Source organism: Bombina bombina, chromosome 6 (genome assembly GCF_027579735.1).
Source record: "Bombina bombina isolate aBomBom1 chromosome 6, aBomBom1.pri, whole genome shotgun sequence".
NCBI lineage: Eukaryota > Metazoa > Chordata > Amphibia > Anura > Bombinatoridae > Bombina > Bombina bombina.
The window spans coordinates 283,258,657-283,547,014 of NC_069504.1; the positions used below are offsets into that span (position 1 = coordinate 283,258,657).

Genomic DNA, 288,358 nt, shown 5'->3' on the forward strand with positions numbered 1-288,358 from the left:
CATTAAAAAAAAAACTTTATGGGCTATATAAATAGATCATCTACAAAACATTTATGCAAAGAAAAAATGAGTGTATAATGTCCCTTTAAGCAACAATAAAGAGACATGAAACTCAAAAATGTTCTCTCATGATTAAAGTGAATGTAAAGTTTCATCAAGTAGTACCCGGATTTTAAAAATACTATTAAAAAAAGGGGCACTTTAATTGATGAATCTTTACATTGCACCATATTTGTAGAAATACTTACCTCTTCGTCTTGAAAGCCGCTCGCTCCAGCACTTCGCCAGTCCGTCGCAAGCCTCTTCCTATGTCAGCAATGACGATTCCGGCATCCTATAATCACGGCTCCCCCCTGGGGGGAAGCATTGCCTAAAGCAACGCCGTGATTGGAGGAAGGGCGGAATAGTCATTTCTGACGTAGGAAGAGGCTTGCGACGGGCAGGGGAAGAGACATCACCAGCGATCCGGCTTTCAAGACGAAGAGGTATGTATTTCTACAAATATGGTGCACTGTAAAGTTTCATCAATGAAAGTGCCCCTGTTTTTAATAGTATTTTTAAAAACCGGGCACTACTTCATGAAACTTTACATTCACTTTAAGACAGAGCATACGATTATAAACAACTTTCTAACTTCTATTTTCTAATTTGCTTGTTGTATTCTTTGTGGAAAAGCATACCTAGGTAGGATCTGGGAATAAGATTCTGATGAGCGGCTGCACATATATATCTCTTATCATTGGCTTACCAATGTGTTCAGCTAGCTCCCAGTAGTGCATTGCTGCTCCTTCAATAAAGGATACCAAAAGAATAAAGCAAAATTGAGAATAGAAGTAAATTGGAAATGTGTTTTTAAAAGATATGCTCTATCTGAAGAAAGAAAAAGTATGGGTTTCAAGTCTCTGCAGTTTATACATTACATTTTTTAGGAAGCCCCCATTCCTTACAGTTTATACAGACCCATTCGTTTTATGAAAATAACCTAGTACAACTCTGCAAAAAAAAAGTTTAATGTACATTCCCTTAAAACAGAATCTCCACTAAAACAAGAGAGGTTTACACTCTCCGTGTGAGTCGAAAAACGCGGCATGTTATTTCTTCAATAGTGGACATATTCCTAATGGCGTTAGCAGTAAAGACGAACTGTCCCCTATTAAATAACAGCAATGAATCTGGCAGCGAGAAAGTTAATCAAACCCGCTTCCTGCTGCTTCTCCAACACCACCATGTGTGCGTCAGAACGTATGTGGCGTACGTGACGTCACCGCGGCACCGTGCACGCATCGGTCACGGGGAGGAGCCGTGGATCGGCGGAGCTGAGGGAGGGTCACGAACTCTGACCCGCAGCGAACCGGGTGCGGTTGATAACTGACAGCAGGTTACCGGGTATCCGTACAGCATATACCAGCGGTCCAGTGTCCTCTTCTTCTTCTGAATCGGGTAAGAAAGACCAGTGATTTGGGGGGAAAACAATTAAGCACCGGCTTGTGACTGAGGGAGATAGCGGGTAATACAAGCGCCCTGCTGTATCAAATTGGACCAAAGCCCTCGCTTTTCTGATATGTACATGCACGTCTAGTGCGCCGCGACCGTCTGACGCTTTAACCCTCTGCTTGACCTCTGACCTCCACCCGACAGGAACAGCTTCCCGACAGCTCCCTCCTCCCCCATACTTTGCGTGTGCACATACTGGAGCGCGCAATATCTGCCCTCCCTTTGTGTGCGCGCGCCCTCCCCGCTGACTCAGCCACAACAAGGCGCGCGGCAAATAACCTGTAACCTCGGGGCTGGTTGTATCTAACATAAACTGCGCAAATACGCCACAGCTTTACAGCGTGATTGTGTCTCTATTTATAACCACTTATAAGGTGCATTGTTCAGATTCGAGAGAGATGAAACAAGTGAAAGCTTTAATATGCATGTTTAGCACACTACTAAAAAATACAATTTGCTGCAACACTGTCTGTTCTTTTTACATTGAAATGAATCGCACACACATATCCTACCGAGAGAGCAGCATTTTTACTCTCTTATATTTAACGTTTAAAGCAATAGTAAATATTCTTCGCCCGTGAGCATGGATTTACAATAACCCTGCACTTTAACATAATCACACGCATTAAAAATGTTATTACCACTTTAGAGCCCTTCTTATGTAATCATGTTGTGCCCTTAAAGGGACAGCTCACTGTGTAAAATAGTTTTTCCCTGAATGTGTTCCCCATGACTTGTTATACCAGCTGCAGTGTATAAAATGTATAGTAAATTGCTAATTTATGCTTCTATTTGCAAAATAATTAGCCGGATTTGCTCATTGAAACCACAGCCCATCTAAATAGGCTTGGCTTGCTGACAGATCAGATTTTATCTTATCACTCAAATTCTTCCCTTTCTTATTACTGTCTCTGTACTATACGTAGAAAGAACAATTGGAAATTAGCATTTTAGAGCTTTATCTCTTCCACCTCCTACTGTGAATAATTTCTTCTGATGGCTGTGTTCCATAGTTTCTCAATTGCCTATACTTAGGTATATAAACTTTCAGTATAGGTATGGATACTGTGGGCTAAATCAGCTATTTCAAATACCAAAATAAAGGCTAAGGAGCAATTTGTATACAATTTAACATACTCCAGCAGGCTAAATGGATCATTGGGAACTAATTAAAGGAGGGCAAGTTGTTGGGTAAACTGCTTTTAAGGGGACTGTGTACACCAATTTTCATATAACTGCATGTAATAGACACTACTATAAAGAAGAATATGCACCGATACTGATCTAAAAATCCAGAATAAAACCTTTTAAAAATGTATTTAGAAGCTCCCAGTTTAAGAGTGTTGATGAGGTCAGGCTGGGACACCTAGTGAAAGGGGCTGGGAAAGCAGAAAGAGCAGTCACTCCCCCTTTCCCTGCATATGAAAAGACAGATTACACAAACAATAGTAGCAGGAGTCTGTAGACCTGCGTCTACATCTGATACTTTGGGGCTTGGTTAGTAGTCTGTAAATCGGCACTATGTTATTAAAAAAATAAGCAAAACTATACATTGCTGCAAAAACACCCCCAGTGAGGTTATATAAAGGGATCATCTACAAAACAGTCTGGTGTACAACAATGTCCTTTTAACCTTTTTCCACCGTTATGCCGTTGTATTCCGTCAAAACGGTGCTGGACTTTAGCGCTGTTATGACAGAATACAACGTCATAGCCAACGGCTGTCCTGAAGCCAACTGCGCTTCCTGGATTTGATCGCAGGCTGGAGGGCATTCCTAGCGTCATAGGGACGCCCCCCAGATCCAATCCAATAATTGAAATATCACAATTGTGTGATTTCAATTTGTCTACATCGGAACAATGTCATGAAAGGGTTAAAGGTGAAGTAAAGCCAAATATAAATAAAATGGATACAGTGTGGAATTTTTAATATCTTTCCATTGTGCTAATTTCTAGGTGATTTCAGGGGCGTGCATGTGTTTAAACATCTGGCAAACATGTTTGTCACATTAATTATAGCAATGTTACACATTGTTGTGAACATTACTGTCTGCCATAGAATAATAAATACATGTGCGTGTTCCTAAGCTCCTATTAGCGTATTTATCTTTACTTGTGTCATTATTATTGGCTCACCTAACGTAGTTCAGTGTTACTCAACCATTTTGTAGCAAGTATCCATGTAGGCTTACAGCTGTTTCCTGTGTACCCCAAGTTTAGCACAAATATTGATCTTTCACATGAACAAAAATGTATATCATGTGTATTACTTGATTTCACAAGCTTGTAGTAAATATATAGGAATCCGATATTTGGCTTATGTTTTCTGGAAATTAATATTTGGCAATATGACATCAGAGAATAATAAACACATAAAACACACATACTGTATATATACATATACACAGTTGTGCTCATACATTTACATACCCTGGCAGAATTTATGATTTCTTGGCCATTTTTCAGAGAATATGAATGATAACACAAAAACTTTTCTTTCACTCATGGTTAGTGTTTGTCTGAAGCCATTTATTATCAATCAACTGTTTACTCTTTTTAAATCATAATGACAACAGAAACTACCCAAATGACTCTGATCAAAAGTTTACATACCCTGGTGATTTTGGCCTGATAACATGCACACCATTTGACACAAAGGGGTTTGAATGGCTATTAAAGGTAACCATCCTCACCTGTGATCTGTTTGCTTGTAATTAGTGTGTGTGTATAAAAGGTAAATGAGTTTTGGACTCCTGACAGACCCTTGCATATTTCATCCAGTGCTGCACCAATGTTTCTGGATTCTGAGTCATGGGGAAAGCAAAATAATTTTCAAATGATCTGCGGGAAAAGGTAGTTGAACTGTATAAAACAGGAAAGGGATATAAAAAGATATCCAATGAATTCAGAATGCAAATCAGCAGTATTCAAACTCTAATCAAGAAGTGGGAATTAGTATTTGTGGAACCATCTTTCTATTCTGAATAACCATTTATACACAGTTTATCTGTCCTTGTTAACTGTGGCACACGTCCGTATGAAGCACGTTATCTATTTCACAGTGGTACATTTATCTGGTACTTGTCTCTGTGACACTTAGTCCCAGTAATACACTTCCTGTTGACATCAGCAACGCTCAACTCCAGCCCTCATATGTAACTAACAAGCCAGATGCTAAGGTTGTAGCAATCTGGGGCGGATCAGTGATTGAGCAGTGGTCCAACCAAGGCTAGAAATACTCCCACGCTGCCTTGTTAGGAGTTCTTGAGGGTAAAAATGAGAAACACAGCTTTCTTTGATATATCATGTTTACAAAAGCTACATCAGGAAAAATAAAATAAAAGCCAATCCCTGGAGTACCCCTTGCCAATGCCCCAAGTACCCCCAGGGGTACACGTACCACAGGTTGAGAAACCAGAATGTAGTGTATTGCTACTTGTTTCACAAATTTATATGAAGAAAACAAAGTAAATTTGATAATAGAAGTTAAAAATCTGTTAAAATCTGACAGCGCTCAACCTTGTGTCTGTAGCTCCTAGTATTGTGGGTACCAGCGCCCCCAAAAAAGTGAATGTAATGCTAAAAATAAATACACAGAGCGCCTCCTAAAAGGCTAAGACACTAGTAGTGACAAGATTATTTAAATAAAAAATATATTGAAATTCTATAGGGGTATATAAAATATTTTATAAGCTACTTATAGCTAAAATATACAAACAAGATACAAAAGTGGATCCACTTAAAATTAACAATAAAATATGCATATATCTATATAAAAAACAATACAATTGTGGTTAAAAACCACAACAATATACAATCTTAATCACAAAATAAATTACAATAAAACAGCTGTTGATGGTTGGATAAAAAATAAATATAAAAACATCAATTTACTGAGTATGGTCCCAAACTTTAAATTCTTTCCAGAGAGTGAATGTCCAATATGAAGATTCTATTTTAAAACAGTTATCCTTATATATTCCTCGATAAACAGTGAAATGATGAAGTGTGTAAAAAAGAAAAACGTAGTGGTTTTCAAATCAAATTTCAAAAATTATTGTGAATATCCAAAAAATCCTGAAAAGATGATGTGATGAAGTGGGCGTGAATAATCAAAAATGTGTGTACACAAAAATGAAAAAAAAAAAAAAGGAAAAAATGTAAAAAAATAATCCAAATGAATATTTAGGATGTGTTAAAGTGAATAACACACTTATAAAGTGACCCTTATGTGAATACAAGATGTGAAGAGATGCTCCTAAAAAGTTATTCCTGTGTGTAAACGATGAAAAAATACAGAAATGGATCCTATGTCTCAGGGATCAATTCATTCAAAGATATACCTGTAATAAAACAAATATAACATAGTGCAAAACTGCTATTCAAACTTAGTCAGTAATTGAAAAGAAGCTTACCATATATGTCAACGCGTTTCGGCCCTAAGAACTGGGCCTTTATCAAGACTATCTGATAGATAGACTTTCTGATAGATAAAGGGACATTAAATACTTTCAGATCTTAAAATAAAATGTTTAAAGTGACACCAAACCAAAAAAATTTTCTTTCATGATTCATATAGAGAATAAAATTTCAAACAACTTTTTATATGACTTCTGTTATCAAAGTTGCTGCATTCTTTTGGCATCCTTTGTTTAAGGAGGAGCAATGCATTACAAATAACTAGCTAAATACATCTCTAAATACAATGCCAAGATATACAGTATATATATATATATATATATATATATATATATATATATATACAGGTGTGTGTATGTATGTGTATATATATATATATATATATATCTATATATATATATATATATATATATATACACACACACAGCCATCAATTAGTAGCTAGCTCCCAGTAGTGCATTGCTCCTTTTGAGCCTACATATGTTTGCGTTTCAACAAAGATTACCAAGAGAACAAAGCCAATTAAATTGTAGACGTCTACACAGCAAGGTCTGTAGGGGGTGCTGTAACAAAGATAAAACAATGGCGCACAATTATTAACACACAAAACCCTTTGATGATGGCAATTCATTCCCCAAACTCTGTTGTTCAATATGATCAAGATAACACGTTAATTGACAGGGCTGGAACGGCTGCACTCCTCATCACACAAATAGTGGAACAAATCTATGGTATCAAACAAACAAAAGAGAGGCGCCTCGTGCATATCAATCAGTAGCCCAAGTGAAGTACAAAATATGTGAAGCAAAAGGGTTACTCACATTTCAAAATAACACGCTTATTTGTTGGTAGTTGTAGGCTGATAATTTCAGGGATATCAGCTCACCTATTCCCGGTAACTGCAACCAGGGTTCCTCCAGAGTCTCCAACCACGCTTCACTTTACTCTGTGGAACTTGCTGTGTACATGAAAGGCTTGTACACACTGATCGTTAAAACGTAGGTTTATTAAAACAAAGTTAAAAACAACAGTGGATAAAACTGGAGTCATATAGGTGCTCCCCCAGATCATGCATAGCGTTTCTTGGCAAAGAGCCATTTTATCAGGCATGCCTGATGAATTAATCCTAAAGCACATTCTTGAAATAATAATTAAAAATTATACATGTATAGTCATTTTTAATTATTTTAAAATATTTTTAATATTTCACGAACTGTCAGTATATGGCCGGGTTATAACACAATATATTTAATAATTATCCTTTAAACTAAACCCCAATAAAATATGCATATAGTAAAAACCATAAAATTAATATACATTCCTGAATTATTTTTATTAGTTAATATTTATAAACACATTGAAATATATTTGTAGGGACCAGAATATGAGTCAATACTATACAGTGTTTAAACTATTGTAATATGTTATTCAAAGATTATAAAAGTTGCCTTATTCATGATAGCCTCCCAAATCAGAGCTGCATTTAAAATACCAAGATATAAGCTACTAACATTCAAACAGTACAATCAGCTATATAGCTACAATTGATTGTAATACAATTCTAATTAGGACACTAAAAATACATATATTTTTGATGTAAACAGTCACTTTATTTAAGCTGAAATAAATTATTAGTTACTTATAATTAAAACCAATTCTAAGATATATATATATATATATATATATATATATATATATATATATATATATATATATATATATATATATATATATACAGGTGGCCCTCAGTTTACAACGGTTCAATTTGCACCGTTTCAGAATAACAACCTTTTTTTCAGTCATGTGACTGCTATTGAAAAGCATTGAGAAGCAGTGCATTGATTAAAATAGCCAGTAGGTGGAGCTGTCTGCTTGTGTTGCAGCAAAGATATGCAAGCCAAGCAAGCTTAAATTAATAAGTTTAACCAGACCTGAGCTATCGAGCAGCTTGCAAAGGAACAAGATCTTCCTGTCTATAAACCAGTCCAGATTGGAATGCATAGAAAGAACTGTTTTCAGAAAAATGAAAGTAAAGTCTGTGTTGTGGGATTATTTTATTAGGTTTATAATGCTGTTTAGCAAATGGTTTTTGTTCATTTAACTTAGTTTAATTATATATTCTGTGTTGTGTGATTATTTTATTAGGTTTATAATGCTGTTTAGCATTTAAAGTCTTCATTTCAAAGCTTTAAAAATAATGTATTAGGTGTTACTTATGCCAATTTTGAGAGGGTCCTGGAACCTAACTCCCTCACTTCCCATTGACTTACATTATAAACTGGGTTTCAATTTACAACGGTTTCGATTTACAACCATTCCTTCTGGAACCTAACCCCGGCGTAAACTGAGGGCTACCTGTATATATATTTTGCAAAGATAAATTACTTAGCATACAAAAGACAAACTTAACACTATACAGGACTATAAACTATACAGGACTATGAAACACAATTTAAAATACTGAGTGCCCCTTTAAATCTATTAACTACAATTTGACTATGGTCTTACCAATTACCTTTGTTTAAAATATTAAAAATTAGAACAATCATACATCACCAATTTGAGCCAATTTGTAGTTCAGTCTTTTCCAAATATCTTTAGATCATCTCATTTGAAGGAAGGTTTTCGCATAGATCAAGGTGAGTTTTCAGTTCCTTGCTTAAAATGATTGTGTCCCCAAGAGAATGGCCGCCAGTTATCAATAACTAGTGACAAGCAGATCACCAAAAAAAAAAACTCTCCGTCTTGCTTTTAGCTATTCCTTATATAATAATTGACAATCTTTTTCGTTCACGCTAGGGCTGCAACTAACGATTATTTTCATAATTGATTAATCGGCCGATTTATTTTTTTCGATTAATCGACTAATCGGATAAAAAAATAAATGATTTTTTTCCTATATTTAAAATAAAATCCACATACTGAGTTTTATAAATATAAACTTCTGACTAAAACTTTACATTAAAACAACTGTTGGTCCAATTTGTTAAGCAGCAGAACAAATGTTTTTAATTATGCAAAACAAAACCACAAACTGTTTGAAAAGAGGTAGAACTAGAAAGAGATAGACTATCACTGTTTATAACATTCTGTTATTCACTCTTTCAGAAACTTTACATTGAAATGCAAAAATGTCAACATGTTCACATGCTCCTAGCTGAGGCTGGCTCTCTTTTTGCCTGCAGCAGAGAAGAAGCACTCAGATGGTGTTGAGAAGCATACATAGGGTTATGCCAATTTCACCAAGGTGGGCTATTTATCTTTGTTAGTTCTCCACCAATGCAAGGGAACTCTCAACAAAGTTAGCCTGGACTTCATTTTAACATAAAAAATATATTGAATATCTATATGCAGTGGTAAATAACCATCTATAAGGTTAGGGGGAAAAATATCTAGTCCGCTCTAAAAATAACAGATATATACTTACAGAGGTTGAATTTGGTACATATTCCAATTAATTAAAAATAGGAAGAACAATAAAATAGGCAAAAGGGCTAAAGACTATATATCAGTAAAAGGACACAGCCTTACACATTTATCTATAGAGTATAAATATCAACAATAGCAAGCGATCCGCTAAAAATTGTGCAAACAGGTAATAGTGACATCAATTCATTTAACAAATGCCATCAATCTAGGGCTAGGTGTAAATAACAAACTCGGCACTATATCATGCAAAGCATAGTCCCAAATCACCTGATTTTATATAAACAATCCAAATTATGACTCCTATTTTATTTATGGGTTGCACATAAGCCAGGAGTAGTTGTAAACTTAAAAAGAAACTTATAGTGTCCTAAAAAGGTGAAAAGTAAATGTCTGTAGACGTTCTTTAGGCTAAGGGCATAACCATAAAACACAATACCATGTGCAGGAGCTCATTGGAGTAAAGCAGCTGGTGCTGTGCACAGAACAGCTAATTGCAAACCAACTAATCGATTATGAGATTCGTTGACAACTATTTTCATTATCGATTATGCCGATTAGTTGTTGCAGCTCTAGTTCACGCCCACAGTGCTTGTCCCTTCTCATTGGATACCTGGGAGGTCTTATCGGATTGGCCCTGGGAAATTTCATTTTTTTAACAGCCAAAGGCTTTTTGGCTGTAATACTGGATTTTGGCCATTGGTGGGCAGCATGACAAACAGTTTCATTTAATCATTTCTAACATTTAAAAGCATTTCTTTAAAATGTGTAATTTCTTTATATTAATAAGTTACATGTTCAAATGTACTGTACTATGTCACATTATTTATTCTGATTATTTTAAGACTACACATGAATTTATTCCACTTATAATACATAAAATGCATTTAAAACCATATCTTTATGAAACAACTTAAAATCATAATATCCTCATCCTGGATTCAATTTCCTTCTTCAGCCATCCGCTCAACATCGCATACATAGATAGATATATGTGGTTCTCACACAATTATATCTACATTGGATTATTATTCCATACAGATTATTTCATTTCTGTATATCTCTCTTTGAGAGGATAAAATATACAGGATATCATTTAAAATATCAATTATGTGTACTTCTTAGATGCCTGAAATGAAAGAGATTATTGTTAGAATGCTCATTTTAAGTCCTAAAACATTCTGTGCTATATATATATATATATATATATGTGTGTGTAAAAACATTTTGAAATTTTAGCTCTCAAGTCTCCATGTTTAATATGTGTCTGAATATGGGCAGGAAACCCATATATGGACATGTACTTTTGAGGCTCCATCATGCTAATTTCCATTTCCTTGAAATTGTGAGCATCTCATTAGGCTTTAAATGAAAAGTTTTAGACATTTACGTCTCTATTCACAGTATGGAGTCATCTATCTGACAATCTATCCTTCTTTGAAGTGACCCTTCTAAGATTACTTTGAAAGCAATTTCTTTTTAAGTGACTTTGTGACCCATCTTGTTTAATCAACAGAATTGGGGGAGGATTGAATTTTGGTCAGTCAAATGATTTAATGTCTTATAAATGAATGAATCATTTGGTGCTGATAGCCAAATATATAATAATATATATATTAATCTTCACATATACCTTGACAGAACGCACTTTAAGATTACTAAGTGTTAGTTTTTTTCCCCGTCTGCACACTCTCTCTACTGAAGCCTGTGGGGAGAATGCACCATAGCGGTATTCAAAGTTCTTTGGTTAGCGTGTGTTGGGTTTCGCTTGCATGCACAATTTTTACTTTCAACTTGTAATACGCTTGCATAAAGATTACTTCTAGTGAAGCTTACGCTTGAGCAGGACCACTAAATACCTCTCCACTTGTAAAAAGGTATTTTTTGGACCCATCATATTCAAATATTTATTTTCCTGGACCTTGAAACAAAAATTCATGAATAAAATCAATAGAAATAAAATAGGTTCAAACCTAAAAATCTGCACGTACTAATAACTTAATTTCTAAGCACAATATAGCTTGTTGCAAATAATACAAATAAACAATGAAATCTTGGCATGAACAGTTACATCATTCCTAGACCTAGTAAGTGATAGGCTTGCTGATCCTGGTTAGCTTTAGGGATGTGCATTTGGATCCTTCGTAGGATCCAAATGCGGAAGAAGGTGGCCGTTTGTGGCATTCAGCTTGTTTTTTAAGCCACATTTCTTGTGAAAGTGCAACATTCTAAGATCTGCCTTTGCACAGATCTTAGTGTGAACTTTCACAAGAAGAAATCCGGCTCCAAAAGAAGCCAAGTACTGTGAGTGGCTGCTGCCTTCCGCATTTGGATCCATATACACATCCCTAGTAAGCATAGAGGGCAAAGGGTTCACATCTGCATTTCCCCTTTACACGAATGGAGACATTGTTGATGTTAATGTACGTCACTTATGACACATGAAGATTCTTGTTTGTGATATATAATAAAGAATCAATACCGTGCAATGGGGTATGTATCTAAAAGCATCCAACAGTGTTTCATTTGGTTTCAATGTTAAACATGAAGAAACAATGACATTCAAAATGTATTTCCAATTTAAAATCTCAAAAGCTAATGTTTCCACAGCAACTGAGAGAAACTGAGCAGGGTATACAAATGAGAACATACAGTGTTCGTCACATTTGATTTTAATTCCAATTTAAACTATGGCTTCTATACATGCTGTGTTTTCTTTTTAAACATAGCTGCAAATAACCATTCTGTAAGCACTACTCGGGTTCCCATTAGTGTTCCTAACAGATTTATAACCAGAATGCATAGTATATAAAGCACATATTTACAACCAATAATGCTTTGGTTAAAGGGACAGTAGTGAAAATTAAACTTTCATGATTCAGATAGGGCATTCAATTTTAAACAACTTTCCAAATTACTTTTATCATCACATTTTCTTTGTTCTCTTAATATTTTTTTGTTGAAAGCAAAAACTAGGTAGGCTCATATGCTAATTTCTAAGCCCTTAAAAGTCGCTTCTTATCTCAGTTCATTTTAACATTTTTTTACAGCTACACAGTGCTAGTTCATGTGTGCCATATAGATAACATTGTGCTCACTCCTGTGGAATTACCTATGAGTCAGAACTGATTGGCTAAAATGCAAGTGTATCAAAAGAACTGAAATAAGGGGACAGTGTTCAGAGGCTTAGATACAAGGTAATCACAGAGGTAAAAATTATATTAACATAACCGTATTGGTTATGCAAAACTGGGGAATGTGTAATAAAAGGATTATCTTTTAAAACGATAAAAACTGTCCCTTTTAACACTGATATTGTTCAACTTCCTATAGTTACCTTGATGCTTTCAGTAATGTTTTAAGGGACAGTCTACTCCAAAATTTCCATTGACTTGCATTTTAGCCAGTTAGTGCAAGGGGGGAGAGTACAATGTTATCTATATGGTCCACATAAACTAGCAGTCTCTTGTGAAAAGCTAGTAAAATAGCATGTGATAAGAGACTGTCTGTAGTGGCTTAGAAACGGGCAGAAATTGGTTGTGCAAAGCTGCGGAATGGGTAGTAAAGGTTTTATCTATCTTTTTAAACAATAACAATTCTGGTGTAGACTTTCCCTTTTAACTTTGTCCCAAAACATGAAAATCAGCATTACCACTTTTGCTACGCCTGTTTTCTGTGCAGTTACTTTTTTTAATTGCCAGAAGTTTAAAGGAACGTAAAAACCAGAAGTTAAACTATTCTGTTATTATTTGAATGTACACAGAGTAAGTTGGATACTTCCTTATTCTTTAAGATGAACACACCCTATAGCAAGGAAAGAGGCTCTTATTCATGGCTTCCCCGTATCTGTAATGTCAGAGGAAAAAGTGAATAGAATTTGTACTGGACAAAAATAAAAAAGTTTTAAATAACCGCCAAAGCTTTAATCCACTCAATAAGCTCCATTTGGTGTTAAACTTAAAACGGGTAATCAAGAATTCCTCAACATTAAAGTGAAAGTAAAGTTTAGTCAATCCGAAGATATCAATGCGTTATTTCATCATACAATAAGCTAATCCCTAACTTTATTTTATATATTTTTTTTTTATTTAGAGTTTTTATATCTACAGTATCTCACAAAAGTGAGCACACCCCTCACATTTTTGTAAATATTTTATTATATCTTTTCATGTGACAACACTGAAGAAATTACACTTTGCTATAATGTAAAGTAGTGAGTGTACAGCCTGTATAACAGTGTAAATTTGCTGTCCCCTCAAAATAACTCCACACACAGCCATTAATGTCTAAACTGTTGGCAACAAAAGTGAGTACACCCCTAAGTGGAAATGTCCAAATTGGGGCCCATTTAGCCATTTTCCCTTCTCAGTTTCATGTGACTCGTTAGTGTTACAAGGTCTCAGGTGTGATTGGGGAGCAGGTATGTTAAATTTGGTGTTATCGCTCTCACACTCTCTCATACTGGTCACTGGAAGTTCAATATGGCACCTCATGGCAAAAAACTCTGAGGATCTGAAAAAAAAGAAATGTTGCTCTACATAAAGATGTCCTAGGCTATAAAAAGATTGCCAAGGCCCTGAAACTGAGCTGCAGCACGGTGGGCAAGACAATACAGCGGTTGCACAGGACAGGTTCCACTCAGAACTGGCCTTGCCATGGTCGACCAAAGAAGTTGAGTGCACATGCTCAGCGTCATATCCAGAGGTTGTCTTTGGGAAATAGACGTATGAGTGCTGCCAGGATTGTTGCAGAGGTTGAAGGGGTGGGTGGTCAGCCTGTCAGTGCTCAGACCATACGCCGCACACTGCATCAAATTGGTCTACATGGCTGTTGTCCCAGAAGGAAGCCTCTTCTAAAGATGATGCACAAGAAAGTCCGCAAAAAGTTTGCTGAAGACAAGCAGACTAAGGACATGGCTTACTGGAACCATGTCCTGTGGTCTGATGAGACCAAGATAAACTTATTTGGTTCAGATGGTGTCAAGCGTGTGTAGCGGAAACCAGGTGATGAGTACAAAGACAAGTGTGTCTAGCCTACAGTCAAGCATGGTGGTGGGAGTGTCATGGTCTGGGCCTGCATGAGTGCTGCCGTCACTGGGGAGCTACAGTTCATTGAGGGAACCATGAATGCCAACATGTACTGTGACATACTGAAGCAGAGCATGATCCCCCTACCTTTGGAGACTGAGCCGCAGGGCAGTATTCCAACATGATAACGACCCCAAACACACCTCCAAGACAACCACTGCCTTGCTAAAGAAGCTAAGGGTATAGGTGATGGACTGGCCAAGCATGTCTCCAGACCTAAACCCTATTGAGCATCTGTGGAGCATCCTCAAATGGAAGGTGGGGGGGAGCGCAAGGTCTCTAACATCCACCAGTTCCGTGATGTCGTCATGGAGGAGTGGAAGAGGGCTCCAGTGGCAACCTGTGAAGTTCTGGTGAATTCCATGCCCAATAGGGTTACGGCAGTGCTGGAAAATAATGGTGACCCACAAAATATTGACACTTTGAACCCAATTTGGACATTTTCACTTAGGCGTGTACTCACTTTTGTTGCCAACAGTTTAGGCATTAATTGCTGTGTGTGGAGTTATTTTGAGGGGACAGTAAATTACACTGTTATACAGGCTGTACACTCACTACTTTACATTGTAGCAAAGTGTCATTTCTTCAGTGTTGTCACAAGAAAAGATATAATAAAATATTTACAAAAATGTAAAGGGTGTAATAACTTTTGTGAGATACTGTATATTTTTTCCTACCGTTTCCACGATAACTCTTCCCAACCTCTATTTTCTGATGTTGTGTGGTGACGTATAGAGCAGTCCCACCCGCTCTATACGTAATCTCAGAAACGTGTTCACGATGAACAGTGTAAACGCGCATGCACAAATCGGGGATTTCAATCTCCACTGCGCATACAATACGTGTGAATTGTATGTGGATTTCTAAATAAAACAAGTACGCATGCGCAAAACAGGAACTCTTTTGTATTCACAGATACAGAATTAGATTGTAACGCATGCGCAGATCATCAAGTATGCAGAATGACGGCCAGATTTTCAACTGGATGATCTAAAAACGTGACCAAGACAGAAAAAAGAAAAAAAAAGAAAAACGGGTTGAATTTGCGGACCGGCAAAAAGGGAATTAAAACAGCGGATACTGGATTTACAATACATTTAAAAAAAATAAATCATGAATGAAACTCATTAATTTTGAACAAAGAATTATATTTGGGATCAGCGTCAAGGTAACTTTACCTTCACTTTAACATCTATTCCAACTTGGAAGATATAAAGAATGTACTTACATTCTGTTTTCTCTGTCGGCTCAAAGAGCTTCCATCACAAATCCCAAGCCGCTTAGCCTCCTTACAGCTTACATTCCACAGCGGTTTGTACCAGCCGATACTTAGACTTGCACATGAGTGCGTACGTTACACTCCAAACTTCACCGCTTACGCTGTGCTTGCTTGGAGTTTCCCCTTAACCGCTGCCATGTCTGTGGCAGGGTCTGCAAACACTTCTGGAACCAGCTGGGGGCTCTTAATACGGAGCCATAATGCAGCACAAAGCGCTACCTGCTGCTTGACACTTGTCATTCAGAAGCAAAGAATGTGCAGGGAGCTCTGTATATTTAAGACTTAAAGGAATAGTCTACACCTTAGTCATCTTAAAGTCTGTCCTTTAGATTAAGCTGCAAATAGCCTCCTGCACCTCTTTCTATATCATGCAGCAGGAAAGGTAAAAAGTTATTTTAAAATGAATATTGTTTCTGGCCCCTTGGAAATGGCTGCCAAGCTCAGCCTACTGATGACATCACAATCTGTATCTAGGCACTCTGCTAAATAGCATTGACAGTCTCTTGAATCCAACTAGTGAGCTTTTTGTGATTGGACGCCAATATGCAGCTCTGATCGTGATGTCATCAGTGGGCGGAGCTGAGCAGCCATTTCAAAGTAGCCAGAAACAATATTCAATTTATAATAACTTTTTTACTGTTCCTGCTGCATGATATAGAAAGGGGTGCTATTTACAGATTAATCTAAGGTAAGACTTTAAAATGACTAAGGTGGGGACCATCCCTTTACCTTTCATTGTCAGAAAACTAATAAAATTGCAAATACAAAAGTGCAAAAGGACTGTAGATAACAATACGTCTCTTATGTTAGCTAGCAGGCTGCCACATTTCAGCTGACCGCAATACTCATGGCCCATAAAAGCATTACTATACACAAGCTCTTAAAGCACTCCAATCTGACCCTGATTGGTCAAATCTTTTAAAAACATAAGGAACTCTTCCAGTTTAAAGCCCTTAGATACTGGAATCAAACAATGAATACATATACAAGTAACAATAGTGAAAAGTTATAAAAATTTTACAATATTTATTCACCTAGGCTGCATATTTCTTATGGAACCATAACTTTGAAGGGAGAGAGGAAGGTAGGACCTGGTGCCTCAGAAAGTGTGTGTATAAAAGGACTGCACAATTTAATAATGGAAAAAATTGGAAAGTTTTGTTTTTGTTCTTTTAATAAACTTTTTATTGAGGTAATATAAGTTGTACACACATTCACAATATATGGACAAGTTCCAAATTACAAAATTAGATCCATCAAAGTAGTACATACATTAAGGGACATAATACTCATATGCTAAATCACTTGAAACTGATGCAGTATAACTGTAAAAAGCTGACAGGAAAATATCACCTGAGCATCTCTATGTAAAAAAGGAAGATATTTTACCTCACAATTTCCTCAGCAAGTTCTGTGTAAAAAGTTATACTCCGCTGTTGCTCATCTGCAGGTAAAAAAAAATGAAGAAATGAACAGCAGCCAATCAGCATCATTCTAATAGCGCCTGCGTGGCCACGCAGGACCTGGTATGCAGATGTATGTTTTCAGCCTTTTTATTTCTGAGGAGAGTTAATATATCAGAACTGGCTGATTGGGTTCCTCATAGTGGGAACAGGGTAAGCAGTAGTCCTATATGCAAAAGGGTGTTACTGTACTCCTTGGTGTTTTGTTTTCTAATACTTATGCACTCAAAGTCAGCATATCATTAAAACACTGGACATATTACTAAGTCTTTATTATATTGTTAAACAAAAGGATGGCTTTTATTGTGTTTTTGGGGACCACATGGCAGTTTGAAACCGTTTCTCATGAGGTAGTTTAAATTTCATTGCAACCTCCATTGTGGGCGGGGCCTAGTTTACACTGAAGGAGACAAGGGGTCTTATTTAGCAAAGTGTAATTTTTTTTGCTTAAATGTTCCTCTAAAGTGTAAATTTCTACTCTTGCATTTGGGATGCAATAATTTTTGGCAACTCTGCATTTATATTCATAGTTTTTGAACGTTTATAGGCTACTTAAGTGTGTTTGGAAAAAATTGTGCGCTTTTATTTCTTAAAGGCGCAGTACCCGTTTTTTACAAAATTAATTTTTTCAATAAATAAAGTGTTTACCAACTGTTGTGGTTATTACTACTTTGTTTAACATGTCTGACATTGAGGAAACTCATTGCTCTATGTGTTTAGAAGCCATTGGGGAACCCCCTCTTACATTTTGTACCTCTTGTACTGATAGAGCCTTACACTGTAAAGAACATATTTTAGGAAATGAAAGTATGTCTAAGGATGATTCTCAGTCTGAAGAGAATCAGGATATGCCATCTAATTCTCTTCAAGTGTCCCAACTTTTAACACCCACACAAGTGACACCTAGTACATCTAGTGCGTCTAATTATTTTACTCTGCACGGTATGGCTGCAGTTATGTCAACTACCCTCACTGAGGTATTATCTAAACTGCCAGGTTTGCAGGGTAAACGCAGTAGGCCAGGTATTAACGTAAATACTGAACCCTCTGATGCTTTAGTAGCCATTTCCGATGTACCCTCACAATGCTCTGAATTGGGGGTTAGGGAATTATTGTCTGAGGGAGAACTTTCAGGTTCAGGGAATGTGTTACCTCAGACAGATACGGACTTAGCGTCCTTTAAATTTAAACTTGAGCACCTTCGCCTGTTGTCCTAATTTTAAGAAAATGTTTCCCATATCAGACACCATCAAGGACTCCTGGCAAATGGTCCCTAAGGTGGAGGGAGCAATATCTACTCTAGCTTAGCGTACAACTATACCTATTGAGGACAGTTGTGCTTTCAAAGACCCTATGGATAAAAAAATTAGAGGGTCTTCTAAAGAAATTATTTAAAGCTCTCAAATTAGCTAATTCTTTTATCACAGATGCTGCTTTCCAGATTACTAAATTAGCAGCAAAAAATGCAGGCTTTGCCATATTGGTGCGCAGAGCATTATGGTTAAAATCGTGGTCTTCTGATGTATCGTCAAAGTCTAAACTGTTAACTATTCCTTTCAAGGGTAAGACCCTATTCGGCCCTGAATTGAAGGAAATCATTTCAGACATTACTGGAAGTAAGGGTCACGCCCTACCCCAAGACAAACCCCTTAAGATGAGGGGTAAACAAAATCATTTTTGTTCCTTTCAAAATTTCAAAGGAGTACCCTCTGCTTTCCCTTCCTCTACTAAACAGGAAGGAAATTTTACTCATTCCAAGTCTGTCTGGAGACCTAACCAGTACTGGAATAAGGGTATACAAGCCAAAAAGCCCGCTACTGTTACCAAGACAGCATGAAGGGGCAGTCCCCGATCCGGGACCGGATGTAGTAGGGGCAGACTTTTTCTCTTTGCTCAGGCCTGGGCAAGAGATGTGCAGGATCCCTGGGCATTAGAAATTGTGACCCAGGGGTGGGGTATCAACTGGAATTCAAAAATTTTCCCCCAAGAGGGAGATTTCATCTTTCACGTTTGTCTGTAGACCAGACAAAAACAGAGGCGTTCTTACACTGTGTAAAAGACCTCTATACCATGGGAGTAATTTGTCCTGTTCCAAAACAGGGACAGGGGTTTTACTCAAACCTTTTCGTAGTCCCCAAAAAAGAGGGAACTTTCAGACCTATTTTTGATTTAAAATGTCTAAACAAATTTCTCAGAGTCCCATCGTTCAAGATGGAGACTATACAAACAATCTTACCAATGATCCAGGAGGGTCAATACATGGCCACCGTGGATCTAAAGGATGCGTACCTTCACATTTCTATTCACAAGGATCATCATCAGTTTCTAAGGTTTACTTTTATGGACAAGGATTATCAGTTCGTGGCACTTCCCTTCGGGTTGGCCACAGCTCCCAGAATTTTCACAAAAGTGCTAGTGTCCATTCTAGCGGTTCTCAGGCCGCGGGGCATAGCAGTGGCGCCTTATCTAGACGATATCTTGATTCAGGCATCAAATCGTCATCTGACCAAATCTCACACGGACATTGTGCTGTCCTTCCTAAGGACTCATGGTTGGAAAGTGAATATAGAAAAGAGTTCACTTGTTCCACAAACAAGAGTTCCATTCTTGGGAACTCTGATAGACTTGGTAGACATGAAAATATTTCTGACGGAAGTCAGAAAATCAAAGATTCTAAATACTTGCCGAGCTCTTCAGTCCATTCCTTGGCCATCAGTGGCTCAGTGTATGGAGGTCATTGGATTAATGGTAGCAGCAATGGGCATCGTCCCGTTTGCTCGCTTTCATCTCAGACAACTGCAGCTGTGCATGCTCAGACGGTGGAATGGGGATTATGCGAATTTATCTCCGCAGATAAATCTGGATCAAGAGACCAGAGACTCTCTTCTTTGGTGGTTGTCACAGGATCATCTGTCCCAGGGAATGTGCTTCCGCAGGCCATCATGGGTTATAGTGACAACGGACGCCAGCCTCTTGGGCTGGGGTGCAGTCTGGAATTCCCTGAAGGCTCAGGGAACTTGGACTCCAACGGAGTCTCAATTACCAATCAATATTCTAGAACTGAGAGCAATATTCAATGTGCTTCAGGCGTGGCCTCAGTTGGCACTGACAAAATTCATAAGATTCCAGTCGGACAATATCATGACTGTAGCATATATCAATCATCAGGGGGGAACAAGGAGTTCTCTTGCGATGATAGAGGTATCAAAGATAATCCGATGGGCAGAGAATCACTCTTGCCATCTATCAGCAATCTATATCCCAGGAGTAGAGAACTGGGAAGCGGATTTTCTAAGTCGTCAGACTTTTCATCCGGGGGAGTGGGAACTCCATCCGGAGGTGTTTGCATCATTGACTTAACAATGGGGCACACCAGAATTGGATCTAATGGCATCTCAACAGAATGCCAAACCTCCATGTTACGGGTCCAGGTCAAGGGATCCTCAGGCTGTACTGATAGATGCTCTAGCAGTACCTTGGTCTTTCAACCTGACTTATGTGTTTCCTCCATTTCCTCTCCTACCCCGTGTGATTGCGAGAATCAAACAGGAGAGAGCTTCAGCAATTCTAAAGGTGCCTGCGTGGCCACGCAGGACTTGGTATGCGGATCTAGTGGACATGTCGTCTCTACCTCTGTGGAAACTACCGTTGAGGCAGGACCTTCTCATTCAAGATCCGTTCCAACATCCAAATCTAACTTCTCTGCAGCTGACTGCCTGGAGATTGAACTCTTGATTTTATCAAAGCGGGGATTCTCTGAGTCGGTCATTGATACTCTGATTCAGGCTCGCAAGCCTGTCACTAGAAAGATTTACCATAAGATATGGCGTAAATATCTTTATTGGTGCGAATCCAAGGGCTACTCATGGAGTAAGATTAGGATTCCTAGGATTTTGTCCTTTCTCCAAGAAGGATTGGAGAAAGGGTTATCTGCTAGTTCTTTTAAAAGGACAAATTTCTGCTTTGTCAGTTTTATTACACAAGCGTCTGGCGGATGTCCCAGATGTTCAGTATTTTTGTCAGGCTTTAATCAGAATCAAGCCTGTGTTTAAACCTGTTGCTCCGCCATGGAGTCTGAATTTAGTTCTTAATGTTCTTCAAGGGGTTCCGTTTGAACCCAAGAATTCCATAGATATTAAGCTGTTATCTTGGAAAGTTTTTTGTTTTTAGTTGCTATCTCTTCTGCTCGAAGAGTTTCTGAGCTTTCTGCTTTACAATGTGATTCACCTTATCTTATATTCCATTCTGATAAGGTGGTTTTGCGTACTAAACCTGGATTTCGTCCTAAGAATGTTTCAAATAAGAATATTAATCAGGAAATTGTTGTTCCTTCCTTGTGTCCTAATCCTTCTTCTAAGAAGGAACGTCTATTACATAACTTGGATGTGGTTCGCGCTTTGAAGTTTTACTTATAAGCGACCAAGGATTTCCGACAAACATCCTTCTCTTTTTGTTGTTTATTCTGGAAAGCGTAGGGGTCAAAAAGCTACGGCTACCTCTCTCTCTTTTTGGCTGAAAAGCATCATCCGCCTGGCATACAAGACTGCTGGACAGCAGCCTCCTGAAAAAAATACGCCTCATTCCAAGAGCTGTGTTGCACAGATTTGTAAGGCTGCGACTTGGTCCTCCCTTCATACTTTTTCCAAATTTTCCAAATTTTATACTTTTGCTTCTTTGGAGGCTGTTTTTGGGAGAAAGGTTCTTCAAGCAGTGGTGCCTTCCGTTTAGGTCTCTGTCTTGTCCCTCCCGTTCATCCGTGTCCTGTTGCTTTGGTATTGTATCCCACAAGTCATATCTTTGTAAAAGAAAAGGAAATTTATGATTACCTGATAAATTTATTTCTTTTACGATATGACGAGTCCACGGCCCGCCCTGTCATTTTAAGACGGAATTTATTTTATTTTTAAAACTACAGTCACCTCTGCACCTTTTTTAGCTTTTCCTTTCTCTTCCTATATCTCCGGTCGAATGACTGTGGGGAGGAGCTAAGGGAGCAGTTATATAACAGCTCTGCTGTGGTGCTCTTTGCCACTTCCTGTTAGCAGGAGGATAATATCCCACAAGTAAGGATGAATCTGTGGACTCTTCATATCGTAAAAGAAATAAATTTATCAGGTAATCATAAATTTCCTTTTTTTACATAGAGACGTTCAGGTGATATATTCTAGTCTGCTTTTTACAGCTATGCTGCATCACTTTCAAGTGTTTCAACATTTGGGTATCATGGCCCTTTAAATGTCCATTATTTGAATATCAATAACCTCATTACGTTTTTTTTAATTTTCTATTGTATAGTGTTTGTTACAACTTACTGCATGTTTAAGTATACATTTCATTAATAACATTCCATGGCTCAGAAGTTACAATGATAGATTGCATCTAAGCTTGAAGGTGTCCCTAGTTTGACATTGAAACAAGTCCGCTGTATTTAAGCAAGAGCTGCAAATCCAAAGGGTCTCTGGAGGATGTCAGTCTATTGCCATTTGCAAGTCAAGTAAATTGCTTAATTGATATCTTATTTAGTAAGCTGTTAACAGTTCTATAAAAAGTATATCAACAAGGAGGATAAAGCAGTAAAGAAAAAAGGAAGTTCAATCCTATTGGCTGATCCAATCAGCCAATAGAATACGAGCTCAATCCTATTGGCTGATTGCATCAGCCAATAAGATTTTTCCTACCTTAATTCCGATTGGCTGATAGAATTCTATCAGCCAATCGGAATTGAAGGGACGCCATCTTGGATGACATCACTTAAAGGAACGGTCATTGTTGAAGAAGACTCCGGATGAAGAGGATGCTCGGCGTCGGATGGATGAAGGTAGAAGATGCCGTCTGGATGAAGACTTCTGCCCGCTTCGTTGAGGACTTCGGCCCGGTTGGGTTAAGACTTCTCAAGGTAGGGTGATCTTCAAGGGTTTAGTGTTAGGTTTTTTTAAGGGGGGTTTGGGTGGGTTTTAGAGTAGGGTTGGGTGTGTGGGTGGTGGGTTTTAATGTTGGGGGGGTTGTATTTCTTTTCTTACAGGTAAAAGAGCTGATTACTTGGGGGCAATGCCCCGCAAAAGGCCCTTTTAAGGGCTATTTGTAATTTAGTGTAGTGTAGGGTTTTTTTTATTTTGGGGGGCTTTTTATTTTGTTAGGGGGATTAGATTAGGTGTAATTAGTTTAAAAATCTTGTAATTTGTTTTCTGTAATTTAGTTTTTTTTTCGTACTTTAGATAATTTTTTTAAATTGTAATTGTATTTAGTTTAGGTAACTAATTTAATTGTAGTGTAGTGTTAGGTGTAATTGTAACTTAGGTTAGGTTTTATTTTACAGGTAAATTTGTCTTTATTTTAACTATGTAGTTATTAAATAGTTAATAACTATTTAATAACTATTGTACCTAGTTAAAATAAATACAAAGTTGCCTGTAAAATAAAAATAAACCCTAAGCTAGCTACAATGTAACTATTAGTTATATTGTAGCTATCTTAGGGTTTATTTTACAGGTAAGTATTTAGTTTTAAATAGGAATCATTTAGTGAATTGTAGTACTTTTATTTAGATTTATTTAAATTATATTTAAGTTAGGGGGGTTAGAGTTAGACTTAGGTTTAGGGGTTAATAACTTTATTATAGTGGCGGTGACATTGGGGGCGGAAGATTAGGGGTTAAAGGGCCATTATACACTCATTTTTTCTTTGCATAAATGTTTTGTAGATCTATTTATAAAGCCCATAAAGTTTGTTTTTTTTAAAAATGTATAATTTTGCTTATTTTTAAATAACATTGCTCTGATTTTCAGACTCCTAAACAAGCACCAAAGTTTTATTTGAATACCGTCAGCTACCTTCTCCATCTTTCTCCTGTTTGTGTAAAGGGTCTTTTCATATGCAAAAGAAGGGGGAGGGGGGAGTGTCTTATTTCCCACTTGCAGTGGACTTTCCAGCTGCCTTTTCAACAGAGCTAAACTGAAAGCTTCTAAGTAAGTTTTTAAACCATTTTATACTGTATTTTTATATCAGTATCTGTGCATCTTATCCTTAATAGTAGTGTCTATTACATGCAGTTATATGAAAATGAGTGTATACTGTCCTTTAATAAATGTAGGTAGGTGTCGGCAATGTTAGGGCCGGCAGATTAGGGGTTAATAATATTTAAATAGTATTTGTGATGCTGGAGTGCGGCGGTTTAGGGGTTAATATATTGATTATAGTAGTGGCGATGTCCGGTTCAGCAGATTAGGGGTTAAAAAATGTATTTTAGTGTTTGCGATGTGGGAGGGCCTCGGTTTAGGGGTTAATAGGTAGTTTATGTGTGTTAGTGTACTTTTTAGCACTTTAGTTAAGAGTTTTATGCTACAGCATTGTAGTGTAAAACTCTTTACTACTGACTTTAAAATGCGGTATCAGTCTTGACAGGAGAGGGTGTACCGCTTACTTTTGGTCAGACTCGTAATACCGGCGCTATGCAAGTCCCATTGAAAAAAGAGGATACGCAATTGACATAAGTGGATTTGCGGTATTTCCGAGTCTGGCCAAAAAAGTGAGCGGTACACCTGTACCTGCAAGACTCGTAATACCAGCGGGTGTTAAAAAGCAGAGTTGGGACCGGCCAACGCTGCTTTTTAACCCTAACGCACAACTCGTAATCTAGCCGTATGTTATATTAATATACTTTCTTCTGTTATGTGTGATCAGTCCACGGGTCATCATTACTTCTGGGATATAACTCCTCCCCAACAGGAAATGCAAGAGGATTCACCCAGCAGAGCTGCATATAGCTCCTCCCCTCTACGTCAGTCCCAGTCATTCTCTTGCACCCAACGACTAGATAGGATGTGTGAGAGGACTATGGTGATTATACTTAGTTTTTATGACTTCAATCAAAAGTTTGTTATTTTAAAATAGCACCGGAGCGTGTTATTACTTCTCTGGCAGAGTTTGAGGAAGAATCTGTCAGAGTTTTTTACTATGATTTTAACCGGAGTAGTTAAGATCATATTGCTGTTCTCGGCCATCTGAGGGAGGTAAAGGCTTCAGATCAGGGGACAGCGGGCAGATGAATCTGCATTGAGGTATGTAGCAGTTTTTATTTTCTGAATGGAATTGATGAGAAAATCCTGCCATACCGTTAAAATGACATGTATGTATACACTTCAGTATTCTGGGGATGGTATTTCACCGGAACTACTCTGTTAAAGGTCACTAATCCTTTTTAATAACTATTTATCATGTTAAACGTTTTTGCTGGAATGTAGAATCGTTTACATTGCTGAGGTACTGTGTGAATAAATATTTGGGCATTATTTTCCACTTGGCAGTTTTTTTGCTTTAATTGTGACAGTTTCGTTTCTCTTCACTGCTGTGTGGGAGAGGGAGGGGCCGTTTTTGGCGCTCTTTGCTACGCATCAAAAAATACCAGTCAGTTACTTTTATATTTCCTGCATGATCCGGTTCATCTCTGATAGATCTCAGGGGTCTTCAAACTTCTTTGAAGGGAGGTAAATTCTCTCAGCAGAGCTGTGAGAATTCTTATAGTGACTGTGAATAAAAACGTTGCTTTGTATTTTTTATGTCAAATTTAATTATTGTTATTTTACTAATGGGAACAAACCTTTGCTAAAAGTTTTGTTGTTTTTAAAGTTTGATGCTATAACTGTTTTTCAGTTCATTATTTCAACTGTCATTTAATCGTTAGTACCTCTTTGAGGCACAGTACGTTTTTTGCTAAAAAAGATTATAACCAAGTTGTAAGTTTTTTGCTAGTGTGTTAAACATGTCTGACTCAGAGGAAGATATCTGTGTCATTTGTTCCAATGCCAAGGTGGAGCCCAATAGAAATTTATGTACTAACTGTATTGATGCTACTTTAAATAAAAGTCAATCTGTACAATGTGAACAAATTTCACCAAACAGCGAGGGGAGAGTTATGCCGACTAACTCGCCTCACGCGGCAGTACCTGCATCTCCCGCCCGGGAGGTGCGTGATATTTTGGCGCCTAGTACATCTGGGCGGCCATTACAGATAACATTACAAGATATGGCTACTGTTATGACTGAAGTTTTGTCTAAATTACCAGAACTAAGAGGCAAGCGTGATCACTCTGGGGTGAGAACAGAGTGCGCTGACAATGCTAGGGCCATGTCTGATACTGCGTCACAGCTCGCAGAGCATGAGGACGGAGAGCTTCATTCTGTGGGTGACGGTTCTGATCCAAACAGATTGGACTCAGATATTTCAAATTTTAAATTTAAATTGGAGAACCTCCGTGTATTACTAGGGGAGGTCTTAGCAGCTCTCAACGATTGTAACACCGTTGCAATACCAGAGAAACTGTGTAGGTTGGATAAATACTTTGCGGTACCGGCGAGTACTGACGTTTTTCCTATACCTAAGAGACTAACTGAAATTGTTACTAAGGAGTGGGATAGACCCGGTGTGCCGTTCTCACCCCCTCCAATATTTAGAAAGATGTTTCCAATAGACGCCACCACTCGGGACTTATGGCAAACGGTCCCCAAGGTGGAGGGAGCAGTTTCTACTTTAGCTAAGCGTACCACTATCCCGGTGGAGGATAGCTGTGCTTTCTCAGATCCAATGGATAAAAAATTAGAGGGTTACCTTAAGAAAATGTTTGTTCAACAAGGTTTTATATTACAACCCCTTGCATGTATCGCGCCGATTACGGCTGCGGCAGCATTTTGGATTGAGTCGCTTGAAGAGAACCTTAGTTCATCTACGCTAGACGACATTACGGACAGGCTTAGAGTCCTTAAACTAGCTAATTCCTTCATTTCGGAGGCCGTAGTACATTTAACCAAACTTACGGCTAAGAACTCAGGATTCGCCATACAGGCACGTAGGGCGCTGTGGCTAAAATCCTGGTCAGCTGATGTTACTTCTAAGTCCAAATTACTTAATATACCTTTCAAGGGGCAGTCTTTATTTGGGCCCGGTTTGAAAGAGATTATCGCTGACATTACAGGAGGTAAGGGCCACGCCCTACCTCAAGACAAAGCCAAAGCTAAGGCTAGACAGTCTAATTTTCGTCCCTTTCGGAACTTCAAAACAGGAGCAGCATCAACCTCCACTGCACCAAAACAGGAAGGAGCTGTTGCTCGTTACAGGCAAGGCTGGAAGCCTAACCAGTCCTGGAACAAGAGCAAGCAAGCCAGGAAACCTGCTGCTGCCCCAAAGACAGCATGAACCGAGAGCCCCCGATCCGGGACCGGATCTAGTGGGGGGCAGACTCTCTCTCTTCGCCCAGGCCTGGGCAAGAGATGTTCAGGATCCCTGGGCACTAGAGATCATATCTCAGGGATACCTTCTAGACTTCAAATTATCTCCCCCAAGAGGGAGATTTCATCTGTCAAGGTTGTCAACAAACCAGATAAAGAAAGAAGCGTTTCTACGCTGCGTACAAGATCTGTTAATAATGGGAGTGATCCATCCGGTTCCGCGGTCGGAACAAGGACAAGGGTTCTACTCAAACCTGTTTGTGGTTCCCAAAAAAGAGGGAACTTTCAGGCCAATCTTAGATTTAAAGATTCTAAACAAATTCCTAAGAGTTCCATCGTTCAAAATGGAAACTATTCGGACAATCTTACCCATGATCCAAGAGGGTCAGTACATGACCACAGTGGATTTAAAGGATGCTTACCTTCACATACCGATCCACAAAGATCATCACCGGTATCTAAGGTTTGCCTTCTTAAACAGGCACTACCAGTTTGTAGCTCTTCCATTCGGATTGGCTACGGCTCCAAGAATCTTCACAAAGGTTCTGGGTGCCCTTCTGGCGGTACTAAGACCGCGAGGGATTTCGGTAGCTCCATACCTAGACGACATTCTAATACAAGCTTCAAGCTTTCAAACTGCCAAGTCTCATACAGAGTTAGTTCTGGCATTTCTAAGGTCGCATGGATGGAAAGTGAACGAAAAGAAGAGTTCTCTTTTTCCTCTCACAAGAGTTCCATTCTTGGGGACTCTTATAGATTCTGTAGAAATGAAGATTTACCTGACAGAGGACAGGTTAACAAAGCTTCAAAATGCATGCCGTGTCCTTCATTCCATTCAACACCCGTCAGTAGCTCAATGCATGGAGGTGATCGGCTTAATGGTAGCGGCAATGGACATAGTACCTTTTGCACGCCTACACCTCAGACCTCTGCAATTATGCATGCTAAGTCAGTGGAATGGGGATTACTCAGATTTGTCCCCTACTCTGAATCTGAATCAAGAGACCAGAAATTCTCTTCTATGGTGGCTTCATCGGCCACACCTGTCCAGGGGGATGCCATTCAGCAGGCCAGACTGGACAATTGTAACAACAGACGCCAGCCTACTAGGTTGGGGCGCTGTCTGGAATTCTCTGAAGGCTCAGGGACTATGGAATCAGGAGGAGAGTCTCCTTCCAATAAACATTCTGGAATTGAGGGCAGTTCTCAATGCCCTTCTAGCTTGACCCCAATTAACAACTCGGGGGTTCATCAGGTTTCAGTCGGACAACATCACGACTGTAGCTTACATCAACCATCAGGGAGGGACAAGAAGCTCCCTAGCAATGGTGGAAGTATCAAAGATAATTCGCTGGGCAGAGTCTCACTCTTGCCACCTGTCAGCAATCCACATCCCGGGAGTGGAGAACTGGGAGGCGGATTTCTTGAGTCGCCAGACTTTTCATCCGGGGGAGTGGGAACTTCATCCGGAGGTCTTTGCCCAAATACTTCGACGTTGGGGCAAACCAGAGATAGATCTCATGGCGTCTCGCCAGAACGCCAAACTTCCTCGCTACGGGTCCAGATCCAGGGATCCGGGAGCGGTTCTGATAGATGCTTTGACAGCACCTTGGAACTTCGGGATGGCTTATGTGTTTCCACCCTTTCCGCTGCTTCCTCGATTGATTGCCAAAATCAAGCAGGAGAGAGCATCAGTGATTCTAATAGCGCCTGCATGGCCACGCAGGACTTGGTATGCAGATCTAGTGGACATGTCATCCTGTCCGCCTTGGTCTCTACCTCTAAGACAGGACCTTCTGATACAGGGTCCATTCAAACATCAAAATCTAACTTCTCTGAAGCTGACTGCTTGGAAATTGAACGTTTGATTTTATCAAAACGTGGTTTTTCTGAGTCGGTTATTGATACCCTGATACAGACTAGGAAGCCTGTTACCAGAAAGATTTACCATAAAATATGGCGTAAATACCTATACTGGTGCGAATCCAAACATTACTCCTGGAGTAAGGTTAGGATCTCTAGGATATTGTCTTTTCTACAAGAAGGGTTAGAAAAGGGTTTATCAGCTAGTTCATTAAAGGGACAGATTTCAGCTCTGTCCATCTTGTTACACAGGCGTCTGTCAGAAAATCCAGACGTCCAGGCTTTTTGTCAGGCTTTAGCTAGGATCAAGCCTGTGTTTAAAGCTGTTGCTCCGCCATGGAGTTTAAACTTAGTTCTTAACGTTTTACAGGGTGTTCCATTTGAACCCCTTCATTCCATTGATATAAAATTGTTATCTTGGAAAGTTCTGTTTTTAATGGCTATTTCCTCGGCTCGAAGAGTCTCTGAGTTATCAGCCTTACATTGTGATTCTCCTTATCTGATTTTTCACTCAGACAAGGTAGTTCTGCGTACTAAACCTGGGTTCTTACCTAAGGTGGTCACTAACAGGAATATCAATCAAGAGATTGTTGTTCCATCCTTGTGTCCAAATCCTTCTTCAAAGAAGGAACGTCTTCTACACAATCTGGATGTAGTTCGTGCCCTCAAGTTCTACTTGCAGGCAACTAAAGATTTTCGCCAAACTTCTTCCCTGTTTGTCGTTTATTCTGGACAGAGGAGAGGTCAAAAAGCTTCTGCTACCTCTCTCTCTTTTTGGCTTCGTAGCATAATACGTTTAGCCTATGAGACTGCTGGTCAGCAGCCTCCTGAAAGAATTACAGCTCACTCCACTAGAGCTGTGGCTTCCACTTGGGCCTTTAAGAATGAGGCCTCTGTTGAACAGATTTGCAAGGCTGCAACTTGGTCTTCGCTTCATACTTTTTCCAAATTTTACAAATTTGACACTTTTGCTTCTTCGGAGGCTATTTTTGGGAGAAAGGTTCTTCAGGCAGTGGTTCCTTCTATATAATGAGCCTGCCTATCCCTCCCGTCATCCGTGTACTTTTGCTTTGGTATTGGTATCCCAGAAGTAATGATGACCCGTGGACTGATCACACATAACAGAAGAAAACATAATTTATGCTTACCTGATAAATTCCTTTCTTCTGTTGTGTGATCAGTCCACGGCCCGCCCTGTTTTAAGGCAGGTGAATATCTTTTAAATTATACTCCAGTCACCACTTCACCCTTGGTTACTCCTTTCTCGTTGATTCTTGGTCGAATGACTGGGACTGACGTAGAGGGGAGGAGCTATATGCAGCTCTGCTGGGTGAATCCTCTTGCATTTCCTGTTGGGGAGGAGTTATATCCCAGAAGTAATGATGACCCGTGGACTGATCACACAACAGAAGAAAGGAATTTATCAGGTAAGCATAAATTATGTTTTTTACCTCTATAATTACCTGTATCTAGGCCCCTGTAGACCACCGCATATCTCAGTTCTTTTTACAAACTTGCAATTAAGTCAATTGTTCTTGTATAACTATTATCATCATTCTCCACAGGAGTGAGCACAATGTCATCTATATGGCACACACAAACTAGCACTTTTTGGCTGTTGTGCCAGATTTAAAAGGACATTGTATACTAGCTTGTTTTTTGTTTTTTTTGCATAACTGTTCTGTAGATGATCCATTTATATAGCCCATATGGGAGTTGTTTTTTTGTGTGTGTTTTTTTAACAATGTATAGTTTTGCTTATTTTTTTTAGAACATTCTGCTGATTTTCAGACTCCTAACCAAGCCCTAAATTATTAGATATAGACCTAGGTCTACAGATTCCAGTTTGTGTAATCAGTCTTTTCCTATGCAAGGATAGGGGGGTGTCTGCTCCTATTGTTTTCCCAGCCCATTTCACTAGGTGTTCCAGCTTAATTTCATCAACAGTGCTAAACTGAGAGCATCTAAGTAAGTTTTTAAAAGGGTTTTACACTGGATTTTTAAATCAGTATCTGTGCATATTCTTCTTTATAGTAGTGTCTATTACATGAAGTTATATGAAAATTGGTGTACACTGTCCTTTTAAAATGCTAATAAAAAGCACTGAGTTAAGGGGTGTCCTGGAGAGAAACAGGCAAACGCTGGGGGATCCGTAGTGAAGGCATTATCTACCTTTTTAACCAATAAAACAATCAAATAGACTGTCCCTTTAACATAAATTGATTTAATTATAAGAAATGTACTTATGAACTTTGGCCGTATATGAATACCTAAGATGGCAGCCGCATTCCACTATTTTCGGAGACAGATTTATTTTTGTGAATGTACAACACATTAAGATCTATGCATATAAAAGTCCGAAAAAGAGCCGTATGCCTTCTAGCAGCCGCTATCTTTTGGCATTCTTTTATAGCCGTTTACGAATGCACATGCATATTAATTCTAATTTGTGCAACAAACATTGAAAAAAAATATTAGCTAATTTTAGTTTTACTAATGTATTGAAATGTTTTCAGGGGGTAAACACATAGGGCCCGATGATCAAAAATTCACCATAATGGAGAGAAATTACTCAAAATCTCTTTGGGGGCTCTTTTAAAGTGATATGAAACCCACATTTTTGCAATTTTAAGCAACTTTCTAATTTTATTCCTATTATATATTTTTCTTTGTTCTCTTGGTGTTTTCATTTGAAAAAGCAGTAATGTAAGCTTAGGAGCCGGACATTTTTGGTTTGGCACCTAGGTTGCGCTTGCTGATTGGTGGCTACATTTAGTCACCAATCAGGAAGCACTTTCCAGGTTCTGAACCAAAAATGGGCTGGTGCCTAAGTTTCATTCCTGATTTTTCAAATAAAGATACCAAGAGAATAAATAAAATTTGGTAATAGGAGTAAATTAGAAAGTTGCTTAAAATTGTATGCCCTTTTTGCTATATGGCATCTTAGATATAAAGATTTAAGAGATTTCTTACCACTTAGAATGTTAAGCAAGTGAAGAGACTTGTCAAAACATGTTCCCAAAAGGTTACAAAATAAAAAGGGACAGTAAACAACTTGTAATGACATATTTCTGCAGTCTTCAGTTAGATGAACATATTGGCAGAGTCTGAACCTTATTGGAACAGATTAACACCTTGTTTGTTTTTCAACGGCTAAACACCACCAGCCTCTTTCCTTTTTTAGAGGAGCCAAATAGGACTTGAGTCTTGAGACAGTAGATTATGAGCCTAATCGTGCCATATATCTCTCCCTAAAGTCTCATGTGCTCTGAGTTTTCTGAACTGAAACATCCACAGTTTTCAGGCTAAATTACAATAAAAGAGGGCAAAATTAATAATGAAAGTATATTGTCAAGCTGTTAAACTTAGCAAAATTAAACAAGTTATATTACAATCTCAGAGTTTTTTACCGTCTTTTTGATAAGTGGAATGTTATTTTTTTTTTTAGTAGTATGATTTTAATTTTCTGTTCTCCAAAAATATATTATTGCTTATTACTGCAGGTTGCACCTAGTTCAAAACTGGATTTCCTTCGAACTTCCCTTTTTCGAAAAGGCTGCACTGTTAAAACAGATGGCCTCTATAGAAGAATTAGCACATCAGATCATTGAACAACAGATGGGAGAGGTATATTATGTGCACTTTTTATTGACAAATTACTCATCTTAGTAAAATATGCTTCCATTCTGAAAATATTTGCTGACACGTATCCTTACACAAACAGCTTGATTGCAGATTTATATAATTCATATAGCTGCTTAAAGTGTTATAGTCAACACTAATTTATTTTAATTACATTTTTTATTAAATGCTTTTTTTTTCAGGCTCCTTTTTAAAGTGTTCTAAATGTGTTTATATAAATACTGTTCCTAGTTTTTAGAAACATGTATGTCTCGCTATTACATTTTATATAAATTAGTCAACTTCTTATAAACATAATATACACACCATGAAATCTTAAGAACTGTCTCCACAAAGATGAACACAAGGGGGCGAGATTATATAAATGCGGCGCGTATATATTTTGCCCGTCGGCCGCTATTTTTACTCCCATAAGCTAATTTAGAACCGCGTCGCAATTCCGTATCACATATTCAGCGCAAGGACTTACGCAGGGAAAATGTAAAAATTTTACTCCATTTTCACCTCTCCACACATAGGCAGACGCAGCAAGCCTTGCGCTGAAAATGTAAGCACCGTAACTCCCTGAAAATATAAACTAGCACCTAATGCATGCGCAATATCTACCTGTCAACCGCGATCCCCCACCACAATTACTAATAAAGTATATTAACCCCTAATCCGCAAAACCCCCACATCACACAATGACTAATTAAACTATTAACCCCCTAATCTGCCATTTATCCACATCGCAAACTATATTAACCCCTAATCCGCCGAACCCCCACAACGTAATAAACCTAAAAAAATCTATTAACCCCTAAACCGCCAAACCCTAACAACGCAATTAACCTAATTAAGCTATTAACTCCTAAACCACTAAGCCCCCTAACCTAACACCCCTAAATTAACCCCAATTACCTTAAATGAAAAAATACTAAATTAAAATAAAAAAACCTTCATTACTTTAAAAATAAAGAAAACTAAGTTTAAATTAATCTAAAATTACAAAAAATAAAAAAAGTCTAACATTACAGAAAATTATAAACCAAATTATCAAAAATGAAAACAATTAAACCTAATCCCTATGAAAATAAAAAAGCGCCCCAAATTAAAAACACCACCCCTAATCTAAACTACCAATAGCCCTTAAAATGGCCTTTTTTAGGGCATTGCCCTAAGTTAAACAGCTCTTTTACATTTAAAAAAAAACGAAGTTTCCCCACTAACAGTAAACACCCCCCCCCCACAAATAAAAAAAAACCTAACACTAAAAAATCCTAAACTACCCATTGCCCCTAAAGGGCATTCAGCTCTTTTACTGCCCTTAAAAGGGCATTCTACTCTTTTACAAGTGCCCATTAAATCCCTTATCTAAAAAACAAACAAAAAACAAACCAGATAGGTACTCACGGTTCCTGAAGTCCAGCGGTGAAGTCTTCTTCCAAGGGGCAACATCTTATTCCATTGTGGCTGCTTCTTCTATCTTCATCCAAGACCGCGGAACTGAAGACCGGCAACCACGGAGCGTGGAGGATCCTCTTCGTACAATCACCGCCATACACTTAATATTAAATGCAAGTTACGTGTTTAAATATGGCGTACCTTGCATTCCTATTTGCTGATTTGAATCTTCAAATTCAAATCAGCCAATAGGATGAGAGCTACTGAAATAGGAATGCAAGGTACACCATATTTAAATGCGTAACTTGCATTCAATATTCAGTGTACGGCGGTGATCATACGAAGAGGATCCTCCAGGCTCCATGGCCCCGCGGTCGCCGGTCTTCAGAACACTTGGAAGAAGACTTCACTGCTGGACTTTAGGAACCGTGAGTACCTATCTGGGGGTTAGACTTAGTTTTTTTTTTTTTTTTTAGATTAGGGATTTTATTGGGTGGTAAAAGAGCTGAATGCCATTTTAAGGGCAATGCCCATACAAATGCCCTTTTACCCTTTTAGGGGCAGAGTAGCTTAGTTTTTTTTTTAGTGTTAGTTTTTTTTTGTTTTTTTTTTGGAGGGTTTGGTGGGTGGGGGGGGTTACTGTTAGGGGGGACTTAGAATTTTTTTAAAGCAAAAAAGCTGTTTAATTTAGGACAATGCCATACAAAAGGCCCTTTTAAGGGCTATTGGTAGTTTAGTATTAAATTAGGGGGTGTTTTTAATTTGGGGGTGTTTGTTCGGTGGGGGGTTTACTGTTAGGGGGAATTAGTATTTTTTAAAGGTAAAAGAGCTGTTTAACTTAGGGCAATGCCATACAAAGAGACCTTTTAAGGGCTATTAGTAGTTTAGTATTAGATTAGGGGGTGTTTTTATTTTGGGGGGATTTTTTATTTTTTTAGGGATTAGGTTTAATTTTTTTATTTTTGATAATTGTTTTTTTATTTTCTGTAATGTTAGACTTTTTTATTTTTTGTAATTTTAGATTAATTTAATCTTAGTTTTTTTTTAAGTACTGTCAGGATTTTTTATTTTAATTGTAATTTAGTATTTTATGTAATTTGGGGTTAATTTAGGGGGTGTTAGGTTAGGGGGCTTAGTAATTAAATTATTTGCGTTGTGGGGTTTTGGCGGTTTAGGGGTTAATAAGTTAATTAGTTAATTTGCGATGTGGGGTTTTGGGGTTAATTAGTTACTTTGCAATGTGGGGGTTTGCCGGTTTAGGGGTTAATATATGTATTAGGTAGATTGCGATGTGGGTGAATGGCAGATTAGGGGTTTATACATTTATTAGGTAGATCGCGATGTGGTTAAATGGTGGATTAGGGGTTAATAGTTTAATTAGGCATATTGCATTGTGGGGGGTTCTCGGTTTAGGGGTTAATACTTTTATTATTCATTGCGATGTGGGGGGGTTGCGGATATAGGGGTTTTTACGTGTCGGGTTTATTTTTTTTCTTATGTGCCGGCAGTTTCTAAAGTGCTGTAGTTAACTGGCGACTCCAGGAAATGTGTATTTACGCACATTTCTGGATATCGCAAGTTTATCAGACTTACAGGACTTTATGAACTGCCGGCGGGGTTTATGTGATTCCCCGATGTGTGAGGTGAAATTATGGGCGGTGCGGGTTTCATCAGTTGCGCTGAAACCTGCGCCGCATATGTAATCTCTCCCATCAAGTTTTATTCAGTACAAGAACAGCTGTTGGTTTTTTTTGTTTTTATTTATTGATTTGTTTTAGATGCTTCAGTGAAACAACAACCTTTATTCCACTTTAAAGATGCACGATAAGTTTTACCAAACAGACAATATTACTCTACATCTAGTGGTTTTGGTCATAAAGGTCTCAAGACTAAGTGGTGCTGGCTTAAAATAACAGTGAATGCTAAATAAAAGGACATAAGAAAAAGTAAATCATCTCTGTGTCAATAAACCAGTTTATTTTTCAATCATTGCCTGCTGTCCTGTATATGTTCATTCCTTGGTGAAAGGTTAAATACCTAGGCAAACTTGCACGCTACCGTTCCACAGTTAAACAAAAATTAGGTGTGGATTAGCTAATTAACAGCTTCAGATGACCTCTTAGCAGATGTTGACTGGCTGATCTACGCATATTTTTTAATTTATTATTTTTTTTGGGGGGGGGGGGGCTTTGCCATTGTGTTTATCTGTTGGAACATAAGGCAGAAAAAAATCCATTCAAAAATAAATTGCTTTAATATAGTAGACTAGTCATAAGTCCCATGTACACAGGCCAAAATCCCCAATTCCTCCCTCCTTCCCCTTCCCTGCCTTTTTTTTTTTTCTGTAGTTTAGCGGTACCCGCCAGCTCGCCCTTCCCCGCCCCTTTTGTCTGATCCTCACTGACTAATCCTTCCTGACGGCCAGGTATGTTTGTCTCGTGCTGCAGTCTCTATTGCGCATGACTGCATCGGACAAACATACGTGGCTTTTTATAATATAGGATGTTTTTTTAATTTATATAATGTTTCTTACATCAGCAAACATTTTGGTAATATTTGTAAAGTAACTCTAAATAATTATTTATACTATTAGTGTTTCAGAGCTATGTCAAGTTGAGAAGTAGGACTATTTATTGTGTGTTTTACCTTCAGTACTAAATAATTTGATGCTTCTTTTAAAGCCTACACTAACAAAGAAAAATTAAAAGATTTAGCGATGCAATCATTATAATCTAGAAGGTCAACATATTTAATTTGTCTTCATAAATGGAAAGAGTCCACAGCTGCATTCATTACTTTTGGGAATTCAGAACCTGGCCACCAGGAGGAGGCAAAGACACCCCAACCAAAGGCTTAAATACCTCCCCCACTTCCCTCATCCCCCAGTCATTCTTTGCCTTTCGTCCCAGGTGGTTGGCAGAGAAGTGTCATAAGTTTTCGATAGTCTCTTATGGAGGGTAGTTTTCTTTGGCATGGGACTTGAGTTTTAAGTAGTCCTGTCAGCCTCTCAGTGAGAGCATGGGTGAAAGTTAGAGTCCGGAGATGCAGGGCGAGTCTTTCTGCAAAACCGTCCCGACTCATATTAACAGCTCCACAAGCAATCAGCGTTGATGAGTTTCGCTGCCTGCTTTTTTCTCTCAAGTCCATGGCAAAAGCAACGCTACTATCTGTCACACTTAAAGGGCCGTTTTCCTGTTCCACTGCATAGATTCCGGTAAGATTGTTTCATTTTACTTTCATCAAGGATGTATTGTAATTACAACTGTTTATCCGAGAGGGGCTACAACCTTTCGAGGATAACTTTAACATAGGGTCTCAGTGAGGCTCCTTTTTGTATCTAGGAATCGAGGGTTAATATCTCCTGAGGGGGGTTTATGATCATGTTTGTTATGCGATTCTGTCTGCTACTGTGTAGTATTGCTCTGGCTCATGGCTATTTTGGAACATAACAGCCTATGTCTAGTGACGCGGCCTTTACGGTCGGATGCGCTTTTGCATGGACTGCAGTTTACCTTGTGACCTCATTTCTGCTTTCCTGACCGTGTGGCGATGGAGAAATCCTGGTCTGCTGGTGTCTGGTTCTCTGGAGGTGGTGAGTGCCCTAGCCATTAGGAGTGTAAGGTGCCATTTAGATTTTTCTTATTGGTCCATTTTTTATTCAGTGTCCCAGTTATGGATGATTCAGATTTTTTTGGAGACGGATGTCTCTGATTCAGACCCTACTTCTTGCGAAGAATATGAATTGGCCCGGGTGATACATGCCCATCAGTTATGTTCTGAATGCCCTTTTAGAGTGCTCTGTTCCTCAAGATCGGGGAATCAGGTGCCCACTGAGCCATCCGTCTGTGGGGATTCTTTTTCTCATGAGACGAGTTCCCTACCACCAACTCATACTATGCATGCAGGTAACCCAAGCGCTACTTATACTTTTAGGGAGTGTGGCCTGTTCCCACCGGAGGTTATGACACGGTTCCGCATTGCCATATCGTTGTCACTGGCGCATCTGCACCTCCAGGGAGTGTGCTTACGATATTGTCCGTGTTCCGTTAACCGGGGCTCGTCAGGCGTGGGATCGCCTGGCCAGTTCAGCCCTCTGGGGGAGCGACTGCCCCTGAGGCCTCAGGGGGTCAACCTTCGGGGCCGCTGTTTTCTTTTGTCCCAGCGGAGGTATGTTGCGCCTTTCGTTATAGACTGGCGCGCCTTTGTGTTCTATTAAGGCATGTTTTTGGCGTTGCTGGAGGATCCCACTCTTAATGAGTCTGGGGATTCTCAGTCTTAATCTTCGACTGGCTTGCATGCATAGACCTAAGGGGATGAAGTAATCTTCTTATAGTCTTTTTTTGTTATTTGTGTATCTTTTTCCAGTTCTGAGCTTGAAAGTCTCGGACCCCTGTTGGGCTGGTCCTGCGGGTCTGTCCGTTCCTCCTGGGCGATAACCTACGGGTTGCTTTTATCTTTTATTTTCATCTTGTGAGGATGATTTTTATTTGGTCTAAAGCTCATGTTGTGGTGTGATGTTTCCTTCGGGAACTTTCTTCTCTGGAATTGATACTCGGGATTTTGTGGTTGCACTGTTTACAAAAGACTGTCTGACTGTTCTTTATCCCTCCATCTCGGATGGGGCCTTGACAGTGCTGGGGCCTTTGGTTTCAGGCTGGTCCTGACTGGGTACAAATCCTTCTGTCTTTGAGGCCTAGTTCAGACACATGGCGTCTTTTTATGTCCGGTTGGTCCGTTGAGGGCCCCTAGTGATCACAATATGATTTGTGTTGTTTACTTGTTTTATTTTACAAGCTTCAACTAGCATCCTGAGAGGACTTGAGTGTTCGTGGTTGCTTAGGGGCATGGGGTCAGTCCTCATTCGCCTTTCAAGATAGTGGGCCGGGACTCTGGAGATCCGCGGTGACATGCTCTGTCGTTTCCCATTTTTCCGGGAACCAAGAGTATTCCTTTCCGTTGTGAGTGGGAGGCTTGGAGGATTTAGGTCCTTCATACCGCCGTTCTTATGGTTTTGCCTTTCATGGTCTCTTTGGAGGTTCTCTTCCTTTGGGTCGAGACTTTCTGGACTTTGTCCGTTTTTTCTGGTGGCTTTGGCTGCTTAATTAGGAAGAAAACGCTGTGAGGCTCTGTCTTCCTTCGGAGTTAGGCGTCTCCATATCAAGGGCGATAGAAGGTGTTGTCTCTTTTTCCAAGCTTTTTGCTTAGGGGATGTTTTTTTCTTCCTAGGTTCGGAATGCTTTGCATTCTTCTCCCTTGGGTGGGGTCCTCTGGAACGTTAATCTGAAATAATTAGGGAGACTAGCTTTTCTTTCTACTCTCTTTCGGGTGACTCTGTTATCGTTCTCATTTCCCTTAGTGTTGCCCATGGGGCCTTTGGGCTCTAGAGAAATTGCGTGACTTTGTCGCAGCCTAGCACCTTGTTGGGGGGTTGTTGACCTCCGGCTAAGGGTGTTCTCTTCCCTTTGGGCTGGGAATAACGAGTGAGTCCTGTACACGTTCTCCGGGTTTCCCGGTTCTCATCCTCTGTGAGTCTGATTGCTTCATGCGGGGTATATTTTGTTCCCTGGGGGTGTCGTTCGTTCTAGGGTAATTCTGGGTTCTTGCCTTATGATCCTTCTGGGATGTCTGGAGACTTTTATGATCCTGTGGACTGGTTCGGGACGACCCAGTTTTTTCAGGGACACTATGTTGCGACATAAGGGCTAGCTCATTGGGCTTGCAAGCTGGAAGGCCAGAGTTCACATCCACCTTCAGGTACTGGTTATAAACTTTAAAGCCTGACTTGTCCTTTGGACGGAGTGTGCTCCTCTTCATGGGGAGTTGTTTTCTCTGTTGGGTCAACAGTGGTGTCTGGGTGATTTTTTTCATTCAGTCCGTGTTTTGATCATACTATGGCTTCATTTCTTATGGACATGTACGCTGTTCTTATCTGTGCCCTTCACTTTTGAGGGGATAGTTTGTCTTCCTTATGAGCTGGGGTTTCCTCTCTCTGGAGGGTCTTTGTCCTGCCCAGTGTGTAGGAGGTTGGATCAGGTGGCTTATTTCTGTAAGGGGCAGCATCTGCTGCTCTGTAGGCTCTGTTCCACCTGTTGGAATTTGAACTCTCAATGTAGAGACTGTCTAAGAGAGTTGTGACAGGTCTTCCTACGGATCTGTTGCACTTTTCTCTGTTCCAGGTCTTGTCTTATTTTGGAGGAGCAGATTGGGTTGGCACCCGAGCTCTGTTGGGGTGGGTGAGTCCCCCCTTTTTCTTTCCATTCCCTGGGGGCTTGTGGTTGGGGGTCTTACTGTCCCCCCTGTCTATCAGACATGTCTGTCGCTTGGGCTGGTCCAGTGTTGGAGCAGGATCTGAGATCTGTTGCTCTGCTAAATTCGTCCTCGGAGCATTCATGGTACGTTAATTCTCTTGAGGTTTCTCCTTTCTCCATGTTCAAGGTTTGTGGGAAGGACTGGCGGATCTTAGATAGCCTGCGACGTTATCCTCTGGTTAGTGGATACATAGCAATCTGAAGGATCCTATCTTCAGCTGCTTTCTGCTTGCCCTGCAAGTATTTAAGTTTCAGAGTTCATTTTTACATGACTGCAGCGTGCAGTGTTTTTGCCTCAGGTGTTGTTCGTCAGACCTATCTGAGCTTGCTGCACGAGGTTTCGTTTCGGAATATTTCGGTATTCTGAGCTACCTTTTCGCAACTTGGGGACCTTCGTCTTCAGTTACTTTTTAGAGTGCGTTTGCACTGTGTTAGGGGAAGATCCTCTCTGTTTCAGACTCCCGGCCTTATCCCATGGTTTCTGTATTTCTGGGGTCTGGGCGTTGCCTCCCCTTGTTTTCTATGACTGGTGGGTCTCTGTTGGTATGGGGTTCCTTATGCTAGCTGGACAGCTAGCTCAGCATACTAATGCACTGTGGTTACTCTGAACTGTAGCAAACCGAGAATTGCAAGTTCAATCCCCGGCGAGGTCTACTCAGCCCTCCTCCTTTCGAGGTTGATAAAATGAGCAGCGCTTTGAGTCCCTTAAGGGGAATGAGCCGCGCTTTACAAGAACATTCATGTTTTCTCCGTGTCTTTTCTTCTTTGTGGAATAATACGGTTGCTTGTTCCCTTTCTTTAGTAAGGGGTGTGTTCCAAAGTTTTCCTCGGCTTCGGACGAAGCGGGATGTTGTTGGGTAGTGGTTTTCAGGCCTGGTGCCCTCAGAATGGGCCGCCTCTTGTACCCTCTTGTTTTTGCATTCAGTATCTTCTATGGCTTGGTTATTGTTTTCCCAAAAGTAATGAATGCAGCTGTGGACTCTTTCCATTTATGAAGAAAATCTTAAATTATGCTTACCTAATAATTTTCTTTTCTTCAGATGGGAGTCCAAAGCTCCCCGCTCGTATTTTTCTGTGGGGCGTCTGTTAATTTTGTTCTTCTGGCACCTTTTCACCCTGATATTTCTTCTACTGTTCCTTGGTCCCACTGGTGGATGAGGGTAGTGGGGGAGGTATTTAAACCTTTGGCTGGGGTGTCTTTGCCTCCTCCTGGCGGCCAGGTTCTAAATTCCCAAAAGTAATTAATGCAGCTGTGGACTCTTTCCAGCTGAAGAAAAGAAAATGATCAGGTAAGCATAATTTAAGTTTTTAATCAGGATAAAGTGTAGCTAAAACGAACACATTATAAGTAGAACAAGAGGTCTTCATACTTTCCTCTGATAGTATATGTCAGCAATTTCATAGCTTGAACTGTTAAAGGACCAGTCAACACTGTAGATTTACATAATTAACAAATGCATGATAAGAAGACAATGCAATAGCACTTAGTCTGAACTTCAAATGAGTAGTAGATTTTTGTTAAATAAATTGCAAAGTTATGTCTATTTCCACTCCCCCTGTACCATGTGACAGCCATCAGCCAATCACAAATGCATATACGTATATGCTGTGAATTCTTGCACATGCTCAGTTGGAGCTGGTGACTCAAAAAGTGTAAATATAAAAAGACTGTGCACATTTTGTTAATGGAAGTAAATTGGAAAGTTGTTTAAAACTGCTGCTCTATCTGAATCATGAAGTTTAATTTTGACTTGAGTGTCCCTTTAATGAAAGGACATGATTAACTTCCTATCTATCCACACTGAGTATTTGTCTTTAGTTGTATTTTGTATACCATTGTAGACAGCAGGAAAAACAATATCTACAACAAACATTCATTTCTTTCTCCCCTAGATTTCTCGTTCTCAGACAGAAGTTACACATACTGCACTTATGGATGGAAGCACACAGAGAATTCAACTTGTTTCTGCAGAATCAAATCTGTCTTTACCACAGCGTATACAAGTTAGTTTAACCAATCTAATGTATACTTGTATTGCATTTGATGGTCTAAGTTTGTCACACACTTTTTTTACATTGTTTTTGTTGAGAGGAATTCATTGCTAATGCAGATGTTTCATATTTTTTTTAATGAGAATATATATTCTGAACTGGTGGATCTATATTCCTGTGCCATCTTGGAGTAGATAAAAACAGACGGATATCTTCAGTGTGCCTTGCATCCCTGCCTATACTTCTCTAGTTCAGCGGTTCAATATTTATGACAGATGAAAACTATGTCTTTACAAAAGATTTATACTTAATGTAAATCATGTTGTACTCTTAAATGGACAGTCTACTCCAGAATTTGTATTGTTTAAAAATATAGATAATCCCTTTTTTACCCATTCCACAGTTTTTGCATAACCATCAAGGTTATATTAATATACTTTTTACCTCTGTGATTACTTTGCATCTAAGCCTCTGCAGACTGCCCTTTATTTCAGTTCTTTTGACAGACTTGCATTTTAGCCAATCGGCGCCTACACGTATGAGCACAATGTTACATGAACTAACACCCTCTAGCGGTGAAAACTGTCAAATGCATTCAGATAAGAGGCGGCCTTCAAGGGGTTATAAATTAGCATTTGAGCCTACCTAGATTTAGCTTTCAACTAAAAATACCAAGAGAACAATGCAAATTTAATGATAAAAGTAAATTGAAAAGTTGTTTATAATTACATGCCCTATCTGAATCGTGAAAGTTTAATTTTGACTAGACTGTCCCTTTTAAGTGATGTCATATTAAGGCCACTGTTTCTGTGGGAAATTCTTCTGGTTGAATTTCCAGAATCTACTTCAGGGGCAGTCATCTTTCTCCTCTTTCCAGAATAGGCCCCAGCTTGATGTTACAGGAAGTGAAGCCTACACAAATACAAAGAGTATGTGTAGGAAAGGGGGGCATCCTGAAGAGTTTTGGGAGATTGCTTACTCCAAGGATGCACAAGACTGTATACCCACCAGGTCACAATAAATTGCATCACTTCAGGAAGACATTGATTTATTATTATGTGTGAATCATATATAAATATATACACAAATATATTTATGTGTTAATATGTGTATATACACATATTAACACACAAATATATGTATATAAGCATATACATATATATTTACAGGGAACACACTGTTCCCATAGACTGCAATGTAAAGGCACTTTTCAGTGCCGTTTCTTTTCTAACACCCTACAACCGCCAACTTTAGCCCCCAAAAACTGCTAAGTGCGGTTACTTTATTAAAAATAAAGATGCTACTATTTTTTTTTAATAAAGTATATTGCACTGTATTTTGGGGGCATTTGGTGGACATTTATAAAATTAATCAGAGATCTGATCTTTGGTTAATTTTATAAGCGCTAATTGCTAACGGGAGCTTGTGGTAGCAATAACCAGCCACTTGTAATAATTTATTGCGTCTTCAAATGGGCACATTGCCCCTCTGTGGGCACACGATAAATAAGCGCTAGCCTCAACTTGTAATCTAGGCCTTTGTCTTTATATAAACTTGGTGCAACTCTCTGCAATCTTCAAAACAAAGCACAGACAAAATGCTTTTGACTAAATTAAAAGAGAGAAGCGCTCAACCTGACAACGAACAATAGCATAATAGCTTGTTCTATGGCTAGTTACCACCCTAGAAGCAGCCTCTTTTTGCTCAATATGTGCCTTTCACAGAGAAGAACTTTCCTGTAGCATATCAGACTGATCCTGACTTCACAGTACAGTCCAGCCCCGAAATACCAGGCAATCCCTCTCTGAACAAGAGAAACAGCAAAACCCCAGACGTACGTTTCGGCCTATTGTGGGCCTCGTCAGTGAGGTATTTCGGGGCTGGACTGTACTGTGAAGTCAGGATCAGACTGATATGCTTCAGGAAAGTTCTTCTCTGTGAAAGGCACATTTTGAGCAAAAAGAGGCTGCTTCTTGGGTGGTAACTAGCCATAGAGCAAGCTATTATGCTATTTTTCGTTCCCAGGTTGAGCGCTTCTCTCTTTTTATTTATGCAAAAAATGCTTTTGACGTCTAAATGTACTGTTGATTACATTATATTTTTTATTTAAACGCAGATTTTAGCCCTTCATATGAGGCAATGTGCAAATGCAAATTTCAGAGCCTAAAATGCTAAATTCAGCAGCTCCATCATAATCTGTGTGCAAGAAAAAGCAGACTCCTATACCAATAAAGCTCTTTCCTTACACAGTGACAAATTATGACACAACAGTGTGTATTTTGGATATGCCAGGTTCTCATGTTTTATGTTAGATGTCATTGTTACTATAGCTCCTCATTAGTGATACGTATCTGATGCCTTTATTGTGCCTTCCACGAGATTTTATGTGGAAGACCAAATATGCTTTTAGCAGATGAATACTAGTTTTTTAACTCTTCACTATCCTCATTCCTTTGTTTTTATTTAAAAAAGACAAAATATTAAATACACAATTTTGTCCTTATTGTCATTAAATTTGAAAGAGATGTATCAATAAGTATGTATATATACCTAAAACCCCCAAAAAATGATCAAACCCAACATTGTAGCGTCATGATAAACCATTGAACTCTTAATAGTTTAAAAATTTAAAATGATAGCATGTAACCACAATTGAGATAAATGGTAAACATATGGTTAACTCCATAGGAATGGAGGGTATTATACATTCATACAATTAGTTTTATTCCACTCTTTTGTCTGGATCAATGCCTTGATAGTTATGTTAATATATCCATATAATGATATAAACTGCTACATTTACATATAATTTTTGTAATGTTTTGTTTTTGACAATTTGATTTACAATTTTTTATTATTTTTTATTATTAAATTGTTCGATAAAACACACCGCATTAGAATTGCGAGTGTTTCATATAGCTACCAAAGCCTATTTAGCCTAATTGATGGAGGTACTTTATTTACAAACTAACTAAAACGAGATCGAAAAGGAGTGTGTCGGTGAATGATAGGAAGTAGGCGATTGGGTGTTAAACCATGAATAGGTGTGTGTCAGTAAATGGTAGTAGGTGTGCAATAAGGTATCTCCTTGAAAAGTGTCCACGTCATCGACAGGTTGTGAGCTGTGTCAATAGGTAGGTGATTGGTGATGTACCGTGAAGGGGTGTGTATCAATAAATGATAGTGAGTGCGCCATTGGGTATGTCCATAAGAGATGTCCACATCATGTGGGTGTGTGAAAACGTCATCATGACATAATGGACTGTGTCAATGATTAGTAAATAAATTAATATTCTTATTAAGATTATGATCGTGAAATTGACAGGTGGGAAAAAAATCAAAAGGGTGTGTCTAATGACCTTAATAAATGTACAGGTATATAACCAATCCGAAGATATGATTAAATACTGGTACTTTGTCAATATGTGATTGTGTGAATATTTGATCTATCAAATCGTTAGGGGGAATGTACCTAAACATATAGCCTAATATGTAGAAAAACTTCCTAATGATGACAAGTGCTACCATGAACTATAAGAAAATGCCATACGTGAAGGCTATCTAAGTGGTAGTATGATTTATTAAGCTATCTAATCATTGGAGGGGAATGTATCCCATCTTTGAAGGGGTCCAATAGGTATACGAGACTCCGTCAAAGGGAGACAAATTGGATCTTCAAATTTGGGAGCCTTTTTCCAGGGGGTTTAAATGAAAATTTAGGTATGGCAGCGTTCTAATAATCGAGATGAGATATGTAATCCTTTTTCTTTAAACGGGTCTATGCTTTGATAAGAACAAATACACATTAACACTAATATTGATTTGGTATTGATTTATTATATATCATGAATGAGTCACTTACCCTATAGTATTTCAGTATTATTCAGTTATTATGGAAGTATAAGAATATCCGCAATTAGTCAGCTATTCTAGTCAATGTCTTATATCATGGTCTTTTTAAGTTAGTAATTATCATCCACTGTTAGGCCAGTATCATCACATCAACTACTATAGTCCACATCTTTAATCATCTTAGGTTATGTTTTTATGTATCTCCACTATGTTATCTCATAGGTTAATCAATATAGATAGGTCTCTCCCATATAGGACATCACACATCACACAGCCCCCTTTCTATATGACCCTCATAAGAGTAGTTGTTGTACAGCAGAGACTATCAGTATAATCTTGGCAAATGAAGATTTGTTTGTTTGTACTTATACAAACATCAGAGGAGTGTGCATATTCACAACCTTCATCCCTTAACATATGAATCCAGTAGACTTCACATCACCCCTCTCCAAAAATTATTTTATTCATAGGTTCTATTATTCTTTAAGGTAGTTCATTATTTTTATAATATTACTTAATGGGTCTATTTTGGCCTGTGCGTTATATACTATAATGCACCCTTAGTAACACTCCATTATAGAACCTTCTTATTTATTCTAGGGTGCCATATATATCACAATTATTAGCAAGATAGAATAATTATCGCACCATATGTATTATATACTTTATTATTATTTAGGTCACATCTCCCTTGTGATATAGTTTTCACGTACAGCACATCCTTAATTTTTAAGGTAGCACATTCACACAAATTATTATGACCCTGGGGAAGTCTCCCTATGGGTGATGGGGGAAACCAGACGTGGACTCCTTGCCCAGTGTGCTTAGAGGAATGTGGCTGCACCTCACTGACGAGGCCCATAGGAGGCCGAAACGATCGTCTGGGGTTGTCATGTTCCTTGTTCAGAGGAGAATTGCCTGGTATTTCGGGACTGGACTGACCTTACTTGGCGGGATCAGACTGATATACTTCAGGAAAGTTTTTTTCTTCTGTGAAAAGCACACTGGTCTAAAAGAGGCTGCTTCCGGGTGGTAAATCGCCATAGAACAAGCCACTGAGCTGTTGTTCGTTCCTGGTAGAGCGCTTCTCTCTTCGTATGCAAGCACATTCACATTATCAGCATGTTTCTATATACTAGGTCATATATATTTTTTATGGATAGATACATTCCCTTCCAACGATTCCAACTCAGATAGCCTTCACGTATGGCATTTTCTTATAGCTCATGGTAGCACTTGTCATCATTAGGAAGATTTTCAACATATTAGGCTATATGTTTAGGTACATTCCCCCTAACAATTTGATAGATCAAATATTCACACAATCACATATTGACAAAGTACTAGTATTTAATCATATCTTCGGATTGGTTATATACCTGTACATTTATTAAGGTCATTAGACACACCCTTTTGATTTTTTTTCCCACCTGTCAATTTCACGATCATAATCTTAATAAGAATATTCATTTATATACTAATCATTGACATAGTCCATAATGTCATGATGACGTTTTCACACACCCACATATGACGTGGACATCTCTTATGGACATACCCAATGGTGCACTCACTATAATTTATTGATACACACCCCTTCACGGTACATCACCAATCACGTTCTCCTTAACATCACGTACCTATTGACACTGCTCACAACGTGTCGATAACGTGGACACTTTTTAAGGAGATATCCCATTGCGCACCTACTACCATTTACTGACGCACAACTATTCATTGTTTAACACTCAATCACCTACTCCCTATCATTCACCGACACACTTGCACATGCACTAACAAACGGAGCAGCAATCGGATATCAAACTTACTTTAGTTTGTAAATAAGGTACCTCCATCAAATAGGCTAAATAGTCTTTGATAGCTATATGAAACACTCGCAATTCCAATGCGGTGTGTGTTATCGAACGATTTAGTAATAAAAAATAATAAAAAATTGTAATCAAATTGTCAAAAACAAAACATTACAAAATGATATGTAAATGTAGCAGTTTATATCATTATAAGGATATATTAACATAACTATCAAGGCATTGATCCAGACAAAAGAGAGTGGAATAAGACTAATTGTATGAATGTATAATACCCTCCATTCCTATGGAGTTAACCATATGTTTACCATTTATCTCAATTGTGGTTACATGCTATCATTTTTATTTTTAAACTATTAAGAGTTCAATGGTTTATCATGAAGCTACAATGTTGGGGTTGATCATTTTTTGGGGTTTTTAGGTATGATGTATAATAGTTTTTAACCATGTATAGTGTTATATTAAATATATGTAGGATTTGGATGTTTTAGTTAATCGCCAATTGAGTATAATTGCTGACACGTGATGGGAGGGGATCTTTCAGGCTCACCTACAGCTATAAAAGTTAGTGCTTCCATTAGTTGAACAGATGCCTGAGGAAAAAGTTAGTTGGGCTGAGACACGCAGTGCAATCTGTCACAACATCTGTTTTTATACCTTTTTGGGTGAAGTTCAACACCCTTTGTTTTTAAAAAAACATTTTAATAAATATATGTTGTACCATATGGAAGCCTGAGCCTGTCTTACCTACCACACCACCTGGAATTCCTGGATCCCAAAATCCTATTGCAGGATCAGTGTAGCTGGGTCACTGTGATTCCCCAGTCAGCGTCAATTAGCACACTGGTGCTGCTCCACTTGTGAGTATCATTTCAGTACAAGATTTTTTGTGTTTTTTTGCACTATGTTTGCAATGTTGCACTAGGAGGCGCCCTCTCTTTTTGTGACCCATTTCACAGATTCCTGAAGTAAAAAAAAAAACCCCATCACAATCCGTTTAGCTACAATCAAAAGTAAGGAAGGTACAATGGAACCAATAGGAGGCACTAGTAAAAGATAAGCAACAATGTGAGCAATGATACAACCCACTTAATCAAATGATATATAGTGATATGTATAAATCTGAAAGCACATAAACTGCTGCTACCAAACGAAAAGCGATGATAAATATATTATAACATATATATCTTATCAGACAAATAAAAATATAAAGAACCAGCAATGTCCATAGAAGTAGTGATAGGTATAGAGTCTTATAGCTATATACTTATAGCTCTAGATGGATTGCCAATGGAAGCCCCTTCTTCAAGGACACCAAATCTTCTACTGGATACAGGAAATGATGGCTGCACTCTTTTCTCACCAAAAACGATGTGATGGCTCTACAGCAAAATAACGGAACAAATAGAGGCGAGCATGTGTGTATCAATAATGCAAGATTTTTTTTTATGCACAGAGAGGCGATACAGGGTTCTCACATGTGAGAAAGGCACTCTGTTATGCCAATAGAAACAGGCTGGATTTCAATCAGCAATCCAGCTAGCTGAACTCTGGTGTTACTGGAACTCCAGTGGTACTGGAACACAGGATCTGCAACAAGGAAATGTGGGAGGGGAGAGTCCTCTAGGTAGCGTAGGCTGGAAGATAAACACTGAGCACTAAAAGTTTAAAACATATACAATGGATTTATTAAAAAATGTTAAAAACAACTCATGCTGTCAACAGTGAAATCTCTAGCATTGAATGAGAGAAACTATGCAACGCGTTTCTCTGTAGACCTGTTTCATCAGGCATATTTTGTTAGTGTGAATAATCTCCATAAATAGGGCTACGCTACCTAAAAGTGTAAAATTATCCCTCCCCCCAATAACTTGCAAGCAAATCCCAACCCTTCGTCTCAACATAAGTGTAATTGTTTCACCCGTGGCATACAATTGTTTCACCTGTGTATACGAAACGTATTTTTTTAGATAAATGGTAACCTTGCTGTTATAATACACAGCGATCAGATCTCAGGCTAAATGGCCGCAAGACGACCTTCACTTACAATGTGAATATCGTAATCGGAGCTCATGTCCTACTATGGGATATTTTATATTTCAGTTTTCTTCTGTTAAGTGTGATCAGTCCACGGGTCATCATTACTTCTGGGATATTACTCCTCCCCAACAGGAAGTGCAAGAGGATTCACCCAGCAGAGCTGCATATAGCTCCTCCCCTCTACGTCACTCCCAGTCATTCTCTTGCACCCAACGACTAGATAGGATGTGTGAGAGGACTATGGTGATTATACTTAGTTTTATATCTTCAATCAAAAGTTTGTTATTTTAAAATAGCACCGGAGTGTGTTATTACCTCTCTGGCAGAGTTTGAAGAAGAATCTACCAGAGTTTTGCTATTTTAGCCGGAGTAGTTAAGATCATATTGCTGTTCTCGGCCATCTGAGGAGTGAGGTAAACTTCAGATCAGGGGACAGCGGGCAGATGAATCTGCATAGAGGTATGTAGCAGTTTTTATTTTCTGACAATGGAATTGATGAGAAAATCCTGCCATACCGATATAATGTCATGTATGTATACTTTACACTTCAGTATTCTGGGGAATGGTACTTCACTAGAATTACACTGTAAGAAATACATAAAGCTGTTTAATAACTAGAGATTATGTTTAACGTTTTTGCTGGAATGTAAAATCGTTTTCATTTGCTGAGGTACTGTGTGAATAAATGTTTGGGCACTATTTTTCCACTTGGCAGTTGCTTAAATCTGTTTTTCTGACAGTTTCTGTTCTCCCTCACTGCTGTGTGTGAGGGGGAGGGGCCTTTTTTTGGCGCTTTTATTATGCATCAAATATTTCAGTCAGCAACTCGTTGTATTCCCTGCATGATCCGGTTCATCTCTACAGAGCTCAGGGGTCTTCAAAACTTATTTTGAGGGAGGTAATTTCTCTCAGCAGAGCTGTGAGAATTATAGTTTGACTGAGATAAAAAACGTTTATTCTGTAATTTGTTTCCTGCTTTCAGAATTTGTTATCTTTGCTAATGGGATTAAACCTTTGCTAAAGTTGTGTTGTTTACAAGGATTGAGGCTATAACTGTTTCAATTTATTAATTTTCAACTGTCATAGATCTTCTGTGCTTCTTAAAGGCACAGTACGTTTTAATATTATTCTAATTGAATTGTATTTCCAAGTTGCAAGTTTATTTGCTAGTGTGTTAAACATGTCTGATTCAGAGGATGATACCTGTGTCATTTGTTGCAATGCCAAAGTGGAGCCCAATAGAAATTTATGTACTAACTGTATTGATGCTACTTTAAATAAAAGTCAATCTGTACAAATTGAACAAATTTCACCAAACAACGAGGGGAGAGTTATGCCGACTAACTCGCCTCACGTGTCAGTACCTACATCTCCCGCTCAGAGGGAGGTGCGTGATATTGTAGCGCCGAGTACATCTGGGCGGCCATTACAAATCACATTACAGGATATGGCTACTGTTATGACTGAGGTTTTGGCTAAATTACCAGAACTAAGAGGTAAGCGTGATCACTCTGGGGTGAGAACAGAGTGCGCTGATAATATTAGGGCCATGTCAGACACTGCGTCACAGGTGGCAGAACATGAGGACGGAGAACTTCATTCTGTGGGTGACGGTTCTGATCCAAACAGACTGGATTCAGATATTTCAAATTTTAAATTTAAACTGGAAAACCTCCGTGTATTACTAGGGGAGGTGTTAGCGGCTCTGAATGATTGTAACACAGTTGCAATACCAGAGAAAATGTGTAGGTTGGATAAATATTTTGCGGTACCAACGAGTACTGAGGTTTTTCCTATACCTAAGAGACTTACTGATATTGTTACTAAGGAGTGGGATAGACCCGGTGTGCCGTTCTCACCCCCTCCGATATTTAGAAAAATGTTTCCAATAGACGCCACCACAAGGGACTTATGGCAAACGGTCCCTAAGGTGGAGGGAGCAGTTTCTACCTTAGCTAAGCGTACCACTATCCCGGTGGAGGATAGCTGTGCTTTTTCAGATCCAATGGATAAAAAGTTAGAAGGTTACCTTAAGAAAATGTTTGTTCAACAAGGTTTTATATTGCAACCCCTTGCATGCATTGCGCCGATCACGGCTGCAGCGGCATTCTGGATTGAGTCTCTGGAAGAGAACATTGGTTCAGCTACTCTGGACGACATTACGGACAGGCTTAGAGTCCTTAAACTAGCTAATTCATTCATTTCGGAGGCCGTAGTACATCTTACTAAACTTACGGCGAAGAATTCAGGATTCGCCATTCAGGCACGCAGGGCGCTGTGGCTAAAATCCTGGTCAGCTGATGTTACTTCTAAGTCTAAATTGCTTAATATACCTTTCAAAGGGCAGACCTTATTCGGGCCCGGGTTGAAAGAGATTATCGCTGACATTACAGGAGGTAAAGGCCATGCCCTGCCTCAGGACAAAGCCAAAGCCAAGACTAGACAGTGTAATTTTCGTTCCTTTCGTAATTTCAAAACAGGAGCAGCATCAACTTCCTCTGCACCAAAACAGGAAGGAGCTGTTGCTCGCTTCAGACAAGGCTGGAAACCTAACCAGTCCTGGAACAAGGGCAAGCAGACTAGGAAACCTGCTGCTGCCCCTAAAACAGCATGAATTGAGGGCCCCCGATCCGGGATCGGATCTAGTGGGGGGCAGACTTTCTCTCTTCGCCCAGGCTTGGGCAAGAGATGTTCAGGATCCCTGGGCGCTAGAGATAATATCTCAGGGATACCTTCTGGACTTCAAATACTCTCCTCCAAGAGAGAGATTTCATCTGTCAAGATTGTCAACAATCCAGACAAAGAAAGAGGCGTTTCTACGCTGCGTACAAGAGCTCTTGTTAATGGGAGTAATCCATCCAGTTCCACGATCGGAACAGGGACAGGGGTTTTACTCAAATCTGTTTGTGGTTCCCAAAAAAGAGGGAACTTTCAGACCAATCCTGGACTTAAAGATCCTAAACAAATTCCTAAGAGTTCCATCGTTCAAGATGGAGACTATTCGGACAATTTTACCTATGATCCAAGAGGGTCAATACATGACCACTGTAGATTTAAAAGATGCTTACCTTCACATACCGATTCACAAAGATCATTATCGGTACCTAAGGTTTGCCTTCCTAGACAGGCATTACCAGTTTGTGGCTCTTCCATTCGGATTGGCTACAGCTCCAAGAATCTTCACAAAGGTTCTGGGTGCTCTTCTGGCGGTACTAAGACCGCGGGGAATCTCGGTAGCTCCATACCTAGACGACATTCTGATACAAGCTTCAAGCTTTCAAACTGCCAAGTCTCATACAGAGTTAGTGCTGGCATTTCTAAGGTCACATGGATGGAAGGTGAACGAAAAGAAAAGTTCACTCGTTCCACTCACAAGAGTTCCCTTCCTGGGGACTCTTATAGATTCTGTAGAAATGAAGATTTACCTGACAGAGGACAGGCTAACAAGACTTCAAAGTGCTTGCCGCACCCTTCATTCCATTCAACACCCGTCAGTGGCTCAATGCATGGAGGTAATCGGCTTAATGGTAGCGGCAATGGACATAGTACCCTTTGCACGCTTACACCTCAGACCACTGCAACTGTGCATGCTAAGTCAGTGGAATGGGGATTACTCAGACTTATCCCCTTCTCTGAATCTGGATCAAGAGACCAGAAATTCTCTTCTATGGTGGCTTTCTCGGCCACATCTGTCCAGGGGGATGCCATTCAGCAGACCAGACTGGACAATTGTAACAACAGACGCCAGCCTTCTAGGTTGGGGTGCCGTCTGGAATTCTCTGAAGGCTCAGGGACAATGGAGTCAGGAGGAGAGTCTCCTGCCAATAAACATTCTGGAATTGAGAGCAGTTCTCAATGCCCTCCTGGCTTGGCCCCAGTTGACAACTCGGGGGTTCATCAGGTTTCAGTCGGACAACATCACGACTGTAGCTTACATCAACCATCAGGGAGGGACAAGAAGCTCCCTAGCTATGATGGAAGTATCAAAGATAATTTGCTGGGCAGAGTCTCACTCTTGCCACCTGTCAGCAATCCACATCCCGGGAGTGGAGAACTGGGAGGCGGATTTCTTAAGTCGTCAGACTTTTCATCCGGGGGAGTGGGAACTTCATCCGGAGGTCTTTGCCCAAATACTTCGACGTTGGGGCAAACCAGAGATAGATCTCATGGCGTCTCGACAGAACGCCAAGCTTCCTCGTTACGGGTCCAGATCCAGGGATCCAGGAGCAGTCCTGATAGATGCTCTGACAGCACCTTGGGACTTCAGGATGGCTTACGTGTTTCCACCCTTCCCGTTGCTTCCTCGATTGATTGCCAGAATCAAACAAGAGAGAGCATCAGTGATTCTAATAGCACCTGCGTGGCCACGCAGGACTTGGTATGCAGACCTGGTGGACATGTCATCCTGTCCACCTTGGTCTCTACCTCTGAAACAGGACCTTCTGATACAGGGTCCCTTCAAACATCAAAATCTAACTTCTCTGAAGCTGACTGCTTGGAAATTGAACGCTTGATTTTATCAAGACGTGGATTTTCTGAGTCAGTTATTGATACCTTAATACAGGCTAGGAAACCTGTTACCAGAAAGATTTACCATAAGATATGGCGTAAATACCTATATTGGTGTGAATCCAAAGGTTACTCTTATATATATATGAGAGAGAGAGTTGTATAACTTACTATTACCCAGTAGATAAATTGGGTCCGTTAGACAGCTGTTCAACCCTTATTGCTGTAAGGCTCCAGTATTGGCCAAACCTACGTGATGCGTTTTGATAGGCTTAATGTCATATGACGCATCGTGATGGCCAATGTCTATACTTAACGCCTATTAGATGGATAGATGTCAAAGCTCAAAACCAAGTGAAAAACTCTATCAATAGTCAGTGCTGTGGTGATAGTGTTAACTAATATAATGGAGAGTGTAGTGGTGTGTACCGATAAATAATAGTGATATGTATATATAATATACAGGATTATTAAAATTATAAATGAATAAGGGGATGCCAAATAGATATAAATTGTGTATAAGTACTAAATGCTGTGAGTGCGTAATCTTATAATCTTATGTGGGGGGAAAAGAAACTACTATGTGCAGCGAATAAATCTATCATATGATGTGAAATGAGGTGTGATAGAATATTATGATAGTGTCTATTAAGCAAAGAAAAATAGATGCTGAACCTAGGGATGGTGTGATATGGTTCAACCTAAAAAAGGGAAAAACATAAGTAATAGCGATCTAACCTAATGGAGGATGTGAACTAGCTATTGAATTGTGAATAAAAAAACAAAAATGGTATATAAAAGTGAGATCATGAATATAATATCATAATTTTCACATTAAATGTGAATAAATAATAATGGGAAATAAGGGACTATATATTTCTGTTGTTTATGTTCTATAATTCTAACCTATATTCATTTGTATTATGTACACCAGAATCTCAACTATAATTGTTTAATTGTGACAATATCTTTGATTACCATCATCATTTATTATCATATTCCCTTATTTCCCATTATTATTTATTCACATTTAATGTGAAAATTATGATATATTCATGATCTCGCTTTTATATAACATTTTTGTTTTTTTATTCACAATTCTCTAGCTAGTTCACATCCTCCATTAGGTTAGATCGCTATTACTTATATTTTTTACTCTTTTAGGTTGAACTATATCACACTGTCTCTAGGTTCAGCATCTATCTTTCTGTGCTTAATAGACACTATCATAATATTCTATCACACCTCATTTCACATCATATGATAGATTTCATCGCTGCACATAGTAGTTTCTTTTTTCCCCCACATAAGATTATAAGATCACGCACTCACAGCATTTAGTACTTATACGCAATATATATCCATTTGGTGTCCCCTTATTCATTTATAACTTTAATAATCCTGTATATTATATATACATATCACTATTATTTAGCGATACACACCACTACACTCTCCATTATATTAGTTAACACCATCACCACAGCACTGAATGTTGATATAGAGTTTTTCACTTGGTTTTGAGCTTTGACATCTATCCACCGATCTAATAGGCGTTAAGTATAGACATTGGTCGTCACAATGTGTCATATGACATTAAGCCTATCAAAACGCATTACGTAGGTGAGGCCAATACAGGAGCCTTACAGCAATGCGGGTTGAACAGCTGTCTAACGGACCCGATTTATCTATTGGGTAATAATAAGTTTTATATATATATATATATATATATATATATATATATATATATATATATATATATATATATATATATATATATATATATATATATATATATATATATATATATATATACAGCTACAGATGCCGCTTTTCAACTGGCTAAATTAGCGGCAAAGAATTCAGGTTTTGCCATTTTAGTGCGTAGAGCGTTATGGCTTAAGTCCTGGTCTGCTGATGTGTCATCAAAATCTAAGCTTTTAGCCATCCCTTTCAAGGGTAAGACCCTATTCGGGCCTGAACTGAAAGAGATCATTTCAGACATCACTGGAGGGAAAGGCCATGCCCTTCCTCAGGATAAGACAAATAAGATGAGGACCAAACAAAATAATTTTCGTTCCTTTCGAAACTTCAAAGGTGGTCCCTCTACATCTTCCCCTGCTGCAAAGCAAGAGGGGAATTTTGCTCAATCCATGTCAGTCTCGAGACCTAACCAGACTTGGAACAAGGGTAAACAGGCCAAGAAGCCCGCTGCTGCCACCAAGACAGCATGAAGGGGTAGCCCCCGATCCGGGACCGGATCTAGTAGGGGGCAGACTTTCTCTCTTTGCTCAGGCTTGGGCAAGAGACGTTCAGGACTCCTGGGCTTTAGAAATCGTAACCCAGGGGTATCTTCTAGATTTCAAGGATTCTCCTCCAAGGGGGAGATTCCATCTTTCTCAATTGTCTGTAAACCAGACAAAAAGAGAGGCGTTCTTACGCTGTGTAGAAGACCTATATACCATGGGAGTGATCTGCCCAGTTCCGAAAACAGAACAGGGGCAGGGGTTCTACTCCAGTCTGTTTGTGGTTCCCAAAAAAGAGGGAACCTTCAGACCAATTTTAGATCTCAAGATCCTAAACAAATTCCTCAGAGTCCCATCCTTCAAGATGGAGACCATTCGAACTATTTTACCAATGATCCAGGAGGGTCAATATATGACCACAGTGGACTTAAAGGATGCGTATCTACACATCCCTATCCACAAAGATCATCACCAGTTCCTCAGGTTCGCCTTTCTGGACAAGCATTACCAGTTTGTGGTTCTTCCCTTCGGATTATCCACAGCTCCCAGATTTTTCACAAAGGTGCTAGGGTCCCTTCTGGCGGTTCTAAGGCCGCGGGGCATAGCAGTGGCGCCTTATCTGGACGATATCTTAATTCAGGCGTCGACTTACCAACTAGCCAAGTCTCACACGGACATCGTGTTGGCTTTTCTAAGATCTCACGGGTGGAAGGTGAACGTAAAAAAGAGTTCACTTATCCCCCTCACAAGAGTTCCATTCCTGGGAACTCTGATAGATTCGGTGGACATGAAAATTTTTCTGACGGAGGTCAGGAAATCAAAGATTTTAACCACCTGCCGAGCTCTTCATTCCATTCCTCGGCCGTCAGTGGCTCAGTGTATGGAGGTAGTCAGACTAATGGTAGCGGCAATGGACATAGTTTTGTTTGCTCGCTTGCATCTCAGACCACTGCAACTATGCATGCTCAAACAGTGGAATGGGTATTATGCAGATTTATCTCCTCAGATAAATCTGGATCAAGAGACCAGAGACGTTTTTGGTAGTTGTCACAGGATCATCTGTCCCAGGGAATGTGTTTCCGCAGGCCAGCATGGGTCATAGTGACAATGGACGCCAGCCTATTGGGCTGGGGTGCAGTCTGGAATTCGAACAATATCACAACTGTAGCATATATCAATCATCAGGGGGAACAAAGAGTTCTCTAGTGATGATAGAGGTTACCAAAATAATTTGATGGGCAGAGACTCACTCTTGCCATCTATCAGTAAACTATATCACAGGAGTGGAGAACTGGGAAGCGGATTTTCTAAGTCGTCAGACTTTTCATCCGGGGGAGTGGGAACTCCATCCGGAGGTGTTTGCACAATTGATTCAGCAATGGGGCACACCAGAATTGGATCTGATGGCGTCTCGTCAGAACGCCAAACTTCCTTGTTGCAGGTCCAGGTCAAGGGATCCTCAGGCAGTACTGATAGATGCTCTAGCAGTACCCTGGTCGTTCAACCTGGCTTACGTGTTTCCACCATTTCCTCTCCTTCCTCGTTTGATTGCCAGAATCAAACAGGAGAGAGCTTTGGTGATTTTGATAACACCTGCGTGGCCACGCAGGACTTGGTATGCAGACCTTGTGGACATGTCATCTCTTCCACCATGGACTCTGCCACTGAGACAGGACCTTCTGATTCAAGGTCCGTTCCAGCATCCAAATCTAGTTTATCTGCGGCTGACTGCTTGTAGATTGAACGCTTGATTTTATCCAAGCAGGGTTTCTCCGAGTCGGTCACAGATACCTTGATTCAAGCTCGAAAGCCTGTCACAAGTAAAATTTATCATAAGATATGGCGTAAATATCTTTATTGGTGCAAATCCAAAGGCTACTCATGGAGTAAGATCAGGAATCCTAGGATTTTGTCCTTTCTCCAAGAAGGATTGGAGAAGGGGCTATCAGCTAGTTCCTTAAAGGGACAGATATCTGCTTTATCAATTCTACTGCACAAACATCTGGCAGAAGGATTACAGCTCACTCTACTAGAGAGGTGGCTTCCACATCTGCTTTTAAAAATGATGCTTCTGTTGAACAGATTTGTAAGGCCGCGACTTGGTCTTCGCTTTATACCTTTTTCAAATTTTACAAATTTGATACTTTTGCTTCTTTGGAGGCTATTTTTGGGAGAAAGGTTCTTCAAGCAGTGGTGCCTTCTGTTTAACCATCTGTCTTGTCCCTCCCGTTCATCCGTGTCCTGTAGCTTCTGTATTGTATCCCACAAGTAAAGGATGAATCCGTGGACTCGTCGTACCTTATAGAAGAAATGTAAATTTATGCTTACCTGATAAATTAATGTCTTCTATGGTACGACGAGTCCACGGCCCGCCCTGTCATTTTAAGACAGATTATATTTTTTGATTTTAAACTTCAGTCACCTCTGCACCTTGTAGTTCTCCTTTTTCTTCCTGTACCTTTGGTCGAATGACTGGTGGGTGGAGCTAAGGGAGGAGCTATATAGACAGCTTTGCTGTGGTGCTCTTTGCCACTTCCTTTTAGCAGGAGGATAATATCCCACAAGTAAAGGATGAATCCGTGGACTCGTCGTACCATAGAAGAAATTAATTTATCAGGTAAGCATAAATTTACTTTCTCTTGTTAAGTGTGTTCAGTCCACGGGTCATCCATTACTTATGGGATATATTCTCCTCCCCAACAGGAAGTTGCAAGAGGATCACCCAAGCAGAGCTGCTATATAGCTCCTCCCCTCACATGTCATATCCAGTCATTCTCTTGCAACCCTCAACAAAGAAGGAGGTCGCTGGAGGAGTTGGAGTTTTTACTTAATTATTCTTCAATCAAAAGTTTGTTATTTTAAATGGCACCGGAGTGTGCTGTTTTTTTCTATCTCAGGCAGTATTTGGAAGAAGAAACTGCCTGCGTTTTCTATGATCTTAGCAGGCGTAACTAAGATCCACTGGCTGTTCTCGACATTCTGAGGAGTGGGGTAACTTCAGAACATGGGAATAGCATGCGGGGTCCACCGCAAATGAGGTATGTGCAGTACAATATTTTCTGGGAATGGAATTGACTAAGAAAATACTGCTGTTACCCGTATGATGTAAGTACAGCCTTAAATGCAGTAGTAGTGACTGGTATCAGGCTGATAAATGTATGCACAATAGAGTTATTTTCTAGGGACTAGAATTTGACTGTGAAAATACTGTTAATACTGAAATAATGCTTAAGCCTTATCTGCAGTGGTAGCGACTGGTTGCAGGCTTAGTAATAACTTTGCATGACATTTAAAGAAGTTTATTTTCAAAACGTTTACTGGCATGTTATTCGTTTTGTGAGGTACTTTGGTGATAAATCCTTTGGGCATGAATTTTTTTCCACATGGCTAACGTATATTTCTGCATAGAAACCGTTATATCAGGTCTCCCACTGTTATAAATGAGCGGGAGGGGCCGCCTTGTTGCGCAGTTAAAATTCTAGCACAGTCTTCCTGCTTCTTCCTCCTTGATCCAGGACGTCTCTAGAGAGCTCAGGGGTCTTCAAAATTCGTTTTTTGAGGGAGGTAATCAGTCACAGCAGACCTGTGACAGTGTGTTAGACTGTGATAAAAACGTTTTATATTAATTTGATATCCGTTTTTTTGGGTACTGAGGGGTTAATCATCCGGTTGCTAATGGGTGCAATCCTCTGCTAATTAATACATTTAAAGAATTGTTGACTATAACTGAATTATTCTTTAGTTACTCAACTGTGTTTTTTAAAAGCGCTGCAGCGTTTTTTATATTGCTTGCAAACTTATTGAAAGTATTTTCCAAGCTTGCTAGCTTCATTGCTAGTCTGTTTAAACATGTCTGATACAGAGGAATCTGCTTGTTCATTATGTTTAAAAGCCGTTGTGGAGCCCAATAGAAATATGTGTACCAATTGTATTGATGTTACTTTGAAAAATCAATCTGTACCGCTTAAAAAATTATCACCAGACAACGAGGGGACAGTTATGCCGTCTAACTCTCCTCACGTGTCAGTACCTTCGTCTCCCGCTTGGGAGGTGCGTGAGATTGAGGCGCCAAGTACATCAAGGCCCTTACAAATCACTTTACATGATATGGCTAATGTTATGAAAGAAGTGTTATACAATATGCCAGAGTTAAGAGGCAAGCGCGACAGTTCTGGGTTAAGGACAGAGCGCGCCGATGACACGAGAGCCATGTCTGATACTGCGTCACAATTTGCAGAACATGAGGACGGAGAGCTTCATTCTGTGGGTGACGGTTCTGATTCGGGCAGACCGGATTCAGAAATTTCAAATTTTAAATTTAAGCTTGAGAACCTCCGCGTGTTGCTAGGGGAGGTGTTAGCGGCTCTGAATGATTGTGACACGGTGGCAATCCCAGAGAAATTATGTAGGCTGGATAAATACTACGCGGTGCCGGTGTGTACTGATGTTTTTCCTATACCAAAGAGGCTTACAGAGATTATTAGTAAGGAGTGGGATAGACCCGGTGTGCCTTTTTCCCCTCCTCCGATATTTAGAAAAATGTTCCCTATAGACGCCACCACAAGAGACTTATGGCAGACGGTCCCTAAGGTGGAGGGAGCAGTTTCTACTTTAGCCAAGCGTACCACTATCCCGGTGGAGGATAGCTGTGCTTTCTCAGATCCAATGGATAAAAAATTAGAGGGTTATCTTAAGAAAATGTTTATTCAACAAGGTTTTATATTACAGCCTCTTGCATGCATTGCGCCTGTCACTGCTGCAGCGGCATTCTGGTTTGAGTCTCTGGAAGAGGCGATTCGCACAGCACCATTGGATGAGTCTCTGAGCAAGATTAGAACCCTTAAGCTGGCTAATGTGTTTGTTTCGGATGCCGTAGTGCATTTAACCAAACTTACTGCTAAAAATTCCGGATTTGCCATACAGGCGCGCAGAGCGCTTTGGCTTAAATCCTGGTCAGCAGATGTAACTTCTAAGTCTAAATTGCTAAACATTCCTTTCAAAGGGCAGACCTTATTCGGGCCCGGCTTGAAGGAAATTATTGCTGACATTACTGGAGGTAAGGGCCACACCCTTCCTCAGGACAGGGCCAAATCGAAGGCCAAACAGTCTAATTTTCGTGCCTTTCGTAATTTCAAGGCAGGAGCAGCATCAACTTCCTCCGCTCCAAAACAGGAAGGAACTACTGCTCGTTACAGACAGGGTTGGAAAAGCAACCAGTCATGGAACAAGGGCAAGCAGGCCAGAAAGCCTACTTCCGCCCCTAAGACAGCATGAAGTCAGGGCCCCCTTTCCGGAGACGGATCTAGTGGGGGGCAGACTCTCTCTCTTCGCCCAGGCTTGGGCAAGAGATGTACAGGATCCCTGGACGCTGGAGATTATATCTCAGGGATACCTTCTGGATTTCAAGACTTCTCCTCCACAAGGGAGGTTTCATCTGTCAAGGTTATCAACAAACCTAGTAAAGAAAGAGGCATTTCTACAATGTGTACAAGACCTCTTAGTGATGGGAGTGATCCACCCAGTTCCGCGGACGGAACAGGGGCAAGGGTTTTATTCAAATCTGTTTGTGGTTCCCAAGAAAGAGGGAACCTTCAGACCAATCTTATATTTAAAAATCTTAAACAAATTCCTAAGGGTTCCATCGTTCAAGATGGAAACCATTCGAACCATCCTACCCATGATCCAAGAGGGTCAATATATGACCACAGTGGATTTAAAGGATGCCTACCTTCACATACCGATTCACAAAGATCATTATCGGTACCTAAGGTTTGTCTTTCTAGACAGGCATTACCAGTTTGTAGCGCTTCCCTTCGGGTTGGCTACGGCCCAGAGAATTTTTACAAAGGTTCTGGGCTCTCTTCTGGCGGTACTAAGACCACGAGGCATAGCGGTGGCTCCGTACCTAGACGACATTCTGATTCAAGCGTCAAGTTTTCAAAATGCAAAGTCTCATACAGAGATAGTTCTAGCATTTCTGAGGTTGCATGGGTGGAAAGTGAACGTGGAAAAGAGTTCTCTGTTACCACTCACAAGGGTCCCTTTTCTAGGGACTCTTATAGATTCTGTAGAGATGAAGATTTACCTGACGGAGTCCAGGCTATCAAAACTTCTCAATGCTTGCCGTGTCCTTCACTCCATTCCAAGCCCATCGGTAGCTCAGTGCATGGAAGTGATCGGCTTAATGGTCGCGGCGATGGACATAGTGCCATTTGCGCGCCTACATCTCAGACCGCTGCAACTATGCATGCTAAGTCAATGGAACGGGGATTACTCAGATCTGTCCCCTTTGCTAAATCTGGACCAGGAGACCAGAGATTCTCTTCTCTGGTGGTTATCACGGGTTCATCTGTCCAAAGGAATGTCCTTTCGCAGACCAGATTGGACGATTGTAACAACAGATGCCAGCCTACTAGGCTGGGGAGCAGTCTGGAACTCACTGAAGGCTTAGGGATCGTAGACTTAGGAGGAGAAACTCCTCCCAATAAACATTCTAGAATTAAGGGCAATATTCAATGCTCTTCTAGCTTGGCCTCAGTTGGCAACACTGAGGTTCATCAGATTTCAGTCGGACAACATCACAACTGTGGCTTACATCAATCATCAAGGGGGAACCAGGAGTTCCCTAGCGATGTTGGAAGTCTCGAAGATAATTCGCTGGGCAGAGTCTCACTCTTGCCATCTGTCAGCGATCTACATCCCAGGCGTGGAGAACTGGGAGGCGGATTTTTTAAGTCGCCAGACTTTTCATCCGGGGGAGTGGGAACTTCACCCGGAGGTATTTGCCCAACTGATTCTTCGTTGGGGCAAACCGGATCTGGATCTCATGGCATATCGCCAGAACGCCAAGCTTCCTTGTTACGGATCCAGGTCCAGGGACCCGGGAGCGGTGCTGGTAGATGCACTAGCAGCCCCTTGGGTTTTCAACATAGCTTATGTGTTTCCACCTTTTCCGTTGCTTCCTCGTCTGATTGCCAGGATCAAACAGGAGAGAGCATCGGTGATTCTGATAGCGCCTGCGTGGCCACGCAGGACCTGTTATGCAGACCTAGTGGACATGTCGTCCTGTCCACCATGGTCTCTACCCCTGAGGCAGGACCTTCTAATTCAGGGTCCTTTCAACCATCCAAACCTAATTTCTCTGAGGCTGACTGCTTGGAAATTGAACGCTTGATTCTATCAAAGCGTGGGTTTTCGGATTCGGTTATTGATACATTAATACAGGCTCGGAAACCTGTTACCAGAAAAATTTACCACAAGATATGGCGTAAATATTTATATTGGTGTGAATCCAAGAGTTACTCATGGAGTAAGGTTAGGATTCCTAGGATATTGTCTTTTCTACAAGAGGGTTTAGAAAAGGGCTTATCCGCTAGTTCACTAAAGGGACAGATTTCTGCTCTGTCTATTCTTTTACACAAGCGTCTGGCAGAGAATCCAGACGTCCAGGCTTTTTGTCAGGCTTTGGCTAGGATTAAGCCTGTGTTTAAAGCTGTTGCTCCTCCGTGGAGCTTAAACTTGGTTCTTAAAGTTCTTCAGGGTGTTCCGTTTGAACCCCTTCATTCCATTGATATTAAGCTTTTATCTTGGAAAGTTCTGTTTTTGATGGCTATTTCCTCGGCTCGTAGAGTCTCTGAGTTATCTGCCTTACATTGTGATTCTCCTTATCTGATCTTTCATTCAGACAAGGTAGTCCTGCGTACTAAACCTGGGTTTTTACCTAAGGTTGTTTCTAACAAGAATATCAATCAAGAGATTGTTGTTCCTTATGTCCTAATCCTTCTTCAAAGAAGGAACGTATTTTGCATAATCTAGATGTGGTCCGTGCTCTGAAGTTCTACTTACAGGCAACTAAAGATTTTCGACAAACTTCTTCTCTGTTTGTCGTTTACTCTGGACAGAGGAGAGGTCAAAAGGCTTCGGCTACCTCTCTCTCTTTTTGGCTTTGTAGCATAATACGCTTAGCCTATGAGACTGCTGGACAGCAGCCTCCTGAAAGAATTACAGCTCATTCCACTAGAGCTGTGGCTTCCACCTGGGCCTTTAAGAATGAGGCCTCTGTTGAACAGATTTGCAAGGCTGCAACTTGGTCTTCACTTCATACCTTTTCCAAATTTTACAAATTTGACACTTTTGCTTCTTCGGAGGCTGTTTTTGGGAGAAAGGTTCTACAGGCAGTGGTTCCTTCTGTTTAATGTTCCTGCCTTGTCCCTCCCATCATCCGTGTACTTTAGCTTTGGTATTGGTATCCCATAAGTAATGGATGACCCGTGTACTGAACACACTTAACAAGAGAAAACATAATTTATGCTTACCTGATAAATTTATTTCTCTTGTGGTGTGTTCAGTCCACGGCCCGCCCTGTCTATTTGAGGCAGGTTCTAAATTTTAAATTATAACTCCAGTCACCACTGCACCCTATAGTTTCTCCTTTCTCGTCTTGTTTCGGTCAAATGACTGGATATGACATGTGAGGGGAGGAGCTATATAGCAGCTCTGCTTGGGTGATCCTCTTGCAACTTCCTGTTGGGGAGGAGAATATATCCCATAAGTAATGGATGACCCGTGGACTGAACACACCACAAGAGAAATAAATTTATCAGGTAAGCATAAATTATGTTTTTTGCTCTAAGGGGTTTCTCTGTCAGGTAGGTAGTGCTATCGGACTGAGCAGCGGTTTAAACTGAAGCTGTTCAGTCAATTCTTTGGGTCCCGGTATTTGCAATTAGACATCCAGCTGTTTATTTGGCTAAGACAGTGTTATTGCACTGGCGACCGGGAGATCGTATATTTATGGGGTAAACAGTTGGTCACAGTGTGAGTTTTTCTGTGATAACAGATTAAGCAGTTTTTATTTGCAGTTTGAAAAAATGTATCCTTTTGCTCCCGGGGCCTTTACTTATAGGGACACTGAACCCAAAAATTTTCTTTTGTGATTCAGATTCATTGGATAATAGGAGTAAATTAGAAAGTTGCTTAAAATGTTATGCTCTATCTGAATTCAGTGTCTCTTTAATCAATGGCGACCGGGAGATGGCTTGTGTGACGCCCACGAGGGGCGGAGCTTGTAAATGGCGCCAAAGTTTTACTTTCCTTCCTCTTACACGCCTGACGATCGCAAGGAGTGGAGGAATTAAGTTGAGAATGTGCGCATTGCATGGGGGCACTTCCTTCCTAGCACTTCAGGTTATCGGAAGAAACAGAAATGTTTGTCTTCGATCTTGCGCTTAAGTCAGCGCTATTGCAAGGGCAGGGTTTGTGTTGAGAGGCTGCCTAATACCTCAGCTGGGTTAACCTGAGGTGTAAATAGTGTTTAACAGTTCCGAAATTCCTCTCTTATTTAATTAATCTTTTCAGTTCTCAGCAAAATAAGGAAATTACTCTTTAAAATTTAAAGAGACAGTAATGACAGTAATGTTTCCTATATGTTACTTTTTATTGGCAACAGGTTAAGTCTTTATTCAATTATTCTGCCAGATGTGAGTCAGATTGAGTAAGTGTACATTACATTTTCTAACACACATGCAGTGCCCTGCGGTTCCTCACAAATTGAATCTGTACTTGCTGCGCAAAATATCGCTTCTTTAATTATTCTGCCAGATGTGAGGCAGATTGATTAGGAAGTATGCATTCATTTTTCTAACACAAATGCAGTGCCCTGCGGTTCCTCGCAATTTCCTTCTGGAATTGCTGCTCGAGACATTACCTCTTTAATGTCATGGCGATAGCTGTGAACAAAGAAGTAACGTTTCTGATAAATTCTACAATGTTTGCATACTAATTTTAGCTTACCTCTACACAACAGAAATAAAAAAGTTACTTTTAAAATTTAAAGAGACAGTAACTTTTTTTTTATGTGATAATCTTGTTAAGGAATCCAGCTGTTTATTATGATTCAAGGTGGTCCAAGAGACCCTGCTAGAGGTCTCTTGTTTTAGGCTTGGATTTCAAGGTGGTTCTACCAATCCACTTCTATTTCTCATTTATTGAGAAGTCTTTAAGATAAGGATAGACTTGTTCTAAACCTACTTCTTCTAGGCGCATACTGCTTAAGAGCCTAGTTACAATGGTCAAATATACAAAAAATTTGTTCCAAAATTTTATAGTCCACATAGAGTTGCCCTGTTTTTAATACATTGTTTGATTATAATGTGCATGAGGTTTTATTGACTGAGAATAGTGTGTGGTTATTTTGGATGTTTCTTCCCTGTAACTAAGGAGGACGATATTTCGGTAACTCCGGACAAGGTAAATACCTTTATCTGATCAAGAGCTCATTGAGGAGGTTTTAGCTACTCTGGGTGCCTTCAACGCTAGTAGGTTATTCTAATATTATGATGGACCCTTAAAGGTGGAAGTATTCCCGTACCATAGGGTTTTCCCCCTTTTTGTTCTCCTACTCTTAGAAGGAAGGAGATAACCAAGGGAAATGGGAATCTCCACATTGGTCTAGAGTCTTTTAACATAAAAAACAGTACTTCCTTCAAGACTCTATGCAGATGAAGGACCCTATGAATAGTTAGAGGGTCTACATTGTCAACCTGCAGTTGGTGTGACTTCTGTTTCCAGTGCGGCGTCATACTCTCTAGGGACAGACACCCCTCTCACATGAATGGGAGAAGGGCCTTTAATGGGTAGGCTCCTTTAATGTAGTATAGTGGAAAGGAAAGAAGAGAGGGTGTCTTTCTCTCGAGATTTCCAGGGAAAATATTGTATTGCTCCTATCAAGCACGGAGATCCTATCGTTCTTAGAATAGGGGACATCAGTTTAAGAAGCTTACTGCTGACACAACATGAGGGGTGTACACCCGACCCGTAAGGGGGCAGGTTCTCCTCAATCATGTTTAGTTTTGTGATCATTATCTGTTCGTGGTTCCCAAAAAGGAGGCAACATTCAGACCAATTTTAGACCTCAAGAGTCTAAACAATTTTCTCAGGGTTCTGTCATTCAAGATGGAAACTATTCGTTCCATTCTTCCACTGATCCGGGAGGGTCAATTTATGACAACAGTGGATTTCCAGGACGCATATCTACATGTTCCTATTCACAGGGATCATCACAAGTTCATAAGGTTTGCCTTTCTAGACAAACACTTCCAGTTCGTGGCTCTTCTTTTCGGTCTGGCTACGGCTCCCAGAATCTTCACCAAGGTTCTGGGATCTCCACTGGCGGTACTAAGGCCACGGGGCATTGAGGTGGCATCTTATCTGGACGATATTCTAGTCCAGGTGCCATCTTTTCAACAAGTAAGATTCCATACCGACATGGTGTTATCTTTTCTGAGAACTCTAAAGGTAAATTTGGAATAGCGTTCCTTAGTCCCAAATACAAGGGTGACTTTCTTGGGAACCATAATAGATTCTATATCTATAAAGATTTTTCTGACAGAAGTCAGGAAATCAGAACTCGGTTCCACTCTGACCTCGGCAGTTAAGCATGCTAAGGCAATGGAACGGAGATTATGTGGACTTGTCTCCTCGAACTGGAGCAGGAGACGAGGGACTTGCTTCAACAGCGGTTGTCTCTGAATTCATCTCGCCCAAGGATCCTGCTTTTGCAGTCCATCTTGGGTGCTTGTGACAACAGACACTAGCCTTCTAGGGTGGGGAGCTGTCTGGGGTTCCCGAAAGGCTCATGGAGTTTGAACTCAGTCAGAGTCTGTTCTTCCTATAAACATCCAGGAACTGAGAGTGATCTTCAATGCTCTTCTGGCCTGGCCTCAGTTAGCCAGAAGAGTCCAGTTTATCAGCTTCCAGTCAAACAACATAACTTCAGTGGCTTACATCATTCAGGGAGGAATTAGCAATGACCGAGGTAGCCTAGATATTTCAGTGGGTGGAGGCCTATTATTGCTGTCTGTCGACGATCCACATCCCAGGGGTGGACATCTGGGAGGCGGACTTTCTGTGCAGGCAGACCTTTCATCTGGGGGAGTGGGAACTCCATCCGGAAGTGTTCTCCAGCCTGATTCTCAATTGGGGTCAGCCAGAATTAGATCTCATGGCGTTTCGACAGATTGCCAAGCTCACGAGATACGGGACAAGGTCCAGGGACTCCCAGGTGGAACTGATAGATGCTCTGGCGGTTCCTTAGACCTTTTAGTCTAGCATACCTTTTTTCCTCCGTTTGCGCTTCTTCCTCGGGTCATTGCTCGAATCAAACAAGAGAGGGTGTCATGATTTTTTTTGCTCCGGCTTGGCGTTGCAGGATTTGGTATGTAGATTTGGTGGACATGTCATCGCTGCCACCTTGGAGACTTCCGTTGAAGAAGGACCTTCTAATTCAAGGGTCTTTCTTTCACTCAAATCTAGTTTCTCTGAGGCTGATTGCTTGGAGATTGAACGCTTAATTTTGTCTAAGCGGGGTTTTTATGACTCGGTCATAGAGACCATGATTCAGACTAGCAAGCCTGTAACTAGAAAGATTTACCATAAGATATGGCGTAAATTTCTCTTTGGTGTGAATCCAAGGGCTACTCATGGAGTAGAGTTAGGATTCCTAGGATTTTGTCTTCTCTCCAAGAAGGTTTGGAGAAAGGCTTATCGAATAGTTCCCTAAAGGGTCAAATCTTGGCATTATCTTTTTTGTTACACAAACGTCTGTCGGATTTTCCGGATGTACAATGATTTTGTCAGGTCTTGGTCAGGATCAGGCCTGTGTTCAAACCAGTTACTCCTTCATGGAGTCTGAATTTAGTTCTTAAGCTTCTTCAAGGGGCTCCGTTTGAGCCTATACATTCCTTAGATATTAAGTTGTTATCTTGGAAAGTTTTATTCTTGTTGCTTTTTCCTCTGCTTGTAGAGTGTCAGAGCTCTCGGCATTGCAGTATGAGTCTCCTTACCTTATTTTCCATTCAGATAAGGTAGTTTTATGTACTACATTAGAATTTCTTCCTACGGTTACTGCTGATCGGAACATTAATCAGGAGATTGTTGTTCCTTCCTTGTGTCCTAATCCTTCTTCTCAGAAGGAATGAATCTGGACGTGGTCCGTGCTTTAAAGTTTTATCCTGCAGGGATTTTCATCAGTCTTTTCTTTGTATTTTTCTCAGGAAAACGTAAGGGACAGAAAGCTACGGCTACTTCTTTCTTTTTGACTGAAGAGTATATCCAGTGAGGTAGCTCAGTTGGTAAAATGCCCTGATTACAAGAGCATGTACAAAGGTCCCGGCTGGGCTGACTCAGCCCTTCATCCTTCCAAGGTCAATAAAATGAGTACCATTACATACGTTTTTGCATATTAGTCTGCTTGACCGCAGCCTCCAGAGAGAGTTACGGCTCATTCCATGAGAGCTGTTGCTTCCTCATGGGCATTCACGAAGGACGCTTCTGTGGAACAGATTTGCAAGGCTGCAACTTGGTCCTCTCTTCACACTTTTTCAAAATTCTTTAAATTTGATACTTTAATTTCGGCTGAGGCCGCTTTTGGGAGAAAGGTTCTTCCAGCAGTGGTGCCTTCCGTTTAGGTTACCTGTCTTGTCCCTCCCGTATCATCTGTGTATTCTAGCTTGGGTATTGAGTCCCATTAGTAATTATGATGATCCGTGGACTCATTGTGTCTTAAAAATAAAATAAAATTTATGCTTACCTGATAAACTTATTTCTTTTTTTGACACAATGAGTCCACGGCCCGCCCTGTTCTTTTAGACAGATTGTGGGTTATTGTAAACTTCAGACACCACTGCACCTTGGCTTTTCCTTTCTCTTCCTAACTTCGGTCGAATGACTGGAGTGGGAGGGAAGGGAGAAGCTATTTAACAGCTCTGCTGTGGTGCTCTTTGCCTCCTCCTGCTGACCAGGAGCTGAATATCCCATTAGTAATTATGATGATCTGTGGACTCATCGTGTCAAAAAAGAAATAAATTTATCAGGTAAGCATACATTTTCTTATCTATTTATTTTTACACTGACATTTATAGATATGAAATATAAAATATCCCATAGTATGACATAAGCTCCGATTACGATATTCACATTGTAAGTGAAGGTACTTTTTGCAGCCATTTAGCCTGAGATCTGATCGTTGTGTAATAGAACAGCAAGGTTATCATTTGTCTAAAAGGATACATTGTTTCGTATACACAGGTGAAACAATTGTATGCCATAGGTGAAACAATTACACTTATGTTGAGACGAAGGGATTGGCTTGGCTTACAAGCCATTGGGGGGAGGGGTAATTTTACACTTTTATGTAGCGTAGACCTATTTTAAGGAGATTATTCACACTAACAAAATATGCCTGATGAAACAGTTCTACCGAGAAACGCGTTGCATAGTTTCTCTCATTCAATGCTAGAGATTTCACTGTTGACAGCATGAGTGGTTTTTAACTTCGTTTTTAAATTTTTTTTATAAATCCATTGGATATGTTTTAAACTCTCAGTGCTCAGTGTTGATCTTTAAGCCTAAGGTACCTAGAGGGCTCTCCCCTCCCACATTGCCTTGTTGCAGATCCTGTGTTCCAGTACCACTGGAGTTCCAGTAACACCGGAGTTCAGCTAACTGGATTGCTGATTGAAATCCACCCTATTCCTTTTGGCATAACAGAGTGCCTTTCTCACATGTGAGTACCCTGTATTGCCTCTCTGTGCATAAAACATCTTGCATTATTGATACACACATGCAGCACCTCTTTCTTTCATGTAATTAGCAAGAGTCCATGAGCTAGTGACGTATGGGATATACATTCCTACCAGGAGGGGCAAAGTTTCCCAAACCTCAAAATGCCTATAAATACACCCCTCACCACACCCACAAATCAGTTTTACAAACTTTGCCTCCTATGGAGGTGGTGAAGTAAGTTTGTGCTAGATTCTACGTTGATATGCGCTCCGCAGCAGGTTGGAGCCCGGTTTTCCTCTCAGCGTGCAGTGAATGTCAGAGGGATGTGAGGAGAGTATTGCCTATTTGAATTCAATGATCTCCTTCTACGGGGTCTATTTCATAGGTTCTCTGTTATCGGTCGTAGAGATTCATCTCTTACCTCCCTTTTCAGATCGACGATATACTCTTATATATACCATTACCTCTACTGATTCTCGTTTCAGTACTGGTTTGGCTTTCTACTACATGTAGATGAGTGTCCTGGGGTAAGTAAGTCTTATTTTCTGTGACACTCTAAGCTATGGTTGGGCACTTTTATATAAAGTTCTAAATATATGTATTCAAACATTTATTTGCCTTGACTCAGGATGTTCAACGTTCCTTATTTCAGACAGTCAGTTTCATATTTGGGATAATGCATATGAATAAATCAATTTTTTTCTTACCTTAAAATTTGACTTTTTTCCCTGTGGGCTGTTAGGCTCGCGGGGGCTGAAAATGCTTCATTTTATTGCGTCATTCTTGGCGCAATTTTTTTTTTCTGTTTCCGGCGTCATACGTGTCGCCGGAAGTTGCGTCATTTTTGACGTTTTTTTTTTGCGCCAAAAGTGTCGGTGTTCCGGATGTGGCGTCATTTTTGGCGCTAAAAGCATTTAGGCGTCAAATAATGTGGGTGTCTTTTTTTGGCGCTAAAAAAATATGGGCGTCACTATTGTCTCCACATTATTTAAGTCTCATTATTTATTGCTTTTGGTTGCTAGAAGCTTGTTCACTGGCATTTTTTCCCATTCCTGAAACTGTCATTTAAGGAATTTGATCAATTTTGCTTTATATGTTGTTTTTTCTATTACATATTGCAAGATGTCCCAGATTGACACTGAGTCAGAAGATACTTCTGGAAAAACGCTGCCTGGTGCTGGATCTACCAAAGTTAAGTGTATCTGCTGTAAACTTGTGGTATCTGTTCCTCCAGCTGTTGTTTGTAATGAATGTCATGACAAACTTGTTAATGCAGATAATATTTCCTTTAGTAATGTTACATTACCTGTTGCTGTTCCGTCAACATCTAATACTCAGAGTGTTCCTGTTAACATAAGAGATTTTGTTTCTAAATCCATTAAGAAGGCTATGTCTGTTATTCCTCCTTCTAGTAAACGTAAAAGGTCTTTTAAAACTTCTCATTTTTCAGATGAATTTTTAAATGAACATCATCATTCTGATTCTGATAATGGTTCCTCTGGTTCAGAGGATTCTGTCTCAGAGGTTAATGCTGATAAATCTTCATATTTATTCAAAATGGAATTTATTCGTTCTTTACTTAAAGAAGTCTTAATTGCATTAGAAATAGAGGATTCTGGTCCTCTTGATACTAAATCTAAACGTTTAAATAAGGTTTTTAAATCTCCTGTAGTTATTCCAGAGGTTTTTCCTGTCCCTGATGCTATTTCTGAAGTAATCTCCAGGGAATGGAATAATTTGGGTAATTAATTTACTCCTTCTAAACGTTTTAAGCAATTATATCCTGTGCCATCTGACAGATTAGAATTTTGGGACAAAATCCCTAAAGTTGATGGGGCTGTCTCTACTCTTGCTAAACGTACTACTATTCCTACGGCAGATAGTACTTCCTTTAAGGATCCTTTAGATAGGAAGATTGAATCCTTTCTAAGGAAAGCTTACTTATGTTCAGGTAATCTTCTTAGACCTGCTATATCTTTAGCGGATGTTGCTGCAGCTTCAACTTTTTGGTTAGAAGCTTTAGCGCAACAAGTAACAGATCATAATTCTCATAGCATTGTTAATCTTCTTCAACATGCTAATAACTTTATTTGTGATGCCATCTTTGATATCATTAGAGTTGATGTCAGGTATATGTCTCTAGCTATTTTAGCTAGAAGAGCTTTATGGCTTAAAACTTGGAATGCTGATATGTCTTCTAAGTCAACTTTGCTTTCCCTTTCTTTCCAGGGTAATAAATTATTTGGTTCTCAGTTGGATTCTATTATCTGAACTGTTACTGGAGGGAAAGGAACTTTTTTACCACAGGATAAAAAATCTAAAGGTAAATTTAGGTCTAATAATCGTTTTCGTTCCTTTCGTCACAATAAGGAACAAAAGCCTGATCCTTCACCCACAGGAGCGGTATCAGTTTGGAAACCATCTCCAGTCTGGAATAAATCCAAGCCTTTTAGAAAATCAAAGCCAGCTCCCAAGTCCACATGAAGGTGCAGCCCTCATTCCAGCCCAGCTGGTAGGGGGCAGATTACGATTTTTCAAAGAAATTTGGATCAATTCAATTCACAATCTTTGGATTCAAAACATTGTTTCAGAAGGGTACAGAATTGGCTTCAAGATAAGGCCTCCTGCAAAGAGATTTTTTCTTTCCCGTGTCCCAGTAAATCCAGCGAAGGCTCAAGCATTTCTGAAATGTGTTTCAGATCTAGAGTTGGCTGGAGTAATTATGCCTGTTCCAGTTCCGGAACAGGGGCTGGGGTTTTATTCAAATCTCTTCATTGTACCAAAGAAGGAGAATTCCTTCAGACCAGTTCTGGATCTAAAAATATTGAATCGTTATGTAAGGATACCAACATTCAAAATGGTAACTGTAAGGACTATCCTGCCTTTTGTTCAGCAAGGGCATTATATGTCCACAATAGATTTACAGGATGCATATCTGCATATTCCGATTCATCCAGATCACTATCAGTTTCTGAGATTCTCTTTCCTAGACAAGCATTACCAGTTTGTGGCTCTGCCGTTTGGCCTAGCAACAGCTCCAAGAATTTTTACAAAGGTTCTCGGTGCCCTTCTGTCTGTAATCAGAGAACAGGGTATTGTGGTATTTCCTTATTTGGACGATATCTTGGTACTTGCTCAGTCTTCACATTTAGCAGAATCTCATACGAATCGACTTGTGTTGTTTCTTCAAGATCATGGTTGGAGGATCAATTTACCGAAAAGTTCATTGATTCCTCAGACAAGGGTAACTTTTTTAGGTTTCCAGATAGATTCAGCGTCCATGACTCTGTCTCTGACAGACAAGAGACGTCTAAAATTGATCTCAGCTTGTCGAAACCTTCAATCACAATCATTCCCTTCGGTAAGCTTATGCATGGAAATTCTAGGTCTTATGACTGCTGCATCGGACGCGATCCCCTTTGCTCGTTTTCACATGCGACCTCTTCAGCTCTGTATGCTGAACCAGTGGTGCAGGGATTACACAAAGATATCTCAACTAATATCTTTAAAACCGATTGTACGACACTCTCTGACGTGGTGGACAGATCACCATCGTTTAGTTCAGGGGGCTTCTTTTGTTCTTCCGACCTGGACTGTAATTTCAATAGATGCAAGTCTGACAGGTTGGGGAGCTGTTTGGGGGTCTCTGACAGCACAAGGGGTTTGGGAATCTCAGGAGGTGAGATTACCAATCAATATTTTGGAACTCCGTGCAATTTTCAGTGCTCTTCAGTCATGGCCTCTTCTAAAGAGAGAATCGTTCATTTGTTTTCAGACAGACAATGTCACAACTGTGGCATACATCAATCATCAAGGAGGGACTCACAGTCCTCTGGCTATGAAAGAAGTATCTCGAATACTGGTATGGGCGGAATCCAGCTCCTGTCTAGTTTCTGCGGTTCATATCCCAGGTATAGACAATTGGGAAGCGGATTATCTCAGTCGCCAAACGTTACATCCGGGCGAATGGTCTCTTCACCCAGGGGTATTTCTTCAGATTGTTCAAATGTGGGGACTTCCAGAAATAGATCTGATGGCTTCTCATCTAAACAAGAAACTTCCCAGGTATCTGTCCAGATCCAGGGATCCTCAAGCGGAAGCAGTGGATGCATTGTCACTTCCTTGGAAGTATCATCCTGCCTTTATCTTTCCGCCTCTAGTTCTTCTTCCAAGAGTAATCTCCAAGATTCTGAAGGAATGCTCGTTTGTTCTGCTGGTGGCTCCAGCATGGCCTCACAGGTTTTGGTATGCGGATCTTGTCCGGATGGCCTCTTGCCAACCGTGGACTCTTCCGTTAAGACCAGACCTTCTGTTGCAAGGTCCTTTTTTTCCATCAGGATCTCAAATCCTTAAATTTAAAGGTATGGAGATTGAACGCTTGATTCTTAGTCAAAGAGGTTTCTCTGACTCTGTGATTAATACTATGTTACAGGCTCGTAAATCTGTATCTAGGAAGATATATTATAGAGTCTGGAAGACTTACATTTCTTGGTGTCTTTCTCATCATTTTTCCTGGCATTCTTTTAGAATTCCGAGCATTTTACAGTTTCTTCAGGATGGTTTGGATAAAGGTTTGTCTGCAAGTTCCTTGAAAGGACAAATCTCTGCTCTTTCTGTTCTTTTTCACAGAAAGATTGCTAATCTTCCTGATATTCATTGTTTTGTACAAGCTTTGGTTCGTATAAAACCTGTCATTAAGTCAATTTCTCCTCCTTGGAGTTTGAATTTGGTTCTGGGGGCTCTTCAAGCTCCTCCGTTTGAACCTATGCATTCATTGGACATTAAACTTTCTTGGAAAGTTTTGTTTCTTTTGGCCATCTCTTCTGCCAGAAGAGTTTCTGAATTATCTGCTCTTTCTTGTGAGTCTCCTTTTCTGATTTTTCATCAGGATAAGGCGGTGTTGCGAACTTCTTTTAAATTTTTACCTAAGGTTGTGAATTCTAACAACATTAGTAGAGAAATTGTGGTTCCTTCATTATGTCCTAATCCTAAGAATTCTAAGGAGAGATCATTGCATTCTTTGGATGTAGTTAGAGCTTTGAAATATTATGTTGAAGCTACTAAGAATTTCCGAAAGACTTCTAGTCTATTTGTTATCTTTTCCGGTTCTAGGAAAGGTCAGAAGGCCTCTGCCATTTCTTTGGCATCTTGGTTGAAATCTTTAATTCATCATGCTTATGTTGAGTCGAGTAAAACTCCGCCTCAAAGGATTACAGCTCATTCTACTAGGTCAGTTTCTACTTCCTGGGCGTTTAGGAATGAAGCTTCGGTTGATCAGATTTGCAAAGCAGCAACTTGGTCTTCTTTGCATACTTTTACTAAATTCTACCATTTTGATGTGTTTTCTTCTTCTGAAGCAGTTTTTGGTAGAAAAAGGCAGCTGTTTCAGTTTGATTCTTCTGCTTATAATTTCAGTTTTTTTCATTATAAGATTTAAACTTTATTTTGGGTGTGGATTTTTTTCAGCGGAATTGGCTGTCTTTATTTTATCCCTCACTCTCTAGTGACTCTTGCGTGGAAGATCCACATCTTGGGTAGTCATTATTCCATACGTCACTAGCTCATGGACTCTTGCTAATTACATGAAAGAAAACATAATTTATGTAAGAACTTACCTGATAAATTCATTTCTTTCATATTAGCAAGAGTCCATGAGGCCCACCCTTTTTGTGGTGGTTATGATTTTTTTTGTATAAAGCACAATTATTCCAATTCCTTATTTTTTATGCTTTCGCACTTTTTTCTTATCACCCCACTTCTTGGCTATGCGTTAAACTGATTTGTGGGTGTGGTGAGGGGTGTATTTATAGGCATTTTGAGGTTTGGGAAACTTTGCCCCTCCTGGTAGGAATGTATATCCCATACGTCACTAGCTCATGGACTCTTGCTAATATGAAAGAAATGAATTTATCAGGTAAGTTCTTACATAAATTATGTTTTTTGTTCGGTTATTTTGCTATTTATCTGCAATTCAGGCCGGACAATTAATCCTATTGATGGTTTCCTTTTGAATCTCATTAGCATTGTTATTTTGATTATTTTATGTCCTAAATGGCTACTTTTATAGTTTATAATATCAAGGGTTAAATTTATTTGAAGAATTTACAGTGTTCCTTTTATGATATTGTTTTAGTTCACAAAACAATTTTAAGAACCAGATTGATTTTGAGGAAGCTACACCGCTAATGTTAACTGGTTTGAAACTTAAATTTTTTTTGTTATTAACATTTTTTTCAGTTCGTCACAGATCAACAGACAGGTCAGAAGATACAGATAGTAACTGCACTTGATCAAAGTGGAGCAAGCAAACAGTTTATCTTGACAAATAATGATGGCTCCTCTCCAAGTAAGGTGATCCTCGCCAGACAAGACTCTGGCCAAAACAAAGTTTATCTGACAACTCCTAGCAGGCAGGACTCTAACCAAAACAAAGTTTATCTGACAACTCCTGATGCAGCAGGCGTCAACCAGCTGTTCTTCTCAAGCCAAGATGTTTCTGCTCAGCATATTCAGGTAGCTAAATTCAATCATACTGAAACTTAGTATAAAAACTTTCACACAGTATAAATGCTTTTGTTTCTATTACATTGTTTACAAAAACATGACTGATGAGTTTGCTTTAAAATCCAGATATTTGATTCAAAGATTTGGAAAATATAATTCTTTCCATTTTAAACACATTGGGGTACATTCAAATCCTTTAGAATAATCTATCAAGACTCTATTCTACAAAATTCACCATTGATGTCTAGGGGAATATTTGAAGAATAAGTATAAAATATTTTTTTTCTAAATGTTGCTCAAAACATTAAAATAGCAGTATTTTAGTTTATATCTGTATATGTGAGTGCTGGACTTTCTCTGTGTGTTGTATTAATTTTGTTTTGTAATTTTCCCTATGGGTCTTGCACCCAGACCTGTCTGGGGTTAACTGCCTGTGTGTGTGTGTGTGTGTATATATGTATGTATGTGTGTGTGTGTGTGTGTATATATATATATATATATATATATATATATATATATATATATATATATATATATATATATATATAAAATTATCTTTTCTTTACTTCTAGAATTTAAAAAAAAACCTTTATTTATAGTGTAACTTCATATTTTTTACTATTTACTCAGAGCTCTCGCCAACCAATGGGGCAGCTGGTCATGAGTTTCTAGTTTTGATTTTAAAAGGCTTTAGCTTTCACTAGGATACATAACATTTTTACTCTGAACATCTGAGTGAACTGTGAGAGGTCATGGGAGCTTTTGCTCCATTGTTTTAGGAAGTACGTCTGTAGAGGGTGTAAATGAAAGTCATCTTTTAACTAAGTATAGTAGGTGAATGACTTCCCCATGGACTTTTTGCTAGAAATTAATCATTGTTATAACTGAAAGAGATGGGGTTTTTTATCTGTAAGTTCTGAGAGCAAACAAGATTTATCTTGAATCAAGTGTGAGAAATCTCCTTAGTCTGAACATTCTTTATTATTATTAGGTATTTATAGAAAGCCAACAGATTCTGCAGCGCTATAAACATAGGCGTGGTATACAAGGTAACATTTATAGGGATATTATTAGAATGGTATTAGATTCCTTAAAGGGATATTATTATTATTATCACGTATTTGTAGAGCGCCAACAGATTCCGCAGCGCTATAAACATAGGCGGTATACAAGATAACATTTATAGAAATCATATGGGTAGAGGGCCCTGCCGAGAGTTGCACTGTTGTAGTCGGCTCTTATGAAGGCGATCTACAAACAACTGGGCTCATAGGCTTACATGCTAAAGGGTTTAAGGGGGATAGCAATGGAGTTAGGAAAGGGTTGTATGCATCCCTGAATAGTAGAGTCTTTAGGGAGCGCTTGAAGCTTTCAAAACTAGGGGGGAGTCTTGTGGAGCGAGGCAGAGAGTTCCATAAGATGGGAGCCAGTTTGGAGAAGTCTTGTAAACGGGAATCTGAGGAGGTAACAAGAGAGGAGAGTAGGACATCGTGAGCAGAGTTAAGGGGACAGGAGGGAGAGTATCTGTAGATTATTTCTCTTTGTTGTGGTGTCACTGTTATTGTAATAATAAAAGTGACACCACAGCAAAGAGGAATAATCTTAGTATTTTGTGTGAACGTCCTGAGTTTTATTTTCAATATGACAGCAGCTAAAAAATGAATTTCAAATTGAGGTGCTGGCAGTAATAGTGAGGTGCCATCCACACTTTTCTTTGTGTATGAGATCTATGTGGTGAGAAGCTAGATGTAATATTCTAGAAATAGTGGCTCCTGGGATTTGTCAGGCTGCATCATGGAGCATACTGACCAAGGGAAAAACTGCTTAAAGGGACATGAAACCCACATTTTTTCTTTCATGATTCAGAAATAGCATATCATTTTAAACAACTTTCTAATTTACTTCTTCTAATTTGCTTCATTCTCTTGGTATCCTTTGCTGAAAAGCATATCTAGATATCATCAGTAGCTGCTGATTGGTGGCTGTACATAGATGCTTTGTGTGATTGGCTCACCCATGTGCATTACTATATTTTCAACATAGGATATCTAAATAATGAAGCAAATTAGATAATATAAGTAAATTGGAATGTTGTTTAAAATTGTATTCTCTACATGAATCATGAAAGAAACATTTGGGTTTAGTGTCCCTTTAAATATGTGCTACTGCTTCTCATGGTCAAAGTAGACTGCACAAGTTATTTTCAGCTGTGTGCAAAACGCCTGACTATACAGTGAAATGACGTTTCTCTATCATGGCACACACAAACTCAAAATTTTTTCCTTTGCTTTATGCTAAGTTGGTTTAGTAACTATGAGTGATTTCTGGATTATACCACCTTTATAAAATAGCACCCCATTTTATTGGAAGAGCTAAAATTGTTCTCAATTTTTTTTTCTTCATGCGTACAAAAAAGTAGCATAAAAAACGTTTTGTTACAACAGTTTCAGTTGATACGATTACAGCAGTATTAGTTGCTTATTGCATTTAGTAATGTATATTAGCTAATAACGAAAACACCCAGAGCTCTCTTGGTGCAGAAGAACAAATATCTGCAAATCTGACAATAACATACATGTTTCAGCAACCAAACAACTGAAATCTGTATTTCTCTTACATGGTGTATCCAGTCCACGGATTCATCCTTACTTGTGGGATATTCTCAATCCCTACAGGAAGTGTCAAAGAGAGCACACAGCAGAGCTGTCCATATAGCTCCCCTCAGGCTCCGCCCCCCCAGTCATTCTCTTTGCCGCTCTAACAAGTAGCATCTCCACGGGAGGGTAAAGAGTTTGTGGTGTTAGATTTGTAGTTTTTATTTCTTCAATCAAGAGTTTGTTATTTTAAAATAGTGCCGGTTTGTACTATTTACTCTGAGGCAGAAAGTGATGAAGATTTCTGCTGAGAGGAAAAAGATTTTAGCATGCTGTAACTAAAATCCATTGCTGTTCCCACACAGGACTGTTGAGTACCGGAGAACTTCAGTTGGGGGGAACAGTTTGCAGGCTTAACTGCTTCAGGTATGCTTAGTCATTTTTTTCTAACAAGACCTGGTAATGCTAGAAGACTGACAGAAATCCCCATGGGAGAAGGTAAGCCATTTTCTGAGACTCAGTATAGAAGGATGGCTTAGGTTAAGGGCTTAAATACTGGTGGACACTGTTATGGGCTAAATCGATTACTTTATTAGTATAATCTCATATTTGTTCAAGTGTTTTAGACGTTTGGAACACTTTTTGGGGTTTTAATACGCCTGGCATATTGTAAGACACCTAATCTGTCTCAGGAAGGCCCCATAACTCCGGAATGAAGAGGGAGGGGGCCTCATTTTCGCGCCTCAGTTGCGCAGTTGTTTTACAAGACAGCTGCATGCAGCTTCACGTGTAGAGTCCAGAGATTGCAGGGAGGACTCCAGGGAGGCTTATTTTCGTCTACAAATAATCCCTAAGGAAGGTAAAGCCACAGCAGAGACTGTGGCACTGTGCTGTAGTGTTTTAAACCGGTAGCCTGCTTCATTTAGCTCCGGTTTGGGCAATAAGGGGTTAATTGATTTGAAAATTTGTGTGCAATCATTTCAAAGCATTAGGATCATGTGGTGAAAAATCGGATGTTTTTTGGTGATTTGGTAAAAAAGTGTGTGCTTTTTATTATTTAAAGGCACAGTAACGTTTTTTCAAAAAGTGTTTTTTACTGTATTGTAGTGCTGTCTAAGTCTGTCAAACATTTCTGAGCCTTCAGATAGACCCTGTTCTTTGTGTTTAAAAGCCATGGCGGTACCCCCATTGCATTTGTGTTTAAAGTGTGCTAAAGCATCTAAGCATTTTAAAGACCATGCAGTGACACTTACAGATGTAGCCCAAGATGATTCTTTAATGGAAGGTAACGTGGATAGTCCTTCTTCCTCTCCCCATGTGTCAACACCAGTTACGCCCGCGCAAGCGATGCCTAGTACCTCTAGCGCATTGGCCCCTATTACTTTACAACAATTAGCAGCAGTAATGGATAATTCCCTTGCAGCATTTTTATCCAAACTGCCAGTTTCTCCAACATAGGTGTGTCCGGTCCACGGCGTCATCCTTACTTGTGGGATATTCTCTTCCCCAACAGGAAATGGCAAAGAGCCCAGCAAAGCTGGTCACATGATCCCTCCTAGGCTCCGCCTACCCCAGTCATTCTCTTTGCCGTTGTACAGGCAACATCTCCACGGAGATGGCTTAGAGTTTTTTAGTGTTTAACTGTAGTTTTTATTATTCAATCAAGAGTTTGTTATTTTAAAATAGTGCTGGTATGTACTATTTACTCAGAAACAGAAAAGAGATGAAGATTTCTGTTTGTATGAGGAAAATGATTTTAGCACCGTAACTAAAATCCATGGCTGTTCCACACAGGACTGTTGAGAGCAATTAACTTCAGTTGGGGGAACAGTGGGCAGTCTCTTACTGCTTGAGGTATGACACATTCTAACAAGACGATGTAATGCTGGAAGCTGTCATTTTCCCTATGGGATCCGGTAAGCCATGTTTATTAAGATAGTAAATAAGGGCTTCACAAGGGCTTATTAAGACTGTAGACTTTTTCTGGGCTAAATCGATTCATTATTAACACATATTTAGCCTTGAGGAATCATTTATTCTGGGTATTTTGATATGATTATATCGGCAGGCACTGTTTTTGACACCTTATTCTTTAGGGGCTTTCCCTAATCATAGTCAGAGCCTCATTTTCGCGCCGGTATGGCGCACTTGTTTTTGAGGACAGCATGGCATGCAGCTGCATGTGTGTGGAGCTCTGATACATAGAAAGGTCTTTCTGAAGGCATCATTTGGTATCGTATTCCCCTTTGGGCTTGGTTGGGTCTCAGCAAAGCAGATTCCAGGGACTGTAAAGGGGTTAAATATAAAAACGGCTCCGGTTCCGTTATTTTAAGGGTTAAAGCTTCCAAATTTGGTGTGCAATACTTTTAAGGCTTTAAGACACTGTGGTGAAATTTTGGTGAATTTTGAACAATTCCTTCATACTTTTTCGCAATTGCAGTAATAAAGTGTGTTTAGTTTAAAATTTAAAGTGACAGTAACGGTTTTATTTTAAAACGTTTTTTGTGCTTTGTTATCAAGTTTATGCCTGTTTAACATGTCTGAACTACCAGATAGATTGTGTTCTGACTGTGGGGAAACCAAGGTTCCTTCTCATTTAACTATATGTATTTTATGTCATAAAAAAATTTAGTAAAAATGATGCCCAAGATGATTCCTCAAGTGAGGGGAGTAAGCATGGTACTGCATCATCCCCTCCTTCGTCTACACCAGTCTTGCCCATACAGGAGGCCCCTAGTACATCTAGTGCGCCAATACTCCTTACTATGCAACATTTAACGGCTGTAATGGATAATTCTATCAAAAACATTTTAGCCAATATGCCCAATTATCAGTGAAAGCGCGACTGCTCTGTTTTAGAAAATTCTGTAGAGCATGAGAACGCTGATGATATGGTTTCTGAAGGGCCCCTACACCAGTCTGAGGGGGTCAGGGAGGTTTTGTCTGAGGGAGAAATTTCAGATTCAGGAAACATTTCTCAACAAGCTGAACCTGATGTGATTACTTTTAAATTTAAGTTGGAACATCTCCGCGCTCTGCTTAAGGAGGTGTTATCCAATTTGGATGATTGTGATTATCTGGTCATTCCAGAACCACTATGTAAAATGGAAAAGTTCTTAGAGGCCCCGGGGCCCCCCGAAGCTTTTCCTATATCCAAGCGGGTGGCGTACATTGTTAGTACAGAATGGGACAGGCCCGGTATACCTTTAGTACCTCCCCCCATATTTATAAAATTGTTTTCCTATAGTCGACACCAGAAAGGACTGATGGCAGACAGTCCCCAAGGTCGAGGGGGCGGTTTCTACTCTACACAAGCGCGCCACTATACCCATAGAAGATAGTTGTGCTTTCCAAGATCCTATGGATAAAAAATTAGAAGGTCTGCTAAAGATGTTTGTTCAGCAAGGTTCCCTTCTACAACCAATTGCATGCATTGTCCCTGTCACTGCAGCCGCGTGTTTCTAGTTTGATGAGCTAGGAAAGGCGATTATTAGTAATTCTTCTTCTTATGAGGAGATTATGGACAGAATTCGTGCTCTTAAATTGGCTAATTCTTTCACCCTAGACGCCACCTTGCAATTGGCTAGGTTAGCGGCGAAAAAATTCTGGGTTTGCTATTGTGGCGCAGAGCGCTTTGGTTAAAATCTTGGGCAGCGGATGCGTCTTCCAAGAACAAATTGCTTGACATTCCTTTCAAGGGGAAAACACTCTTTGGCCCTGACTTGAAAGAGATTATCTCTGATATCACTGGGGGCAAGGGCCACGCCCTTCCTCAGGATAGGTCTTTTCAAGACCAAAAATAAACCTAAGTTTCGTCCCTTTCGCAGAAACGGATCAGCCCCAAGGGCTACGTCCTCTAAGCAGGAAGGTAATACTTCTCAAGCCAATCCAGCCTGGAGACCTATGCAAGGCTGGAACAAAGGAAAGCAGGCCAGGAAACCTGCCACTGCTACCAAGACAGCATGAAATGCGGGCCCCCGATCCGGGACCGGATCTGGTGGGGGGCAGACTCTCTCTCTTCGCTCAGGCTGGGGCAAGAGATGTTCTGGACCCTTGGGCGCTAGAAATAGTCTCCCAAGGTTATTCTCTGGAGTTCAAGGGGCTTCCTCCAAGGGGGAGGTTCCACAGGTCTCAGTTGTCTTCAGACCACATAAGAAGACAGGCATTCTTACATTGGGTAGAAGACCTGCTAAAAATGGGAGTGATTCATCCTGTTCCATTAGGAGAACAAGGGATGGGGTTCTACTCCAATCTGTTCATAGTTCCCAAAAAAGAGGGAACGTTCAGACCAATCTTAGATCTCAAGATCTTGAACAAGTTTCTCAAGGTTCCATCGTTCAAGATGGAAACCATTCGAACACTTCTTCCTTCCATCCAGGAAGGTCAATTCATGACCAAGGTGGATTTCAAGGATGCGTATCTACATATTCCTATCCACAAGGAACATCATCGGTTCCTAAGGTTTGAATTCCTGGACAAGCATTTCCAGTTCGTGGCGTTTTCTTTCGGATTAGCCACTGCTCCTAGGATTTTCTCATAGGTACTAGGGTCCCTTCTGGCGGTGCTAAGACCAAGGGGCATTGCTGTAGTACCTTACTTGGACGACATTCTGATTCGAGCGTCGTCCCTTCCTCAAGTAAAGGCTCACACGGACATTGTCCTGGCCTTTCTCAGATCTCACGGATGGAAAGTGAACGTGGAAAAGAGTTCTCTATCTCCGTCAACGAGGGTTCCCTTCTTGGGAACTATAATAGACTCCTTAGAAATGAGGATTTTTCTGACAGAAGCCAGAAAAACAAAACTTCTAGACTCTTGTCGGATACTTCATTCCGTTCCTCTTCCTTCCATAGCGCAGTGCATGGAAGTGATAGGTTTGATGGTAGCGGCAATGGACATAGTTCCTTTTGTGCGCATTCATCTAAGACCATTACAACTGTTCCTGCTCAGTCAGTGGAATGGGGACTATTCAGACTTGTCTCCGAAGATACAAGTAAATCAGAGGACCAGAGACTCATTCCGTTGGTGGCTGTCCCTGGACAACCTGTCACAAGGGATGACCTTCCGCAGACCAGAGTGGGTCATTGTCACGACCGACGCCAGTCTGATGGGCTGGGGCGCGGTCTGGGGATCCCTGAAAGCTCAGGGTCTTTGGTCTCGGGTAGAATCTCTTCTACCGATAAATATTCTGGAACTGAGAGCGATATTCAATGCTCTCAAAGCTTGGCCTCAGCTAGCGAGGGCCAAGTTCATACATCAACCATCAGGGGGGAACAAGGAGTTCCCTAGCGATGGAAGAAGTGACCAAAATCATTCTATGGGCGGAGTCTCACTCCTGCCACCTGTCTGCTATCCACATCCCAGGAGTGGAAAATTGGGAAGCGGATTTTCTGAGTCGTCAGACATTGCATCCGGGGGAGTGGGAACTCCATCCGGAAATCTTTGCCCAAGTCACTCAACCGTGGGGCATTCCAGACATGGATCTGATGGCCTCTCGTCAGAACTTCAGAGTTCCTTACTACGGGTACAGATCCAGGGATCCCAAGGCGGCTCTAGTGGATGCACTAGTAGCACCTTGGACCTTCAAACTAGCTTATGTGTTCCCGCCGTTTCCTCTCATCCCCAGGCTGGTAGCCAGGATCAATCAGGAGAGGGCGTCGGTGATTTTGATAGCTCCTGCGTGGCCACGCAGGACTTGGTATGCAGATCTGGTGAATATGTCATCGGCTCCACCATGGAAGCTACCTTTGAGACGAGACCTTCTTGTTCTAGGTCCGTTCGACCCACTCCAGCTGACTGCTTGGAGATTGAACGCTTGATCTTATCAAAGCGAGGGTTCTCAGATTCTGTTATTAATACTCTTGTTCAGGCCTGAAAGCCTGTAACCAGAAAATTACCACATAATTTGGTATATCTGTTGGTGTGAATCTGCAGGATTCCCTTGGGACAAGGTTAAGATTCCTAAGAGTCTATCCTTCCTTCGAGAAGGATTGGAAAAAGGATTATCTGCAAGTTCCTTGATGGGACAGATTTCTGCCTTGTCTGTGTTACTTCACAAAAAGCTGGCAGCTGTGCCAGATGTTCTAGCCTTTGTTCAGGCTCTGGTTAGAATCAAGCCTGTTTACAAAATTTTGACTCCTCCTTGGAGTCTCAACCTAGTTCTTTCAGTTCTTCAGGGGGTTCCGTTTGAACCCTTACATTCCGTTGATATTAAGTTATTATCTTGGAAAGTTTTGTTTTTGGTTGCAATTTCTTCTGCTAGAAGAGTTTCAGAATTATCTGCTCTGCAGTGTTCTTCTCCTTATCTGGTGTTCCATGCAGATAAGGTGGTTTTGCGTACTAAACCTGGTTTTCTTCCAAAAGTTGTTTCTAACAAAGACATTAACCAGGAGATAGTTGTGCCTTCTTTGTGTCCTAATCCAGTTTCAAAGAAGGAACGTTTGTTGCACAACTTGGATGTAGTTCGTGCTCTCAAATTTTACTTAGCAGCTACTAAGGTTTTCAGACAAACTTTGTCTTTGTTTGTTGTTTATTCTGGTAAACGGAGAGGTCAAAAAGCAACTTCTACCTCTCTCTCCTTCTGGATTAAAAGCATTATCCGATTGGCTTATGAGACTGCCGGACGGCAGCCTCCTGAAAGAATCACAGCTCACTCCACTAGGGCTGTGGCTTCCACATGGGCCTTCAAGAACGAGGCTTCTGTTGATCAGATATGTAAGGCAGCGACTTGGTCTTCACTGCACACTTTTTCTAAATTTTACAAATTTGATACTTTTGCTTCTTCTGAGGCTATTTTTGGGAGAAAGGTTTTGCAAGCCGTGGTGCCTTCCATTTAGGTGACCTGATTTGCTCCCTCCCTTCATCCGTGTCCTAAAGCTTTGGTATTGGTTCCCACAAGTAAGGATGACGCCGTGGACCGGACACACCTATGTTGGAGAAAACAGAATTTATGTTTACCTGATAAATTACTTTCTCCAACGGTGTGTCCGGTCCACGGCCCGCCCTGGTTTTTTTAATCAGGTCTGATAATTTATTTTCTTTAACTACAGTCACCACGGTAACATATGGTTTCTCCTATGCAAATATTCCTCCTTAACGTCGGTCGAATGACTGGGGTAGGCGGAGCCTAGGAGGGATCATGTGACCAGCTTTGCTGGGCTCTTTGCCATTTCCTGTTGGGGAAGAGAATATCCCACAAGTAAGGATGACGCCGTGGACCGGACACACCGTTGGAGAAAGTAATTTATCAGGTAAACATAAATTCTGTTTTTTCCAAGAAAGCGCGATAGCTCAGTTTTAAATACAGAGGATGAGCAATCAGAAGCTTTGGATAATTTATCTGTAGTACCCTCACAACACTCTGAAGTGGCAGTGAGGGATGGCCTGTCTGAGGGAGAAATTTCTGACACAGGAAAAGTTTCTCAGCGGGCAGAGTCAGATTCCTTAGCGTTTAAATTTAAGCTGGAACACCTCCTCGTCCTGCTTAAGGAGGTTTTAGCTACGCTGGATGATTGTGACCCCATGGTGGTCCCAGAAAAATTGTGTAAAATGGACAGGTTTTTAGAGGTCCCTGTACACACTGAGGCGTTTCCGATCCCAAAGAGGGTGGCGGATATTGTGACTAAGGAGTGGGAGAGACCAGGTGTACCCTTTGTCCCCCCCCTATCTTTAAGAAAATGTTCCCCATAAACGACCCCAGGCGGGACGCGTGGCAGACGGTCCCTAAGGTAGAGGGAGCTGTTTCAACGCTTGCTAAGCGTACAACTATACCAATAGAGGACAGCTGTGCTTTCAAAGATCCTATGGATAAAAAATTGGAAGGTTTGCTGAAGAAAATGTTTGTTCAGCAAGGTTTCCTGCTCCAGCCAATTGCCTGCATTATTCCTGTAACTACTGCAGCGGCTTTTTGGTTTGAGGCGCTGGAGGAGTCGCTCCAGAGGGAGACTTCATATGACGAAGTCATGGATAGAATTCACGCTTTAAAGCTGGCTAATTCTTTTATCACTGATGCCGTTTTCCAATTAGCTAAGTTAGCGGCGAAAAATTCAGGTTTTGCCATTATGGCGCGAAGAGCGCTTTGGCTCAAATCATGGTCGACTGACGTGTCGTCCAAAACAAAATTACTAAACATTACTTTCAAGGAAAGACCCTTTTTGGTCCCGAGTTGAAAGAAATTATCGCGGATATCACTGGGGGGAAGGGTCATGCCCTCCCGCAGGATAGACCGTTCAAGGCCAAAAACAAGGCTAATTTTCGCTCCTTTCGCAACTTCAGGAGCGGACCTGCTTCAACCTCTGCTGCCGCTAAGCAAGAGGGTAACGCTTCCCAGCCTAAAGCAACCTGGAAACCCTTGCAGGGCTGGAATAAGGGTAAACAGGCCAAGAAGCCTGCGCCTGCTGCCAAGACATCATGAAGGGGTAGCCCCCGATCTGGGACCGGATCTAGTAGTGGGCAGACTTTCTCTCTTTGCTCAGGCTTGGGCAAGAGACGTTCCAGATCCCTGGGCATTAGAAATTGTTGCTCAGGGGTATCTTCTAGAATTCAAGGACTCTCCCCCAAGGGGAAGGTTCCACATTTCTCGTTTGTCTTCAGACCAGATAAAGAAACAGGCGTTCTTACGCTGTGTCGAAGATCTTCTAAAGATGGGAGTGATACACCCAGTTCCAATTGCAGAACAAGGGCTGGGATTTTACTCAAACCTGTTTGTAGTTCCCAAAAAGGAAGGAACTTTCAGGCCAATCCTAGATCTAAAAATTCTAAACAAATTCCTCAGAGTTCCATCTTTCAAAATGGAAACTATTCGGACAATCTTGCCGATGATCCAGGAAGGTCAATATATGACTACCGTGGATCTAAAGGATGCGTACCTACATATTCCTTTCCACAAAGATCATCATCAGTTCCTAAGGTTCGCCTTTCTGGACACGCATTACCAGTTCGTGGCCCTTCCTTTCGGGTTGGCCACCGCTCCCAGAATTTTCACAAAGGTGCTAGGGTCCCTTCTAGCGGTACTAAGACCGCGGGGCATTGCAGTAGCACCTTACCTAGACAACATCTTAATACAGGCATCGTCTTTTCACAGAGCAAAGGCTCATACGGACATTGTTCTGGCCTTTCTAAGGTCTCACGGGTGGAAGGTGAACGTAGAAAAAAGTTCTCTGTCCCCGCTCACAAGGGTTCCCTTCCTGGGAACACTAATAGACTCGGTAGAAATGAAAATCTTTCTGACAGAAGTCAGGAAGTCCAAAACTTTTGAATACTTGCCGAGTTCTTCATTCCATTCCTCGGCCTTCTGTGGCTCAGTGCATGGAGGTAATCAGTCTAATGGTTGCGGCAATGGACATAGTCCCTTTTGCCCGAATTCATCTAAGACCACTGCAACTGTGCATGCTCAAACAGTGGAATGGGGATTATGCAGATTTGTCTCCTCAAATACAAATGGACCAGAAAACCAGAGACTCTCTTCTCTGGTGGTTGTCTCAGGATCACCTGTCTTAGGGAATGAGTTTCCGCAGGCCGGAGTGGATCATTGTTACGACCGATGCCAGTCTGTTAGGCTGGGGTGCGGTCTGGGACTCCCTGAAAGCTCAGGGTCTATGGTCTCGGGAAGAATCTCTTCTCCCGATAAACATTTTGGAACTGAGAGCGATATTCAATACGCTCCAGGCATGGCCTCAACTAGCGGAGGCCAAATTCATCAGATTTCAGTCGGACAACATCACGACTGTAGCGTACATCTATCATCAGGGAGGAACAAAGAGTTCCCTAGCGATGAAGGAAGTAACCAAGATCATCAAATGGGCGGAGGATCACTGCTGCCATCTATCTGCAATTCACATCCCAGGAGTAGACAACTGGGAGGCGGATTATCTGAGTCGTCAGACTTTCCATCCGGGGGAGTGGGAACTCCACCCGGAGGTCTTTGCTCAGCTAACCCAGCTATGGGGCATTCCAGAATTGGATCTGATGGCGTCCCGTCAGAACACCAAACTTCCCTTTTACGGATCCAGATCCAGGGATCCCAAGGCGGCATTGATAGATGCTTTAGTAGCGCCTTGGTCATTCAGTCTAGCTTATGTCTTTCCACCGTTTCCTCTTCTCCCTCGGCTAGTAGCCAGAATCAAACAGGAGAAGGCTTCAGTAATTCTGATAGCGCCTGCGTGGCCACGCAGGACTTGGTATGCAGACCTAGTGGACATGTCATCGGCTCCACCATGGAAACTGCCATTGAGGCAGGATCTTCTAATTCAAGGTCCGTTCAAGCATTCAAATCTAGTTTCTCTGCAACTGACTGCTTGGAGATTGAACGCTTAATTCTAGCTAAGCGTGGGTTCTCTGAATCAGTTATAGATACTCTGATCCAGCCTAGAAAGCCTGTCACCAGGAAAATTTACCATAAGATATGGCGGAAATATCTTTGTTGGTGCGAATCCAAAGGTTACTCGTGGAGTAAGGTTAGGATTCCAAGGATATTGTCTTTTCTCCAAGAAGGTTTGGAGAAAGGTTTGTCAGCTAGTTCCTTAAAGGGACAGATATCTGCTCTGTCTATCCTGTTACACAAGCGTCTGGCAGCTGTACCAGACGTTCAGGCGTTTGCACAGGCCCTAGTTAGAATCAAGCCTGTCTACAGACCTGTGGCTCCTCCATGGAGTCTAAATTTAGTTCTTTCAGTTCTTCAAGGGGTTCCGTTTGAACCTTTGCATTCCATAGATATTAAGTTATTATCTTGGAAAGATTTGTTTTTGGTAGCTATTTCTTCTGCTCGAAGAGTTTCTGAATTGTCTGCTTTGCAGTGTAATTCACCCTATCTGGTGTTCCATGCAGATAAGGTTGTTTTGCGTACCAAACCTGGTTTCCTTCCAAAAGTGGTTTCTAATAAGAATATTAACCAGGAAATCATTGTTCCTTCTCTGTGCCCTAATCCAGTTTCTAAGAAGGAACGACTGTTACACAATCTTGATGTGGTTCGTGCTTTAAAATTTTGTTTAAAAGAAACTAAAGATTTCAGACAAACATCATCCTTGTTTGTTGTCTATTCTGGTAAAAGGACAGGTCAGAAAGCGACTGCTACCTCTCTTTTTCCTTCTGGCTGAAAAGCATCATCCGATTGGCTTATGAGACTGCTGGACAGCAGCCTCCTGAACGAATTACAGCTCATTCCACTAGAGCTGTGGCTTCCACATGGGCTTTCAAGAATGAGGCTTCTGTTGAACAGACTTGTAAGGCAGCGACTTGGTCTTCACTGCATACATTTGCCAAATTTTACAAATTCGATACTTTTGCTTCTTCGGAGGCTATTTTTGGGAGAAAGGTTTTGCAAGCAGTGGTGCCTTCCGTTTAGGTTACCTGACTTGTTCCCTCCCTTCATCCGTGTCCTAAAGCTTTGGTATTGGTATCCCACAAGTAAGGATGAATCCGTGGACTGGATACACCATGTAAGAGAAAACAGAATTTATGCTTACCTGATAAATGACTTTCTCTTACGGTGTATCCAGTCCACGGCCCGTCCTGGCAATTAAGTCAGGTTGAAATTTATTTTAGTAAACTACAGTCGCCACTGCAACCTATAGTTTCTCCTTTTTCTCCTAACCGTCGGTCGAATGACTGGGGGGGCGGAGCCTGAGGTGAGCTAAATGGACAGCTCTGCTGTGTGCTCTCTTTGCCACTTCCTGTAGGGATTGAGAATATCCCACAAGTAAGGATGAATCCGTGGACTGGATACACCGTAAGAGAAAGTAATTTATCAGGTAAGCATAAATTCTGTTTTTAAATGCCATCCAAGAAACAAGTTGACTACAGTGTCCCTTTAAATTGCCAATATCTATGGAAGGATAATAAGAAAGAAGAAAGAAGATAAAGTAGAAATGAGTATATTTTGTCCCCTGTGCTTATCCAGTGATCCAGTGATCAATTAATGCACTTTTTTATATATTTTGTGGTGTTAGTCATCACACCATATTGGTAGGATTTTTGATCCTGACCAAGGCCAATAGCTAGAATTTCAAACTATGGGATCAACGCCCATTGTATTTGAAGTCTGAATTTGCAATATTTTAATGGATGGTAATCTGGGAACTCAAATAGTTTAAGAAAAGCTAAAGTCTTAGTTTAATTCTTCAAGGTGCCGTAAAACAAATGAACCATCAGTGAGGACTTGTGCTTGATCGAACATGAAACCGTTTTCTGTTTTGCGAAGTTAGATTGTAAGTTGAAGATAAATAGAGGAAAACGTCCCTACTGTAAATGCACAACATCACTTGCAGGTTTCCTACACAGCTTTATTATGTCTAACCTTAATCTATGTGTTTTATTATAAAGTTATAAGTGAGTAAATTATTACAATAATGGCAAGTCCTTCTACAAAGGATTCAGCTCTTATACATTTACAGAGCTATGAACAGTTTTCTATCCGTTAATTAAGGGACCACTAAATACAGCAGCATTGCATAATTAACAAGTGCATAATAAAAAGACAATGCAATATAATTTTAATAAATCTATTTCAAATAAGCAGTAGATTTTTTTTCCTGACAAATGTATTTATTTTCTGTGTTTGCCGGCCCCTTGTATCATGTGACAGCCATCAACCAATCACAGATTAGTATACGTATACCCTGTGAGCTTGTGCACATGCTCAGTAGGAGCTAGTGTCTCCGAAAGTGTGTATATAAAAAGACTGTGCAGAATTGTATAATGGAAGAAAATAATAAAGTTTTTTTTAAAAGTGCATGATCTTTGCAAATTATGAAAGTTTATTTTAATTTTAGTGTCCCTTTCAAAAGTTAATACTATAAGTGACAAAATATGCACTGACCTAAAGATGGGTGAGAGATACCCAAAAATTCAATGTAAAAACTTCAATGGAGTGTTAGGAACAACTAGAGATATTTAAATGGGAAGAGTTTGTACTGTATATTGACTAATCTCTATTTATTTGAGTATTTACTTTTCTGTGTGATGACACTCATTGCTGTTTTGCAGATACTATCAGAATCCCAGTGTGTGGATCCGAGTTTAAACAAACCAGTGGTCGATCTCTGTGTAGTATGTGGTGATAAAGCCTCAGGTATGTTCTGAAACTATAAACTACATTTCAAAATCGTTAATTCAGCCCATATACATTAGCACTGTTATTTAAATCCCTTTTGGGGGAGATTCTGTAAACTAATATAGAATATAATACACATTAACACATCGACATACAAAGGCAATGTTCAAAAGCAAGTGGATTAATGAAAATGATGATAAATAAAACCATACATAAATGTGTTCTTCTTTAATGTGAAAGTTATTTTTTCATGTTGAAAATATTATAGTTTTTAGCCTCTTTGCTGCAGAGTCATTTTAACAGCACTGCGCTGGAGCTTCTTTTTTAGTTGTTTGGCCCTCATTACATTTAAACATAGATTTCTTATTTTTCTCTGATGTACCCGCACAAATGTATACCTCTTCTTCTTTTTTTTCTTTTTTTTTGAAGCAGACCAAGCAGTTTTAGAAAATAACTATTGTATAGAAATACCAATGTGTTGTCCCATATTTGGCATCATTCACCTTCACAAAACATCAAAATATAGGATTTTAGATCTATATTTTTTCAATAACAATTCATATCTGAAAATGAGAAGATAAAATGTATTATTTTGCGCACTATGCACCATTTTGCAGTTTATGTAGGAAATGAGTAGATATAAGATATTTAAGCAAACAAATATTTGATCAGTTTTAAGTCTAATACCTCTCTGTGTTTTATAAGGGTGAATAGAGGCTCTAAAGGTGTCCCTTCGTCAAACACTCCACATATTTGTGGCAGGTGATCACCATTACCATGGTGACCAAGTGAAAATTAGAGGGAGAGGGACCACCTTTTTCAAAGAAAATATTTCCCTCTTTTACGAGGGGTTGCATACTCCTGTAAGATACAAGTGATTGCCCTCAATGCGGTAATAACCATCAGCTGGACTTAAATGTGTTGTTAACCCTGACGGGAGAGAAGCTGTAACAGTACCCCTATCTTCCCCTGTTTGTGCTAGAGGAACTGGTGACCCCCCTAATTTGAAAGGCCAGTCACTGCTCTTTCAGCCTGCAGCTGACAAGGCTAGCCAAGGTCATTATGCTAGATTAAAGGGCATTGTCTCACAGTTCTTATCTGGTAAAGCCAATTAGGGAATATATGTAGCAGAGTTAGTAGCCTTGATATGACTGCAGTGTGCTTTTTCAGCTCTGAAGCCACAATTTTCAGAGGTAACCAAACCTTGTTGTGGCAAAAAAATATTATCTGCAATTAAAGGGACAGTATACACCTTGTAGTTACATGCCTTTTCTACAATGAATTAACATATTAGGTGAGTGTATACATTTTGTAATTGATCACACCCTTTTTGCTGCAATAGCCAAACTCCTAAAACCACTTGCATTATTTGGTGGTGCCAATCTGTACTTGCTTTCCCAGATAGCCACAGTTATTTTGTTATCAAAGCATAATTAAACATTTTATATTATAATTTCAATGTGTTTACTGTCATTTTTAAACTGTCATCTTGTATCATGTGCTGTGGTCTGTTACGGACAGATACACATACACAGTGCAATAATCTTAGCAATCACTGTTTGGCATGTTGCAGGGAAAAAAGTGTGGGGCATTAAAAGTTTGAAAAGGGAGATAATGAAATGATATTGGTAATGTTCATATAAACCAACAAGCAGATACACATTCATGTTTCCAGAATGCCTCATACACGGTATAGGATTAAATAGGTTACTAATGAAAAGTTTGGTTTACTTGTGGAATACACATCTCTTTTCTTGTTTCTGATGTCACTTACTTGTATTTAATTGCCCGCTGTTTGTGACCCACATTGTCATCCATTTCTGAATAAGCCATAATATGCAAATAATCACCTTTGACTTAGTTTATGGGATTGTTAGGTTTATAGGCTGTGGCATAATTTCATATGATGATTTAAATATTGAAATGAATATGTGCTAGTTTATTTTGCAAAAGTGTTGTATGTTTTTATAACCCTCTTTAACATGAATGTCTTTTAGGCCGGCATTATGGCGCTGTTACATGTGAGGGTTGCAAAGGGTTCTTCAAAAGAAGCATCAGAAAAAACTTGGTTTATACATGCAGGGGATCCAAAGATTGCGTGATTAACAAGCACTATCGCAACCGATGTCAATACTGTCGTCTACAGCGCTGTATTGCTCTTGGCATGAAGCAAGATTGTAAGCATTAGTTACATTTCATTCTAGCAGAAGTGTACACACAATCTAATGCATTATGTAGCAATATGTAATTGAAAATCTGAATAATAGGATTGTAAATATTTTGTTAAATTGTTGCAAGCTTGTGTAGTCTGCATATAGAAACATACATGATAAATATTATAGGGACATAAAGTAAATTTGTTTGTGTATAATCAAAGCTGCATTGCAAAAGATCTGTGCACGCAACACATTTTATAGTATTTCAAATGTCCCTATTGGTGGCAAGATTTTGAAGGTTTTACTAATTCAGAATAATCTGGGAAAACACCACCCTCTTGAATATGATTGTGACCTTTCTTGCTGTGTCCAGTCGGAGACCAGATGTTAATGAATTTTCTCTTGTAAGATGTATCGAGTCCACGGATTCATCCTTACTTGTGGGATATTCTCCTTCCCTACAGGAAGTGGCAGAGAGAGCACCCACAGCAGAGCTGTCTATATAGCTCCTCCCTTAGCTCCACCCCCAGTCATTCTCTCTGCCTACTTAACTGCTAGGAAGGGCAAAGAGCTGTGTGGTGACAAAAATGTTAGTTTTTTATTTCTCAAGCAAAAGTTTATTATTTTAAATGGTACCGGTGTGTACTATTTACTCTCTGGCAGAAAAGGGATGAAGATTTCTGCAAGGAGGATGATGATCTTAGCATTTTGTAACAAAGATCCACTGCTGTTCTCACAAGGGCTGAAGAGTACTGGAAAACTTCAGTTGGGAGAACGGTTTGCAGGCTAAGCTGCATTAAGGTATGTTCAGTGTATATTTTTCTAGACAGACTGTGTTAATTCTAGAAAAGTCTGGCAATATCCCCATGAGGGAAGGGTAAGCTGTATTCAGACACTTTGATAGGAATTTCAGCTTGCTTGAAGGGCTCATTAGTTACTGGTGACACTGTTAGGAAAAAACATTTTTGTTTATTCAGTGACTGATGCAATTATAACGTTTTTTGAAGGGACTAAAGGGGTCATTGTGGCTTGTTTTTGAGTTTTGTAACTCACATGGTTAATTAAGAGACCCTCTGGTGTTTCTCTGATAGGCCTCAAAACATCGAGTGAGGTGGGAGGGGCCTATTTTCGCGCCTCAGTTGCGCAGTTTCTTTTCCTCTGAGACATCTAACTGCTTCTCCTGAGGTTCCTGCTGTGTTTGAGGGCTGTAAAAGAAGTGTTTTCCCCACAAATCGTTCTGAAGGGCAGGTAGGAGCCACAGCAGAGCTGTGGCAAGGTGCTGAAAGTCTTTTTTACCAGTTTTGACGTTTTTTCAATCTGGTTTTGCCATTAAGGGGTTAATTGTTTATTTGCATAGCTGTGAAAAGTTACTAAGTCTTTAGGATGATACTGTAAAAATTTCGTTAAGTTTACTGCTTTTTTACACTGTTTTGCAGAATTTGTGCAGCTTTTTTTTTCTCTTAAAGGCACAGTACCGTTTTATTTCTAAGTGTTATTTACTTTGATTACAGTGTTTTCCAAGCTTGCTTGTTACATTACTAGCCTGTTTAACATGTCTGACACCAAGGAAAATCCTTGTTCAATATGTTTGGAAGCCATTGTGGAACCCCCTCTTAGAATGTGTCCCAATTGTACTGATATGTCTATAAAGAACATATATTAGCACTTAAAAATAGAGCAATAGATGATTCTCAATCAGAAGTAAATGAGGGTTCGCCATCTAGCTCTCCCCAAGTGTCACAACCAGTAACGCCCGCACAAGTGACGCCAAGTACCTCATGGCCACAGTTTAAATACAACCCTCACAGAGGTTTTATCTAAACTGCCTGGTTTACAAGGAAAGCGGGACAGCTCTGGGTTTAGGAAAAATGCTGAGCCGTCTGACGCTTTAGTAGCCGTATCTGATATGCCCTCACAATGCTCTGAAGTAGGGGTGAGGGATTTGTTATCTGAGGGAGAAATTTCTGATTCAGGAAATACGCTTCCTCAGACAGATTCTGATATGACGGCCTTTAAATTTAAGCTTGAACACCTCCGCTTATTGCTCAGGGAGGAATTAGCGACTCTAGATGATTGTGACCCTATAGTGGTTCCAGAGAAATTGTGTAAAATGGATAAATACTTAGAGGTTCCTGTTTACACTGATGTTTTTCCAGTCTCTAAGAGGATTGTGAATATTATTACTAAGGAGTGGGATAGACCAGGTATTCCGTTCTCTCCCCCTCCTGTTTTTAAGAAAATGTTCCCCATATCTGACACCATGCGGGACTCGTGGCAGACAGTTCTTAAGGTGGAGGGAGCTATTTCTACTCTAAGCGTACAACTATACCTATCGAAGACAGTTGTGCTTTCAAAGATCCTATGGATAAAAAATTTGAGGGTCTCCTAAAGAAAATTTTTGTTCATCAGGGTTTTTCTCTCCAACCTATTGCGTGCATTGTTCCTGTAACTACTGCAGCTGCTTTCTGGTTTGAGGCTCTAGAAGAGGCTCTTCAGATGGAGACTCCATTAGAGGAGATTATGGACAGAATCAAGGCCCTTAAGTTGGCTAATTCTTTTATTACAGATGCCGCATTTCAACTGGCTAAATTAGCTGCAAAGAATTCAGGTTTTTCCATTTTAGCACGCAGGGCATTATGGCTTAGGTCCTGGTCTGCTGATGTGTCATCTAAATCTAAACTTTTGAACATCCCTTTCAAAGGAAAGACCCTATTCGGGCCTGAACTGAAAGAGATTATTTCAGACATCACTGGAGGGAAAGGTCATGCCCTTCCTCAGGATAGATGAAATAAGATGAAGACCAAACAAAATAATTTTCGTTCCTTTCGGAACTTTAAGAGTGGTTCCGTTTTAGCTTCCTCTGCTGCAAAGCAAGAGGGGAATTTTGCCCAATCCAAGTCAGTCTGGAGACCTAACCAGGCTTGGAACAAGGGTAAACAGGCCAAGAAGCCTGCAGCTGCCTCTAAGACAGCATGAACGGGTAGCCCCCGATCCGGGACCGGATCTAGTAGGGGGCAGACTCTCTCTCTTCGCTCAGGCTTGGGCAAGAGATGTTCACGATCCCTGGGCTTTAGAAATTGTGTCCCAGGGATATCTTCTGGAATTCAAAGACTCTCTTCCAAGGGGGAGATTTCATATTTCTCGATTGTCTGTAAACCAGACAAAGAGAGAGGCATTCTTACGCTGTGTAGAAGATCTACATACCATGGGGGTGATCCGCCCAGTCCCAAAAGAGGAACAGGGGCTAGGGTTCTACTCAAACCTGTTTGTGGTTCCCAAAAAAGAGGGAACTTTCAGACCAATCTTGGATCTCAAAATTCTAAACAAGTTCATCAAAGTTCCATCATTCAAGATGGAGACCATTCAGACTATTCTGCCTCTGATCCAGGAGGGTCAATATATGACTACCGTGGACTTAAAGGATGCGTATCTACACATCCCTATTCACAGAAATCATCAATTTCTCAGATTTGCCTTTCTAAGCAGGCATTACCAGTTTATGGCTCTTCCCTTCGGGTTGGCCACGGCTCCAAGAATTTTCACAAAGGTGCTAGGTTCCCTTCTGGCGGTTCTACGACCTCGGGGCATATCAGTGGCGCCTTATCTAGACGACATCTTAATTCAGGCGTCGACTTTTCAGCTAGCCAAGTCTCACATGGACATTGTGTTGGCTTTTCTGAGATCTCACGGGTGGAAGGTGAACATAAAAAAGAGTTCTCTCTTCCCTCTTACAAGAGTTTCCTTTCTAGGGACTCTGATAGATTCGGTAGAAATGAAAATATTTCTGACGGAGGTCAGAAAATCAAAACTCTTAACCACTTGCCGAACTCTTCATTCCATTCCTCGGCCATCAGTGGCTCAGTGTATGGAGGTAATCTGACTCATGGTAGCGGCAATGGACATAGTTCCTTTTGCCTGCCTACACCTCAGACCACTGCAACTATGCATGCTCAAACAGTGGAATAAGGGTTATGCAGATTTATCTCCTCAACTGCATCTGGACCAGGAGACCAGAGATTCTCTTCTCTGGTGGTTGTCTCAGGACCATTTGTCTCAGGGAATGTACTTCCACAGGCCAGAGTGGCTCATTGTAACGACAGATGCCAGCCTGCTAGGCTGGGGTGCAGTCTGGAACTCCCTGAAAGCACAGGGCTTATGGTCTCGGGAGGAATCTCTTCTTCCGATAAACATTCTAGAACTGAGAGCGATATTCAAGACGCTTCAGGCGTGGCCTCAGCTTGCTGCAGCCAAATTCATCAGGTTTCAGTCGGACAACATCACGACTGTAGCTTATATCAATCATCAAGGAGGAACAAGGAGTTCTCTAGCGATGATGGAGGTAATTAAAATAATCCGATGGGCAGAGGATCACTCTTTCCATCTGTCAGCAATCCACATCCCAGGAGTAGAGAACTGGGAGGCGGATTTTCTAAGTCGTCAGACTTTTCATCCGGGGGAGTGGGAACTCCATCCGGAGGTATTTGCTCAGCTGATTCAGCTATGGGGCACATCAGAAAGGATCTGATGGCGTCTCGTCAGAATGCCAAACTTCCTCGTTATGGGTCCAGGTCCCGGGATCCCAAGGCGGTACTGCTCTAGCAGTGCCTTGGTCCTTCAATCTGGCCTACGTATTTCCACCGTTTCCTCTCCTCCCACAACTGGTTGCCAGAATCAAGCAGGAGAGAGCTTTGGTGATTCTGATAGCACCTACGTGGCCACGCAGGACTTGGTATGCAGACCTAGTGGGCATGTCCTCGGTTCCACCGTGGACCCTGCCAATGAGGCGGGACCTTCTAATCCAAGGTCCGTTCACGCTTCCAAATCTAGTTTCTCTGCGTCTGACTGCTTGGAGATTGAACACCTGATTCTATCAAAGCGTGGGTTCTCTGAGTCGGTCATTGATACCCTGATTCAGGCTAGAAAACCTGTCACCAGGAAGATCTATCATAAGATTTGGCGCAAATATCTTTATTGGTGTGAATCCAAAGGTTACTCGTGGAGTAAGATTAGGATTCCTAGAATATTGTCTTTTCTCCAAGAAGGTTTGGAGAAGGGATTATCAGATAATTCTCTAAAAGGGCAAATATCTGCTTTGTCTATTCTACTACACAAACGTCTGGCAGATGTCCCAGACGTTCAAGCTTTTAGTCAAGCTTTGGTCAGAATTAAGACTGTATTTAGGCCTGTTGCTCCGCCTTGGAGCCTAGACTTAGTTCTTAAAGTTCTTCAAGGGGTTCCGTTTGAACCTATGCATTCCATAGATATTAAACTTCTATTTTGGAAAGTTTTGTTTTTAGTTGCTATCTCTTCGGTTCAAAGAATTTCTGAGCTATCTGCTTTACAGTGTGATTCCCCTTATCTTATTTTCCATGCAGATAAGGTGGTTTTGCGTACCAAACCTGGGTTTCTTCCTAAGGTTGTTTCTAATAAGAATATCAATCAAGAGATTGTTGTTCCTTCACTGTATCCTAATCCTTCATCAAAGAAGGAACGTCTAAAGTACAAACCACATCGAGATTGTGCAACAAAGTTCTACTTACAAGCAACCAAAGATTTCTGTCAAACATCTTCATTGTTTGTTGTTTATTCTGGTAAGCGGAGAGGTCAAAAGGCTACGGCTACCTCTCTTTCCTTTTGGCTGAAAAGCATCATCCGTTTGGCCTATGAGACTGCTGGACAGCAGCCTCCTGAAAGAATTTCTGCTCATTCTACTAGAGCTGTGGCTTCCACATAGGCTTTTAAAAATGAGGCTTCTGTTGAACAGATTTGTAAAGCGGCGACTTGGTCTTCGCTTCATACTTTTTCCAAATTTTCCAAATTCGATACTTTTGCTTCTTCGGAGGCTATTTTTGGGAGAAAGGTTCTACAAGCAGTGGTGCCTTCCGTTTAAGGTCCCTGTCTTGTCCCTCCCTTCATCCGTGTCCTAAAGCTTTGGTATTGGTTTCCCACAAGTAAGGATGAATCTGTGGACTCGATACATCTTACAAGAGAAAACATAATTTATCTTGAATCTCGGTTCTCCTGCGCTGTTCTTACTTCACAGCTATTTTTTGATCAAAACATAATTTATGCTTACCTGATAAATTTATTTCTCTTGTGATGTATCGAGTCCACGGCCCGCCCTGTTTATTGAGACAGGCATATATATATATTTTTATTTTTAAACTTTCAGTCACCACTGCACCCTATAGTTTCTCCTTTTTCTTCCTAGCCTTCGGTCGAATGACTGGGGGGTGGAGCTAAGGGAGGAGCTATATAGACAGCTCTGCTGTGGGTGCTCTCTCTGCCACTTCCTGTAGGGAAGGAGAATATCCCACAAGTAAGGATGAATCCGTGGACTCGATACATCACAAGAGAAATAAATTTATCAGGTAAGCATAAATTATGTTTTTGCACTGCTCTAAGCAATCACTGGGGAAGATTCAGAAATATGTTTTTGTTAAAAGGACAGTTCACCCAAAAATTTTCTCACCGTTAAATTATTCCCAATGATCCATTTTATTTGCTAAATTGTTTACAAGTAGATCCTTTACTCCTATTTCAGCATTTGAAATAGCTGATTTAGCCTGTGGTATCCCCTGCTTTACTGAACATTTTTATACTGAAGTCTAGGCTGTTGATAAGCCAGCAGAAGAAATGACACTCCCAGTGGGGTACAGGATAGTTAAGTAAAAACATGTTAATTTTCCATTGTACTCTCTAAGTATTGAGCTTTGGTTTTCCAGACAAATTTAAGATAAGGAAGCAAGTGTGTGTACACCAAGCGATAACATAATGAGATCTGTTATTACTTTAAAGGGACACTGAACCAAAAATGTTTCTTTTGTGATTCCGATAGAGCATGCAATTTTAAGCAACTTTCTAATTTACTCCCATTATTAATTTTTCTTTGTTCTCTTGCTATCTTTATTTGAAAAAGAAGGCATCTAAGCTTTTTTTCTTGGTTCAGAACTCTGGACAGCACTTTTTTTATTGGTGGATGAATTTTACCACCAATCAGCAAGGACAACCAAGATTGTTCACCAAAAATGGGCCGGCATCTAAACTTACATTCTTGCATTTCAAATAAAAATACCAAGAGAATAAAGAAAATTTGATAATAGGAGTAAATTAGAAAGTTGCTTAAAATTGCATGCTCTATCTGAATCGCGAAAGAAATAATTTGGTTCAGTGTCCCTTTAAGTTCAACCCATTGTAATAGGCCGTGGTTTAAAAGCACAAAACCAGCTACTTCATATACACAAATAAACCTGAAAATGCAATTTCTCATTTTATACTCTGCAGTCCTTAAAAATACATTAATAGAAAAGGAATTTTACAGTGTACGGTCCCTTTACATGTTCTAATGCTACCTTCACTAATAGATTACATTTATGTTTTACAGCATGTTTTTTTATTCCATTAAAATTTAAAGGGATAGGGTAGTCAAAATTAAAGTTGGGTAATTCAGATAGAGCATGCTATTTCTTTTACAAGATATGACGAGTCCACGGATTTCATCCTTACTTATGGGATATCGCCTCCTGGTCAGCAGGAGGAGGCAAAGAGCACCACAGCAGAGCTGTATACATAGCTCCTCCCTTCCCTCCCACTCCACTCATTCTTTTTGCCTGTGTTAGTGATAGGAAGAGGCAGAGTGATGTGTTAGTTTTAGTTTCTTCAATTACTGTTCCACTGTTTTTATTAAGATAACAATGGGAACTGACTGGGGAATTTGAAATGCACAGGAACTCTCTTCGTTGATAGTTGTCGCCGGATAATCTGTCCCAAGGGACATGGTTCCGCAGACCCTCATGGGTGATAGTGACAACGGACACCAGCCTATTAGGATGGGGTGCAGTCTGGAATTCCCTGATGGCTCAGGGGGTGTGGGCTCGGTCGGAGTCTCTTCTTCCCATCAACATTCTGGAGTTGAGAGCAATATTCAATGCAATTCAGGCTTTGGCCGAATTCATTAGATTCCAGTTGGACAACATCACGACTATGGCTTACATTAATCATTAGGGAGGAACAAGGAGTTCCTTAGCGATGACAGAAGTATCCAAGATAATTCGGTGGGCGGAGGCTCACTCTTGTTATCTGTCAGCAATCTACATCCCAGGAGTGGACAACTGGGTAGCGGATTTTTTGAACAGACAGACGTTTCTTCCGGGGGAATGGGAACTCCACCCGGAGGTCTTTGCCATCCTGATTCTCAGATGGAGCAGACCGGAACTGGATCTTATGACATCTCGTCAGAATGCCTAGATCCCGAGATATGGATCCAGGTCAGGGATCCTCAGGCCGAACTGATAGATGCCTTGACAGTGCCTTGGTCGTTCAACCTAGCTTGTGTGTTTCCGCTGTTTGCTCTCCTGCCCCGGTGATGCTTGAGCCAATCAGGAGAGGGCTTCGGTGTTTCTCATCGCTCCTGCGTGGCCTCGCAGGACTTGGTATGCCGATCTAGTGGACATGTCCTCTCTGCCGCCGTGGAAGCTTCCATTGAGGCAGGACCTTCTAATTCAGTGACCCTTCCATTATCCAAATCTAATTTCTCTGCAGCTGAATGCTTGGAGATTTAACGCTTGATTTTCTCTAAGCGAGGGTTCTCTGATTCGGTCATTGATACCTTGATCCAGGCACGTAAGCCTGTTACTAGAAAGATTTACCATAAGATATGGCGTAAATATCTTTATTGGTGCGAATCCAAGGGCTACTCATGGAGTAAGATTAGGATTCCTAGGATTTTATCCTTTCTCCAAGATGGATTGGAGAAAAGATTATCAGCTAGTTCCTTAAAGGGACAGTTCTCTGCTTTATCTCTTTTGCTACACAAACGTCTGGCAGATATTCCAGATGTTCAATCCTTTTGTCAGGCTCTGACTAGTATCAGGCCTGGGTTTAGACCTATTGCTCCTCCTTGGAGTTTGATTTTAGTTCTTAAGGTTCTTCAAGGGGTTCTGCTTGAACCTATGCATTCCATGGATATTAAATTGTTATCTTGGAAAGTTTTATTTTTGGTTGCTACTTCTTCTGCTCGCAGAGTTTCTGAGCTTTCAGCATTACAATGTGATTCTCTTTACCTTATTTTTCATTCCGATAAGGTAGTGTTACGTGCAAACCTGGTTTTCTTCCTAAGGTTGTTTCCAACAAGAATATTAATCAGGACATTATTGTTTCTTCATTGTCCTAATCCTTCTTCTAAAAAGGAGCGTCTGTTACATAACTTGGACATGGTCCGTGCCCTGAAGTTTTACTTGCAGATGACTAAAGAATTTCGTCCATCATCTTCATTATTTGTTGTTTTTTTCTGGAAAAGTAGGGGCCAGAAAGCTACGGCTACCTCTTTCTTTTTGGCTGAAGAGTATCATCCGTTTTGCATATGAGACTGCTGGACAGCAGCCTCCTGAAAGAATTACGGATCATTCTACTAGGACTGTGGCTTCCTCTTGGGCATTTTAACAATGATGCTTCTGTTGAACAGATTTGCGAGACTGCAACTTGGTCGTCTCTTCACATTTTTTCCAAATTTTATACTTTTGCCTCGTCCGAGGCTGTTTTTGGGAGAAAGGTTCTTCAAGCAGTGGTGCCTTCCGTTTGGGTTCCTGTCTTGTCCCTCCCTTTCATCCGTGTCCTATAGCTTTGGTATTGTATCCCATAAGTAAGGATAAAATCCGTGGACTCGTCATATCTTACCTGATAAATTTTGTTTCTTTTATGATATGATGAGTCCACGGCCCACCCTGTAATTTTCTAAGACAGGTTTTTATTTTTGTTAAACTTCAGTCACCTCTGCACCTTGGCTTTTCCTTTCTCTTCCTAACTTTGTCGAATGACTGGAGTGAGAGGGAAGGGAGGAGCTATGTATACAGCTCTGCTGTGGTGCTCTTTGCCTCCTCCTGCTGACCAGGAGGCGATATCCCATAAGTAAGGATGAAATCCGTGGACTCGTCATATTGTAAAAGAAACAAATTTATCAGGTAAGCACCAATTTCCTTTTTAAGACACTTTTAAATTCACTTCTATTTTCAGATGCACTTTGTTCTCTTGGTATCCATTGTTGAAAAAGAATATGTAAATATCATACACTAGTGAAAGCTAGCATTTGTCTCTTGTGATTGGCTGACTTGATGTGTTCAGCTAGATCTTTTTTATTTTTTTTTTATTTTTTTTTAAAGAAATTTTTATTAAAATTCAATTCAGGACATACACAAGATAAGTGCCAGCAAATCAAATACAAACAATACACATCAAAATAAATTCAGAGCATATAGCTAATATGAGTCAGGAAAGCTGTAGAGTGCGTACTCAAATGGCAACTAATAAATGTAGTATATACACTGTTTGCCTGTTTAACAGTATATCTGTAAGATACCTCTTTGGGCCACTCTTGGACCTCACACTGATGTATGATATGTACAGTTATAGCCAGTAATCTTTAATAGTATTAGACCTCTCATGGGTCCTAGATGATGTATTTATTTTATTTTTTGTTGTTATTGTTAAGTATGTAGAATTCCTCTGTTACATGTTGGAGATATAGAGTAACCCCCTAGTTAAAGGATATGGCCCTTTCAAGTCGCCCAATCTGTGGAGATATATTAACTGGTAGAACAAGGGAGGAAGGGTTACAAAAAAAATAGACAGGGCGCTCCATTTTCTAACCACTTGATCCCCTATGTTAAAATAGATGCTGATATTAATAGGCCAAGTGTAAAAATTCAGACCATAACTAAATGGAAAAAGGAGATGCTAAAATGCTAGGCTATGAACTCCCTAGTACTTCGTGAAAACACAGGAAGGGGTAATCAAATGCTTAACTAGAATATGGCATCCTTATTTTAAAGAGATATGTTAGCATAAATATCCAAGCACAATGACATACTATCTTTTGATTATATCCCCTATATATCACATATGGGTATTATGGTTTAAAACATGTCTAAAGAGTATAAACATAAAAAAACATAATATATCAGGCTCTTATTCTGAGCATGGGGGAATTGCAAGCTAACTGGTGTAATCAACATTAAATGTCTATGAACAGTCCACAAACTTGTGATGCAATTAAGCGCAGGTATAGGGTTCTCTGTTGTTAAAAATTAGCCTCCGGAGTCCTTACCCAAAGGTAGCTTGTGGATGATAGCACAGAGAGGGAACTTCCCCGGGTCCCATGGAATAAAGATGCAGGGGTAGAGTACCTCAGATGGTGGCATTTTCCTTAGGCCTCTATAAAACAAAGGGTCTCCAGCCCGGGACAAACTTTTAGAGAGGGATGTAGGAACATGTGACGAGGGCAACAGATTAAGTGGGTCAGCGATCAAATCCTTGTTATTTGGCTCAATGGGAGCATCGAATAGGGCCGTTGCCAATAAGGACATTATGAGGGTGCTACCGTCCTCCAGCTGGTAAGTCCAATTCCCATGCGAGCGGTGTACAGCGATGGAGCTCACTTGGATCGATGGATAGGTAAGTAGTGTAGAATGCCATTGGTGGGGAATGTTCCTTGTATTTCCTGAGGTGGTGGTTAGTGTGGCTACATCTCCACAGGCTTCGTTCTCCACCTCAGGAGCTCTCTTGCAGGAGACCCTGAGACGGGCCACCGGCACTCTCTCTCCTCCATTGCCGCTAGAGGCAAACTGCAAAGGCCCTCCTATCTTGTTCTAGGCCCCGCGTTCAGACCCCATGTAGGCATCTCCGTTTCCTGGTGTAAGATATACTCGCTGGGGCTCCATAGTGCTGCCGCGCCTGTAATTCACTTCTGTATTGTCGCCATGTTCATCCCACGTGGGGAGCTCCGTTGTGTCCTGCCGGGTCTCAGCAAATGAGAGCAGGTAAGAATCAAGTAGGGCCTTGATCTCCGCCAGAATCAGGACCACCATCTCCACAGGGGGGTTGAGTAAATTAAAATAGGAGGAATCTGCGTTAGGTATTTGCAGCGCACTTTTGGCACTGTGCAACGACTGAGGCCCGTAGGTGCTCAGACGGGGGGGGGTTTAGTAGAGGCCGCAACCTCTCAGTAAGCTCCGGAAGATTAAGCTTGCAGAAATCTTGGGAATCTAGGTATGGAATTGAAGAGCAATTTAATCCGATTCATAATATGTGTGTCACTAGCTTAGGTGGCAGCATAAGTAGGTGATATCACACAGATAAGCCTGGAAAGCTGGAGCAGCTGTAAATCTCACGACCTGTCATGGCCGCTGCCCGGAAGTCCCCCATCTGTTCAGCTAGATCTTGATAGTGCATTGCTGCTCCTTCAGCAAAGGATATAAAGGGAATATAAAGGGAATGCAGTATATTTGATAATACAAGTAAATTGGAAAGTTGGTTAAAATGGTATATTCTATCTGAATCCGGAAAGAAAAAAATTCATGTCTCTTTAACCCCTTAATGACCGGACCATTTTTCAGTTTTCTTACCCTTAATGACAATGGCTATTTTTAAATTTCTGCAGTGTTTGTGTTTAGCTGTAATTTTCCTCTTACTCATTTACTGTACCCACACATATTATATACCGTTTTTCTCGCCATTAAATGGACTTTCTAAAGATACAATTTTTTTCATCATATCTTATAATTTAATATAAAAAATATATAAAATATGAGGAAAAAATGGAAAAAAACACACTTTTTCTAACTTTGACCTCCAAAATCTGTTACACATCTACAACCACCAAAAAACACCCATGCTAAATAGTTTCTAAATTTTGTCCTGAGTTTAGAAATACCCAATGGTTACATGTTGTTTGCTTTTTTTGCAAGTTATAGGGCAATAAGTACAAGTAGAACTTTGCTATTTCCAAACCACTTTTTTTCAAAATTAGCGCTAGTTACATTGGAACACTGATATCTGCCCGGAATCCCTGAATATCCCTTGACATGTATATATTTTTTTTTAGAAGACAACCCAAAGTATTGATTTATGCCCATTTTGGTATATTTCATGCCACCATTTCACTGCCAAATGCGAGCAAATAAAAAAAAATTGTTAACTTTTTCACAAATTTTGTCACAAACTTTAGGTTTCTCACTGAAATTATTTACAAACAGTTTGTGCAATTATGGCACAAATGGTTGTAAATGCTTCTCTGGGATCCCCTTTGTTCAGAAATAGCAGACATATATGGCTTTGGCGTTGCTTTTTGGTAATTAGAAGGCCGCTAAATGCAGCTGCGCACCACACGTGTATTATGCCCAGCAGTGAAGGGGTTAATTAGGGATCTTGTAGGGACCTTGAAGGGTTAATTTTAGCTTTAGTGTAGTGTAGTAGACAACCCAAAGTATTGATCTAGGCCCACCACACTTGTATTAAGCCCAGCAGCGAAGGGGTTAATTAGGTACCTTTTAGAGAGCTTGCAGGGTTAATTTTAGCTTTAGTGTAGAGATTAGCCTCCCACCTGACACATCCCACCCCCTGATCCCTCCCAGACAGCTCTCTTCCCTCCCCCACCCCACAATTGTCCCCGCCATCTTAAGTACTGGCAGAAAGTCTGCCAGTACTAAAATAAAAGGTGTTTTTTTTTTTTTTTTTTTTTTTTTTTTTAATTATTCAGCTGTGATGGACCCCTGCCTTAACCCCCAACCTCCCTGATCCCCCCCAAACACCTCTCTAACCCTCCCCACCTACCTATTTGCCACCATCTTGGGTACTGGCAGCTGTCTGCCAGTACCCAGTTTTCCCCAAAAAATAAAGTGTGTTTCTTCTGTTATGTGTGATCAGTCCACGGGTCATCATTACTTCTGGGATATAACTCCTCCCCAACAGGAAATGCAAGAGGATTCACCCAGCAGAGCTGCATATAGCTCCTCCCCTCTACGTCAGTCCCAGTCATTCTCTTGCACCCAACGACTAGATAGGATGTGTGAGAGGACTATGGTGATTATACTTAGTTTTTATGACTTCAATCAAAAGTTTGTTATTTTACAATAGCACCGGAGCGTGTTATTACTTCTCTGGCAGAGTTTGAGGAAGAATCTGCCAGAGTTTTTTACTATGATTTTAACCGGAGTTGTTAAGATCATATTGCTGTTCTCGGCCATCTGAGGGAGGTAAAGGCTTCAGATCAGGGGACAGCGGGCAGATGAATCTGCATTGAGGTATGTAGCAGTTTTTATTTTCTGAATGGAATTGATGAGAAAATCCTGCCATACCGTTAAAATGACATGTATGTATACACTTCAGTATTCTGGGGATGGTATTTCACCGGAACTACTCTGTTAAAGGTCACTAATCCTTTTAATAACTAATTATCATGTTAAACGTTTTTGCTGGAATGTAGAATCGTTTACATTGCTGAGGTACTGTGTGAATAAATATTTGGGCATTATTTTCCACTTGGCAGCCTTTTTTGCTTTTATTTGTGACAGTTTCGTTTCTCTTCACTGCTGTGTGGGAGAGGGAGGGGCCGTTTTTGGCGCTCTTTGCTACGCATCAAAAAATTCCAGTCAGTTACTTTTATATTTCCTGCATGATCCGGTTCATCTCTGACAGATCTCAGGGGTCTTCAAACTTCTTTTAAGGGAGGTAAATTCTCTCAGCAGAGCTGTGAGAATTCTTATAGTGACTGTGAATAAAAACGTTGCTTTGTATTTTTTATGTCAAATTTAATTATTGTTATTTTACTAATGGGAACAAACCTTTGCTAAAAGTTGTGTTGTTTTAAAGTTTGATGCTATAACTGTTTTTCAGTTCATTATTTCAACTGTCATTTAATCGTTTAGTACCTCTTTGAGGCACAGTACGTTTTTGCTAAAAAAGATTATAACCAAGTTGTAAGTTTTTTTGCTAGTGTGTTAAACATGTCTGACTCAGAGGAAGATATCTGTGTCATTTGTTCCAATGCCAAGGTGGAGCCCAATAGAAATTTATGTACTAACTGTATTGATGCTACTTTAAATAAAAGTCAATCTGTACAATGTGAACAAATTTCACCAAACAGCGAGGGGAGAGTTATGCCGACTAACTCGCCTCACGCGGCAGTACCTGCATCTCCCGCCCGGGAGGTGCGTGATATTATGGCGCCTAGTACATCTGGGCGGCCATTACAGATAACATTACAAGATATGGCTACTGTTATGACTGAAGTTTTGTCTAAATTACCAGAACTAAGAGGCAAGCGTGATCACTCTGGGGTGAGAACAGAGTGCGCTGACAATGCTAGGGCCATGTCTGATACTGCGTCACAGCTCGCAGAGCATGAGGACGGAGAGCTTCATTCTGTGGGTGACGGTTCTGATCCAAACAGATTGGACTCAGATATTTCAAATTTTAAATTTAAATTGGAGAACCTCCGTGTATTACTAGGGGAGGTCTTAGCAGCTCTCAACGATTGTAACACCGTTGCAATACCAGAGAAACTGTGCAGGTTGGATAAATACTTTGCGGTACCGGCGAGTACTGAAGTTTTTCCTATACCTAAGAGACTAACTGAAATTGTTACTAAGGAGTGGGATAGACCCGGTGTGCCGTTCTCACCCCCTCCAATATTTAGAAAGATGTTTCCAATAGACGCCACCACTCGGGACTTATGGCAAACGGTCCCCAAGGTGGAGGGAGCAGTTTCTACTTTAGCTAAGCGTACCACTATCCCGGTGGAGGATAGCTGTGCTTTCTCAGATCCAATGGATAAAAAATTAGAGGGTTACCTTAAGAAAATGTTTGTTCAACAAGGTTTTATATTGCAACCCCTTGCATGTATCGCGCCGATTACGGCTGCGGCAGCATTTTGGATTGAGTCGCTGGAAGAGAACCTTAGTTCATCTACGCTAGACGACATTACGGACAGGCTTAGAGTCCTTAAACTAGCTAATTCTTTCATTTCGGAGGCCGTAGTACATTTAACCAAACTTACGGCTAAGAACTCAGGATTCGCCATACAGGCACGTAGGGCGCTGTGGCTAAAATCCTGGTCAGCAGATGTTACTTCTAAGTCCAAATTACTTAATATACCTTTCAAGGGGCAGTCTTTATTTGGGCCCGGTTTGAAAGAAATTATCGCTGACATTACAGGAGGTAAGGGCCACGCCCTACCCCAAGACAAAGCCAAAGCTAAGGCTAGACAGTCTAATTTTCGTCCCTTTCGGAATTTCAAAACAGGAGCAGCATCAACCTCCACTGCACCAAAACAGGAAGGAGCTGTTGCTCGTTACAGGCAAGGCTGGAAGCCTAACCAGGCCTGGAACAAGAGCAAGCAGGCCAGGAAACCTGCTGCTGCCCCAAAGACAGCATGAATCGAGAGCCCCCGATCCGGGACCGGATCTAGTGGGGGGGCAGACTCTCTCTCTTCGCCCAGGCCTGGGCAAGAGATGTTCAGGATCCCTGGGCACTAGAGATCATATCTCAGGGATACCTTCTAGACTTCAAATTATCTCCCCCAAGAGGGAGATTTCATCTGTCAAGGTTGTCAACAAACCAGATAAAGAAAGAAGCGTTTCTACGCTGCGTACAAGATCTGTTATTAATGGGAGTGATCCATCCGGTTCCGCGGTCGGAACAAGGACAAGGGTTCTACTCAAACCTGTTTGTGGTTCCCAAAAAAGAGGGAACTTTCAGGCCAATCTTAGATTTAAAGATTCTAAACAAATTCCTAAGAGTTCCATCGTTCAAAATGGAAACTATTCGGACAATTTTACCCATGATCCAAGAGGGTCAGTACATGACCACTGTGGATTTAAAGGATGCTTACCTTCACATTCCGATCCACAAAGATCATCACCGGTATCTAAGGTTTGCCTTCTTAGACAGGCACTACCAGTTTGTAGCTCTTCCATTCGGATTGGCTACGGCTCCAAGAATCTTCACAAAGGTTCTGGGTGCCCTTCTGGCGGTACTAAGACCGCGAGGGATTTCGGTAGCTCCGTACCTAGACGACATTCTAATACAAGCTTCAAGCTTTCAAACTGCCAAGTCTCATACAGAGTTAGTTCTGGCATTTCTAAGGTCGCATGGATGGAAAGTGAACGAAAAGAAGAGTTCTCTCTTTCCTCTCACAAGAGTTCCATTCTTGGGGACTCTTATAGATTCTGTAGAAATGAAGATTTACCTGACAGAAGACAGGTTAACAAAGCTTCAAAACGCATGCCGTGTCCTTCATTCCATTCAACACCCGTCAGTAGCTCAATGCATGGAGGTGATCGGCTTGATGGTAGCGGCAATGGACATAGTACCTTTTGCACGCCTACATCTCAGACCGCTGCAATTATGCATGCTAAGTCAGTGGAATGGGGATTACTCAGATTTGTCCCCTACTCTGAATCTAAATCAAGAGACCAGAAATTCTCTTCTATGGTGGCTTTATCGGCCACACCTGTCCAGGGGGATGCCATTCAGCAGGCCAGACTGGACAATTGTAACAACAGACGCCAGCCTACTAGGTTGGGGCGCTGTCTGGAATTCTCTGAAGGCTCAGGGACTTTGGAATCAGGAGGAGAGTCTCCTGCCAATAAACATTCTGGAATTGAGAGCGGTTCTCAATGCCCTTCTGGCTTGGCCCCAGTTAACAACTCGGGGGTTCATCAGGTTTCAGTCGGACAACATCACGACTGTAGCTTACATCAACCATCAGGGAGGGACAAGAAGCTCCCTAGCAATGATGGAAGTATCAAGGATAATTCGCTGGGCAGAGTCTCACTCTTGCCACCTGTCAGCAATCCACATCCCGGGAGTGGAGAACTGGGAGGCGGATTTCTTGAGTCGCCAGACTTTTCATCCGGGGGAGTGGGAACTTCATCCGGAGGTCTTTGCCCAAATACTTCGACGTTGGGGCAAACCAGAGATAGATCTCATGGCGTCTCGCCAGAACGCCAAACTTCCTCGCTACGGGTCCAGATCCAGGGATCCGGAAGCAGTTCTGATAGATGCTTTGACAGCACCTTGGAACTTCGGGATGGCTTATGTGTTTCCACCCTTCCCGCTGCTTCCTCGATTGATTGCCAAAATCAAACAGGAGAGAGCATCAGTAATTCTAATAGCACCTGCATGGCCACGCAGGACTTGGTATGCAGATCTAGTGGACATGTCATCCTGTCCGCCTTGGTCTCTACCTCTAAGACAGGACCTTCTGATACAGGGTCCATTCAAACATCAAAATCTAACTTCTCTGAAGCTGACTGCTTGGAAATTGAACGCTTGATTTTATCAAAACGTGGTTTTTCTGAGTCGGTTATTGATACCCTGATTCAGGCTAGGAAGCCTGTTACCAGAAGGATTTACCATAAAATATGGCGGAAATACCTATACTGGTGCGAATCCAAAGGTTACTCCTGGAGTAAGGTTAGGATCGCTAGGATATTGTCTTTTCTACAAGAAGGCTTAGAAAAGGGTTTATCAGCTAGCTCATTAAAGGGACAGATTTCAGCTCTGTCCATCTTGTTACACAGGCGTCTGTCAGAAGATCCAGACGTCCAGGCCTTTTGTCAGGCTCTAGCTAGGATCAAGCCTGTGTTTAAGGCTGTTGCTCCGCCATGGAGTTTAAACTTAGTTCTTAACGTTTTACAGGGTGTTCCGTTTGAACCCCTTCATTCCATTGATATAAAATTGTTATCTTGGAAAGTTCTGTTTTTAATGGCTATTTCCTCGGCTCGAAGAGTTTCTGAGTTATCAGCCTTACATTGTGATTCCCCTTATCTGATTTTTCACTCAGACAAGGTAGTTCTGCGTACTAAACCTGGGTTCTTACCTAAGGTAGTCACTAACAGGAACATCAATCAAGAGATTGTTGTTCCATCCCTGTGTCCAAATCCTTCTTCAAAGAAGGAACGTCTTCTACACAATCTGGATGTAGTTCGTGCCCTCAAGTTCTACTTGCAGGCAACTAAAGATTTTCGCCAAACTTCTTCCCTGTTTGTCGTTTATTCTGGACAGAGGAGAGGTCAAAAAGCTTCTGCTACCTCTCTCTCTTTTTGGCTTCGTAGCATAATACGTTTAGCCTATGAGACTGCTGGACAGCAGCCTCCTGAAAGAATTACAGCCCACTCCACTAGAGCTGTGGCTTCCACTTGGGCCTTTAAGAATGAGGCCTCTGTTGAACAGATTTGCAAGGCTGCAACTTGGTCTTCGCTTCATACTTTTTCCAAATTTTACAAGTTTGACACTTTTGCTTCTTCGGAGGCTATTTTTGGGAGAAAGGTTCTTCAGGCAGTGGTTCCTTCTGTATAATGAGCCTGCCTATCCCTCCCGTCATCCGTGTACTTTTGCTTTGGTATTGGTATCCCAGAAGTAATGATGACCCGTGGACTGATCACACATAACACAATAAAACATAATTTATGCTTACCTGATAAATTCCTTTCTTCTGTTGTGTGATCAGTCCACGGCCCGCCCTGTTTTAAGGCAGGTAAATATTTTTTAAATTATACTCCAGTCACCACTTCACCCTTGGTTACTCCTTTCTCGTTGATTCTTGGTCGAATGACTGGGACTGACGTAGAGGGGAGGAGCTATATGCAGCTCTGCTGGGTGAATCCTCTTGCATTTCCTGTTGGGGAGGAGTTATATCCCAGAAGTAATGATGACCCGTGGACTGATCACACAACAGAAGAAAGGAATTTATCAGGTAAGCATAAATTATGTTTTTTTTTTATTTTTAAATGTTTGTTTTTCATTTTTTCTGTAGTGTAGCTGCCCCCCCCCAGTACCCCCACCCCCCTAACCCTACCAGATCCTATTATTATTAATTTTTTTACAGTTTGCTGCACCCCCCCTCCCTCTTAACAAAATTCATTGGTGGCAGTGTTTGCTGCGCACGCGCGCGCGCACACACACACGCACGCGCGCACGCAGGCCCCCCCTCCGCTCGCTCCCGGCATCCGGCGTGCACAATGCACTTGTAGGAACCGGATGCCGGGTAGCGATGGGCCGCCCACCCTCCTCCCTTGTAAGCTCCCACCCACCAACGAACGGCCCCATCGCTACCGGTGCAGAGAGGGCCACAGAGTGGCTCTCTCTGCATCGGATGCTTTTTAAAGGGTATTGCAGGATGCCTCAATATCGAGGCATCACTGCAATACCCTGAGAGCTGCTGGAAGCGATTGCGATCGCTTCCAGCACTCTCTTAGACAACTGACGTACCAGGTACGTCCATTGTCACTAACTGCTAGTTTTTGCAGGACGTACCTGCTACGTCAGTTGTCATTAAGGGGTTAAATGTACGTGAATGCATTTCATAAATCTTTTTTTCAATACTTATGTTTTTAAAAATGATTATATTAAAACTTATTACAGTTTCAGTGCTATCTTTTAATGCAATATTAATATTTGTATTCATTTTAATCTTTTTTTTATATCTGTTGGTGTATCCTCTCAATAAAAATAGCTCTTAAAGGGACATAAAAGTGCAAAAAAAGTCTGAAAGCTTTAGAGCATTTTATTATTGAAGTGTTGCTTGATTTACATATGTATTTAACCCCTACAAAGGTGTTACACACATAGTTAAAGTCAGATCCAAAGTAACCATTTGTTACTGAGGCCTAGCTGAACACATATGGTGAGCCAATGACAAGACATACGTGTGCAGCCAGCAATCACCAGCTATCTCCCAATAGTGCCCTGCTGCTTCTAAACCATGAAAGTATTATTTTGACTTTATTGTCGCTTTTTAATAACAAATCCACATTCATGTTTTCATTAAGTGGGATCATAAAATATAAGAAATGTGGTGCTTTAATTAGCTGTAAGCATTGAGGAGGTGATTATGCCTAAAGTTAATGCCATTGTTTTTCCTTACCCTTTGCTATAGCTGTGCAGTGTGAGCGAAAACCTATTGAAGTCTCCCGAGAAAAATCCTCAAATTGTGCTGCATCCACTGAAAAAATCTACATTCGCAAGGACTTACGCAGTCCACTTGCTGCAACAACCACATTTGTGACAGAGAACAAAACTGCAAGGTATGTTAATCCTGTATATAAATTATACTCCAGGTATGAAACCAAACAAAACTATTGAACATTTCTGAATAGGAAGATGAGACAGTTGCTATGCAGTAGAGTAGAGAACTAAACGCACTTTAAGATAGATGTAGATTTTAATGATTTTATTTTTTCATTTTTCTGGAATGGATATTTTTGATACATTTTTTCAAAGCCTGCCAGGTGATACAACAGCAAAACTCACAACATGGCTGTATATAGTTCATCATAATGATGAGTTAAAACTATTAGGCATTGTATACTTCACTCAGAGTATATCACTTTAATCTTGCTATACTATCAATTCATTAATCTAATCAGTGACTTTATCATATATATTATTTCTGAAGCAAACCGTTGGACTTATTTTTCTTTTTCTTTATAATTTTCCTTCAAAGCTTTTTATGTTACAGTGCTGTTTAAAAAGTAGCCCCTATTATAATACAAATAGTACAGTGGAAAGCTTAAAGTGAATGTTAATTTTTATAGTATTGATTGCACATATGGATTCCTTGAGTGTATATTTGCTAAACCGCCACTTTTTAAAAAAACAAACAAAAAAAACAACAATATTATTGATCTATTTTGATCACCAATTTTCGTCCGTTTTCAAGCACAGCTCCTCCCATCCGCAACTTCCTTATTTTCCTCCCTGTTACATAGGGAGTGGTCCCACCCTCTGTTTACTACTTCTGAAAGCTCGTTCACGTCTAGTAGAACAACTGCGCATGCGTTCCACGGCATTAAATTGTTGCCAAGTAACAATAACATTCGATCGTTTATATAATAATTTAAATAGAACTATTGACAATAATCATATTTTCGTTCAATATGCATCTCTATTATATTGCCATGTTTAAAATACGTTACCGAAATCATATACAGTATTTATTTACATTGGCGCTGAGAAGGTCGCTACTTACCTGGCTGCAGGACGATTGGTGAATATTTTGCAAAGACCGTAAATTATGCTACAGCGCATGTGCGAAGCGTAAACACGCGTCTGAGTTGAATAGAAGAGTAGCGGTCTAACGCAGGAGCAAAAGGAACGCGTGACGTATGGAAAAGGGGTTTGGTCCCCTCTGGGGGGATTCAATGATTGGGAGACCAGATTTAGCTTGATCTGTCACTCAGAAATCTAAGATGGCAGGCGGAGGATTAGTACTTCGAGCGCACGTCTAGTAAGTTAAAAAACAAGCTAAAAAAAAAATATAAAAGGATGAATTAAAGTATCGATTTTTTTTTAAAATGATGGTTACTGCAGTGTTAACGGGACAGTGTGACTTTACATTCACTTTAACTTGGAATATAGTTTAAGGTTTTTCCCCTTGAAAATAAAGATTTAAAGACTTGGTTTCTGAAAGAATCCAGTAGTTCAGAAAAGACGTTGCTCATATTTCTGAGACATGCTGAAATAAAACGCATTTCTAAAGAACAGCGGAGGATTATAATTTCTGACAATCTATAAATGATGATGATGCATAGCAGAACATATAAGAGATATAAGGATCAAAATTGAAACATGCATTTATTTTAGTAAAAGCTATTGCTGTTTCAGCAGGATATGTAAATATATACTATGTGCATGCCCTGTGCACCAGCATTTAGACACCATGCTGCTCTGTTGTTGATGGATTAATTGGCACAGATTAAGAATTCGCTGACATGGAGCACGCCACGATTTGCTATCTGTACTGGGGCAGTTTATGAATGAGGGTGCATGGGGCATCTGCAGCATATTTGTATATACCACTGAAACAATAACTTTTACTAGATGCGTTTTTTTGCGCCTACAAGTATGTTGTGAAAATAGTTTCTATTCATAATTGAAATGCAGTCATGCAAATTTAAATTTTGACTGTTATGCCACTTAAACTAAATAGCCCTCTTTTTTAATGTTTTATGTCATCCTTCTCTAAAGATCTCCATTCTTTAGTGAAAATACTTCATAGAACTGCAGAGAAATTGGTGATAATTGAGAGAATGAGGATGCTTATTGTGTATGAGAGTATGTTAATGTCCTGATTTGTCTTTTTCATGTATTTTTGATAATGATGTGGCGTGCTCAGCATTATATTTGCATACATTTCTGTTAACTGAGCATGAATATTCTTTGTTTGCTTTTAATGATCTGCTGTTTTCTACTTTGTTTAAATAGGCCTTCCAGTTTACTGGATTCAGGAATGTTAGTGAATATTCAAGCACCTACAATTAAAAGTGAGCCATTGCTCATAGCCCATGATAAGGTACTTTTGCTATTTTACCCAACTTTTTTTCAGTTTTGGAAATTAGATATGTGAACCACTGACATTTTTTTTCTTCTCTTTCTGACAATTAGTTTTGTTTTTATACAAAGATGTGCATGTTTAAACACAAACATTTACCAGAAAAAAATGAGCACAATGCTTTTTAGGGTTTTTGAAAGCTACTGTCTACCAACAGAATCCCCCTTTATAAATGTGATATATTTATTTTGTAAACTTGCTATCCTGCATCCTAGGAGGCCTTTATGATGTTTACCTACATTTTTACAGTTTAGAGATTGTCTTTGCTGCTCACTGCCATTTGTCAGAAATGCACTAAAATATGAACTTCTCTTATTGACAACATCAAACCAAGGTTGTACTGACAAACTGTAGAAATCTGTAGCTCTGGTCTTCTTGTGCTGTGGGATATCCTGTATTCTGGATAAAACTTCTCTGACCTAAGGCATGGACACTGGAAACTGTCAGGCTAAAGTATTTTATTTGGCCTTCCAGTTCTCCAAACTAAATAGTGTGTCTGTCTGAACCAGAGAGGATTTGTTTTTACTCAGTTGAGGTTATAACGGTGATATTCTTCTTTAAAGGGACAGTCTACACCAGAATTTGTATTGTTTAAATAAAAAGATAATCCCTTTATTACCCTTTCCCCAGTTTGCATAACCAACACAGTTATATTAATACACTTTTTACCTCTGTAATTACCTTGTATCTAAGCCTCTGCAGACTGCCCCCTTATTTCAGTTCTTTTGACAGACTTGCATTTTAGCCAACCAGTGCTGACTCATAGGTAACTTTATAGGTGTGAGCATAGTGTTATCTATATGGTACACATGAACTAAGCCCTCTAGTTGTGAAAAAATTTCAAACTGTATTCAGATAAGAGGCAGCCTTCAATGGCTAAGAATTTAATATATGAGCCTACCTAGGTTTAGCTTTCAACTAAGAATTCCAATAGAACAAAGCAAAATTTATAATAGTAAATTGGAAATTTGTTTAAAATTAAATGCCGTTTCTGAATCATGAAAGTTTATTTTTGACTAGACTGTTCCTTTAACCCCTTAACCCTTTGAGTGCTAAGCACTTTCCCACCTGGGTGCTAAGCTTTTTCTCTTGTTAAGTGTATCCAGTCCACGGATCATCCATTACTTATGGGATATTAACTCCTCCCCAACAGGAAGTGCAAGAGGATTCACCCAGCAGAGCTGCTACATAGCTCCTCCCCTAACTGCCATTACCAGTCATTCTCTTGCACCCAACGAATAGATAGGATGTGTGAGAGGACTTTGGTGATTATACTTAGTTTCATACCTTCAATCAAAAGTTTGTTATTTTATAATAGCACCGGAGTGTGTTATTCCTTCTCTGGTAGAATTTGAAGAAGAATCTACCTGAGTTTTTCTATGATTTTAGCCGGAGTAGTTAAGATCATATTGCTGTTTCTCGGCCATCTGAGGAGAGGTAAACTTCAGATCAGGGGACAGCGGGCAGATTAATCTGCAAAGAGGTATGTAGCAGCTTATTATTTTCTGACAATGGAATTGATGAGAAAATTCTACCATACCGATATAATGTAAACTCAGCCTTAAATGCAGTAGCAGCAACTGGTATCAGGCTGTCATGTATGTATATTTTACACTTCAGTATTCTGGGGAATGGCACTTCACTGGAATTATACTGTATGCATAAAACTTTAGCCTAATTTGCAGGGACTAGCAACAGGCTTTTTAATAACACTCAATTTATTAATGTTAAACGTTTTTTGCTGGCATGTAAAATCGTTTAATTTTCTGAGGTACTGGGTGAAAAAATGTTTTGGGCACTATTTTTTTCCACTTGGCAGTCGTTTTATTTAATTTATGACAGTTTACTGATCTCTCTCACTGTTATGTGTGAGGGGGAGGGGCCTTTTTTGGTGCTTTTGCTATGCATCAAAAAAATTCAGTCAGAAGTTTATTGTCTTCCCTGCATGATCCGGTTCATCTCTACAGAACTCAGGGGTCTTCAAAACTTGTTTTGAGGGAGGTAATCACTCACAGCAGAGCTGTGAGATTGTAGTTGACTGTGATAAAAAAAACAAAAAACGTTTATTTCTGTATTTTTTTTTTCTGCTATCAGGGTTAGTTATCCTTTGCTAATGGGAGCAATCCTTTGCTAAAATTGTGTTTTTTACAAAGATTTGATGCTATAACTTTTCAGTTTATTAATTTTCAACTGTCATAACTTTTTCTGTGCTTCTTATAGGCACAGTACGTTTTCATATTATAGTAAATTACTTGAAAAGTATTTCCAAGTTGCTAGTTTATTTGCTAGTGTGTTAAACATGTCTGATTCAGAGGAAGATATCTGTGCTATATGTGCTAAAGCCAAAGTGGAGCCCAATAGAAATTTATGTACTAACTGTATTGATGCTACTTTAAATAAAAGTCAATCTGTACAAATTGAACATATTTCACCAAACAACGAGGGGAGAGTTATGCCGACTAACTCGCCTCACGTGTCAGTACCTGCATCTCCCGCTCGGGAGGTGCGTGATATTGTAGCGCCGAGTACATCTGGGCGGCCATTACAAATCACATTACAGGATATGGCTACTGTTATGACTGAAGTTTTGGCTAAATTAACAGAACTAAGAGGTAAGCGTGATCACTCTGGGGTGAGAACAGAGTGCGCTGATAATATTAGGGCCATGTCAGACACTGCGTCACAATTTGCAGAACATGAGGACGGAGAGCTTCATTCTGCGGGTGACGGTTCTGATCCAAACAAACTGGATTCAGATATTTCAAATTTTAAATTTAAGCTGGAAAACCTCCGTGTATACTAGGGGAGGTGTTAGCGGCTCTGAATGATTGTAACACAGTTGCAATACCAGAGAAAATGTGTAGGTTGGATAAATATTTTGCGGGTACCCGGCGAGTACTGACGTTTTTCCTATACCTAAGAGACTTACTGAAATTGTTACTAAGGATTGGGATAGACCCGGTGTGCCGTTCTCACCCCCTCCGATATTTAGAAAGATGTTTCCAATAGACGCCACCACACGGGACTTATGGCAAACGGTCCCTAAGGTGGAGGGAGCAGTTTCTACTTTAGCTAAGCGTACCACTATCCCGGTGGAGGATAGCTGTGCCTTTTCAGATCCAATGGATAAAAAGTTAGAGGGTTACCTTAAGAAAATGTTTTTTCAACAAGGTTTTATATTGCAACCTCTTGCATGCATTGCGCCTGTCACGGCTGCAGCAGCATTTTGGTTTGAGTCTCTGGAAGAGACACTTGAATCAGCTCCATTAGATGAGATTACACACAAGCTTAAAGCCCTTAAGTTAGCTAACTCATTTATTTCAGATGCCGTAGTACATTTAACTAAACTTACGGCTAAGAATTCCGGATTCGCCATTCAGGCACGCAGAGCACTGTGGCTAAAATCCTGGTCAGCTGACGTTACTTCTAAATCTAAATTGTTTAATATACCTTTCAAAGGGCAGACCTTATTCGGGCCCGGGTTGAAAGAAATTATCGCTGACATTACAGGAGGTAAAGGCCATGCCCTGCCTCAAGACAGAGCCAAACCTAAGGCTAGACAGTCTAATTTTCGTTCCTTTCGTAATTTCAAAGCAGGAGCAGCATCAACTTCCTCTGCACCAAACAGGAAGGAGCTGTTGCTCGCTACAGACAAGGCTGGAGACCTAATCAGTCCTGGAACAAGGGCAAGCAGGCCAGGAAACCTGCTGCTGCCCCTAAGACAGCATGAATCGAGGGCCCCCGATCCGGGAACGGATCTAGTGGGGGGCAGACTTTCTCTCTTCGCCCAGGCTTGGGCAAGAGATGTCCAGGATCCCTGGGCGTTAGAGATCATATCTCAGGGATACCTTCTAGACTTCAAATTCTCTCCCCCAAGAGGGAGATTTCATCTGTCAAGGTTGTCAACAAACCAAATAAAGAAAGAGGCGTTTCTACGCTGCGTACAAGATCTTTTATTAATGGGAGTGATCCATCCGGTTCCGCGGTCGGAACAAGGACAAGGGTTTTACTCAAATCTGTTTGTGGTTCCCAAAAAAGAGGGAACTTTCAGGCCAATCTTGGATTTAAAGATCCTAAACAAATTCCTAAGAGTTCCATCGTTCAAAATGGAAACTATTCGGACAATTTTACCCATGATCCAAAAGGGTCAGTACATGACCACAGTGGATTTAAAGGATGCTTACCTTCACATACCGATTCACAAAGATCATTACCGGTATCTAAGGTTTGCCTTTCTAGACAGGCATTACCAGTTTGTAGCTCTTCCATTCGGATTGGCTACGGCTCCGAGAATCTTCACAAAGGTTCTGGGTGCTCTTCTGGCGGTACTAAGACCGCGAGGAATTGCGGTAGCTCCGTACCTAGACGACATTCTGATACAAGCTTCAAGCTTTCAAACTGCCAAATCTCATACAGAGTTAGTACTGGCATTTCTAAGGTCGCATGGATGGAAGGTGAACGAAAAGAAGAGTTCTCTTTTTCCACTCACAAGAGTTCCCTTCTTGGGGACTCTTATAGATTCTGTAGAAATGAAGATTTACCTGACAGAAGACAGGTTAACAAAGCTTCAAAATGCATGCCGTGTCCTTCATTCCATTCAACACCCGTCAGTAGCTCAATGCATGGAGGTGATCGGCTTAATGGTAGCAGCAATGGACATAGTACCCTTTGCACGCCTACATCTCAGACCGCTGCAATTGTGCATGCTAAGTCAGTGGAATGGGGATTACTCAGACTTGTCCCCTACTCTGAATCTGGATCAAGAGACCAGAAATTCTCTTCTATGGTGGCTTTCTCGGCCACATCTGTCCAGGGGGATGCCATTCAGCAGGCCGGACTGGACAATTGTAACAACAGACGCCAGCCTACTAGGTTGGGGCGCTGTCTGGAATTCTCTGAAGGCTCAGGGACAATGGAATAAGGAGGAGAGTCTCCTACCAATAAACATTCTGGAATTGAGAGCAGTTCTCAATGCCCTTCTGGCTTGGCCCCAGTTAACAACTCGGGGGTTCATCAGGTTTCAGTCGGACAACATCACGACTGTAGCTTACATCAACCATCAGGGAGGGACAAGAAGCTCCCTAGCAATGATGGAAGTATCAAAGATAATTCGCTGGGCAGAGTCTCACTCTTACCACCTGTCAGCAATCCACATCCCGTGAGTGGAGAACTGGGAGGCGGATTTCTTAAGTCGTCAGACTTTTCATCCGGGGGAGTGGGAACTTCATCCGGAGGTCTTTGCCCAAATACTTCGACGTTGGGGCAAACCAGAGATAGATCTCATGGCGTCTCGACAGAACGCCAAGCTTCCTCGTTACGGGTCCAGATCCAGGGATCCGGGAGCGGTTCTGATAGATGCTTTGACAGCACCTTGGACCTTCGGGATGGCTTATGTGTTTCCACCCTTCCCGATGCTTCCTCGATTGATTGCCAGAATCAAACAGGAGAGAGCATCAGTGATTCTAATAGCGCCTGCATGGCCACGCAGGACTTGGTATGCAGATCTAGTGGACATGTCATCCTGTCCACCTTGGTCGCTACCTCTGAAACAGGACCTTCTGATCCAGGGTCCCTTCAAACATCAAAATCTAATTTCTCTGAAGCTGACTGCTTGGAAATTGAACGCTTGATTTGATCAAAACGTGGTTTTTCTGAGTCAGTTATTGATACCTTAATACAGGCTAGGAAGCCTGTTACCAGAAAGATTTACCATAAGATATGGCGCAAATACTTATATTGGTGCGAATCCAAGAGTTACTCATGGAGTAAGGTTAGGATTCCGAGGATATTGTCTTTTCTACAAGAAGGTTTAGAAAAGGGTTTATCCGCTAGTTCCTTAAAGGGACAGATTTCAGCTCTGTCCATTCTTTTACACAAACGTCTGTCAGAAGTTCCGGACGTTCAAGCTTTTTGTCAGGCTTTAGCTAGGATCAAGCCTGTGTTTAAAACTGTTGCTCCACCATGGAGTTTGAACTTAGTTCTTAATGTTTTACAGGGGGTTCCGTTTGAACCCCTTCATTCCATTGATATCAAGTTGTTATCTTGGAAAGTTCTGTTTTTAATGGCGATTTCCTCGGCTCGAAGAGTCTCTGAGTTATCTGCCTTACATTGTGATTCTCCTTATCTGATTTTTCATTCAGACAAGGTAGTTCTGCGTACTAAACCTGGGTTCCTACCTAAGGTGGTCACTAACAGGAATATCAATCAAGAGATTGTGGTTCCATCTTTGTGTCCTAATCCTTCTTCGAAAAAGGAACGTCTGCTACACAATCTAGATGTAGTCCGTGCCCTGAAATTTTATCTACAGGCAACTAAGGATTTTCGACAAACGTCTTCCCTGTTTGTCGTTTATTCTGGTCAGAGGAGAGGTCAAAAAGCTTCGGCTACCTCTCTCTCCTTTTGGCTTCGTAGCATAATACGGTTAGCCTATGAGACTGCTGGACAGCAGCCTCCTGAAAGAATTACAGCACATTCTACTAGAGCTGTGGCTTCCACTTGGGCCTTTAAGAATGAGGCTTCTGTTGAACAGATTTGCAAGGCTGCAACTTGGTCTTCTCTTCATACTTTTTCCAAATTTTACAAATTTGACACTTTTGCTTCTTCGGAGGCTGTTTTTGGGAGAAAGGTTCTTCAGGCAGTGGTTCCTTCCGTATAAAGAGCCTGCCTGTCCCTCCCGTCATCCGTGTACTTTAGCTTTGGTATTGGTATCCCATAAGTAATGGATGATCCGTGGACTGGATACACTTAACAAGAGAAAACATAATTTATGCTTACCTGATAAATTTATTTCTCTTGTAGTGTATCCAGTCCACGGCCCGCCCCAGTCACTTTAAGGCAGGTAATTTTTCCATTAAACTACAGTCACCACTGCACCCTATGGTTTTCCTTTCTCTGCATGTTTTCGGTCGAATGACTGGTAATGGCAGTTAGGGGAGGAGCTATGTAGCAGCTCTGCTGGGTGAATCCTCTTGCACTTCCTGTTGGGGAGGAGTTAATATCCCATAAGTAATGGATGATCCGTGGACTGGATACACTACAAGAGAAATAAATTTATCAGGTAAGCATAAATTATGTTTTTTTAACTTTGTGTGACTAACTTTGAAATGGTGGCATGAAATATACCAAAATGGGCCTAGATCAATTCTTTGGGTTGTCTACTAAAAAAATATATATACATGTCAAAGGATATTCAGGGATTCCTGACAGATATCAGTGTTCCAATGTAACTAGCGCTAATTTTGAGGGGGAAAAAATGTTTGTTAGAAAAGTGTCTTTTTCCATTTTTTCCTCATATTTTATTTATTTATATATATATATATATATATATATATATATATATAATAGTAAATTATAAGATATGATGAAAATAATGGTATCTTTAGAAAGTCCATTTAATGGCGAGAAAAACAGTATATAATATGTGTGGGTACAGTAATTGAGTAAGAGGAAAATTACAACTCAACAAAAACACAGCAGAAATGTAAAAATAGCCCTGGTCCCAAACGGTCAGAAAATGCTAAAGTGCTGTGGTCCTTAACCTTTTAATGCCGTTATGCCGTTCTATTCTGTCATAATTACACAGGGCTTTAAAGCCGTTATGACGGAATAGAACGTCATAGCTAACGGCTGTCCTGAAGCCTTCTGTGCTTCTAGGACTTGATCACGATCTGGAGGGCGTTCCTAGGGTTGTAGGGACGCCCCCCAGATGCGATCCAATAATTGAAATCTTGCGATTGTATGCACAATCGCGTAGTTTCAATTTGTTTACATCGGAACAGGTGTTCCGATGTAGGCACTTTAACCCTGTCACGAAAGGGTTAAGGGGTTAAGCAGCAAATGTGTACTAATAAAGATGTAGGAGACCTAATGGTGGGTGAGATCCTTTGAAGATAATTGATTCAGTTATTAGGGATTGTGTTAAGCTGTTGCAGATAACATGAAATCTGTAGCTCTGGTCTTTTTGTGTTGTGGGATATCCTGTATTCTGGATAAAACTTCTCTGACCTAAGGCATGGACACTGGAAACTGTCAGGCTAAAGTATTTTATTTGGCTTTCCAGTTCTCCAAACAAAATAGTGTGTCTGTCTGAACCAGAGAGGATTTGTTTTTACAGTTGAGTTGAGGTTATAACGGTGATATTCTTCTTTAAAGGGACAGTCTACACCAGAATTTGTATTGTTTAAATAAAAAGATAATCCCTTTATTACCCTTTCCCCAGTTTGCATAACCATCACAGTTATATTAATACACTTTTTACCTCTGTAATTACCTTGTATCTAAGCCTCTGCAGACTGCCCCCTTATTTCAGTTCTTTTGACAGACTTGCATTTTAGCCAACCATTGCTGACTCATAGGTAACTTTATAGGTGTGAGCATAGTGTTATCTATATGGCACACATGAACTAAGCCCTCTAGTTGTGAAAAAATTTCAAACTGTATTCAGATAAGAGGCAGCCTTCAATGGCTAAGAATTTAATATATGAGCCTACCTAGGTTTATCTTTCAACTAAGAATTCCAATAGAACAAAGCAAAATTTATAATAGTAAATTTGTTTAAAATTACATGCCCTTTCTGAATCATGAAAGTTTATTTTTGACTAGACTGTTCCTTTAACCCCTTAACCCTTTGAGTGCTAAGCACTTTCTCACCTGGGTGCTAAGCTTTTTTTTAACTTTGTGTGACTAACCAGCAAGCCCGTGAAGCGCTTTGGATATTCAAGACCCGCTCAGTAGATCCTGGAGCAGAGTCCAACGTTCGCTGAAAATTCTGAAAATACTTTTTACATTTTTGAAGTTACCGCTTAAATAATGTTTATATAATTCTGCACTGTATCCAGAATTATATAACATTATTCTGAACCTTTACTGTCCCTTTAACATTGTAAAGTATAAATAAATACTGTGCAGAATTATATAACATTATTCTGAACCTTTGCTGTCCCTTTAGCATTGTTAACTATAAATAAATTTGCGCGGTGACATCATCAAGTCATTGCGCGTGGCGTCACCGTGCATAACGTGATGCATGTCACTATGCAGGCCCGATCGCCAGGGTAGGAACGGGTGGGAGCCCCCAGATCTCCCTCAAGGTGGGAGAGTGCTAGCGATGGCTTTGAGCCGTCGTTGGCACCAGAGTGGGAAAATCTGTGACGGCTCAGAGCACTCAAGGGGTTAAGGACCAACGACGTATAGGGTACGTCCTACAAAAAATGTCCTTAACGACCAAGGGCGTACCCTGTACGTCGGTGGTGTTTCCAAGCGGTGGAAGTGATCCTGATCGCTTCCAGCCGCTTTCATGTTATTGCAGTGATGCCTCTATCGAGGCATCCTGCAATAACATTTCTTAGCCACCCGATGCAGAGAGAAACACTCTGTGGCCCTCTGCATCGACCATCGATGGCCGCGATCGTTGGTGGGTGGGAGCCGAGGTGGGTGGGCGGCCATCGATGGTAGGCTGTAAGTCAGAGGGGGGTGGGATCGCAATCGGGGGCGCCTGCGTGCACGGGGGCAGGAGCTGGTGGAAACGCTACACTATGAAACAATTTTTTCCAATATGGTGGGGGAAAGGACTGTGGAGGGTGGGAATTTTTGCCTAATGGATCTGAGAGGGGGTGGGGGGTTGGATATTAAGGGAGGGGCAGCTACACTACAGAAATGTTTTAATTTATATAAATAAATACCATGTTTTATGGCAAACTGGGTACTGGCAGACAGCTGCCAGTACCCAAGATGGTGCACAATAAGATAGAGGGTGAGGGTTAGAGAGCTGTTTAGGGGGTATCAGGGAGCTTGGGGGCTATGAGGGGATCCTACACAGCAGAATTATATTTGTTTTAAAAATAAAAAAATATTTTAATACTGGCAGTCTTTCTGCCAGTACTTAAGATGGTGGGGACAATTGTGGGGTGGGGGAGGGAAGAGAGCTGTTTGGGAGGGATCAGGGGGTGTGATGTGTCAGGTGGGAGGCTGATCTCTACACTAAAGCTAAAATTAACCCTGCCAGCTCCCTACAATCTACCTAATTAACACCTTCACTGCTAGACATAATACACAGCGCAGCGGAATTTAATTACCAAAAAGCAACGCCAAAGCCAGATATGTCTGCTATTTCTGAACAAAGGGGATCCCAGAGAAGCATTTGTGCCATAATTGCACAAGCTGTTTGTAAATAATTTCAGTGAGAAACCTAAAATTTGTGAAAAAGTGAACGATTTTTTTCCATTTGATCGCATTTGGCGGTGAAATGGTGGCATGAAATATACCAAAATGGGCCTAGATCAATACTTTCGGTTTTCTACTACACTAAAGCTAAAATTAACTCTACAAGCTCCCTAATTAACCCCTTCACTGCTGGGCGTAATACATGTGTGGTGCGCAGCGGCATTTAGCGGCCTTCTAATTACCAAAAAGCAAAGCCAAAACCACATGTCTGCTATTTCTGAGCAAAGGGGATGCCAGAGAAGCTTTTACAACTATTTGTGCCATAATTGCACAAGGTGTTTGTAAATAATTTTAGTGAGAAACCTAAAATTGTTTACATTTTTTTTTTTTTTTTATTTGATCGCATTTGGCGGTGAAATGGTGGCATGAAATATACCAAAATGGGCCTAGATCAATACTTTGGGTTGTCTACTAAAAAAATATATATACATGTCAAAGGATATTCAGGGATTCCTGACAGATATCAGTGTTCCAATGTAACTATCGCTAATTTTGAAGGGAAAAAAAATGGTTGTTAGAAAAGTGTCTTTTTTTCCATTTTTTCCTCATATATATATATATATATATATATATATATATATATATATATATATATAATAGTAAATTATAAGATATGATGAAAATAATGGTATCTTTAGAAAGTCCATTTAATGGCGAGAAAAACGGTATATAATATGTGTGGGTACAGTAAATGAGTAAGAGGAAAATTACAACTAAACACAAACACAGCAGAAATGTAAAAATAGCCCTGGTCCCAAACGGTCAAAAAATGGAAAAGTGCTGTTGTCCTTAAGGGGTTAAGCAGCAAATGTGTACTAATAAAGATGTAGGAGACCTAATGGTGGGTGAGATCCTTTGAAGATAATTGATTCAGTTATTAGGGATTGTGTTAAGCTGTTGCAGATAACATGATGCTGACATTGTTACTATTATTGTAATAAATAACTAAACTTCCTATAAATAATAATATATATTTAAGGTTGTACGTTACTTTGTGTATCTGCTCAAGTTTTCTCCAAAATTCTTTTTGTATTTCTAATTTTTCAGGTTGAAACCTGTCAGGGAGATTTAAGCACTTTAGCCAATGTTGTCACTTCACTTGCAAATCTAAATAAATCAAAGGAGTTGTCTCAAACGAGCAATGAACTGTCTGTTATAGAAAGCCTAAGTAATGGAGATGCATCCCTTGTTGAACTTCAGCAAGAGGAACAATCCAGCATTGAGGTTACAAGGTAATATACTTTATTGCATTATATTCTTTACATAGGTTTACCACTCCAATGTTATAGGTGACGTTGAACTTTTAAAATAAAGTTTAGTGGTAATGATGACCATTTACAATGTTAAAGGGCCATTATAGATGCACAGCTAAGTTGTGCGACTAGCGCTGTTAACTGGATCAGCAGTACTTTACCTATGTGTTTAACCCATTTGCAGGGTTAAACACATATGCAGGGTAAATAGTGATAACATTACATGCTCTAACAAATAAGTGCATGTATTGTTTTCACTATAATGGCCCTTTAACAAAAAAAAGTTGACCTAAAAGAGCCAAGTTACAATATCGCCCTTGGTTAGCAGCCAATGGTTAACCCTAAACCCTCTACATAGGTTAACATTTTGTGTATATTAACATTAAAATGTTCATCCTAAGGAGCAGCAACATTTGAAAGCTGCATTATAATAGTTTGTGTGTAATTATATGGAACATGAAACACCCCCCCACACACACACACACAAAATAAAGCTGCATATATTTAAACTTGACCTTTTTATTAGGTTAAAACATACAGTACAAAAACCTTGTCTTTCTTTTTAGTACTCATATTGTCCTATGAAACAGTGGGATATCCCTCCTACCCAACAGGACACATCATCATTTCTATCCTGCTTAAACAACTTACCCAGCAAATTCCTTCCTATGTACTAGGTATTGCCTTAAAGGGACAAGAAAGTCAAAATGACATAGAGCATGCAATTTTAAAAGACTTTTAAATTTACTTTTGTTATCAAATTTACTTTTCTCTTGGTATCCTTAGTTGAAAAGCATACCTAGGTAGGCTCAGGAACAGAGACACACTACTGGGAGCTAGCTGGTGATTGGTGGCTATTGTCATTGTTTAATCAGATGTGTTTGGCTAGTTACTAATAGTTCATTGCTGCTCTGGAGTAGACTATAACTCTTTGCAGGGGTTAAACATACACTTGTTTTGAATGCAGTAGTGCAATAATAAAATATTCTAACACATTATGGCATTTTTAAAATGTTATGTCCCTTTAATTTACTGCTATTTAAGCCCCAAACACATAGGCAAAATACAATTTAACTGTTTTTCCACACATCCAACAAATGGGTTCAACTTTAAAGGGACATTCAACACTTTGAGATTGTAATACAAAATGATAAATCATGTATATATAAAAAAGACTGCAATATACTTTCATTATTTATTTTGTCCCCTTTTCCTGTAATTCCATTCTGAAATTGTGAGCTTTTCAGTCCCTGTTAGAAATGGAAGTGCAGAACACTGTTATATCCCACACAGCCATTGGCTACACACTCTAGTGATCTATTTATAACTAGCCACAGCAGAGAAGATAACAACATGGCAGCTCCCATTGTTTTACAGACACTAAAACTTTACACTTATTTTGTCACGAAGTAAACAACTAATAAAACTTTAAAAAATACATATACATGCAATTCACATGGTAATCTTCTCTTTAAAAGAATATGAAACCCAAATGTTTTATTTAATGATTCAGATGGAGCATGCAATTTTAAGCAACTTTCTAATTTACTCCTATTATCAAATTTTCTTCATTTTCTTGGTATGCTTTGTTGAATGAGCAGCAATGCACTACTGGTTTCTGACTGAACACATGGATGAGCCAATGACAATCGATATATACTGTACTTGCAGCTACCAATCAGCAGCTAGAACCTAGGTTCTTTGCTGCTCCCAAGCTTTCCTAGATAAATCCTTCAGCAACAGATAACAAGAGAAAGAAGCAAATTAAATAATAGAAGTAAATTGGAAAGTTGTTTATAATTGTATGTTCTATCTGAATCATGAAAGAAAAATGTTAGGTTTTATGTCCATTTAAATGCATCATTTTATCTAGCATTTATTTAGCGTTTAATGTCCCTTTTAAGTGTGCTCTTTGTATTAACTAGGTTGCTCATCATGGCTCTGTTTGGTGATAGCTATATTACTAGATCTCTCCCAGGTCTAGCATATTAAATTTAGTCTTTAGCATTATAGCATGAATTTAGAACATTAAGAGTAATACAATTGCATGAAAATACATGGTCTAAAATCCTGGAATACTGTCTGGGAATTGTATTAAAATACCCTTTTTAAACAAGGGCCAAAAATGGGGGGGGGGGGGGGGGGTGACCAGCTCTAGTTTCAGTACTGCTAATATTTGTCTTAAGATACCCAAATAAACTTACTTAGATGTAAGATTCATTTTCATGCACAAAACAAAAAAATCTAACATTTAAAATAGCTTTTTTTTAAAAAAAATTAATGATAGACAACTTAGATCCTTACTTTTGGTATAATGCTTTAAAGGGACAGTCAACCATAGAATTGTTATTGTTTTAAAAGTTACATAATCCCTTTATTACTCATTCCCCAGTTTTGCATAACCAACACAGTTATATTAATATACTTTTTACCTCTGTGATTACCTTGTATCTAGGAACCTTCTTCCAGCCCCCTGATCACATGACTGTGACTGTTTATTATCTATTGTCTTAAATTTAGCATTGTATTGTGCTAGATCTTAAATAACTTTCTGTGCCTGAGCACAGTGTTATCTATATGGCCCACGTGTACTTTCTGTCTCTTTGTGTTGAAAAGAGATTTAAAAAGCATGTGATAAGAGGCAGCCGTCAAAGGCTTAGAAATTAGCATATGAGCCTACCTATGTTTAGTTTAAACTAAGAATACCAAGGGAAAAAAGCAAATTTGATGATAAAAGTAAATTGGAAAGTCAATTAAAATTAAAAGTCCTATCTGAATAATGAAAGTTTAATTTATACTAGACTGTCCCTTTAAGTGATCCCATGAAAATGCTAACTGCAAAATCTGTTGTTGATCACTTACATGGAACCAAAATTGTAGCTGCAGCTTTTTGCAATACTTTAGTTAGTACTAATTGGTATATCGGCTTTTCCCAGCCAACACCTCTTGTTTTGTTTTTGTTTAACTGCCGCCGACTGAACACAAGTTAATGTTTCTTTTTGTCTTTGTAGGGCTTTTGATACTTTGGCAAAAGCACTAAATCCAGCAGAAAATTCTGCCCAGAGCTCATCAGAAAGCATGGAGTCTAATTCTAACCTGCTTCCTGACATGCACATCATTGAGATTGAAGGTCCCCTTCTCAGTGATGCCCACATAACTTTCAAGGTAAATTGTCAGCACGAATATAATTCAGCAGAACATTTAAATGGGAAATACTAAACTGATGCACCAAAGAAATCTCTTTTTTTTTAATGCTTGTGTTATATGTTGTAAATATTCAAACCATTAGGGAGAATCAGAATGCCTCCGTATTGTGATATAGAAAAACACATTCACAGTAGAAGTAAAAGCAATCTGATAAAAAATGTTCTGCTGATCCCACATTTTAAAAGAAAGGATATACAGTGAAACATATTAAGACATTTTTTAAACTAAATTGATATCTGCCCTTTGTACATTTTAAATACATTAAAGGGACAGTATACTGTAAAATAGTTTTTCCCTTAATGTGTTTACAATTGCTTTTTTTACCAACTGCAGAGTAAAAAATGTATGAAAATTAGCTTTCTCTTGTTAAGTGTATCCAGTCCACGGATCATCCATTACTTATGGGATATATTCTCCTTCCCAACAGGAAGTTGCAAGAGTCCATCCACAGCAAAGCTGCTATATAGCTCCTCCCCTAACTGCCATTACCAGTCATTCTCTTGCAAGTCTCAACATAGATAGGAGGTTGTGAGAGTCTGTGGTTTTTTATACTTAGTTTATTTCTTCAATCAAAAGTTTGTTATTTTTAAATGGCACCGGAGTGTGCTGTTTATCTCAGGCAGTATTTGGAAGAAGAATCTGCCTGCGTTTTTTCTAAGATCCAGTTGCTGTTCTCACACATTCTGAGGAGTAAGGTACTTCAGAGGGGGAATGGCGTGCAGGTTTTCCTGCAAATAAGGTATGTGCAGTAAAATATTTTTCTAAGGAATGGAATTGACTAAGAAAATACTGCTGATACCGAAGTAATGTAAGTACAGCCTTTAAATGCAGTGAAAGCGACTGGTACCAGGCTGATTGATAGAGATATATGCTAAGGTATGTGCAGTAATATATTTTTCTAAGGAATGGAATTGACTAAGAAAATACTGCTGATACCGAAGTAATGTAAGTAAAGCCTTAAATGCAGTGATAGCGACTGGATCAGGCTTATTAATAGACATACATACTCTTATAAGAATGTGTTTTAAAACGTTTGCTGGCATGTTTAATCGTTTTTTAACATATGTTTGGTGATAAAACTTATTGGGGCCTAATTTTTCCACATGGCTGGCTTAAATTTTGCATAGAAACAGTTATAGGGAAGGTAATCCACAGCTCAGCTGTGGCAGTTTTGTTGTGTCTGTTTAAAAAAATGTCGTTTTTTTTTTTATCTGTTTTTTGCATTAAGGGGTTAATCATCCATTTGCAAGTGGGTGCAATGCTCTGTTAACTTATTACATGTACTGTAAAAATTTCGTTTGATTTACTGCCTTTTTTCACTGTTTTTCAAATTTTGACAAAATTTGTTTCTCTTAAAGGCACAGTAACGTTTGTTATATTTGCTTGTTAACTTGATTTAAAGTGTTTTCCAAGCTTACTAGTCTCTTTATTAGTTCTAACATGTCTAACATAGAGGAGGCTCTGTGTTTATTATGTTTAAAGCCATGGTGGAACCCCATTTTAGAATGTGTACCAGATGTACTGATTTCATGTTAAACAATAAAGATCATTTTTTGTATTTAAAAACATTATCACCAGAGGATTCTGTCGAGGGGGAAGTTATGCCGACTAACTCTCCCCACGTGTCAGACCCTTTGACTCCCGCTTTAGGGACTCACGCTCAAATGGCGCCAAGTACATCAAGGGCACCCATAGCATTTATTTTACCAGAGGATTCTGTCGAGGGGGAAGTTATGCCGACTAACTCTCCCCACGTGTCAGACCCTTTGACTCCCGCTCCAGGGACTCACGCTCAAATGGCGCCAAGTATATCAATGGCGCCCATAGCGTTTATTTTACAAGACATGGCAAAGGTTGTGTATAATACACTGGCAGCAGTATTAGTCAGACTACCTGAAATTAAAGGAAAGCAAAACAGCTCTGGGGGTAATTAACAAGAGTCCATGAGCTAGTGACGTATGGGATATACATTCCTACCAGGAGGGGCAAAGTTTCCCAAACCTTAAAATGCCTATAAATACACCCCTCACCACACCCACAAATCAGTTTTACAAACTTTGCCTCCAAGGGAGGTGGTGAAGTAAGTTTGTGCTAGATTCTACGTTGATATGCGCTCCGCAGCAAGTTGGGGCCCGGTTTTCCTCTCAGCGTGCAGTGAATGTCAGAGGGATGTGAAGAGAGTATTGCCTATTGAATGCAGTGATCTCCTTCTACGGGGTCTATTTCATAAGGTTCTCTGTTATCGGTCGTAGAGATTCATCTCTTACCTCCCTTTTCAGATCGACGATATACTCTTATATTTACCATTACCTCTACTGATTCTCGTTTCAGTACTGGTTTGGCTTTCTACAAACATGTAGATGAGTGTCCTGGGGTAAGTAAGTCTTATTTTCTGTGACACTCTAAGCTATGGTTGGGCACTTTATTTATAAAGTTCTAAATATATGTATTCAAACATTTATTTGCCTTGACTCAGAATGTTCAACTTTCCTTATTTTCAGACAGTCAGTTTCATATTTGGGATTATGCATTGAATTATCATATTTTTCTTACCTCAAAAATTTGACTTTTTTCCCTGTGGGCTGTTAGGCTCGCGGGGGCTGAAAATGCTTCATTTTATTGCGTCATTCTTGGCGCGGACTTTTTTGGCGCAAAAAATTATTTTCCGTTTCCGGCGTCATACGTGTCGCCGGAAGTTGCATCATTTTTTGACGTTATTTTGCGCCAAAAATGTCGGCGTTCCGGATGTGGCGTCATTTTTGGCGCCAAAAGCATTTAGGCGCCAAATAATGTGGGCGTCTTATTTGGCGCTAAAAAATATGGGCGTCGCTTTTGTCTCCACATTATTTCAGTCTCATTTTTCATTTGCTTCTGGTTGCTAGAAGCTTGATGTTTGGCATTCTTTCCCATTCCTGAAACTGTCTTATAAGGAATTTGATCTATTTTGCTTTATATGTTGTTTTTTCTCTTACATATTGCAAGATGTCTCACGTTGCATCTGAGCCAGAAGATACTACAGGAAAATCACTGCCTGCTGGATCTACCAAAGCTAAGTGTATCTGCTGTAAACTTTTGGTAGCTATTCCTCCAGCTGTTGTTTGTAATAATTGTCATGACAAACTTGTTAAAGCAGATAATATTTCCTTTAGTAATGTACCATTGCCTGTTGCAGTTCCCTCAACATCTAAGGTGCAGAATGTTCCTGATAACATAAGAGATTTTGTTTCTGAATCCATAAAGAAGGCTTTGTCTGTTATTTCTCCTTCTAGTAAACGTAAAAAGTTTTTTAAATCTTCTCTCTCTACAGATGAATTTTTAAATGAACACCATCATTCTGATTCTTTGGACTCTTCTGGTTCAGAGGATTCTATCTCAGAGATTGATGCTGATAAATCTTCATATTTATTTAAGATGGAATTTATTCGCTCTTTACTTAAAGAAGTACTAATTGCTTTAGAAATAGAGGATTCTAGTCCTCTTGATACTAATTCTATTCGTTTGGATAAGGTTTTTAAAGCTCCTGCGGTTATTCCAGAAGTTTTTCCTGTTCCTAATGCTATTTCTGCAGTAATTTCCAAAGAATGGGATAAATTGGGTAATTCATTTACTCCTTCTAAACGTTTTAAGCAATTATATCCTGTTCCGCCTGACAGGTTAGAATTTTGGGACAAAATCCCTAAAGTTGATGGGGCTATTTCTACCCTTGCTAAACGTACTACCATTCCTACGTCAGATGGTACCTCGTTTAAGGATCCTTTAGATAGAAAAATTGAATCTTTTCTAAGAAAAGCTTATCTGTGTTCAGGTAATCTTCTTAGACCTGCTATATCATTGGCTGATGTTGCTGCAGCTTCAACTTTTTGGTTGGAAACTCTAGCGCAACAAGTAACAAATCGTGATTCTCATGATATTGTTATTCTTCTCCAGCATGTTAATAATTTTATCTGTGATGCCATTTTTGATATTATTAGAGTTGATGTTAGGTTTATGTCTCTGGCTATCTTAGCCAGAAGAGCTTTATGGCTTAAGACTTGGAATGCTGATATGGCTTCTAAATCAACTCTACTTTCCATTTCTTTCCAGGGAAACAAATTATTTGGTTCTCAGTTGGATTCTATTATTTCAACTGTTACTGGTGGGAAAGGAACTTTTTTACCACAGGATAAAAAATCTAAAGGTAAAAACAGGGCTAACAATCGTTTTCGTTCCTTTCGTTTCAACAAAGAACAAAAGCCTGATCCTTCGTCCTCAGGAGCAGTTTCAGTTTGGAAACCATCTCCAGTCTGGAATAAATCCAAGCCTGCTAGAAAGGCAAAGCCTGCTTCTAAGTTCACATGAAGGTACGGCCCTCATTCCAGTTCAGCTGGTAGGGGGCAGGTTACGTTTTTTCAAAGAAATTTGGATCAATTCTGTTCACAATCTTTGGATTCAGAACATTGTTTCAGAAGGGTACAGAATTGGTTTCAAGATGAGACCTCCTGCAAAGAGATTTTTTCTTTCCCGTGTCCCAGTAAATCCAGTGAAAGCTCAAGCATTTCTGAATTGTGTTTCAGATCTAGAGTTGGCTGGAGTAATTATGCCAGTTCCGGAACAGGGGATGGGGTTTTATTCAAATCTCTTCATTGTACCAAAGAAGGAGAATTCCTTCAGACCAGTTCTGGATCTAAAATTATTGAATCGTTATGTAAGGATACCAACGTTCAAGATGGTAACTGTAAGGACTATATTGCCTTTTGTTCAGCAAGGGAATTATATGTCCACAATAGATTTACAGGATGCATATCTGCATATTCCGATTCATCCAGATCATTATCAGTTCCTGAGATTCTCTTTTCTAGACAAGCATTACCAATTTGTGGCTCTACCGTTTGGCCTTGCTACAGCTCCAAGAATTTTCACAAAGATTCTCGGTGCCCTTCTGTCTGTAATCAGAGAACAGGGTATTGTGGTATTTCCTTATTTGGACGATATCTTGGTACTTGCTCAGTCTTTACATTTAGCAGAATCTCATACGAATCGACTTGTGTTGTTTCTTCAAGATCATGGTTGGAGGATCAATTTACCAAAAAGTTCTTTGATTCCTCAAACAAGGGTAACCTTTCTGGGTTTCCAGATAGATTCAGTGTCCATGACTCTGTCTTTAACAGACAAGAGACGTCTAAAATTGATTACAGCTTGTCGAAACCTTCAGTCTCAATCATTCCCTTCGGTAGCCTTATGCATGGAAATTCTAGGTCTTATGACTGCTGCATCGGACGCGATCCCCTTTGCTCGTTTTCACATGCGACCTCTTCAGCTCTGTATGCTGAACCAATGGTGCAGGGATTACACGAAGATATATCATTTAATATCTTTAAAACCGATTGTTCGACACTCTCTAACGTGGTGGACAGATCACCATCGTTTAATTCAGGGGGCTTCTTTTGTTCTTCCGACCTGGACTGTAATTTCAACAGATGCAAGTCTTACAGGTTGGGGAGCTGTGTGGGGATCTCTGACGGCACAAGGAGTTTGGGAATCTCAGGAGGTGAGATTACCGATCAATATTTTGGAACTCCGTGCAATTTTCAGAGCTCTTCAGTTTTGGCCTCTCTGAAGAGAGAATCGTTCATTTGTTTTCAGACAGACAATGTCACAACTGTGGCATACATCAATCATCAAGGAGGGACTCACAGTCCTCTGGCTATGAAAGAAGTATCTCGAATTTTGGTTTGGGCGGAATCCAGCTCCTGTCTAATCTCTGCGGTTCATATCCCAGGTGTAGACAATTGGGAAGCGGATTATCTCAGTCGCCAAACGTTGCATCCGGGCGAATGGTCTCTTCACCCAGAGGTATTTCTTCAGATTGTTCAAATGTGGGGGCTCCCAGAGATAGATCTGATGGCCTCTCATCTAAACAAGAAACTTCCCAGGTATCTGTCCAGATCCCGGGATCCTCAGGCGGAGGCAGTGGATGCATTATCACTTCCTTGGAAGTATCATCCTGCCTATATCTTTCCGCCTCTAGTTCTTCTTCCAAGAGTAATCTCCAAGATTCTGAGGGAATGCTCGTTTGTTCTGCTAATAGCTCCGGCATGGCCTCACAGGTTTTGGTATGCGGATCTTGTCCGGATGGCATCTTGCCAACCATGGACTCTTCCGTTAAGACCAGACCTTCTGTCGCAAGGTCCTTTTTTCCATCCGGATCTGAAATCCTTAAATTTAAAGGTATGGAGATTGAACGCTTGATTCTTGGTCAAAGAGGTTTCTCTGACTCCGTGATTAATACTATGTTACAGGCTCGTAAATCTGTATCTCGAGAGATATATTATAGAGTCTGGAAGACTTATATTTCTTGGTGTCTTTCTCATCATTTTTCTTGGCATTCTTTTAGAATACCGAGAATTTTACAGTTTCTTCAGGATGGTTTAGATAAGGGTTTGTCCGCAAGTTCTTTGAAAGGACAAATCTCCGCTCTTTCTGTTCTTTTTCACAGAAAGATTGCTATTCTTCCTGATATTCATTGTTTTGTACAAGCTTTGGTTCGTATAAAACCTGTCATTAAGTCAATTTCTCCTCCTTGGAGTTTGAATTTGGTTCTGGGAGCTCTTCAAGCTCCTCCGTTTGAACCTATGCATTCATTGAACATTAAATTACTTTCTTGGAAAGTTTTGTTCCTTTTGGCCATCTCTTCTGCTAGAAGAGTTTCTGAATTATCTGCTCTTTCTTGTGAGTCTCCTTTTCTGATTTTTCATCAGGATAAGGCGGTGTTGCGAACTTCTTTTGAATTTTTACCTAAGGTTGTGAATTCCAACAACATTAGTAGAGAAATTGTGGTTCCTTCATTATGTCCTAATCCTAAGAATTCTAAGGAGAAATTGTTGCATTCTTTGGATGTTGTTAGAGCTTTGAAATATTATGTTGAAGCTACGAAATCTTTCCGTAAGACTTCTAGTCTATTTGTTATCTTTTCCGGTTCTAGGAAAGGCCAGAAAGCTTCTGCCATTTCTTTGGCATCTTGGTTGAAATCTTTAATTCATCTTGCCTATGTTGAGTCGGGTAAAATTCCGCCTCAGAGAATTACAGCTCATTCTACTAGGTCAGTATCTACTTCCTGGGCGTTTAGGAATGAAGCTTCGGTTGACCAGATCTGCAAAGCAGCAACTTGGTCCTCTTTGCATACTTTTACTAAATTCTACCATTTTGATGTATTTTCTTCTTCTGAAGCAGTTTTTGGTAGAAAAGTTCTTCAGGCAGCGATTTCAGTTTGAATCTTCTGCTTATGTTTTTCGTTAAACTTTATTTTGGGTGTGGATTATTTTCAGCAGGAATTGGCTGTCTTTATTTTATCCCTCCCTCTCTAGTGACTCTTGTGTGGAAAGATCCACATCTTGGGTAGTCATTATCCCATACGTCACTAGCTCATGGACTCTTGTTAATTACATGAAAGAAAACATAATTTATGTAAGAACTTACCTGATAAATTCATTTCTTTCATATTAACAAGAGTCCATGAGGCCCACCCTTTTTTGTGGTGGTTATGATTTTTTGTATAAAGCACAATTATTCCAATTCCTTATTTTATATGCTTCGCACTTTTTTTCTTATCACCCCACTTCTTGGCTATTCGTTAAACTGATTTGTGGGTGTGGTGAGGGGTGTATTTATAGGCATTTTAAGGTTTGGGAAACTTTGCCCCTCCTGGTAGGAATGTATATCCCATACGTCACTAGCTCATGGACTCTTGTTAATATGAAAGAAATGAATTTATCAGGTAAGTTCTTACATAAATTATGTTTTTACAAGACATGGCAAAGGTTGTGTATAATACACTGGCAGCAGTATTAGTCAGACTACCTGAAATTAAAGGAAAGCAAAACAGCTCTGGGGGTAGATACAGAGCATACAGACGCTTTAAGAACCATGTCTGATACTACCTCACAATATGCTTAGTCTGTGGGTGATATTTGTGACTCAGGGAAGATGATTTAACCTGATTCTGATATTTCTACATTTAAAATTTATGCTTGAGAACCTCCACTTGTTGCTCAGGGAGGCTTTAGCTGCTCTGAATGAATGTGTACAATCGCAGTGCCAGAGAAATTGTGTAGACTGGATAAATAATATGCAGTGCCGGTGTGTACTTATGTTTTTCCAATACCTAAAGAGGTTTACTAAAATTTTTCATAAGGAATGGGATAGACCAGGTGTGCCGTTCTCTTCCCCTCCTATTTTTTAGAAGAATGTTTTCTAATAGTTGCCACCACACGGGACTTATGGCAGACAGTTCCTAAGGTGGAGAGAAGAGTTTCTACTCTAGCTAAGCGTACCACTACCTCTGGCGAGGACTGTTGTGCTTTTTTAGATCCAATGGATAAAAAATGTTTATTCAACAAGGTTTTATCCTGCAGCCCCTTGCACGCATTGCTCCTGTCACTGCTGCTGCGGCGTTCTGGTTTGAGTCTCTTGATGAGGCTTTACAGGCTCCATTGGATGAATATATTTGACAAGCTTAGAGCACTTAAGCTAGCCAATTCCTTTGTTTTCTGATGCCTTTGTTCCTTTGACTAGACTAACGGCTAAGAATTCTGTTTTTTACTATACTGGCGCGCAGAGCGCTATGGCTTATATCATGGTCAGCTGTCGTGACTTTAATAAATAAGCTACTTAACTTCCCTTCAAGGGGCAGACCCTATTCAGGCCTAGTTTGAAGGAGATTATTACTTATATCACTGGAGGAAAAGATCATGCCCTTCCTCAGGACAGGTCCAAATCAAGGGACAAAAAAGGCCTAATTTTCGTGCCTTTCGAAAATTCAAGGCAGGTGTGGCATCAACTTCCTCTAAGGCAAAATAAGAGGGAACTTTTGCTCAGTCCAAGGCGGTCTGGAGACAACCGGACCTGGAACAAAGATAAGCAGGTCAAGGAGCCTGCTGCTGCCTCTAAAACAGCATGAGGAACGGACCCCTATCTGGTAACGGATCCTATAGGGGGCAGACTTCATTCTTCGCCCAGGCGTGGGCAAGAGATGCCCAGGATCCCTGGGCATTGGAAATTATACCCCAGAGATATCTTCTGGATTTCAAAGCTTTCCCCCCCAAAAAAGGGGAGTTTTTGCCTTTCACATTTATCTGCAAACCAGATAAAGAAAGAGACATTCTTGCATTGTGTACGTGACCCATTCAGTTCCAATAGAGGAACAGGGACACAGTTTTCCTCAAATCGGTTTGTGGTTCCCAAGGAAAGGAAACCTTCAGACCTATTTTGGATCTAAAAGATCTTAAACAAATTCTTTAGAATTCTATCATTTAAGATGGAAACTATTCGTACCATCTTAACTATGATCCAGGAGAGTCAATAGAGGACTACAATGGATTTGAAGGATGCTTATCCTCACATTACGATGCATAAAGATCACCATCGGTTTTTCAGGTTTGCCTTTCTAGACAGGCATTACCAGTTTGTAGCTCTTTCCTTTGGGTTAACTACAGCCCCTAGAATCTTTATGGAGGTTCTGGGGTCACTTTGGCAGTCCTTAGGCCGCGGGGCATAGAAGTGGCCCCTTATTTAGACGACATCCTGATACAGGCGTCAAACATCCAAGTTGCCAAGTCTCATACGGACGTAGTACTGGCATTTCTGAGATCGCATGGGTGGAAAGTGAACAAGGAAAGAGTTCTCTATCCCCAATATCAAGGGTTTCCCTCCTAGGGATTCTGATAGATTTTGTAGAAATTAAAATTTACCTGACGGAGTTCAGGTTGTCAAAGTTTCTAAATTTCTGCCGTGTTCTTCATTCCATCCGCGCCCTTTGGTGGCTCAGTACATGAATGTAATCGGCTTAATGGTAGCGGCAAGGGACATAGTACCGTTTGCACGCCTATATTTCAGACCACTGCAACTATGCATGCTCAGCCAGAGGAACGGGGATTACACAGATTTGTTCTCCTGTTAAATCCGGACCAAGAAACCAGAGATTCTCTTCTCTGGTGACTATCTCGGGTCCATCTGTCCAAGGGTATGACCTTCCGCAGGTCAGATGGGACAATTGTTACAACAGATGCCAGCCTTTTAGGTTGGGATACAGTCTGGAACTCCCTGAAGGCTCAGGGATAGTGGACTCAGGAGGAGACCCTCCTTCTAATGAATATTCTGGAACTGGGAGCGATATTCCATGCTCTTCAGACTTGGCCTCAGTTAGCAACTCTGAGGTACATCATATTTCAGTCGGACAATATCACGACTGTGGCTTACATCAACCATCAAGGGGGAACAGAAGTTCCCTAGCAATGTTAGAAGTCTTAAAATAATTCACTGGACAGAGACTCACTCTTGTCTAAAAGCTATCCCTATCCCAGGTGTTGAGAACTGGGAGGCAGATTTTCTAAGTCGTCAGACTTTTCATCCGGGGGAGTGGGAATTCCCTCCGGAGGGGTTTGCACAAGATCAAGCAGGAGAGTGCTTTGGTGCTTTTGACAGCGCCTGCGTGGCCACGCAGGACCTGGTATGCAGATCTGGTGGACATGTCATCCTTTCCACCACGGTCTCTGCTTCTGAGACAGGACCCTCTACCTCAGGGTCTTTTCAACCATCTAAATATAACTAATCTGAGATGGACTGCCTGGAGACAGAACGCTTGATGTTATCAAAGCATGGCTTCTCCGAGTCAGTAATTGATACCTTAATACAGGCATAAAAGCCTGTCTCTAGGAAAATTTAACATAAGATATGGTGTAAATATCTTATTGTTATGAATCCAAGGGTTACTCATGGAGTAAAGTCTGGATTCCCAGGATATTATCTTTTCTCCAAGATGATTTTGAGAAAAGGGTTGTCAGCTAGTTCTTTAAAAGGACAGATTTCTACTCTGTCTATTCTTTTGCACAAGCGTCTGGCAGGTATTCTAGACGTTCAGGCATTTGGTCAGGCTTTGGTTAGAACCAAGCCTGTGGTTAAAAATGTTGCTCCGCCATGGAGCTTAAAGCTGGTTCTTAAGGTTCTTCAAGGAGTTCCATTTGAACCTTTTCATTCCATAGATATCAAACTTCTATCTTGGAAAGTTCCTTTTTGGTAGCTATTTCCTCGGCTCATAGAGTCTCCGAGTTATCTGCGTTGCAATGTGATTCTCCTTATCTGGTTCTCCGTACGGATAAGGTAGTCCTGTGTACCAACCTGGGTTTTTACCTAAGGTGGTATCTAACAAGAATATCACTCAAGAGATTGTTGTTCCATTCTTGTATCCTAATCCTTCTTCAAAGAAGGAACGTCTATTACACAATTTGGACGTGGTTCGTGTTTTAAAGTTTTACTTACAAGCTACTACAGATTTTCATCAAACATTCACCTTGTTTGTTGTCTATTCTGGACAGAGGAGAGGTCAAAGGACTTCAGCAACCTCTCTGTCTTTTTGGTTAAAAAGCATAATTCATTTAGCTTATGAGACTGCTGGACAGCAGCCTCCTGAAGGGATTACAGCTCATTCTACTAGAGCTGTGGTTTTCACTTGGGCCTTTTTTAAATGTGGCTTCTGTTGAACAGATTACAAGACGGAGTCTTGGTCTGCGTTTCATACTTTTTCAAATTTAACAAATTTGATACCTTGCTTCTTCGGAGGCTATTTTTGGGAGAAAGGGTTTTTTACAGGCAGTGGTAACTTCCGTTTAAGTACCTGCCTTGTCCCTCCCATCATCCGTGTACTTTAGCTTTGGTATTGGTATCCCAGAAGTAATGGATGATCCGTGGACTGGATACACTTAACAAGAGAAAACATAATTTATGCTTACCTGATAAATTTATTTCTCTTGTAGTGTATCCAGTCCACGGCCCGCCCTGTCACTTTAAGGCAGGTAATTTTTCCATTAAACTACAGTCACCACTGCACCCTATGGTTTTCCTTTCTCTGCATGTTTTCGGTCGAATGACTGGTAATGGCAGTTAGGGGAGGAGCTATATAGCAGCTTTGCTGTGGGTGGACTCTTGCAACTTCCTGTTGGGAAGGAGAATATATCCCATAAGTAATGGATGATCCGTGGACTGGATACACTACAAGAGAAATACATTTATCAGGTAAGCATAAATTATGTTTTTTAAGGTTTATTTGTGTATATTAAAGCTCTGATTTTGTGTTTTGAAGCCACAGTCTAATAAAATAGGTTGAGCTTGTAGGTATAATCAGATCTCATTACTGTATCACATTGTGCACATATACCTGCTTCTTTATCTTATATCTGTCCTTAAAACAATCACCAGTACTTTGAGAGAACAATGGAAAATCAACATTGTATTACCTTATCTCTGCTATATCCCACTGGGAGTGTAATTTCTTCTGCTGGCTGTGTTTACAAAGCTTATCTATAGCTGGTACGCGCGGCCACAAACTTTCAGAATAGGTGGGGATACCACATGCTAAATCAACAATTTCAAATGCCAATATAAGGGTAAAGGAGCTACTTGTAAACAATTTAATACACTCCAGCAGGTAAAGTGGATCAATGGGAACAAATTAAAGGGGAGAAAATTTTTGAGTAAACTGTCCCTTTAACTCTTCCATGCAAAGAGATTGCTCTCCTGTATGAACATTATTTATTACCTCCAATATTTGTCTACCATACAGCAGATACTTTACTGGTAACCAACCACAGCAAGGCTCAGAAACTATTATGTACTTCTGTAATTCCTCAGTGTTTCATTTGCTTGCTGGCAGTATCTTCCTCTGTACTTTTATCAGTAGCATCATTCTGATTTTGTTGCCTTTTATTTTTGGTTGGTGCTTTTATTTCTGTTTGTTTCTACTTTTTCTTAAGTGTTTAATTAATTCATTAAATTTGGTAGAATAAATTCCTCACTTTTCACTCATCAATGCCTTTTGACCTCATACAGTGCCTGTATATTGCAGGTTTAACAAATTAACGGTACATATATATGTACGTGCATATTGACCACAAATCCCCAAACGGAATGAAAACATTTTTAACATCACGGTGGTTCTAAATGTTACAGTTTATATTCATATATCAACCTCCTTAAACAAAAATATTTTATTTTATATATATATATATATATATATATATATATATATATATATATATATATATATATATATATATATATATATATATATATATAGCAACATTGAAGGATAACTACTTTCATCAGGCAGACAAGAGGTTAATTTTTTTTAATTATTTGTTGTACTAGTTTATTGCTTTCATCATAATTTAAATTCTAGGATATGATTGACACTTGGTGCAATTATTTCTATAGCTCACTATGCCTTCTCCTATGCCTGAATACCTGAATGTCCATTATATTTGTGAGTCTGCTTCCCGGCTGTTATTCCTGTCTATGCACTGGGCACGCTCCATTCCTTCCTTCCAAGCTCTTGGGTGAGTATATAGTGATATGATGTTAGACATAAACACAAGTGGCCTAAATGTAGGTTCATCCAATAACTAGCTTAGCCTACAAGATTGGGGTATACCTGTCAGGGTCCACTCAATGCTGTAGAATTTCTTAAATAACAAGTGCATAATAAAAAGATTTAACACTTACTCTTAGATTTTTTTTTTCTGACAAATTTATTTTTCTCTCTCTCATTTTCTGGACCCCTGTATCATGTGACAGACATTACCCAATCACAGACTAGTATATGTATACCCTGAGAGCTTGTGCACCTGCTCAGTAAGATTTTGTTTCCCCAGAAAGTGTGAATATGAAAAGACTGTGCAAAATTTGGTAATGGAAGTAAATTGGAAAGTGTCTTAAAACTGCATGCTCTTTCTGAATCATTAACATACTTGAGTGTCCCTTTAATTGCAGTTGAAACAAAAAAAGACACCCAGTGGTTTAAATGTACAGGTGTAATTGCGCTCTGCTTTAAAAAAAAAAAAAGCTCCATACATTTACATTAGTGCTCCCAGTGCTAGGCTTTACTACATATAATGTTTCTGTTTCTCCAGGCAAGAGAACAGCATTGCCCTAGTGAAAGCTTGTTGGAATGAATTATTTTCACTTGGTCTTGCTCAGTGTTCCCAAGTGATGAATGTGGCTACTATACTAACGGCATTTGTTAATCACCTGCACAGCAGCATGCAGAATGGTAAGGTTCCTGTCTCTGTCTCCTGGATAAAAATAATTTTAATAATGCACAGGTGACATCTATATTTGTAAGTTATTTGCATTTTATATTCACATTAAAGTATGTATTTTACTGTATTTAATAGTGCACTGATAATAACCAACACACATCTTTGGTTTTAAAGGTAAATACAATTATTAAGTAGATGGTTTTGTTACAGAAAAGAAAACAAGACATGTTGTGGCTATGTATTAATTACTTTTATACAAGTAAAAACATTTGTTTATGTTGTATGAATTGTCTTTTCACTGCTAGGCCCATCCATCATTGCAGTAACTTTGGCGTATTGTGTCTTCTGGCAGATAAGTTGTCTACAGACAAGTTAAAGTTGGTGATGGACCATATCTTCAAACTGCAGGAGTTCTGCAACAGCATGGTTAAGCTTTGTCTTGACGGATATGAATATGCCTACCTGAAAGCAATCGTACTATTCAGTCCTGGTTTGTGATATTTTCTATTTTTGTCCCACCAAACTCTCTCACTTGTTTTTTTTTTCCCCAATGCCTTTTACCGTATGGATTGTTTTGATTTTTTGCATTAATTATAGAATGTGTGTTTTATATCTGCTATGCCCGGGGGGAAAAACACTACAACAAATAATAAAAAATAAATATATAAAGGTATTTTATAGGTACTGGCAGACAGCTGCCAGTACTTAAGATGGCCGCACGTAGTGGGGGGGGGGGGTTAGAGAGTTATTTAGGGGATCAGGGAGGTAAAAGGATGGAGGAGGATCACTACACTGCAGAAAAAAATAAATATTACAAAAATAAATAATAATAAAAAAAAATAAAATGCATACTGGCAGACTGTCTGCCAGTACCTAAGATGGTGGTGACCAGTGTGGGGTGAGGAAGGGAAGAGAGCTATTTGGAAGGGATCAGGGGGTGGGAGTTGTCAGGTGGGAGGGTAATCTCTACACTACAGCTAAAATTAACCTTAGAAGCTACCTGATTAACAGCTTCACTGCCTGGAATAATAGAAGTGTGGGGAACAGCTGCAATTAGCGGCATTCTAATTACCAAAAAGCAATGGCAAAGCCATGTATGTCTGCTATTTCTAAGCCGTACGTAATAATTTCAGTAAGTATCCCAAAGTTTGTGAAAAAGTTGATGATTTTTTTTTTTTTATATGATCACATTGGTCGGTACAATGGTGATATGAAATATACCACAATGGGCCTAGATCAATACCTTGGGTTGTATTCTTCAAAAAATATATAGTTTTGACAGGTAAATTAAAAAAAACAAGGCTCCTTTTCTGTTTAAATGGAGTGATAGCAAAAATGATAAAAATCCTCCAGTATTTTGGGCAAGTTCTTCTCTGAAAGTCTCGGTAGTGAAGATTATAAAAGTACACATGGAACACATTCCTGTGTGTCTGAAACACAGTTATTCAAGAGGTTACATTGAAGCTGCATAACACACTTCAACTGTGATTTTTAAAATCCATTATTCTTTAACATACATGCAGGAGCAATTTTAAGCCTTCGTTGCCCTCTTACCTTTGCAGGTTTTGGGGTCAGGTCATGCACTGGCTGTTTATGCTACCTCTATCAGTGATGTTAGTAGTTAGTTTAATCAAACATAAAACCCAATTTGCTTTCTTTTAAGATTCAAAGACAGCATGCTATTTTAAACCCCTTTTCATTTTACTTTTATCTAATATCTTTTACGCTCTTGATATAATTTGTAGAAAAGCATATCTAGGTAGACTCAGCTGCTGATTGGTGGCTGTACATATGTGATTCATGTTACTGGATCACCCATGTGCATTGCTGTTTATTTAACCAAGGATACAATAGAAATGAAGAAATGTAGTCACCAATAAGCAAGCACTACCCAGGGGTCTGAACCAAAAAATATCTGGCTCCTAAGCTTACATTTCTGCTTTTTCAAATAAAATAGCAAGAAAACGAGGGGAAAAAATTGATAATAGGAGTAAATTAGAAAGTTGCTTAAAATTGCATGATCTGTCTGAATCATGAAATAATTTTTTGGGGGGTTTAGTATGCCTTTAAAGGGATACTAAACCCAAATTCTTTCTTTCCTGAGCTATTCAGATAGAGCATGCCATTTTAAGCAACTTTCTAAATCCTATTATCAATTTCTCTTGTTAAGTGTATCCAGTCCACGGATCATCCATTACTTATGGGATATTCTCCTTCCCAACAGGAAGTTGCAAGAGTCCACCCACAGCAGAGCTGCTATATAGCTCCTCCCTTAACTGCCATATCCAGTCATTCTCTTGCAAGCTCTCAACATAGCTGGAGGTAGTAAGAGGAAAGTGGTGTAAGATAGTTAGTTTTTTCTTCAATCAAAAGTTTATTGTTTTTAAATGGTACCGGAGTGTACTATTTTACCTCAGGCAGCATTTAGAAGAAGAATCTGCCTGCATGTTTCTATGATCTTAGCAGAAGTAACTAAGATCCACTGCTGTTCTCAAATATGTCTGAAGAGTGAGGTAACTTCAGAGGGGGAATGGCGTGCAGGTTATCCTGCTATAAGGTATGTGCAGTTATACGTTTTTCTAGGGATGGAATTGCTAGAAAATGCTGCTGATACCGGATTAATGTAAGTTAAGCCTAAATACAGTGATTTAATAGCGACTAGTATCAGGCTTACTATCAGAGTTATATACTCTTATAAATTTGCAATATAAAACGTTTGCTGGCATGTTTAATCGTTTTTATATATGCTTTGGTGATAAAACTTTATTGGGGCCTAGTTTTTTCCACATGGCTGGCTTAGATTTTGCTTAGAAACACAGTTCCTGAGGCTTTCCACTGTTGTAATATGAGTGGGAGGGGCCTATTTTCGTTTTTTTTGCACAGTTAAAATTACAAAATGAATCATCCAGCTCCCTCAGCAGTCCCATGAATACCATAGGACATCTCTAAAGGGCTAAAAAGGCTTCCAAAATCGTTTATGGGAAGGTATAACACAGCACAGCTGTGGCAGTTTGTTGTGTCTGTTAAAAAACGTCTATGTCATTTTTTTAATCTGTTTTTTGCATTAAGGGGTTAATCATCCATTTGCAAGTGGGTGCAATGCTCTGTTAACTTATTACATATACTGTAAAAATTTTGTTTGATTTACTGCCTTTTTTCACTGTTTTTCTAGGCCGCGGGGCATAGAAGTGGCCCCTTATTTAGACGACATCTTGATACAGGCGTCAAACATCCAAATTGCCAAGTCTCATACGGACGTAGTGCTGGCATTTCTGAGATCGCATGGGTGGAAAGTGAACAAGGAAAGAGTTCTCTATCCCCAATCTCAAGGGTTTCCTTCCTAGGGACTCTGAAAGATTCTGTAGAAATGAAAATTTACCTGACGAAGTTCAGGTTGTCAAAGTTTCTAAATTTCTGCTGTGTTCTTCATTCCATCCGCGCCCTTCGGTGGCTCGGTACATGAATGTAATCGGCTTAATGGTAGCGGCAAGGGACATAGTACCGTTTGCACGCCTACATTTCAGACCACTGCAACTATGCATGCTCAGTCAATGGAACGGGGATTACACAGATTTGTCCCCCGGTTAAATCTGGACCAAGAGGCCAGAGATTCTCTTCTCTAGTGGCTATCTCGGGTCCATCTGTCCAAGGGTATGACCTTCCGCAGGTCAGATGGGACAATTGTTACAACAGATGCCAGCCTTTTAGGTTGGGATACAGTCTGGAACTCCCTGAAGGCTCAGGGATAGTGGACTCAGGAGGAGATCCTCCTTCTAATAAATATTCTGGAACTGGGAGCGATATTCCATGCTCTTCAGGCTTGGCCTCAGTTAGCAACTCTGAGGTACATCAGATTTCAGTCGGACAATATCACGACTGTGGCTTACATCAACCATCAAGGGGGAACAGAAGTTCCCTAGCGATGTTAGAAGTCTTAAAATAATTCACTGGATAGAGACTCACTCTTGTCTATCAGCTATCCATATCCCAGGTGTTGAGAACTGGGAGGCGGATTTTCTAAGTCGTCAGACTTTTCATCCGGGGGAGTGGGAATTCCCTCCGGAGGTGTTTGCACAAGATCAAGCAGGAGAGTGCTTTGGTGTTTTTGACAGCGCCTGCGCGGCCACGCAGGACCTGGTATGCAGATCTGGTGGACATATCATCCTTTCCACCATAGTCTCTGCTTCTGAGACAGGACCCTCTACCTCAGGGTCCTTTCAACCATCTAAATTTAACTTTTCTGAGATGGACTGCCTGGAGACTGAACGCTTGATGTTACCAAAGCATGGCTTCTCCGAGTCAGTCATTGATACCTTAATACAGGCATGAAAGCCTGTCACTAGGAAAATTTAACATAGAAAATTTGGCATAAATATCTTATTGGTATGAATCCAAGGGTTACTCATGGAGTAAAGTCAGGATTCCCAGGATACTATCTTTTCTCCAAGATGATTTTGAGAAAAGGGTTGTTAGCTAGTTCCTTAAAAGGACAGATTTCTACTCTGTCTATTCTTTTGCACAAGCGTCTGGCAGATACTCCAGACGTTCAGGCAATTTGTCAGGCTCTGGTTAGATCCAAGCCTGTGTTTAAACCTGTTGCTCCGCCATGGAACTTAAAGCTGGTTCTTAAGGTTCTTCAAGGAGTTCCGTTTGAACCTCTTCATTCCATAGATATCAAACTTTTTATCTTGGAAAGTTCCTTTTTGGTAGCTATTTCCTCGGCTCGTAGAGTCTCCGAGTTATCTGCTTTACAATGTGATTCTCCTTATCTGGTCCTCCGTACGGATAAGGTAATCCTGCGTATCAAACCTGGGTTTTTTACCTAAGGTGGTATCTAACAAGACTATCACTCAAGAGAGTGTTGTTCCATTCTTGTATCCTAATCCTTCTTCAAAGAAGGAACGTCTATTACACAATTGGAACGAGTTTCGTGCTTTAAAGTTTTTGCTTACAAGCTACTTCAGATTTTCATCAAACATTTACTTTGTTTGTTGTCTACTCTGGACAGAGGAGAGGTCAAAAGACTTCAGCAACCTCTCTTTCTTTTTGGTTAAAAAGCATAATTCGTTCAGCTTATGAGACTGCTGGACAGCAGCCTCCTGAAGGGATTACAGCTCATTCTACTAGAGCTGTGGCTTTCACTTGGGCCTTTTTAAAATGAGGCTTCTGTTGAACAGATTTACAAGACAGCGTCTTGGTCTGCGCTTCATACTTTGCTTCTTCGGAGGCTATTTTTGGGAGAAAGGTTTTTTGTTTTTTTTCGGGCAGTGGTACCTTCCGTTTAAGTACCTGCCTTGTCCCTCCCTTCATCCATGTACTTTAGCTTTGGTATTGGTATCCCATAAGTAATGGATGATCCGTGGACTGGATACACTTAACAAGAGAAAACATAATTTATGCTTACCTGATAAATTTATTTCTCTTGTAGTGTATCCAGTCCACGGCCCGCCCTGTCATTTTAAGGCAGGTAGTTTTTTCATTTAAACTACAGTCACCACTGCACCCTATGGTTTTTCCTTTCTCTGCATGTTTTCGGTCGAATGACTGGATATGGCAGTTAGGGGAGGAGCTATATAGCAGCTCTGCTGTGGGTGGACTCTTGCAACTTCCTGTTGGGAAGGAGAATATCCCATAAGTAATGGATGATCCGTGGACTGGATACACTACGAGAGAAATAAATTTATCAGGTAAGCATAAATTATGTTTTTTCTTTGTTCTCTTAGTATCTTTATTTGAAAAGCAGGAATGAAAGAGCCGGCCTATTTTTGGTTCAGCACCTGGGTTGCGCTAACTGATTGGTGGCTAAATATACCCACCAATCATCAAGTGCTATCCGGGGTACTAAACCAAAAATGGGACTGCTGCTAAGCTTATATTCCTGCTTTTTCAAAGAACATACCAAGAGAACGAAGAAAAATTGATAAGAGGAGTAAATTAGAAAGTTACTTAAAATTGCATGCTCTATCTGAATCATGAAAGGAAACAATTGGGTTTAGTATCCCTTTAAGGAAATAAATGTAAAATAATTAAGACTATCTGCTGCTTATATGAACTTGGTGGAACTGATATGCAGCTGGGTCGCGTGTGTCACAGAGGGAGACGAGTGGCTGTGATCATCAGACCTTACTCACATATGCTAAGGCCAAAGGTTATTGTACAGGGTGCTAGGATCCATTTTCTAGGAGCCATGTTGCCTCATATTTGTCAAGCCCTGGTTTAAAATAAGTTATTTTATTTTATAAGAATACGGTTTATTTATTTTTTTCATCTTTATTTAGTATGTATGTAGTTATATCTATCTCCTTGTATTATTTCTGATTACAAGTTGTTTTTTTCCGATGTGCATTTATTTATACATTATAAAATTAAAAGGATGCTTATATTTTTTTATTATTTATTATGTTATCTAGAAAAACTATACATGGGATGTTCCATAAAAAGAAGCCTTAACTGTTTAGTAATAATATTATGTTATAGATCACCCTGGATTGGAAAATGTGTCCCAGATTGAAAAAATTCAAGAAAAAGCTTATATGGAATTTCAAGACTATGTAACTAAAGCATATCCTGATGACACATACAGGTTTGTATTGTGTGTGCATTGTATGGGACTACTGTAATAATATGGTATATGTATGGAAGGTTAACTAACTTCAGTTCAAAATGTCTGCTGACCTAAAGCCATTGTTTTTAAATGCCCAAACATTGCTTTTTTAGAACTTAAAATGACATACTTTATCTGTCCCTCTAGAAAATATTAATCAGCCTGTGTTTGTGGCACATTCTGAACAATGTTCTGTTTGAAATGTATGAATTAATTGCTACAGCAAATTTGAAAAGTGCTTTGAACATACCACTTTGCCTTTCGTTCTCCTCTTATACATTTTAACAAAATATTGTAGTGTGCATAAATGCCACATTTGTCCATATGTTGGGCCAGATTATAAGTGGAGTGCAAACATTAGGGTCCGAGATATAAGGGGTTTATTGTGTGTGTTTGCACTCCTACGCGTTAAAAGAAATCACAAATATACATTACACTCATAATAACATCTAATACAAAATATTACAAGTAATAAGGGCTCAAAGATATGAGATCTCAGGTGTTAGAAAGAAAAAAGGCAGGCAAAGGGCTTTAACATAGAAATACATATATATACATTTTTAAAAATGTGTATGTATATGTGTTTATATATGTATTATATGTATTTAAAGACATATATAAACATATAAACACATAAATACATATGTACACACATAAAGAAGTGCAGTGGAGCCCGTTGCAGTTAAGTAGATCAAAACCTGTAAAAGCATATTGGTGCTATGTTCAAATTTTAAAGTGATGGTAAATCCAAGCGTTTACAAAACGCTAGGATTTACAATCACTAAAAATAAACTGTGGTTTAATTCATCACTTACTAAAAAAAAAAAAGGGTGCTAAACTCACCCTTTCTGTGCCGCGGCAACTCTTCTCAATGAGGTGATGTTTCCACCTCTAACCAATAGCCGTGCGTGTCATCTGACATCCTAGCACGGCTATTGGTTTATTAGAAGTGGAAACGTCACCTCATTGGTAAAGAGCGCTGTGTTGTGGGCAGCTGTAGGTATAGATATAAATTTGTCCAAAAAAATGTTAATATTTTCATGTCACGTTGGCGCACTTGAGAATATGCAATCGGGTTTGTGCAAGAGTGGGGTGTTAGTTTTTTTTTTTCTCCATTGACTTCTATGGGGGGAATACGTGAACACGAATAATGAATATAATAATATAGTGCAGATAATGGTGACTGTGTTAAATGAGACTGCATGAAAATTAGTTTTAGGCAGCAGAGGTTAAAAAAGAAACATGCTGCTAATTAGGGCAAACACATTGTTCATGCCCTTGAGAAAAAGGCAGGCTACCTATATTCCAAGATTGCCAGTGGGAGCATGTAGAAAGTGCTGATTAAATAAAAAAAAAAAAAGAAGTAAATTAGGCTTAAGAGTTCAAATAATTCAATAGCTATCCTTTCAATTCCGATTACATGGTTTAGCCTGTTGCAGTATTCTGCTCTGAAGCCATAGTCAGTATTTCATTGTCTCAGTGTTACTGTACATACCAGTAAGATTCTAGTTCATTCCGTGCGCTACATCTAAAATGCACTTCCTTTTTATTATATAATGTTATAGTGGTAAGCATTGTTACGCAAATGTGTTTAGCACTTGCTTGAGGGATTACAGTCACCATCATTTCTCTCTAAATTGTCTTTATATGAAACAACTGATGAAGAATATTTATTGAAGTCCATAGAATGAATAAATAAAGTTCTCTGTTGGAATGATAACATTTTTTAAAGAATCTGTTTCACACAGATATCTGTAAACAACAATGGTAACATTATATATTACAACATGACCTCCATTAAAGAAAGTGAGGCAAAAGAAGGGATTGTAGCACTCGCCCTCTAACTAGTTTATTATTAAAAGTTACATTTTATATTGTTATAAAGTATAAAACTGTACAGGAAAACCTGTTACAACAAGTCCCACCACACTCAAACGATCATTCATATGGTTCCACACCTCCCTGTTTCCTGGCCGATAACTGCATACATTGGCATCATGTGACAGAGGTGTGAGAGCCAATAAAATACACAAACGCATTTTGGCGTGTAATACGCATTTTTCAATGTTACTGTTATTTACAGAATGTGGATAAACCGAGCCGATATTGGGCATGCCTTTAATACCCATTGGTTAAAATGACCACCTATCACGGAATGAAGTGTCATGCCTCTCTATCTTCCTTCTAATTCCCTGTTTCCTGGCCGATAACTGCATACATTGGCATCATGTGACAGAGGTGTGAGAGCCAATAAAATACACAAACGCGTTTCGGCGTGTAATACGCATTTTTCAATGTTACTGTTATTTACAGAATGTGGATAAACCGAGCCGATATTGGGCATGCCTTTAATACCCATTGGTTAAAATGACCACCTATCACGGAATGAAGCGTCCTGCCTCTCTAGCTTCCTTTTGGTTGGTTGGTAATTAAACTCTCCCCTCTCCTTGTGATAGGTTGATGCGTGGGAGTGTACTCCATTCCATAGTCTAATAGGGAGTTACTGTGATGTGTATCGTAGCTATGTGCACAAAGATATATAATTAATCTGTATTTGTGACCTGTATCATACTCATGATAATGGTACTAAGCATATACATTGCGCAGATCTCAATAAAAACAGTGCAATACAGTCACTCGTAAGTCTCTCATTCCCAACCATACGATCATCTTTCGTCTTTGTGATTAAGGAATTAACGGGAAAACCCTCACTGTGTGAAGTTGCATGACCATGTACATTCTGGTGTTAAAAGAACTCAGTGTTTCTAAAAATATTGCGAAGTTTCTGTTAATGAGTACTTCTAAAAAATATCACTCAGTTTCTGCAAATAGCATCAGCACAATGCGATCACTCTGCACTGTGTGAACAGCCTATCTGAATTCGATACATACAGATCAGCAAGGATACATTCATATATATATATTCCTCCTTATGTGTATAAGGTTGAATATTCCCTATTGTACGATTACTCTCATTGAATCACTGATCTATGGTCAGTAGGTTTACTCTTGAAGAGTATATGTTTTTTATTTGTCAGATTAAAATGTAACTTGAATTTTTATGTGCTATTCTGCTACCGGCATCTTATTAACTTAAAAGTGCCACATTATAACTTGTTTCAATAAGGTGGGTGTTATTTTAAATCTTAATACTCCCTTTCTTATAAATTGAAACTATCCCTATATAATATGATTAGGAATTAGAGTAAGTTTTAATATGTCCATAAACCACAATTAAGTAGTCATACTTGGTATTTCAATATACGAATAACTGGCTGTTACAACATTTCAATCTTGTACTTACAGCCTTGTTGTAACACGTATAAAAGTAATCCTGATGCCCATACATTTGAACTAAATAAGGTCATAACCTATGTAAGTATAAAGATACTAAATACCAATAGGCAGTGTGTATTACTGTTAGAAACATTAAAGGAAAGTCCAGTAATTGTTCGATTCGTTCATAACATAAGGCATAACGCTATCCAATCTAAATAGCCATTATCCTCAACAATAAGAGGATTACCTGTGGGAGAATATCTCAGAATGAGAAGGAACTGTTCTACTGACGAATCTTTCAAAATAGCAGCAATTGATTTGAGACAGAGATTATTAGAGAGAGGGTACTCTCGTAAATCTTTAGCAGGGGCATATAATAAGGCCTTGCATAGTAATAGAAAAGAACTTCTAAGACCGAAAGAACTCAATAAAGCCAATTCCATTAGATTTATCTCTACCTACTACCCAGAAAGTGCCAAAATCTCCGAGATTTTCAACAAACATTGGCATGTCATTCAGGCTGATGACCATTTTAAGAAATTGTTAACAGATAAACCCTCCTTTACTTATAGAAGGTCTAAAAATCTAAATGAATAGCTGACGAGCATCCATTTTGACCGTAATGCCAAAAAGAAACAGATTTACCAGGGGTCAGTTAAGTGTGGACATTGTACAATCTGCCAACATATGATAAAAAAACAAAAATGACAGACAGATTTAATAAAAACTGGTCTATTAATGAGTACATTAATTGTCAGAGCAGTAATGTTATATACTGTATTTTCTGTACTTTGTAATATATTCTATGTAGGCACACTAGGTAAAAGGATGATAGTAACATCAGGAATGCTAAATCGGACTTAGATAAAAATAAGAAAATCACAAGTGTTGCTAAACATTTTTTTCAACATCATAGAGGAGATACAAAAGCACTTAAATGTTGGGGCTTGGAAAGACTCAAACTAGTCATCAGAGGAGGTAGTATGGAAAATCAATTGCTGAAACATGAAACTAAATTGATATTTAGATTGGATAGCGTTATGCCTTATGGTATGAACAAATCGAACAATTACTGGACTTAACTTTAATGTTTCTAACAGTGATACACACTATTGGTATTTAGGTATTTAGTATCTTTATACTGACATAGGTTATGACCTTATTTAGGTCAAATGTATGGGCATCAGGATTACTTTTATACGTGTTAAAACAAGGCTGTAATGTTGTAAAAGCCAGTTATTCGTATATTGAAATACCAAGTATGACTACTTAATTGTGGTTTATGGACATATTAAAACTTACTCTAATTCCTAATCATATTATATAGGGATAGTTTCAATTTATAAGAAAGGGAGTATTAAGATTTAAAATAACGCCCACCTTATTGAAACAACTTATAATGTGGCACTTTTAAATTAAAGGGGCAGTCTACCATAGAATTATTATTGTTTTAAAAGATAGATAATCCCTTTATTACCCATTCCCCAGTTTTGCATACCCAACACAGTTGTATTAATATACGGTTTACCTCTGTGATTACCTTGTATCTAGGAACCTTCTTCCAGCCCCCTGATCACATGATTGTGACTTTTTATTATCTATTGACTTAAATTTAGCATTGTTTTGTGCGAAATCTTAAATAAACCCCTTTGCCTGAACACACTGTTATCTATATGGCCCACGTGTACTTTCTGTCTCTTTGTGTTGAAAATAGATTTAAAAAGCATGTGATAAGAGGCAGCCCTCAAAGGTTTAGAAACTAGCATATGAGCCTACCTATGTTTAGTTTAAACTAAGAATACCAAGAGAAAAAAAAAAGCAAATTTGATGATAAAAGTAAATTGGAAAGTTGATTAAAATTAAAAGTCCTATCTGAATAATGAAAGTTTAATTTATCCTAGACTGTCCCTTTAAGTTAATAAGATGCCGGTAGCAGAATAGTAGCCGGTAGCAGAATAGTAAAGAGAAAAACAAAAAGGAAGGAACTCCCTTAAATGTGATAGACAGCCTACCGTACCCCTAAAAACACATAGGGGGGGTACCAATCCTGGGGAAACACAAAACTACTGAGGTGGGTTAAGCAGGTGTGCTCAGAGACTCTGTACAAAACTGACCAGCTTAGTAGATAATTACGCTGTTGGTGCAGCCAATGTGACATTTGCTGAGTTGCACTGGTCAGGCATAGTGAAAGTCATTAAAGCATAAGTGACCAGGGTAAATATAGCACGCTGAACAAGGCACGAGACATAGCACTCGGGTAAATGTGTTCATCAAAACAACACTCCAAAATCTCAGCACAGAAGGTCCTGAGGACAACAAATAGCATACATGTTCATAAAACAAGGTTGCCGCTTCCTTTGGTTAGTGAAGCGTTACTCACGTATGTGGATGCTTGCTGAGCTGTATAGAAAGTAAGTCCGTTGCCTCTGGGGTAAAGTATACGGCTGTCCTGGGCAGTCAACCTCTCTTTCACACACCTCTCTTATCAGGTGTTGACCGGGTAAATATGATGCCTGCTCGCCCGTGTACAAACTATCCCCTCTGCTTACTCGTTGCTTGATCTCCAACTTCCTGGTCACATGACACGCACACCTGCGTTCCCTTCCCCTGCTCCCATTGGCTGTCCGGTCCCCAGGGTTGATTGTTCGTGCACTTTGTGGATTCCAAAATTAGCAACCGGCAAAAAAGTATTGAATAAAGAGAACAGAATTCCAAGTGCCAAATTAAAAGTTCAAAATACTTTATTATCCAAAATCCTTAAAAACATCAAAACGCCATCAAATTGTTTGCTCAAAACATGGTAGGAAGATAGAACTGAGGACACTGAATAGCAGAATAGCACATAAAAATTCAAGTTACATTTTAATCTGACAAGTAAAAAACATATACACTTCAAGAGTAAACCTACTGACCCTCTCTCTAATAATCTCTGTCTCAAATCAATTGCTGCTATTTTGAAAGATTTTGAAAGATTCATCAGTAGAACAGTTCCTTCTCATTCTGAGATATTCTCCCACAGGTAAACCTCTTATTGTTGAGGGATGATGGCTATTTAGATTGGATAGCGTTATGCCTTATGGTATGAACAAATCGAACAATTACTGGACTTAACTTTAATGTTTCTAACAGTGATACACACTGCCTATTGGTATTTAGGTATTTAGTATCTTTATACTCACATAGGTTATGACCTTATTTAGGTCAAATGTATGGGCATCAGGATTACTTTTATACGTGTTACAACAAGGCTGTAAGTACAAGATTGAAATGTTGTAACAGCCAGTTATTCGTATATTGAAATACCAAGTATGACTACTTAATTGTGGTTTATGGACATATTAAAACTTACTCTAATTCCTAATCATATTATATAGCGATAGTTTCAATTTATAAGAAAGGGAGTATTAAGATTTAAAATAACGCCCACCTTATTGAAACAAGTTATAATGTGGCACTTTTAAGTTAATAAGATGCTGGTAGCAGAATAGCACATAAAAAGTCAAGTTACATTTTAATCTGACAAGTAAAAATCATATACACTTCAAGAGTAAACCTACTGACCATAGGTCAGTGATTCAATGAGAGTAATCGTACAATAGGGAATATGCAACCTTATACACATAAGAAGGAATATATATATAGGAATGTATCCTTGCTGATCTGTATGTATGGAATTCAGGCTGTTCACACAACGCAGAGTGATCGCATTGTGCTGATGCTATTTGCAGAAACTGAGCAATATTTTCAGAAACACTGAGTTCTTTTAACACCAGAATGTACATGGTCATTCAACTTCACACAGTGAGGGTTTTCATCACAGAGACGAAAGATGATCGTATGGTTGGAATTGAGAGACTTACGAGTGACTGTATTTTTTGTTGTTGAGATCTGCGCAATGTATATGCTTAGTACCATTATCATGAGTATGATACAGGTCACAAATACAGATTAATTATATATCTTTGTGCACATAGCTACGATACACATCACAGTAACTCCCTATTAGACTATAGAATGGAGTACACTCCCACGCATCAACCTATCACAAGGAGAGGGGAGGGTTTAATTGTCAACCAACCAATTAGAAGGAAGATAGAGGCATGACCTTTCATTCCGTGATAGGTGGTCATTTTAACCAATGGGTATTAAAGGCGTGCACAATATCAGCTCAGTTTGTCCAAATTCTGTAAATAACAGTAACTTTGAAAAATGCGTATTACACGCCGAAACGTGTTTGTGTATTTTACTCTTCTCACACCTCTTGTCACATGATGCTGATGTATGCAGTTATCGGCCAGGAAACAGGGAGGTGTGGAACCGTATGAATGATCGTTTGAGTGTGGTGGGACTTGTAACAGGTTTTCCTTTACAGTTTTATACTTTACTATTAAAAGTTACATTTTATATTGTTATAAACTAGTAAGAGGGCGAGTGCTACAATCCCTTCTTTTGCCTCACTTTCTTTAAGGGAGGTCATGTTGTAAGTTAGTTATTTGGGCAGCACCGGTCCTTCCTATTTATTTAGGTCTTATCCTCTAATACTTTTTCACAGTGCCAGTAAATCCCTATTGTTGAACATTATATATTACACATGGTACATCATTCTTATTACCTTTATAATAAAAGTATATCAATAATAAAAAAAAAAAAAAAATTAAATCCCTTGTTGCCAGTGCTCTGTTTTTCATTTTTTCAGAGAAAAATCATCAAACTGTAAAATGTCTCACTTACTTTGAACTCTTGATTAGTAGTTTCTGAAAAGTTAAAATTGTGACACCTTTATAAAACCATGTTTATTAACAAAAATCTTAATCAAATGAGTAAGATGTATAAATGATTGATTCCCCCTTAAAGGGACAGTAAACACCTTGTAAAATAACATATCAGCCAAGACAATGTTTTAAAACCAATTAATATCCTTTTTACTGCAATTAGTTTTCATTACCAAACTCCACCCACTATTCACCTTATTTACAGAAGCCAATCTGGGCTTAAAGGATGTGACACACTGCAAGCAATGCGGCGCGAGGCGAAGCAGCTGCTTTGCGTTGCATCGCTTCTGTAGTTCAAATATTTAAACTCTGAGCGCACAGAGATGAAGAGGCAGGACACACAGCCGCATCATCATGCTACGCACACGCACTGCTCTGTGTGTCACAGCCTTTACTCTGCAGACAAGGCTAGCCATGGTCATAAAGTTATTATAAAGTACTCTGTTTTGCAGTTGTTTTCAGATAAAACTAATTAGTGACAGCTATATAGTAGGATTACCCTTGAGAAGTCAGCAGGTGCTTTTAATGTTCTGAGAATTGAAAATTGCTAAATTTTCAGAGCTCAGTTACATGGATAGGGGACAAAATAAATAATGAAAATATATTGCAACGTTTCATTATACGTAACCGAAGACCGAACATTTTATATAAAAATCTCAAGGTGTTTACTGTCTCTTTAACATCTGCTTTATGTCTTATTTAAAATTTCTCTCGGGTCTAGTTAGCTTTATGTGAAAAAAAATATGGAAAAAAGAGTGGTAGATTCCCAGCATTGTATAATATGTCTATACAGGGAATAACTCACCTGCAACATAAATAAAAACTGATCCTGTTGTTGAGTTTTCTGTAAGGAAGAGTAGGCAGCTAACCAGGGGAGCCTTGGCAGATTTGGCTTCCTGTCCCCAGTACTTTCTCTAGAGCAATTAATTTAAGTGAATGTAAATTTTGATGATTAAGTGCCCGTTTTTTAAATTTTTTATTAAAAACAGGGTCACTTTAATTCATCAAAATTTACATTTCACTTGTGTTGTGAAAATACTTACCTTTAAATCTTGACAGCCACTGCATCGCTTCCTCCGCCCGTCGCAAAGCCTCTTGCTGGGTCTAAAATGAGGAATCCGGCTTCCTCCAATCACGGCGTTGAATCAGACACTGATTCCCCCGGGAGGGAAGCCGTGATTGGAGGATGACTGATCCGTCATTTCTGACGTAGGAAGAGGATTTCGACGACCAGGGGAAGCCGGAGCGGCTGTCAGGATTACAAGGTAAGTATTTTCACAACACAAGTGAAATGTAAATTTTGATGAATTAAAGTGCCCCTGTTTTTAATCAAATTTTTTAAAAACGGGCACTTCATCATCAAAATTTAAATTCACTTTAAATCAATCTAGTGTCTAAAACACAGGATTCCCAACTCATATTATTGACTGGGATGTTTTGCCACTTTACTTGCCCTGTTTTTGCATTTTGAGTTGTAGTTCTGTCTGTAGTAACTTTAAGTCACTCATTGTTTAGTAATGCAGTTTCAGCACTATTTGACAGCCTATATATTAAACTGCAGACAAAGCATTAACTTTGTCCTTTTGAGATTTTTTATTTTTTTTTAAGATTTAGTTTACTTTTTTAGTATTAGATTGGAAAGAATAGCAGTAGTATTGCCTATTTTATGAATAAAATGAATGCATAGTTCTGCTATTAGACACTAGAGAGTAAAAAGGCATTTATGTTTTTGTTTATTCTAATTTCAATTCTCTTTGCTCCTAGGCTGTCACGGCTGCTGCTCAGGTTACCAGCTCTGAGACTGATGAGTGCTGCTATCACTGAGGAACTCTTTTTTGCAGGCCTTATTGGCAATGTACAGATTGATAGCATCATCCCTTACATTCTGCGCATGGAGTCTGCGGACTACAATTCCCAAATTATTGGGTTTCCTGTATAGCAAATTCTTTAGATCAGGCATATGATGTCTGAATTATATGGAGTGTTGTTCCATTTAAAAAAATGGGAAACAGAAACTGAGGATTCTGCAAATGGCTCCTGGACTATTTAAAATGCACTCATAATTCTCAGCTTTAACGGATACCTTCTATGTGTTGGTACTGGCTGTGAAGGTAAAACCTAGTGCCCTTTGGCATGTTGTATATATTCATACAATATATAGAGACATTTCTTGCTGTCAATAATGAGTTACAACTCTGCATTGGCTTGGCCTGTGAAAGATGCTAAAAGCAGTGCTTTTATTTACCCATTTCAGATGAGTATTATTTCCTAATACAGTGCAATTTGTTTCAAGTATCATGTTTTTACTAAAAAAAAAGTCAAGTGTTGCATGACTAGCGTTGAGTCCTCCCAACCAGAATAGATTTACTAAGTATTTTCATAACATAACATATTCCATATAAACCTATAGAAATAAGGTACTTTTTAATTTATGGAACTATTACAAGTGCCCTTTAAGAAATACAGTATTGACGCTAAATAAAATGTAATTGATTTGAGAGAATCTTCATTATTCCTGGATGGAGTAAAAATGTGTTATATTGTGGCATTAGTATGTGTATAATAGAAGAAATGTGTAGAATATGTGTGAACAATCACGTGCTAACATTGTCAAACAATGGAAATTGCTACAGTTTATTAACAATAAATTATGAAAAAGAGAAGCTATAGAGATCTCTGTAAATATATATGTAACCCCTTCCCCCCTTTGTACTAAGTGGTTAGGCAGCTCACTTATATTAACTACATGATTTAACTTTATTTTCCAACAGATCTTAACTTTTATCTGTTTAAAGTGACCCAACTTCATGAATTTCTTTTTTTACCCAGCAGTGTTAAAGCTCAATGTTATTTGAACCATTCCATAAAAATCCTTGAAAATCTCACTTATAGGTGCTGCAGGATTTCAGTCCTATGAATGATAGTGAGAAAAAATAATTATAGAAAACGTACAATAGATAACCGCATAAAAAAATACAGCCCAGAAAAGACAAATTGTAAGTTTTGCCTTTTGACATCAGCAATCCTAGAAACATGTGATTGTTAAACAAACAAAATGTACGCTCTTGATATTTTTCTTTTAAGAAATAATAAATCTATAAAATCACATTAAAAAATCTGCCTTCTTCATCCTGGTTGCTTTGTAGCTGTTCATTCCATTTACACTTTCTGTGCTTCTTTGCATTGTTTCTTCATTGTATAAAAGCTATTGTAAATGTTTTGAAAACCTAAAAGGAAATTGTAAATTCTATTTTGGATGTATTTTTTAAGAAAAAGTATATTGTACCTTTTTATGATCTAATAAAAATCCCACAATGTTTTTTGTTGTTAGGCTAATTAAAATGTTGTTGAGGTTTTTTTTCTTTTTCTTTGTGCATATTGTTAACACATTCAGTGAGTATTCTGGTCATAAACTTAAACAGTGATGCCACTGGCTTTCTGCTTCTGCATGTTAAACATATGAACCTTATACCTAGCTATTCAGGGAAAATGTTTTTTTTTTTTTTTTTTTTTTAATAATAAAGGGACTTGAACAGTATAAAACAACAGTATTGGGGGTCTATAAACATTATAGATTGTTTTTATTTTATGTCAATTCGCATACCAGCTGAATTTACAAGTTATACACTGCTACTTGACAGGCATAATTCTACTGCACCTATAGTGTGCTGTTAAATAGGTCAAGCGTTATTCTAAATATCTAGGTATACTGATGGTAGCACAAATTTCTTACCCAGAGTAAATGCTTTAAAGATAAATACTATGAATATGTCACAGAGCCAAAAGGCTTTAAGACCGCAAAATTATTATATTGAGAAATAGAGCTATTCTAGAAAATGAAATAACCATTGTAGAGCAAATTCTCTTTGGAATGGCACACTTTTATGTAATCTATATACATATATACAGTATATAGTGTTACATTTACACTCACTTGCACAACTTGAATTTAGAAATTCAGGCTTTCTTATCTCATAGATCCATTAAAAATTATTTTATGCATAGTACTTTACCCATTATGTGTTTTCGTTATTTTCACGTTGGGATAATTTCCCCTCTTTTTTCACTTCATCAAATATAGTAGATTTTATATTTATACATTTTGAATATTGACACTGTCCAGGTCATTTGCACCCATCTTTATCTCTTAATAATAATGTTCACTTAACGTTACCAACTCACTCAAAGCTTAACCTACTACAGCGCACATTTGCCCACTCTGATGTTTCAGCAAATAACATTTCTTTAGTACATCCTTGACCTATTATTTAACAGCACACTATAGGTGCAGTAGAATTATGCTTGTCAAACAAGTAGCAGTGTATAACTTGTAAATTCAGCTGGTATGCGAATTGTGCTACCAGATACAGAGATAATTTAATACTGCTCCTTGATATTTTAAGCATAACTCTTATTCAAGCTAAGGCCATACTTACTATCACAATATCTAGTAATTTGTGCTACCATCAGTATACCTAGATATTTAGAATAACGCTTGACTGATTATTTAACGGCACACTATAGGTGCTGTAGAATTATGCCTGTCAAACAAGTAGCTGTGTATAACTGGTAAATTCAGCTGGTATGCAAATTATGCTACCGGATACACAGAGATAATTTAATACCGGTCTTTAACATTTCAAGCATAACTTCTATTCAGGTTAAGGCCATACTTACTATCATAATATCTAGCAATTTGTGATATCATTAATATACCTAGATATTTAGAATTACGCTTGACCTACTAGTTAACGGCACATTATAGGTGCTGTATGAATTATGCCTGCCAAACAAGTAACAATGTATAACAACTTGTAAATTCAACTGTTATGCGAATTCTGCTACCAGATATACAGAGGTGATCTAATACCACTCCTGATATTAAAAGCATAACTCTTATTCAGGTCAAGGCCATACTTACTATCATAATATCTAGCAAGTAACCAACTTAATTTAGTCTGAGGTACATGGTGCTACCTCCAGATATTCTAAATTTTCCTTTGCTTTAATCCAATCAGCATGCAAATTGTGCTGCTGAAGTATGGTGGTGAAATAGCTAGCGTTTTTTAACTTGTCAGAATAAACTGTACATGCCAGGTGATTTCTAACATATTTGAAATCCGTTTGATAACAAGGCAATACATTTTTATTACATTTGTTGCTAACCAACGCTATAACGCATAATTGCTGACTCCCAATAGGTGTAAAATCGGTACAAATAAGGCAACAATTTGTATAACAACGATTACCACGGATGATATAAGTACTTCTCTCCTGGGTATGTAAAGAAATTACATACCCAGGAGAAAACAGTATTTGACCACTAGAATCTATACAAGATGAGCTATTATTCACGTGTACCATTGTGGAAGTGTTTTTAATTTGTCCCTGTGTGTTGGCAGCTACCAGGACATTCACTTGTATGAAACTGTCTTTTAATTTATTTTTTGTGAATAATAAAAGTGTGACCGGGTGTGGCCTCATTATCTTCCTTTTACTGACCGTCGGTTGCAGGAGACGAAAGCGGTTTCTCTGTGGGCCTGTGTCATAGGAGGTGGTGAGTGCCCATCGATGAGATACAGCAAAGAATTAAGGCCCTGCGGGAAGCTAATTCGTTTCTGTGATGCAAATATGCAGATTATTTGCTTGAATGCCAAGACATCAGGCTTTTCTGTTCTGGCCCGGAGGGCCCTGTGGTTGAAGTCGTGGTCTGCTGACATGACGTCCAAATCTAGATTACTTTCCCTTCCATTTAAGGGAAAGGTTCTTTTCAGTCCAGGCCTGGACTCTATCATATCCACGGTCACGGGGGGCAAGGGTGCCTTTCTACCGCAGGATAAAAAGAATAAACCTAATGGTCCTAATTTTCGTCCCTTTCGTTCAGACAAGTCCCAACGACAGCAGCCTGCCGCGAAGCCCGAGCAGTCCAAGGGATCTTGGAAACCATCTCAGTCTTGGAATAAAGCCAAGCAGAGAAAGAAGCCCGTTGAGACAAAATCGGCATGAAGGGGCGGCCCCAGATCCGTCTCTGGATCTCGTAGGGGGCAGACTATCTCTTTTCGCAGAGGCTTGGATGGGAGACGTGCAGGATCCTTGGGTTCTGGAGGTGATTGCCCAGGGTTACAGGATAGGTTTTAAAACCTCCAAGGGGCAGATTCCCCTTCTCATATCTATCGTTAAGACAAGAGAAATGAGATGCCTTCCTAGAGTGCGTGAGGGATCTCTCCTCTCTAGGAGTAATTGTTCCGGTACTTCTAGCAGAAAAAGGTATAGGGTACTATTCAAACCTTTTTATGGTGCCAAAGAAGGAGGGCACGTTTCGCCCAATTCTAGACCTAAAATGCTTAAACAAGTTTCTGTCGGTCCCATCGTTCAAGATGGAGACGATAAGGTCTATTCTTCCCTTAGTTCAAGAGGGTCAGTTCATGACTACGATAGACTTGAAGGACGATTACCTTCATGTGCCAATACACAAGGATCACTTCAAGTTCCTAAGATTCGCTTTTCTGGACCAGCACTTCCAGTTTGTAGCTCTCCCCTTTAGTCTGGCTACTGCTCCAAGAATCTTTACGAAGGTTCTGGGAGCTTTGCTCGCGGTGGCGAGATCTAGAGGTATTGCAGTAGCACCTTATTTGGACGACATCCTGGTCCAGGCTCCGTCCTGCCGGCTGTCAGAAGACCATTCGAGAGCTCTTCTTCTATCTCATGGATGGAAGATAAACTCATGAAAGAGTTCTCTGGTTCCCAGTACCAGAGTGGAGTTCCTGGGCACGATAATAGACTCCATATCCATGAAGATATTCCTGACAGACCAGAGACGTTGCAAGATTGCCTCCAGCTGTCTTGCCCTTCAGACCTCCTCAAGGCCATCTGTAGCCTGGTGTATGGAGGTGATTGGGTTCATGGTATCCAGTATAGATGTCATTCCATTCACCAGGTTCCATTTACAACCTCTTCAGTTGTGCATGCTGAGGCAATGGAACAGTGATCACTCAGATCTATCCCAACAGATCTCTCTGGAATCCCTCTCTTGGTGGCTCCATTCAGATCAGCTGTCCCAGGGGACATCCTTCCTGAGCCCATCCTGGGAGATTGTGAGTACGGACGCAAGCCTCTCAGGATGGGGAGCTGTTTTTGGGGCCAGGAAGGCACAGGGCAGGTGGAATCGGGAGGAGTTGCTTCTTCCGATCAACATTCTGGAACTTTGAGCGATCTTTAACGCTCTAAAGGGGCTTGGCCCCTCCTGGGTTCGTCCCAGTTCATCAGATTCCAGTCGGACAACATTACCTTGGTGGCTTACATCAACCATCAGGGGGGAACGAAAAGCTCCCAAGCCATGAGGGAAGTATCTCGGATTCTGGAGTGAGCGGACACCCACAACTGCTCGCTGTCAGCGATCCACATCCTGGGTGTGGACAACTGGGAAGCGGATTTTCTCAGCAGACAATTGTTTCATCCGGGGGGAATGGTCTCTTCACCCCAAAGTGTTTGCAGAGATTTGCAACAGATGGGGGACTCCGGAGATAGATCTCATGGCATCCAGACTCAACTTCAAGCTACCCAGATATGGGTCGCAGTCCAGGGATCACCAGGCAGAACTGATAGATGCCTTAGCAGTGCCTTGGTGATTCAACCTAGTCTACATAATTCCACTGTTACCACTTCTACCTCGTGTAGTGGCCCGTATCAAGCAGGAGCAAGCATCAACTATTCTGATTGCTCCGCCGTGACCGTGAAGGATGTGGTTTGCGGATCTGGTGGGGATGTCATCTTCTCCTCCATGGAGGTTGCCCTGTCGCAGGGATCTGCTGGTACAGGGCCCCTTTGTGCATCAAAATCTAGATTCTCTGAGGCTGACTGTGTGGAGAGTCTTAGCCAGGAGAGGGTTTTCTGAGAGTGTGATTGATACAGTTATTCAAGCCAGGAAGCCGGTCACCCGACGCATCTATCACAAGGTGTGGAGGACCTACTTACTCTGGTGTGAGTCTCGTGGATATTCCTGGCATAAGGTCAGGGTGTCCAGGATACTTTCCTTCCTCCAGGACGGCTTGGAGAAGGGACTTGCCGCCAGTTCCTTAAAGGGACAGATTTCGGCTCTATCTGTGTTGTTACACAAGAAGCTCACTGAGCTTCCTGATATACAGTCTTTTGTTCAAGCTCAATCCAGGATCAGGCCTGTATTTAGACATTCTGCTCCTCCTTGGAGTTTGAATCTGGTTCTTGGGGTTTTGCAGAGGGCTCCGTTTGAGCCTATGCATTCTCTTGACATTAAGATACTGTCTTGGAAGGTTCTTTTTCTGCTGGCTATTGCTTCGGCATGCAGAGTCTCTGAGTTGGCGGCCTTGCAATGTGAGCAACCTTACCTGTTTTTTCAAGCTGTTAAGGCTGTCCTTCGCACTGGGTTGGGATTTCTCCCTAAGGTTGTGTCTGATCGCAACATTAATCAGGAGATTGTAGTTCCTTCCTTGTGTCCTAACCCTTCTTCTTCAAAGGAATGGTTACTTCATAACTTGGATGTGGTTCGAGCTTTGACATTTTATCTTCAGGCTATGAAGGATTTCAGACAGACTTCAGCATTGTTTGTTGTCTATTCAGGGAAGCGCAAAGGGCAGAAGGTTTCTTCCACTTCCCTATCTTTTTGGCTGAGGAGCATGATTCGCTTGGCTTACGAGACAGCGGGACATAAGCCTCCTCAGAGGATTACGGCTCACTCAACTAGAGCTGTGGCTTCTTCTTGAGCCTTCAAGAACGAGGCCTCTGGAGCAGATTTGTAAGGCGGCTACCTGGTCCTCCTTACATACTTTTTCAAAGTTTTACAAATTTGATGTTTTTGCTTCGTCTGAAGCAGCTTTTGGGAGAAAGGTTTTGCAGACTATGGTCCGCCTCTTTTTTTTACCCTCCCGTTTTCATTCAGTGTCCTCTAGAGCTTGGGTATTTGTTTCCCACAAGTAATGAATGAAGCCGTGGAATCTCCTCGTATTAAGATGGAAAACATAAATTATGCTTACCTGATAATTTCATTTCCATCTGTACGAGCAGAGTCCACGGCTCCCGCACAGTTCTCCGTTGGGCGGACCTAAATTTTTTTGGTTTTTCTTCTGGCACCATTTATACCCTGATATTTCTCCTACTGTTCTTGGTTACCTTGGCAGAATGACTGGGGGATGAAGGGAGTGGGGAAGGTATTTAAGCCTTTGGCTGGGGTGTCTTTGCCTCCTCCTGGTGGCCAGGTTCTGTATTTCTCACAAGTAATGAATGAAGCCGTGGACTCTCCTCATACAGATGGAAATGAAATTATCAGGTAAGCATAATTTATGTTATTAAAGGAACCTATCTTTTAATGCTAACTTAGACTTGAGAACATAAAAAACTACAATAATTTGTATAAAGAAAATTCAAACAATGAAATAAAAGCATATGATAATTAAATTATTATCAATTAATCATTCAAAAGCTTTTTCCACCACCCTTTTATCTCGCCCGATTCTAACCATTTACTTCCTACCTGTATAATCTTTCCATACCATATTATTTTCTGCACTCTCTTATTTGTCCCCCCACCCACACTCTGTGCCGTCATATTCTGCCTTTGCACTCCATATTAGCAGTGGGGAAGCTAAAGTAGAGTGCATTACAAGGCAAAGCTAAGCAATGTACACAAGTGGAGTGATGTTGTATTGGTGAAAGGAAATAAATTACCCACATTTATCACTTTCCCACACCGGCTCCATAATAACTTTGTAGTTATCCTTGGAGACACACAAAGAGATGTGCCAAAACTTTGTTGGATACAGTGCCTAGCTGTTACCTAAGGATTTGGCATTCACTGATGACTACCACAGATCAGGAAAGGCAGAAGCTGCAGCAGCAGAGTTTCTGAAGTAGGCCTCAAAATTATAGTGCACAAACCCCAAAAATACACCTCTAAAAAAGGCGAACATGTGTCTGCTAGTCCCTTGGACACAGCAGCTAGCTGTTCACTTAGTAATTGGCATAGCCTTATGAGCACTACCCACAGAGCATGAAGGGCAGGAGCAGCAGGCAGCATAGTTACTGAAGTAGTCCTTTGGAAGGTTGAATTTCAGAAATGTTATTTGCTCCATGATCTGTGGTGAAAGTTGTGTGTTCTGAAAGTTCAGTATATTGCAAGTTAATGAAAACACTTGCTCACTTTGCAGTGGTTGGGGGCAAGAAATGAGCTCCTGAGCAACTGTCGATAGGGCAGGCTGTTCAATACGCTTGTCATCCCAATAATAATAACAACAAATGCTTTGATGGTGAAGGTGGAATCTGCCTCTGTTGACTGCCATCATCACCCTGTCCCCTGTTCTTACTACTGGTGGTAGTGCTATTTCTAGTAGGTGGTGGTGCTGGCTGTGCTAAAGATATTGATGTGCTGTTGCTTGCCCCACTTTCTACCCTCATTAGCGCAGCCTTGTGTGTATGAAGATCTTGGTTCATCCTAGAGCCGGTGAGATGAACCAACTGTCTCCCACAGCTAACCTCTTTGTCATACAATAGGCACTAAGCAAAGGGCCCATCTCCAATCCTGACAAAGTGGTCCCAAACCTTTGAGTGAGGTGACAATGTTGCCATCTCTGCCTGCCCTTCTACATTTTCGGAGTTTTCCTTGATGGTTTTTGATGCGGCACCTCTGTCTTCACCCTCACTTGTGCACTTTTTACTCTACTGGTGGTGGTGACCTCAGTGGAACTGCTAGTTCTGACAGAGATTCTGCTTCTAGTGGTGGTGACAACTTGGGTAATGGGTGACGCTGTTGTAGTAACTGACTGCTTGTCAGGATACTGTTCTCGTGCATACTGCTTTAAGGATTTTGCACCAATCATTTGCATACGCCCCTTACAAAACACCTGCACACCTCTCATTCAGTGCTTAGTATTTTGTTTGACTCCATAGTAGTTACTTCTTTCTAAGATCCTGAAATTTGTGGGTTTACTCTAACTTCTGTGATCAACTTGTTACCAACTTCTACAGAGGAATTTCTTGTGCTCTCTTCTGGATTTACTTTTTGTACAGACTGCCTGAAGTTTATCTCCAAGTTCACTGCTTATAAACCTCAGTGTGTATGCACGAACCTCCGCTGCAACCTTAACCAAGAACTACTAAATCATCTTCTGGTTATACCTCTCATTTCTCCGTGAGTAGTGAACTGTTATCTTATTACCGCAAGTAATTATTCTTACCATCTTTCCTTTGGATAGCTTGGTTCGTCACGGCATTAAGCCGTCTCTCCTATACTGACGTCACATGCCACAGAAGCACAGCGCAAGTCGGGTTACAGCGGAAGAGCTATCACATCTCGCTGCACACAGAGGAGGATTCTCTACTTACCGGACACTAGGTAACTTATATTCTAATGTCCATCTTATGCCATACCTCATCTGACATTTCTTTGTACTTGTTACGCTAAAGTTGAATTGAGAATTAACTCCTAGCAAATTTTCTAATATAACGCTCAAGGTTACATCCTCTGACTTCCAGACACCGGAAGTATTGTTGCTCAATATTTTGCAATATCTCTCTCTGAAAGAGATTAGTCCTATGTTCCCTGTTGGGATTTTCTATATAAAAACACCTTTCCATTTTGTTATTACTTCCACATAGTCTTAACATAGTAAAGGTGTAACAAACTTATTACTGAGTATTTCAGTTTTATTTCAAGTAATCTCAACAGCAGTACTAGATTAATAAATAAATCAAATTAGACTTGCTGCACTGCATTACATTGCTCTACAACTGGAGGTGAACATGGAGAGAATGCAGGTGGAGACTGCTGGCCTAAAACCGGGGAGGAACTTGCACTGCTGGTTGCCATGCATGGCCTCTGTAGTGGAAACTCCTACACTATCTCCTTAGGCTTGTAATCAACTTCTTCCTGGTACAGAGTAAAGGCTAAAGCAGACATGCTGGGAGTCAGAATATTGTCATCAGCTAAACAGACTGGGGAAACCTGCTCAATAATTCAGACTCTGAGACAACCTTTCAGATTTTGATAAACCCACCGGGCTGCTGCTATAACATATGGAAGGAATCAGGACAGTAGTAAAACTGTCTGTAGCAGAATTCATGGTGTCAGTGTGGAAAACACTTGTGCAGGTGGTTTTGGGAGCAGACTGTCTAAAGAGGCTGCTTGGTATTCTCTGACCCCCTCCTAATCCTACTACTAGATTTAAAGGCAAACTATATCAATTCAGCACGTACACCTTCTGTTTCCCTCACTGTCAACTTACTACTACTGAAACTGCTGTGACTAGCCACTCCCCAAGGCTCTAGATATTTTAGTCAGAGCAGTATACAAGGGCCATGAAAATGATATTTGTCTCTATGGGGTCAATTTATTATTGGCCCTGAAACAGGAGTTAAGAAGCACCAGTCTATAGACCGCTGCTCATACGCCACCTCTGAGGCTGCGTACAGCAATCCGCCCGATCCTATACGATCAGGCTGACTGACACTCCCTGCTAGAGGCCGATTGGCCGCGAATCTGCAAGGGGTGGTATTGTACAAGCAGTTCACTAGAATGCTGAATACTGGCAGACATGATACGCTACAGTGTATCATGTCCGCCATACTTTATTAAATTGTCCCCTATGAAGTAGAAGCAGATTGTTAGTGACGGTTCTTGTCAAAGTCTACACAATTTATAAAAAAAGGAACTAAATACTGAAAGTAAATTAAATAAGCAATGCTTCTAAAAGTACATAAATATCCACAAGTCAGGGGCACCAAATGTCCTCAGACCGAGATATTGGAGCAACAGTCAAATGAAAACAATCCTTTTATGACACCTTGCTGTCACAGGCTCCACTCTTATTTCCACTCCCAGTGATCAACTTCTGAAAAACATCAAAATAGCAAATAGGTGCTGCATGTGTGTATCAATCATAGGATTATCACTAAACGAATAATGGAGAATACACCCTGATATGCTATTGGGTATGTGCTGGTTGCTGGCAGCATACCAGCTTGCTGTAATCCGGTTTTCTGGAACTCTAGACTCCAAAGCTGCCACCAATCACCCGGAGATGCGTAGCTGTGATTCTCATATGTATAAGTTGGTCGAGTGCACAAGTATGATAAAAAAAATGTATTAAAATATAAGTAAAACACTTAGCGGCATATTTACCAATGTGCGAGCGGACATGATACGAAGTAGAGTATCATGTCCGCCGCACATCGATAAATGCCAACAGCATACGCTGTCAGCATTTATCCTTGCACCAGCATTTCTTGTAAACTGCTGGTGCAATGCCGCCCCCTGCAGATTCGCAGCCAATCGGCCGCTAGCAGGGGGTGTCAATCAACCCGATCGTATTCGATCGGGTTGATTTCTGTCCGCTGCCTCAGAGCAGGCGGACAAGATATGGAGCAGTGGTCTTTAGACCGCTGATTCATAACTTCTGTTTCCGGTGAGCCTGAAGACTCGCCAGAAATAAGGGGCATCAAGCTCCATACGGAGCTTCATAAATATGCCCCTTAAAAACAACCAACCAAGTACAATCAGGGGGTATATAGGGGTCACCCCTTGTTAAATCTGCAACGCGTTTCTCTGCGTTTAAAATCGCAGTTTCCTCAGGCAGACATGGCCATATCAACTCAGCCTTTTAAATAGAAAAAAAAACAGCTACCAATCACATTGGTCTATTCCCCTAAATGGGCATATATAAACAAACCCACATCTTCGTCTATGTGTATTTCCTCTGATCTGGGCCTCTAAATGCAAAAGCCTGCAGTACTCACTGGGATCCAGGATAATATGTGCAGCTATCGTAAACTGTTAATCCATCAGAGTCACACTCTAACATACACAATCAAATTCATATTTTATGCATAATCCAAAACAAATATTTGACCCATTTACAAAAAAATAAGCAGGGAAAATTGTATTGTTAAGGTGCATCAAAAATGGTAATAAGATTCTTAACCAAAAACCGTGTCTTAAAAAAATTTTTAAAATTTGTTTGTAATTTATACAGGAATAAATTGTATTACATATGCACAGCGTAAATCGTAATTTTAGTACACTGTAAGTGCAAAAATCACACCGAAATTTGTACTTACAAAATGCAAAGTGCATTTGTTGTTTTTTTATAAAATGGGCTGAACATGGGCGTATAAGAAAATGTCTCTAATGCCAGCGTAATTCTGTAAAGATTTTCACACTGCAGATCTCACAGTTTTTTCTCACCAACTAAAAGGTGGCAAGCTTTTCTCAAAATACTACAGATACTTAATACCCTAATAGAAAAACACATGCATACAAAAATATAGGCAAATGTAAGATGCTATACGCAGAAAGCATCATACTGGGATTTATATTGGCTGCAGGATTTAATTTTTAAAGTGTGCCCCCTGCTCACTGCTAACTTCGCTCTAAGGAGCAAAGTGTCCCTATCCAGCGAGCTCCATTACTTTCAATAGGAGCCATCTTGCAACTTGCAGGGACTGCCCCTTTTTTACCATCATTCCACCAGGGCAGCCCTGCGAGAGTCGGCGAGAAAAACTAGGTTTGATCTGTCGAATTTTATATCATCTAACCCTCAGTGTTAATAATAAATAAAAAGTAACAATCTCAAATAGTATCTCTCAGTATAAATAATTAATAAAAAGTAACAATCTCAAATAGTATCTATAAGGTTTCAGTGAACTAAAATAATCTCTTGGAGGGTCATACGCTAACTAACCCAAATTGTAAATACAATATAAAGTCTCTAAATCAAATAATAAGGTGACAATCCAGTACTACAAATACATCTGACTCCAATGGTGTTGGGGCATATTCATCCCATTAAGAAGGTATCTTAAAAAATGCTCTATACATTTCTAAACTTAATTAATATGCTAATAAACAAGACCATTCTCTGATTTAACCTAAAATCAATATTCTGCATTAGTCTGGAGATACAAATCCCCATAAACTAAAATTCTAATTGGGTGCCAACCTATACCAATAAACGAGCCTCTTTTCAAATGCTAACTGAACACCTATCTGCTGTGTTGATATGTGTCTACAAATAACTAATTACAAAAATAACATGATAATTATTATTGTTAGGAATTATTGTTCTTGTTCTTGGCTGCCATTTTGTCTTTGGCATCCATCTTGTCCTGCCTAACATTTATTATAGTGGTTTATTCTGTAGTGGGAAAGACATGTTGTTATTAGTTTGTTATTAGTTTTTCAGAGCTAGGTGACCTTGCAAATGTTCCTGGCAACGCGCCTGGAAGTCCGTTATCTAGGTAAAATGGCCAAACGGCCTTGCTTTGGACTGAGCTATGCGCACAGATGTATCTTCGCTACTGTTATAAGAAATACTCCTTCATACTCCTCTTTCACTCAATTATTTCAATAAGCTTCTTTTGTTCATGAAATATGGTATGATATGACGCGGTCATAATGTGTCATCAAATTAACCATGTACGCTGTAATTGTTGCCTATAAGACATGTTGTGTGTCTTTCAATAAAGGAGAATAGTTTTAGACTCATTGCTGCGTGGTCTGAAATGCTGTTCTAAGGATATCCTTATCAAATAATATATTCATTTCCAAGTTGGTACGGTGTGCCCGAGGCCCAGTCCTGACTGACACTCCCCCTCTGAAAACAACACCTAACAATTATCCAACATGATACTTGTGTAAAAATTGTAAATGTGTTAAAAATGTGGAGTATATATTATTACCTAAATAATGTGCAACACCAATGTACATACCAAATAGTTATATATGTAAAAGATCGCCAACCTAAATAACTAACTGTATCCACTGTTAATGACGGTGCTGCTGGTAGTGGTACTACAGGTGGTGGTAAGGTAATGGTGTTGGCAAAAGGAAACTTATTACCCTCTACTGACTAATAATGTTATTACAGACTAATATAATATCTACTAGTTGTTTAGCTCTCTAACACACAAAAAGAGAATGAGGGGTACTTATCAAGGCATCTACTTTACCTGCCTTCGCCGGCCCAATACGCCCGCCTAAGCTCGCCTACTATTGCCGCCGCGGACCTGAATACGTTCGCCTAAGTTATCAAAAAAGCTGTCAAAAAGCCGCGCACCAAGTACGGGGCGATGAGCAGCGGACTGTGATAGTTATCACTCATTTGATCTCGCTGCTCTTCGGCTTTTTTACAGCTTTATTGATAAGCTGTCACTAAGAACCCACACTAAACTACACTGTTCTACCCCCTATACCGGCGCCCCCGGAGCCCCCCGCAACTAAATAAAGTTAGTAACCCCTAAACCACCGCTCCTAGACCCCGCCGCAACTCTTATAAATGTATTAACCCCATAAACCGCTGCTCCCGGACACCACCGCCACCTACATTATACCTAGTAACCCCTATCCTGCCCCCCCTATACCGCCGCCACCTAGAATTAAGTTATTAACCCCTATCCTGCCGATCCCGTACTTCGCCGCACCTAAATAAATAGTTTAACCCCTAAACGGCCGCTCCCGGACCCCACCGCAACCTATCTTAAACTTATTAACCCCTAATCTGCCCCCCCCTACACCGTCGCCACCTATAATAAAGTTATTAACCCCTATCCTGCGGATCCCGGACCTCGCCGCAACTAAATAAATAGTTTAACCCCTAAACCGCCGCTCCCGGACCCCGCCGCAACCTATCTTAAACTTATTAACCCCTAATCTGCCCCCCCTACACCGTCGCCACCTATAATAAAGTTATTAACCCCTATCCTGCCCCCCCCACTACACCGCCGCCACTGTAATAAAATTATTAACCCCTAAACCTAAGTCTAACACTAACCCTAACACCCCCCCCTAACTTAAATATTAATTAAATACATCTAAATAATATTTATCTTATTAACTAAGTTAATCCTATTTAAAACTAAATACTTACCTTTAAAATAAACCCTAATATAGATACAATATAAATAATAATTATATTGTAGCTATCTTAGGATTTATTTTTATTTTACAGGCAACTTTCAATTTATTTTAACTAGGTACAATAGCTATTAAATAGTTATTAACTATTTAATAGCTACCTAGTTAAAATAAAGAGAAATTTACCTGTAAAATAAATCCTAACCTAAGTTGCAATTACACCTAACACTACACTATACTTTAATAAATGAATCCTATTTAAAACTAAATACCTGTAAAATAAACCCTAAGATAGCTACAATGTAATTAATAATTACATTGTAGCTATTTTAAGATTTATATTTATTTTACAGGTAACTTCGTATTTATTTTAGCTAGTTAGAATAGTTATTAAATAGTTATTAACTATTTAATAACTACCTAGCTAAAAGAAATACAAAATTACCTGTAAAATAAATCCTAACCTAAGTTACAATTAAACCTAACACTTCACTATCATTAAATTAATTAAATTAATTACCTACAAATAACTACAATTAAATACAATTAAATAAACTGACTAAAGTATAAAAAATAAAAAAAGCTAAGTTACAAAAAATAAAAAAATTAAGTTACAAACATTTAACAAATATTACAACAATTTTAAGCTACTTACACCTAATCTAAGCCCCCTAATAAAATAACAAAGCCCCCCAAAATAAAAAAATGCCCTACCCTATTCTAAATTAAAAAGTTACCAGCTCTTTTACCTTACCAGCCCTTAAAAGGGCCTTTTGCGGGGCATGCCCCAAAGAAAACAGCTCTTTTGCCTGTAAAAGAAAAATACAACCCCCCCAACATTAAAACCCACCACCCACATACCCCTAATCTAACCCAAACCCCCCTTAAATAAACCTAACACTACCCCCCTGAAGATCATCCTACCTTGAGTCGTGTTCAGCCAGCCGACCACCGATGGAACCGAAGAGGAGATCCGGAGCGGCAGAAGTCATCATCCAAGGGGCGCTGAAGAAATCTTCCATCCAATGAAGTCATCATCCAGGCGGCGCTGAAGAGATCTTCCAACCGGGCGATGTCATCTTCCAAGCGGCATCTTCAATCTTTTTTCTTCCGGATCCATCTTCATCCCGCCGACGCGGAACATCCTTCTTCCCCGACGGCCGACTGAATGAAGGTTCCTTTAAGTGACGTCATCCAAGATGGCGTCCCTTCAATTCCGATTGGCTGATAGGATTCTATCAGCCAATCGGAATTAAGGTAGGAAAAATCTGATTGGCTGATGCTATCAGCCAATCAGATTGAAGTTCAATCCGATTGGCTGATCCAATCAGCCAATCAGATTGAGCTCGCATTCTGTTGGCTGATCGGAATAGCCAATAGAATGCGAGCTCAATCTGATTGGCTGATTGAACTGATTGAACTTCAATCTGATTGGCTGATAGCATCAGCCAATCAGATTTTTCCTACCTTAATTCCGATTGGCTGATAGAATCCTATCAGCCAATCAGAATTGAAGGGACGCCATCTTGGATGACGTCCCTTAAAGGAACCTTCATTCAGTCGTCGGCCGTCGGGGAAGAAGTATGTTCCGCGTCGGCGGGATGAAGATGGATCCGGAAGAAAAAAGATTGAAGATGCCGCTTGGAAGATGACATCGCCCGGTTGGAAGATCTCTTCAGCGCCGCCTGGATGATGACTTCATCGGATGGAAGATTTCTTCAGCGCCCCTTGGATGATGACTTCTGCCGCTCCGGATCTCCTCTTCGGTTCCATCGGTGGTCGGCTGGCTGAACACGACTCAAGGTAGGATGATCTTCAGGGGGGTAGTGTTAGGTTTATTTAAGGGGGGTTTGGGTTAGATTAGGGGTATGTGGGTGGTGGGTTTTAATGTTGGGGGGGTTTGTATTTTTCTTTTACAGGCAAAAGAGCTGTTTTCGTTGGGGCATGCCCCGCAAAAGGCCCTTTTAAGGGCTGGTAAGGTAAAAGAGCTGGTAACTTTTTAATTTAGAATAGGGTAGGGCATTTTTTTATTTTGGGGGGCTTTGTTATTTTATTAGGGGGCTTAGATTAGGTGTAAGTAGCTTAAAATTGTTGTAATATTTGTTAAATGTTTGTAACTTAATTTTTTTATTTTTTGTAACTTAGCTTTTTTTATTTTTTGTACTTTAGTTAGTTTATTTAATTGTATTTAATTGTAGTTATTTGTAGGTAATTAATTAATTTAATGATAGTGTAGTGTTAGGTTTAATTGTAGCTTAGGTTAGGATTTATTTTACAGGTAATTTTGTATTTCTTTTAGCTAGGTAGTTATTAAATAGTTAACTATTTAATAACTATTCTAACTAGCTAAAATAAATACAAAGTTACCTGTAAAATAAATATAAATCCTAAAATAGCTACAATGTAATTATTAATTACATTGTAGCTATCTTAGGGTTTATTTTACAGGTAAGTATTAAGTTTTAAATAGGATTAATTTATTAAAGTATAGTGTTAGGTGTAATTGTAACTTAGGTTAGGATTTATTTTACAGGTACATTTCTCTTTATTTTAACTAGGGAGCTATTAAATAGTTAATAACTATTTAATAGCTATTGTACCTAGTTAAAATAAATTGAAAGTTGCCTGTAAAATAAAAATAAATCCTAAGATAGCTACAATATAATTATTATTTATATTGTAGCTATATTAGGGTTTATTTTAAAGGTAAGTATTTAGTTTTAAATAGGATTAACTTAGTTAATAAGATGAATATTATTTAGATGTATTTAATTAATATTTAAGTTAGGGGGGTGTTAGGGTTAGTGTTAGACTTAGGTTTAGGAGTTAATAATTTTATTACAGTGGCGGCGGTGTAGGGGGGGCAGGATAGGGGTTAATAAATTTATTATAGGTGGCGACGGTGTAGGGGGGGCAGATTAAAGGTTAATAAGTTTAATATAGGTTGCGGCGGGGTCCGGGAGCGGCGGTTTAGGGGTTAAACTATTTAGTTGCGGCGGGGTCCAGGAACGGCAAGATAGGGGTTAATAACTTAATTCTAGGTGGCGGCGGTATAGGGGGGGCAGGATAGGGGTTACTAGGTATAATGTAGGTGGCGGCGGGGTCCGGGAGCGGCGGTTTAGGGGTTAATACATATATTATAGTTGCAGCGGGTACAGGGAGCGGCGGTTTAGGGGTTAATAAGTTTATTATAGTGGTGGTGGGGTCCGGGAGCGGCGGTTTAGGGGTTAATAAGTTTATTATAGTTGCGGCGGGGTCCGGGAGCGGCAGTTTAGGGGTTACTAGGTATAATGTAGGTGGCGGTGGGCTCCGGGAGCGGCGGTTTAGGGGGTAAACAATTTATTTAGTTGCGGCGGTGTAGGGGGGCAGATTAGGGGTGTTTAGACTCCGGGTACATGTTAGGGTGTTAGGTGTAGACAGCTCCCATAGGAATGAATGGGATGTCGGGCAGCAGCGAACATGAACTTTCGCTATGGTCAGACTCCCATTGATTCCTATGGGATCCGCCGCCTCCAGGGCGGCGGTTTGAAAGCCAGGTACGCTGGGCCGGAAAAGTGCAGAGCGTACCTGCTAGTTTTTTGATAACTAGCAAAAGTAGTCAGATTGTGCCGAACTTGTGTGCGGAACATCTGGAGTGACGTAAGAATCAATCTGTGTCGGACTGAGTCCGGCGGATCGAAGCTTACGTCACAAAATTCTACTTTTGCCGGTGTCTAGGGCTTGATAACTAAGGCGAATCAGCCTCGCCTCAAATACGCTGCGGAATTCCAGCGTATTTGAGGTAGACACGTTGATAACTACCCCTCAATGTGTGTACTGTGTGTTTTGGTGTGAACTTTGCAATATTGGAATTAACACCTCCCAAAGTGCAAGGCAAGGCAGGAGCCCACTCAGTATCAGTAGAAAGTATAATGTCCCCACTACAATAAAAAAAATATGAATTACAGCAGTCTATATCTTAGCTATATGCACTGTGTACAATAACTGGACAGACAACTAAAAAAATATTGAAAAGGTATGCAGCTAAACAGCAAAGCCTAGCCTGTAGAGCAAACTGACAGGAGCCCACCCACTGCAATAAAACAAATATTTGTATTATATCCGTAATACTATAGCTAGTATATATATATATATATATATATATATATCTCAACATACTTCCAATCTCCCACCCCCTCAAAAGCTCACGATCACCCAAAACCCAAATATGCAAAAATGCAGCTCTTTTGCCCCTGTTAATGAGGATGAAGTTTCTGCCCTTATACTGTCCTCCCACCTCACTACCTGTCCCCTCGACCCCATCCCCTCACAGCTACTCCCCTCCCTCTCTTCTACCCTCACCCCCATACTCACACACATTTTCAACCTCTCCCTCAGCACTGGTATATTTCCCTCATCTCTAAAACATGCACTGGTCACACCTATCCTCAAAAAACCTTCCCTTGATCCAACCTCCCCATCCAATTACCGCCCTATTTCCCTACTCCCTCTTGCCTCAAAGCTCCTCGAAAAGCTAGTTTACGCACGTCTATCCCATTTCTTTACACTAAACTCTCTTCTTTACCCACTGCAATCTGGATTTCGTTCCCATCACTCTACAGAGACGGCAATTGTCAAGGTTACCAATGACCTACTTACAGCAAAATCCAAAGGCCACTTCTCTCTGCTTATCCTCCTTGACCTGTCTGCAGCCTTTGACACTGTTGACCACCCTCTGCTCCAAACCCTCCAATCCTTCGGCATCTGTGACACAGCCCTCTCGTGGTTCTCTTCCTATCTGACTAACTGTACATTTAGTGTAGCCTTCTCCGGAGCATCCTCTGCCCCATTACCACTTTCTGTTGGGGTACCTCAAGGCTCTGTCCTTGGTCCCCTTCTCTTTTCAATCTACACGTCGTCACTAGGTTCCTTAATAAAGTCCCATGGGCTTCAATACCATTTGTATGCCGATGACACCCAAATCTACCTCTCTGCCCCAGACCTACCTCCTTCCTTACTAACCCGTGTCACTAACTGTCTTTCTCACATCTCATCTTGGATGTCCTCTCATTACCTTAAGCTAAATCTTTCCAAAACTGAACATTTCCTTACACAAGATACAACCAAGATTTTAATCCACTCTCTCATCCTTTCCCGCCTCGACTATTGCAATTCCGTCCTCTCTGGTCTACCTAGCTGCCGCATAGCTCCTTTACAATCCATTATGAATGCCTCTGCCAGGCTCATCTTCCTTACTCGCCGCTCTTCATCTGCTGCACCTCTCTGCCAATCCCTTCACTGGCTTCCTCTTGCCTCTAGGATTAAACACAAAATCCTCACCCCGACATATAAAGCTCTCAACTGCACTGCTTCCCCCTACATCTCAGAACTTGTCTCTAGGTACTCTCCCTCCCGCCCCCTTCGATCAGCTCAGGATCTCCTCCTCTCTTCTCCAGAATGGCCCCCATCTTGTGGAATTCCCTGCCTCGCTCCATAAGACTCTCCCCTAGTTTTAACAGCTTCAAGCACTCCCTAAAAACTCTACTATTCAGGGATGCTTACAACCAACACTAACCTTTCCTAACGCCATTGCTTTCCCCTTGAACCCCTTAGATTGTAAGCCTATGGGCCCAGCTGTTTACAGATCGCTTCATAAGAGCCGACTACAACAGTGAAACTCTCGGCAGGGCCCTCTACCCACTTGACCCCTAAAAAAGCTATCCTATACACTGACTATGTTTACAGCGCTGCGGAATCTGATGGCACTCTACAAATACCTGATAATAATAATAATAATATATATATATATATATATATATATATATACTAACAGTAACTATTGTATATGCACTGTGTGCAATAACTAGACAGACACTAAAAGATCTTATTATATAACTTAAAACAAAAATGAAAACAAAACAGAAAACTTTGCTTTTCTGTTTAAAAATGAAAATGTATGCAGCTAGACAGCAAAGCCTAGCCTGTACTGACAGGAGCCCACCCACTGCAATAAAACAAATATTTGTATTATATCCGTAATACTATAGCTATAGCTAATATATATATATACTAACAGTAGCTATAGTATATGCAATAGTGTGAGATAGCCAGCTGCTAAGAAATTATTATTATATATTTTATACACAAATGAAAAGGTACAAAGCCTAGCCTATGGAGGAAACTGGCAAGGACTGACAGTGCTCCCACTGCAATAAACAAATACAAATTGAATTATAGCAATACTACTAGAATATAGCTATAAGCTAAGCTGCAAGGCTACTAAGCTTAGCCTATAGAGCACTGATTTTCAAACCTGTCCTCAGGCCTCCCTAACAGGACACATTTTGTGGATATCTGAACTAGAGCACAGGTGAAATAATCAGGTGATTAGTAAACATGGTTATTTTACCTGCTCTCATCCAAGGTAATACAGATAACCTGGCCTGTTGGGGAGGCCTGAGAACAGGTTTGAAAACCAGTGCTTTAGAGCAAAGGCAGAGCTCAGACCTACCAATCTAATCACGCCCCCCCCCCCCCCTGCAATACACGTTATAAAGGAAATATTACAACTGATTCTAAGAATTAACACTAAAAATATACAAAAATCCCTCCTCAACAGAGAAAGAAAATGACTGCACTGGCACAGTACTTTGAAGTTTCACTCTGATGCAGTGCACTGCAAGAAAACTACACCTGAATCTGATTCTGCACACACAGAATGCGGAAGACTGTAGTAGGGAAAAATAACAACACAGACCACACACTGGGGCATATTTATCAAGTTCCATAACCTGTCCACCTGCTCTGAGGCGGAAATAAATCCAATTGAATACGATCGGCTTGATTCACACCCCTGCTAGCGGCCGATTGGCCGTGAATCTACAGGGGGTGGCATTGCACCAGCAGTTCACAAGAACTGCTGGTGCAATGATAAATGCAGAGAGCGTATGCTGTCAGCATTTATCGATGTGAAGCGGACATGATCCACTATATCCACATGTTTGTAAATATTTTATTATATCTTTTCATGTGTCAATACTGAAGAAATGAAACTTTGCTACAATGTAAAGTAGTGAGTGTACAGCCTGTATAACAGTTGTCAATTTGATGTCCCCTCAAAATAACTCAACACACGGCCATTAATGTCTAAACTGTTGACAACAAAAGTGAGTACACCCCTAAGTAGAAATTTCAAAATTGGGCCCAATTAGCCATTTTCCCTCCCCGGTGTCATTGAGTGCACATGCTCAGCGTCATATCCAGAGGTTGTCTTTGGGAAATAGATGCACGAGTGCTTCCAGCATTACTGCAGAGGTTGAAGGGGTGGGGGGGGGTCAGTTTGTCAGTGCTCAGACCATACACCACACACTGCATCAAATTGGTCTGCATGGCTGTCGTCCCAGAAGGAAGCCTCTTCTAAAGATGATGCACAAGAAAGCCTGCAAACAGTTTGCTGAAGACAAGCAGACTAAGGACATTGATTACTGTAATTATGTCCTGTGGTCTGATGAGACCAAGATAAACTTATTTGGTTCAGATGGTGTCAAGCGTGTGTGGCGGCAACCAGGTAAGGAGTACAAAGACAAGTGTGTCTTGCCTACAGTCAAGCATGGTGGTGGGAGTGTCATGGTCTGGGCCTGAATGATTGCTGCTGGCACTGGGGAGCTACAGTTCATTGAGGGAACCATGAATTCCAACATGTATTGTGACATACTGAAGCAGAGCATGATCCCTTGCCTTTGGAGACTGGGCCGCAGGGCAGTATTCCAACATGATAACAACCCCAAACACACCTCCAAAACGACCACTGCCTTGCTAAAGAAGCTAAGGGTAAAGATGATGGACTGGCCAAGCATGTCTCCAGACCTAAACCCTAGTGAGCATCTGTGGGGCATCCTCAAACGGAAGGTGGGGGAGCGCAAAGTCTCTAACATCCACCAGCTCCGTGATGTCATGGAGGAGTGGAAGAGGACTCCAGTGGCAACCTATGAAGCTCTGGTGAACACCATGCCCAAGAGGGTTAAAGCAGTGCTGGAAAATAATGGTGGCCACACAAAATATTGACACTTTGGGCCCAATTTGGACATTTCCACTTAGGGGTGTACTCACTTTTGTTGCCAACGGTTTAGACATTAATGGCTGTGTGTTGAGTTATTTTGAGGGGACAGCAAATTTGGATGGTTTGCGCTTGTAAACAGCAATCTTTAAGTCTGACCACATATTTTCTATTGGATTGAGGTCTGGGCTTTGACTAGGTCATTCCAACACATTTACATGTTTCCCCTTAAACCACTCAAGTTTTGCTTTAGCTGTGTGTTTGGGGTCATTGTCCTGCTGGAAGCTGAACCTCCGTCCTAGCCTCAAATCACGCACAGAGTGGTACAGGTTTTGCTCAAGAATATCCCTGTATTTAGCACCATCCATCTTTCACTCAACTCTGACCAGTTTCCCAGTCCCGGCTGCTGAAAAACATCCCCACAGCATGATGCTGCCACCACCATGTTTCACTGTTGGGATGGTGTTCTTTGGGTGATTTGATGTGTTGGGTTTGCGCCAGACAGCGTTTTCTTTGATGGCCGAAAAGTTCAATTTTAGTCTTATCAGACCAGAGCACCTTCCTCCATACATTTTGGGAGTCTCCCACATACCTTTTCGCAAACTCAAAACGTTCCATTTTTTTTGTTGTTGCTAAAAGCAATGGCTTTGTTCTGGCCACTCTGCCATAAAGCCCAACTCTATGGAGCGTGCGGCTTATTGTCGTCCTATGTACAGATACTCCAGTCTCTGCTGTGGAACTCTGCAGCTCCTCCAGGGAACAAAATAGGTAAAAAGTCAAGGGGGTGAATACTTTTGCAAGGCATTGTAGATAGATAGATGACTGATATTATATATATATATATATATATATATATATATATATATATATATATATATATATATATATGCAAATGAAACAGTGCACCCGAGCATTACATTCAGAGTTGTAAGTAGTGAGTGCATAGCCTGTGGATATAGATAGATATAGATAGATGTATAAGCTTTGTTAATTTGTTACCATTGTATAATGAATTACATGGGGTTTCAGTGTTAGTTAATTCAAAAACAGTGTTAAGCCTGCTCAGACATTCCACCTGATAGTCTGTATGTACAGTGTAACATAGAGAGGAAGAAAAGAAGGCTCTCCATGACAGGGAGCAAGAAAGAAACGGAACTAAAACAAAGCATAGGTGCTGAGATTGTAATGTTTCTTGCTGGCTGCATGTGTATTTCAACTGAACAGTGTTTTGAAGTGTATTGCTTTCTCCATGTTTAATTAACACTATCATAGAGATGTGGTATTTACATTCTACTTCACAGCATTTCTCTTCTCCTCATTGCTCAGGTAACCACCCTCCCTCAGAACTGCATCTTTTCTCATTTCTGTCCATGTAGTATCCTGGGAATTGTATTTTCCAAGCACTGAGGTAAAACTGGCTTGCAGGCAGAGTTTGGAAGGCAGCATGGTGCATGAGACTGTGAAAAATGCCAACTTCTACTAACAGATTATAAATATAGCCATGTGGTTGCTGCTAAATCTATCAAGTACTAGCACTTAAACAACTACAACAAATACAATAACTGTCACTGATGATGACAGTTATGTATTTAGTGATTAATACTGTGTTCCCTGCCAACAACTCATTTTTGGTTTCATTTGTCCATAAAATATTGGCACTGTAGAACATCCAGGTGCTCATCTGTATTCTTCAGTTGTGCAGCAATTTGTTGTTGTTTTTTTTCTTTTTTTTTACAGCAGTGGCTTACTCGGTAGTGCCCTCCCATGAACAACCTTCTGTGATTATTAGAACACAGTTTAAGGTAAGAGTATGTGAAGGATATATATATATATATATATATATACACAGTATATATATATATATATATATATATATATATATATATATATATATATATATATATATACACAGTATATATATCTATATATATGACAAATACAAGAGAAAATCTAAATATAAGTTAAAGGGACAGTATACTATAAAATTGTTTTTCCCTTAATGTGTTTCCAATTACTTTTTTTACCAGCTGCAGAGTATAAAATGTATGAGATTTGCTTTTTAAGGCTTATTATGAATTAGCTGATTTTGTGTTTTGAATTCACAACGTAATAAGATGGGTTGAGCTTGTAGGTATAATCAGATCTCATTACTTTATCACATTGTATACATATCACCTGCTTCTTTATCTTATATCAGTCTATAAACCAATCACCAATACTTGGAGAGAACAATGTAACATTAACATTTTATTAACTAGCTGTTCTAGCTGAGCCTATCATGTAAGCCTACGAGCCTAGCTGTACTAGCTGAGCCTAGCATGTAAGCCTATGAGCCTAGCTGTACTAGCTGAGCCTAGCATGTAAGCCTACGAGCCTAGCTGTACTAGCTGAGCCTAGCATGTAAGCCTACGAGCCTAGCTGTTCTAGCTGAGCCTAGCATGTAAGCCTACGAGCCTAGCTGTTCTAGCTGAGCCTAGCATGTAAGCCTACGAGCCTAGCTGTTCTAGCTGAACCTAGCATGTAAGCCTATGAGCCTAGCTGTTCTAGCTGAACTTAGCATGTAAGCCTATGAGCCTAGCTGTTCTAGCTGAGCCTATCATGTAAGCCTATGAGCCTAGCTGTACTAGCTGAGCCTAGCATGTAAGCCTACGAGCCTAGCTGTTCTAGCTGAGCCTAGCATGTAAGCCTACGAGCCTAGCTGTTCTAGCTGAACCTAGCATGTAAGCCTATGAGCCTAGCTGTTCTAGCTGAACTTAGCATGTAAGCCTATGAGCCTAGCTGTTCTAGCTGAGCCTATCATGTAAGCCTATGAGCCTAGCTGTTCTAGCTGAACCTAGCATGTAAGCCTATGAGCCTAGCTGTACTAGCTGAGCCTAGCATGTAAGCCTACGAGCCTAGCTGCTCTAGCTGAGCCTAGCATGTAAGCCTACGAGCCTAGCTGTTCTAGCTGAGCCTAGCATGTAAGCCTATGAGCCTAGCTTTTCTAGCTGAACCTAGCATGTAAGCCTATGAGCCTAGCTGTTCTAGCTGAGCCTATCATGTAAGCCTACGAGCCTAGCTGTTCTAGCTGAACCTAGCATGTAAGCCTATGAGCCTAGCTGTACTAGCTGAGCCTAGCATGTAAGCCTATGAGCCTAGCTGTTCTAGCTGAGCCTAGCATGTAAGCCTATGAGCCTAGCTGTTCTAACTGAGCCTAGCATGTAAGCCTACGAGCCTAGCTGTTCTAGCTGAACCTAGCATGTAAGCCTATGAGCCTAGCTGTTCTAGTTGAGCCTAGCATGTAAGCCTACGAGCCTAGCTGTTCTAGCTGAACCTAGCATGTAAGCCTATGAGCCTAGCTGTACTAGCTGAGCCTAGCATGTAAGCCTATGAGCCTAGCTGTTCTAGCTGAGCCTAGCATGTAAGCCTACGAGCCTAGCTGTTCTAGCTGAGCCTAGCATGTAAGCCTATGAGCCTAGCTGTTCTAGCTGAGCCTAGCATGTAAGCCTACGAGCCTAGCTGTTCTAGCTGAGCCTAGCATGTAAGCCTACGAGCCTAGCTGCTCTAGCTGAGCCTAGCATGTAAGCCTACGAGCCTAGCTGTTCTAGCTGAGCCTAGCATGTAAGCCTATGAGCCTAGCTGTTCTAGCTGAGCCTAGCATGTAAGCCTATGAGCCTAGCTGTTCTAGCTGAACCTAGCATGTAAGCCTATGAGCCTAGCTGTACTAGCTGAGCCTAGCATGTAATCCTATGAGCCTAGCTGCTCTAGCTGAGCCTAGCATGTAAGCCTACGAGCCTAGCTGTTCTAGCTGAGCCTAGCATGTAAGCCTATGAGCCTAGCTGTTCTAGCTGAACCTAGCATGTAAGCCTATGAGCCTAGCTGTACTAGCTGAGCCTAGCATGTAATCCTATGAGCCTAGCTGCTCTAGCTGAGCCTAGCATGTAAGCCTACGAGCCTAGCTGTTCTAGCTGAGCCTAGCATGTAAGCCTATGAGCCTAGCTGTTCTAGCTGAGCCTAGCATGTAAGCCTATGAGCCTAGCTGTTCTAGCTGAACCTAGCATGTAAGCCTATGAGCCTAGCTGTTCTAGTTCAGCCTAGCATGTAAGCCTATGAGCCTAGCTGTTCTAGCTGAGCCTAGCATGTAAGCCTATGAGCCTAGCTGTTCTAGCTGAACCTAGCATGTAAGCCTACGAGCCTAGCTGTTCTAGCTGAGCCTAGCATGTAAGCCTATGAGCCTAGCTGTACTAGCTGAGCCTAGCATGTAAGCCTATGAGCCTAGCTGTTCTAACTGAGCCTAGCATGTAAGCCTACGAGCCTAGCTGTTCTAGCTGAGCCTAGCATGTAAGCCTATGAGCCTAGCTGTTCTAGCTGAGCCTAGCATGTAAGCCTATGAGCCTTGCTGTTCTAAATGAGCCTAGCATGTAAGCCTATGAGCCTAGCTGTTCTAGTTGAGCCTAGCATGTAAGCCTATGAGCCTAGCTGTTCTAGCTGAGCCTAGCATGTAAGCCTACGAGCCTAGCTGTTCTAGCTGAGCCTAGCATGTAAGCCTATGAGCCTAGCTGTTCTAGCTGAGCCTAGCATGTAAGCCTATGAGCCTAGCTGTTCTAGCTGAGCCTAGCATGTAAGCCTATGAGCCTAGCTGTTCTAGTTGAGCCTAGCATGTAAGCCTATGAGCCTAGCTGTTCTAGCTGAGCCTAGCATGTAAGCCTATGAGCCTAGCTGTTCTATCTGAGCCTAGCATGTAAGCCTGTGAGCATAGCTGTTCTAGCTGAGCCTAGCATGTAAGCCTACAAGCCTAGCTGTTCTAGCTGAGCCTAGCATGTAAGCCTATGAGCCTAGCTATTCTAGCTGAGCCTAGAATGTAAGCGTATGAGCCTAGCTGTTCTAACTGAGCCTAACATGTAAGCCTATGAGCCTAGCTGTTCTAGCTGAGCCTAACATGTAAGCCTATGAGCCTAGCTGTTCTAGCTGAGCCTAGCATGTAAGCCTATGAGCCTAGCTGTTCTAGTTGAGCCTAGCATGTAAGCCTATGAGCCTAGCTGTTCTAGCTGAGCCTATCATGTAAGCCTATGAGCCTAGCTGTACTAGCTGAGCCTAGCATGTAAGCCTATGAGCCTAGCTGTTCTAGCTGAGCCTAGAATGTAAGCCTACGAGCCTAGCTGTTCTAGCTGAGCCTAGCATGTAAGCCTATGAGCCTAGCTGTTCTAGCTGAGCCTAGCATGTAAGCCTATGAGCCTAGCTGTTCTAGTTGAGCCTAGCATGTAAGCCTATGAGCCTAGCTGTTCTAGCTGAGCCTAGCATGTAAGCCTATGAGCCTAGCTGTTCTAGCTGAGCCTAGCATGTAAGCCTGTGAGCCTAGCTGTTCTAGCTGAGCCTAGCATGTAAGCCTACGAGCCTAGCTGTTCTAGCTGAGCCTAGCTGTTCTAGCTGCGCCTAGCATGTAAGCCTATGAGCCTAGCTGTTCTAGCTGAGCCTAGAATGTAAGCGTATGAGCCTAGCTGTTCTAACTGAGCCTAACATGTAAGCCTATGAGCCTAGCTGTTCTAGCTGAGCCTAACATGTAAGCCTATGAGCCTAGCTGTTCTAACTGAGCCTAACATGTAAGCCTATGAGCCTAGCTGTTCTAGCTGAGCCTAACATGTAAGCCTATGAGCCTAGCTGTTCTAGTGTGTAGATCTCCTTCATGAGAGCTGATTTACAACAGTGCAACTCTTGGCAGGGCCCTCTACGCATTTGTCTTCTATAAATGTTACCTTGCATATCATACCTATAGTGCTGTGGAATCTATTGGTGCTCTACACATTACTGATAATAATAATAATCCTCCAAAATATTGTACCAATATTTGACCTGTAAATGTTTATTCTTAAAATCATACTGTGTAAAACCTGTTTTTTTTTTTAGTCTATGACAATGTAGGTAGTACAGCTAATGTGCAGCTATGCCACCTATTTCCTAGCTTGCAATAGTAAGATGCTCCAGGGCCATTTTCAGGAGGAAACTGGACAAGCATGCAGGCTTCTCTCTGATTACTATTAAAAGTTATGTAGAAGTTAGTACAGCTGCATGTAAGCTGTACTGCCTTCCTGTACAACACAACAGGCTTTACACAGAGACAGCCTGCTGCTTGTATTAGGGTAAGATTTTAACATTAAAACATAAACATTTAGAGGTAGACTATTGGCAGAATACTTAAAAGGACAAGATATCTACAGTGCATAGATTTTAATGGACACTAAACCCAATTTTTTTCTTTCGTGATTCAGATAGAGCATGCAATTTTAAGCAACTTAACTTTCTAATTTACTCCTATTATCAATTTTTCTTTGTTCTCTTGCTATCTTTATTTGATAAGCAGGAATCTAAGATTAGCAGCCGGACCATTTTTGGTTCAGACCTGGGTAGTGCTTGCTGATTGGTGGCTAAATGTAGATTTCTGCTTTTTCAAATAAAGATAGAATGAGAATGAAGAAAAATTGATATTAGGAATTAATTTAGAAAGTTGCTTAAAATTGCAACAAACAAGTGAAAGATGTTTTGAAAACATTTTGAAGTTTATACATATTTTGTTGTTGATGTTGCTAGACTGCAGCAAATTCTTGCAATTACAAGTTGTGTACTTGCCCTTTAAAATGCTGCATCAAACATTCCTTTTAAGTTGTAGCCACTTGACTTTGATCCCTACTCACTCGTGACTTACTGAATAAAGCATCTTGGAAGTTGGCATTTAATTAATTCATTATGTACAGCATGTTGTATTATTACGTTATTGCTATTGAAGCACCTTTGGTATTTTCCTTGCACAGTGGATGTGTGATTACGAAAAAGTAACAAAGTATCGAATTGCTTATCACTATTTGTAGTATTATTAATGTAATGTGTCACACTATTTAGTAGTATTTCCATGAATTCAATCTTCTCACAATAATTTCAAATTTCACCTCTGGCAACCTGTGTCTTTGTAATGCCACAATAAACAGCACACTGTTGCGGAACTCTGAGCTCGCTTCCGTTCCCAGCCGAGAAGGTTTGACAGGGGTACCACTCTAAGCTGCTTGACACAACATGGCGGAGTACTTGCAAGTGGTGCGGAGGGCACTACAACAGATCCGAGCTCACGGGGGGCTCCGGGGTTCCTTCTGGCAGTTTCTTAGGTAATCCTAGTGGCTTTTTCTTGCTGTGTTGTGTTCGATGTACTCGGGGAGTGTTGGATATTTCTTTTGGTTCCTGTTCGTTTTCACCTTGTAAAGATCATACTGACCTCTGCACTCAAACACTGGACACTAAGGTGTCCCCCTCAAACTACATACATAACTATTACAAGGTTCACGCTAGCATGTAAGTGTTCAAATAGTTAATTATTAAAGTGAATTTATTCCACGATTAATGGTAGACGTTCTGTAATAGCATCTCACCATCTAGATTCTACAGCATTGGAATGACGGTATGCTGTCAAATTTGTCAATGGTCACTAGTTTATAGCAGTGATTATCAGGTGTACATGCCCTCAGCTACTGCTGTCAGAGAACTAGGACTGAAGGAAAAAAGAGCCATTATTGCTGATGGTAAATTTGTATTTACACCCTGTATATTACTAGTTGTCACATTACAAATAAGAAATATAATAATAGTTGTAATAACATACATAATAACGTACATATTGAATAATATAAAGATGTATGTGTGTGTGATATATATATATTGGCATGGAAACTGTTGAACTCCACTTTGAGTATTTGCAGCCATATTATAAGCTTTGAAATTGTGGAAAAAATGGAAGTGACTTAGAATTTAATTAAATCTCTCTGGAAAGATCTCTGGGCATGATTAAGACAGAGCATGCATAAGCAACTTTCTAATTTACTCCTATTATCATTTTTTCTTCTTTCTCTTGCTATCTTTTTTTGAAAAGGCAGGAATTTAAGCTAAGGAGCTGGCCCATTTTTGGTTCAGACCCTGTATAGCGCTTGCTGACTGGTGGGTACATTTAGCCACCCAGGTGCTGAACCAAAAATGGACTATCTTCTTAGCTTAGATTCCTGCTTTTTCAAATAAAGATAGCATGAGAATAAAGAAAAATTGATAATAGGAGTAAATTAGAAAGTTGCATAAAATTGCATGCTCTATCTGAATCATGAAACAAATTAATTAGGGTTTAGTATCCCTTTAAGGGAACATTAAAGGGATATGAAACACACAATTTTTCTTTCATGATTCAGATAAAGTATGTGATTTTAAAGTGAATGTCAATTTTGTCTTATTCTAACCAATTATAATATTGCTTTCAAGTTAATAAAGAAAACCGCCACTTTATTTTTAAAAAACAAAACAAAATAAAGGTTATATTTTCATTACCAAATTTGCTCCGTTTTAGGTAGCAGCTCCTCCCACCCGCAACTTCCGGATTTAATCCCCTGTAACGTATACAGCAGTCCCACCCACTGTATACGTAGAGTCAATGCGCGCTCCCGGCTTTGCTATACACAGCGCATGCGTTGCGTATTTACCAAGCACTCTGAAAATTGCTTCTAAAATGACTAAGTGTAATAGCGCATGCGCTAAATGTGAACGTGCGTGAGAGCTCTGTGTGACGGCTTCCAAACACAGGCGCATTACATACGCGTGACGTAGCCGAAAGGGGTTTGGTCCCCCCGTGGTTGATCGGATTATTGGTTGACACAAGCGAGCCTACAATGTCAATCATTAATCCAAGATGGCGGGCGGAGGATTGAGATGACGATCGTTATGAAATAAAGCTCAAATAATAGTTAATTAGAGGTTTGCTGAAAAAATGATGAATTAAAGTGGCAGTATTTTAAGGTCAGCGTTTAAGCAGTGTTTAGCATTGAGCTTGACTTTACATTCACTTTAAACAACTTTTTAATTTAATTCTATTATCAATTTTTATTCGTCTCTTGGTATCATTTGCTAAAAAGCAGGGACATATACTTAGGAGCCTGCCCATTTCTGGAGCACTATATGGAGTTTTGCAAGAATGTTATCCATTTGCAAGAACACTAGATGGTAGCACTGTTTCCTGTCATGTAGTGTACCAGATGCCTACCTAGGTATCTCTTCAACACAGAATATCATGGGAATGAAGAGATAATAGTAAATTGGAACCTCCCTTTTTTTAATGTTATGCTCTGTCTAAATCACATAATTTTTTATTTTTTTTGGTTTTAGCTGTAGACATGGTGTTGCGACCCAGTAATGGGTCCCGGTCTGTGCTTTGAAGAACACTGACCTACACAATACTTAGCAGGTGACATCCCCTCTCCAGAGGAGGCATGGACAGAAATAACCACACCTTTAACCTATATAATCCTTACCTGAGCTTCCATCCTCATTCCTAGTTCTGGACAGCATAGGAATACAGACACAATAAAGTGTGAGAATCCTGGTAAGTATTGTCTAGGTTATATGCCAATATATAGAAATGATGTTTTTATGATTTTGGCCAACCTATCCAATACTTACCAGGTGAGAGAATACCAAGCAGTATATTGTAAGTGCAATAGGGAATGGGAAAGAAGAAAACAAACACGGATATGAATGCAAAAAGAGATATATTTTAAGAAACAACAGAGTTGAGAATTTTGCTTCCAAGTGTAGCAGACTTCTCCATACAGCAGCTTGACAGATATTGGAAATGGTCACATCATTCTGAAATGCTCAGGTTGTAGATACTGCTTTTGTGGCGTGTGCCCTGAGCCCAGGTGGTACTGGAAAATAATTCAACTTGTAGATCTAAATAATATACCTTGCTTGAAGTTTGAGCCAAACACAGTCCACAAGACCTGGCGTCTCTCGATCCGTAGTGCAGGAATTTGTGGAAGTGAACCCGCTTCAAAGGTCACCCATTAACCTCCACTAAGCTTGGAGTGCCGTTGCAGCGGTGGAACCAAGCCGTAAACAATCGCAGTGAAAAAAATGGAGCAGGCACTGCAAAGGGTGTGTTAAAATAAAATCCTCAAGTGTATTGGATATACATTAAAAACAATGTACAGACAGGCAGGATAACAAACGGGGCAGGTCGTATTTCACGCCCCCTAGTGGAGCTTACTCATAGACGTAACCTATGCTTAGATGGTGTCTTATTGATACACTTCCTTAGGATCAATTAACCCATTGACAACATTAAAAACAGAGTTAAAAACCAAACATTTTATCCAGCAATCACAATGTGTCAAATTGACACCATAACATGGTATTCAGAACCTACCATAATAACCTTGTTCTAATATGCAACATAATATAGTATTACAATAATAAACATTTTTGTATAAATATATGCGTAAGCTCACCTTTTATTTTTTTTTTTTAATGTATATCCAATAAACTTGAGGATTTTATTTTTAACGCACCCTTTGCAGTGCTTGCTTGAAGTTTACCTTTTCTATTCCCTAGAGCAGGCAAGGGGAACCTTGGCCCTCCAGATGTTTCAGAACTACATTTCCCATGATGTTCAACTGGATTTCAGAGTGCCTATGCATCATGGGTAATATAGTTCTGAAACATCAGGAGTGCCAAGGTTCACCATCCCTGCCCTAGAGGAATAACGAACAATATATCTGTTCTTCTGAATGCAATAGTTTTTTCAATATAATAATGAAGAAATCGTATAAGATGTTTCTTTATCAACCAGCTTTCACGTTATACAAAAATATGAAGGTACAGTGCGTTAGAGGAATGGAAATTTGAAACTACTTTAGGTAGGAACTCTGGAATCGTCCGAAGGATAACTTTATCTGGAAGTAAAGCCAAGAACGGTTCTTTCATAGACAAAGCTTGCAAGTCTGATACCTGCTTTGCTGAGTTAATTGCTACCAGAAACACAGTCTTCAAAGTCAAATTCCACAATGATGCTAATTTCAAAGGTTCAAAAGGAGCTGTCAAAAAAAGCCATTCAGTACAAGAGGTAGGTCCAGAAATTGATGACGTCGCCGTCTATATTGAAGCCAATATAGACGGCGACATCATCAATTTCTGGTGTCTCCAACATTAAGTTCCCACATGGCCATATAAAATTTGCTGCCCCAGAGAATTATCTGTATTATGTTTTATCCTCGCAATTCCCCCTTGACAGCCTATTCCTGTTACTAAGTGATGTTTACACATATTACGGCATTTGATTGTAGCCTGCACTAATTTCCATCTGATAACTCATTTAATGTTCCTTCTTAGTATTAGCAGGGCCAATAATGGATGTTAGACCCTGTCTTTACATATTAGCATTTTAGAGCTTTATATGGAGTATTTATATAGTTTTTTATTGATTATCAGTGCTTATTATTATTATTTTTTTCATTTATTTTTCATTATTTCATTTCTTCAATTTATTAGTTGATGATTGTGGGCTTTACACAGAATATATTGCTGTACAACAACTTAATCTTATAGGGGATATTAACTGAGGTTTTTACTTGGCAGGATAATTCTATTATATATGTATAACATACTGTTCTCTTTATTTACCCTCTAAGGTTACCAGTGCTAGATTTTGTTCACCCATTTTTAGACATGTCCCTTTTAAATTGTTAATTCAATTTTTGATGCACCTGTGGACCCAGGTGTATTTAAGGATCTGTTTTCTCACCATTCAATAGTGTCCATGATTAACGCGTAGGACCGTGTTTGTTTTTGTCCTGTATTGACAGGGGTTACTTTTGTTTTAACACTGTTTGTTTTATGTCTTCCCGAAGTAAATACATTTCTATGAACTCATACGCTTGGAAGACTTGCTGGTTTTTTTTCTATTTGTTGCATATCTCCTTTCTCCCAGCTAAGCCTCAGCGTATCCCGGACCCACAGAGGATTTCACTGAGTCTACGTCACATACCTCGAGTCAACTGGAAGTGACTGACAGCATTGCGGACGGCTGTTGCCGCTTGGAAGATTGCGGAACGCTTGCCCTACAGAGTGCCGAGGTTGCAGAGGTTGAAAAGAGGCTGGCGGCACGGGGACCCAGACTGATTAGAGGTACTTCCACAGATTTCTGGTGAACGATTCGTTGCCACTATATTTAGCCCTAACCACACGAAGACCTTTTGCCTGGGTGAGTGCTTACTACTTTTCCGTAATTGTGCTTTCTAATTCACCGGACTAGACCAGTGACTTTGTTTGGAGCTGTTGAGAGGGACGTCCTGTATAACTGGTTAAGGATGTTTGGAATCTCTGGAAGTAACCAAGGAGGTTGAACTGCTACAGTGCCCTCAACTAATATTGGCACCCTTGGTAAATATGAGCAAAAAATGTCTTTATTGTTTAAGCCTTTTGATCAAACAATTGCAAACACAACAGGTTTATAAAAAAAAATAAAAAAAAATCTTTAAATGGACAGTCAAGTCCAAAAAAAACTTTCATGATTCAGATAGGGCATGCAATTTTAAACAACTTTCCAATTGACTTTTATCATTACATTTGCTTTGTTCCCTTGGTGGTATTTTTGAAAAGCTAAGCCTAGCTAGGCTTAAACTGATTTCTAAACTGTTGAAAACTGCCCCTTAGCTCAGAGTTACAATTATTGGCACCCCTATGAATTTATATGGGAAAAATAAATTTGAAGTATATTCCCATTGATATTTCACATTTTTTAATAACCTGGGTATCTAGGAAAAGAAAATTGTTCAACCATGACTTCCTGTTTCACAGAAGTATAAATATGAGGTAACACATAAGCCAAAGTCTATTTTAGTCATTAATTACAATGGGTAAGACCAAACAATATAGCTGTGATGTGCGGCAAAAGGTTGTTGAGTTTCACAAAATGGAAAGTGGCTTTAAAGGGACAGTCTACACCAAAATTTTTATTGTTTTAAAAAAGATAGATAATCCCTTTATTACCCATTCCCTAGTTTTGCATAACCAATACAGTTACATTAATACACTTTTTACCTCTGTGATTATCTTGTATCTAAGCCTCTACAAACTGCCCCTTATTTCAGTTCTTATGACAGACTTGCATTTTAGCCAATCAGTGCTGGTTCCTAGAAACTCCACGTGCATGAGCACAGTGTTATCTATATGAAACACATGAACTAAAGCCCTCTAGTGGTGAAAATCTGTCAAAATGCCCTGAGATTATAGTCGGCCTTCAAGGTCTTAGAAATTAGCATATGAACCTCCTAGGATTAGCTTTCAACTAAGAATACCAAGAGAACAAAGCAAATTTAGTGATAGAAGTAAATTGGAAAATTGTTTAAAATTACATGCCCTATCTGAATCATGAAAGTTTGTTTTTGACTAGACTGACCCTTTAAGAAAATATCAGCATTGAAAATGCTTATTTCCACCATCAGGGCAATAATTAGGAATTTCTAGTCAACTGGAAATGTTATGAATCAACCTGGAAGATGATGTGTGTCTGTATTGTCTCAACACACTGTGAAGAGGATGGTTCAAGTGGCTAAAAATATCTCCAAGGGTTACAACTGGAGAATTGCAGTAGTTAGTTGTGTCTTGGGGCCTCCAAAACTACAATCCAACTTCACATACATCACTAACATCACTACAAGTTGTTTGGAAGGGTTTATAAAAATAAATAAAAAAAAAAAAAAAAAAAAAGCCTCTACTTTCATCCGAAAACAAACTCAAGCATCTTTAGTTTGCCAGACTCTACTGGAACTTTAAATGGGATCGGGTTCTATGGTCAGATGAAACCAAAATAAAGCTTTTAGGCAATAAACCCCAGAGGTGGGTTTGGCACACACAGAGAGGTAGCCATATGGAAAAGTACATCATGCACATGGATAAATATGGTGGTGGTTCTTTAATTCTTTTGGGCCTGTTTTTCTGCCAGAGGACCTGTTAGGATACATGGCATCATGGACTCTATCAACAAACCAACAGATATTAAAAGAACACCTGACTGCCTCTGTCAGAAGGCTTAAAATGGGCTGTGGTTTGATCTTCAAGCAGGACAGTGATCCAAAAAATACATCAAAATCAACGTAGAAATGGTTTACTGACCACGAAATCAAGGTCCTGCCATGGCCACCCCAGTCCCCTGACTTGAACTCCATAGAAAACCTGTGGGGTGAACTGAAGAGGAGAGTCCACCAGCATCGACCTCGAAATTTGAAGGATCTGGAGAGATTCTGTATGGAGAAATGGTCTGAGATCCCTGGCCATGTATTCTCCAACCTCATCAGGTATTATAAGAGAGGACTTAGAGATGTTATCTTGGCAAAGGGAGGTAGCACAAAGTATTGACTATAAAGGGGTGCCAATAATTGTGGCACATATATTTTACAAAGTTTTTTTTATTTTTTATTTCTTTTGGATAAACTTGTGTTGTTTGCATGTGTTTGATATCAATGAGAGCAGAGTATTTTTGTGTACTGTTTGAACAAAAGATCAAAAGGTTAAACAATAAAGACAATTTTCCATAGCCGCCTTTGCTCATATTTACCAAGGGTGCCAATATTCGTGGAGGCCACTGTCGCTGAAGCAGAAGAGGAAACTATGGTCTTCTTGGCCAGTAAGGCGCTATCAGGATAAACATCCCTTTCTCCTTTCAGATTCTGTGCAGGATCTATGGAATTTATTCCAGTGGAGGAAATATGAATTTTCAGAGACTTTTGTTTGGATTGTTTTGGTTCTTCATTTAGCTCATTTGACTATATGAATGGTAGAAATGAGCTTGCCAATCCGTTTCATCCACTCTCTTGCTGTTAACCATTTATGTTTCTGAATCTGTAAGAGGAACAACTTTAATTCTTGGATCTTCTCCTGAGGAAGTGAAACTAGAGTTTTGCCTGTATTGAAGAGGGCACTCAGAAACCTTGTGGACTGAGAAGTTTTGAGCTGTATTTTTCTTGATGGACTATTCATCCAAAAGTTGTTTTTTTTAAGATTTGCAAGAATACATCTGTAATCAGTTCTGTCTGTTGCTCTAAAAATGCCACCAGAAGAATATTGTCTAGGTAGTGAAGAAGAAAAATACATTGTTTCAGAATTTCTGCTACCAATGGAACTAACACCTTTGTGAAGTTTCTTGGGGCTCTTGATATTCCGAAAGGGTCACAAGCTGGAAATGCTAACCATTTACTGACAAACTTAGGTAATTTCTGTGAGGTGGTGCCACTGGAATTCGAAAATATGCTTCTAACAGGTCTTTAGAAACTAGAAAAGAACCTTGGGGAATCCGAGAAATCACAGTAAGTAGAGCCTCCATCTCGAATTTACGAGGTTTCAAAAAGTGATTTAGAGATCTCAGATCCAAAATTGATCTCAATGGTCTGTCTTTTTATTCTTTATCAGGAACAACCTGGAGTATAATCCTTTTAATATTGCACAAAATCACAGTCCCGGTGTAAGGAAAGGCAGGGAGAGAGAGTATTCGTTAAAAGGTAAATTTTATTGCACTTGCATTAAAAAAGTTACAAAGGCACAGCAAACTGTCAGAATCCTCGGCTGACGCGTTTCCTGCCTCACGGGCAGTCCATCAGAGCAAAGGACTGAGCGCTAAACACAGCTGTTAAATCCCGGATGTGTCATGTATTTAAACCAATAGAAATACAAGATCTAAAACACACACATTAACTACTTAGTTGCTTGTTCCCAGATAATGCATGTCATATTTAAGTAAAAAACATACTCAATTAAAATCACATATCAAAAAGTTTTTCTTAGAAGTTAAGATATAACTGGAAAGTAGGACCCTATTGAATAGAAATAGCAGTTTCTTGACCAAACATAGCACATAGCCAGTACCGCTCCATCTGACATCCGCAATATTAGTGGCTTTTTCAATATAAAAGTTGAATGCAAACAAAAATATAATCGGCCATTGCAGATAACAAAATAAAGCATAAAATACTAAGTATAGTGCCATGAACTGTACAAGACACAATTAACCTAGGTGGAAAAGCAATTAAAACAGAGTAAGTACTATGAGCATATCTACATCGTTCAATTTTGAACATTTGTTGAAGCACAAGTATGTTAATATTGAATGACCAGAGCCTTGAGCATGCAAAACACATATTGAAGCATAACTTATTGCCATCCTTTGGAACCTGAGATTGAACAAAATAACAGGACGCTTTTTGTGAAATTCTAAAAAAGTAACCAATCGTAACAACAGCCACAGCCCATGAATCTGGAATGATATGTTCCCAGGTGTCCCTTAAATGTAAGAGAAGAGCCTCCATAGGAACTTTGATTACTCTCACTAATACAGTGGTTGAGAAAAAGAGCAAATTACTTAACACACCCTCTGCCTCCGGTTGCTGACTGGGACTTCTAAAGTTGTGTTCAAAAGGATTCTTTAAATGAAGGGTTTCTGGAAATATAAGCTTGAGCACGCTGCTTAACCCTTTGGCTGCTAAGCCATTTCCCACCTGTGTGCTAAGCTGGTTTTGAGCTTTTTGTTACAGTTCATGTTTAAACACTTTTAGAAGTAAAGTTTGTGTGAATAAACTATACAAACTATATATTGTTTTTTTCAGCAGACCCAGGAGATTAAAAATATACCATTATTATATGTGTATGTATCATCAGGTTTAAAACATATCGCGTAAAATGTGAAAAAAGTGTATTTTTTTACTCCTGACTCAAAAATTAATAGTATGTAATTTTTCATCATCAAAACCTGTGTGGATAAGTATTTGTAGTAGGTAACCTGTCTGAAATATCATAAATTAAGAACATTTCACTGTTTTTTTCCACTGTTTTATTGCAGGCATGTCAATTTGATAAATTATCAAAAATAGCATCTTAGAATTTACTGTACTGCTTTCAGCAATTAAACAGTTCTAGCCACCTGTGAAATTAAAATGGGGTACACAAAGCACGCATTTTCAGAAAGTACACCCCTTGGTGCATCAAATGAGGGGCTACAAGTATTTCTAGCATGGATCTGGGGTGCGCAGCTATTAATGGAATAAGTTGCATTGCTTAAAAAAAAAAAAAAATTCTAAGCAAAAAGACATATTCCACTTATTATTACATTGTCTATTTTTGTGCTAGCAATACATGTAGCCCCTCATTTGATGCTTCAAGGGGTGTACTTCCCAAAAATGTGTACTTTTTTTACTGTATCTTAGTTTCCCAGGTTTCTACAGCTGTCTGATTGCAGACATAACCCATAAAAGTTGAAATGCTATTTTTTTAGACTATTTTAAGATTGTCATGTCTGCAATTAAACAGTTCTAGCCACTTGGAAAATTAGAATCTTGTACACAAAGCACACTTTTGTAGAAAGCACACCCTTTGGAGCATCAAATGAGGGGCTACATGTATCTCTAGCCCATAATTTAGGTGTACAACAATTAATGGAATATGGTGCTTTGCTTAAAAAATATTTTATTTTTAGCAAAGAGCCATATTCCACTTATTATTACATTGTCTATTTGTGTTCTAGCAATACTTGTAGCCCCCCCACATTTGATGCACCAAAGGGTGTACTTTCCAAAAATTTGTAATTTATTTAATGTATCTTAATTTCTGAGGTGGCTACAGCTGTCTGATTGCAAACATAACCTTGTAAATTTTAAAGACTATTTTTTTTTTTTAATTCTCTTTACAAAATAAATAGATATTTTAAAGGAATTATGTCGCTAGAAAATATGTAAATTTTATTGCAAAAAAATAAGCTTCTTTGCAAAAAAATACAGTTTTGAAAGGTGGACAGAGCTGTGTAAAGAGGGTGTTTTACTCATCTTCCACGCATGCTAAAAGGCTGATTATAAATATAATATTATTATTATTATTAATTTTTTTAATAGCATTCCTCGACCATTTAATAATTTTGTAACCACATTATCCAGGTGATCATGAGATTACAAATATAATATTGGTCCGTATTGTAAAAGAGAATGCAACATTTCCTAGCAAGGTGATCACTGCGGTAACACGAGTTATAATAAATAATAAATAAACAATTTTATTTTAAGAATATGTATTTTAGGGATCTCTAGGCAATTTTGATCTTTATGTTTGTGCCTTTAGAGACCCCCAAATCCTTTTTTTTTTTATGTTTTTATTTTCACGTTTTTATGAACACATTAAAGACTTACGCCATTTGAAAGGTTAGATGAATACCTTTCCAATGGTGGGTCTTGGGTGTCTGAGATACAGGCTTCTAAGCAGCATGACCCCATCTCCCTATTACTGACAATTGTCAGTTTTAAATAAAGTTGCGCAGTGACATCATCACTTCATTGCGCGTGACGTCACTACCCAAACGTGAACCCCCGGTGATGCCTCTCACTATATAGGCCAGATCGCCAGGTTGGGAGTAGATGGAGGTCTCCAGAACTCCACGAAGGTGGGGGAGTGCTAGTGACGGCTCTTAACCGTCGTTAGCACTTGAGAGGGAAAATTTGCGACGGCTCAGAGCCATCGTTAACACTCAAGGGACAGTCTAGTCAAAATGTCATGATTCCGATAGGGCATGTAATTTTAAACAACTTTCCAATTTACTTTTATCACCAATTTTGCTTTTTTCCTCATGGTATTCTTAGTTAAAAGCTAAACCTAGGTAAGCCATATGCTAATTTCTTAGCCCTTGAAGGCCGCCTCTTATCTAAATGCATTTTGACAGTTTTTCACAACTAGAGGGCGTAAGTTCATGTGTGCCATATAGATAAAATTGTGCTCACGTGGATTTACCTAGGAGTCAGCATGCTAAAATGCATGGCTGTCAGAAGAAGCTTAGATACCTTAACGACCAAGAGGTGGAAGTGATCGCTTTTAGGAAGTGATCGCTTTTAGGGTATTGCAGCGATGGCTCAATATTGAGGCATCGTGCAGTACCCTTTTTTAAGCAAACCGATGCAGAGAGCCACTCTAGACATGTGTAACCTTCCAAAAATGGTTTGGAAATAGCAAAGTGCTACTTTTACTTTTTGCTCTATAACGTGCGAAGAACATGTAAGCATTGGGTATTTCTAAACTTAGGACAAAATTGAGAAACTATTTAGCATCTGTGTTTTTGGTGGTTGTAGATGTGTAACAGATGTTGGGGGTCAAAGTTAGAAAAAGTGTGGGGTTTTTTTCATATTTTTTTTTTAAATAGTAAATTATAAGATATAATGAAAATAATGGTATCTTTAGAAAGTCAATTTAATGGCGAGAAAAACAGTATATTATATGTGTTGGTACAGTAAATGAGCAAGAGGAAAATTACAGCTAAACACAAACACCGCAGAAATGTAAAAATCCTCAACGGTAAGAAAATTGTAAAATGGTCTGGTTACTAAGGGGTTAATATAACCGTGTTGGTTATGCAAAACTGGGGAATGGGTAATAAAGGGATTATCTATCTTTTTAAACTATAAAAATTCTGGTGTAGACTGTCCCTTTAAAATATCTAGAGGCTGGACTTCGCCGTCTTTTAAACTGAGGTAGGAAAGTACTCTTACCTCCAGTCCTTTCTGTGATTAACTATTCAAACGTCTAACCAAAAAGCAGAGATGTATTAAAGGGACAGTAAAGTCATAATTAGACATTTATGATTTAGACAGTTTTTACAATTTTAAACAACCTTCCAAATTACTTCTATCATTTAATTAGCTTCCTTCTCTTGTTATCCTTTGCTGAAAGGTTTATCTAGGAAAGCTCTGGAGCAGCAAAGAACCTTGGTTCTAGCTGCTGTTTGGTGGCTGCATATATATATATATATATATATACTGATTGTCATTTGTCATTGGCTCACCCATGTGTTCAGTTAGAAATCAGTAGTACATTGCTGCTCCTTCAACAAAGCATACCAAGAGAATTAAGCAAATTTGATAATAGAAGTAAACTGGAAAGTTGTTTCAAATTGTATGTTCTACCTAAATCATGAAAGAATATTGGGGTTTCGTGTCCCTTTAAAGGGTAAATGTAATTGGTTAAGCTTAAGTTTTGGTGATGAATCGGCTTCCCGCAATCTTGGCCATAAAGCCCATCTTGCTAGATTACTCTCTGGCTCCTGGGTTTGTCGAGCCCTGGCAGCCACCATACCACAGGCATTAAGATGTAACAAATTGTGCATAGCTTCACAACATGTGAAAAGTTGACAAACGTGAAATAAAAGAACATTTTTCTTCATTAGTTTGGGAGGGAGGTTGCTCACAAGTTGAGACCCAGCTTTTTCAGCAGCTTTAGTAATAGAAGAGAATGAAACATTGCACCTTAAAATGAGAATTTTTTTAAGGATTGTACTCCAATATTTTTTTATCCATAACATGCAGTAATCCCCCAGAATCTTCCATAGGAAATAGCATTCTTTTAGACGTGTGTATCCGATGCATCCACTTTTAAAGGGGAATCACAGAACTTTGCAACAGACTTAGACAATGGGCAATATTTAAAAAAAATTTTTTCTGGAATAGCAAGCTGTTTGTTTATCTTATTGAATAAATTCTCCCATAGAGTCAAATGATAGTCCACAGAGATAGAAGCATCAGCATTATGCAAATCAGAAGCAGATGAAGAAGGCTTTAGGCTCAGTACCTAGAGTAAAAAATATATTGTTTAATCACATTAAAAATCTTAACGAAACTGTTCTACATAAATCACATTTTATGTTAAAATTAAAATTACAAAGGAATGAAACTATTTAAAGTTGAAATCATAAAAAAAATAATTCAAAGCTTATTTTTCCTTATTGTAAAATGAGTTTCCCTGCCTCTGCTAATTGGCTGAACATGGGTGCTCCATGGGTGTAGCTGAAATTTTTCTGCAAGGTCTGGCGTATTCTATAAACATTTCCCCCTGCAGATATTGCTTTTTTTTCTCGCAAAACAAGATTCTGTCAAAATATGCATAACACTTTATAAGCCGACCAGAAAAATGCATGCACACCAAAATAGAGGTGATTGTAAGATCCTATGGGGCCCATTTATCAAGCTCTGGATGGAGCTTGAGGGCCCGTGTTTCTGGCGGGCCTGCAGACTCGCCAGAAACAGCAGTTATGAAGCAGCGGTCTAAAGACCGCTGCTCCATAACCCTGTCCACCTGCTCTGAGCAGGCGGACACACATCGCCAAAAATCAAGCACGATCGGGTTGATTGATTGCTGGCGGCTGACTGGCTGCAAATCTGCAGGGGGCAGCGTTGCACCAGTAGCTCACAAGAGCTGCTGGTGCAATGCTGAATACGGAGATTGTATTGCTCTCCACATTCAGCGATGTCTGGCAGACCTGATACGCACTGTCGGATCAGGTCCACCAGACCTTTGATAAATATCCCCCTATGTGCTGTAAACAGAGTAATCTGATTTGTTTTGGCTGCAGGATTTCATTTTTAAAGTGTGCCCCCTGCTCGCTGATAACTTTGTTTTCCTCAGCAAAGTTTCCCTTTCCTGCAAGCTCTACTATTTTTTTCTTTTCTTTTTTTGTTTCTATACTATCCTGAGGGCAGCCCTTGCGAGTATCCACTTTTTTTCTTTTCTGGTCCAGCAAAGTTTAGATTCAAACACTATTAGTAAGAATAAAATCGTCGATCGCGTGATTTTAAGACCGGATTGGATCATGGGGGACTGCCTACGCTGCTAGGCACGCCCCCCAGGCTGATCCTTGCCTTCGTCAAATTTGGAATATGCAGGATGCCATATATGGTAGGATGTTCCATGCCGCCCTAACAGCGTTAAAGCCCATCGCTGTTTGGATGGCATGGAAGGGGTTAATATACCTGAAAAAGAGAACCTGAAGTAAATGCTTAAATTGAAACAAATACAGTAGTATCTGTTGTGTACTTCCTGCTATTGCTTATTTACGGATAGGTAGTTTCTGTTAATTCTTATTGGTACTTTTGTAAGCCTGTGTGCATTAGTAGAAAGTACTGACAAGCCATAGTAGTAGTAATGGGATTGTGCAACTGATACTGACGTGTTCTTTTAAACAGGTTTTACTTCACATCCATCCAAGTAAAAAAATAAAGTCAACGTAAACATGTATTTCGCCATATTATAATAATTCATATTATATGTAACTAATGCTGAAAATATAGTAAATGTGTTCACTTTTCTTTCATGTAATTAGCAAGAGTCCATGAGCTAGTGACGTATGGGATATACATTCCTACCAGGAGGGGCAAAGTTTCCCAAACCTTAAAATGCCTATAAATACACCCCTCACCACACCCACAATTCAGTTTTTACAAACTTTGCCTCCGATGGAGGTGGTGAAGTAAGTTTGTGCTAGATTCTACGTTGATATGCGCTCCGCAGCAAGTTGGAGCCCGGTTTTCCTCTCAGCGTGCAGTGAATGTCAGAGGGATGTGAGGAGAGTATTGCCTATTTAAATGCAGTGATCTCCTTCTACGGGGTCTATTTCATAGGTTCTCTGTTATCGGTCGTAGAGATTCATCTCTTACCTCCCTTTTCAGATCGACGATATACTCTTATATATACCATTACCTCTGCTGATTCTCGTTTCAGTACTGGTTTGGCTTTCTACAAACATGTAGATGAGTGTCCTGGGGTAAGTAAATCTTATTTTCTGTGACACTCTAAGCTATGGTTGGGCACTTTGTTTATAAAGTTCTAAATATATGTATTCAAACATTTATTTGCCTTGACTCAGAATGTTCAACTTTCCTTATTTTTCAGACAGTCAGTTTCATATTTGGGATCATGCATTTGAATTAATCATTTTTTCTTACCTTCAAAAATTTGACTCTTTTTTTTTCCCTGTGGGCTGTTAGGCTCGCGGGGGCTGAAAATGCTTCATTTTATTGCGTCATTCTTGGCGCGGACTTTTTTGGCGCAAAAATTCTTTCTTCTGTTAAGTGTGATCAGTCCACGGGTCATCATTACTTCTGGGATATTAACTGCTCCCCTACAGGAAGTGCAAGAGGATTCACCCAGCAGAGCTGCATATAGCTCCTCCCCTCTACGTCACTTCCAGTCATTCTCTTGCACCCAGCAACTAGATAGGTCGTGTGAGAGGACTATGGTGATTATACTTAGTTTAATATCTTCAATCAAAAGTTTGTTATTTTAAAATAGCACCGGAGTGTGTTATTACCTCTCTGGCAGAGTTTGAGGAAGAATCTACCAGAGTTTTGCTATGATTTTAGCCGGAGTAGTTAAGATCATATTGCTGTTCTCGGCCATCTGAGGAGTGAGGTAAACTTCAGATCAGGGGACAGCGGGCAGATGAATCTGCATAGAGGTATGTAGCAGTTTTTATTTTCTGACAATGGAATTGATGAGAAAATCCTGCCATACCGATATAATGTCATATATGTATACTTTACACTTCAGTATTCTGGGAGAATGGTACTTCACTAGAATTACACTGTAAGAAAGACATAAAGCTGTTTAATAACTAGAGATTATGTTTAACGTTTTTGCTGGAATGTAAAATCGTTTTCATTTGCTGAGGTACTGAGTGAATAAATGTTTGGGCACCATTTTTCCACTTGGCAGTTGCTTAAATCTGTTTTTTCTGTCAGTTTCTGTTCTCCCTCACTGCTGTGTGTGTGGGGGAGGGGCGCTTTTACTATGCATCAAATATTTCAGTCAGCAACTCATTGTATTCCCTGCATGATCTGGTTCATCTCTACAGAGCTCAGGGGTCTTCAAAACTTATTTTGAGGGAGGTAATTTCTCTCAGCAGAGCTGTGAGAATTATAGTTTGACTGAAATAAAAACTTTTATTCTGTAATTTGTTTCCTGCTTTCAGAAATTGTTATCTTTGCTAATGGGATTAAACCTTTGCTAAAGTTGTGTTGTTTACAAGGATTGAGGCTATAACTGTTTCAATTTATTAATTTTTAACTGTCATAGATCTTCTGTGCTTCTTAAAGGCACAGTACGTTTTAATATTATTCTATTTGAATTGTATTTCCAAGTTGCAAGTTTATTTGCTAGTGTGTTAAACATGTCTGATTCAGAAGATGATACCTGTGTCATTTGTTGCAATGCCAAAGTGGAGCCCAATAGAAATTTATGTACTAACTGTATTGATGCTACTTTAAATAAAAATCAATCTGTACAAATTGAACAAATTTCACCAAACAACGAGGGGAGAGTTATGCCGACTAACTCGCCTCACATGTCAGTACCTACATCTCCCGCTCAGAGGGAGGTGCGTGATATTGTAGCGCCGAGTACAGCTGGGCGGCCATTACAAATCACATTACAGGATATGGCTACTGTTATGACTGAAGTTTTGGCTAAATTACCAGAACTAAAAGGTAAGCGTGATCACTCTGGGGTGAGAACAGAGTGCGCTGATAATATTAGGGCCATGTCAGACACTGCGTCACAGGTGGCAGAACATGAGGACGGAGAACTTCATTCTGTGGGTGACGGTTCTGATCCAAACAGACTGGATTCAGATATTTCAAATTTTAAATTTAAACTGGAAAACCTCCGTGTATTACTAGGGGAGGTGTTAGCGGCTCTGAATGATTGTAACACAGTTGCAATACCAGAGAAAATGTGTAGGTTGGATAAATATTTTGCGGTACCGACGAGTACTGAGGTTTTTCCTATACCTAAGAGACTTACTGAAATTGTTACTAAGGAGTGGGATAGACCCGGTGTGCCGTTCTCACCCCCTCCGATATTTAGAAAAATGTTTCCAATAGACGCCACCACAAGGGACTTATGGCAAACGGTCCCTAAGGTGGAGGGAGCAGTTTCTACTTTAGCTAAGCGTACCACTATCCCGGTGGAGGATAGCTGTGCTTTTTCAGATCCAATGGATAAAAAGTTAGAGGGTTACCTTAAGAAAATGTTTGTTCAACAAGGTTTTATATTGCAACCCCTTGCATGCATTGCGCCGATCACGGCTGCAGCGGCATTCTGGATTGAGTCTCTGGAAGAGAACATTGGTTCAGCTACTCTGGACGACATTACGGACAGGCTTAGAGTCCTTAAACTAGCTAATTCATTCATTTCGGAGGCCGTAGTACATCTTACTAAACTTACGGCGAAGAATTCAGGATTCGCCATTCAGGCACGCAGGGCGCTGTGGCTAAAATCCTGGTCAGCTGATGTTACTTCTAAGTCTAAATTGCTTAATATACCTTTCAAAGGGCAGACCTTATTCGGGCCCCGGGTTGAAAGAGATTATCGCTGACATTACAGGAGGTAAAGGCCATGCCCTGCCTCAGGACAAAGCCAAAGCCAAGACTAGACAGTCTAGTTTTCGTTCCTTTCGTAATTTCAAAGCAGGAGCAGCATCAACTTCCTCTGCACCAAAACAGGAAGGAGCTGTTGCTCGCTACAGACAAGGCTGGAAACCTAACCAGTCCTGGAACAAGGGCAAGCAGACTAGGAAACCTGCTGCTGCCCCCAAAACAGCATGAATTGAGGGCCCCCGATCCGGGATCGGATCTAGTGGGGGGGCAGACTTTCTCTCTTCGCCCAGGCTTGGGCAAGAGATGTTCAGGATCCCTGGGCGCTAGAGATAATATCTCAGGGATACCTTCTGGACTTCAAATACTCTCCTCCAAGAGAGAGATTTCATCTGTCAAGATTGTCAACAATCCAGACAAAGAAAGAGGCTTTTCTACGCTGCGTACAAGAGCTCTTGTTAATGGGAGTAATCCATCCAGTTCCACGATCGGAACAGGGACAGGGGTTTTACTCAAATCTGTTTGTGGTTCCCAAAAAAGAGGGAACTTTCAGACCAATCCTGGACTTAAAGATCCTAAACAAATTCCTAAGAGTTCCATCGTTCAAGATAGAGACTATTCGGACAATTTTACCTATGATCCAAGAGGGTCAGTACATGACCACTGTAGATTTAAAAGATGCTTACCTGCACATACCGATTCACAAAGATCATTACCGGTACCTAAGGTTTGCCTTCCTAGACAGGCATTACCAGTTTGTGGCTCTTCCATTCGGATTGGCTACAGCGCCAAGAATCTTCACAAAGGTTCTGGGTGCTCTTCTGGCGGTACTAAGACCGCGGGGAATCTCGGTAGCTCCATACCTAGACGACATTCTGATACAAGCTTCAAGCTTTCAAACTGCCAAGTCTCATACAGAGTTAGTGCTGGCATTTCTAAGGTCACATGGATGGAAGGTGAACGAAAAGAAAAGTTCACTCATTCCACTCACAAGAGTTCCCTTCCTGGGGACTCTTATAGATTCTGTAGAAATGAAGATTTACCTGACAGAGGACAGGCTATCAAGACTTCAAAGTGCTTGCCGCACTCTTCATTCCATTCAACACCCGTCAGTGGCTCAATGTATGGAGGTAATCGGCTTAATGGTAGCGGCAATGGACATAGTACCCTTTGCACGCTTACACCTCAGACCACTGCAACTGTGCATGCTAGGTCAGTGGAATGGGGATTACTCAGACTTATCCCCTTCTCTGAATCTGGATCAAGAGACCAGAAATTCTCTTCTATGGTGGTTTTCTCGGCCACACCTGTCCAGGGGGATGCCATTCAGCAGACCAGACTGGACAATTGTAACAACAGACGCCAGCCTTCTAGGTTGGGGTGCCGTCTGGAATTCCCTGAAGGCTCAGGGACTATGGAGTCAGGAGGAGAGTCTCCTGCCAATAAACATTCTGGAATTGAGAGCAGTTCTCAATGCCCTCCTGGCTTGGCCCCAGTTGACAACTCGGGGGTTCATCAGGTTTCAGTCGGACAACATCACGACTGTAGCTTACATCAACCATCAGGGAGGGACAAGAAGCTCCCTAGCTATGATGGAAGTATCAAAGATAATTCACTGGGCAGAGTCTCACTCTTGCCACCTGTCAGCAATCCACATCCCGGGAGTGGAGAACTGGGAGGCGGATTTCTTAAGTCGTCAGACTTTTCATCCGGGGGAGTGGGAACTTCATCCGGAGGTCTTTGCCCAAATACTTCGACGTTGGGGCAAACCAGAGATAGATCTCATGGCGTCTCGACAGAACGCCAAGCTTCCTCGTTACGGGTCCAGATCCAGGGATCCAGGAGCAGTCCTGATAGATGCTCTGACAGCACCTTGGGACTTCAGGATGGCTTACGTGTTTCCACCCTTCCCGTTGCTTCCTCGATTGATAGCCAGAATCAAACAAGAGAGAGCATCAGTGATTCTAATAGCACCTGCGTGGCCACGCAGGACTTGGTATGCAGACCTGGTGGACATGTCATCCTGTCCGCCTTGGTCTCTACCTCTGAAACAGGACCTTCTGATACAGGGTCCCTTCAAACATCAAAATCTAACTTCTCTGAAGCTGACTGCTTGGAAATTGAACGCTTAATTTTATCAAGACGTGGGTTTTCTGAGTCAGTTATTAGTACCTTAATACAGACTAGGAAACCTGTTACCAGAAAGATTTACCATAAGATATGGCGTAAATACCTACATTGGTGTGAATCCAAAGGTTACTCTTGGAGTAAGGTTAGGATTCCTAGGATATTGTCTTTTCTACAAGAAGGTTTAGAAAAGGGTTTTTCTGCTAGTTCATTAAAGGGACAGATCTCAGCTCTGTCCATTCTGTTACACAAACGTCTGTCAGAAGTTCCTGACGTCCAGGCTTTTTGTCAGGCTTTGGCCAGGATTAAGCCTGTGTTTAAAACTGTTGCTCCACCATGGAGTTTAAACCTTGTTCTTAATGTTTTACAGGGCGTTCCGTTTGAACCCCTTCATTCCATTGATATAAAGTTGTTATCTTGGAAAGTTCTATTTTTAATGGCTATTTCCTCGGCTCGAAGAGTCTCTGAATTATCAGCCTTACATTGTGATTCTCCTTATTTGATTTTTCATTCGGATAAGGTAGTCCTGCGTACTAAACCTGGGTTCTTACCTAAGGTAGTTACTAACAGGAATATCAATCAAGAGATTGTTGTTCCTTCTTTATGCCCAAATCCTTCTTCAAAGAAGGAACGTCTACTGCACAACCTGGATGTAGTCCGGGCTCTAAAATTTTACTTGCAGGCAACTAAGGAATTCCGACAAACGTCTTCTCTGTTTGTCATTTACTCTGGGCAGAGGAGAGGTCAAAAAGCTTCCGCTACCTCTCTTTCTTTTTGGCTTCGTAGCATAATTCGTTTAGCTTATGAGACTGCTGGACAGCAGCCCCCTGAAAGAATTACAGCTCATTCTACTAGAGCTGTGGCTTCCACTTGGGCCTTCAAGAATGAGGCCTCTGTTGAACAGATTTGCAAGGCTGCAACTTGGTCTTCGCTTCATACTTTTTCCAAATTTTACAAATTTGACACCTTTGCTTCATCGGAGGCTATTTTTGGGAGAAAGGTTCTTCAGGCAGTGGTTCCTTCTGTATAAAGAGTCTGCCTATCCCTCCCGTCATCCGTGTACTTTTGCTTTGGTATTGGTATCCCAGAAGTAATGATGACCCGTGGACTGATCACACTTAACAGAAGAAAACATAATTTATGCTTACCTGATAAATTCCTTTCTTCTGTAGTGTGATCAGTCCACGGCCCGCCCTGTTTTTAAGGCAGGTAAATATTTTTTAATTTATACTCCAGTCACCACTTCACCCTTGGTTTTTCCTTTCTCGTTGGTCCTTGGTCGAATGACTGGGAGTGACGTAGAGGGGAGGAGCTATATGCAGCTCTGCTGGGTGAATCCTCTTGCACTTCCTGTAGGGGAGCAGTTAATATCCCAGAAGTAATGATGACCCGTGGACTGATCACACTACAGAAGAAAGGAATTTATCAGGTAAGCATAAATTATGTTTTTCCGTTTCCGGCGTCATACGTGTCGCCGGAAGTTGCGTCATTTTTTGACGTTATTTTGCGCCAAAAATGTCGGCGTTCCGGATGTGGCGTCATTTTTGGCGCCAAAAGCATTTAGGCGCCAAATAATGTGGGCGTCTTATTTGGCGCTAAAAAATAAGGGCGTCGCTTTTGTCTCCACATTATTTTTTCATTGCTTCTGGTTGCTAGAAGCTTGTTCTTTGGCATTTTTTCCCATTCCTGAAACTGTCATTTAAGGAATTTGATCAATTTTGCTTTATATGTTGTTTTTTCTCTTACATATTGCAAGATGTCTCACGTTGCATCTGAGTCAGAAGATACTACAGGAAAATCGCTGTCTAGTGCTGGAGCTACCAAACTAAGTGTATCTGCTATAATTTTTGGTATCTGTTTCTCCAGCTGTTGTTTGTATTGCATGTCATGACAAACTTATTAATGCAGATAAAATTTCCTTTAGTACTGTTACATTACCTGTTGCTGTTCCGTCAACATCTAATTTTCAGAGTGTTCCTGATAAACATAAGAGATTTTATTTTTTAAATCCATTAAGAAGGCTATGTCTGTTATTTCTCCTTCTAGTTTACATAAAAGTCTTTTAAAACTTCGCTTTTTTCAGATGAATTTTTAAATGAACATCATCATTCTGATACTGATAATGGTTCTTCTGGTTCAGAGGTTTCTGTCTCAGAGGTTGATGCTGATACATCTTTGTATTTGTTCAAGATGGAATTTATTCGTTCTTTATTTAAAGAAGTATTAATTGCATTAGAAATAGAGGATTCTGGTCCTCTTGATACTAAATCTAAACGTTTAAATAAGGTTTTTAAATCTCCTGTAGTTATTCCAGAAGTGTTTAATCTCCCTGATGCTATTTCTGAAGTAATTTCCAGGGAATGGAATAATTTGGGTAATTCTTTTACTCCTTCTAAACGTTTAAGCAATTATATCCTGTGCCATCTGACAGATTAGAGTTTTTTTGGGGACAAAATCCCTAAGGTTATGGGGCTGTCTCTACTCCTGCTAAATGTGCTACTATTCCTACGGCAGATAGTACTTCATTTAAGGATCCTTTAGATAGGAAAATTGAATCCTTTCTAAGAAAAGCTTACTTATGTTCAGGTAATCTTCTTAGACCTGCTATATTTTTAGCGGATGTTGCTGCAGCCTCAACTTTTTGGTTAGAAGCTTTAGCGCAACAAGTAACAGATCATAATTTTATAGCATTATTATTATTCTATAACATGCTAATAATTTTATTGGTGATACCATCTTTTGATATCATTAGAGTTGATGTCAGGTATATGTCTCTAGCTATTTTAGCTAGAAAAGCTTTATGGATTAAACTTGGAATGCTGATATGTCTTCTAAGTCACCTTTGCTTTCCCTTTCTTTCCAGGGTAATAAATTATTATCTCAACTGTTTCTGGAAGGAAGGGAACTTTTTTACCAAAGGATAAAAAATCTAAGGTAAATTTAGGTCTAATAATCATTTTCGTTCCTTTCCTCATAATAAGGAACAAAAGCCTGATCCTTCATCCTCAGGAGCGGTATCAGTTTGGAAACTATTTCCAGTTTGGAATATATCCAAGCCTTATAGAAAACCTATAGCCAGCTCCTAAGTACCCATGAAGGTGCGGACCTTATTCCAGCTCAGCTGGTATGGGGCAGATTACGTTTTCTTCAATTTGGATCAATTCCGTTCTCAATCTCTGGTTTCAGAACATTGTTTCAGAAAGGTACAGAATTGGCTTCAGTTAAGGCCTCCTGCTAAGAGATTTTTTTCTTTCCCGTGTCCCAGTTAACACAGCAAAGGCTCAGCATTTCTGAAATGTGTTTCAGATCTAGAGTTGGCTGGAGTAATTATGCCAGTTCCAGTTCTGGAACAGGGGCTGGGGTTTTATTTTATCTCTTCATTGTACCAAAGAAGGTCAATTCCTTCAGACCAGTTCCGGATCTATCAATATTGAATCGTTATGTAAGGATACCAACATTCAAGATGGTTACTGTAGGACTATCCTGCCTTTTGTTTAGCAAGGGCATTATATGTCTACAATAGATTTACAGGATGTGTATCTGCATATTCCGATTCATCCAGATCACTTTTAGTGTCTGAGATTCTCTTTTTAGACAAGCATTACCAGTTTTGTGGCTCTACCGTTTGGCCTAGCCTCAGTTCCAAGAATTTTTTTGGTTCTCGGTGCCCTTCTTTCTGTAATCAGAGAACAGGGTTTTGGTATTTCCTTATTGGACGATATCTGGGTACTTGCTCAGTCTTCTCATTTTCGAAGAATCTCATACGAATCGACTTGTGTTGTTTTCTTCAAGTTCATGGTTGGAGGATCAATTTACCAATCAGTTCATTGATTCCTCAGACAAGGGTAACCTTTTTAGGTTTCTAGATAGATTCAGTGTCTATGACTCTGTCCTTGTCAGACAAGAGAAGTTTAACATTGATATCAGCTTGTCAAAACCTTCAGTCACAATCATTCCCTTTGGTAGCCTTATGCATGGAAATGTTAGGTCTTAGGACTGCCGCATCAGATGCGATCTCCTTTGCTCATTTTCACATGCGACCTCTTCAGCTCTGTATGCTGAACCAATGGTGCAGGGATTACTCAAAGATATCTCAATTAATATCTTTAAACCGATTATACGACACTCTCTGACATGGTGGACAGATCACCATCGTTTAGTTCAGGGGGCTTCTTGTTCTTCCGACCTGGACTATAATCTCAACAGATGCAAGTCTTACAGGTTGGGGAGCTGTGTGGGGGTATCTGACGGCACAAGGGTTTTGGGAATCTCAGGAGGTGAAATTTCCGATCAATATTTTGGAACTCCGTGCAATTTTCAGAGCTCTTCAGTCTTGGCCTCTTCTGAAGAGAGAGTTGTTCATTTGTTTTCAGATAGACAATGTCACAACTGTGGCATACATCAATCATCAAGGAGGGACTCACAGTCCTCTGGCTATGAAAGAAGTATCTCGAATTTTGGTTTGGGCGGAATCCAGCTCCTGTCTAATCTCTGCGGTTCATATCCCAGGTATGGACAATTGGAAAGCGGATTATCTCAGTCGCCAAACGTTGCACCTGGGCGAATGGTCTTCACCCAGAGGTATTTCCTCAGATTGTTCAAATGTGGGAACTCCCAGAAATAGATCTGATGGCTTCTCATCTAAACAAGAAACTTCCCTGGTATCTGTCCGGATCCCGGGATCCTCGGGCGGAGGCAGTGGATGCATTATCTCTTCCTTACAAGTGTCATCCTGCCTATATCTTTCCGCCTCTAGTTTTTCTTCCAAGGGTATTCTCCAATATTCTAAAGGAATGCTCGTTTGTCCTGCTGGTAGCTCCAGCATGGCCTCACAGGTTTTGGTATGCGGATCTTGTCCGGATGGCCTCTTGCCGGCTGTGGACTCTTCCGTTAAGACCAGTCTTTCTGTCTCAAGGTTCTTTTTTCCATCAGGATCTCAAAACCTTAATTTTAAGGTGTGGAGTTTGAACGCTTGATTCTTGGTCAAAGAGGTTTCTCTGACTCTGTGATTGATACTATGTGACAGGCTCGTAAATCTGTATCTAGAGAGATATATTATAGAGTCTGGAAGACTTATATTTCTTCAGGATGGTTTAGATAAAGGTTTGTCCGCAAGTTTCTTGTAAGACAAATCTCTGCTCTTTCTGTTCTTTTTCACAGAAGGATTGCTAATCTTCCTGATATTCATTGTTTTGTACAACCTTTGGTTCGTATAAAACTTGTCATTAAGTCAATTTCTCCTCCTTGGAGTTTGAATTTGGTTCTGGGGGCTCTTCAAGCTCCTCCTTTTGAACCCATGCATTCTTTGGTCGTTATATAACTTTCTTGGAAAGTTTTGTTTCTTTTGGCCATCTCTTCTGCCAGAAGAGTCTCTGAATTATCTACTCTTTTTTGTGAGTCTCCTTTTCTGATTTTGCATCAGGATAAGGCGGTGCTGCGAACTTCTTTTGAATTTTTTACCTAAGGTTGTGAATTCTAACAACATTAGTAGAGAAATTGTGGTTCCTTCATTATGTCCTAATCCTATGAATTCTAAGGAGAAATCATTGCATTCTTTGGATGCTGTTAGAGCTTTGTAATATTATGTTGAAGCTACTAAGTCTTTCCGAAAGACTTCTAGTCTATTTGTCATCTTTTCCGGTTCTAGAAAAGACCAGAAAGCTTCTGCCATTTCTTTGGCATCTTGGTTGAAATCTTTATTTCATCATGCCTATGTTGAGTCGGGTAACACTCCGCCTCAAAGGATTACAGCTCATTCTACTAGGTCAGTTTCTACTTCCTGGGCGTTTAAGAATGAAGCTTCGGTTGATCAGATTTGCAAAACAGCAACTTGGTCCTCTTTGCATACTTTTACTAAATTCTACCATTTTGATGTGTTTTCTTCTTCTGAAGCAGTTTTTGGTAGAAACGTACTTCAGGCAGTGGTTTCAGTTTGAATCTTCTGCTTATGTTTTTTCATTAAATTTTATTCTGGGTGTGGATTATTTTCAGCAGGAATTGGCTGTCTTTATTTTATCCCTCCCTCTCTAGTGACTCTTGTGTGGAAAGATCCACATCTTGGGTAATCATTATCCCATACGTCACTAGCTCATGGACTCTTGCTAATTACATGAAAGAAAACATAATTTATGTAAGAACTTACCTGATAAATTCATTTCTTTCATATTAGCAAGAGTCCATGAGGCCCGCCCTTTTTTGTGGTGGTTTTGATTTTTTTGTATAAAGCACAATTATTCCAATTCCTTATTTTATATGCTTTCGCACTTTTTTCTTATCACCCCACTTCTTGGCTATTCGTTAAACTGAATTGTGGGTGTGGTGAGGGGTGTATTTATAGGCATTTTAAGGTTTGGGAAACTTTGCCCCTCCTGGTAGGAATGTATATCCCATACGTCACTAGCTCATGGACTCTTGCTAATATGAAAGAAATGAATTTATCAGGTAAGTTCTTACATAAATTATGTTTTTTACTACTTTTTTTATTTTTTTCAGAATTAGTGATCTGAAAACTGGCGCCCTAATTGGTGTGGATAAGTATGGCAACAAATACTTTGAAGACAAACGTAACTTTTTTGGTAAGCAATTTTTTTATAGTATTGATTTATTTGGCTAAATATATTTTCTTTAAAAGTTGAAGTGAGCCTCTTTTTGTTCTTATAACACACTATAATCTCAAAACAATCCTAACCATTTCTGAAATTCCGCACTCCCCTGATTGTTACAAAATCTGGTAGATTTATAGAATTAAACTAGATTAGGCTGATGATTTTTGAGAATCCATTTTTTTAAATGTATTCATGGCACCACTTGCTGGAGCTATATTTAGATTTTCAGAATGTGATGTGATGATATTGGAACCCTTTTTGAGTTTGTGTAAGATCTAAATAAAGCACCCTCTTTGCGGGATCAATTGATTAGAGCATATGTCGGGCCAACTAAAGTAAGTACCAATAGGTATATCATTACAAAGAATAGGGACTATTACCCATGTTTAGCTTTTTCTAATTGTGGGAACATGATTAAGGGCCCTTAATTTCTCCTTCCAGTGACATGTAAAAAATATGACATACCTGGCCTGGCCACTATGCATTCAATACAGAATTTGTTGTTTATCTCATTCAATGCCTGTGTCTGCTGTTATATGTGGATGAGACAACCAAAAAGGCAGAGAGACAATTAATGAGCACAAATACTGTATAATGAAAGTGAACCTTGAGGATTGAGTAGCAAACCATTTTAAAGCAGGACATAATATCTGACTAATGATATTCAAAATGATTGAACAGATTAAAAGACACAGAAGGGATGGTAATAGGGAATGCTGTTAAAGAGAAGGGAGTTTTTTTTAATCTTTAAATAAGGTACTACGGTATGAGTTGAGAATTTGATTGTTTTTTCTACTATGTATAGATGTTACTATACCTTCTAATCACTTGATGGTGCTATAATTTATCTGATTGATGGAGAAGGGGTTAAATTGGAATAGACGGTATGTGCTTTTTATGACTAACAGGAACACCTGAAACGTGGCATAATTTTTAACCTACTATTGAACATACTGATCATCAGTGCTGGTGAATCATGTTATATGTGAATATTCATGAAAATATTCTGCATGAGCACATTTCCAAAAAAAAGCACAAGCACACAGTTTTTAAAAGTTTTTTTTGTTGGGGGGAAGAAAACAAAACAATAAAGGTGATATAATAGCACTGCAATCTACAATAATTTAATGTTGCTGCAACACACATTTTTACATATTTAGAAAATAAATGCAAAGTTTATTTAACTACCTATGAAAATTAGTCAAAACACTTAATATGTCATGTTGAGAATAAATATGGTGGGAAATTTACTTTTTATCGTGTTATGTTTTATTAATAATTTTTATTTTAGGTTCAGGTCAAGGCATACAAAACAATAAAAGAAAAGAATATAGTAATACACATAAGGCAACATGTCAAGGTTACATTGAGTACTTAAGGGAAAAATGTCTACACAAAACAATATAGTAATAGTATGCCCAACAATCTATAAGCCTTGTTAATGACACACAAGGCCACTTGTGGGCCTTCTAAGGTAATAAACAAAAAAAATTAAAGCTACAGAGGGAAAACACAAATAGAGGAGGCCGCTCTTGGATCTCAAAGGTAAACCTCATTTTCAAGCAAGATAATAAGAATCATATGAATATTCAACTAAAGAAGCTACAATGAAAAATCATGCGCAGTGGTCATTAACAACCTTCCATTTAAACGTTCATTGTGCGAGTCCAACTTATTAGACAAAGAAATGAAGCACTAAATAAACTTGACTGGAATATGTGTAGTTGTAGAAAGTATTCTTAATAAATAGTTCTTGTACCCCAACAGTGTTCTTGTACCCCAACCAATTTTTGTTTTTTGTTTGACACCATTAAACAAACATTGTAAGAATAACCTATGTAAAGAACACATTTTATATATAAAATATTTGTAATAAATTGTAAAAATATTTCTCTAAAATATAAGTACGTTAAGAGCATACTAACAAATAGTTAAATAACATAATATAGGAGATTCTCTCAACATTTCTTGTAATAACTAAACTAAGATAAGATGGGCTAAACAGGAAATAAGACCACAGTTAATCTTAAATCAGTCTAATATATGACTCAAATCTCTTAGGAGTCATAATAAGTAAGAAGTAAATATTAAGGTAAAAATCCCTAAATTTAAAAAATACCTACATCTAGATACTTACTTACAATGGTCTTCATAATATATGGGTTTCCAGCCAAAATGTGGGATGTGTCATATGGGTGGAGGGGGATAAGCTCTAAAATACAGAAATGGAGAGCGAAGTAAAAATAAACCACACATGCACAACCCCCCCTCTTCTCCACTCCTCACCCCTTATGACCCAGATAATGCCATAAAGTGCTATAATTTGAGATATATATATATATATATATATATATATATATATATATATATATATATATATATATACACACACACACAGGGAGTGCAGAATTATTAGGCAAATGAGTATTTTGACCACATCATCCTCTTTATGCATGTTGTCTTACTCCAAGCTGTATAGGCTCGAAAGCCTACTACCAATTAAGCATTTTAGGTGATGTGCATCTCTGTAATGATAAGGGGTGTGGTCTAATGACATCAACACCCTATATCAGGTGTGCATAATTATTAGGCAACTTCCTTTCCTTTGGCAAAATGGGTCAAAAGAAGGACTTGACAGGCTCAGAAAAGTCAAAAATAGTGAGATATCTTGCAGAGGGATGCAGCACTCTTAAAATTGCAAAGCTTCTGAAGCGTGATCATCGAACAATCAAGCGTTTCATTCAAAATAGTCAACAGGGTCGCAAGAAGCGTGTGGAAAAACCAAGGCGCAAAATAACTGCCCATGAACTGAGAAAAGTCAAGCGTGCAGCTGCCAAGATGCCACTTGCCACCAGTTTGGCCATATTTCAGAGCTGCAACATCACTGGAGTGCCCAAAAGCACAAGGTGTGCAATACTCAGAGACATGGCCAAGGTAAGAAAGGCTGAAAGACGACCACCACTGAACAAGACACACAAGCTGAAACGTCAAGACTGGGCCAAGAAATATCTCAAGACTGATTTTTCTAAGGTTTTATGGACTGATGAAATGAGAGTGAGTCTTGATGGGCCAGATGGATGGGCCCGTGGCTGGATTGGTAAAGGGCAGAGAGCTCCAGTCCGACTCAGACGCCAGCGAGGTGGAATACTGGTTTGGGCTGGTATCATCAAAAGATGAGCTTGTGGGGCCTTTTCGGGTTGAGGATGGAGTCAAGCTCAACTCCCAGTCCTACTGCCAGTTTCTGGAAGACACCTTCTTCAAGCAGTGGTACAGGAAGAAGTCTGCATCCTTCAAGAAAAACATGATTTTCATGCAGGACAATGCTCCATCACACGCATCCAAGTACTCCACAGCGTGGCTGGCAAGAAAGGGTATAAAAGAAGAAAATCTAATGACATGGCCTCCTTGTTCACCTGATCTGAACCCCATTGAGAACCTGTGGTCCATCATCAAATGTGAGATTTACAAGGAGGGAAAACAGTACACCTCTCTGAACAGTGTCTGGGAGGCTGTGGTTGCTGCTGCACGCAATGTTGATGGTGAACAGATCAAAACACTGACAGAATCCATGGATGGCAGGCTTTTGAGTGTCCTTGCAAAGAAAGATGGCTATATTGGTCACTGATTTGTTTTTGTTTTGTTTTTGAATGTCAGAAATGTATATTTGTGAATGTTGAGATGTTATATTGGTTTCACTGGTAAAAATAAATAATTGAAATGGGTATATATTTGTTTTTTGTTAAGTTGCCTAATAATTATGCACAGTAATAGTCACCTTCACACACAGATATCCACCTAAAATAGCTATAACTAAAAACTACTTCCAAAACTATTCAGCTTTGATATTAATGAGTTTTTTGGGTTCATTGAGAACATGGTTGTTGTTCAATAATAAAATTAATCCTCAAGAATACAACTTGCCTAATAATTCTGCACTCCCTGTATATAATGTATATGTGTGTGCACTTGACCTATTTAGAGAGCCTCCACATACCCAAATGAAGATGTTCCTATAGGGCTTATAAGGTAATAAATAATCTTAACTCTCTCAAAACCTTTGCCACCACAGCCCAGTAGTTCTTTAATTTGGGACAACTCCACTAGGTATGAAGATGTGAGCCTATTTCACCACAACAATTTACATAAAGGGATAGTAAAGTCAGTATTAAACTCTTGTGATCCGGACAGCATACAATTTTTCATTTTACTTATGTTATTTAATTTGTTTAATTTGCTTTGTAGCCTTTGTTGAAAAGTATACCATGGTAGGCTCAGGAACAGCAATGCACTGCAGATTGGTGGCTGCACATATGTGCCTCTTGTCATTTGCTCACGCAATATGTTCAGCTATCTTTTAGTACTACATTACTGCTCCTATAACAAAGTATATCTAGAGAATGAAGCACATTTCATAATAGTACATTAGAAAGAGGTTTAAATATGTTTGCTCTATCTGAATTATGAAAAAATTTTGGTTCCAGGTCTCTTTTAAAGAGATCTGAACGTCACAATTCCATTTTCATGGTTCAGATACTGTATTCAATTTTAAGAGACTTTTCCATTTACTTCTGATTTATTTTGTATTTACTGCTATTGTGAAAGGGATATAAAACCCAAAACATTTCTTTTGTTAATCAGTCAGACCATACAATTTAAAAAATAAATACATATCAATTTATTTCTATTATCAAATTAGCTTTGTTCCCTTTGTATTCTTTGTTTAAGAGATATCTAGGTAGGTGTCTGGAGCACTATGTGTCAGGAAATACTGCTGCCATCTAGTGCTCTTGAAAATGGATAACATTATTGCAAAACTGCTGCCATATAGTGCTCTAGACTTGCACTCTCCTGAGCTTACGTCCCTGCTTTATAAAAAATATACTAAAAGGACAAAGACAAATTGATAATAGAAGTAAATTAGAAAGTTGTTTAATATTGCATGCTCTATTTTAATCATGAAAGAAACATTTTGGATTTCATGTAACTTTTTAAATTTACTTAGTTGTCTTGGTATTTTCTGTTGAAAAGCATAACTAGGTAGCCTCAGTAGCAGCAATTCACTGCTGTGAGCTAGCTGGTGATTGGTGGCTACATGCATATGCCTTTTTTTCAACTAGCTCCCGCTAGTGCATTGCTGCTTTGTAGCTAACTTTGCAGGGGTTAAAGACACAGAGCTGTTGCTTGCATATAACACAATAGAGCATTTTCTTTATTGTGCATTTTAGACAGACTTTCCAGTAAATGAAGACCAGCAGCAAATAAGAGGAGAAAGAAAGAGAACCCTTTTCTCTCTTTCACTCTCTTTGGTCTCCCTTCTGTTCCCTTTTTTTTTTCTCTTTCTCCACAAAAGCCATTTTGTCATCAACACAGTGCATCTCCAGCTCTAAACCATAGCTGTTCTATGCACTACTGTTTGTCCTCCTTCCTCATATCTTGCCCCCTAATATTTACCCACGATTTCCAAATGTCAATAGGTCCATTTATGGTTTAGTAATATACACATTACCTACCATAGACAGTGTTCTCCCCAGGCCCTTTTAAATGGGCACACCACCCAGCTAATTTTACTGACCACCTGGCTAAAATTTAATTCGGTATCCAGCTAAAATTAACTAACAATAAAACATTTCAATCTTTTATTGCTCAAATTATCAAGAAATGTATTTGTTAAATTATACAATAAATTTGTGTTTTTATATAGCATATATTACAAAGTATTAAACTGCCCTCACCCGACTTCATAATGCCACCCGGCTGGCAACATTTTCTGCGGAGAACACTGCATAGACCTCATATACTCAGCCATTAAGGTTTGATCCTATATAATTAGCTTATTTTTCAGCCTCAGGTTGGTAGATACAGATATTTCTGGGACTTGGAACTGCTTTAGGCCATGATGATTCCACCCTACCTTTGGGTCAAGCTGGAAATTAACATTTACTAAAGAGTACAAATGAAACACTCACTTCAAAAGTATTTGTACACTCGGCAGAAACAGAGCTCTGGATAAAATGTACATCTTCAACGTTAAGCCACTAAATATATATTACAGTTCAGATAAAGTCACGCAGTGGACAGCTAACTCGGTTTCTATAGTAGCCAATCGCTAGTAAGCTGGTTCTAGAGCTATCCCTGCCTCTCTTTTCCAGGTCTTTATAAATCCAAATTGAATACATTAGAAGTGTTGAAGTCATTGCTAATGAGCTGACACAAACTAAAACTTCTGTCCACCACTGTCAGCTAGTTTCATATCCCCCTTGAATATACTACTACTTAATATGCATTTAGTCTAAGGCTCAGGTGTTATCTTTTCCTTTTGCTTCTCTTGGTGTTTGTTATTCCACTACTTCCTCTTACTGACATCCCTTATGTTTTTAGGTCGTCATCGGTGGGTGGAGTATACAAAAGAAATGAATGGAAAGCCAACTTATTGGGATATAGATGGGAGTATGGTGCCTCCTGAATGGTAAGATAACCACTTCACAATTTCCCCCCCAATTTATATCAAGTTATAGAAATACATCTTTTATATTAAAGAGAGTGTATTAGTAGGTAATATGCTGTCTTTCTTGTATGTCTGTGTTATAACTGGCAAATATCAAGAGGGAATGGACTATCTTGACAGTTTTTTGGAATGTAAACATACAGCTATGCACATGTGCCAAATATTATTTGAATTGAGACCAATAACGTTGTTACATATAAATTATTTATGCTAACAATATGAACTAAGCTTCAAATCCTGAGTTAAAAAACATCTAAATGGGTAGCAGAGCATGTTACTATTGCTCTGTGGTTTATGCATATGTGTTTAACCATTGCAATTCTTGCACATGTTCTTTTGGAGTGGTGCCTCAAAGTGTGCAGATTTTGATAATGAAGGTAAACTGGAAAGCCCTTTTTTTTTTTTTTTTTTTTAGTGAAGTTTTTTTAATTTTGAATACATCCATGCATTCTTTATTATTTACATAAGCTAATCGCTAACTTTTTTTCACTATTTATTTTATATTTTAAATATTATATATATTTATCAATCCCTACCGTTACAATGGTGACTCCTCCCTATCTCTATTTCCTGCTTTTCTAGTTTGTGACGTATAGAGCGGTCCCACCCGCTCTATACGTCTCTCAAAAGCATGTTCACAATGTTTCTTTGAACTGCGCATGCGCAAATCGCCGATTTCACCCTCCACTCCACATGCACAACTCGGCGAGTTTTGTTAATTCCAACTGCATACAATTACGCATACGCGAAATGGGAGCGCACATTTATTCTGATGTGAAGAAAAAAGGATAGTGCATATCGTCAAGGAGGCAAATGACGTGGAGTGACGGCCGCCTAACGGCCAGATTTTCAATTGGACAATGTAAAAACGTGACCAAGACTTAAAAACAAAACAAAAAAGTTGAATTTGTATACCGTCAGAAATGTATTTTATAAAGCAGATAACTTTGTTTACAATAAGATTTATAAATATTGATTAATGAAATTCATACTGATTTGTAACAAATAATGAAATACTAGATCGACATGAAGGTAACTTTACCTTCTGCATGCTTTATCTGAATCGTGAAAATTTAAGTTTGACTCCCTTTAAAGGGGCACTGAACCCTGTGACATTGTTACTTTCTCAGCTGGATTATAACTGTCTCCAGCTTACCTTATCAGTTGACATTTGATGCTTTTGAAACAAGGGCAACTTAAGTTACAAACATGACTTATCCAGCATTTACTTAAAACCTTAATGACCACAACGTACCCTGTATGTCGCTGGTCATTAATGTTTTTTCTGCCTATAATAGCGCGAACCTCTCCACCAGCGACAAGATCGCGCTATTACACCCTCCATCCCACCTGTAGGCTTCCTGAAATAGCGCAATATCAATGCTGGCAGTGAGAAAGGTCTATTAAAAAAAATAAGCCCCATAGAAAGACCAGCTATTAGCATCACGTAGCATCCGCTATTATTGGCTAATATTGTTTTTATCGCTAATTCTAGTCATACGTTTTATAATATTCATCATATTTTATTTTTATCAGATACATTCATATTTGCTTTTAATATGAAATACATTTATCTCTGCCTTTGATGAAAGCGTTTGCTATTTGTGATGGAAGAATGTGATTTCCCCCTCCATTTCTCATTCTCACAATTTAAATGGAGAAAGCTTTTGTTGCATAAGTTAAAAAAATAATAGCATGTTATTTTTTGGATGGTTAAAATTCTTGATAATTCTCCATACAGGAAGCATATGGTGAGCTCAAGGCCAAAATTAAACAAAATAAACAGCACAATGTTATTTAACACTCAACATGAAGTTTTTTTTTAATTTTATATAATTATATACACGCGTAATATATATATATATATATATATATATATATATATATATATATATATATATATATATATATATATATAAAACAGTAAACAAGAATCAAGCAAGGTAGGGAACGGCAACAAACACCGGGCACGGTGCAAAGGGTCAGCCAACCCCTCAATCCAATATATGTAGAAAAAGTTCACTCCAGCCCAGAAGTAGCAGTAAAACTGACCTTTATTGCTTCATGGTCTTAAGTATAAATGAACAAACAATATTTAAGACTTTGCACAGGTCCTTAGTCATGTCTACAGGTATATATATATATATATATATATATATATATATATATATATATATATATATATATGCTACCTTTATACCTGAGCCTAGGTAACTAAACACACCCACATCCTGTATGATCACTAACAACTAGAAAGAGCTTGCCCACACCATTTGGTTGAACAGCAAAAGAAAGAGGTGATGGTAGATGATACAATACATAAAATAAAAAAGCCAACACTAAACAAAAAGATAAATTAATATTTGTAACCAAATATGAGTTGAGCAGCCAAGTGAATAACATACTCAAAAAACATTGGCACATCCTACTAGACTTGAATCAATTTATTAATTCATTTAAAAATGTACCAATGTCTGCCTATAGAATAAACAAGAACTTGAAAGATTATTTAGTTTGTGCAGATATAGGTAGCAATAAAATAAATATACAAAAGACAATTGGGCCCAGAAAAAAACGGTTGCTTACCTTGTTTAAGCTGCTGCAACTCAGTGATAAAGGGTATTCATTTTTACCATCCCTTGAGGGGTAAAAAATAAAAAAATCAAACAATTTCTAACTTACAGATCCAGTTACATTATATATTTTGATTAAGTGTCCATGTGGTCTAAATTACATTGGAGAGTCCACAAGAGAGGCCAAAGAGCGTATAACGCAACACAAGTCTAATATAAGATGTAACAACAAGGATGTACCGGTTTCTTCACATTTTCTTACAGCAGGCCATAGCATTAGCCAATTGCGCTTTCAAATCATTGGAAGGGTAGATAATACCAGAAGAGGTGGTAATAGAGAACAAAAAAGCAGAGAAATGTTTTGGATTCATAAGCTACAGACTCTTACACCTAGAGGTCTTAACAAGGATTTTGACTGGTCCCTCTTTAGATACTAGGTATTGAGCACACCTAGTTTGTTCTATATGATGTATAAGCTATAGATCTTGCCCTTTCTTATTTAATTATTGTTTCTGATGTTAAGTGTTCTCATTTAGGTTTATTTTTGTATATATTTAAGGTATCCGTATATATTTTTTTAATTCTTTTGTATAACCCATTGAATGATACTACACCTTTTAGAGAATCAAAATACAACTTGATTCAACGTAATTATACATGAGAAGCACTAGGTGTTAGTGATCATACAGGATGTGGGTGTGTTTAGTTACCTAAGCTCAGACATAAAGGTAGCCATTATGTATACGTCTGTAGACATGACTAAGGACCTGTGAGGTCTGAAACATTGTTCTTCTATACTTGAGACCATGAAGCAATAAAGGTCCGTTCTACTGCTACTTTTGGGCTGGAATAAACAAGAATGTGAGTGTATAAATAAGAGTGTGCGTATATATGTGTGTATGTATATATGTATGTGTGTATGTGTATATATATATATATATATATATATATATATATATATATATATATAAAATATAGCAAAAATAAGCACTCGCTGGTCTTTGTAATAAAACTTCACATTTAATGTAGAAAATTTAAAAACAGAGCATAACGTTTCGAGACCTCATTGGTCCCTTTGTCAAATGCCAACTACAATGCCAAGTACAAACACCAGATTATATATATACACACACACACACACGATATAAAAAGTCTACACACCCCTGTTAAAATGTCAGGTTTCTGTGATGTAAAAAAATGAGACAAAGATAAATCATTTCAGAACTTTTTCCACCTTTAATGTGACCTATAAACTGTACAACTCAATTGATAGACAAACTGAAATCTTTTAGGTAAAGGGAAATAAAAAACTAAAATAATATGGTTGCATAAGTGTGAACACCCTTTTATAACTGGGGATGTAGCTGTGTTCAGAATTAAGCAATCACATTCATAATCATGTTAAATAGGAGTCAGTACACGCATGTCATTGTGTCATCATTTAAATTGCCTCTGATTAACACCAAATAAAGTTCAGCTGTTCTACTAGGTCTTTCTTCTGTTAAGTGTGATCAGTCCACGGGTCATCATTACTTCTGGGATATTACTCCTCCCCAACAGGAAGTGCAAGAGGATTCACCCAGCAGAGCTGCATATAGCTCCTCCCCTCTACGTCACTCCCAGTCATTCTCTTGCACCCAACGACTAGATAGGATGTGTGAGAGGACTATGGTGATTATACTTAGTTTTATATCTTCAATCAAAAGTTTGTTATTTTAAAATAGCACCGGAGTGTGTTATTACCTCTCTGGCAGAGTTTGAAGAAGAATCTACCAGAGTTTTGCTATGATTTTAGCCGGAGTAGTTAAGATCATATTGCTGTTCTCGGCCATCTGAGGAGTGAGGTAAACTTCAGATCAGGGGACAGCGGGCAGATGAATCTGCATAGAGGTATGTAGCAGTTTTTATTTTCTGACAATGGAATTGATGAGAAAATCCTGCCATACCGATATAATGTCATGTATGTATACTTTACACTTCAGTATTCTGGGGAATGGTACTTCACTAGAATTACACTGTAAGAAATACATAAAGCTGTTTAATAACTAGAGATTATGTTTAACGTTTTTGCTGGAATGTAAAATCGTTTTCATTTGCTGAGGTACTGTGTGAATAAATGTTTGGGCACTATTTTTCCACTTGGCAGTTGCTTAATCTGTTTTTCTGACAGTTTCTGTTCTCCCTCACTGCTGTGTGTGAGGGGGAGGGGCCGTTTTTTGGCGCTTTTATTATGCATCAAATATTTCAGTCAGCAACTCATTGTATTCCCTGCATGATCCGGTTCATCTCTACAGAGCTCAGGGGTCTTCAAAACTTATTTTGAGGGAGGTAATTTCTCTCAGCAGAGCTGTGAGAATTATAGTTTGACTGAGATAAAAAACGTTTATTCTGTAATTTGTTTCCTGCTTTCAGAATTTGTTATCTTTGCTAATGGGATTAAACCTTTGCTAAAGTTGTGTTGTTTACAAGGATTGAGGCTATAACTGTTTCAATTTATTAATTTTCAACTGTCATAGATCTTCTGTGCTTCTTAAAGGCACAGTACGTTTTAATATTATTCTAATTGAATTGTATTTCCAAGTTGCAAGTTTATTTGCTAGTGTGTTAAACATGTCTGATTCAGAGGATGATACCTGTGTCATTTGTTGCAATGCCAAAGTGGAGCCCAATAGAAATTTATGTACTAACTGTATTGATGCTACTTTAAATAAAAGTCAATCTGTACAAATTGAAAAAATTTCACCAAACAACGAGGGGAGAGTTATGCCGACTAACTCGCCTCACGTGTCAGTACCTACATCTCCCGCTCAGAGGGAGGTGCGTGATATTGTAGCGCCGAGTACATCTGGGCGGCCATTACAAATCACATTACAGGATATGGCTACTGTTATGACTGAGGTTTTGGCTAAATTACCAGAACTAAGAGGTAAGCGTGATCACTCTGGGGTGAGAACAGAGTGCGCTGATAATATTAGGGCCATGTCAGACACTGCGTCACAGGTGGCAGAACATGAGGACGGAGAACTTCATTCTGTGGGTGACGGTTCTGATCCAAACAGACTGGATTCAGATATTTCAAATTTTAAATTTAAACTGGAAAACCTCCGTGTATTACTAGGGGAGGTGTTAGCGGCTCTGAATGATTGTAACACAGTTGCAATACCAGAGAAAATGTGTAGGTTGGATAAATATTTTGCGGTACCGACGAGTACTGAGGTTTTTCCTATACCTAAGAGACTTACTGAAATTGTTACTAAGGAGTGGGATAGACCCGGTGTGCCGTTCTCACCCCCTCCGATATTTAGAAAAATGTTTCCAATAGACGCCACCACAAGGGACTTATGGCAAACGGTCCCTAAGGTGGAGGGAGCAGTTTCTACCTTAGCTAAGCGTACCACTATCCCGGTGGAGGATAGCTGTGCTTTTTCAGATCCAATGGATAAAAAGTTAGAGGGTTACCTTAAGAAAATGTTTGTTCAACAAGGTTTTATATTGCAACCCCTTGCATGCATTGCGCCGATCACGGCTGCAGCGGCATTCTGGATTGAGTCTCTGGAAGAGAACATTGGTTCAGCTACTCTGGACGACATTACGGACAGGCTTAGAGTCCTTAAACTAGCTAATTCATTCATTTCGGAGGCCGTAGTACATCTTACTAAACTTACGGCGAAGAATTCAGGATTCGCCATTAAGGCACGCAGGGCGCTGTGGCTAAAATCCTGGTCAGCTGATGTTACTTCTAAGTCTAAATTGCTTAATATACCTTTCAAAGGGCAGACCTTATTCGGGCCCGGGTTGAAAGAGATTATCGCTGACATTACAGGAGGTAAAGGCCATGCCCTGCCTCAGGACAAAGCCAAGACTAGACAGTCTAATTTTCGTTCCTTTCGTATTTTCAAAGCAGGAGCAGCATCAACTTCCTCTGCACCAAAACAGGAAGGAGCTGTTGCTCGCTACAGACAAGGCTGGAAACCTAACCAGTCCTGGAACAAGGGCAAGCAGACTAGGAAACCTGCTGCTGCCCCTAAAACAGCATGAATTGAGGGCCCCCGATCCGGGATCGGATCTAGTGGGGGGCAGACTTTCTCTCTTCGCCCAGGCTTGGGCAAGAGATGTTCAGGATCCCTGGGCGCTAGAGATAATATCTCAGGGATACCTTCTGGACTTCAAATACTCTCCTCCAAGAGAGAGATTTCATCTGTCAAGATTGTCAACAATCCAGACAAAGAAAGAGGCATTTCTACGCTGCGTACAAGAGCTCTTGTTAATGGGAGTAATCCATCCAGTTCCACGATCGGAACAGGGACAGGGGTTTTACTCAAATCTGTTTGTGGTTCCCAAAAAAGAGGGAACTTTCAGACCAATCCTGGACTTAAAGATCCTAAACAAATTCCTAAGAGTTCCATCGTTCAAGATGGAGACTATTCGGACAATTTTACCTATGATCCAAGAGGGTCAATACATGACCACTGTAGATTTAAAAGATGCTTACCTTCACATACCGATTCACAAAGATCATTATCGGTACCTAAGGTTTGCCTTCCTAGACGGGCATTACCAGTTTGTGGCTCTTCCATTCGGATTGGCTACAGCTCCAAGAATCTTCACAAAGGTTCTGGGTGCTCTTCTGGCGGTACTAAGACCGCGGAGAATCTCGGTAGCTCCATACCTAGACGACATTCTGATACAAGCTTCAAGCTTTCAAACTGCCAAGTCTCATACAGAGTTAGTGCTGGCATTTCTAAGGTCACATGGATGGAAGGTGAACGAAAAGAAAAGTTCACTCATTCCACTCACAAGAGTTCCCTTCCTGGGGACTCTTATAGATTCTGTAGAAATGAAGATTTACCTGACAGAGGACAGGCTAACAAGACTTCAAAGTGCTTGCCGCACCCTTCATTCCATTCAACACCCGTCAGTGGCTCAATGCATGGAGGTAATCGGCTTAATGGTAGCGGCAATGGACATAGTACCCTTTGCACGCTTACACCTCAGACCACTGCAACTGTGCATGCTAAGTCAGTGGAATGGGGATTACTCAGACTTATCCCCTTCTCTGAATCTGGATCAAGAGACCAGAAATTCTCTTCTATGGTGGCTTTCTCTGCCACATCTGTCCAGGGGGATGCCATTCAGCAGACCAGACTGGACAATTGTAACAACAGACGCCAGCCTTCTAGGTTGGGGTGCCGTCTGGAATTCTCTGAAGGCTCAGGGACAATGGAGTCAGGAGGAGAGTCTCCTGCCAATAAACATTCTGGAATTGAGAGCAGTTCTCAATGCCCTCCTGGCTTGGCCCCAGTTGACAACTCGGGGGTTCATCAGGTTTCAGTCGGACAACATCACGACTGTAGCTTACATCAACCATCAGGGAGGGACAAGAAGCTCCCTAGCTATGATGGAAGTATCAAAGATAATTCTCTGGGCAGAGTCTCACTCTTGCCACCTGTCAGCAATCCACATCCCGGGAGTGGAGAACTGGGAGGCGGATTTCTTAAGTCGTCAGACTTTTCATCCGGGGGAGTGGGAACTTCATCCGGAGGTCTTTGCCCAAATACTTCGACGTTGGGGCAAACCAGAGATAGATCTCATGGCGTCTCGACAGAACGCCAAGCTTCCTCGTTACGGGTCCAGATCCAGGGATCCAGGAGCAGTCCTGATAGATGCTCTGACAGCACCTTGGGACTTCAGGATGGCTTACGTGTTTCCACCCTTCCCGTTGCTTCCTCGATTGATTGCCAGAATCAAACAAGAGAGAGCATCAGTGATTCTAATAGCACCTGCGTGGCCACGCAGGACTTGGTATGCAGACCTGGTGGACATGTCATCCTGTCCACCTTGGTCTCTACCTCTGAAACAGGACCTTCTGATACAGGGTCCCTTCAAACATCAAAATCTAACTTCTCTGAAGCTGACTGCTTGGAAATTGAACGCTTGATTTTATCAAGACGTGGATTTTCTGAGTCAGTTATTGATACCTTAATACAGGCTAGGAAACCTGTTACCAGAAAGATTTACCATAAGATATGGCGTAAATACCTATATTGGTGTGAATCCAAAGGTTACTCTTGGAGTAAGGTTAGGATTCCTAGGATATTGTCTTTTCTACAAGAAGGTTTAGAAAAGGGTTTATCTGCTAGTTCATTAAAGGGACAGATCTCGGCTCTGTCCATTCTGTTACACAAACGTCTGTCAGAAGTTCCTGACGTCCAGGCTTTTTGTCAGGCTTTGGCCAGAATTAAGCCTGTGTTTAAAACTGTTGCTCCACCATGGAGTTTAAACCTTGTTCTTAATGTTTTACAGGGCGTTCCGTTTGAACCCCTTCATTCCATTGATATAAAGTTGTTATCTTGGAAAGTTCTATTTTTAATGGCTATTTCCTCGGCTCGAAGAGTCTCTGAATTATCAGCCTTACATTGTGATTCTCCTTATTTGATTTTTCATTCGGATAAGGTAGTCCTGCGTACTAAACCTGGGTTCTTACCTAAGGTAGTTACTAACAGGAATATCAATCAAGAGATTGTTGTTCCTTCTTTATGCCCAAATCCTTCTTCAAAGAAGGAACGTCTACTGCACAACCTGGATGTAGTCCGTGCTCTAAAATTTTACTTACAGGCAACTAAGGAATTTCGACAAACGTCTTCTCTGTTTGTCATTTACTCTGGGCAGAGGAGAGGTCAAAAAGCTTCCGCTACCTCTCTTTCTTTTTGGCTTCGTAGCATAATTCGTTTAGCTTATGAGACTGCTGGACAGCAGCCTCCTGAAAGAATTACAGCTCATTCTACTAGAGCTGTGGCTTCCACTTGGGCCTTCAAGAATGAGGCCTCTGTTGAACAGATTTGCAAGGCTGCAACTTGGTCTTCGCTTCATACTTTTTCCAAATTTTACAAATTTGACACTTTTGCTTCATCGGAGGCTATTTTTGGGAGAAAGGTTCTTCACGCAGTGGTTCCTTCTGTATAAAGAGCCTGCCTATCCCTCCCGTCATCCGTGTACTTTTGCTTTGGTATTGGTATCCCAGAAGTAATGATGACCCGTGGACTGATCACACTTAACAGAAGAAAACATAATTTATGCTTACCTGATAAATTCCTTTCTTCTGTAGTGTGATCAGTCCACGGCCCGCCCTGTTTTTAAGGCAGGTAAATATTTTTTAATTTATACTCCAGTCACCACTTCACCCTTGGCTTTTCCTTTCTCGTTGGTCCTTGGTCGAATGACTGGGAGTGACGTAGAGGGGAGGAGCTATATGCAGCTCTGCTGGGTGAATCCTCTTGCACTTCCTGTTGGGGAGGAGTAATATCCCAGAAGTAATGATGACCCGTGGACTGATCACACTACAGAAGAAAGGAATTTATCAGGTAAGCATAAATTATGTTTTCCTGACATTTTGTTAGTCGCATCCTACAGCAAAAGCCATGGTCCGCAGAGAGTGTCTAAAGCATCAGAAGGATCTCATTGTTAAAAGGTATCAATCAGGAGAAGGGTACAAAAGAATTTCCAAGGCATTAGGTATACCATGGAACACAGTGAAGACAGTCATCATCAAGTGAAGAAAATATGGTGCAACAGTGACATTACCAAGAACTGGATGTCCCTCCAAAATTGATGAAAAGACGAAAAGAAAACTGGTCTGGGAGGCTGCCAAGAGGCCTACAGCAACATTAAAGGAGCTCTAGGAATATATGGCAAGTACTGGCTGTGTGGTACATGTGACAACAATCGTCCGTATTCTTCATATGTCTGGGCTATGGGGTAGAGTGGCAAGACAGAAGCCTTTTCTTACAAAAAAAAACCATCCAAGCCCGGCTAAATTTTGCAAAAACACATCTGAACTTTCCCAAAAGCATGTTGCAAAAGGTGTTCTGGTCTGATTAAACCAAAGTTTATCTTTTTGGCCATAATTCCAAAAGATATGTTTGGCGCAAAAACAACACTGCACATCGCCAAAAGAATACCATACCCACAGTGAAGCATGGTGGTGGCAGCATCATGCTTTGGGGCTGTTTTTCTTCAGCTGGAACTGGGGCCTTAGTCAAGGTAAAGGGAATAATGAAGAGTTCCAAATACCAGAGAATATTGGCACAAAACTTTCAGGCTTCTGCTAGAAAGCTGAACATGAATAGGAACTTCATCTTTCAGCATGACAACGACCCAAAGCATACATCCAAATCAACAAAGGAATGGCTTCACCAGAAGAAGATTAAAGTTTTATATATATAATTTTTTTTTTTCCCTTTCCCTAAAAGATTTCACTTTGTTTTTAAATTGAGTTGTACAGTTTATAGGTCACATTAAAGGTGGAAAAAGTTCTGAAATGATTTATCTTTGTCTCATTTTTTTACATTACAGAAACCTGACTTTTTAACAGGGGTGTGTAGACTTTTTATATCCACTGTGTGTGTGTGTGTGTGTGTATATATATAAAACTCGAAAAATTAGACTATCGTGCAAAAGTTCATTTATTTCACTAATGCAACTTAAAAGGTGAAACTAATATATGAGATAGACTCATTACATGCAAAGCAAGATAGTTCAAGCCGTGATTTGTCATAATTGTGATGATTATGGCTTACAGCTCATGAAAAACCCCAAATCCACAATCTCAGAAAATTAGAATATTGTGAAAAGGTGCAATATTCTAGGCTCACTCTAGGGTGTCCCACTCTAATCAGTGAATTAAGCCATAACACCTGCAAAGGGTTCCTGAGCCTTTAAATGGTCTCTGTCTGGTTCAGTAGGAATCACAATCATGGGAAAGACTGCTGACCTGACAGTTGTGCAGAAAGCCATCATTGACACCCTCCATATGGAGGGAAAGCCTCAAAAGTTAATTGCAAAAGAAGTTGGATGCTCCCAAAGTGCTGTATCAAAGCACATTAATAGAAAGTTATGTGGAAGGGAAAAGTGTGGAAGAAAAAGGTGCACAAGCAGCAGGAATGACTGCAGCCTGGAGAGGATTGTCAGGAAAAGGCCATTCAAAAGTGTTGGGGACTTTCACAAGGAGTAGACTGAGGCTGGAGTCAGTGCATCAAGAGCCACCACAGACAGACGGATCCTGGACATGGGCTTCAAATGTCGTATTCCTCTTGTCAAGCCACTCCTGAACAACAAACAACATCAGAAGCGTCTTACCTGGGCTAAAGAAAAACAAACCTGGTCTGTTGCTCAGTGGTCCAAAGTCCTCTTTTCTGATGAGAGCAAATTTTGCATCTCATTTGGAAAACAAGGATCCAGAGTATGGAGGAAGAATGGAGAGGCACGCACTGCAAGATTTTTGAAGTCTAGTGTGAAGTTTCCATAGTCTGTGTTGATTTGGGGAGCCATGTCATCTGCTGGTGTTGGTCCACTGTGCTTCATTAAGTCCAGGGTCAACGCAGCCGTCTACCAGGAAATTTTGGAGCACTTCATGCTTCCTTCCGCAGACGAGCTCTATGGGGATGCTGACTTTATTTTCCAGCAGGACTTGGCACCTGCCCACACTGCCAAAAGCACCAAAACCTGGTTCAATAACCGTGGGATTACTGTGCTTGATTGGCCAGCAAACTCGCCTGACCTGAACCCCATAGAGAATCTATGGGGCATTGCCAAGAGAAAGATGAGACATGAGACCGAACAATGCAGAAGAGCTGAAGGCCGCTATTGAAGCGTCCTGGTCTTCCATAACACCTCTGCAGTGCCACAGGCTGATAGCTTCCATGCCACGCCGCATTGTTGCAGTAGTTGCTGCAAAAGGGGCCCAAACCAAGTACTGAGTACATACAGTATGCATGCTTATACTTTTCAGAGGTCCGATATTGTTCTACAGGTATGTACAATCCTTGTTGTATTGATTGCATGTAATAATCTAATTTTCTGAGTTTGTGGATTTGGGGTTTTCATGAGCTGTAAGCCATAAACATCACAATTATGACAAATCACGGCTTGAACTATCTTGCTTTGCATGTAATGAGTCTATCTCATATATTAGTTTTACCTTTTAAGTTGCATTAGTGAAATAAATGAACTTTTGCAAGATATTCTAATTTTTCGAGTTTCACCTGTATTTATAATTACTTGTGTGCTAGAAATCGCTATCTCAAAAGACACTCTTATACAAAATAAGGTTATGGTGCAGACCCTTTAGAAGTTAAAGGGACAGTAAACCCAAAAAATGTCTTTCATTATTTAGATAGAGAATACAATTTAAAATAAGTTTCCAATGTACTTCTTTTATCATATTTGTATCGTTCTCATGTTATTCTTTGTTGAAGGGCTTCCTAGGTAGGTAGCGTGCATATGCTTGAAGCACTGCATGACAGGAAATAGTGCTGCCATCTAGTGCTACTGCTAATGTATTACATTGTTGCAAAACTGCTGCCAAATAGTGCTGTAGACACGTGCACACTCATGAGCTTACATCCCAGCTTTTCAACAAAGGATAACAAGAAAACGAAGAAAATTTGATAACAGAAGTAAATTGGAAAGTTGTTTAAAATTGTATGTTCTATCTCATTCATGAAAGAAAAAATTTGGGTTTTATGTCCCTTTTAATTTTTTATTAAAATTTCAAGGAAGAAAATCGTAAAGAGAGTTCAGCCTCTTTTTTTTTTTTTTTTACAAAGAAAGGGAATACAGCACTCTTTAATATATTAAAGCATTTCCTTAATTTTACCAATAAATTAAATTACCATATCATGGCTTCATCTGAAAATCACTGTGAGAAACTTCCAAAATTCATAAAACATAATAATTACTAACTACTAAGCATAACAGTTACTGAATACGCACCTAAAGTAGCCACATTTATAGCATTTTAGCACAGATGTATATGTTCCCTTAGATGCAGACATTTACCCCTCTATGAATGCCCTTCAAGAGACAAACAGGATCAAATTTAAACAGGCACTTTGTTATCAAGAACACTGTTTTCAACTCTAGCAAATGCACAGTGTCCCCTGCAAATAAGGAATCCTTTAAATTTGAGACTTCAAATTTGATCACAAAGACCCAAAAAAACATGCTTATTAGCAGGCAGGTATGCAAACAAATAATAGCCCAAATTAAAGGGGATGCCCGAAAGTGACCGCAGTATTTCAACTGCTCTTAAGGTCTGTCCATATGGCTTTCACCCTTTGTTAAATGGACACAAAACAGAAAAAGTACCTTTCCTCATAGGTTTGAATCCTTTTATCAGGATTGGTTCCAAATGGCTCTGCTGACCACCTTCCAGGCCTCTCTTTTCCGAGAGCTTGTTTCTCCTACGAGTGTAATGAACTCAGCTGGCCTTGGTTACGCCTCCTGGCTTACCGGAAAGATTTCCAAAAATAATTCTTTGTATCCAATGTTGTTTACATTGTATCTTTTTGCATGGAACACATAGGCAAACAATACACTGTGCTTTTTGCAGCTTGAACTCTGTCATAATCCTGACAGGCTTTTAAATTTTAAAGGTGCTTTCAGCATACTTTTCAAAGTTTAAAACCAAACAATTGCAGCCAACGACATATGCGTTTCACCCCTCAATGTTAAACTTGCTGGGGATTCGTCAGGGCTTAGAATACCTTTGCTCAACCTTGATTAAACATATTCGTTAGCCCTTCCTACTTAATTGGTTCCTTTAAAAATTAAAGGGATATATATTACACAAAAAAACTACCTCTCTATAAATTTGCTTACAATAAACCCATTATTTATATATATATATATATATATATATATATGCATAGTAATTTATTGTATAATACTGTTTTAGAAAAGCAATGAACCTTTCACTTGCTTTGTTTAAAGGAGTCTAGTATTTTCAAATCACTATAAACACTTCTCTTTACCGAAATTTAGAAAGTTAGGCATACACATTTTCAAATTCATTGAAATATTTCCATATCTGCATTAATATATTTTTCATTGGTCTGATGTAGTTGCAAGCTATATATTTTCAAAGAGAACTTATTTTGGAGAATATCTACAAAAAGCAGGCATAGTCACTTTTATCATTGACACCTGATGGATATCTTGTTTTTAACCTAAATATCCATCTGGCCTCTTTTTACAAAATATATTTATCCACATTTTCCCCTCTAATAAAGGGGTCACCTTTTATCTATACCCATGAATTTTAAAGATGCAGGATCGCTATTGTGATATTCCATAAAATGTCTTGCGACATCTGTGTCCCTATTGTGGGTAATATTATCCCTACGTTCCTGGACTCTGTCCTTCAGAATTCTCATAGTTTTTCCCACATAGAAATGGGGGCAATCACAATGTAGGAGGTAAACCACCCCTATTGAGTCACAGTTAAAAAAGAAACCTAATCGTATATTCCCTGTCTCCAGCACCCTTAAATTTCTGGCCTTTCTCCATAAAGGGACAATAAACACATTTGCCACATGGGAAATTACCTTTTAAACCCCTATTCTTTCTCAACCAGTCTGCTGTAGAGGGGCTTTTTTCATATCTACTATTAACTAGCTTATCCCTGAGGCTAGAGGCCTTTTTTGCAGCCAGAAGTGGATACTTACTTACTGTCTCTTTAACTTTCTCATCGAGTTGTAGAATATGCCAATTTTTTTCCTGAAATCTTTGTAATATTTTCCCATTGGTTATTATATGTAGCGATGAATCTTATTTTGCCTGATTCTTCCTTTATTTTATCTGTGTATAACAATACATCTCTTTCTGTCTTTCATGCTCTTACATATGCCTTATTGAAATTTTTTTTTTTAATATCCTCTCTTTGAAAATCTATCCTTCATCTGTGTCACACGTTCTTCAAATTTTGTGAGAGAGGAACAATTCCTCTGTAACCTAAGGAATTGCCCTATGGGTATACCTTTTTATTAAACTTTTTGGATGGGCACTACTTGCTTCTAGGATGCTGTTAGTTGCATTAGACTTCCTGTAGTTCTCTGTTACTATAGTTCTCCCCTCCTTCTTTATTTTTATATCCAAAAAGGGCAACTCCTTTTCATTTGCTTCAAATGTCTAGTGAAACTAACATGGTACTGTCAGACACCGTGATACCATCCAATTTTTTAAGGAGATCCCCAGTGTCTTTAACATAAGACGGAAGGCTAGAGAGAAAAGGTCTCAATACTATATCTGCATATTGACCCAGATTTTCAGTGATGCTCCCTATTCCCGACACTCTTGGTCTTCCCGGAGGATTACTCATATTTCTTTTACAAGATATGACGAGTCCACGGATTTCATCCTTACTTATGGGATTACGCCTCCTGGTCAGCAGGAGGAGGCAAAGAGCACCACAACAGAGCTGTATATATAGCTCCTCCCCTCCCACCCTAGTCATTCTCTTTGCCTGTGTTAGTGATAGGAAGAGGTAAAGTGAGGTGTTAGTTATAGATTCTTCAATCAAGTGTTTATTATTTTTAAATGGTGCCAGTGAGTACTATTTTTTTCTCAGGGTGGAGCATCAGATGTTTCAGCAATGGGAACTGAGGAGTTTTTGTTCTACATTATCACTCACTCCCCATGCTGGTGCTGGCCTGCTGATGGTCTTATACGATGTCAAATAAGGCCCTATTTGTCCCCACAGATCTACAGGAGGTGATGTAAAGAGTCCTCTTATTGTGGGGGACAGGTTCAGATCAGCACTACGGTATGTACAGTCTTTTTGTTTCTGGGGAACGCATGGCTCAGAACAGACTGTACGTTAGCTGCTGCAGTTTAAGTGGGGTAACTAACTTGTAAACTATGTGTTAATTCCCTACCTGTTTTCCCTTATAACAGAATCTGTGCAAAAACAGTGGGTGTGTAAAGTCACTGGGTTGGTGTATGTGACCCGTTTGCACTAACTGGGTTTTGAGAACAATGACAGTAACAGTGGTGTTTACATATGCAGGCTGATGCTGGAGATGTAAAAGAGGGTTGTTAATCCTTTATTTATATGCGGCATGGCTTAATGGGGGATCATATGGCTTATGAGTAAACTGTGGAGATCGGGTTTACCTGACATTGATTTTTCTTACGGCGCCTTTTTTGTATGTATACCGCCCACAAAGGACGGGGCTACGTTCGCGCGCTTGATGCGCACTTGTTATTCCGATCCTGTACACGGAGGGCTCCGGTTGCTTCCTAGGTCCGATTGGTTTAGCTTAAAAGAGCTGGATCAGCAAGCAGACTTAGGTAGTGGTTACTTGAGGCATCTGGTTGGTGTGAAGTAGGCGCCACAGCAGAGCTGTGGCTTGGTGCAGGGGTTAAATTTAGTTGTCATATAAGAGAGACTATATTAACCTAAGATTATATATATTGGGTATAGCAACTGCTGATTACTTGCTTGTTACCTTTTTTGCAGTTAAAAACTATATCGTTTCCAATTGCAGTACAAATTTATGTCATTGTAAAATTTAAAGGTACAGTACCGTTTTTGCAAATTTAAAGACACATTATTTTTTTGTTATTTCTTATATCTGACACGACCAATTTTTGCTCTTGTTTTTCTTTTTATCATGGCTGAATTAATGGAACAGACTTGTTCTATGTGCTTAGCTGCCAATGTGGAACCCCCTCTTACATTATGTCCCTCCTGTACTGAGAGGGCTTTACAATTTAAAGAACAAATTTTCTTTAATGCAAATAATTCTAAGGATGCTTCTCAGCTTGATGAGACTCAGGGTATGCTGCAAATTTCTCCCCAAGCGTCACAGCCTTTAACACCTGCTCAGGCGCCATCAACTGCGTCCTCCTCATTTACTCTTACAGAAGTTTTGTCTAAGTTGCCAGTGTTACAAGGCAAACGTAGTAGAAGAGCGGATCAGGTGGTCCAGGCGACTTCTGACTCCTTGTTGGCGATCTCCGATGTACACTCCCAGGGAGACTCTGTCTGAAGGGGAATCGTCTGATTTAAGTAGTGCATTACCCCAGACAGATTCGGACGTTATGTCTTTCAGATTTAAGCTTGAACACCTCCGTCTGTTTTTGCGGGAGGTATTGCTGACTCTGGATGATTGTGACTCTATTGTGGTGCCACCAGAGAAATTGTGTTAGATGGACAAATACTTAGAAGTTCCTTCTTATTATGATGTTTTTCCGGTTCCTAAGAGAATTTCGGATATTATTACACGGGATTGGGAAAGACCGGGTATTCCGTTTTTTTACCTTCCCCTACTTTTAAGAAAATGTACCCTATAGCTGAATCCGTTCGGGATTCTTGCCAGACGGTCCCTAAGGTGGAAGGAGCTATATCTACCCTGGCTAAGCGTACAACTATTCCTATTGAGGACAATTGTGCTTTCAAAGATCCTATGGACAAAAAATTGGAGGGTCTTCTAAAAAAGCTATTTATTCATCAAGGGTTTCTATTACAACCGACGGCCTGCATTGTCCCGGTTACAACTGCGGCCGCATTCTTGTTTGATGCCTTAGAACAATCTCTTAAGACTGAGACTTCTTTAGAGGAAATATTGGATAGAATTAAGGCCCTTCTTTTGTTACAGATGCCGCTTTCCAGATAGCCAAATTGGCGGCTAAAAATGCATGATTTTCCATATTAGCACGCAGAGCCTTATGGTTAAAATCTTGGTCTGCGGATGTGTCCTCTAAATCCAAGCTTTTGGCTATTCCTTTCAAAGGTAAAACCCTATTCGGGCCTGACTTGAAAGAGATCATTTCTGACATTACGGGAGGTAAGGGTCATCTACCTCAGGATAAGAATTCTAAGCAGAGGGGTAGACAGAGTAATTTTCGTTCCTTTCGAAATTTCAAGGGAGTCCCCTCTGCCTCTTCCGCTAAACAGGAAGGGAATTTTGCACAAGCCAATTCCGTCTGGAGACCTAACCAGGTTTGGAACAAGGTTAAACAACCCAAGAAGCGTGCTGCTGCTCCCAAGACAGCATAAAGGGGCGTCCCCCGATCCGGGACCGGATCTAGTAGGGGGCAGACTTTCTCTTTTTATCCAGGCTTGGATAAGAGACGTTCAGGATCCTTGGACACTGGAAATCGTGTCTCAAGGGTATCAGCTGGAGTTCAAAAATTCCTTCCCAAGGGGAAGGTTCCTTCTTTCACAATTGTCTGTAGACCAGATAAAAAGAGAGGCGTTCTTACGCTCTATAAAAGACCTCTCAACTATGGGAGTGATTTGTCCCGTTCCAATACAGGAACAGGGGCAGGGGTTTTACTCAAATCTTTTTGTGGTTCCCAAAAAACAGGGAACGTTCAGACCCATTTTAGATCTCAAAAGTCTAAACAAGTTTCTCAGAGTCCCATCCTTCAAGATGGAGACTATTCGGACAATTCTTCCATTGATCCAGGAGGGTCAATAAATGACTACCATGGATTTAAAGGATGCATACCTTTACATTCCTATCCACAAAGATCATCACCAGTTCCTAAGATTTGCCTTTCTGGACAAACATTTTTAGTTCGTGGCTCTGCCCTTCGGGTTGGCCACGGTACCCAGGATCTTCACAAAGGTTCTAGGGTCTCTGCTGACGGTTCTCAGACCGCGGGGCATTGCAGTGGCTCAGTATCTGGACGATATTCTGATCCAGGCATCGTCTTATCAACTGACAAAGTCTCATACCGACATGGTACTGTCCTTTCTAAGGACTCACGGGTGGAAGGTGAATCTAGAAAAGAGTTCACAAACTCCACAGACAAGGGTTCCTTTCCTGGGAACTCTAATAGATTCTATATCTATGAAAATCTTCTTGACGGAGGTCAGAAAGTTAAAGATTCTGAATACATGCCGAGCCCTTCAGTCCAATCCTCGGCCATCAGTGGCTCAGTGCATGGAGGTAATTGGATTGATGGTGGCGGCAATGAACATGATTCCGTTTGGAATGGAGATTATGCAAATTTGTCTCCTCAGATAGAGCTGGATCAGGAGACAAGAGACTCTCTTCTTTGGTGGTTGTCGCAGGATCATCTGTCCCAAGGGACGTGCTTCCGCAGACCCTCGTGGGTGATAGTGACAACGGATGCCAGTCTACTAGGATGGGGTGCAGTCTGGAATTCCATGAAGGCTCAGGGTGTGTGGACTCGGTCGGAGACTCTACTTTCAATCAATATTCTGGAATTAAGAGTGATATTCAATGCGCTTCAGGCTTGGCTTCAGTTGGCTTCGGCCAAATTCATCTGGTTCTAGTCAGACAACATCACGACTGTGGCTTACATCAATCATCATGGAGGAATAAGGAGTTCCTTAGCGATGACAGAGGTTTCCAAGATAATTTGGTGGGCGGAGGCTCACTCGTGTTATCTGTCAGCAATATACATCCCAGGAGTGGACAACTGGGAAGCGGAATTTTTGAGCAGACAGACGTTTCATCCAGGGGAATGGGAACTTCATCCGGAGGTCTTTGCCATATTGATTCTCAGGTGGGGCAGACCGGAATTGGATCTGATGGCGTCTCCTCAGAATGCCAAGCTCCCAAGATACGGATCCAGATCAAGGGATCCTCAGGCCGAACTGATAGACGCCTTGGCAGTGCCTTGGTCGTTCAGCCTAGCTTATGTGTTTCTGCCGTTTGCTCTCCTTCCCCGGGTAATTGCTCGGATCAAACAGGAGAGGGCTTCAGTAATTCTAATCGCTCCTGCGTGGCCGCGCAGGACTTGGTATGCGGATCTGGTGGACATGTCCTCTCTGCCACCGTGGAAGCTTCCATTGAGGCAGGACCTTCTCATTCAGGGACCCTTCCATCACCCGAATCTAGTTTCTCTGCTGCTAACTGCCTGGAGATTGAACGCTTGATTTTATCCAAGCGAGGGTTCTCTGATTTGTTCATTGATACCTTGATTCAGGCACGTAAGCCTGTTACTAGAAAGATTTACCATAAGATATAGCGTAAATATCTTTATTGGTGCGAATCCAAGGGCTACTCATGGAGTAGGGTTAGGATTCCCAGGATTTTAGCCTTTCTTCAAGAAGGATTGGAGAAAGGGTTGTCAGCAAGTTCCTTAAAGGGACAGATTTCTGCTTTTGTCTATTCTGTTACACAAACGTCTGTCAGATGTTCCAGATGTTCAATCTTTTTGTCAGGCTCTAACTAGAATCAAGCCTGTGTTTAGACCAATCGCTCCTCCTTGGAGTTTGAATTTAGTTCTTAATGTTCTTCAAGGGGTTCCGTTTGAACCTATGCATTCCATAGATATTAAGTTGTTATCTTGGAAAGTTTTATTTTTGGTTGCTATTTCTTCTGCTCGCAGAGTTTCTGAGCTTTCGGCATTACAATGTGATTCTCCTTATCTTATTTTCCATGCAGATAAGGTAGTGTTGCATACCAAACCTGGTTTTCTTCCTAAGGTTGTTTCTAATAAGAATATTAATCACAAAATAGTTGTTCCTTCTTTGTGTCCTAATCCTTCTTCTAAGAAGGAGCGTCTGTTACATAACTTGGACGTGGTTCGTGCCCTGAAGTTTTACTTGCAGGCGACTAAGGATTTCCGTCAATCATTTTCTTTATTTGTTGTTTTTTCTGGAAAGCGTAGGGGCCAGGAAGCTAAGGCTACCTCTCTTTCTTTTTGACTGAAGAGGATCATTCGTCTTGCATATGAGACTGCTGGACAGCAGCCTCCTGAATGAATTACGGCTCATTCTACTAGGGCGTCTCTTCACACTTTTTTTCCAAATTTTCCAAATTTGATACTTTTGCCTCGTCAGAGGCTGTTTTTGGGAGAAAGGTTCTTCAAGCAGTGGTGCCTTCCGTTTAGGTTCCTGTCTTGTCCCTCCCTTTCATCCATGTCCTGTAGCTTTGGTATTGTATCCCACAAGTAAGGATGAAATCAGTGGACTCGTCATATCTTGTAAAAGAAAAGGAAATTTATGCTTACCTGATAAATTTATTTCTTTTACGATATGATGGCCCGCCCTGTCAATTTTTCAGACAGGTTTTTATTTTGGTTAAACTTCAGTCACCTCTGCACCTTGGCTTTTCCTTTCTCTTCCTAACTTCGGTCGAATGACTGGAGTGGGAGGGAAGGGAGGAGCTATATATACAGCTCTGCGGTGGTGCTCTTTGCCACTTCCTGCTAACCAGGAGGCGTAATCCCACAAGTAAGGATGAAATCCGTGGACTCGTCATATCGTAAAATAAATAAATTTATCAGGTAAGCATAAATTTCCTTTTTATACTTAAAGGCACAGTCTACACTGAAATTTTCTTTTACAAAGACATTTTTTACAAAGATAGATAATCCCTTTTATTACCCATTCCCCAGTTTTGCATAACCAACATTTATATTAATACAATTTTTACCTCTGTAATTAACTTGTATCTAAGCCTCTGCAGACTGCCCCCTTATTTCAGTTCATTTGAAAGACTTGCATTTTAGCCAATCAGTGCTGACTTTTAGGTAACTCCACGTGTGTGAGCAAAATGTAATCTATATGGCACACATGAACTAACACCCTCTATTTGTGAAAATCTGACAAAATGAATTCAGATAAGAGGCAGCCTTCAAGGGCTAAGAAATTAGCATATGAACTTACCTATGTTTAGCTTTCAATTAAGAATACCAAGAGAACAAAGCAAAATTGAAGATAAAAGTAAATTTGGAAAGTTGTTTAAAATGACATACCCTATCTCAATCATGAACGTTTATTTTTTTTTACTAGACTGTCCCTTTAAGTATCTATAAACTGTACTGTTGTTCTTACATGCCTTTAATGCCTTAAAGGGATAGTAAGCACCAAATATGTTATTGTTTTAAAAGATATTTCTATCTTTTTAAACAATAACAACATGTTTGGTGTTTACTATCCCTTTATTACCCATTCCCCAGTTTTGCATAACAAACACTGTTATAGAAATACACTTTTTACCTCTGTAATTACCTTGTATCTAAACTTCTGCAGACTGCCTCCTTCTCTCAGATCTTTTGACAGACTTGCATTTCAGGCAATAAGTGCTGACTCTCTTAAATAACACTGTGCTCACGCATGTGAAGTTATCTATATGAAACACATGAACTAACACCCTCTAGCTGAACAAAAACTATCAAATGCATTCAGATGAGAGGCGGCCTTCAAAGGCTTAGAAATTAGCATATGAGCCTACATAGGTTTAGCTTTCTACTAAGAATAACAAGAGAACAAAGCAAATTTAATGATAAAAGTAAATTAGAAAGTTGTTTAAAATTACATGCCCTATCTGAATCATGAAAGTTTATTTTGGACTTTACTATCCCTTTAAGTAAATTTAATTTGAAATGTTGATATAATATGTTGGTTTGCCACAGTTGACCTTGTAATTTAAAATTACTCTCTCATCCTTCTACCACATTATTCTCCCTTACAAATGTTCTCGCTTTACCCCGCCTCATTCTTCTCTTCTCTTTTTTTTTTCCACCCACTGCTTTCCCATATACCATTACATATTCCATCCTAAGTATCGTATACCATATCCCAATATATTTCAACGATACTTGGGAGAGGGTCACCACTCTCATGGTATTGTACAGCTTAAAATAAGTTTTGCCCCCTTTTTTTGGCCGGAAGTCCCAGTCACACCCTTTTAGTGGAAGCTAGATGACCTCTTATTAGATGATGTCCATACCAGACAGGATATCTAAAGGTCTCACGAATAATACTTTGCACTAAATGCTTTAGAGCTTTGGCACAAAATGACAATATGGGAAGCCTCAGATTGTGGCTTAGCTGAGTCTTTAACACAAGCTAGGATTGCTCTTAAATAATATCTACATAATGATCACCAGCAGAGTCTTTTTTGTAAAACAACAGTTCTGTGAAACTGGGAATATGGCTTGCAAACTACTCACTCACTTATTGCAGCGCCGACGATTGAAAAACTTTGTACACTTAAAGGGTCATGAAACCCAACTTTTTTCTTTCATGATTTAGAAAGAGCATGTAATTTTAAACAGCTTTCTAATTTACTTCTATTATCTAATTTGCTTCATTCTCTTAATATTCTATGCTGAAAAGCATATCTAGATATGCTTAGTAGCTGCTGATTGGTAGCTGCACACAAACTCCTCGTGTGATTGGCTCAGCCATGTGCATTGCTATTTTTTCAACAAAGGATATCTAAAGAATTAAACAATTTAGATAATAGAAATAAATTGGAATAATGCTTAAAATTGTATTCTCTATCTGAATCATGAAAGAAAATTTTTGGGTTTAGTGTCCCTTTAAAGACCTAGAGGGAAAAGCTAGGGCAGATAGCATAGTTATATCCTATACATTCTGCGACTATTACGCCTTAATCTATAATTTGAAAGACAACTTCTCCATCAGCACACACCTACACAAGCAAAACACCCTCAGACTATGTAACACAATTAAAAAAACCACCTAAGCCCTGAGTACTCAAAAAAACCTAGGTTCCCTAATATATAGCAAAGAGATTATTGAAGCTATTAAGATACTCCTAACGGACTAAATCCCGGGCCCAGATTGTTACAGAATAAAATATTATAAAACTTACTCGAACACCCTGATCCCTCGCTTAGCACAAGTCTTAAAAATATTCTATGTATGAAGTACAAATAACTGTCCTGCTTAAACCACAATAACCCGGAAAACTTTAGGTCTATATCCCTACTTTATATAGGTGTTAACATTTTTTGACAAGATACTGGCAAACCGAATAATTAGATACCTGCCTCAGTAACACCCTAAGAATACTGCAGTTACTACATATGTCTAAATAATCTTAGTCTCCATCAATGCTGAGAAGTCTATTAACCCCTCTTAATACCCAACAGCGAGGATTAAAGTCAATGTGATCTTATCAAACTTCTTTAAAGGGACACTGAACCCAAATATTTTTCTTTCGTGATTCAGATAGAGCATGTAATTTTAAGCAACTTTCTAATTTACTCCTATTATCATTTTTTCTTCGTTCTCTTGCTATCTTTATTTGAAAAAGAAGGCATCTAAGCTTTTTATTTGGTTCAGAACTCTGGACAGCACTTTTTTTTATTGGTGGGTAAATGTATCCACCAATCTGCAAGAACAACCCAGGTTGTTCAGCAAAAATAGTCCGGCATCTAAACTTACATTCTTGCATTTCAAATAAAGATACCAAGAGAATGAAGAAATTTTGATAATAGGAGTAAATTAGAAAGTTGCTTAAAATTTCATGCTTTATCTAAATCACAAAAGAAAAATTCTGGGTTCAGTGTCCCTTTAAGCTTACCAATAGTACCTGTCAGGGCTGCTCCCTTTTTCACCTTCTGGAGCATAAGTTGGCAATATATGCAGATGCCATCTTACTCTTACCAGCACTGAGAATTTAGTTGCCAGCTTTACTATTAAAAACGGAATAATACTGGAAACACTCAGAGTTTTACCTAAATCTGGCCGATTCAAATTTAAAAAAGACCTGCATTATGACAATATAACCACGAAAACTATATTTAGGAATATTCTTAAGAGACCTATGTACTTTTTAGGAATATAACAACAAATCTTTACAGAAAGACATTGCTGACTTATCATGTTTGTAAAAAACATGCCTCTTTCCTGGATGGGAAGAGTGAACATAGTTAGGATGAACATCTTGCCCAGAATTCTATATGTAATGCAAACTCTACTCATTTTTTTTACAGCACATGTATATCACCAGGTTGCAAGCCACTATTGAGCAGATCGTAAGACTGAGGAGTAAACCTCTGATCCAAAAGCTCACTTTGTGTTTGACTAGATAGGGTAGAGGACTTGGTATTCTTGACCTACACTCACAAATCTGGCCATCATTCTACAGAGGTTGATAAAATGGTGCCACAACTCCATACACACAACGTGGGTGCAATTGGATGGGGCTATCCTCTCCTTGAGTAATGTGGACACATTGGCTTGGTTAGCACCCAGACAAAGACCTTAACTAGTAGAGAACTATCTGCTCTTTGTCATATTTTTTCAACAATGGGATAGACTTCTTAACACTAGCACACACATCATCACACTCTTCTCCAATGACACCTTTAAAACACAACCCAGATATCTCCTTTTTTGCTCAGCATCTAGATACATTATTTAGATGTCATATAGGCGATTATGTGCTACAAACAGTTGTACTAGAATGTAAACTAAAATCTTACGTTGCCCTAAAGGAACTAGACAAAGAGACCTCCTCCTGATTTGGCTATGCCCAACTATTGCATTTGTCGGTAAATGCAAGTCTTGATTAAAAAATTGTGCATGATAAATCCCCCCAGACATATCTCTATCATATACAAACTTCTCCTACAGAGTGACGACTCCCTCCACTCATTCACGCAGAAATGTCAAGCAGAACTAGACTCACACATAGACCATAAGTTGTGGCAGAAACGTTTTAAAACTTGAAAAAGGCCATCTGTTTCAGTGCACGTCCAGAAAATGAATTTCAAATTCCTATCACATTGGTACCTCACTCATTTTATAATTAAACATATATACAAATATACAAGTGTGCTAGAGGGGGGTGTAGGGGAGAAGCTATGATTCTCCACATCCAGTGGAACTGTTCAAAACTGGTGTCCTTTTGGATAGATACCATATAAAAATATTGGACTAGGACTGTCCACTAATGGCTGACCTCCCCACCAATTCCCTTGTTGCCATATGCTCATTGAGCAAGATTTATGAAGCGCAAGGAGAATTCTATGGGTAATTTTCCTATGGGTTCTCCTCAACCCTCCTATTGAGAAGCATATCTGTGAGCTCACATTTATCAAAAAAATGTTTGTTTCTCCAACATAGGTGTGTCCGGTCCACGGCGTCATCCTTACTTGTGGGATATTCTCTTCCCCAACAGGAAATGGCAAAGAGCCCAGCAAAGCTGGTCACATGATCCCTCCTAGGCTCCGCCTACCCCAGTCATTCTCTTTGCCGTTGTATAGGCAACATCTCCACGGAGATGGCTTAGAGTTTTTTAGTGTTTAACTGTAGTTTTTCATTATTCAATCAAGAGTTTGTTATTTTCAAATAGTGCTGGTACGTACTATTTACTCAGAAACAGAAAAGAGATGAAGAATTCTGTTTGTATGAGGAAAATGATTTTAGCAACCGTAACTAAAATCCATGGCTGTTCCACACAGGACTGTTGAGAGCAATTAACTTCAGTTGGGGGAACAGTTTGCAGTCTCTTGCTGCTTGAGGTATGACACATTCTAACAAGACGATGTAATGCTGGAAGCTGTCATTTTCCCTATGGGATCCGGTAAGCCATGTTTATTACGATTGTAAATAAGGGCTTCACAAGGGCTTATTTAAACTGTAGACTTTTTTTGGGCTAAATCGATTGATATTAACACTTATTTAGCCTTGAGGAATCATTTATTCTGGGTATTTTGATTTAATAATATCGGCAGGCACTGTTTTAGACACCTTATTCTTTAGGGGCTTTCCCAAAGCATAGGCAGAGTCTCATTTTCGCGCCGGTGTTGCGCACTTGTTTTTGAGAGGCATGGCATGCAGTCGCATGTGAGAGGAGCTCTGATACTCATAAAAGACTTCTGAAGGCGTCATTTGGTATCGTATTCCCCTTTGGGTTTGGTTGGGTCTCAGCAAAGCAGATACCAGGGACTGTAAAGGGGTTTAAAGCTTAAAACGGCTCCGGTTCCGTTATTTTAAGGGTTAAAGCTTCCAAAATTGGTGTGCAATATTTTCAAGGCTTTAAGACGCTGTGGTGAAAATTTGGTGAATTTTGAACAATTCCTTCATGTTTTTTCGCAATTGCAGTAATAAAGTGTGTTCAGTTTAAAATTTAAAGTGACAGTAACGGTTTTATTTTAAAACGTTTTTTGTACTTTCTGATCAAGTTTATGCCTGTTTAACATGTCTGAACTACCAGATAGACTGTGTTCTGAATGTGGGGAAGCCAGAATTCCTATTCATTTAAATAAATGTGATTTATGTGATAATGACAATGATGCCCAAGATGATTCCTCAAGTGAGGGGAGTAAGCATGGTACTGCATCATTCCCTCCTTCGTCTACACGAGTCTTGCCCACTCAGGAGGCCCCTAGTACATCTAGCGCGCCAATACTCCTTACTATGCAACAATTAACGGCTGTAATGGATAATTCTGTCAAAAACATTTTAGCCAAAATGAACCCTTGTCAGCGTAAGCGTGGATGCTCTGTTTTAGTTACTGAAGAGCATGACGACGCTGATATTAATATCTCTGAAGGGCCCCTAACCCAATTTGAGGGGGCCAGGGAGGTTTTGTCTGAGGGAGAAATTACTGATTTAGGGAACATTTCTCAGCAGGCTGAATCTGATGTGATTACATTTAAATTTAAATTGGAACATCTCCGCATTTTGCTTAAGGAGGTATTATCCACTCTGGATGATTGTGAAAATTTAGTCATCCCAGAGAAACTATGTAAAATGGACAAGTTCCTAGAGGTGCCGGGGCTCCCAGAAGCTTTTCCTATACCCAAGCGGGTGGCGGACATTGTTAATAAAGAATGGGAAAGGCCCGGTATTCCTTTCGTCCCTCCCCCCATATTTAAAAAATTGTTTCCTATGGTCGACCCCAGAAAGGACTTATGGCAGTCAGTCCCCAAGGTCGAGGGAGCGGTTTCTACTTTAAACAAACGCACCACTATTCCCATAGAGGATAGTTGTGCTTTCAAAGATCCTATGGATAAAAAATTAGAAGGTTTGCTTAAAAAGATGTTTGTTCAGCAGGGTTACCTTCTACAACCCATTTCATGCATTGTCCCTGTCACTACAGCCGCATATTTCTGGTTTGATGAACTGCTTAAGGTGCTCGATAGTGACTCTCCTCCTTATGAGGAGATTATGGACAGAATCAATGCTCTCAAATTGGCTAATTCTTTCACTCTAGACGCCTCTTTGCAATTGGCTAAGTTAGCGGCTAAGAACTCTGGGTTTGCTATTGTGGCGCGCAGAGCGCTTTGGTTGAAATCTTGGTCGGCTGATGCGTCTTCCAAGAACAAGCTACTAAACATTCCTTTCAAGGGGAAAACGCTGTTTGGTCCTGACTTGAAAGAGATTATATCTGATATCACTGGGGGTAAGGGCCACGCCCTTCCTCAGGATCGGCCCTTCAAGGCGAAAAATAGACCTAATTTTCGTCCCTTTCGTAAAAACGGACCAGCCCAAGGTGCTACGTCCTCTAAGCAAGAATCTCTTCTACCGATAAATATTCTGGAACTGAGAGCGATATTCAATGCGCTCCAGGCCTGGCCCCAGCTTGCGAGGACCAGGTTCATACGGTTTCAATCAGACAACATGACGACTGTTGCGTACATCAACCATCAGGGGGGAACAAGGAGTTCCCTAGCGATGGAAGAAGTAACCAAAATTATTCTTTGGGCGGAGTCTCACTCCTGCCACCTGTCTGCTATCCACATCCCAGGAGTGGAAAATTGGGAAGCGGATTCTCTGAGTCGTCAGACATTGCATCCGGGGGAGTGGGAACTCCATCCGGAAATCTTTGCCCGAGTCACTCACCTGTGGGGCATTCCAGACATGGATCTGATGGCCTCTCGTCAGAACTTCAAAGTTCCTTGCTACGGGGCCAGATCCAGGGATCCCAAGGCGGCTCTAGTGGATGCACTAGTAGCACCTTGGACCTTCAAACTAGCTTATGTGTTCCCGCCATTTCCTCTCATCCCCAGGCTGATAGCCAGGATCAAGCAGGAGAGGGCGTCGGTGATCTTGATAGCTCCTGCGTGGCCACGCAGGACTTGGTATGCAGATCTGGTGAATATGTCATCGGCTCCACCTTGGAAGCTACCTTTGAGACGAGACCTTCTTGTTCAGGGTCCGTTCGAACATCCGAATCTGGTTTCACTCCAGCTGACTGCTTGGAGATTGAACGCTTGATTTTATCGAAGCGAGGATTCTCAGATTCTGTGATCGATACTCTTGTTCAGGCCAGAAAGCCTGTGACTAGAAAGATTTACCACAAAATTTGGAAAAAATATATCTGTTGGTGTGAATCTAAAGGATTCCCTTGGGACAAGGTTAAGATTCCTAGGATTCTATCCTTCCTTCAAGAAGGATTGGAAAAAGGATTATCTGCAAGTTCCCTGAAGGGACAGATTTCTGCCTTGTCGGTATTACTTCACAAAAAGCTGGCAGCTGTGCCAGATGTTCAAGCCTTTGTTCAGGCTCTGGTTAGAATCAAGCCTGTTTACAAACCTTTGACTCCTCCTTGGAGTCTCAATTTAGTTCTTTCAGTTCTTCAGGGGGTTCCGTTTGAACCCTTACATTCCGTTGATATTAAGTTATTATCTTGGAAAGTTTTGTTTTTAGTTGCGATTTCTTCTGCTAGAAGAGTCTCAGAATTATCTGCTCTGCAGTGTTCTCCTCCTTATCTGGTGTTCCATGCAGATAAGGTGGTTTTACGTACTAAACCTGGTTTTCTTCCAAAAGTTGTTTCTAACAAAAACATTAACCAGGAGATTATCGTACCTTCTCTGTGTCCAAAACCAGTTTCAAAGAAGGAACGTTTGTTGCACAATTTGGATGTTGTTCGCGCTCTAAAATTCTATTTAGATGCTACAAAGGATTTTAGACAAACATCTTCCTTGTTTGTTGTTTATTCAGGTAAAAGGAGAGGTCAAAAAGCAACTTCTACCTCTCTCTCTTTTTGGATTAAAAGCATCATCAGATTGGCTTACGAGACTGCCGGACGGCAGCCTCCCGAAAGAATCACAGCTCATTCCACTAGGGCTGTGGCTTCCACATGGGCCTTCAAGAACGAGGCTTCTGTTGATCAGATATGTAGGGCAGCGACTTGGTCTTCACTGCACACTTTTACCAAATTTTACAAGTTTGATACTTTTGCTTCTTCTGAGGCTATTTTTGGGAGAAAGGTTTTGCAAGCCGTGGTGCCTTCCATTTAGGTGACCTGATTTGCTCCCTCCCTTCATCCGTGTCCTAAAGCTTTGGTATTGGTTCCCACAAGTAAGGATGACGCCGTGGACCGGACACACCTATGTTGGAGAAAACAGAATTTATGTTTACCTGATAAATTTCTTTCTCCAACGGTGTGTCCGGTCCACGGCCCGCCCTGGTTTTTTTAATCAGGTCTGATATTTTATTTTCTTTAACTACAGTCACCACGGTACCATATGGTTTCTCCTATGCAAATATTCCTCCTTAACGTCGGTCGAATGACTGGGGTAGGCGGAGCCTAGGAGGGATCATGTGACCAGCTTTGCTGGGCTCTTTGCCATTTCCTGTTGGGGAAGAGAATATCCCACAAGTAAGGATGACGCCGTGGACCGGACACACCGTTGGAGAAAGAAATTTATCAGGTAAACATAAATTCTGTTTTTTTGCGCTTCCCCATGGGCGTGCTGAGCAGATGCAAGGATAAATTTCTGCAGTCGGATTAGTATCTGCACCTCCCCACTAGTAGCTTTGACGCCCCTCTTCAAAAAACTGTCATGAAAGAAAATAGATCTGTTTTCATTATTTTGCAATTCTATTTTTCTTGTTTTTTTATATTATTGTAGCACTCCAATAGATTATTATTTTTGTGCCCTTTTATTATATATATATATATATATATATATATATATATATATATACATATATACATATATATGTATGTATATATATATGTATATATATATATGTATATATATATGTATATATATATGTATATATATATGTATATATATATGTATGTATATATATATATATATATATATATATATATATATATATATATATATATATATGTATGTATATATCTATATCTATACAGTTGTATGCAAAAGTTTAGGCACCCCTGACAATTTCCATGATTTTCATTTATAAATAGTTGGGTGTTTGGATCAGCAATTTTATTTTGATCTATCAAATAACTGAAGGACACAGTAATATTATAAATTAGACAGGTGCATAAATTTGGGGACCCCAAAATAAATATTGCAATAATATTTAGTAGAGCCTCCTTTAGCAGAAATAACAGCCTCTAGACGCTTCCTATAGCCTGTAATGAGTGTCTGGATTCTGGATGAAGGTATTTCGTACCATTCCTTCTTGCAAAACCTCTCCAGTTCAGTTAGGTTTGATGGTTGCCGAGCATGGACAGCCCGCTTCAAATAACCCCACAGATTTTCAATGATATTCAGGTCTGGGGACTGGGATGGCCATTCCAGAACATTGTACTTGTTCCGCTGCATAAATGCCAGAGTATATTTTGAGCAGTGTTTTGGGTCGTTGTCTTGTTGAAATATTTAGCTCCGGCATAACTTCAACTTTGTGACTGATTCCTCAACATTATTCTTAAGTATCTGCTGATATTGAGTGGAATCCATGCGACCCTCAACTTTAACAAGATTCCCAGTACCGGCACTGGCCACACAGCCCCACAGCATGATGGAACATCCACCAAATTTTACTGTGGATAGCAAGTATTTGTCTTGGAACGCTGTGTTCTTTTGCCGCCGTGCATAATGCCCCTTCTTATGACCAAATAACTCAATCTTAGTTTCATCAGTTCACAGCACCTTCTTCCAAAATAAAGCTGACTTGTCCAAATGTTCGTTTGCGACTCTGTTTGTGGCGTGTGTGCAGAAAAGGCTTCTTCCGCATCACTCTCCCATACGCTGAATTTTTGAATGAATCACAGTGACACCATCTGCAGCAAGATGATGTAGGTCCTTGGAGGTGCTCTGTGGGCTGTTTTTGACCGTTCTCACCATCCTTTGCCTCTCCAATATTTTACTTCTGGCCTTAAAAAGAACTGTGCCTGTGGTCTTCCATTTCCTTACTATGTTCCTCACAGTGGACACTGACAGCTTAAATATCTGCGATAGCTTTTTTTGTAGCCTTCCCCTAAACCATAATGTTGAACAATCTTTGTTTTCAGGTCATTTGAGAGTTGTTTTGAGGCCCCCATGTTGCCAATCTTCAGAGGAGAGTCAAAGAGAACAACAACTTGCAATTGGCCACCTTAAATTACTTTTCTCATGATTGGATGCACCTGTCTATGAAGTTCAAGGCTTAATGGGCTCACCAAACCAATTGTGTGTTCCAATTAATCAGTGCTAGGTAGTTACAGGTATTCAAATCAACAAAATGACAAGGGTGCTTAAATGTATGCACCTGTCTAATTTTGTTTTAATGCATATTGCACATTTTCTGTTAATCCAATAAACCTCATTTCACTACTGAAATATTACTGTGTCCTTCAGTTATTTGATGGATCAAAATGAAATTGCTGATCCAAACACCCAATTATTTATAAATCAAAATCATGGAAATTGTCAGGGGTGCCTAAACTTTTGCATACGACTGTGTGTGTATATATATATATATATATATATATATATATATCTCTAAACAAGGCAAAAAAATAAATATACACCCCTCACCACACCCACAATTCAGTTTTACAAGCTTTGCCTCCTATGGATGTGGTGAAGCAAGTTTGTGCTAAGATTTCCATGTTGATATGCGCTTTTCAGCATTTTGAAGCCCGATTCCTCTGAGTACAGTGAATGTCAGAGGGATGTGAAGGGAGTATCACCTATTGAATGCAATGGTTTTCCTCACCGGAGATCTATTTAATAGCTTCTCTGTTATCGGTCGTAGAGATTCATCTCCTACCTCCCTTATTCAGATCGACGCTATAATCTTCTATTCCATTACCTCTACTGATAACTGTTTCAGTACTGGTTTGGCTATCTGCTATATGTGGATGGGTGTCTTTTGGTAAGTATGTTTTCATTACTTAAGACACTCTGAGCTATGGTTTGGCACTTTATATATTAATATAAAGTTCTAAATATGTATTGTACTTATATTTGCCATGAGTCTGGTTTATGTATATTTCCTTTTGCAGACTGTCAGTTTCATATTTGGGAAAAAGCATATTTAGGAAAATATTTTTTTCTTACCTGGGGTATAGTTTTCTCTTTAAATATTGCAGGCAAAATTAGGCTTGCAAGGGCACAAAGTGCCGAAGTTTATTGCTTCATTCTTGGAGCGAGAATTTTTTTGGCACGAAGTTACATCCGATGACGCAAATTCGTCATTTCCAGCGTCTTGGTTGACGTTGAGTTCCTTGCTCAAGGTTGCGTCGTCAATGACGCAAGTGTGTCATTTCTGGATGTTGTTCGCGCAAAAAAAACACAAAAAAAACCATTTTTTTCAGTTACGTTGTGCGTCATACTTGGCGCCAAATAATTTCATTATTTTAAACCCCATTCCTATGTGCCTCTTGCCTTTTTCTTTGTTAGAGGGCTATGCTGTTTGCATTTTTTCCCATTCCTGAAACTGCCATATAAGGAAATTGATAATTTTGCTTTATATGTTGTTTATTCTCTTACATTTGCAAGATGTCTCAATCTGATCCTGTCTCAGAAACCACTGTTGGAACCTTGCTGCCTGATAACGGTTCTACTAAAGCTAGGTGCATTTGTTGTAAATTTGTGGAGATTATATCTCCAGCTGTGGTATGTAATAGTTGTCATGATAAGCTTTTACATGCAGAGAATGTGTCCATCAGTAATAGTACTATGCCTGTTGTTCCTTCAACATCTAGTGTACAAGATATACCTGTGAATATAAAAGATTTTATTGCTGATGCGATTCAGAAGGCTTTGTCTGCCATCCCGCCTTCTAATAAACGTAAAAGGTCTTTTAAAACTTCTCATCAAGTTGATGAAATTTCTAATGACCGACAACATACTGAATTATCCTCATCTGACGAGGATCTATCTGATTCAGAAGATCCTTCCTCAGATATTGACACTGACAAATCTACTTATTTAAAATGGAGTATATTCGTTCCTTGTTAAAAGAAGTGTTACTTACATTGGATATTGAGGAAACTAGTCCTCTTGATATTAAAACTAGCAAACGTTTAAATTCTGTTTATAAACCTCCTGTGGTTACTCCAGAGGTTTTTACAGTTCCTGATGCTATTTCTGATATGATTTCTAAGGAATGGAATAGGACTGGTACTTCTTTTATTCCTTCTTCAAGGTTTAAAAAATCGTATCCTTTGCCAGCAGTTAGATTGGAGTTTTGGGAAAAGATCCCCAAAGTTGATGGGACTATTTCTACTCTTGCTAAACAGACTACTATTCCTATGGAAGATAGTACTTCTTTTAAAGACCCTTTAGATAGGAAACTTGAATCTTATCTAAGGAAAGCTTATTTATATTCTGGTCATCTCCTCAGGCCTTCCATTTCTATGGCTGATGTTGCAGCTGCATCAACGTTTTGGTTGGACAGTTTAGCGCAACAGGAAACGGATCCTGATTTGTCTCATTATTCGCTTGCTTCAACATGCTAATCATTTTATTTGTAATGCCATTTTTGATATCATCAAAATTGATGTTAGATCTATGTCTTTAGCTATTTTAGCTAGAAGAGCTTTGTGGCTTAAATATTGGAATGCTGACATGGTATCTAAGTCTAGATTACTATCTCTTTCTTTCCAAGGTAATAAGTTATTTGGTTCTCAGTTGGATTCGATTATTTCAACTGTCACTGGGGGGGAAGGGAGTTTTTTTGCCTCAGGATAAAATACCTAAGGGTAAATCTAAAGCTTCTAACCGCTTTCGTTCCTTTCGACAAATTAAGGAACAGAAACCTAATCCTTCCCCCAAAGAATCTGGTTCCAATTGGAAACCTTCTTCAAGTTGGAGTAAATCCAATCCTTTTAAGAGACCAAAGCCAGCCCCCAAGTCTGCATGAAGGTGCGGCCCTCATTCCAGCTCAGCTGGTAGGGGGCAGATTAAGATTCTTCCAAAACATTTTTGCAGATTCTGTCCAAAATCATTGGATTCAGAGTATTGTCTCTCAAGGGTACCAAATAGGATTCAGAGTAAGACCTCCTGTGAGAAGGTTTTTTCTCTCACGCATACCAGTAAATCCAGTAAAGGCTCAGGGTTTTATTCAAATCTATTCATTGTCCCAAAGAGAGAAAATTCTTTCAGACCAGTTCTGGATCAGAAAATTTTGAATTGTTATGTATGAGTGCCAACTTTCAAAATGGTGACTATAAGGACTATTCTGCCTTTTGTTCAGCAAGGGCATTATATGTCCACAATATACTTACAGGATGCTTATCTTCATATTCCGATTCATCCAGACCATTATCAGTTTCTGAGATTCTCTTTTCTAGACGAGCATTACCAATTTGTCGCTCTTCCGTTTGGCCTAACGACAGCTCCAAGAATCTTTTCGAAGGTTCTCGGTGCCCTACTCTCTGTAATCAGAGAACGGGGTATTGCAGTATTTCCTTATTTGGATGATATCTTGGTACTAGCTCAGTCTTTACATTCTGCAGAATCTCATATGGGTAAACTAGTGTTGTTTCTTCAAAGACATGGTTGGAGGATCAATTTACCAAAAAGTTCTTTGATTCCTCAGACAAGGGTCACCTTTTTAGGTTTCCAGATAGATTCAGAGTCACTAACAGACAAGAGACGATTAAAATTGGTTTCAGCTTGTCGGAACCTTCAGTCTCAGTCATTCCCTTCAGTGGCTATGTGCATGGAAGTTTTAGGTCTCATGACTGCAGCATCGGACGCAATCCCCTTTGCTCGTTTTCATATGAGACCTCTCCAGCTTTGTATGCTGAACCAATGGTGCAGGGATTATACAAAGATATCACAATTAATATCCTTAAATCCCAATGTTCGACTCTCTCTGACTTGGTGGTTAGATCACCATCATATAGTTCAAGGGGCCTCTTTTGTTTGTCCAACCTGGACTGTGATCACAACAGATGCAAGTCTTTCAGGTTCGGGAGCTGTTTGTGGATCTCTGACAGCACAAGGGGTTTGGAAACCTCAAGAGGCGAGGTTACTAATCAATATTTTAGAACTCCGTGCTATCTTCAGGGCTCTTCAGGTGTGGCCTTTGTTGAAGAGAGAACCGTTCATTTGTTTTCAGACAGACAATATCACAACTGTGGCATATGTCAATCATCAGGGTGGGACTCGCAGTCCCCAAGCCATGAAAGAAGTATCTTGGATACTTGCTTGGGCAGAATCCAGCTCCTGTCTATTTTCTGCAGTTCATATCCCAGGTATAGACAATTGGGAAGCGGATTATCTCAGCCGTCAGACTTTACATCCGGGGGAGTGGTCGCTCCATCCAGATGTGTTTTCTCAGATTGTTCAGATGTGGGGTCTTCCAGAAATAGATCTGATGGCTTCCCTTCTAAACAAGAAGCAGTGGGGAAGCAGGTGGAAGCAGTGGATACGTTAGCAGTTCCTTGGTGTTTCCAACCTGCTTATATCTTACCGCCTCTAGTTCTTCTTCCAAAAATGATTTCCAAAATCATCATGGAACAATCGTTTGTGTTGCTGGTAGTTCCAGCATGGCCTCACAGGTTTTGGTATGCTGATCTTGTTCGGATGTCCAGCTGCCAACCTTGGCCACTTCCATTAAGGCTAGACCTTCTGTCTCAAGGTTCGTTTTTCCATCAGGATCTTAAATCATTAAATTTGAAGGTATGGAAATTGAACGCCTAGTGCTTAGTCATAGAGTTTTCTCTGACTCAGTGATTAATACTATGTTACAGGCTTGTAAATCTGTTTCTAGTTAGATTTATTATCGAGTTTAGAAGACTTTTATTTCATGTGTTCTTCTCATAAAATCTCCTGGCATTCTTTTAGAATTCCTAGAATTTTACAGTTTCTTCAGGATGGTTTGGATAAAGGTTTGTCTGCAAGTTCCTTAAAGGGACTGTATACACTCATTTTCATATAACTGCATGTAATAGACACTACTATAAAGAATAAGATGCACAGATACTGATGTAAAAATCCAGTATAAAACTGTTTAAAATTTTACTTAGAAGCTGTCAGTTTGGCTCTGTTGAAAAGGTAGCTGGAAAGCCCACTGCAAGTGGCAAATAAGACGCTCCCCCCCTCCCCCTTCTTTTGCATATGAAAAGACCCTTTACACAAACAGGAGCAAGCTGGAGAAGGTAGCTGACTGTATTCACATAAAACTTTGGGGCTTGGTTAGGAGTCTGAAAATCAGAGCAATGTTATTTAAAAATAAGCAAAACTATACATTTATTTTAAAAAAAAACTTTATGGGCTATATAAATAGATCATCTACAAAACATTTATGCAAAGAAAAAATGAGTGTATAATGTCCCTTTAAAGGGACAAATCTCTGCTCTTTCTGTTTTATTTCACAGAAAGATTGCTAAACTTCCTGATATTCACTGTTTAGTACAGGCTTTTGTTTGTATCAAGCCTGTCATTAAATCAATCTCTCCTCCTTGGAGTCTTAATTTGGTTTTGAAGGCCTTACAGGCTCCTCCGTTTGAGCCTATGCATTCTTTGAACATTAAACTACTTTCTTGGAAAGTGTTGTTCCTTTTGGCCATCTCTTCTGCTAGAATAGTTTCTGAATTATCTGCTCTTTCTTGTGAATCTCCTTTTCTAATTTTCCATCAGGATAAGGCAGTTTTGCAGACTTCATTTAAATTATTACCTAAGGTTATGAATTCTATCAACAGTAACAGAGAAATTGTTGTCCCTTCTTTGTGTCCTAATCCTAAGAATTCTTTGGAGAAATCCTTGCATTCTTTGGATGTGGTAAGAGCTTTGAAATATAATGTTGAAGCTACTAAAGATTTCAGGAAGACTTCTAGTCTTTTTGTTATCTTTTCTGGTTCTAGGAAAGGTCCGAAGGCTTCTGCCATTTTCTTGGCATCTTGGTTAAAGCTTTTGATTCATCAGGCTTATTTGGAGTCGGGTCAGGCCCCGCCTCAGAGAATTATAGCTCATTCTACTAGATCAGTCTCCACGTCGTGGGCTTTTAAGAATGAAGCTTCAGTTGATCAGATTTGCAAAGCAGTAACTTGGTCTTCTTTGCATACATTTACTAAATTCTACCGTTTTTATGTATTTGCTTCTTCGGAAGCAGTTTTTGGTAGAAAAGTTCTTCAGGCATCTGTTTCAGTTTGATTCCTCTGCTTATGTTTTAAGTTTTTTTCTTTCATTTATGAGAAAAACTTATTTTTTTGGTTGTGGATTTAATTTTCTCAGCGGAAAATGGCTATTATTTTATCCCTCCCTCTTTTTGTGATTTTTTTGTGTGGAGTTCCACATCTTGGGTATTTCTATCCCATACGTCACTAGCTCATGGACTCTTGCCAATTACATGAAAGAAAACATAATTTATGTAAGAACTTACCTGATAAATTAATTTCTTTCATATTGGCAAGAGTCCATAAGACCCACCCTTTTTATGGTGGTTATGATTTTTTTGTATAAGGCACAATTATTTCCAAATTCCTTTGCTGATGCTTTTTACTCCTTTCTTTTTCACCCCACTACATGGCTATTCGTTAAACTGAATTGTGGGTGTGGTGAGAGGTGTATTTATAGGCATTTTGAGGTTTGGGAAACTTTGCCCCTCCTGGTTGGATTGTATATCCCATACGTCACTAGCTCATGGACTCTTGCCAATATGAAAGAAATTAATTTATGAGGAAAGTTCTTACATAAATTATGTTTTTTCCGTTTTGATGAGCCATTTTTTTTTCTATCATTGCTTCTACAACTGGTATAGAATAGGTTTCTAAAGCTGTTTTCCACATTAGTTATTGAAAACTTTAATAAACACATTTGCAGGAGATCGGTCAGTCCGCTATAGGAGAAGAGAAATAATACATTTGTAACAAGTCATATTGAGGAGTACTATAGAAAATGCAACTAAAACAGTCTAATTTAACCCTTTTTTGGCGCTCCTGTGTACACACTATCCCTTTCTTTCCTGAACCCCACTTTTATTTTCCTTTCTATCCCATCTTAACATCCCATGCCACTGAGTGACTTATACATAAACTGAAATAACCTTTAACGGACCACATGGTTTAAATTTAACGCCTGAAGTTTAAATGGTATAGAATGCCATTTTTTTTTATTGATCTTCCGTCATAAAAACTAAAACTATTGAGCTGTTTATGTATACAAACTGCAGCACTAACTCAGTGTCTACCGAGAAACTGGAAATCTATTAAGTGGAAAACCTCTCATAATTCAGTAATGTCAATGTAGCTGCAGGACACTCCTAGACATGGACAATTTTTTTTTTCTATTCACTCATTTATCTATGACTGCTCGTGGTTAATATAAAATATCGGTTATTGTATTATATATATATATATATATATATATATATATATATATATTATATATATAATGTGTGTGTGTGTATATGTATATATATATATATATATATATATATATATATATATATATATATATATACACACACATGCACATACTATTATCTCCCTCTCTGATTCTCCATCCCCATCTCTCTACTTTGTTTCCAAAGGAATTTAGACAAAATCCAATACAACCTTGTCATTGTGTACTCTGAATTTATGTTAAAAATAAAATAAAGAATTGGCCTTTCATCATTGTAAATAATATGGAGGTCACATTGTTGTTTTTCACATACATATCTTTTTAAACTGAGGCTACTATCATACTGATTTATAACTGTGCATAGTAAATAAGTGCTGTCTAAGGCTATCATTTAGCTGAGCAGTGCTATATTAATATTAATTAAATAAGTTCTAAAAACTACTGACATTGCACTGAACTGGCCACTAGGGTGTGCTTTTGACTTTGTTACATATTTTAAATGTCCGTAAACATCCCTGGTTTAGTTAATGATACATTGTAGAGCGATTTTGGTGTTAACCCGTCAGATTTAAATGGGAAAATACTGTTTCTTTTGCATCTGATTTATTTAGTGTTTATCTCATAAATTACAGTAAATACCATATCCTTCCTGTCATTGTCAACTCTGTTTCTAGCAGTTTTAGTATGGCATGCAAGATATTGACCCTTTCAGCACAGCATACAAATTACTTGTTAACCCCTATCCTGCATCAGAGACATTTGTGGGCATTTTGAAATTGGCTAAATCTGTGCATGAGACTAATGGTGAGATCAAAGCCTGCATATAACTGCTTTCTCAAATACAAGCAGGGCTAATTAACCTTTCATCTTTAAAGGGACACTAAACACCTTTGTATTTACATGTAATTTATGTGTTCTTGCTCTAGATTAATATGCAAGTCAAGTGGAAACATTTTTAAAACAAATTAACCCCTTTTTTGTTGCGTTAGTCTTGAAGTTTTAAAGAGCCACTAAAGTCTAAATTAAAGTTTTGCAATTTAGATAGAGCATATTATTTTAAAAAAAATATTTCCAATAAACATCCATTACCAAAATTTGCTCATTTTAATTATATGCACGTTTTCTAAGGCTCCAGCTCCTATTGAGCATGTGCAAAACTGCACAGTGTATACTTGTATGCATTATGTGATTGGCTGATGGATGTCATATGATACAGGGGGGGAGAGAAAATTGGTTTAAGTTTGAAATTTGCCAGAAAATATTCTACTGCTCATATCAAATTCAAAGTAAGTGCTAGTGCGTTGTCTTTTTATTGTGTGTTGTCAATTATTAAATTCATCTGTATTTAGTGGTCTTTTGTGGAACTTTTAATTTTTAGAATTAGAAAAAAATAACATTTTCAGTGCTGCATTACATGGAAGAGGCAAAATAAAAAAGTATATTGCAAAGTTTTTTTTATTTTTTATTATGCATAATTACATGTTATATTACAGTCTCAAGGTGTTTAATGTACCTTTTTAAAGCGAGAACCAATATACAACAATTTTCCCTAGTTCACTATCAGGGCTCTGTGGACTGGCTCACTGTTCCTCTTTTTACTTATTCAGCTAAAGAGAGCTGAAAAAAGGATACACGTAAGCACTCCGTTTCCTCTGAAATAGTATATGTGGTTACGTCAACACTAATGGTTAAAATAACATTTTATTATAATTATTTTCAAATGAGTTCATTTAAAAACATTGATGCTAGACATGGAAAGACTCATTAGTAATCAGGAGCCCTAGTTTAAATATTAATTTAGGGTCACCAATAATCTCATATAAATTGCTGGGTCTGGTGTTTTGAATCAATGCACTATATATGATGCAATAATAACACACTACTAGTTGCTCCTAATTTCTCAGAACCATTCTATGCTATACAAATAAATATTGATTCAAAACACCAGACACGGATCCAGCAATTTATATGAGATTATTGGAAAAGGGCAGAATGTCTCAGCATATGTTGAACACTACCTAGCAGTAGTTAAAGGGACAGTGTACTGTAAAATTGTTTTTCCTACTAGCCCCCAGTGAGAGTGTAATTTCTTCTGCTGGCTATGATTTTCTCGTGGCCGGACTGTTAGCCGACGGACATTTGGCAGATGGATAATAGTCCGACACACAAGTGGCTGTCAGATAACAGTTCGGCCACTAGATAGATAGATAAATTTGATAAATAGATTCTATATATAGATATATAAATAGATAGATTCGATAGATAATTTTACAGAAAGAGAATTACAAGACGTGCAGGCTGGGGCCCATGGTTAGGTTCCTAGAGGCGGTTGTGGCGCCAGAGGATCTGATTAGAACAGAGCACTCTGGAGTGTATCTGCCCTCCGCCGAACTCGGAACATGCTTCGGCATTCTGTTCGTCGGACAGAATGCTGTCAGCATTTTGTCAGAGCACCTGATTTTCTATAGCCAATACTTATGAATAGAAACTTTCAGTATAGGTAGGGATACTTCTGGCAAATTCATCTATTTCAAATTATGAAATAAAGGTAAAGGAGCTATTTGTAAACAATGTAATACACTACAGCTGTTAAAATTGATCATTGGGACAAAGGGAAGAAAAAGTAGGATACAGTGTCACTTTAAGAGACCAATCAGCTGTGTATGAGGTTTGAAAGGTAAAAAGTAAATTATAAGCAGGGTTTTCAAATATTGCTCATGCCTTCCTTGCAGTGAGAAGTTACAGTTTAGATTTTATTGCCCCTCTGTCACAGCAGATACCAAGATAATCACACACATTTTCTCTTGTTAAGTGTGTTCAGTCCACGGGTCATCCATTACTTATGGGATATATTCTCCTTCCCAACAGGAAGTTGCAAGAGGATCACCCAAGCAGAGCTGCTATATAGCTCCTCCCCTCACATGTCATATCCAGTCATTCTCTTGCAAGTCTCAACAAAGGAGGTCGCGAGAGGAGATAGGAGTTTTTTACCTAATTATTCTTCAATCAAAAGTTTGTTATTTTAGAATGGCACCGGAGTGTGCTGTTTTTTTCTCTCAGGCAGTATTTAGAAGAAGAATCTGCCTGCATTTTCTATGATCTTAGCAGACGTAACTAAGATCCACTGGCTGTTCTCGCACATTCTGAGGAGTGGAGTAACTTCAGAAAAGGGAATAGCATGCGGGGTCCCCGGCAAATGAGGTATGTGCAGTAATATTTTCTAGGAATGGAATTGACTAAGAAAACACTGCTGTTACCCATATGATGTAAGTACAGCCTTTAATGCAGTAGTAGCGACTGGTATCAGGCTGATAAATGTATGCGCAGTTGAGTTATTTTCTAGGGACTAGAATTTGACTGAGAAAATACTGTTAATACTGTAATAAATGTATGAGCCTTAACTGCAGTAGAAGCGACTGGTAGCAGGCTCAGTGATAACTTTGCATAACACTGGAAAGTTGTTTTTAAAACGTTTACTGGCATGTTATTCGTTTTTGTGAGGTACTTTGGTGATAAATCTTTTGGGCATGATTTTTTTCCATATGGCTAACGTATATTTCTGCATAGAAACCGTTGTAACAGGTCTCCCACTGTTGTAATCTTGGGAGGGGCCTTTTTTAGCACCTTGTTGCGCAGTTAAAATTCTAGCACAGTCTTTCTGCTTCTTCCTCCTTGATCCAGGACGTCTCCAGAGAGCTCGGGGGTCTTCAAAATTCATTTTTGAGGGAGGTAATCAGTCACAGCAGACCTGTGACAGTGTGTTTGACTGTGATAAAAGCGTTAAATCTTAAATTGATTATCCGGTTTTTGGGTATTGAGGGGTTAATCATCCGTTTGCTAGTGGGTGCAATCCTCTGCTAAATTCATACATTTACTGTTATAATTGTTGGCTATAACTGAATTATGAGTGAGTTACTGAATGAGTTAATTGTTATTTCAACTGTGACAGTTTTTTTGTGTTTTTAAAAGCGCTGCAGCGTTTTTTCTATTGCTTGTAAATTTATTGAAAGATTTTTTCCAAGCTTGCTAGCCTTCATTGCTAGTCTGTTTAAACATGTCTGATACAGATGAATCTACTTGTTCATTATGTTGAAAAGCCAATGTGGAGCCCAATCGAAATATGTGTACCAATTGTATTGATGTTACTTTAAATAAAAGTCAGTCTTTACTGGTAAAGAAATTATCACCAGACAACAAGGGGGAAGTTATGCCGCCTAACTCTCCTCACGTGTCAGTACCTTCGCCTCCCGCTCAGGAGGTGCGTGAGATTGTGGCGCCAAGTACATCAAGGCCCTTACAAATCACTTTGCATGATATGGCTAATGTTATGAAAGAAGTATTATCTAATTTTTCTGAGTTAAGGGGCAAGCGCGATAGCTCTGGGTTAAGGACAGAGCGCGCCGATGACATGAGAGCCATGTCCGATACTGCGTCACAATTTGCAGAACATGAGGACGGAGAGCTTCATTCTGTGGGTGACGGATCTGATCCGGGGAGACCGGATTCAGAAATTTCAAATTTTAAATTTAAGCTTGAGAACCTCCGTGTATTGCTAGGGGAGGTGTTAGCGGCTCTGAATGATTGCGACACGGTTGCAATCCCAGAGAAATTATGTAGGCTGGATAAATACTATGCGGTACCGGTGTGTACTGACGTTTTTCCTATACCTAAAAGGCTTACAGAGATTATTAGCAAGGAGTGGGATAGACCCGGTGTGCCCTTTTCCCCTCCTCCGATATTTAGAAAAATGTTCCCAATAGACGCCACCACACGAGACTTATGGCAGACAGTCCCTAGGGTGGAGGGAGTAGTTTCTACTTTAGCCAAGCGTACCACTATCCCGGTGGAGGATAGTTGTGCTTTCTCAGATCCAATGGATAAAAAATTAGGTTACCTTAAGAAAATGTTTGTTCAACAAGGTTTTATATTACAGCCCCTTGCATGCATTGCGCCCGTCACTGCTGCAGCGGCATTCTGGTTTGAGTCTCTGGAAGAGGCTATTCGCACAGCACCATTGGATGAGATTATGAACAAGCTTAAAGCCCTTAAGCTAGCTAATGCATTTGTTTCGGATGCCGTTGTGCATTTAACCAAACTCACGGCTAAGAACTCCGGATTCGCCATCCAGGCGCGCAGAGCGCTATGGCTTAAATCCTGGTCAGCAGATGTAACTTCTAAATCTAAATTGCTTAATATTCGTTTCAAAGGGCAAACCTTATTCGGGCCCGGTTTGAAAGAAATTATTGCTGACATTACTGGTGGTAAGGGTCACACCCTTCCTCAGGATAGGGCCAAATCAAAGGCCAAACAGTCTAATTTTCGTGCCTTTCATAATTTCAAGGCAGGAGCAGCATCAACTTCCTCCGCTCCAAAACAGGAAGGGACTGCTACTCGTTACAGACAGGGTTGGAAAGGCAACCAGTCTTGGAACAAGGGCAAGCAGGCCAGAAAACCTACTTCTGCCCCTAAGACAGCATGAAGAAAGGGCCCCCTATCCGGAAACGGATCTAGTGGGGGGCAGACTTTCTCTCTTCGCCCAGGCCTGGGCAAGAGATGTCCAGGATCCCTGGGCATTGGAGATAATATCTCAGGGATATCTTCTGGACTTCAAAACTTTTCCTCCACAAGGGAGATTTCATCTGTCAAGGTTATCAACAAATCTAATAAAGAAAGAGGCATTTCTACGATGTGTACAAGACCTCTTAGTAATGGGAGTGATCCACCCGGTTCCGCGGACGGAACAAGGGCAGGGTTTTTACTCAAATCTGTTTGTGGTTCCCAAAAAAGAGGGAACCTTCAGGCCAATCTTGAACCTGAAGATCTTAAACAAATTCCTAAGGGTTCCATCGTTCAAGATGGAAACTATTCGAACAATCCTACCCATGATCCAAGAGGGTCAATATATGACCACAGTGGACTTAAAGGATGCCTACCTTCACATACCGATTCACACAGATCATTATCGGTACCTAAGGTTTGCCTTTCTAGACAGGCATTACCAGTTTGTAGCTCTTCCCTTCGGGTTGGCTACGGCCCCGAGAATTTTTACAAAGGTTCTGGGCTCGCTTCTGGCGGTACTAAGACCGCGAGGCATAGCGGTGGCTCCGTACCTAGACGACATTCTGATACAAGCGTCAAGTTTTCAAAATGCAAAGTCTCATACAGAGATAGCTCTAGCATTTCTGAGGTCGCATGGGTGGAAAGTGAACATGGAAAAGAGTTCTCTGTTACCACTCACAAGGGTTCCCTTTCTAGGGACTCTTATAGATTCTGTAGAGATGAAGATTTACCTGACGGAGTCCAGGTTATCAAAAATCCTAAATGCTTGCCGTGTCCTTCATTCCATTCCAAGCCCATCAGTAGCTCAGTGCATGGAAGTAATCGGCTTAATGGTCGCGGCAATGGACATAGTGCCATTTGCGCGCCTGCATCTCAGACCGCTACAACTATGCATGCTAAGTCAGTGGAATGGGGATTACTCAGATCTGTCCCCTTTACTAAATCTGAACCAGGAGGCCAGAGATTCTCTTCTCTGGTGGTTGTCGCGGGTTCATCTGTCCAAAGGAATGACTTTTCGCAGACCAGATTGGACGATTGTAACAACAGATGCCAGCCTAATAGGCTGGGGTGCAGTCTGGAACTCCCTGAAGGCTCAGGGATCGTGGACTCAGGAGGAGAAACTCCTCCCAATAAACATTCTGGAGTTAAGAGCAATATTCAATGCTCTTCTAGCTTGGCCTCAGTTAGCAGCACTGAGGTTCATCAGATTTCAGTCGGACAACATCACGACTGTGGCTTATATCAACCATCAAGGGGGAACCAGGAGCTCCCTAGCGATGTTAGAAGTCTCGAAGATAATTCGCTAGGCAGAGTCTCACTCTTGCCACCTGTCAGCGATCCACATCCCAGGGGTAGAGAACTGGGAGGCGGATTTTCTAAGTCGTCAGACTTTTCATCCGGGGGAGTGGGAACTCCATCCGGAGGCGTTTGCTCAACTGATCCATCGTTGGGGCAAACCAGAACTGGATCTCATGGCGTCTCGCCAGAACGCCAAGCTTCCTTTTTACGGATCCGGGTCCAGGGACCCGGGAGCGGTGCTGGTAGATGCACTAGCAGCCCCTTGGGTTTTCAACATGGCTTATGTGTTTCCACCATTTCCGTTGCTACCTCGACTGATTGCCAGGATCAAACAGGAGAGAGCATCGGTGATTCTGATAGCGCCTGCGTGGCCACGCAGGACCTGGTATGCAGACCTAGTGGACATGTCGTCCTGTCCACCATGGTCTCTGCCTCTGAGGCAGGACCTTCTAATTCAGGGTCCTTTCAACCATGCAAGCCTAATTTCTCTGAGGCTGACTGCATGGAGATTGAACGCTTGATTCTATCAAAGCGTGGTTTTTCGGAGTCGGTAATTGATACATTTAATACAGGCTCGGAAACCTGTTACCAGAAAAAATTACCATAAGATATGGCGTAAATATTTATATTGGTGTGAATCCAAGAGTTACTCATGGAGTAAGGTTAGGATTCCTAGGATATTGGCCTTTCTACAAGAAGGTTTAGAAAAGGGTTTATCCGCTAGTTCGTTAAAGGGACAGATTTCTGCTCTGTCTATTCTTTTACACAAACGTCTGGCAGAGATTCCAGACGTCCAGGCTTTTTGTCAGGCTTTGGCTAGGATTAAGCCTGTGTTTAAGACTGTTGCTCCTCCGTGGAGCTTAAACTTGGTTCTTAAAGTTCTTCAGGGTGTTCCGTTTGAACCCCTTCATTCCATTGATATTAAGCTTTTATCTTGGAAAGTTCTGTTTTTGATGGCTATTTCCTCGGCTCGAAGAGTCTCTTGAGTTATCTGCCTTACATTGCGATTCTCCTTATCTGATTTTTCATTCAGACAAGGTAGTTCTGCGTACTAAACCTGGGTTTTTACCTAAGGTTGTTTCTAACAGGAATATCAATCAAGAGATTGTTGTTCCATCATTATGTCCTAATCCTTCCTCAAAGAAGGAACGTCTTTTGCATAATCTGGACGTAGTCCGTGCCCTGAAGTTCTACTTACAGGCAACTAAAGATTTTCGGCAAACTTCTTCTCTGTTTGTCGTTTATTCTGGTCAGAGGAGAGGTCAAAAGGCTTCGGCCACCTCTCTCTCTTTTTGGCTTCGTAGCATAATACGTTTAGCCTATGAGACTGCTGGACAGCAGCCTCCTGAAAGAATTACAGCTCATTCCACTAGAGCTGTGGCTTCCACCTGGGCCTTTAAAAATGAGGCCTCTGTTGAACAGATTTGCAAGGCTGCAACTGGGTCTTCACTTCATACCTTTTCAAAATTTTACAAATTTGACACTTTTGCTTCTTCGGAGGCTGTTTTTGGGAGAAAGGTTCTACAGGCAGTGGTTCCTTCTGTTTAATGTTCCTGCCTTGTCCCTCACATCATCCGTGTACTTTAGCTTTGGTATTGGTATCCCATAAGTAATGGATGACCCGTGGACTGAACACACTTAACAAGAGAAAACATAATTTATGCTTACCTGATAAATTTATTTCTCTTGTAGTGTGTTCAGTCCACGGCCCGCCCTGTCCTTTTTTTGAGGCAGTTCTAAATTTTAATTAAAACTCCAGTCACCACTGCACCCTATAGTTTTTCCTTTCTCGTCTTGTTTCGGTCGAATGACTGGATATGACATGTGAGGGGAGGAGCTATATAGCAGCTCTGCTTGGGTGATCCTCTTGCAACTTCCTGTTGGGAAGGAGAATATATCCCATAAGTAATGGATGACCCGTGGACTGAACACACTACAAGAGAAATAAATTTATCAGGTAAGCATAAATTATGTTTTTTAAGGGACACAAAACACAATGTTTTTGTTTCATCATTCAGATAGAGCATGCACTTTTAAGCAAGTTTCTAATTTCATTCTATTATCAATATTTATTTTTTCTCTTCCTATCTTTATTTGAAAAGGCGGGTATGGAAAGCTTAAGAACCGGCTCATTTTTGTTTCAGAACCTGGGTAGCACTTGCTGATTAGTGGCTACATTTGGCCACTAATCAGCAATTGCTACCCAGGGTTCTGAACCAAAAATGGGCTTCTCCTTAGCTTACATTCCTGCTTTTCAAATAGATCCCAAGAGAACAAAGAAAAATTGATAATAGGAGTAAATTAGAAACTTGCTTAAAAGTGCATGCTCTATCTGAATGATTAAAAAAATGTGGGTTTTGTGTCTCTTTAATTGTCATTTAATATCATGTTAAACACTTTGTCCAAAGGCTAAAAGATTGATATGGTTTTAATAGTTACTTAAAGGGACACTGAACCCAATTTTTTTTCTTTCATGATTCAGATAGAACATGCAAATTTAAGCAACTTTCTAATTTACTCCTATTATCAATTTTTCTTCGTTCTCTTGCTTTCTTTATTTGAAAAAGGCATCTAAGCTATTTTTTTGGTTCAGGACCATGGGAAGCACTTGTTTATTGGTGGGTGAATTTATCCACCAATCAGCAAGAACAACAATGTGTGTTCACCAAAAATGGGCCGGCATCTAAACTTAAATTCTTGCATTTCAAATAAAGATACCAAGAGAATGAAGAAAATTTGATAATGGGAGTAAATTAGAAAGTTGCTTAAAATTGCATGCTCTATCTAAATCACAAAATAAAAAAATGTGGGTTCAGTGTCCCTTTAAGCAATCTTAAATATATAAGATATATATATTCTATATCTCAATCAACCTAGCTGTGGTTTTTAGAGCTCTACAGGACAATAGATTAACGTAGTCCGGTAACAGCAAGCAAACAAAGATAAACCATTGCATTGTGTTTAAAAGGGACAAGGAAAAGAACATGATGAAATTAAGTGATATGTGAAGTTATTTTATGGCTTTTGGTTTTAATATTGTGCTTTTTTTGGCTAAGTATATTGTACAATTGAACATGGTGCATTTTTTTGTGTGTGTTTTTTTTTTGTTTGGGTACGTAATTATTCTCAGCTCATTTTAAAAGGGAGGTCACAATAATAATAATAATAAAAAGTCTTTGTAAATGACAGACCTCTTCTATTAGTTATATAGTATTTAGTGCTTTAAGTTCTGTTAGATTCCTCTTATGTTTAATAATGTGTTGCCTGGCTCAGTTACATAAATAATTCCAGTGTATACTGGGTAGGGAAGTATAGAAAGGAGGAGATTAGAGATATCAGTGAATTGTTGGGTATAATATAAAATATAAGGTTGTTAGATACTTAAAGTGAATGTAAACTTTAATTAATTAATTAATTAATTAATTAATTAATTAAAGCCCAGTATCAAAAATAATCTTAAAAACAAGGGCACTATTGATTAAAGTTTACAAAGACACTTATTTTTTTAAATACTTACCATTGCGTTATGGTAAACAAAACGCTGATCCTCCGCCAATCGTTGGCGTCCAGCTCGTGGGGCACGCAACAATTGGAGGAAGCTGGATTCGTCATCCATATGCTAAAGAAAGCAGGAGATGCAGGCAGAGGATCGGCGTTATATGTACTATAACACAATGGTAAGTATTTTCAAAAATAAGCGTCTGTAAACTTTAATGAATTAAAGCGCCCCCTGTTTTTAAGATTATTTTTGATACTGGGCTTTAATTCATTAAAGTTTACAATCACTTTTAAGGGCTATTATAGTCATGCTCTCAATTTTTGCAAAGGGGTTGAACACATAGTAGAAGTACTGCTCAGAACCCGCAGAGCTCTGCAGGTCCTGAGCGGTTAACAAAATTCAGGGACAGATGCCTCCACTATGTTGAATTGAGCACAGTATTATATAAACAATATGTAGGTTGTGGAGAAATGAAAAAATATACACATATTAAAAATTTTAACTTTATTGATAACCATATTAAAATTCCTTCAACAAAAGGAAACAAGGGTGAATACATATAATTCCTTCCTGTTATCTGATTAAAGGGTTAACTCTCAATACTAAAGGGTTAACTCTTTCGCAACATCGCTAGTCAGAAATACAGGAAGGATACAAACAAGGGAGCATTTTAAAATGGGCCACGGCTTATGACATACACGTGCAAAAATGAAAGTTTGTTGTGTGGTTTAACAACTTATTTCTACTACCGCTGAATACATAGGAGTTCACCTCCACTATAAATATATAAAGTTACTTTATATTCCCTCATATAATGATGATTTAATTTCCTATCAGTCAATAACTATATATCTTAATCAAACCACCACATAAACAATTTCCTTGAAATATGGTACTACTCTCTGTTTACAAATATATCAATGTATCAGTGTATCAAAGGGTCGTTTACATGATATTTAAACATCCACAATTCATACATACTGACTCATCTCATAGCTATGTATTAATAGTGCCGATATTTTTCAGACAACCACTCACTAAATTATTAGGTCAGTTACGTACATATGTTTAAACATCCACAATCCATCCACACAGACTCAATCAGTAACTATATATTCACTGAAGTGGGTGCCGATATTTTTCAAGCACCCACTTTACGAGGTCAGTTTGGATAAGCGTTCCAGATCTCACACCAATACAATCTATATATGTATGCCATTAATAACAAATTGTAACAATTAGTAACGAACGAAACAGAGATTGCTAGAGTGCCGATATTTTCCCAGCACGTTATTTGCCCATAAGCCCCGCCCACCGGTGCGTTTCGTCACGATTACGTGACTTCGTCAGGGTTAGGGGAGGCCTCGCATCTAGTGTGTCTATCACAACAGAGATTTAATTACTCTCTTATACCCCAGGCTTAAAAAAATATGTTTATCGTCATGGTCATAATTACTATAATAGACCATACATACACCATAAAAGTTATTGCTCAAAACCATTTTACATACCGTTTTCTGGTTATCATTATTTTATTGTGGTTTTGATTATTAAATAGTAGACCTTATGTTTTATTTGTGGGGAGTGAGAGTGTTTTAAACCATTTGTCACATATGGGATAATTTTGGGTGATAGATAACCTATCAGTTACTATAAAGCCTGAATGTTGTTCTTATACTGAAAAGTGGTCTAACATCCCACAGGATTGTTATCATTCTTTCTCCTGTTAAGTGTGGTCAGTCCACGGGTCATCATTACTTCTGGGATATTAACTCCTCCCCAACAGGAAGTGCAAGAGGATCACCCAGCAGAGCTGCTATATAGCTCCTCCCCTCTACGTCACACCCAGTCATTCTCTTGCACCCAACTAATAGATAGGATGTGTGAGAGGACTGTGGTGATTATACTTAGTTTTATACCTTCAATCAAAAGTTTGTTATTTTAAAACAGCACCGGAGTGTGTTGTTCCTTCTCAGGTAGAATTTGAAGAAGAATCTACCTGAGTTTTTGTATGATTTTAGCCGGCGTAGTTAAGATCATCTTGCTGTTCTCGGCCATCTGAGGAGTGAGGTAAACTTCAGATCAGGGGACAGCGGGCAGGTTAACCTGCAAAGAGGTATGTAGCAGCATATTATTTTCTGAGAATGGAATTGACTGAGAAAATACTGCCATACCGATATAATGTAAGCTCAGCCTTAAATGCAGTAGTAGCAACTGGTATCAGGCTGTCATGTATGTACATTTACACTTCAGTATTCTGGGGAATGGCACTTCACTGGGATAATACTGTATGCATAAGACTTTAGCCTAACTTGCAGTGGGAACGACTAGCAACAGGCTTTCTAATGACATTTCATTTATTTGATGTTAAACGTTTTTTGCTGGCATGTTAAATCGTTTAATTATCTGAGGTACTGGGTGAAAAATTGTTTTGGGCACTGTTTTTTTCCACTTGGCGGTCGTTTTATTTAATTTAAGACAGTTTACTGATCCCCCTCACTGTTGTGTGTGAGGGGGAGGGGCCTATTTTGGCACTTTTGCTACGCATCAGAAAATTCAGTCACAAGTCTGTTTTCTTCCCTGCATGATCCGGTTCGTCTCTACAGAGCTCAGGGGTCTTCAAAAGTTAGTTTGAGGGAGGTAATCACTCACAGCAGACCTGTGAGATTGTGCTTTGACTGTGATAAAAAACGTTTATATTCTGTACATTTTTTCTGCTATTCAGGGTTAGTTATCCATTGCTAATGGGGGCAATCCTTTGCTAAAATTGTGTTTTACCGGAAAGAATTTGATGTTATAGTTTCTCCGGTTTATTATTACTCAACTGTCATAACTTTTTTTCTGTGCTTCTTAAAGGCACAGTACGTTTTTCATATTATTTGTAAATTGCTTTGAAAAGTATTTCCAAGTTGCTAGTTTAATTGCTAGTGTGTTAAACATGTCTGACTCAGAGGAATATCTCTGTGCTATATGTGCTAAAGCCAAAGTGGAGCCCAATAGAAATTTATGTACTAATTGCATTGATGCTACTTTAAATAAAAGTCAATCTGTACAAATTGAACATCATTCACCAAACAACGAGGGGAGAGTTATGCCGACTAACTCGCCTCACGTGTCAGTACCTGCATCTCCCGCTCGGGAGGTGCGTGATATTGTAGCGCCGAGTACATCTGGGCGGCCATTACAAATCACATTACAGGATATGGCTAATGTTATGACTGAAGTTTTGTCTAAATTACCAGAACTTAGAGGTAAGCGTGATCACTCTGGGGTGAGAACAGAGTGCGCTGTTAATAATAGGGCCATGTCTGATACTGCGTCACAGTATGCAGAACATGAGGACGGAGAGCTTCAATCTGCAGGTGACGGTTCTGATCCCAATAGAATGGATTCAGACATTTCTAATTTTAAGTTTAAACTCGAAAACCTCCGTGTACTGTTAGGGGAGGTATTAGCAGCTCTGAATGATTGTAACACCGTTGCAATCCCAGAGAAATTATGTAGGCTGGATAGATACTATGCGGTACCGGCGAGTACTGACGTATTTCCTATACCTAAGAGGCTTACAGAGATAATTACTAAGGAGTGGGATAGGCCCGGTGTACCCTTTTCCCCCCCTCCTGTGTTTAGAAAAATGTTTCCAATAGACGCCACCACACGGGACTTATGGCAGACGGTCCCTAAGGTGGAGGGAGCGGTTTCTACTCTGGCTAAGCGTACCACTATCCCGGTGGAGGATAGCTGTGCCTTTTCAGATCCAATGGATAAAAAATTAGAGGGTTACCTTAAGAAAATGTTTGTTCAACAAGGTTTTATATTGCAACCCCTTGCATGTATTGCGTCTGTCTCGGCCGCGGCCGCTTTTTGGTCCGAGTCCCTGGAAGAGACTCTTGACTCAATAACTATAGATGAGATTTCAAGCAAGCTTAAAACACTTAAGCTAGCTAATTCATTTGTTTCAGATGCCGTAGTACATTTAACAAAACTTACGGCTAAGAATTCCGGATTCGCCATTCAGGCACGCAGAGCACTGTGGCTAAAATCCTGGTCAGCTGACGTTACTTCTAAATCTAAATTACTTAACATACCTTTCAAAGGGCAGACCTTATTCGGGCCCGGTTTGAAAGAAATTATCGCTGACATTACAGGAGGTAAAGGCCATGCCCTGCCTCAAGACAGAGCCAAACCTAAGGCTAGACAGTCTAATTTTCGTTCCTTTCGTAATTTCAAGGCAGGAGCAGCATCAACTTCCTCTGCTCCAAAACAGGAAGGAGCTGTTGCTCGCTACAGACAAGGCTGGAGACCTAACCAGTCCTGGAACAAGGGCAAGCAGGCCAGAAAACCTGCTGCTGCCCCTAAGACAGCATGAATCGAGGGCCCCCGATCCGGGAACGGATCTAGTGGGGGGCAGACTTTCTCTCTTCGCCCAGGCTTGGGCTAGAGATGTCCAGGATCCCTGGGCGTTAGAGATCATATCTCAGGGATATCTTCTGGACTTCAAATCCTCTCCCCCAAAAGGGAGATTTCATCTGTCAAGGTTGTCAACAAACCAAATAAAGAAAGAGGCGTTTCTACGCTGTGTACAAGATCTTTTACTAATGGGAGTGATCCATCCGGTTCCGCGGTCGGAACATGGACAGGGGTTTTACTCAAATCTGTTTGTGGTTCCCAAAAAAGAGGGAACCTTCAGGCCAATCTTGGATTTAAAGATCCTAAACAAATTCCTAAGAGTTCCATCGTTCAAAATGGAAACTATTCGGACAATCCTACCCATAATCCAAAAGGGTCAGTACATGACCACAGTGGATTTAAAGGATGCTTACCTTCACATACCGATTCACAAAGATCATTATCGGTACCTAAGGTTTGCCTTCCTAGACAGGCATTACCAGTTTGTAGCTCTTCCATTCGGATTGGCTACGGCTCCAAGAATCTTCACAAAGGTTCTGGGTGCTCTTCTGGCGGTACTAAGACCGCAAGGAATTTCGGTAGCTCCGTACCTAGACGACATTCTGATACAAGCTTCAAGCTTTCAAACTGCCAAGTCTCATACAGAGTTAGTACTGGCATTTCTAAGGTTGCATGGATGGAAGGTGAACGAAAAGAAGAGTTCTCTCTTTCCACTCACAAGAGTTCCCTTCTTAGGGACTCTTATAGATTCTGTAGAAATGAAGATCTACCTGACAGAAGACAGGTTAACAAAGCTTCAAAATGCATGCCGTGTCCTTCATTCCATTCAACACCCGTCAGTGGCTCAATGCATGGAGGTGATTAGCTTAATGGTAGCGGCAATGGACATAGTACCCTTTGCACGCCTACATCTCAGACCGCTGCAATTGTGCATGCTAAGTCAGTGGAATGGGGATTACTCAGATTTGTCCCCTACTCTGAATCTGGATCAAGAGACCAGAAATTCTCTTCTATGGTGGCTTTCTCGGCCACATCTGTCCAGGGGGATGCCATTCAGCAGGCCAGATTGGACAATTGTAACAACAGACGCCAGCCTACTAGGTTGGGGCGCTGTCTGGAATTCTCTGAAGGCTCAGGGATCATGGACTCAGGAGGAGAGTCTCCTGCCAATAAACATTCTGGAATTGAGAGCAGTTCTCAATGCCCTTCTGGCTTGGCCCCAGTTAACAACTCGGGGGTTCATCAGGTTTCAGTCGGACAACATCACGACTGTAGCTTACATCAACCATCAAGGAGGGACAAGAAGCTCCCTAGCGATGATGGAAGTATCAAAGATAATTCGCTGGGCAGAGTCTCACTCTTGCCACCTGTCAGCAATCCACATCCCGGGAGTGGAGAACTGGGAGGCGGATTTCCTAAGTCGTCAGACTTTTCATCCGGGGGAGTGGGAACTTCATCCGGAGGTCTTTGCCCAAATACTTCGACGTTGGGGCAAACCAGAGATAGATCTCATGGCGTCTCGACAGAACGCCAAGCTTCCTTGTTACGGGTCCAGATCCAGGGATCCGGGAGCGGTCCTGATAGATGCCTTGACAGCACCTTGGACCTTCGGGATGGCTTATGTGTTTCCACCCTTCCCGATGCTTCCTCGATTGATTGCCAGAATCAAACAGGAGAGAGCATCAGTGATTCTAATAGCGCCTGCGTGGCCACGCAGGACTTGGTATGCAGATCTAGTGGACATGTCATCCTGTTCACCTTGGTCTCTGCCTCTGAGACAGGACCTTCTGATCCAGGGTCCCTTCAAACATCAAAATCTAATTTCTCTGAAGCTGACTGCTTGGAAATTGAACGCTTGATTTTATCAAAACGTGGTTTTTCGGAGTCAGTAATTGATACCTTAATACAGGCTAGGAAGCCTGTTACCAGAAAGATTTACCATAAAATATGGCGTAAATACTTATATTGGTGCAAATCCAAGAGTTACTCATGGAGTAAGGTTAGGATTCCTAGGATATTGTCTTTTCTACAAGAAGGTTTAGAAAAGGGTTTATCCGCTAGTTCCTTAAAGGGACAGATTTCAGCTCTGTCCATTCTTTTACACAAAACGTCTGTCAGAGGTTCCAGACGTTCAGGCTTTTTGTCAGGCTTTGGCCAGGATTAAGCCTGTGTTTAAAACTGTTGCTCCACCATGGAGTTTGAACTTAGTTCTTAATGTTTTACAGGGTGTTCCGTTTGAACCCCTTCATTCCATTGATATCAAATTGTTATCTTGGAAAGTTCTGTTTTTAATGGCTATTTCCTCGGCTCGAAGAGTCTCTGAGTTATCTGCCTTACATTGTGATTCTCCTTATCTGATTTTTCATTTAGACAAGGTAGTTCTGCGTACTAAACCTGGGTTCTTACCTAAGGTGGTCACTAACAGGAATATCAATCAAGAGATTGTTGTTCCATCTTTGTGTCCTAATCCTTCTTCGAAGAAGGAACGTCTTCTACACAATCTAGATGTAGTCCGTGCCCTGAAATTTTATCTACAGGCAACTAAGGATTTTCGACAAACGTCTTCCCTGTTTGTCGTTTATTCTGGTCAGAGGAGAGGTCAAAAAGCTTCTGCTACCTCTCTCTCTTTTTGGCTTCGTAGCATAATACGTTTAGCTTATGAGACTGCTGGACAGCAGCCTCCTGAAAGAATTACAGCTCATTCTACTAGAGCTGTGGCTTCCACTTGGGCCTTTAAAAATGAGGCTTCTGTTGAACAGATTTTCAAGGCTGCAACTTGGTCTTCTCTTCATACTTTTTCCAAATTTTACAAATTTGACACTTTTGCTTCTTCGGAGGCTGTTTTTGGGAGAGGTTCTTCAGGCAGTGGTTCCTTCCGTATAAAGAGCCTGCCTGTCCCTCCCGTCATCCGTGTACTTTAGCTTTGGTATTGGTATCCCAGAAGTAATGATGACCTGTGGACTGACCACACTTAACAGGAGAAAACATAGTTTATGCTTACCTGATAAATTCCTTTCTCCTGTAGTGTGGTCAGTCCACGGCCCGCCCTGTTTTTATGGCAGGTCTAAATTTTTAAATTATACTCCAGTCACCACTGCACCCTTTGGCTTCTCGTTGGTTCTCGGTCGAATGACTGGGTGTGACGTAGAGGGGAGGAGCTATATAGCAGCTCTGCTGGGTGATCCTCTTGCACTTCCTGTTGGGGAGGAGTTAATATCCCAGAAGTAATGATGACCCGTGGACTGACCACACTACAGGAGAAAGGAATTTATCAGGTAAGCATAAATTATGTTTTGTCCTGAGCGGACACCGGACAATGACCCAATCAGCAGTGCTAGTCACATGACACAGTGTTATAACTAGTTATGTGAGTCCCAAGTAGTATTTTCACTGTGTTTAACTTATTTGGGGGGAGAGGGTAAATACATAGAGGTTCAGGGTAGCTAGTCTTAAAATTAGAGCTTTAATAAAACACAAGGAGAGTATGGACAGCGCTAAGAAAGCTGAAAGATAACTACAACCACTGTAAGGGTAAACATATATAAGTTTAAAGGGACAGTTTACTAAAAAATTTTCTCCCCTTTAATTTGTTCCCAATGATCCATTTTACCTGCTGGAGTGTATTAAATTGTTTACAAGTAGCTCCTTTACCCTTATATTGGCATTTGAAATTGTTGATTTAGCATATGGTATCCCCACCTATTCTGAAAGTTTGTGGCCGCGCGTACCAGCTATAGATAAGCTTTGTAAACACAGCCAGCAGAAGAAATTACACTCCCAGTGCGATATAGCAGAGATAAGGTAATAAAATGTTGATTTTCCATTGTTCTCTCAAAGTACTGGTGATTGTTTTAAGGACAGATATAAGATAAAGAAGCAGGTATATTTGCACAATGTGATACAGTAATGAGATCTGATTATACCTACAAGCTCAACCCATTTTATTAGGTTGTGGCTTCAAAACACAAAATCAGAGCTTTAATATACACAAATAAGCCTTAAAAAGCTAATTTTCATACATTTTTTACTCTGCAGTTGGTAAAAAAAGCAATTGTAAACACATTAAGGGAAAACTATTTTACAGTATACTGTCCCTTTAATTAATAAATATGTAGAGGTAAACATCAACTACAGGATGCCATATACTAGTGGCTAAATTAAAATGTATAAAAAATATATATGTGTGACCGGTCACTCAATACTAAATAGTATAGTCCTAAATATACAATCTTCTAAAATTGCTACAAATAGCTATCACAAATATTCTGATATAGCTACAGACTTAGAAAATCTGGAAACAAGCTAAAAATAGCATAAAAAATACAAGTCTATATGCACATTAACAAGAGCGGATATCAACAGTGGGATAGTAAGATAGCAATAATATGTAAAAACATTAATGAGGTTTTAACAACATGAGGCACTTTGGTGGTCCGTAATATACAATTACAGCGTCTTTAAAACTTCAGAGATAAGCCTTAGAAACAGTTAAATGATTCCCTAATGACAGGTTTGACGATATAACTTGACAGTGGATTGATGTAGCAAGAGGTAGTGAATTACCTTTCCAATAGATGGCTATCTCAGTCTTGTAGTGTAAAAATCACTTACTTGTATCCTCAGATATGCATCCGTCTCTTGCCCGCCTTGTACAGTGGTCTTACTATGCACACCTCTCTTTCCGTGTACTGCTCCCCTTCTATTGCCGGTTACGGAGTTGCCGGTCTGCGAGGTTTTCCTGTCACGTGCGTTTTCTTAACCATTTGCAACACTCCAGCCAATAGTGGCTTCAGAAAGTCGGCTTTCTGTAAATGAGGATTCTGAGGTTCTTTGTAAATTTGTTAAAATTAGAGCTTGTCATTTTTCAACTATAATGGCCCTTTAAATGTCAAAATAGCTTTTATTGTGCTTTGCTATCAGAGATGGTGGCAAATTCCATCTGGATCACATTGGATATTTAGATAATTAGCTTCTTATGAAAGTGTAGAGTTTTGCTTGTAAAATAACATATGGTTGACAGATGTTTTAAAACTAATAGGGTTGTGGACTGATTTGTAATGATGTAGAATAAAAAAAAGATAGCATCAGGATTATCATTTTTGTTTGGGATTTACAAGGCCTGCTATATATAGTTCTCTTCAAGTGGTGCACAAATCTGTTTTGTGTCATTTCCAGGCAGCCCATTGCCAAATGTAGTGATTAGTGAACCAGATTCATGTAGACAGAGGGCAGAGAAACCAGCATTACGTTATCTGTTTTATTTATTATAATGCATAACAGTTAATGCATTAGCTTGTAGAACCAATCACCACAAGTTAGTAGGCAACACCCCCAATCAAATCCTTGGATACATTTTCTGATTGATTGTATTGTACTAGTCATAAAAAGAATGCTGGTGGCTACAATTGTAACCTTACATTTAAATTAAGCAAACATTTAACATTGATATTTTTAAAGTGATATCCCACATTGCCCACAAAGAAAGGTATGTAAGGTATGATCCATTAACCCTTTGAGTGCAGATGGCTCTGAGCCGTCGCAAATTCTCCCAGTCAGGTGCTGACGGTTCAGAGCCGTCGCTAGCACTCACCCACCTTGAGGGCATTCTGGGGGCTCCCATCGACTCCCACCCCGGCGAACGGGCCTGTATAGTGACAGGCATCACCGGAGTTTCACGTTTTGCATGGTGACGTCACGCGCAATGACGTCACCGCACAACTTTATTAAAAATTTACAATGGACAGTATAGGAAAATTGGGCATGCTGCTTAGAAGCCTGTATATCAGGCATCTAAGCAGCTACAGACCCCCAAGACCCACCGTTGGAAAGGTAATAGCCTAACCTTTCCAATAGTATAAGTCTTGGGGATCTGGAAAAAAAATATATATATATATTTAAAAAAATAAAAACCCCTCAAATCCAGCTTAGCACCCAGGTGGGAAATTGCTTAGCACAGGGACATGGTACTCAGTATTTTTCAGTGTTAGATTTTGAAATATTTTCTCTTTTTTTATTTTGTGGATTACAGTCCTTAAGATATGATTAAAATATGGATGTTACTCTATTGAATAAACCAAGTTGTTTTGTGGGATATGTTGCTGTCCGTTAGTGAGTCTCAGAACTCTTTATATAATCATGAACTTCCTGTTCAACTCACTTAAAATTTTGACAATGTTTTGCTCAAAAATATTTTTCCTGTGTTGCATTAGGAAACATTTTGAGTATTATATCCTCTTCAGTTCCTTGCAAAATGTAGCTTGTTGCATATTTTGATTATTCTGTTCTATAACCCAGCTCTGATAATACACTTGACCTGATCTGAATAAAATATGTATCCATGCATCAAGTAAGAAACCATTTTGTATTCTG

General features: G+C 39.8%; 2 protein-coding genes and 1 long non-coding RNA gene across 4 annotated transcripts in view; 2 read left to right on the forward strand and 1 right to left on the reverse strand.

Moving 5' to 3' along the window:
• Positions 1–1,279: 1,279 nt before the first annotated feature.
• Positions 1,280–165,825, forward strand: NR2C1 (nuclear receptor subfamily 2 group C member 1). Of its 2 annotated transcripts, XM_053716892.1 has the most exons (15): positions 1,280–1,440; positions 32,756–32,879; positions 42,479–42,589; positions 77,853–78,128; positions 93,692–93,776; positions 95,756–95,935; positions 116,628–116,775; positions 118,955–119,042; positions 130,350–130,534; positions 133,567–133,720; positions 147,005–147,126; positions 147,700–147,839; positions 148,181–148,318; positions 154,306–154,411; positions 164,248–165,825. In XM_053716892.1, exons 2-15 carry the CDS (start codon positions 32,826–32,828, stop codon positions 164,420–164,422), a joined length of 1,962 nt encoding a protein of 653 aa, XP_053572867.1. In that variant the 5' UTR covers positions 1,280–1,440; positions 32,756–32,825; the 3' UTR covers positions 164,423–165,825. The 2 variants fall into 2 exon arrangements, with proteins under 2 accessions (XP_053572867.1, XP_053572868.1); XM_053716893.1 differs by lacking the exon at positions 32,756–32,879.
• Positions 165,826–194,375: 28,550 nt separating this feature from the next.
• The window catches only part of NDUFA12 (NADH:ubiquinone oxidoreductase subunit A12), a 113,737-nt gene continuing 19,754 nt past the window's right edge, over positions 194,376–288,358 (forward strand). The window contains exons 1-3 of the mRNA XM_053716894.1: positions 194,376–194,527; positions 221,015–221,097; positions 227,506–227,593. Of these exons, the coding sequence (XP_053572869.1) occupies positions 194,439–194,527; positions 221,015–221,097; positions 227,506–227,593 (260 nt within the window). The 5' untranslated portion in view covers positions 194,376–194,438. The remainder of the gene's footprint in view (positions 194,528–221,014; positions 221,098–227,505; positions 227,594–288,358) is intronic.
• LOC128662872 (uncharacterized) lies at positions 207,574–241,439 on the reverse strand. Its single transcript, XR_008402820.1, has 3 exons — positions 241,351–241,439; positions 223,265–223,339; positions 207,574–207,818 (listed from the first exon to the last, which is right to left on the reverse strand). It is a non-coding gene; the product is annotated as an uncharacterized LOC128662872 (long non-coding RNA).

Coding starts and splice junctions, on each gene's coding strand:
- NR2C1 (XM_053716892.1), top strand. CDS start 32,826: ATGGCCTCTATAGAAGAATTAGCACATCAGATCATTGAACAACAGATG. Junction 42,590..77,852: donor CTTTACCACAGCGTATACAA/GTTAGTTTAACC, acceptor CATTTTTTTCAG/TTCGTCACAGATCAACAGAC. Junction 130,535..133,566: donor TCCAGCATTGAGGTTACAAG/GTAATATACTTT, acceptor TTGTCTTTGTAG/GGCTTTTGATACTTTGGCAA.